The 288,358-nt window shown below is 39.3% G+C and overlaps 5 protein-coding genes and 3 non-coding genes across 8 annotated transcripts; 4 read left to right on the forward strand and 4 right to left on the reverse strand.

Annotated features, from left to right (window-relative positions):
- Nucleotides 1–1,308: 1,308 nt before the first annotated feature.
- Nucleotides 1,309–34,216, reverse strand: LOC5574726. Its single transcript, XM_021842947.1, has 3 exons — nt 34,129–34,216; nt 16,884–17,268; nt 1,309–3,767 (listed from the first exon to the last, which is right to left on the reverse strand). The coding sequence occupies exons 2-3, from the start codon at nt 16,897–16,899 to the stop codon at nt 1,522–1,524; spliced, it is 2,262 nt and encodes a 753-aa protein (XP_021698639.1). The 5' UTR covers nt 16,900–17,268; nt 34,129–34,216; the 3' UTR covers nt 1,309–1,521.
- Nucleotides 34,217–34,335: 119 nt separating this feature from the next.
- Nucleotides 34,336–39,853, forward strand: LOC110674275. The gene is made up of 4 exons (XM_021838549.1): nt 34,336–34,386; nt 38,641–38,859; nt 38,939–39,117; nt 39,175–39,853. The coding sequence occupies exons 1-4, from the start codon at nt 34,336–34,338 to the stop codon at nt 39,710–39,712; spliced, it is 987 nt and encodes a 328-aa protein (XP_021694241.1). The 3' UTR covers nt 39,713–39,853.
- A 34,294-nt stretch (nt 39,854–74,147) lies between these two features.
- On the reverse strand, nt 74,148–173,983 carry LOC5574727. Its single transcript, XM_021842941.1, has 13 exons — nt 173,682–173,983; nt 161,810–162,055; nt 81,445–81,593; nt 80,813–81,384; nt 80,542–80,747; nt 80,270–80,473; nt 80,094–80,209; nt 79,874–80,012; nt 79,322–79,806; nt 75,968–76,788; nt 75,445–75,905; nt 74,850–75,383; nt 74,148–74,785 (listed from the first exon to the last, which is right to left on the reverse strand). Exons 1-13 carry the CDS (start codon nt 173,952–173,954, stop codon nt 74,510–74,512), a joined length of 4,482 nt encoding a protein of 1,493 aa, XP_021698633.1. The 5' UTR covers nt 173,955–173,983; the 3' UTR covers nt 74,148–74,509.
- On the forward strand, nt 101,638–103,383 carry LOC5574728 (GDP-D-glucose phosphorylase 1). The gene is made up of 3 exons (XM_001661566.2): nt 101,638–102,020; nt 102,422–102,805; nt 102,866–103,383. Exons 1-3 carry the CDS (start codon nt 101,853–101,855, stop codon nt 103,295–103,297), a joined length of 984 nt encoding a protein of 327 aa, XP_001661616.2. The 5' UTR covers nt 101,638–101,852; the 3' UTR covers nt 103,298–103,383.
- On the reverse strand, nt 123,342–123,415 carry Trnas-aga. Its single transcript has one exon. It is a non-coding gene; the product is annotated as a tRNA-Ser (tRNA).
- Trnas-aga lies at nt 123,845–123,918 on the reverse strand. Its single transcript has one exon. It is a non-coding gene; the product is annotated as a tRNA-Ser (tRNA).
- Nucleotides 124,218–124,291, forward strand: Trnas-aga. The gene has a single exon. It is a non-coding gene; the product is annotated as a tRNA-Ser (tRNA).
- On the forward strand, nt 138,888–141,993 carry LOC110676161. Its single transcript, XM_021842955.1, has 2 exons — nt 138,888–139,571; nt 140,848–141,993. The coding sequence occupies exons 1-2, from the start codon at nt 138,923–138,925 to the stop codon at nt 141,786–141,788; spliced, it is 1,590 nt and encodes a 529-aa protein (XP_021698647.1). The 5' UTR covers nt 138,888–138,922; the 3' UTR covers nt 141,789–141,993.
- Nucleotides 173,984–288,358: the final 114,375 nt, after the last annotated feature.

Genomic DNA, 288,358 nt, shown 5'->3' on the forward strand with positions numbered 1-288,358 from the left:
TGAAAATCGGATAAGCTATTCATAAGTTATGTTTTTTTAAATAAAAATATATATTGCGCTCAGACCTAAAAATGACTGATTTTTTATTATCAAAATAATATCTCTCAAAAACTTATCGCTGAAAATTTGACAGTAAACGTAAAATTTTCTGAACTTTCATGAAAAAAAGAACAGGTCTCGGGATAAAAGGGGCTATAATTTTGTCCCGAGGCCTTCAAAACACGAAAAAACGGATTTATTTTTTCATGTAAAAAAAACAGTTTTTCTGAAATTTTATATTTTTCTTGAAAAGTCAAAATTTTTAGCTTTCATGTGGTTCAAGGAAATTGAAAATCGGTCAAGCGAATTAAAAGTTGATGATTTTTTTATAAATAAAAAATTTGCGAAGTCACATTTTTTCTGGTCAACCTATTTCGGAAATGGTCACCCTAATAAAAAATCCAAAAACTCGTATATCCCTATTCGGATAAGGAACAAAATGCCAAACTTTCACGGAATTTGAAGACCCACTAGATCGGTTTTTCATAGAATGGCTGTATAAAGATCCGCAAATTAAGTTTAACGAAAACAATTAATAAAGCGAGGATTTAATACACATACACCTATTGATCAATAAATCGATTACCAATTGGAACCGAGGATTGTAAAGACATGATTTGCAGTTCTTCAAGCGTGAATGCATTTTTATGATTTGCAGCTAGGATTTAACAAGGAGAAATTTACGATGAGGACCACAGTGCTGCAAAGTGAAATTAATTCTTTATAATTAGAAGTAAATAAATTACTCTCAGTTTCACAAAAGCTGTAGGAAACTTCTCGAAATAAGGAAGCGAATTTCTCTTAACAACACGAGTCAACATTTCTCCATATCCAGCCAAGTATAATTAGTTTTCGCACACTTAGCAGAAAACTTATGCCCTAACCTAAAGAATATCTACTGAACAAGCGAGCACACCTCCAGAAGAACTTCGTCGCCATCGCACCGGTAAAAGACTGACATATTTCAACAAAACTTCTCTCTTAACCCATATCCCATGCCTTTCTTGTTAGCTGCCAGCAGCCATTCTCTTGAAAAAAACGTAAGAACTAAAAGCAAATCTCATCAGCACCCCAAACACCGACCGGTCGGTGGCTGAAGCTGGAGCTAACTTTAACAGTCCGAAAACTTTCGTTGTTTCGTACTCACCTCAGTTGGAGTTAACTTGCAAGTAGATTAATGGCAAAACAAACTCCTTGATGGGGAGATTGCACAACATAAGGCAAATAGTCTACATTTAGGGTGTTTCTTTCGCTTGATGATACTGCTGCTTTTGCTTCAATAAGTTATATAATTATTAAAACTTGATAGCTCGTCTATATGTTACACCAGTGTTAGCTATACAAACAATTCGTTTCCAACCCTTCATCGAATTCCATGGCCATTCGGTAGCAGCAACCTGTGAACAACTATACTTGGCCTTATAAGAGTTGCTGCCACTTACATATAACATCTGCACTTCTCAGGTTCCCAAGCGGTCGCATTCATATGATGACAACATCTTCCTCAATGTAGCAACTGTCTTGGAAGCTGCTGAGATTGAAGACCCTTGCTGGAACCCTAGCGACCGCTGGTGGATCTCCAAGTTTCTTCTCCCGCTCGATTTTACAATAATCATCGAACTTGTAGTTGACGTATCGCTTGACCGCGGTCGGTTCCTGACTTCGCTTAAAGGTTTCACCCACGATAAAAACATTATGACTATGGTTGTTGGTAGAATCACTAGTATCTGCTTGATTATGACCGACATAACTGGGGTCGTCGATATTGTGGAGATTACACGAGATATGGTCGTTACTAGCTGGTTGGTTATAGGTAGCTGGGTAGATGTTTTGATTCGGTTCGTTAACACTATGAGTTCCTTCGGTTACTGCTGTCGCACTCGTTGGCACTTGCTCAGTAGTAAAACGGTTATCTACAATAGTACGATTGATTATACTTAAAGGAAGCACTATATTATTGTTGACCGCTTCGGTCTGCTCCTCGGTGGACGAATCATCGTCGAAGCATCGCGACGGCGATGGCGACGAGACGTACCGGACGCGCTGCAACTTCTTGTCGTAGTAATCCTGAATCATGACCGTACTCTTCGGCAGGGCCCCGTTCGTTGGTTTGGGAACCACTGGTGGTGGAAGAGGTGGTGGAATCGGTACTACTCTGGCGGCGTCCGAGTCCATTGAAGACGAGGAGAAGCGCAGTTGATCGGCCTTGAATTGGTTGATGTAGGTTATCTGCTCGTTGTCGACGTTCTTCTTGATGCTGTCGAACGACCGCAGCTGTGCTTCGGATTCACCGTCGTTGAACAGTTTGTCAAATTCTTCGAAGTCTGCATTAGTCTTTTGGAAAAGATTAACACTGTCGTTGGATTCATTGGACATAAGCTTCTTTCCTGTTTCCAGTGCCTCTAGCTGCTTATCAAACTTGTTGATCATTGCAAACTTCTTCGAAAGGAATTCGTTTGACTGCTGATTCTTCAAGCTCACTACGGATTGTTTCGGATTCGCAGGTTCTTCGTCACTTTCCGTGAGAAAATCATTAATCCACTTGCGTTTCAAATCGGTACTCTTGATGGATTCCTGAAGCACTGAGGCCAGAGGTTTGAAATTGTCGGCGAAGTCCAGAGAAGTCGCGAATTTTTCAACTGGTTTTGGAGGTGGAGTTTCCGGTAGTTTGGGTATTATCTTAACCTCTGACTTAGCTCCTTCTTGTCGCAAAGCAACCACTCTGTTCGGCAACGGAAGTGGCACCGGTTTCGGTACCCCCTCACTTTCTGTACTCTCATTCCTTTTAAACCTGACCTGGATCTCATCGGAATTGTTGTCAATCGAAAACTCACTGGCTTTCTTGAATTGACTTCGAACGTTCTTCTTCAGCTTCACAGTCTCCTCCGAATCACTCTCCATACTCTCACTGTACTTCAACCCTTTGGACTCCTTCCACACCCGATTTCGCACCACCTTCAACGAACGGACCTGTTCCACATCGCTGTCACTTTCCACCACTTCCTCCTGATACCGTTTCTTCAACGTCAGTATGTTGTCCGCCGATCGAGTCTTCCATCCCCTCTGCAAGCTCCCGGTCGGCGGTGCCAACTTCTCCCCAACTCCTTGATTCACATTCTCGTTCGATCCTCGTTCGACAATCCTGAACAGCTCACTGCGGTTCCTCTGCAGCAACTGATCTCCTAAATAAACCTCTCCACCCCTCGCCTGTAGTGCATTCAACTGCCCTTGTGTCTCCTGTCGTTGCTGTTCCAACTTCTTCCGCATTCTCTTCCTCCTCGGTGGTGGCTCCACCACTTTCTTACATGGCGAGAACTTCTCGTGGACCATCTCCTCCGACTGGTAGCAACTGCCACTGACAGTTTCTCCACCTACCACCGCCACCATCTTCCGCGGTAAGTTCAGCAATATCCCCCGTTTGGCAGCATTTCGGTCGCACTTCAAAGCATAAAGCCCAAGGCTCCCATTCCCAACGGCACTCGGAACCGACGCCGAAATGATCGAGATGTCCGAACGTTTCCTGGCGTGTCCTTTGGTGCCGTTGGAAATCGACGCCACGGCCGAATTAGATCGTGAAGATGACGTCGATGGAGTGGCCACCGAAGGTACGGTTCCGACGTTACGCGTCCGGGACGGAAGTCGCGTCAGCTGGCTCAGGTTCAGAATCGACGAACCGTTCCATTGCTTGAGCTTCTTCAGCTTGGGAAGTCTGAGCGGCGGTAGGAGACCTGTAAGTGAAGGGAAATGAAAAGTCGGAGTTAATTATTTTTAATTGGATTCGCTGATCAGTCGAAGGTTAAATTGTTTCAACCCCCGAGGCAATGCGTGCAAAAGGTGCTGTAGTAGGTGCATCAAATAATGAAGTGAATTCACCCACAGACAAGCCAACTAGCCAGCGGGCAAAGGGACGTAATGTCACAGTACACATTGGAAAAGTTTTAATTGAATCCCCCAATTGACTTTTCTTGTTCTCGTGGATGTGGGTTAAGCGTTGCGTGGGTTTTGATGACATCAAATCGGTTGAAAAGTGCGTTTCCCCTCTCTAACTGCAATTAATTTAGATAGGGTTACAGTGCTTGCTCGAATAATACAATACAACTTTTAATAGTTCCAAAATTTGTCTTGTACACATATCTACAGATATATTGTGATAAGCTTTGAGATTAACCCCTCTACCGGCAACTTCGTTTATTCATCATAAAAATATATTCAAACAACGATTATTATTTTGTTTGTCGATACTATTGCACCATTTTTTCACAAGTTCTCACAAAACTATTCTATTTTTAAAATCTGTGCCGATATTGACCATTGGTCATCTGGTTTCCAAATACTTATTGAATATTCTTCGGAGGACCGACACTTTCCATAAAAAAGATGCTATGATAATACAAGCCAACAGTAGATATTTTTGGCTTGAAATTCCAGGCAACATTTGTACAAAGAGTTTGAAATATGTGATGTGGAATTTTACCAGGAATGATAGTTTAATTGCATGCATTGTTTAAATGAGGAGTTAAGTTTCTATGATGAATAATATCTTCTTAAGGTGAAATTTTCCAGATGCCAAAATGGCTTCTAATATGACACCTTGCACCCCTTTACCTCTCTATCGTTTCTCAAAGTGTGTTTGAAAGCAATCACAAAGCATGATTAATTTATGGAACTAACCCTATCGAAGAAAGATGCTGTTTTGACTGAAAGCATTGCATAATGTGTTTTTCACAATACATTTTTGAATTCAAAAACGTGGTTAAGGTTGTGATTTGTACGCAAAAACAACTCTCACTACCGAATTACTTCTTCGTCACGCACCGTTTTTTTTTTGTTTGTTGGCTTTTTGGTGCCGGTTCTGAAAATGGGACTTCTGCTTACCGTGGCAATTTAAAAATCTGATGCGATACTGGAAGCACTATGGTTTTCCTCACATCGTACTTACGAGATACGGTAAAAAATCAGCACCTTAGTATCATAAGTTCAATAGTTACCAACGGAACTATTGTAGAATCATGAGAAGAGCCGGTTCACTTGCCAATAGAAAAAATTATGTGATCAGTGCGCATCGTACCTTCGTGCTGTGCGTACACGAATTCTCTCTGCTCTTGGAAGTCTTCTTAAAAACTACCTACAGCAAGAAAAAAGTACTTTTTAGTGCTAAAATTAAAAACGGTACTTTTCGTGCTACTAAAACAGTACTTTTCAGTACTATTTTTTCTACTATTGATCCCTTTACGATCCTTGTTTGGACCCGTGCCTCCGATTTTTCGTTGGACCCGTTGGCGAAAGCTAGCGGTGGTAATCCTTCTTGGACACCGTCTTGGGAAAAAAAACCTTTTGAAGGTCATGTCTTCTTTCGTTTATTAACTAAACATGGTATCAACAACTAACAAAAGGAAGGGTGAATCTCTGAATTCACAACTTCCTTCCAAAAAAGTGGGATTTAAAACTGTCACTAAACATGGCAAGAATGGAAGAAAGGACGCTTTCCCGGAATGCGAACTTTCTTCCAAGGGTGAAATGAATAATTGTATCGAAATGAGCAATCAGTTCGATGCTCTAGACAAATTTTCCGAAAACCAAATCGAAGCAGCCTCTTGCCCAGGCTCTTTGATTCAAGTGAGGAAGCAAAGAGTGCCGCCTATCGTGGTCAGTTGTTCCGAATTTGGGGGATTTAGGCAGTAGATCTTGAACTCCATTAGGGGAATCAAGGTTTCCTTCCAAATCGCAAAGAAAGGAGACTGTCGCGTTATGCCGGAAACTCTTAAAGATCGCGAACTTCTTCTCAGATATCTTGAAGAGAAGAAGCACAATTTTTTTACTTATGACGACAAAACTGAACGTTTGTTCAAAGTTGTCTTGAAAGGTCTCTCAAGTGACTATAAGCCACCTGAAGAGATCAAGAATGGAATAAATGATTTACTTGGATTTTCCCCAGTCCAAGTAATCATTATGAAAAAGAGAACCCAATCTGGCATTGTTCGAAAAGGGCTTTCTCAAGAATTTTATTTAGTTCACTTTAACAAAAAAGAACTAAATAATATTAAAGCATTAGAAAAAGCAAAACTTTGTTGGGAACATTTCCAGAAACCTGGAGAAAATTACCAGAGCTCCACTCAGTGCCGTCGGTGCCAAAAGTGGGGTCATGGTACAAAAAATTGTCGCATGGATGCTAAATGCATGATTTGTGGAGGTTCTTCTCACGCCAAGGACGTCTGTCCAGTGAAGGAAGATACCACCAAGTTCATATGCTCTAATTGCGGGGCTAATCATAAGTCAAATTTTTTGAATTGCCCTTCACGCAAAAGAGTCATGGAGGCTCGCGCCAGGCAGATGAAAGATAATATCCGTTACGATAACGGTCGTTTCCGGAATTTGCCTGGTAGAGTATCGAACAATGCTCATTTTTCAGTTAACGATCGCTTGATTAGGAATCATACCCATCAGGAAGATCATAATCATGCTCATTCACAAACTAAATTGAATACGTCGGGTAGCCGTTCGAATCTATCAATTTCGAATGTATCTACCCACGGTAAATCCTTTGCCGATATCGTAGCAGGTAATTTGAACTGCTCCCTTATTCGTTCCATGAGTACCCATTCTACTTGTTTCAAATCAAATGGAAAAAACCCTACCGCCACAGGAAACTCCAACTCTTGTTGTTGTTGTGCTCCTACCGTGCGTTTCGTTGAAGATTTGTGCAGTCTCTTAATCGATAATTTACGTTGTTTTTCTACTTATACGGCGCCATTCCGGTAGATTTCTGATGCACACTGTGTTGTTGATTTTAATGCAATAGAAAACCGAAGCCCAAAGTATTTCCGATAACTGTTTTTCGCGACCGAAAACAACAATCGATCCAGCTTAACCGTCTTCATTTGTTTGGTGTGACATCAATCGTAATCGGACCTACCGTGCCATCTGTTTTTGAGAAGCAACAACAGTCGACAACAGGATAGGATTTACAATACCGCAAGAATGGATCACTGCTACTCTTGCAAAATGGAATTCCGTGTCGAAGATATTGTCGTTTCTTGTGAAGCATTTTGCGAAAATCGGCTCTCTTTCCACGCAAAATGTGTAGGATTAACGTATGACGAAGGTTGTGCATGTCTACATAGCAACATTTTTTGGATGTGTGATTCCTGTAAGCATTCGATAGAGAACGGTCGGTACAGAAGTTCGACAACTAGGAATGAAGAAAGCAACTATGCAACGAAGGAAGACGTCCAGTGTTTGAAATTGGAGGTAGAACGTATCAGCAAGGTGATCTCTGATCTGCCGTCGATTTCTACACATACCACAGCACCGAACGATTTCAAGTTTGACCAAGCTTCTAGTTCTTCGCCTACATCGAGATCTCTGCTTACTTCAACAAAAATCATCGACCACACTCCTGGTACAACGATCAATTCGAATCTACAACTGTTTATCTCCAATATAGCGAATGACGTCACGGTAGATGAAGTCGAGCAAATGGTTTGCGAAACGATTGGAGCCGATCAAGTTTTGAACGTGAAATGCTTGGTTTCATCGTGGAAAGACCTTTCAACGTACGATTATGTGTCGTTCAAAGTCGTCCTTGATGCAAAATATCGAAATTCCGTCTTAACAACATGTAATTGGCCGATTGGTGTAAAATGCCGCGAGTTTCGAGACTACTCCAGTCCCGTGTGGAGACCTTCGTATCGGACAACGAACAATTCAGTTTGATTTGTAATTGTTATCTATGTTACCTATAAATTGATCGTTTTATGATAAGTTCCCTTTTTGCTGTGTGTGTGAAATTTTGTAGTATTCTAGATTATAAGTACTTTTTGGTAGTCTGTACGATCCATTCGGAGACGAAATAAAAAAAAAAAAAAAAAAACTCAGCTTCTTCGTCTACCGAAAATTCTAATGGGTAATCATCAAATGTACCCACTTCAAGTGATATGTCTGCCTCAGATTTCAATTTTATAACTGAACAATTGAATCTAATGATTGATGCAATGTTCAAAGCCACCGCTATGACTGAAGCAGTCTAAGTTGGTGTAAAATTTACAAATCAAATTGTTATTGGTTTACGGTTTTCTAATGGATCCAAATAATAATATAAATATTAAAAATTGGAATGCTCGTTCTCTGAATGGTAAAGAAGACGAGCTGTTTAATTTTCTTACAATTAATAACGTGCATATAGCAGTTATTACCGAAACGTATTTAAAACCTGGATCTAAACTCAAAAGAGATCCTAATTTTTTTGTTTATCGTAATGATCGACTTGATGGGGCATGTGGGGGAGTTGCAATCATCATTCATAGGCGTATAAAACATCAACTGTTTTCGTCTTTTGAAACTAAAGTTTTTGAAACTTTAGGTGTTTCTGTTGAAACACAGTCTGGTAAATATGCTTTCATAGCTGCCTATTTGCCTTTTCAATGCTCTGGACAGCAAGTTAATTTGCTCCAAACTGACTTGCGAAAATTGACTCGCAATAAGTCAAAAAAATTTGTCATTGGTGACTTTAATGCCAAACATCGGTCATGGAATAATTCTCAAAGTAATTCCAACGGCAGAATTTTATTTGATGATTGCTCTTCAGGATATTCCTCAATTCAATACCCTGATAGCCCTACATGTTTTTCCTATTCTAGAAATCCATCTACGATTGACTTGGTCTTAACCGACTCTAGTCATCTTTGTAGCCAATTAGTTACTCATGCTGATTTTGATTCTGATCATGTCCCTGTTACATTTCAAATATCGCATGAAGCGATTCTCAATCCTATCAGCTCCACTTTCAATTATTTACGAGCCGACTGGAATATATATGAAACGTATTTTGACTCTAATCTTGACGTTAACATTTCTTTAGAAACTAAACTTGATATTGACAATGCTCTAAAAACTTTAACAAATTCCATTGTTGAAGCCACGAGCATTGCAATTCCAAAATGTGAAGTAAAATTTGATTCCGTGATTATAGACGATGATCTTAAACTCTTGATCCGTCTTAAAAACGTGAGGAGAAGGCAATTTTAACGCACTTGCGATCCAGCTATGAAAATTATATGACAGGATTTGCAGAAAGAAATCAAGAAACATTTTGCTCAATTAGGAAACAAAAATTTAAAAAAAATTAAACCCTGGCTCTAGCCCTTTTGGAAATTATCTAAAATCTTGAAAAAACCTCTGAAGCCAATACCGGCATTCCAAGAGGAAAACAAATTATTACTAACTAATTGCGAAAAAGCTCAAAAACTTGCTTTGCAGTTTGAAAGCGCGCACAATTTTAATTTAGGACTTACTAGTCCAATTGAAAATCAAGTTACTCAGGACTTCGAAAATATTCTCAGTCAAGAGAACGTTTTCGAAAATGCCTGGGAGACTGATTTGGGAGAAGTGAGAACTATTATTAAAACAATCAAAAATATGAAAGCTCCTGGCGATGATGGAATTTTCTTCATCCTCATCAAGAAACTTCCAGAAAGTAGCTTATCATTTTTAGTTGATATATTTAATAAATGTTTTCGATTAGCATATTTTCCTGACAAATGGAAAAATGCTAAGGTTGTTCCAATTTTAAAACCAGACAAAAATCCTGCAGAAGCTTCTAGCTATCGTCCAATCAGTTTGCTTTCCTCCATCAGTAAACTTTTTGAAAAAGTTATTTTGAACAGAATGATGGCCCACATCAACGAAAATTCAATTTTTGCCAATGAACAGATGAACCAATGAACGGATTCCGCCATGGACATTGGACCACTCATCAACTTTTACGTGTAACAAATTTGATCCGTTCCAACAAATCTGAAGGCTATTCTACTGGTCTTGCTCTTCTAGACATAGAAAAAGCATTCGACAGTGTTTGGCATGAAGGTTTGATTGTAAAATTAAAAAACTTTAATTTTCCAACATACATTGTTAGAATAATTCAAAGTTATCTGTCAAATCGTGAACTTCAGGTTAATTATCAGAACTCCAGATCTGAAAGACTTCCTGTAAGAGCTGGTGTTCCTCAAGGCAGCAATTTGGGACCAATATTATACAATATTTTCACATCTGACTTACCTGAGTTACCTCAGGGATGTCAAAAATCCTTGCTTGCGGATGACACAGGCCTCTCTGCCAAAGGACGAAGCCTGCGTGTCATCTGTAGTCGATTGCAAAAAAGTTTGGATATTTTTTCTTCATACTTGCAGAAATGGAAGATTTCTTCTAATGCTTCCAAAACTCAACTAATAATATTCCCACATAAACCAAAAGCTCTTTATTTGAAACCTTCAAGTAGACATGTTGTCAAATGTAACAAATATGTACAATGTCTCTATCCCCTTATTAATAGAAAATCAAAACTTTGTCTTAAGAACAAACTTTTGATATTCAAACAAATTTTCAGGCCAGCCATGTTGTATGCTGTACCAATATGGACTAGCTGTTGTAATACCAGGAAGAAAGCTCTACAGAGAATTCAAAATAAAATTTTGAATATGATTCTGAAGCGCCCTCCCTGGTATAGTACCAATGAGTTACATAGAATATCCAATGTTGAAACATTGGATCAAATGTCAAATAAAATAATTAATAATTTCAGGCAAAAATCGTTGCAATCTTCTATTGCCACGATTGATGCGTTATATGTTTAGGTTAAGTTAGGTTAAGTATATTAAAAACTTTTTTTTTCTCTTATAAGCAGGTGAAATCAACTCACCTGTAAAAATCTAAACAGCTACGGCAAATGAAATGTAATATGTTGATAACAAAATGTTAATAAAATCTTAGATTTGTGTTACCAAATTAGGATGATAGTATTGTCTAATAACACAGAACACCTAGATATAAGAAATAATGAATGTAATGTTTGGAATGATACTAATAAAGAAATTAAAAAAAAAAAGCAATTATGTGATGGCATTCGTTGGTTGGTGCGAAGCAAGCGAATATACAGCAAACGCCTTCTTCTTGTGAGTAAGGGTAGTAGAAGCATTTACCTAAGAATGCTAATGTTGCTACTGTTCGTGTTACCAACATCTGGGCCTCAAAGTGTCAAATGAATTTTAAATAACATAACAAATCATCCTCTACAACATGGCTTTGGGCAAACATTGAAAAAATATAGTTAAAAGTAATTATAAATTTATTCAGTTTTGTGACAACAGTGTCACTAGTGTTCTACTACTAATATTTCTATTGTAAGGGTAGTAAGCGGAATGAAGAAAAATACTGCTCGTTGACGATTTTGCTGACGAAGTTAGTCGTGCATTCTTTCGTCGTTGACGAGACGACGTCCTGCCATAGTTATTATGACATTTGTCAGTGACGTCATTCCTATCGCAAACTCGAACGAGCGCAAAAGAAAGCAAGGCCTGCTCTCCTTTACTATCCTCAAGGCCTCAGTCTTGACGATAGGAATGACGACACATGTTTTGATGGAAAATCGTTGTTTACACGTGTGAATAGCCTACCTTGTTGTGTCTACCGTGCGGCATGACTGTGTCTTTTTTTTTTATTTCGTCACCGCATTGTGACGAATCTGACGATTGCCTGCCCTGGGTGCAGGTGACCTTGTGTTTCTCGTAGATAATCGACTGCCCTTCTTCAGTCTCAAACCTGAGGCTAAATAAGGGTGGGATTATAAGGATGTTTTAATTTAGTTTAAATTTTTCACCCTTATAGTTTCACATTATGCGTTTTACACAGTGTATTCTGTCGGGGCAGCAGGGACGAAAGTCCAGGGGCTTAACGGACCCCCCCAGGACCTCTGTGAGTTGAGGAGTTGCCCATGATGTGGTAGAGTTCACAGTGGGCTCTGATGAACCTTCATAGAAACCACAAAAATCCGAATGTAACTCTGTCAAAGCGACCGGTGCCGCTCAAAGTACCAAGCACCCTAGCCCAAAATAACAGGAGTGCCAATCGGCACATTGGGATTGATGCCAGTGAGATCCTGATTATGGCATACTGCACGGAAAAAAATCCGTTGACGGAATCATGAACAAAAAGTCATGAATTCATAAAATTTTCTGTTTCATGATATCATGACTTAAAGTCATGAAACAGTGACTATTATGCAAGAATTTGTATGCTCAGGGCGTTATAAAAATCTAACTGTCATTTTCTTTACCTTAGTCAACGTGTCTCGTGGCGATAGGTGATGTTTTCTAGTGAAATTATTAAAAAAGTGTTGTGTTCAAAAAAGTTTAAGTTCTTCGGAACCATGTCATCATATCGATGACATTCTTGATGAAATTTCCGTGAGTTCCCACATTGTTTTAAAATGTACTTACTTCTTCCTGACTATGCAGAACCGGGTAATGTTTGACTTCGAGCAAAGATTTTGCTTGACAAGCTCGTCGGCGATTTTAACTGTTTGGAAGTGATGCATTCCTTACATCTCATAACAGAGCAGCTCACAAAAGTCCTTCGGTGGACGAATGTTCCAGTTCCACTTTCAACATCCGCGTCGTTAAAAACTGTTCCATCACTCATGTAATCCACCAGCCCAGGGACAATTTGCCAATTGAATTGATGCTCTAAACAACATTTTGCGTACAAACCTAATCAACGAATGTAAGCGTTTCTGCTGAAGATGTGGCACTCGTTATGTTGACGTTTTTGGAATGTTTTCACGGATTATTACGAAACTGCCGGCACCAAAACCGTAACTATTTTAATCTTCATTTTATTTGTTTACAAATGGCAACTATAAACTGGGATCTTAATTGACGCATAATGCCTGTTTTCATGAAATGAGTTCATGATTCAGGGATCCTGCGTCATGATTTCATGACTCAATTTGCCACTTTCCAGCACCAAAATCGAAATCATAAATGACAGGCATCTAAATACATGAAAAGTGCCCATGTTTTCATGAACTGTGTTCATGATATTAGATCCTGCTTCATGGTTTCATGACCGAAATTGCCACTTTTCGCATCAAAAATAGGAATCATAAATGACAGATGACTAAATTCATGAATAGTGCTTATGTTTCCATGAATTTTATTCATGGTTCCAGCATACATGCTTCATGATTTGAAGATTTAAATTGACATTTTTCTTCGCTAAAAATTGAAAACGTAACGTACAGCCGGCATTACGGTAAAATGCTTCATGATTTCATGACTTTTGGTCATGGTGTATTTTCATAACATGAAAACACACCTTCCTCCCGAAATCATGACTCTTTCTCCCGTTTTAGGGTGCCGCATTTTTACCCGTGTGGTCGCAATACAAACGGACAAGGCATGGAACTACGAGTAGGAGCGCTTCGAGCACATTGGGATCAACGCCAGTACGGCCCCAATTATGTATACTGGCAGCGCACGACTAAGACCAAGTAAACGGTATATGTACTGGATAATATGCTTTGAGGCTGACAGCAGCGACGACATTCCACTCCCTTAGTAGGGTCGGATGACACTGGCCTGAAACGGCGAGTGGGTTAATGGCGCAGGCTGCCCCGTAAAACCGTGGCAGGCCTTAGAGTACCTTTTAAATCCGTCGCCTAGTTGTTCTAACTGGGCAGGAGTAGGCTCAGATGCCATTACCTGACTTGCGCCGATCAGGCTCTGAACATATTACCCCATAAAGGGCTATGTCAACCCTAGCATGGCCTTCCTGCTTGCATAGATAACCATGGGATCATGAAGGCAACTATTCCAGCGGAGATGGATAGCGGCTCTTAGGGGGACCCATAAGAGATGATCAACCAAAACAAACAACTAGCGGAACGTGAAGGAGAGGCTTCTGGACCTATCAGTAACCGGCTAAGGTTCCCGCCAAGGAAGGAGGCGACCAACATCAGTGAAAACAGTGTGGACAAAAGCCTAGATACTGTGACGATGGCAGACACTGGCCGCTCCAGTGCAACATGTGAGGTGACCGATGGCCTGGGACTAATCGAGGCCATGGATCGCAATAGGGAATACCTCCCAAAAATGCAGGTAGCTGCTGAGCAACTTGATGTCACCATCGAGTTTGTTAAGAGCAAAAGCAATATCAGCAAAGACTTGAATACATATAGTAGACTTATTCATAAAACCATTATCGTTCAGAAAAATTTCCAGATTCGTATTGTATCATCAAAACGTATTAATTTTGACAAAAATCAAAATTTTGAAAATTTGCCAAAAGTTGTTCTTAGAAAAAAAATGTATTAAAAATTTCTCGAGTTACAGTCACCCCACAGTTATGGATAGCACACAAATATGGATCAAAGTTGGCTTAAACGGCGAATATCTCTTCAAATAGAGTTGCAATTACGCAGAACACATTTTATCTACGTGAACCATGAATCTGTACAGCATTGCAATCAATCATAACATCTTTTAGCATATTTTATTCATCCGTATAAAATAAAATGTTATCCGTATTCATAGAATCGTTGATTCATAACTGTGGGGCATTGAAACCCGTACCACAGTTATGATTCAACGATAAAACGATTCCGAAAGAAACGCCTAAACGTATACTTTCACTAATACACCATTCGCTTGCTTCACAGATAAATTGCTTTTATAGTGCTCTGATCCATAATATGAGTCGATTTGATCCATAATAAGGACCCTCCTGTTCCACTGATCCACATCTGTGGGATGGACAACTTTTGAAATTTCTTTCGAAATCGACACTTTTTCGTAAATAATCGCGATTTTTTATGTGTATTCTCGAAAACAATTATATTCGGCATTGCCTGGCGGGTAAATTTGTTTTGTACAAGGTCACCATGATTTGTAATCATATTTTATTCTAAAAAATGACCCTTAGTTGATCCATAACTGTGGGGTGACTGTAGTTTTCATGAAACTTTGTCCTTAACATCTGTTTACTATTAAGATTCTATGGTGAAAATTTAAAAACATATTAAAAATGGGGTTTTTGTGTAGGTAATTAAAAATTTAAGTTTTATTTTTGATTTTTTATGAAAATAAATAAAATACTTTTTCAGTGTATATTTATTTTTTTAAGAACAAACGTTTTACTACAACTTCTTCATAGAACATTTTACTCTAAAATCAACAATTTCGGAGTTAGAATTTTTCAAACAAGTTGTATGCGAAAATGTATAGGAATTATTATTGCATCATTGCCTCGGTATGATCTCAAATAGCCATTTCTTGGTCCAGCTCTGGTAACCAATTTTCAAAAACTGTCCACTCTTCCGGATGTTACGAATTTTCCGGAGGACCGAAAAATTACCATTAATAACCAGACGACAGCGACGGTATTGATACGATTCTGAAAACATGCACGCAATTTTTTCGGAAGAAATCGCAGCTCTGTGGGCAATTGTCAACATATGCTCATTTTTACGGATGTTCTGTGTTTTCCGTGGGACCAATAAATGGTCATTCGAGATCATGCCATATCAACGGTGGTATACTAATTTAAAGTTAATAATATCGAGTCGGTTGAAAAAGATTGCTGCTTTCCAGTTTATTGGATCTTCCAAAGGACTTAGAAAAGTTGCCCTCGTAATTTGCGCAAACCTACTTTTTTGGATCTCCCTTCACTGGACAGACGTCCTTAACGTCAGAAGAACCTCCGCAAATCACGCATTTAGCATCCATGCGGCAATTTTATGTACCATGACCCCACTTTTGGCATCGACGGCACTGAGTGGGGTTCTGGTAATTTCCTCCAGGTTTCTGGAAATGTTCCCATGTTACACGGACATCGAACATAAGTTTTGCTTTTTCTAAAGCTTTAATATTATTTAGCTCTTTTTTGTTAAAGTGAACTAAACAATATTCTTGAGAAATCCCTTTCTGAACAATGCCAGATAGGGTTCTCTTTTTCATAATGATTACTTGGACTGGGGAAAATCCAAGTAAATCATTTATTCCATTTTTGATCTCTTCAGGCGACTTATAGTCATTTGAGAGACCTTTCAAGGCAACTTTGAACAAACGTTCAGTTTTGTCGTCATGAGTAAACAATTGTGCTACTTCTCTTTAAGATGCTTGAGAAGAAGTTCGCGATCTTTAAGAGTTTCCGGCAAAACGTGACAGTCTCCTTTCTTTGCGATTTGGAAGGAGACCTTGATTCCCCTAATGGAGTTCAAGATCTCCTGCCTGAATTCCCCAAATTCGGAACAACTGACCACGATAGGCGGCATTCTTTGCTTCCTTACTTGAATCAAAGAGCCTGGGCTAGAGACTGCTTCGATTTGGTGTTCTGAAAATTTGTCTAAAGTAGAGAACTGATTACTCATTGTGAAGCAATTATCAACATTATCCATTTCACCATTGGAAGAAAATGCGCATTCCGGAGAAACGTCCTTTCTTCCATTTTCGCCACGTTTAGTGACAGTTTTAAATCCCATATTTTTGAAACGAAGTTGTGAATTCAGATCTTCACCCTTCCTTTCGTTATTAGTTGCAACCATGTTTAGTGAATAAACGAAAAAATACGTGACCTTCTAGGAGTTTTTTTTAGGACGGTGTCCAAGAAGGATTACCACCGCAAGCTTTCACTAACGGTTCTAACAAAAATCGAAGGCACGGGATCAATATTAGAAAAATAGTACTGTTTTAGTAGCACAAAGATATCATTGTTAAAACCAGTTTCCATTCCACAATGCACTCACGATCATTAACCTTATTATGGAACAACAGTGCAAATCCTTTTTGCTCGCATCAATATTCAATAAACACAACTTCTATGGCTCCTCTACTTTAAGTTTACATACACCGTTTTGGTCAGCCATATACAGTCAAATATAAATTACCACTTCATCGTTACTAGCTAACAAAAAAGCACCTGGGCGCGAATGTGCAACCAAACACCAACGCTCTCCACCGAAGCAGTTAATCAAATTACTGCACCAAGCACCCGTAGATAATTGTCACAGTTCTTACTTTTTATGAAATCCATAGCGTTCGCCTCACTCCACTTTGCTCTGCACCATTCTTCTCCACATGCATCAGGTTGCACCGAAAAAGTCCTCTCAACTCCCGCAGTTCGTCAGCTGTTACAGTTTCCACAATGCTAATTAATCCACTTCCGGAACACTTTTCACAGTATCTTGGCACCACTGCGATGTCCACAATTCCCCAAGGTCGTAGCCGTATTAATTTCCGACGTCTTATTCACAATTTTCATTTGCGCCCCGTTGGGTTTCCACTAATCACATTAAGACGAACCGAACCCGAACAAAAAGGTGTAACAGAAGAAGCTTATTACAATTTTGATATCATTCAACGAATTGGAGTTACTTTTTTCGTTAATTAAACACCAAACACTCTGTAATTTATAACATATTATTTTATAAAATATTGTGCGCAGTAATATATGTGATCGTTGTTGTTCCTTGCTGATCGGGAAGCACAGAGCAGCAGTTGCATTGAGTGCTACCACTTTGAGTCGGCAGAGTGTACACAGTTTGCATGGGAGGACCCCTCGACGAAGAAACCTTATCATTCTATTGCCACCTACCCACTTCACCATTAGGGAAAACGAGGACACAGTGCGCCTGAAACCGTTATTAATTAAAAAAAAGTTGATGTTGACCATCAATTCTGCACTCTCCACTCAAAAGATATGATATCCTAGAATTCTATCAATGAATTTAAATATCTTTCATCAAAGGAAATGAAAGTTATGGTGATAAGTAGATTTTGAGCCATTTGCAAGGGAAGATAGATATCCGTACGACATGGGAACATTTCCGCCTCGAAGAAATTTCCAGAACCCTTCTCAGTGCCATTGGTGCCAAATGTGGGATCTTAGTACCAAACGTTGTCACACGGATGCTTAATGCATAATTTGCAGAGGTTCTTCTGACACTAATGACATTTGTCCTGCGAAGGGAGATACTAAAAAGATTGTATGCACAAATTGCGGGGCAATCGTAAGTCTAACTTTTGTGATTGCCCTTCATCAAAACAAACTGTTGAAGCTTGTACTAGGTAGATGAAAGGGATCGTTTATCGTACCCGGAATTCCCCAGGATGAATCTCTAACAATTCTCATTGTTCAGTTAACATTCGCTTGCTTAACAATTACACCCATCAGGTAAATTATAATCATGCTCATCTACAAACCAATTTTCTTCCGACAAGTAAGCGTTCTAATCTTTTAAATTCGAGCTTGCTTGAGCTTGAGCTTGATTGGCCACCCGTGGATGCTACTCCAGTATCGCCAGATCGGCTGCACTTACACAAGGAACCAACCGAATAACTGCTCGGGACTAACAGACACCCTCAGTGTATAAGTGCTGGTGATCTTCTATTTTTAGGCTATAATGGCGTCAGAATGCTGACCAATGTGGGGAAGGGGGAGGAAATGATGTTGCACTTATACTAGCCCACTGTAGACCGTGAAGTCCGACTGCATCTACGCCAGTTCATGTGGAGTGTATGGATTGGGTGAAAGGCATGGCAGAGAGGTTTGCTTTTGTGGTTAGCAGACTGCCTATGTATCAGGCGTAAAGAAAGGCATGCGCGTGGAAAAATGAAAGCGTTACGGTTTCTTGTCCGTCTCTGGTTCTAGCGTTTGCTATGAACGAATAGTTTGAGTGTGATAGATTTAGAATGGAAGACAGAAGCAAGTGAGAGATATACAACTATAAAAGTACGAGGGAAGGGACGGGCCTGGGATTGAACCCATGACCTTCTGCTTATGAAGCAGAAGCGGTAGCCATCAGACCACCAACCCCGTCATCGTTCTAATCTTTTAAATTCGAATGGAAATATCCAAGAAAATCTCTACGCCAATTTTGTCGCAGGAATATTCAAATCCTTCCCTTCATTTTTTTCCTACGAGCAACTTTTAAAATTGATTCAATTCAAATGGAAATACCCATGCTTATGTCGACACAGATAATATCTATGCCGCCTCTTTATGAAAAACGCCAACAGAAAATGTACACACTTCCTCTGATTTTGATTTTTTGACAGAACAATTGAATCAAATGATTGATGCAACGTTCAAAACCACCACTATGGCTGAAACGAAGCCAAGTTTGTGTAAAATTTACTAATAAAATTGTTATAAGATTACGTTCTTCTAATGTAAAATATTTTTCGAATATTTTGGATTGGGATGCTCGTTTTTTGAATGGCAAAGATGACGAGCTCCTTATTTTTTCTAACATCTAATAACATACATACAGCAGTTATTACTGAAACTTTTTTGAAATTTGATCCAAGCTCGTCAAAGATCCACACTTTTTTATCATTATTTTTGTTTATGGTTATAGCGGCCATGCGGCTCAAAGGTAAATCCATGGATTTAGTCATCTGTCATTTATGATTCCTATTTTTGATACGAAAAGTGGCAATTTCGGTCATGAAATCATGAAGCAGGATCTGATATCATGAACATAGGTCATGAAAACATAAGCACTTTTCATGTATTCAGATGCCTGTCATTTATGATTCCAATTTTGGTGCTGAAAACTGGCAAATTGAGTCATTAAATCATGAAGCATGATCCCTGAATCATGAACTCATTTCATGAAAACAAACATAATACGTCACTTAAGATCCCAGTTTTTATTTGCCATTGGTAAACTAATAAAATGGGTAGTGCTTTGTGAAGCCCAAGCAGGACAGTTCTGTTTTGCGTCGTCCGATTGATTTTGCTGACGGATTCGCGCGTTTTCGTTGCCGGAGAATTTTTTTCCCCCTATTTTGGAGCGTCTTGCTGGGTAGTGCTTCGTGAAGCCTAAGCAGGACAGTTCGGTTTTGCGTCGTCCGATTGATTTTGCTGACGGATTCGCGTGTGTTTTCGTCGCCGTAGATTTTTTTTTCTCCCTGTTTTGGAGCGTCTTGCTGGGTACGTATTTGGGAAGGCCCAAGCAAGACGGTTTATTTTCGGGACGCCAAGAAGTTTTGCTGTCAGTGTCAGTTTTGTGTTCAGTCGAGAATGGATTACCAACTGGTGAGTTCGTTTCATGCTTATGATAACACATATTTTCTAGAAAGCGTAACTTTTATGTAATATTAAAACAAACTTTGTATGGTTCGTCACTATATGTGTCGGCATTATGCTTTTTTCTTATACAATTTGAATATACATATATTTTTCTCTTTTTGACATTATTAAAAATTATCTTTTGAATTGTTCGACATTGTGAATGTTGACGTATATTCTAAAACTTCTACCATATCGAGACAAAATGCACAGTAATACTCATATGTAATTTTCAAACAAACTATGTGTGGTTCGTCACTACAAGTGTCGGCATTATTCCTGTTTCATATAAGTTAAAATATATACATGTAATTTTCAGTTTTCGTCATAAATAAAAACGTCTTTAGAATTGTTCGACATTTCCAATTTTTTTTCCAAAAACTTCTCGAGACAAAAATACAAAACTAGCTTTAAATACAAGTCGTATATTTCCCCCTTGTCCATGGATCGCATCACCGACCAGAGGTGACTCCCAGATCTTTTCCTCCCTCTCTAATAAACACCCTTCCCGTGGTGATTGTGGAGATGCAGAGGTATTCTCGGTCTCTAGAAGCAACAATCATTACACCCTAACATTCCTTCCCCATCCCAACTGACTGTAAGGACTTGGCCGGCGCCGTTATTGATCAATAATATTAGATCTGCTAAAATTGCACTTCGAGAGTAAGCGGAAACTCCCATCCCTTATGCATTTGGATCGTAGTGCAATTCTTACCAGTTCCGATCAATCACGGAGTAGCAACCATTGACATGTACAGTCAGTCTATGCTATGCTATGCTATTCCATTGGTAAACTAATAAAATGATGCCACAAATGGTATGATTTAAAATGTTACTGCTTTTGTGCCGGTAGTCTCGTAATAAACCGTGAAAACATTCAGAATTTCAGAAAAAAAATCCTTGAAGATTTTTTTTGAATATTGTATAATATATACATAAACATTCCGCTTAAGAACTTCATTGATGCAAATTGAACTATTCTTGAGGAATATTCCATGAAAAAGTTCCTAACACCTTACAGATTTAATTCAAACGGTATTCTAGGGAAAATCTTTGAAAGTATACTCGATCAGCTTTCAGAGAAATACCTGAAGAAAATTTTGTTAATTTGTTTTTTGATATATCTGATCAGAAAGTTCTTTGGAAAGAGTTTTCTGGAAACAGTTCCTGTAATATTATACACACTAACAGAGTATGCGAGTTCGGAAAATAAAATCACCGAAACAAATCGGTAATTCACGATAAAACCGATGTTTCGGTAGTCAAGCAGTTTTTGACAGTGTGCCAAAAACAAAATTACCGCACTACGGTGAACTGTTGGAGATCTGTCAAAAATATTATCGAATGATCTGTGAATCGCTAGTATTACCGAAAACTGTAGGACATTTTACTAACATTTCGGTAAACGTTCTATTAGGTTACCGAATTCTGTAATTTCGCTGGTTGTCAGCATGAATTCATCTTGTATGGACCAATGCACGAGTTCACTAATTTTACATATTCACTCGTAGCCATGGTCACATCAATGATATTTCCGCCGGAAGTTCCGTTGTTACCAGAATCAATCTCCAGCACCGCCAGATTTTCAACGCCTCAACGGTGTATCTTGCCACCTCAGTCTTAATGTTAGTTTGACGAATTCTTCCATCCTGTCCATGAATCACTTTCTGAACTTTTCCTCGTATCCAGTTCTTCCTGTTTTTTTCCATCAACCACGAATACTAGATCTCTGGTACAGAGCGGTTTTCTGCCATCGAACGTTCCCAAAGTTCCCAAATTTTGTTGGCCAAGTACTCCGACCGCTATTACACATCGTTCGGTGTTATCGTTTCTTCATCGGCTGCTTCCTGTAGGATGTAAGTTAGAGGTCGAGTATTGATCATGTCTTCTGATTCGGCTAAACTCGTTGACAAGATTTCATCCGTTAGCTTTTGACCGTTGTAGGGCTTCTTTGACCGATCGCACCATTCACTCCCAATGCCGCCCATGTGCGTTGTACCAGGAGGATTAAAGTGCCATGCTGTTACGGCCGGTATCACCTTTTCTGCGCAGCATTCTTCGTTGATATGTTGAGTCATCTTCTTAAATGCCGCGTTAGTTACTCGAAAACAGGCAGCTTTATCTGAGATTTTTTTTTTAAGACACCGACACTTTAATGCTCCAGTGGGCATTTTGCCCTTTGAAGGAAGCACCACACTAGACAACGCACAGTCGGAAAACATTCCTCAAGAAAAGTTTTTCGAACCCACACTCCCCAGCACGATACGGCTAAATGCCTGGTGACACTAACCAGGCACGGCTACGAAGACCATACAAGCTCTGCGCTTGCAAGCGAATCATTTTACAGCCATTAAGCAGGATTGTGTACTTAAACTGTGGACCACATCGAGATGTACGACTCTAATGGCCATACACGAGAAGATCACAAGCCATCTCTTTTCTTTTCTACGTCCTACTTCAACACCTACTGCACTGAAGGGTCGCATGCGAAGGGTGGTGCGTAGGACTGGCAATGGCCCCATAATGGCAACTAAATGTGTACAGCGATTAACTTTGCACCATATGCACTCTTTCATTACCTGCCAAATAGCAACATGGGCCTTCGGAATCCAAATTGTCTGCCGCAGCTTGTTGAACACGGTACTCTGTTTGCATGGCTGAACTTACTGTGATAATTCAGAGTCAACTTTTTATTTATATCGTGCTTTCCAGAAAGAATGTTCGGATACCACTTGTCAAAGGGTAGCTCTTCGTTTTTCTCCAAACAGCCTTGGATTCTCAGGACTCCTTCTTCATCTGACACAGGTACAAAATATTGGATCTTTAAATTTTCTCCAATGTTTTACCCTTAGTTCGTTACAGATTTTTTGTTCATACACACATTTCGTTTGGGTAACAGTCGAACTGTACCTGTCTCCAAAGAACGATCTCTGCTTTCGGGAGCTCTTCTTGTTGAAGTGGTTTCTTTTTCGAAGAATACTCAGTTCTAATCAGCAGACGTTGGTTGTTTCTGATGTTTTCAGAAGTCATGATAGATAACATAGTGGAATTCGTTAAGCTTCTACCGCGGGCAAGAGATCTGTCCACTATTTCCACGAGGTCCAGTTTCGTTCAAAAATGTCTTCGTCCCATTGACAACCCCTTCGCCATAGTTGCTGAATGATCACTTTACCGTGGACCGTGAACGGTGATAGCAAACCCAAGGATCAAAGAGTCCCATGACACAACTCAATACGATGCGTTTTGTTGGTCGCTTGCCATTGAACAAGTCAAGCGTGTGCTAGAATAAGGGCGTAAGTCGCATGATCGATTTCTCTTCATCGATCCTCTCTTCTGTCAATAAAGGTGACAAGGTGCGGGTTTATTAGCATTTTATCACTTCAGTACGCTAGGCAGCGATGCAATCTTGCGTGCTGAGGTAAAAAAATGGTAACAAACTTGTGTCTTGTCACATTTATTAACGGAAGAGAGGATCGATGAAGAGAAATCGATGATGCGACTTACGCCCTTATTCTATCACACGCTTGAAGTACTGTTGGATCTCTGGACGGTGTGTAACGAAGAAGGCGAACATATCCATTTCTAAGTCCCAGAATACTCCGAGAACGTGCCCCCTAGCTGCTTGTTTATCTTGGTGGAAAATCACCTGCTTAGAAGATCTGTCTTCTTGTAAAGCTGATAGCACCTCTGGTGAATTCGATACCCAATTGCGGATTTCAAATCCGGCTTGTTTATGGAGTGCTACCTGCTTAGCTCGCTCTATCACCTCTTCGACTGTATAATCATCGACGTAATGTTGATCGATTATGATCGCCGCTGCTTCTGGCTCGGTAGCATACCGTTTCTTGAACCAAATGTGGCGACGTTCATCACGCATACTCTCGGCGGTTCATCGCTATTGTTTCTGAAGAAGATGCGTTGAGCTTGCTTGTCCTCGGGAATTATTCTCAATAGGTGGTATATCTCCCGGATATCCTCACCAAAGGCGATTTTTTTTTTCGCGAAAGCGACTGATCACCTATATCACCTATATCACCCATAGTAGATCGGGTCCCTTCAATAATTTATTGAAACGCCTTGTACGGATGCCACCGCGTGGTCAAATGTCAAATGTCAAATTTCAAAAATGTATGCAACCATGAAAATGATTTTAAAACTAAAGCAGAATGGCACTTTTTCCCAACCTCACATGGAAAAGGTCCTTGTGATGGTATCGGTGGCAACATTAAGCGAATGGCTAGAGATGCTAGTATTAGAAAGTCAGCAGAAATTAATAACGCCAAACAATTTTTCGACTGGGCTGTGTCGCAAAAGGTGAAAGACCAATTTAAAAAGGATTGGGAATTTATGCAACTGAAAATGACTATTCAGAGGCTGAAAAATTTCTTCAGGAAAGATTTTCTTACCTTGTTACAATTCCTGTAACAAAAAAATATCATTCATTTATACCAAAAGACGAACGAAGCATTTTTGCTAGTTTATTCTCAGATGCATATGAAAACCAAGAAAATACAGCATGCTTTGTTCTTAATAAAACAAAAAAAAAACGAAAATCTTCTGGTGTTAGCAACCAAAGACAATCTTCCCGGTTGAAAAAATATATAGTAGGGGTATTCACTTAACGGCGTAAAGTTCCGTGTTTATCGCAGTAAACCGATTATTTGAAATCTTTCACAAAAATATGTAAACGACAACAAAAACATTTCAAATTGTGGTAGCTAGACAGTCTAACAATCCAAGAATACGTTTCACGGTGCTCCCCTGACCGTTATTATCAGAAAAAAATCTCCATCAAAACTGTGCTCATCAGTCGATTTCTATAGCTAAGCTGCATGTCTGGCAAAATTTAAAAAAAAATCGTAGGGCCCGTTTTGAAGTTACGCCCTTTTGAATGTGTAAGTCCACTAATTCAAAGGAAATCTGAGATATTTAAACGAGTTTTCATTGGCCGTGATCATCAGAATAGATATAATATTGAAATTTGAATTAAAGTTGGTTTATATAGTTATTTTTAACTTCTGGGTGGAGTTTTGAATAAGAAGATAGACGAAATTTGGAGTTACGTCCTTTTGGGAACGTTACCATTGAAAACACTAATTTCCAATAAATCAATTAGGCATTCTTATACCTTTGAGTATATTCAAATGTTTTCAATGGCACATTGCCCTTACATACCGCCAAAATTTTTCACAATCAACTGATTTTCCATAGGCTCAAGTGTTTTAAGGCATTACGGAGCTAATTTCATAATGTAACCAAATTGATTCTTGCAGAACAATATTTTGGCTAGTTTGGTGAACCCATGTGCTCACGATTCAGAATATTTTACATGCAATTGATTGTTACCTGTTGTATATCAAAGCGAAGTATACGTCAAGGAATACTTAATGAGTTAAGCTTTCGGTCATGGGTAGCAGTGTATGGAATAAAATAAAAATAACAACGTAGAAAGCAGCGATACAAAATGGAAGAAAACAATGCAAAGTTTAGAACATCCGTTGTTATTTTGTTTAATGGAGTTCAAAGTTGTAGCATTTACAGAGCTTAATTTTAAATGTTTGTCTTTGTCAATTCGGAAAACTTTATGAAACTCCTAAAGTATGATTTTTGTTTTCGTTTGAGATGAGTCATAACAGCTGGTGAGTCTTTACTTCACAAGGTTATCATTAGGGCCACAGAACAATTTACGGTTTTCCGGTACGTAAAATCCATGAACAACTCTGTTTTAACCATATTTTATGTATCTTTTTTAAATTATACCCCTTGACTTTGAATTCCATTACCCCGAATACCCGAAGACCCCAGTTTCTAGAATGGCATTACTTTGAATTCCATTATCACGGGACAATGTCATGTAAGGTAATTATATATTCAGGACAATAGCATTCAGTGTAATAGTGCGTTCAGGGTGATGACACTCGGGCTATTGAAACTCGGAGTTAAGGTATACAATCTTCTCAAGAGAGACATGTAACATAATGCTCTGAAAGTGTTTAAATTTAAATTCAAAAAAACCAAATAATGACGAATGGTTAATACTTTTCTTAAGCATATTTCAAGTACTGAAGCTTTCTCTTCACGAGATAGCATGGTAATGGATTGATCGATTTATACAATTCTTTCACTTTAGTATTTAGCTCTTACGTGTATGTGAAAAAACCGAGAAAGCCAAAGGTAAAATTGTATATTTTTGAAAAATACAGATGTAGTAATGTATGCTACTAATGATCACAAAAGTATTGACAGTGGTCTAGAGTTCTATAGTTTGGCCAATTGTGCATAACTCTGCAATTAAAGTTTATGTTCTGAGGCAGAACAAAATTAGCCGCAATAGCCGGTAGCTTCTGCTTCTTCTTATTGGTATAACGTTCCCACTGGGACAGAGCCTGCTTCTCTACTTAATGTTCAATGAGCACTTCCACAGTTATTAACTGAGAGCTTTCTTTGCCAAAGTTGTCATTTTCGCATTCATATATCGTGTGGCAGGTACGATCATACTCTATGCCCAGGGAAGTCAAGGAAATTTCCATTATGAAAAGATCCTGGACCGACTGGGAATTGAACCCAATCACCTCCAGCATGGCTATGCTTTATAGCCGTGGATTCTAACCACTCGGTTAGAGAAGGCCCAAGGTAGCTAGTTGGGCCATAACAATATCTTATAAATAATAATAATGACACGAAAATTGCTCCGAAATGCCTTACAGCGCTTGAGCCTTTGAAAAAATAATCAATTGTGAAAGACTTTGAAAAGACAATTTACACCGTCTTCAGCCAAAGGCTGCACATACTGAACAATTACAAACATTAGGCAACGGACAACACATGGAACACCCAGTAGCCCAGTGATGAATTTTTCGTTTGACGAAAAGTTTCCACCGACTGGAGCGGGAATCGAACCCACACCCCGTGGCACAATACGCCTAAACAACTGACGCCGCTAACCGCACGGCCACGTAAGTGCAATGTGTCATTGAAAGCATTTGAACATGCTTAACGGAATGCCTGCTTAAAAGAATGCCTAATTAATCTATTTAAAAATAGTGTGTTCAATGGTTACGCTTCCAAAAGGACGTAACTCCAAATTTCGTCTATCTTCTCATTCAAAACTCCTCCCAGAAGTTACAAATAACTATGTAAACCAACTTTAATTCAAATTTTAATATTATATATATTCTGATAATCACGGCCAATGAAAACTCGTTTAAATATCTCAGATTTCCTTTGAATTAGTGGACTTACACATTCGAAAGGGCGTAACTTCAAAATGGGCCCTACGATTTTTTTTAAAATTTTGCCCAGACATGCAGCTAAGCTATAGAAATCGACTGGTGAGCACAGTTCTGGTGGAGATTTTTTCTGATAATAACGGTCAGGGGAGCACCGTGCGTTTGTCACTATAACAACTGTCATCAATGTATCAAAAGCAATTGCATTCCGATTTTAAAAACGCGAATAAAGGAAAAGTTTGTTTTTTAATCTCTAGTGAAGAGTCTTACAAAATTGTCTGGCGAGGCATGAAAAACACTAAAGGAATCATGGAAGTTGATAGTCCATATAGTTCATCAGAAGGCGGCCGGAGAGCTAATGGTGTTGACAAATGGCGACCAAGAATTTCCAGTGAAAGCCATTATTCTGAAACAAACAGAGACGCTGCTAATTTGAGGAAACTTTACAAATTACCATCTGATACAAGTTTTGCTGCTGTGTTCATATTTCCATGTGCATGATATTAAAGTCTATGAATAAATTAGTCATCAAACTTTATCGTTTATAGTTTATTCATCCATCCATATTCTTTGCTTCTCTCAATAGTCTATACCGCACCATATTTGAATGCAACTGAACAAATCGTTTGCAAATCTTAATCATACGAAGTTTACGATTTCGTTTCAGTTTCCGATCATAAAATGCATATGAAATTTCAACTAAGTCACTTAAGGTGAAGATGAATCGAAGCCAAACCTCAAATTTTCAAGTGCACAAATCTGGAGAGCCGAACACCCGTTTGAGCTGAAAACCTAATCGATTGGTCACCACCAGCTAGTGACCAATCGATTAAGTTTTCAGCTCAAACGGATGTTTGGTTCTTTAGATTCGTGCTCTTGAAAATTTGAGGTTTGGCTTCGATTCATCTTAACCTTATTGAAAAAGTGCAATTCAAATACACAAGCACAATCTTTGAGTCATTATCTCGATGACTTGCTTAATTAGGAGCTTCTATAACAATTGACATAGTCTTTGAACTTCGCTTAGGAACGAGGAACATGATGGGACCGGGCATCAACTAAACTAAAATTCATAAAATATTATGAGCTCCTAAAATAACACTCTTTGGTATGTAAAATAACAACTCTTTGGTAGAAATAGTTTTCAACCGACTGAATCCAATTCCACCACCCTAACGATGATCTTGCTGAATAGCTGCACTTTATCACTACAGATACGATATCAAAATTTGGTTTTACATGTAATTTGTTTTTCGTATTAATATAACTAAAATTAAAAAAAATGCCAGATTTATATCGAAAAACTATGTGATCAAGTTAAGGCTGTAAAACTGAAAATAACAGACAAGGATAGAAAGATAGAAAGAACTTCAGTTTTGATATTTTGATGCCAAATAACATAAAAGTCACTATACATCTAAAATAATCTAATAACAAATGGTGTATTTGAGAAAATTGGGTGTTCAAGCATTTCAAATATTTGGAGTTTCCTGAATTAAAACAGTTTAGAATCCTATTTAAATATTTTTATCAAAATACTTATTAAGTAGAGAAAGCGATATATAACAGCGCACTTCTTATTTAAGCTTTGACTTTGGCAAAAAACATATGTATAAGGAAGATTAAGAATCAGTTAGGTTTAATGGTTATCAAAATTAGGGACACCATTCACATTGAGGCTGGTCATCTTAAGGTATAGAAATCCCTTGAACTTTGCCTGATTTTGCTTTTCGGAATGTGTTCCTCTAATTCAAAGTCAGGGTGATAAATTTGGAAGAATGAAGCAATCATATGAAGAAGATATTTGATCATTTCGACTAAACACATATTGCCAAAAATACTTCTTGGTCAACATTACAACTGCTCGACAACAATTTTTTGGATGGATCAGGGACGCGTTTATATGGGTTTATACGCGTTTATATAAATAATCCAAGGGTGCTGCAAATCATTTGGAAACGGCCTCTTTCTACACTTTTCTTGCACTCAAGACCCATGATCCATCCAAAAAAATTTTTGTCGAACAGTGTTATACAAACATATATTTCTGGTCAATTCGTCATTTATTTTTTTGTTTAACAATGTCACTTGATCCACTCTGACTCAACACCGACCTTATATGGGAAAACAATTCTATTTCGACAATAGTTTACGCTGCACATTGGTCCAGTTTTTAAAATAGCTGGCAAAAACCCCATTTCCAAACTAGCATTTAATGAAAAAACAAAAGCCAACAAATTCTTCTAATTATATCAGATAATGTAGAGTAAGTAAAATAAAACTGTTTGACTATAGTTAAAAAGTAATTTACAATATTTAGTTTTCATCTTATTTGACTGTAACAATTATAGTAAAAATTTTCAGAAACCATTTTGAATGTCCAAGATGCTTTATTTTGATTTTATTTAGTAGGAAACATTGATTGAATGCAATATTAAACAAGAAAAATAAAAGTTCATTTGATTTTATATGAGAAAATTGCGGTGGCCCTCTTGCCCATAAGACATACTGTTATTATATATGTAAAATTAAATGTCAAAGGACTTTTTCGAAAAAAAATCCTCACAGCTATATTGAACAATTGAAATCATTGTATTTATTGGGAGTCAAACCTTGTTTCCAGTCTTACATTCTATAATATTTCGCATTTTTTGCGTTGGTGAGTTAAATACATTTTCTAATTTTTTGTACTAACATTTTTTTCCCGCAATGATATCTCAGACGCATATACGTTTTGTGGAGCCTAACACAAATTCAATGTCTTTACTTCATAGTACGTCTATGAAACATACAAAATCGTTCGATTTTTCCAGCGAAATATGCATTTAAAAAACTGTTGTCCGAATGCCTATTATGGACCCTCCCGAGGTCCATAATAGGATTGTTTACAAATTTGACGTTGCGTATTATGGACCCTCCATTTGATTCCCATGTAATCCGGCTCGCTGCCGACGAGCCTATTATGGACTCACCTGGAAATGCGTATTATGGACCCTCTTGTGTGTTTTAATTTACAAAACTGTTCAAATATCTGTATTTATGCGTCTCAAACCAAATATTTTGCCTGAAACTGCTGACTAACAATGTAATCGAAGTTCCCCGGTGGATTTTCATAGGAATAAAGTTGCTTTGAGTGTTAATTTTATGTTTTTCTGTAGGGGATCCATAATACGCAAAGGGTCCATAACCGGCATGGACTCCCTATTTCAAATGTTTAAAGAAGAGCTTCTTTATACCGTACAAATCGCTCCCCACCACTTCCCGCGGAGATATCTTGCTCAAACGCACGTTTAAGAGTAAGAAATCGATTGAAGAAAATTCTTCTCGCCTAAGTTTGCCAAAACGATAGTTGTTTCAAAAAGTTGAGATACAAAAAACATATGACAAACAGCATTTTTGTTAAAATTTTGCCCTATGACAACCAAAAACTTGTGACTGTGCCCAAAATAGAGTCTAAAACCCTAAATCATGTTCCAATACACTTTTAATGGCAAAAAATAGTAGGGGTATTCACTTAACAGCGTAAAGCGCTGCGTAAGTCCTAGGACAGGACGTGACAGCTCAATTGTGACTGCCCCGTTGCTTTTCAGTCGATAACCTTGACGATACTAAATCCCGTGTTACCAGTATCATTTTTTAACAAATCTTGTGAACAAATTTAAATAGCAAGGCTCATAATTTGATTGTTTCTTGCACGGTTCATTCATTTAGTACAATAAAGGATGCTATATATATTTTTTTTAAATTAGAATAAATTTCAAAACTGACGATATTCTAGAGAGAATTGACATTATTTCCATTGTTTTGGTTACAATTACTTATTTTTTATTAATTGTTCATTGTAGGAGCACATGCTTTGAACTTAACATCGAATTTAAAAAGATTTGAAACAAAAAGACTTCATGAAACTTTTCCAAACTTTTGATAAAAACTCTAATCTATGAACTAGCAACACGGCCGGGCTAGCAACAAAGTGCCCTGTTGCAATCCAACTCAACGATGTGAAAGTAGGCCTTTGCCAAAACGACCAATGAGAAGTGGTCTTTTTTGACAGGCAATTGGTTTCGTTTTTGCACTATGACCTGTCACGTCTTGTCTTAGAGTAAGTCATACTAAATTTGTTATCTGAAATATTTCATGACATTGCGTAAACTTCCAATGGAATATTTCTGGATGTTCAAAACTAACGGCCCATCAATCCAAGAGCGCTTTGGTGATGTGGCAAATGTCAATGGACCGATGCACGAGTTCACTTTTTGACTTTTGAGCGGTGCCGTGTTATTTACGTGACCGTGGCAACGAGTGAATTCGGCACCGCACAAACGTCAAATAAGTGAACTCGTGCATCGGTCAATAGATTGTTCTTAGTTTACTTGGAAAGTTCATTTTAAATTTTTGATACCAAGAAGGAAGCAAGACGTGCTTGCACTGTTAACCGGAATTTCATGACTGACAAACCATTATTACTGTTTCACATTCCAATGAAAACCTGTATCTTAACATTGAACTAAATATGTGTCCTGAATTGAATACCTTGACCTAGGTCGGGAAATTTATGATTGGTTTAGTGACACCGCAGACGATTTTTTTTTCTGAGAGGCTCCGGGAAAAGTTCTGATGGCATTTTACTTTATACCAAATCAGTGAAAAACAATAAATGTAATACCTATTTCAATGCTTTGGGAACGTTTTCAAATCAAATTTCAAGGTCCTCCCAGTCAAATCATGCAAATCAAAGTGCGAGGGGCGTCTTTGAGCAATATGAATATGGAGCTATCTGTTCACCACAAAAGTACCGTTTTGATTCATATTACGGACACTTAAGGCCTCAGTGAAGTATAACTCAGCTTGGACCATACAAAATAAATCATTATGTATGATTTTTAAGTGTTATCGAGCGTCAGAAGCCCTTAACTTTCGGATGGTGGGTAAAGAATACGCGTCCGCAACTTGAATAATTTTAAATAAATCAAAACGTGTGGCCTTTTCATGATTCTCATTCCGGACGCTCTCTCACTTTTGCCTCATATTCCGGACGCTTTGATTCGAATCACGGACAGCTCATGATAATCATTAATGGAACAGTTAAATCATCAATTTAAATCGTTCAACCACTTAAAAGACGTCTAAGGTAGTTGGGCATTATAAATTTGCAATGATATTTATGGAAAAAACCTAATAAAACGAGCCTCGAAAATGAGAACTTTTGGACGGCGAAAATTGAAACATTTCGTTTGAAATGTTTCCCATACAAACGAGAGTGTCCGGAATTTGTTCGTTGTTTTTCGATAAAACTTTGGAGCGCCAACCATTGCATGAATTATTACCATCTGTAATATCAATTTGTATGTTGTGAAATTTTAAAATCCAACCAAAATAATCCATTTGCGAGCTGAAATATCAGGTTTCAAAACAAAATTATTGACGTTTACAGCTGCTACTTCTAGACCTAAGACAACTAGATTAAATATTACCAGTTTGACACTTCATCGAATCAAATGGGAAATATTTCATTTGAAATATTTCCTTGCTGTAGTTACGCAGATTTGTGTTTTACGCGACTTCAAGTGAATAATCCTAGTAAAATATTGAGTATGCGCAATTTATGCCATGATTTTTCAAAACTGGACCAATGTGCGCTGTAGGCAATTGTTTTAATTAAATTTGTCATTTACATAGTATTCATGAAGTTATGGTCAAAGAAAGATTTAACTAAGACTAGTTTTGATCCTAGATGAATGTTCAACAAACTTTTTATAAATTTATTTTGAAGACAATGATACTTGTAGTTTTAAAATTGATTGGAAAACAAAAAAGTTATGGAGTCTACACTGAAGGTCATGTATCTTAACTTTAAAAAAATCACATTCAAGTCGCTTGCGCCATCTCTAAATCTAATGGACAGTTCCATATCTTTCGAATGGTGAGTGCTTAAAATTGAAGATCATTTTTTCGGTAATAACGATTTAGGACATACCGTGGCGAAAAACCTGCCACGTTACTTCGCCAATATCCGCCAGCGCCAGCTGTAGTCTGAAGAATTAATTTGTTTGCGCTTCCTCCGAACTTGGCACGAGTTGTTAGGAAAAAAATCCCTCCCACTCTTGTCCCTGGGTGGAAACTGTTATTCTTTCATTATCTTCTCCGGACAGTGCAGTCAGACACGATGACACATTCTGTCACTTTAGGTTTTTTTCCACGGGGTCAGCAACGATCTTCTTCTCGTTATCGCACTACAGGGACACTAAGCAACTCCATCCCATGGTGACCAATGGCCTCTAGAGCGATTCAAAACCAGGAAAATGTTCAAAAACTCAAATTCCATATTTTCGTTACTATCCTTTCGATAAAAACAGAACTCTGTTAAATTTTAAACTTTTTCGGTGTAATTTAGAGATGGTCCAAAGGTTTAGATATAAATTATTATGAGAAAATTTCAATAAATGTTCCAACTACGTTAGCACTGTAATGTAAGTACAAATTGAATGTATCATAGTTTAAATCTATTCTTAATTTTCATATAATAAAAGTTTCTGAAAACATCAAACCATTTTCAAGCTAATTTGGTATTTTTTTAGTTCAAACAAATGCATGAATACCCCTTCCTCCATCCGTCGATTTCAATTGATCTCTTCAGTTATTTCCTTTATTAGGGTTAAAAAATTAGTTTTCATTACGAGATGATTAGTTTGTATTTAAATTACAGTTCTTACGTGTTTGGAGCTTATTGCAATACTTCTCTATAGTAATTTCCATATAAACCAACATCGTTTTTGGACCATCTTTAAATCACCATAGAAAAACCTTAAAATTTCACATATCACTGTTTTATCGTAAGGATTGTAAGAAATATATAAAAGATTGAATCTTCACACATTGTGAACTTTAAATCACCCTAATAGCCATGTCGTCGTGTCGTATAAGTCCAGTTTTCTGTCGATGAAAAGTTGTTAAGTACTCATTAATCTCACGGGGCAACGGCAACGCATTTGCGACACTGACCAACAACGCAAAACTTGTCGACGGAGCGATGGACGCGAGTGTTACTAATTGCCATTGCGGACTTGTTTCGTGTTTTACCCCGAAGGAATCCTGACCGACCGACCGGGTGGACAACTACAACTATTTTTTTTTTTTTGTTGCTACATAACTTAGTCTTAGTAGGATGTTTCTATCGTGTCCGAATGGACGACGGTCATACCGGGTGGACAAAGAGGTACATGCATGTTTTAGTGGCTTACGGCGAGCACTGCACTGGTTTCGATGGAAGAGACGTGCTTTGTTTGTGTTTGGAATCTACGACAGGATGTTTGCTAGGACAGGTGTAAAATGCAATGACACCGCCGGGGAACAAAAAGTTAAACAGAATAAACTCGTTTGCTTTGTAGTGAGAAATTGTTCAATGGAGCATTGATGGTGAGATATGAAGAGGTGATCCAACATATTTGTCGGTTCACCCCTGATGGAGACGCATGGTGGTTGACTACATATATTGAATGCAAACGGCCAACAAAATTGTTATTCCAACAAGCATTTGGCTGATTGCTCATTTCGATGCAATTAGTAACATTATCCATTTCACCCTTGGAAGAAAGTTCGCATTCCGGAGAAACGTCCTTCCTTCCATTCTTGCCACGTTTAGTGACAGTTTTCAATCCTCCTTTTTTGGAAGGAAGCTGTGAATTCAGAGACTCACCCTTCCTTTTGTTTGTAGGAACATCTTATGAATAAAAAATAGAAATTATTTAAGTATTTTTATTTTTAGAAATATATTTGGATTCCCCTGAACTCTGCTAGAAAGCCTCTTGGAATTTTGCCCTGGAATTGCAAAAGAATTGAAGAATTCTGCCATTGATAGATAAAACTATTTCTTAAGAAAATCGTTTATTTCCGTACAAAGTGGACCGAAGGGTCTCAGATTTTCATGAAACTTTTTCCACAGGCAGGGCTCATCAATATATGAATAAAAAAGTTGAGAAAAGTTCAGAGTCGCTTATTTTCCCGGAAAACTCAGTTGGATTTTTTTTGTTTTCCTCTGACACTACCGTTTTGATTCATATTACGGACAGCTTCAAATTCCGGACACTCAACTTTGTATGGGAAATATTTCACACGAAATGTTTCAATTTTTGCCGCTCAAATGTTCTTACTTTCGAGGCTCGTTTTAATAAACATTTTCCATAAATATCTATGCAAATTTATAATGCCCGATTTCCTGATACGTCTGTTTAGTGGTTTACCGATTTCAATTGATAATTTGACTTTTCTATTTATGATTTTCACGAGCTGTCCGGAATTCGAATCGAAGTGTCCGGAATATGAGGCAAAAGTAAGGAAGCGTCCGGAATAAGAATCATGAAAAGTCCACTCATTTATATTTATTTAAAATTATTTATGTTGCAGAATCAAAATCTTCACCCACCATTCGAAAGTTAAGCGCTTTGAAGGCTCAATAACGTGGAGGAATCATACAGAATGATTTATTTTATATGCTTTCTGATCAGTTATACTTTACTGAGGCCTTAAGTGTCCGTAATATGAATTAAAACGGTACTTACTTTGAAAAATCATAACTCAAGAACGAAGCATCGTAGAAACAGAGTTTTTTATAAAAATGAAAGCAAATTTTCACAGAAATAAAAAAAATATTAACTGGAAAAAGTTTTCCACAAAATTTTCCACCGTTGAGAAAATTCGTAAAGAAAAGTCGGAAAAACTATGCTCCAACTCGTGGAAAACTTTCAAAAAAATATTTTTGAAAAGATATTTTTTTAAGTTTTAATCGCTGAAATTTTTGAAATTTACTTTTTTTTCGTTTTTGAGTTATGGCCAGTTTTGTGGAAAATGACCATATAAGCCTTTTCTTTGAAAACCCATATTTCAATCGAAGCATCGGAAAAACAAAGAATTTTTATCAAAGCAATTGTAAATTTTCTGAAACATCTGAAAAAAAAGATATGGGATTGGTTTTAATGAAGTATAAGTCGGAACGGATGACATTTTTCATGAAAAATTACACCGCTAAACTGAAGAAAAAAAACTGTTTCTGCCTCAATTTTTCATTACGCTGAAAAGGTATTTTTTCATTTCTATGGAACAAATAAGATTATTATTATTTTTTTCTAATTTTATTTATTCAATTATTCAGTATATAACTTACATTTTCATCTTAATACTATCTATTTTTTCAACCGGGAAGATTGCCTTTGGTTGCTAACACCAGAAGATTTTCGTTTCTTTGTATTATTAAGAACAAAGCATGCTGTATTTTCTTGGTTTTCATGCGCATCTGAGAATTCACTAGCAAAAATGTTTCGTTCGTCTTTTGGTATAAATGAATGATAATTTTTTGTTCCAGGAATTGAAATTTGAAATTTTTCAGCCTCTGAATAGTCATTTTCAGTTGCATAGATAAATTCCCAATCTTTTTTAAATTGGTCTTTCACCTTTTGCGACACAGCCCAGTCGAAAAATTGATTGACGTTATTATGTTCGGTAAAAAATCACCGGAAACCGTTAAATTCCGACGAGGTTACGGTGTTTTATTTCACCGAACTGTTCAGCGTTGAGATTACGGTGAAATTCACCGTAAGAGCTTAGTGTGAAATTACCTTCTCAAAAATATATATTTGTAAGTTTTCCACTAATCGGAACATAGTTCTTTAATCGGAACGAATTTTCTCAACGGTGGAAAATTTTGTGGAAAACTTTTTCCAGTTAATATTTTTTTTTATTCCTGAGAAAATTTGCTTTCATTTTCATAAAAAAAAAACTTTGTTTCTACGATGCTTCTTTCTTGAGTTATGATTTTTCAAAGTAAGTGGTGTCAGAGGAAAACAAAAAAAAATCCAACTGAGTTTTCCGGGAAAATAAGCGAATTTTTTTTATTCATATATTGATGAGCCCTGCCTGTGGAAAAAGTTTCATGAAAATCTGAGACCCTTCGGCCCACTTTGTACGGAAATAAAAAAAAATCCCCAAAACTATTGACGGTATTTTTAGGTACATTGCAAAGATGTTGTATAAAATTTTACTAAATATTGTAGTAGATTGTTGCAATTCTTCAGAAGTTTGTTTATGTTTATGTTTATTGGTACCGTAATCCGGGGTAACATTGATCAGTTTTTAGGATATTTCTTAAATATTTCATCCAAAACTGTAAATGTTGTGAGTTTTATATTTAAAAACAAGTACTGCCACCCAAAGCTCGTGACTATATACTGTATTTTGTTTTTTGAAAGATTTAAGCATGTTTACAAAAATGTTTTATGTATTTTTTTCATTTAGTTGATATGGGGTAACATTGATCATCCATGTAAACAACGTTCGGTAATATTGAAAATGTCGTTACTTACATAAATCATGGCCCCTGAAGCCCCTGAATTTGAGAGTGTTACGCCATCTGCTACAATATTGGGCTATCCGGCATGACCCTTTCAAACTCGACAGTTTATTATGTTTCAAAAAAGTTTTAACTTGTTGATTTATGTATCGAGCCCTGGAGATGGCCCAAAAGCCAGACCGAAACGTCGGCGATGATTCAAAATTAGTCAACGCAATTAATAAGACTGAAAGCCGAAACTCGGGAAAAACCTACCACCTATCCTGTTGGAACATACTACGTCTCAGTAAAAATTTTCACAGAATCGATGTTTTTTTCTTAAGCAGACGAACTTTTTGAAAAATTAAGTTTTTTTTTAGTTGAATATTAGATGAAATCTCACAACAATATTTCATTTGAAGCAAAATCTCTCAAGCCACCCTTTGACATTCCTTGAGGAATTTTAAGTTTTACAGTAAAACTTCTCATATCGAAGGGTGACTTCGAAAATGTTGCTACAAATGTGTTGGGAATTAGAGCGGATCCACAGAAAATAACGACTTTTTTACCATATTTCATTTTTATATTTTTTGATTTGGATGAAATTTTGCACATGCTTTCTTTATGCCCAAAAATGCCTTTTTGCATCATCAGTTCGCCTAAGGTTCAGGGCCAGTTCAGGGCCTAAGAAAAATATCCTTAATAATTTTCAAAAAATTATAAGTAAGAAACTGTTTGTCCGATCAGTTTGGTATCTTCCGCAAAGTTTATTGTTGGGACTATCTGAAAAAAAATATACACTGTAAAAAATGTTGTAATTTTTTATATGTCGAAAATAAAGCTTTAAAATAAATTTTCTCTAAAATCGTGTTTTTTTTTATATATGTGTTACGTTTAGTTTATGTGAGCTAAGGATTATTAGATATTATCATGAGAATAAACACTATGTAATGCAACATCTGAAATATAGAGGTCGCAGTGTGCCTCCCATTAGCACACCCCTGAACGAAAAGCCTTTTTCGCACACGCACATACCATCGCATCAATCGATAACTAGCAAAACACCGACTGAAATGTTCGTGCAAACCAACATTGCACACACACAGAGGTGCATGAGCGATCGCAAAATCTGCACCACACCGCAGCTAGGAGACAGAAACCATTTGGCCGGAAAGTGGAAAAGTCGCCATTGTTCGCTCGTCGCGAAAAAGTGAAAAATCAAAAAGTGGGCAGTCGCCTGTAACAACTTTCCGGGATTCCGCACCTGTAGCGACAGCCAGCAATAAGGGTAGCTGCGATCGGTTGAGCCCTTCGATTCCAGAAACGCTGTGTGTAGATTTTTCTCGCTCGAAGGCGCACGAATTGAAGGTGAGTGCTTTGTGGAAGCCACGTGGATTTAACCAAAAAACCTCACACGGACTGACGTGCCATTTCAATCCTCTAATAGGCCGCATTTTCGGAACAAACAATTGGGGCTGAAGCCGAAAGAAACTTCCGACGCACGATTTGGGAGGAAAAGCCAGCCCAAGCGATCGCTCCCAATCCACGCTCCGTTGGTGAACCGTATCCCGTGAGCGACGACGGACATTCGGTCGTACACGAAGAAGACAACAGACCCCTTAAAGGGTGAGTTTCATTGTAAGAGTTCAAAATCGGCCAAACGCTGATGGCAACGATGCGCAGGGTTTTTATTTGTACTTATAGACTGATTCGTCCGGTCGCTAGACGGATTGCCTCGGAGAAAGGAGAGCCACCGGCGCGCTTCGGTGTGAACCATCATTCCGGCATCGTGTTCGGAAGACAAACGGTGTGGTCGGGCCAGAGGAAGCGGCTGCAAGGAACACCGAGTGACGAGGAGCAGCGTCGATACCATTCAGGCCGATCAGTGGAAGGGGACCGGGGTTGTGTCCCACGTGAACAACAACATCATTCCGGCATCGAGTTCGGAAGACAAACGGTGTGGTCGGGCCAGAGGAAGCGGCCGCAAGGAACACCGAGTGAGGAGGAGCTGCGTCGATACCATTCAGGCCGATCAGTGGAAGGGGACCGGGGTGGTGTCCCACGGGAGCAACACGTCCGAAGGTCGAAGTCGTCACCAGTCACCCACGGTGGTCCGAATCAGCATAGTTCCCGAATCAGGTGTGCGATGTGCTCGTGCGTTGTGCGACCGAGGAATGCATTGAAGATGGTGCGATGCAGTAGGTCAGGTAGTCACTTATAGGACGGGCCCGTAAGTAAAGAAAGATAATTAGCTTGTAAGAACATGATTTAGTCAGGCCTTGATGCAAAAGGGGGTCGATAGGAGCTAGGAAGGTGGGAGAAAGCTCGATGGGTGTAATAAAGTCTTTTTAAAATGTAAGCTTTATGAGTTGGTGCATTTTGCCTTTGAGTGTTGGTTGCCGAAATACTTCCGCATATGATAGTTCTGCTCTACCGCTACCGGGGAACTTGCAACACTGGCGCCCAACTGAAAATCCACAAAATTTAGTACTACCGTTAGCGAATTTTTGGTTTGTGATTTAGCAAATTTGGTTTTGTGCTTTTGATTATCCGGCCTTGATAATCAACAAAATTTTAGCCCTTACGCATAAGTTAAGATATGGATTACACACATTTGACGGACGAAGAGGTCACGTATGAGTTGGCCCTACGTCATGTAGTTAATTTAGGACCTACCACTCATAGAGGCAAGGTCTTACGTCTCAAGGCACTCATGCAAGAGGAGTCCTTGCGAGATAACCAGCCCACGAGCTCATGCCATGTAATGAGTTCACAGTCAAACATTGAGCACTGTGAAACTCAAATACAACAGTTGCACATCAGCACGGAAGCGGCTATTCGCACTAACGATAGTGCATCCTTGAATAAAATCCGGACACGTCTTAACCATTATCGCGACCGTTTGCAATTGATCCGCCCTCCGGTCGAGCTGAAGGAAACACATGCTATGTTGTGCATGCATGTTAACGTGTTGTTAAGCAAAGTGGACGGTACAAGTGTAGTGAATGGTGTACAAATGGGTGAAAATGCGGTGAGAAACACAACATCAACTGGCGCTGTGAGGAGGAACGACAACGACTCGGAAGGAGCTGTTGGAGGAATAGCGGAAGCCACAATCCCAGTTGGAAGCACCTCTATTCAAGACAATTCACCACCCCCAGCACCGCAACCACCTCTGATATCATCGTTTTCGTGTGGACAAGGAAGAGGACTATTGTTTTCTAGTTCTTTCCAAGCAGACCACGAAGACAGACGACAAGCGGAATCAAGACGGCAAAGCAGTTCACCACCCCCTCCCTACCTGGCCAGGGAGTTTGCAGGATGGAATCAACAGGCAAGAGAAACCCCATCACAAGAAGCGCTGGAAGTGAGAATCAGACAGATGCAGGAGAGAGAAGAGCGGATGCGAGAAGAATGCCACAGGATGCGAGAAGAACTGGAGCGGTTGATCCGGCGAGAACGACCAGCACCGGAGCGAGTAGACGAGAGAAGGATGCAGAAAGCGGTGCATAACTGGCCGTTCAAGTTCCGAGGCGAGAAGGACACAACCTCACTGAACGTTTTCCTGGATCGTGTGGAGACGTTTGCAAGGTCGGAAGGCATGAGCGATGCCACACTTCTGAGCTCCATCAAGCACTTGCTGCAAGAGGATGCCATTGATTGGTACGCACGAGCAACCTCTCAGCAACTACTGCGTACCTGGGACGACTTTAAGAGAGAGATTCGAAGAGAGTTCTTGCCTAGCGGCTACTCGCAAATTCTGCGTTTGGAGGCCAGCTTCAGATTTCAAGGAAGAGAGGAATCATTTGCGAAATACTATCGCGACATTTCGGCGCTCTTTCGCTTTGTAGATCCACCGATTCCAGCCGATGAAAAGTTCTTCCTAGTGAAAAAGAACATGAACGAAAACTATGCGGCTATCGTAACTGCAGCAAGGCCACGCTCATTGGAAGAAATGGTCGAGGTTTGCACCGGATACGACGAAACAAGAATGCTCCTGAGCAGGCAGCGCCGGATTCCGATTCCACACAGTGCGCTACTGGAACCAAACTTCGCTACACCCGTGTCGACCAACAGGCCGGTTCTGATGCAGCAGCAACAGCCTCATCGTTTCGGCAGAGTGCAAGCGGTGGAAATACAAGGAAGTGTTCCGGATCAAGAAATGGTAGAGGATCAAGCGGAAGACAACTGGCAGCACACCATCGACGAGCTGGTGGAGCAAGTCAACGCGTTGAAGATGAGCATGGAGCGGAGAACTACGCGGCCTGATTTCACGTCAAGGAATGAAGGGCAGTCTAGATTCCCGAATAGGGTCGGCCGAACTGAGGGGGATACTGCGCAAGCAGGGTGGCAGCAGATAAGAGACGCACGCTCACCCACACAACAACAAAGACCGCTGCAAGTCGCTTCGTATCAGCCACGACAAACAGAGCAGCAGCAAGATCAGTCGCGAATGGTTCAGAATTGGCCAGCGCGACAGCGGATATCCGGCTCGGTAGAAGAGGCGCACAACATCAACCGGTCAGGCAGCTATCTTCAACAAGAGCCGATGAGAGTCGTCGATCGTCGATTTGAAGAGCAGCAAGAAGCAGCAACCCGTCAGCAACTGGCCTTGGTTTGCTGGAATTGCGACGAGGAAGGCCATAGATTCACGGACTGTCCAAAACCGCAAGCGATCCTGTTCTGCTACCGGTGTGGACGCAAAGGCTACTCGTTACGCAGTTGTTTCACTTGCCGCACAGCCGCGGGAAACTACCCAGCGGAGAACCAGCAGTAGAGGGGAGCAGCTCTCCGCACATTCTCGGAGACCCCTCCGACATCCCAGAATTTAAAAACATAAACTCCATCATTATAAACCCCGGAAGCGACAATCGACCGCACGCCGTCATTTCAGTGCTCGGAAAAGAGCTCACTGCTTTGCTGGACAGCGGAGCAAACTGCTCTCTACTAGGAGGCGCAGTAGTAGGATTAGCAGAGGAATATGGCCTGCAGAAAGGTACCGTCTGTGGCGGAATAAAAACGGCAGACGGCACAAAACATAGAATAACAAATTTCGTCTATCTTCCCATCGTATACAACAACCGCAACGAAGTTCTTCCAGTGCTACTGGTGCCCTCCATTCCGGACTGCATCATTCTCGGAATGAACTTTTGGGAAAAGTTTGGAGTTAAAGCGGTGTGTTGCACAGTCGAATCCCAGCAGGAAGAGGAAGAAGGCAGCGAAGAACAAGAGATGAAGCAGCTGAATCCCGAGCAGAAGAGGCGTCTAGAGCAGGCGATCCAAAAGCTCCCGAAAGCGGTTGAAGGCAAGCTAGGACGTACCAGGCTGTACGAGCACCGAATAGACGTAGGAAACGCACCGCCTCGGAAGCAACGGCATTACCCCATGTCGCCGTATGTTCTGCAGGAGGTGAATAGAGAGATCGACCGGATGATAGCGCTGGACGTGATCGAAGAGGCGCAGTTCTCGCCATGGAACAACCCGCTGGTCGCCGTCAAGAAGAAGACTGGGCAGTATCGCGTTTGCTTGGACGCTAGACACCTCAACTCCATCATGGTGAACGAGGGCTACCCGATTCCCCAGATCGCGGCGATTACCAACAACCTCCGAAGCAGCAAGTATATCTCGTCCATCGATCTCAAGGATGCCTTCTGGCAACTACCTCTCCATTCCGGTTCGAGGCCGCTAACAGCATTCACCGTCCCATCCAGAGGCCACTTCCAGTTCAAGGTGGTGCCATTCGGACTATGTACAGCTAGCCAAGCTCTAGCGCGACTTATGACACACCTGTTCGCCGACTTAGAACCGCTGGTATTTCATTACCTCGATGACATCATCATCTGCTCCGAGACCTTCGAAGAACACGTAGCACTTCTTGAAGAAGTTGCCCGCCGGCTATGCCAAGCAAATCTCACGATTTCGGCGGAAAAATCCAAGTTCTGCAGGAAGAGCATGAAGTACCTCGGCTACGTGATTGACGAGCAAGGCTGGCGTGTAGATGATGAGAAGATCCAAGCGATCGTGCAGTTTCCAACTCCAACGACAAGGAAAGAAGTACAGCGTTTTCTCGGTGTCTGCAATTGGTACCGACGCTTTATCGCCGGATTCTCGCAACTGGCGGCTCCGTTAACGAACTTGACGTCAGGCAAGGCCAAGTTCCGCTGGAATCCGATCGCCGAAGAAGCGTTCCTCAAACTAAAAGCAGCCCTAGTTTCGGCGCCGGTGCTAGCGATGCCCGACTACAACAAGCCATTCGCCATAGCGTGCGATGCCAGTGATACTGCAATTGGAGCGGTGCTAACGCAGGAGATTAACGACGAGGAGCACCCAATCAGCTACTTCTCACAGAAGCTGTCAGCGTCGGAAAGAAAATACTCGGTCACAGAGCGGGAGTGTCTCGCTGTGATCCGAGCAATCGAGAAGTTCAGGGCGTATGTGGAAGGAATCCGGTTCATCGTGTACTGCGATCATGCGGCGCTCAGCTACCTAAAGTCCATGAAGAACCCGACGGCGCTGATGAGTCGTTGGCTGTTGCGTCTGAACGCGTTCGACTTTGAGATCCGATACAGGAAGGGATCTATCAACGTTGTTCCAGATGCTCTTTCGAGAACGGTAGCAGAAGCGGTGTTTACCGTAGATCAGGTGCAAGATCCGTGGTACAGAAAGCTGGTGGAGAAGGTGAAAAGCGAAGGAGATCAGTTCCCGGACTTTCGCATAGCAAACGACACGCTGTTCAAAAACTGCCGCTGTAAGAACGAAGTCGGAGCAGCCTGCCACAAGTGGAAGCAAGTCATCCCGAAAGAAGAAAGATTCCAGCTGATCCGAAGATTTCACGACGAACCGGCAGCTGCGCATCTTGGCTTCTACAAGACCTGGCACAAAATACAAGCCCACTATTACTGGCCGCAGATGCAGCAGGAGATTAGTGATTATGTCAGGAACTGTGCGACCTGCAAAGCATGCAAAGCACCGGGGAGCAGAATGACGCCGCAGATGGGAAACCCGAAGCCGGCGAAAACACCATGGGAGATGATATCAGTGGACTTTATTGGTCCACTCACACGTTCCAAACGAGGAAACACAGTGCTATTGGTGGTAGTAGATTGGGTCAGCAAATACGTGATCGCCAAGCCAATGCGCGCAGCGGATTCAAAGAAAATGGTGGAGTTCCTGGAAGAAGAGGTGTGCCTGAAGTTCTCGCGTCCACGGCTGATATTGTCCGACAATGGGAAGCAGTTCGAATCGATGGTCTTCAAGTCCTGGCTGGCGAAGAACAAGATCGGCCACATGAAGACGGCTTTCTACTGCCCACAGGTCAACAACGCGGAGCGCGTTAACCGCGTCGTAGTCACCTGCATCCGAGCGTTGCTGGACGGCGATCATCGAGAGTGGGACGAGAAGCTACCGGCAATCACGGCAGCAATCAACGCGGCCAAGCATGAGGCAACGGGTGTGAGTCCGCACGAAGCGAATTTCGGACGAAACCTACTGCTACACACGGACCTCTACACGCAGCAAGAACTGAACACGCCGGAAGACCCTAAAGTTGCGCAAGATCTACGGCTATCAAAGATTCGCCGAATACAGAAGCTGATCATCGATCGCATCAAAAACAGCCACCAGCGGGCGAAACAGCGATACAACCTCCGAACAAGATTAGTGGCGTTCAAAGTCGGAGATCTGGTGTGGCGTCGAACGTTCATCCTCTCATCGAAAGCGGATCAGATCAACAGCAAGCTGGAGCCGAAATTCGTTCCGGCAATAGTGAAGGAGATCCTCGGGACGAACTTGTACCTGCTGGAGGACGTGATGAGTGGGAAGAAAGGCAGATTCCATGCGAAGGACATTAAAGCGGATTAAGCGTAAAGTGTAAAGCTATGTACGCAGGCAGTGCCTGTCAACCAAGAAGCGAAAGCTGACAAAAACACCAAATGGGAGCAGTGACAACGAGCAGAGGCGAGCACAGTATCCACAATTCCGCTTCGCCTCAGCTAGACCGATTAGGAGATTTCTGTAAGGATTTCCGTTCACCCGAACGAGGTTCCGAAACCATCAAGCTATGTACACAGGCGGTGCCTGTTAACCATAATTAGTAGCAGTCGGAAACACCAATCACCGGGATGTTTGACCACGAATGCTGAGAGAGAGAACTTGCTACAACAATGCTCCACTTCAGCAATATCGAGCAAGACGAAGACAAGGATTTCCGTTCATCCGAGCGAGGTTCCACAATGCTAAAGCTATGTCCACAGGCACAGCCTGTCAACCATTAGTACCATACTTCAAAACGGGAGAAATCGCACCCTACGTCACTGGAAACGGGGAGTAGGGATCTCGGCAATGCACCAGATGCATTCTCTGATAGGAGGAGTGGAGACCCGGAGATCGACGACCAAAAATCGGTTCGACGCGGAGTTGAAGCTTACGGCCACTATCGGGCGCAGTGAGACAGCAGCTGGAGGGCATTGAGAGGAGGAGGACGTAACTGGAGCCTACGAAGGGCACGGGAGATTGGAACCCTGAAAACCATCGTGAGTAGGGAGGCTCCAAAGACCATCACGAAGAAGCAGAAAAGCAAGCAGCCTACGGAAGGCACGGGAGATTGGAACCCTGAAAACAGCCGGGAGTAGGGAGGCTCCAAATACCAGTTCGAAGAAACGCAAACGTAAGCAGCCTACGGAAGGCACGGGAGATTGGAACCCTGAAAACAATCGTGAGTAGGGTGGCTCCAAATACCATCATGATGAAGCGGAAGAACAAGCAGCCTACGGAAGGCACGGGAGATTGGAACCCTGAAAACCATTGTGAGTAAGGAGGCTCCAAATACCATCAGATAGAGCGGAAGAAGCACGTAGCCTACGTCAGGCATGGGAGACTGGGACCCCGAAGTCCACAATAGGGAGGCTCCAGACACCAGAAAGTGAAGCGCACCGTAGACCGCGATCAAACGCAAGCAACATCATCAAGCTATGTCCGCAGCGAGCTGCCAACCAAGTATAGGAAACCCCACATCAAAACACACCAAGTGGTCATGCCGTTCGCCGAACGAGATAAATCGAGCCCACCATCAAGATTCGACCACCCACTACACTACAAGACTGGATAAGTGCACACAAACCCTCAAGTGTTTCCAGTCGATTCAAATGCGTGGCCAAGGGTTAAAGATCTGGGGGTCGTCATGAAATCTTCATCCCAAGGTAACGCGACCAGGGGCGCGGTAAAACCCCATTTTTGGGCTCATGACGATTTAGTCGCGGAAATGCTTCTTTTCTCAGTTTTAAGCACAAACCAAAACAAACCAATTCAGTCCTTGTAAAATTCTGTAAATATAGCTTCTTCGTTTAGTGTGCGATTCAGCCTATTCTAGTCAATACAATAGGCTAGAATCCGATTTGAATGTTTTGCCGTAGTTTGAGCGGGTTGGTGGAAGCTGGACAAGGACTTTGGTCAGAGACGATTTGAGAGGTCGAAGATTCTGCCAGGCGCAGCTGGCGTAGTATCAAGTCTAGAATTAGGATATGATGTTTAGACGATAGTGGAGATTTGATTTGGCAAGCAACCAAGGCTTGCGGATAGGAGTTTATTTATTGAAAGAATCAGAAATAACTTGAGGTCTGCTCAAGGGTTTAGTTGACCGACTTGTCTCTGACCATCATCCTAGAAGGATGATCGAAGATTTGTGAATTTTTCATAAATCGTTTGATCATCGATTTATGAAAAATTCTTCCGCTACGGTAGAGTTGTGTTACGTTTAGTTTATGTGAGCTAAGGATTATTAGATATTATCATGAGAATAAACACTATGTAATGCAACATCTGAAATATAGAGGTCGCAGTGTGCCTCCCATTAGCACACCCCTGAACGAAAAGCCTTTTTCGCACACGCACATACCATCGCATCAATCGATAACTAGCAAAACACCGACTGAAATGTTCGTTGCAAACCAACATTGCACACACACAGAGGTGCATGAGCGATCGCAAAATCTGCACCACACCGCAGCTAGGAGACAGAAACCATTTGGCCGGAAAGTGGAAAAGTCGCCATTGTTCGCTCGTCGCGAAAAAGTGAAAAATCAAAAAGTGGGCAGTCGCCTGTAACAACTTTCCGGGATTCCGCACCTGTAGCGACAGCCAGCAATAAGGGTAGCTGCGATCGGTTGAGCCCTTCGATTCCAGAAACGCTGTGTGTAGATTTTTCTCGCTCGAAGGCGCACGAATTGAAGGTGAGTGCTTTGTGGAAGCCACGTGGATTTAACCAAAAAACCTCACACGGACTGACGTGCCATTTCAATCCTCTAATAGGCCGCATTTTCGGAACAAACAATTGGGGCTGAAGCCGAAAGAAACTTCCGACGCACGATTTGGGAGGAAAAGCCAGCCCCAAGCGATCGCTCCCAATCCACGCTCCGTTGGTGAACCGTTATCCCGTGAGCGACGACGGACATTCGGTCGTACACGAGAAGACAACAGACCCCTTAAAGGGTGAGTTTCATTGTAAGAGTTCAAAATCGGCCAAACGCTGATGGCAACGATGCGCAGGGTTTTTATTTGTACTTATAGACTGTTTCGTCCGGTCGCTAGAGGGATTGCCTCGGAGAAAGGAGAGCCACCGGCGCGCTTCGGTGTGGAACTATCATTCCGGCATCGTGTTCGGAAGACAAACGGTGTGGTCGGGCCAGAGGAAGCGGCTGCAAGGAACACCGAGTGACGAGGAGCAGCGTCGATACCATTCAGGCCGATCAGTGGAAGGGACCGGGGTGGTGTCCCACGGGAGCAACACGTCCGAAGGTCGAAGTCGTCACCAGTCACCCACGGTGGTCAGAATCAGCATAGTTCCCGAATCAGGTGTGCGATGTGCTCGTGCGTTGTGCGACCGAGGAATGCATTGAAGATGGTGCGATGCAGTAGGTCAGGTAGTCACTTATAGGACGGGCCCGTAAGTAAAGAAAGATAATTAGCTTGTAAGAACATGATTTAGTCAGGCCTTGATGCAAAAGGGGGTCGATAGGAGCTAGGAAGGTGGGAGAAAGCTCGATGGGTGTAATAAAGTCTTTGTAAAATGTAAGCTTTATGAGTTGGTGCATTTTGCCTTTGAGTGTTGATTGCCGAAATACTTCCGCATATGATAGTTCTGCTCTACCGCTACCGGGGAACTTGCAACATATGTTAAAGTAGACAAAAAATAAAGTTTTTGCATAGTGGGTCAAAATAGAGAAATCATGGACAAAAAGGTTATGATTTTAAAAAAAAATGGTAAATTTTTGAAAATAATCATAATAAACTTTTTTAATGTTTTTCAACTCGATTTTATGAAAGTACGCAAAATTTACAACAAAATATCGGGAAAATCATGCTAACTTTTACCATTTTAAAGATACAGCGATTTTAATACAAAATTATGATATAATTTTCAATTTTCGATCATTTTCGAATGGTTTTCGAGGTTCATAAGCCTAGAAATTTGTTCATTGTCTGAAAGAGCAGATAGTTTTTGACTAAAATGTTTGAAAAAATATTGATTTGGTAATTTTTCATGATATGAGGCGAAATAAAAAATGTGCCCTGTAAAAATGATTTATTTATTTTTTTAACGAAACACAACCTCAACATTCAACATTGTGATATTTTGATATTTAATTATCAAGAAAATATGGAACAAAAAGTTAAAAAATAACAAAATAACGAATATAAAGTAATCAATACGTGAAATGCATTTATATCGATTTAAGATAATGAAATATTTCCATTCGAAAACAAAAGCTTTATGAGTGGAGGAGTAACGTGCCAGGTTGTCTCACACAAATATACCTGATGTTTTCTTAAAGTACAGCGCGTTGGTATATTTTTGTGGTCGGACAGAAACGTACCTAATAGTTGATTCAAGTACCTATGTTGGAATAAAAAGAGCTGATGCAGCAAGTAAAAGTAAAAGATAGCTTAGAACAATGAAGTATAAAATGAACACCATCAACAAAGGTTGTGTAAATGTGTTTTCAAAAAGTGTTCAAAAGGTTACTGAAAAATCACGGAAAGTAAGATTGCCAATTAGTTGAACTAGGATTTGCAGATGAATATCAGCTTAATAAACAATTTATAATTTGCGATTCGAGTCGTTTACAGTTGGCCAAAAGAACAGCATTATCAAGCAGTGATGACTTATCAAGTAGTGAAGAGGAAGATGTTTGCATTGAAGAGGAAACAATAGCAGCATCAGCAACTTCCATTATAAAATCAACGGGAACACAAAAATACCATTCATTTATTCCAGTTTCTGTAGATAAAATAGAAGTTAGGCAATTTCCAAACTGTAATGATAGTAAAAAAAATGTAAACATTATGAAAAAGTAAGAAATCTGTATCAAAATAGGACGCTCCATCATTGTATAAGAACATGTAATAAAATGCTTTCAGAAAAAAAATCTTTATTTTATCAACTCGCAAAACAAATTTAATTTTATTTTAATTTTAAAAATCGCTGTATCTCGGAAACGGTAGCAATTAGCAAAATTTTCTCATAGACCTTTTTTGTTGCAATTTTTTTGTACTTTCATAAAATTATTCAAAAAGTTTATTTAGACCGTATTGAAAAATCGACCTTTTTTAAAAAGGTTTAAATTTTTTTTGTCCATGATTTCTCCATCTTGAACCACTGTGCAAAAGACTCCATTTTTTGTCTACTTTAAAATATTTTGAGAAAATGGATTTTTAAGCTTTATTTTCGAAATAAAAAAATACAACATTTTTTTACAGTGTAATTTTTTTTCCAGATAGTTCCAACAATAACCTAAAACTTTGAGGAAGACACCAAACCGATCAGACAAATAGTTTCTGAGTTTTATTTTTTTGAAAATTGTTAAAGTTTTTTTCTTAGGCCCTTCTCAAAAGTAACGCTAGGGTAAAAATGGCGAACCGATGATGCATATAGGCATTTTTGGGTATAAAGAAAGCATATGCCAAATGTCAGCCAAATCAAAAAATACAAAAGTAAACCAAAATTCCAATTCAAATGGAACCGCTCATTAGTCAAATATTTTTTTGAATATCTTAAGAGTTTAAAACAGCAGTTATTGTTCTTTTTTTTTAATGTAGTATAGAGCTCAACCAATAAGTTTATTTATGCGAAATTACTTTAACTCTTTTACTAGCAGCTTTTTTTTTCATCATAAAATAATATTTAAATCACAATAACATTTTTTTATTTTCAATATTTTTTTACCAGCTCTCAAAAAACTCTTTAACTTTTAAAACCAGTGTTGGTTTTGATCATTCGTCATCTAGATCCGGAGCTGTTCCGAAGTTCCTTTGGGGACCGACACGTAGCCGTAATCCACGTAAATATCTCAGCCTACAGAATTTTTCTCATGTTGGGCTATTTTAAATTTCTTGGGGACAAGTCAACCGCATGTATTTTTGTATTTGTTATGCGTTTTTTTTCGAGTAGCTCCTTATTACCTGGCATTATATAGCCCACATTTTATTTTTATCTTTAACTATTTTCTGATAAATTGGCTAGAAACAAAATGGCGGCCAAGGAAATTTTACATCGGAAATGTCGGTCTCCGAAGGAATACCGAAATATCTTCAAAACCAGATGACCGATGGACACAGATTCTAAAAAGGAGAGTTTTTGAGAATTTGTGAAAAAAGAGGTAAAAATATTGCGAAACAAAAAGATATATTTTTTTTGTATCGAAATATGAAGCTGCTGGTAAAGAGGTTAAAAAATCATCGAAAGAATTAAAGAATTGCTGGAATAAAAAAGCTATGGCTGATTTTGTTGGACTTTTGCACCACAAGATAAATTTCCGTCATCTATCTAAAGAAAAATTTGCCAGTTTGAAAATCATTGAAAAGATTCGTTATGAATTGATACATATTTTTTGCTCTGAATTCCCGCCAGCTATGGTCTAATAAACTCCTTTAGTATTTGTTGTCCATTTTGTGATTAATTTTATCAACCATTATATTAATTTTAGTTAATGTATGAATTTCTTTAGTTAATTCTTATAAAAAAAACCTCATCACCTGACATTAAGCAAGCCATCCTCCAAAAACTTGGGAAATCATAATGCAGTTAATATGGCACTTTATAATAAACATTCAAAACATCATATTTTTCATTATTCAGAAAAAAAAAGTATTTCGGAAATCGGATTTCCAGGATATTGTGGATTTCCACTGTATTTTTGCAACGAAGATGTCGAAAAATTGCGCGTATCGTCATAACATAAGTCTTGCTTTATCTAAAGCTTTAATATTATTAAGATCACTTTTGCTAATGTGAACTAAATAATATTCTTGAGAAAGCCCTTTCCGAAAAATGTCAGATTGGGACAGGAGAAAATCCAAGTAAATCATTTGTTCCACTTTTGAACCCTTCAGGTAGCTTATAGTCACTTGAGAGATTTTTCAATACGACTTTGAACAAACGTTCAATTTTGTCGTCATAAGTAAAAAAAATGTGCATCTTCTCTTCAAGATGTCAAACATCCTCGCGATCTTTAAGAATTTCCGGCAAAACGCGAAAATCTCCTTCTTTGCGATTTTGAAGGAAAACTTGATTCGTCTAATGGAGTTCCAGATCTCTTGCCTGAATCCTCCGAATTCGGAACAACTGAGCACGATAGGTGGCACTCTTTGTTTCTTCACTTGAATCAAAGATCCTAGGCTAGAGGCCGCTTCGATTTGATGTTCGGAAAGTTTGTCTCAAAGCATCAAACTGATTGATCATTTCGATGCAATTATCAACATTATTCATTTCACCCTTGGAAGAAAGTGCGCATCCCTGTCTTCCATTTTTGCCTTGTTTAGTGGCAGTTTAAAACTCACTTTTTGAAAGGACGTTCTGAATTCAGAGATTATGCTTTCTTTTATTCGTGGTTGCAACCATATTAAGTTAATAAACGAAAGAAAAAATGATCTTCTAGGATTTTTTGTTCCCAAGACGGTGTCCGAGAAGGATTACCACCGCTAGCCTTCGCTAACGGGTCCAACGAAAAATCGAAAGCACGGGGCCAAGCAACGATCGAAAAAAGATTATTAGGTAGAGAAAATGGTACTGAGAAGTACTGTTTTATTTCTTAAAGTCATTTTAAAAACTACCGATAGCATAAACAATGTGTGTACGCACTGCACGAGGGTATGATGCGCATTAGCATCAGTTTGATGATCACTATTGGTCCTCTATTGCCGAGAGAAATGGTTCTACTATAGTTTGAATCGCCATTACCATTTACGACATTATTGTTTCAAACTGTATTTCCCCATCCGCCACTCAAACAAACACACACCAGTAAAATGCGACGTCGCAAGCACTTTCTCATCCCCTGGCTTATCAATGGGGCATCTTTATGCAACTTTGATAGTGTCACATATCCTTTCGCCTCTTTGAAACCTCAGACCCGACCGAGCAGAGCACACACATATTCAATGTCGCATTTTGGGTGAAACTTTTCCCCGCATGTTTCGACCAAAGGAAAGCGAATGAAAGTTTTCCTCGACTACTCAGCGCACCCCGGTTGACATATAAAAGTAAATCGTTTGCCACTACAGGGCTTCCGAAAACGATCAACTAGGTCCCGCTTCCTTTACCAACCACTATTAGGATGCGAGTTTTGCCAGCGTAAGGGTATGGGATATGTAGTACAGAATTTTCAGTTCTCACAGTTTCATTTCGAAGCATCATGGAAGGACCATTCAAAATATCGCACACCCTTATACCAGCGTTCAAGAAAGCGTTTCGATGCAGATCCGGAAACGGAGACGAGATTTGCTGGCTGTCATTTTACGGGCTCTTTCGAGGCGAGAAATAAGTGCCATCACCAGCAACCAGCAACAGAAACGACGAATATGAAGCGAACAAATAAACCAATAAAAATTGACTGCCCAAGCTCTGGCTCTGGGCTATTGGCGCTTGGCGCTTGGCGGCACTAAGGGGTTTAGTTTTATTCGTTTTCATTCGAAAGGATAACTTTTTGTGGATATTGCGAATGCAATTTTGTTGGCGTCAATCATCATTTTTCGTCAATCGACATATTCTTTTTGAATGTGGGAGTTAAATGTAGCATATTGGATTACTTTTTGTGATCAAAATTACCAACTTAAAATTCAGAATTGTCGAGGAAATTAGAGATGCTGTAGAATTTCATTGAATTCTTCGTGCTTATCAATCCACTGCTGTAAACTTTGAATGTTCCTTCTCTTGATTTCTAGTTCCGAGATTCGAGAAATAACAACCATATATTATTACCATATATTCTCGAAATGGTTTTCAGATCGTACTCCCCGGAGCACCTGGAACTCCATAAAGCCTTGACGGGCGCTCACTAGGGCGATTCAAATTTTCAAACTGTATGAAAATCCAATCTCCCATATGCACCTTACCTTCTTTGCCATAAATATAGTTATTTGTGAAATTTTTAGTTTTCCAGGTGCTGATTTAAAGGTGGCCCGAAGACATTTTCATTTAATTTCATTTCATTTCATTTATTTATCAATAAGTAACTTAAGACAATCGTCTTTTCAAGTGTTACAATGTAAATTGTATAGAAGAAGTGCCGCTATTTCGTGTTTCATTGTACTTTAACTTGCCTTTAATTTATCTTCAACTACCTAAAGTGCTCTATACATTTCTTTCTAAAAACTGACCCCGAATTTATTAGCGTTAAGGTGAAGATGAATCGAAGCCAAAGTTCAAATTTTCAAGAGCACGGATCTGGAGAACCAAACGTCCGTTTAAGCTGAAAATCTAATCGGTCACCATCAGCTAGTGACCAATCGATTAAGTTTTCAGCTTAAACGGATGATTGGTTCTCCAGATCCGTGCTCTTGAAAATTTGATTTTTGGCTTCGATTCATCTTCACCTTAAATCGTTTGGTAAAGAATTCCAAATAGAAACACAATGTAGGTTAATATAGAAACTACTGTGGAGAAATTTTGAGTAATGTTCCAAACACGCTAGTACCGTAATGTAAGTCGAAACTTATCATCCCATATTAAAAACTCAGTGCTCAAACCTTAATGAAGGATGTTGCTGAAGAGACAAATCCATTTTGAGCTGATTTTGTTTGGGATTTTTGTACATGTTTGCAGGGCTATAATCCCATATTAAGTTAAATAATAACAAACAAACTCATGAATATCTCTTCTGCTAATCGTCGAATTGAATTTCTCTCTTCAGCAAATTTCTTTATTATGGTTTGAAGAATAAATTTTTACTATGGAACAATAAGTTTGTACTTACATTACAGTACTAGCGTGTTTGAAACATATCTCAACATTTCTCCATAGTGATTTCCTTATTAACCTAAATTGTCATTGGGCCCCCTTCAAATCACCACCTAGAAAGTTGAAAATTTCACAGAACACTATTTTTATGGTAAGGATAGTGTTGGTTGATAGGCAAAAAAAAATCTCGCAGCAGCGTTTCAATTTGCGCAGCTCAAAGCTAAAAATAGATGATTGTTTATTAGAATTCTTTTCAGAAAATTGTGCCATGATCCATACATTTGGTTTCGCCTATCGGTTCAGAACCCTACCGGATAAAGCCAAGATTCCTATGGTAGATATACCTGCGCTAGCAAAATGATGATAATTTAATTACTCATTGTATCACATAATCGACCTAATTCATACCTTGTCACACGTATTTAACAATTTGAGCTTCAGTTTATCGGATTTATAACAGCTATTAATTATCGAATCTGCGATAGGAATAGTACAATAGGAGTTCAATACAATAGATTCTTAGTTTATCAAATTAATTATACACTGATCATTACCGGCGCCCTTTGGCAAACCACCTCAATATTGCAATCCATGATCTACACCAAAAATGTGGTATTTTGGTAATCAGCCAAATTCAAAGAGCTCAACAATGTGGTGCACGTTTTACCCACTTCACTGTGCTTTTCAATTCTTAATGTCTAGGTAGCTCTCGATCTATCATACAGTCAGATTCTGCATACCGCTCCGGTTGTCATCGTCCGTGCTGCCAGAACATCCCCCGCCCCGTGGATCGACGTGAGGGTTCTCCGTAGATCCGCCCAGCTCCATAACAGCCAGTTTAACAACAGGACGCTTCAACTTACCACTCGCTGTTCTTACAATTACTTGACGGATTCTACCGTCCTTTCCGGGAAAGACCTCATCTACAATACCTCTCGTCCAAGATCTTCGTTTACCTTCCGCTACGTACACGAGGTCGCCGACCTTCGGGGATTTCGCCTCGTTTAGCCACTTAGACCTTTTGTTGATTGTAGGAAAATACTTTTTCGACCATCGCTCCCATGCGACGTCCGCTAGCTGTTGTGAACGCGCAAAACTGCTTCGAAGGGCCTGTCCTAGGTCTCCTCCCAGCCCTTCAGTTTCGACCAGCGTGGTCCACAATATTTCGTCGGTGAGTTTTCGGCCATCTTCCAATGCGGCCATGGCTTCCTTAACGCTCCGCACCATTCTTTCCCACACTCCGCCCATATGGGGTGCGGAGGGGGGATTGAACGACCATTTCGTCCGCGCATCAGTAAAAGTACCGGCACACTCCAGGTCGATTCGCTCCACCTGCTTCTGCAGTTCTCGACTGGCACCGACAAAATTGGTGCCAAGATCTCAACCGGTGACCCACGCCGACAGATGAATCTACGAATTGCCATAATGCAGGAATCGCTCGACAGGTCATAGGCAACCTCTAGGTGGACTGCCCGAACAACCATGCACGTAAACACCACGACATATTTCTTTTCCTTGCGCCGACCTACGGAGACCTCCAGCGGACCTATGTAGTCTATACCGACGTAGCTGAAAGGTCGAACATTGGACACCAATCGTTGTTCCGGTAAGGGAGCCATTCGTGGAGGATGAGGCTTGCATTTGTTCACTTTGCAGGACAAGCAGTTCCGGGAAATTTTTTCCACCGCCGACCGTAGATGTGGGATCTCGAATCGCTGGCGAACTTCGTTAACAACGGTCTCTTTGTTCGCATGACCATGTCTATGATGATAGTGTTCCAGTAGCCGTTGAGTGATCGGGATGTCCTTAGGAAGAATGATTGGAAATCTTGCATCGAAACTGGCGTACGCAGCATCAGCGGTTCTTCCTTCCATTCTGACTACTCCATATTCGTCAGCAAAGGGAGAAAGTCTGTATAACGGACTGTCTTTCTCCACGGGTGTCCATTTGTCAATCGGCTGATCACGGTTGTTCATCAGGGTTCGGACTTCGTCTGGATAGTATTCTCCTTGAACCATCCGCCAAAAAAAAAAACGATCAGCTTGTTGAAATTCTACCTGCTTCAGTGGAACGACCTGCGCAGCTACTGTCCGTTTTAGTAGCTTCTCTTGATTTCTAGTTACGGGAATAGCCTCTATTGGGTGTCCCGCGATTCGCAATCGACAGTTGCTGATAAACCGGTACACGCATGCAACGGTTCGTAATAGAACAGTCCACTTGGAGATTCTGGAAGGATCGATCATTCTTATGGGCACCGAAATATGAGCAAGCAAATATCTCGACCGTAGTTCTTCTTGCGTGTTGGCCTTTACGCGTTGCTGTGGCCATAGATCCTCTGAATGGTACAGGAACGCGGGACCTTTGAACTAGCTACCGTTCGAATCAGGCTCTGTGTCGTCCACCCATTTTGTCAGGCAGTCAGCTATATTTTCCTTCGTTGGAACCCATCGCCAGTTCACCGTTTCGGTCAGCGACAGGATCTCCCCGATACGATGAGCAATAAACTGCTTGTACCTCCTGTGATCCGAACGTATCCACGAAAGAACGGTCGAAGAATCCGACCACAGATACACCTTGCGGGGCTTCAGCGAATGGTTTGTCATAACGGTGTTCAGCAGTTTCGCTCCTAGCACGGCTGCTTCCAGCTCCAGTCGGGGTATCGACAAGTGTTGTAGAGGGGCTACTCTGCTTTTGGCCATGATCAACGTGCAGTGCACTCGATCGTAATCGTCCGTTATGCGAAAATACACCGCGCAGCCATAACTGGCCTCGCTGGCGTCGGTAAACACATGACACTGCAACGACTTATAACAGCGTGGATCTACATCACCGAAGTAGCAACGTGGAATGCTGAGGTCTTTAATACCAGGCAGCAATTTTACCCAGCGCTTCCAGTTCTCGTGCTCGTCGTCCTTCATTTGCTCATCCCACTGTATTCCGCTTCTCCAAAGATCCTGGATCAGGGTCCTTCCGTGGATGAGATACGGCGCCAGCAAACCCAGAGGATCGAACAGGCTCATTATAATCTTCAGAGGCATGCGTTTCGTTGGTCGCTTTCCTCCGGACACGTAGGGAAGCAGTTGGTCTCCTAGTTCCGTAGAAAACGTCAGAGTGTCCGATGCTGGATGCCACAACATTCCTAAAACTCTTTCCCATCGCTCTTTAACACTTGATTGCAGGATTCGCGATTCCACGACGGCACTTTCCCCAAGCTTCTCTAACACCTCCGCGCTGTTACTGACCCAGTTCCTCATTTCGAAGCCTCCGTGAGCGTGGATGGTTCGCACTTGTTCGGCTAGCTCCGCAGCTTCTTCGGGAGTGTCGGCACTGTCGTAGTAGTCGTCCATATATGTTTTGTCTTTAATCGCCGCCGCCGCTTGAGGAAACTCTTTCGCCCACTTGTCGGCGTTCACTCGCAGCACATGCTGCGCAACGCATGGCGAACATGTGGCACCAAACATTGCTACGTCAGCGATGTAGACTTCCGGTGACTGTTGGGAATCGGAGCGAAACAGGAAGCACTGGAAATACTTGTCCGATGTTCGCATACGCAGCTGCAAAAACATTTCTCGAATATCGCCTCCGAATCCAACGCGCTTCTCGCGAAATTTGCAGATCACGGACGGAAGCGATACTAGCAGGTCTGGGCCCTTCAGCAATTGGGAATTGAGAGAAATGCCATTGACTTGCGCCCTCGCGTCCCACACCAGCCTCTTCTTCTGCTTCTTCGGGTGAGTCACTAGGCCTAGCGGTAAGTACCAAACCTGTCTTCGACTGATCTCTATCAGTTCTTCCTCGGTGGCCTTGTGTATATAGCCCTTCTGTACGAAGTCGTTGATCTGCTGATTCACTGCATCGCGCAAACTCGGATCTTTCGCTAGTTGAGCCTCGAAACTTTTCAGTCGCTTCATTGCCATCGGGAGACTATTCGGTAGTTTGGCGTCATCGGCTTTCCGAAGTAGAGCAGTTTCATATTTTCCGTCCACGAACTTTGTAGTGCACTCTAAGATTTCGCGAGCTCGCTTCTCGTCGGTGGATTCCAGCGGTGGTGTTGACCGGATCATCGAGTCTTCTAGAATAAACTGCTGCCGTACTAGGTCGTTCAACTCTCGATCAGCGCCACAGTTGCATTCGTGAATGTTGACGAATCCCTCCTTCGCTCTCCCATTTCCAACCGGTCCATAGACAGACCAGCCTAGCAGCGATTTCACGGCGATTGGTTCTCCGGGGCGGCCGACACAACTATCCAATGGAGTGAAAAGACTTAGATTTTCAAGTCCGAGCAGGATCCTAGGAACAGCTTCAGAGTACGACGAAACGGGTAGATTTCGGAGGTGTGGGTACCGCTCCGATAGTTCCTTCATGGCCAGACTCTGGTTCGGAAGCTTTAGCTCTTCAACGGTGTGCGCGTTCTTCAATGCAAAACGACGGGGTAAACATTTTCCCGCTATTTCGCAATCAACACGCTTCGAATCGTTCTCGTTCCTCATTACGCTCGAAGTCCAAAGCAGCTCTAGCGGTTCAGCGACACCGTTCGCTCCAAGCTGCCGTGCCAAGCCAGCTTCTACGAGTGTCAATGAAGACCCTTCGTCCAAGAAGGCGAAAGTCTCACATTTACGATTCTCGTTGAACAATGTACCGTGGTGCATCAATATCCGGACGCTTAAGAGGAAACAAATATTCCAACTCAATTTTCACGACCTTATTTTCTCACTAGATTATTGTGTGATATTCATACAATCAATTTTGGATCACATCTTCACAAAAACGATGAAAACTTCAGTAAACAGAGCAAAAATGGCATGTACATCGTTAAAATAATGATGCAATTCTCGTCCTTAAACCCGGACACGTGAATCAATACGCCGGACACTCATGAATCAAAATCCGGACAGCGCTATTTAAATTGACTACATCTTCAAAAAAATCATTAAAATCAACTAGCAAATGATTACTTTGGTAATGTAATACATACATTTGCTGTATAATATAATATAATATAATGAACAACTTTATGTTTTATTAGAACTTTTTTCACCTGCATTTATTGTTTGTGGTTCGATGCTAAGAAAGTGTTTCAGCGCCACAGAAACAATCGCGATTTTAAGCAGTTTTTTTGCACTTTGATTTCATTGATTCCCCATCATAACTTTTATTTTTTCTCATATATACTTCAAAAACAGTATTTTTCACTGCAAATATATTGCGATATCATTTTGTGTCCGGCTAGAGAAACACTGGCTCACAAACCCGGACAGAGTCTCTTTGCTCTTGATTTAGATGATTTGCACACCAAATCACTGTTTTCTCACAAAATTTTTTATAAATTATCATCACATTCACAACCAAACATGCAGTCAAAATAATATCTATTCACATATTCGCGAATGAATCAATTCTAATGAGTCAATTGAAAACTTCACAATATGAACTTAAACGACGCGGGAAAAAAGCAAAACTGAAGTTGCGAATTTGTTTTCATTTTTAATATTTTATGGCAAAGCATACTAGATGGGAACTTATTGTAAAACGATAAAATAAGTTTGATTCTGAAAATACGATGGATTATAACAAGACTATTGTTAAATTTCATCGGTAAACCAATAAATATTAATTGAGTGTCCAGATATTGGTCCCGTCCGGATTTTGATTCATCACGGTAACTGGAATGATCCTAAACAGGACCGACCGCTGCGGCCGCTGATGCGTATAGAGCACTGCATATGACGAGCCTAACCTCACTTATTTGACAGCTGCTGGTCCTGTTGTTTACGTTTCGGACTTAGTCGTTTTTTCCATCATTTTTTCATCGTCGCATTTCAATCACAAGCATGTTGATGGTGACGATTTTCCACGGTAGGAAGATAGAATAATACGATCCGTGGGTATCTGCAGTGGATTTCACCTCTCCTCGCAGCAAACTTTCACGAAATTAAGAATGATTCGAAAAAAGTACTAAGTCCAAACTGTAAACAACAGGACCAGTACCTGTCAAAATTGATGCGTGACGTCACAATGCAGTGGAGTATGGCACTCCGACGCTTTGGATTGTGATGGACGTTGCTCTTGCTTCGGACGATGAAGAAGCGGGTGGTGACGATCTCGGCAGCTCCCAACGTTACACCGAAATCTCGATCGGCACCTCCATTGGGCGTGGTCGAACAAACAAACCTCACACAGTTTCCATCGTTCAACAGCTTTTAGACGAGCGTCCAGGCTCAGTGTCTGGAATTGTTCACAGTTCCGTACGCGGTAGTCTATCTTGCTGCATATTGGGCAAGGCTGCCTCTCTTTGATGCGGCTTTGCGAATCGGCGACCTCCTCATGGGCGTACACGTGTCCCTTCTCCTTCAGTTTGTCCCTGTCGGCTCTTGAAACTGCCGACTTCTGCTGTATTGGCATCGTGACTTCGCTGGCGTCGTTCACAATCTCCTCCATGAACATCTTTGGATCGGCGGTAGTCGAGAAGCTTGACCTCGGGGCTATATCACATATGTAGGGTAACTGGGGGTAAAACGCGCCCTCTAAGGAAGGAAGCGTTTTAAGCTATGAAGAACATTATTATAAGCCATTTTTTATTCATTATCTCATAGACAAACATGTTTTCTATAAAATAGTAGAAACAGCCATCCATTTTCTTTTTTCTGGAGTTAATAAATCAATTTTTACAAAATGCTTGCTTATGTGCATTTTTATTTTTTGCGGGGTAAAACGCGCCACCTGATCTCGGCGTTAGTCGTTCGCGCGCACGCATGCGCAATCATGCTTGCAAATACGTTGCATATCGTCCCCTTAATGCTACAACTAGATAACTCGAAAATCAAAATTTTGGGATGTGCCACTTTGAAAATATGACCGTTTTACAAGGTGACGGTTAATCGCAGAGGATATGGTTGAAAAATAAACTTTAACTTGTGTATTTTGAATCACACGTCTATGAGCTGTAGGTATTTTCCAGATCTAATTAATAAAAATGTTTTGGCATATTGAAGTCAAAAATTTCAAATTTCGAGTTATCTAGTTGTAGCATCAAGGGGACGATATATTAGGGCGTTTGATCAGATGTTATTGTTCGATTATAGTATACATGCTGATTCGAAAAATGTGCATTTGTAAGGTTCAAATTGGCACGTAACTACAGCGTGCCATTACGTTTGCTGGAATTTGAATTCAAACGGCTGTTTTGGTGTTATGAAATAGGTGTGGCCGTTTTGCCCCACGAGTTGATTAAAGTTTAAGTCCTTTAATACGCTTTTTAAGGTTGAATTCAACACTTTTTTCGCATGCAATACAAACTATGGGAGTGCACAAGTCGATTCTCGGTGATAGTTTCAAAAGTTTTGTTGTTTATCGGCCTGAAAAATGGCCTAGAAAATAACACAAAATTACAACTAAAACAGCGAAAAATGTTTTTTCGAGTTTTTCACGATTTTTTCCAGGAAAACACTTAAAAATGTATATAGAGAAGCATTTTAATACATTTTACATTATCTCGGGTGAAAAACAGCGTCCCAAACCACGTAGTTCGTTCAAAACAAGGGTGGCGCGTTTTACCCCAACGGCGCATTTTACACCCAGTTCCCCTAATTGCTTGGCATCAAATGTGAATGTTGTTTGAAACACGACTGCGTTGGTGACATTTGATAGCTGTTTTCTTCAATCATCATCCATCATTGAAAAAGCAAAGTTACTATGTTCAATGTTGTAACATGTCAGCAATTGCGCCATTTGGCAGCAGCTCTAAATGCAGGGGAATGAGGAATGTCGTATTTCCGACGATTTTTTACAATTTATCTGTAATTCGGATACAAAAATGATGTACTACAATAATGTTCAGAAATGATAAAGGAATGATACTACGATTGAACTTTTATGATTAGGCTTGAGGTTATAAATCTCGTAGAACAAAAACTGTAGAGAAATGTATGTTTTACAGGTACTTTAATAAACAGAAATTAATTTTATGAGGTCAAACCATCTCTAATCGGCAAACAGTGTTCTCAAAAGTTGTAAAGTACTAATAATATGTTTAACTAGTGGTATTTATTTTGATTTGCGTTTTTCCAAATTCTTCTAACGAGAATTTTGAATGTAAAAATAGCCAAAAAACACAAATTAGACTTCAGGCACATCCTAATCTTCTCCAAATTGGATGGAAATTTGTCTGGTAGTTTGTTTTAGTACTGCAACTAGGACTAGGGGGTGACTGGTTGAATCCCAGAAATTTTGATTTTTTGTGAAACTGTCTAATGGATATATTACCATTTTATTTGCTAATGTAATGCTAAACTTAGCCCGTCAGTGATATCCATAGTCTATCCATAGTCTGACAACGAGAAACTCTAATTTCTACAGATGATCATAAATATCTCAGTTTTTGCTTGAATATATACTATTAATTAAGTTATTTAAGTAGTTTTCAAACAAAATATAAGGTAATAATGAAAAACTACTGTTGTGGTGGAATTTTATGTGAAACTGGCAACACTGAGTGGTAGAAATAGGAAAGCCGCATCTTGGGCCGCTTTTAGTGTATACCAGAATGTATGTATAATATAGATAAATGAATTACAGAATTGAAGCTGCTATCACCAAAGCTGCTTTCAATGATTGGTTGATGACGATGACGATCCCCAAAAACTACACATTTTCTAAAATAAAGATACACAATATCGGACTTATCTGGGTTTTGTACTGATTTCTGCCTTATTTCCTCAGCTCTTTACTGCCCATAACTGCACACAGTCGACTCTCTACAACTGGATATTCCACATCTCGATATCGCTCCCTGTGTATGTGATAAACACAAATCTTACGTCACGGTTTTTGTTGGAATTGTAGACTTAATTTGCGAGTGCCAAAAAAAACCATAAGAGATAGGAACTCCACAATTTAATTCAAAATAGTGCTCTGCGAGCAAAAAAGTTTGAAAATCCCTGTTCTATAGTGAATTGCTTTTTACTATAAATTGACACTTATTTTGAGATGTTCGGTAATCCAATCCACATGGTTATTTATTAACTCATTAACTCATTACGTTGATAGCCTTCCCACATCTTTACTCTTCCACAATACAGTTGTTGTAGAAGCGATGTAGGTACGATAGGCAAACAGTTTTTTTTTTTTTTTTTTTTTTTTTTCAAGGCACTCTGTGCTCGTGGCCACTACTGTGCCGGAATCAGGTGGTCTGTAGCTTCTTTATCGATACAGACAGATCTATTTTCAACTTATCTATATTTACATCAAGGCGAGTCCAATTCTCTAAGGTGTCCCATTATGCTCACTTTGTGGAGAAAACCAGACCGGGTAGGTGAGGAAGGGCTGGCCGTTTTGTTTACAAACATCTGAGACAGGTAGTCGAGAGATTGACTCCTGATTGGTTGAAGAAACAGTGTTGTCAAGAATTATTCTAATCTGGTCGCCCCTGCTCCTTGTGTGCTCTACTCCTTTCTTTCATTTTGTCAATTTCATACACACTGATGGCAGCACAGTTAGTTTTAGTTTCAGCATCATCCGGGCCAGTCAGTAATGTTTGCAAACGAAACGGCCATCAAGTTAAAGATGGCCTCCTAGCCATTCTCGCAAAATGATAACACCTTAGAGACTCGCCTTGATTTACATCTACTTTCACTCTCTCCTACTCTTTTACTCTAACACCGAGCAGGTAGGAGAGAGCTCTGCTGTAAGTGAGGCTAGCTGCCTGCGAAGAGGGTCAGTTTGTCTCAGTCACCATCTGATACTGACGGAGGATGGATGTGCTCCCCAAAGCACGATCCTCCGTGAAGCGTCTTCTGGTGCCTGGACGGTTTTTTTTGGGGAGGGGCTGGGAATCGAACCCATGACCTTCCCCTTATGAAGCGAAAGCGTAACCTCGAGGCTACAGACCCCCCTATGCAAACAGTTTCAACACTAAATAAATCGCACTCGCTCTTTCCGTGTGAGTAGTAAAATGAGATGGATGGATATGGATTATAAAGGGGGTCCGCGTGGTCTGTAGGGATTTGATTTCTAAACTTGTAATCAACTCAGTAATTGGGTCACCAAGTGGCTCGGTAGCTTAGTTGGTAAAGCGCTCGTCTAGCATACAAGAGTCCTGGGCTCAAATCCCAGCCGAGCACGTGGATTTTTTTTTTCATAATTTCACTCATAATTTGTCCATCTTTACCACGCATAATGAGTTAAATAATGCTTTTTACTAGTTTAATTTCATTGTATAGACGCATTTCACGTTAACTCGAACAGATGTTGGCAGCACCCTCTCAGATTTCAATGAAATTTTCTGGATGTGTAGTCCTTGACAAAATAAGCCACTTTGCATACTTAGTTTTTTTTCGAAATTTATCTAGACCATCATATGAAAAGGACCAAACTTATTTACCCGATATTTTATTTGAAAATAATGTAAGTTAAAAATGGCAATGCACACAAAAAAGTGTTGTTTGAAGCAGTTCTAAGTCGTTTTAAGCTGTTTTAAGCTGCTTTAAGCTGTTGTTAGCCGTTTTTAGCCGTTTTTAGCTTTTTTTAACTGTTTTAAGCCGTTTGAAGCCGTTTTAAGTCGTTTTAAGCTGTTTGAAGCAGTATTAAGCTGTTTTAAGCAGTTTTAGCAGTTTTTAGCCGTTTTAAGCCGTTTGAAGCCGTTTGAAGCCGTTTTAAGCCGTTTGAAGCCGTTTACACGGAAGTGTATCTCCACTTAAAACCTTCAAGCGAAATATTGAAATTCAAAAGATTAAATTGAAAACACTTAAACACCAAATGTTTATGGTCTATCGCCAGCTTTCTAGGCGAATCCTGACAATATACCTTCCCCAACCTCCAACTCCGTAGCACTTATTAGGGTATCGCTGAGTCGGTGGCCTCTCATTAAGTAAGTGCTACATCAACATTTCCTTCCCCTATCCCAAGTAACGGTAAAGATGGGTGTGGCCGAGAATAGTGATATTCATGCTTTTAGTATTCTTGTTTATGATTTGAACAAGGTATACTCCCCTGTCTTGTTCCTGAAAGTAGTCTGAATGAGATTATTAAAAAGAAACATGAATGTTGCTAGTATCCAATCTACGAAGTATACCGTAACTACGCTAACGCTAACGCTAACTGGCCTTGTTGTTTACAAATTCTGTGGAAGTGTGAAAGAGAAAGAAAGATTTTTGTGCAGAGGCCCATAGAGACCAATGTGATGGATTTTACTCAGGTGGCGCAGATCATTGATGCGTGCCACTAGTTCTCTCTTTCATTCTCCCGCTGTTCTTATGCAGCGCAAATAGTGACGTCACTATTTGCGTTGCATAAGAATAGCGGGAGAACGAAAGAGAGAACTAGTGGAACGCATCAATGATCTGCGCCACCTGAGTAAAATCCATCACATTGCATAGAGATATCTTAGATCAACCACAGGCAAACAGACGTAACAGATAGAGCAATTATAAACTATGTTTAGTGAACATTTCCGTCCAATACTAAAAATACTTTGTTTGGCCAACCGCGAACAAGGTGGCGGTAGTGAGCAAATGTCAAACTCGATCAAAAGTGATGCGAGCGCCACGAGTGCTAACTTCCAAATATTATAATTCGGCACTCTTCTGCTGTGCGATGAAACTATTAAGAGTGTTACGTCTGTTTGTCTGTGGATCAACACTGGCTCATAGTTTTCCAGCAGGACAGAGTTGCATATTACACTTATATAAAATCTCAATAACGGTTTATCAGAAAATACAGGTTAAACAAAAGTATGTTTGGGTTTCCAGCGCTTCAGATACAAATCTCTTCTAACATTTTGCTTGAGCGAATGTTCGAGTTAGGCCTATAAAGAATGTCACTCCTTTGTTGACATTTTCCAAGCTCCAATCACACAGATAACGAACTCGCTGATTTCATGATAAATTTTGATAGTATGCTTCCGATTTCTTTCTCGTGATGGGATTGTGATAGAAAAAAAATATGTCCAAAACGAAAAACATAGCTTTAGATAGATTAAACCTTTTAATAAAATTCATGATTCGCTTAAACTCTCCATATGAAAACTAACTCAGGCATCAACATTAAGGGATGGCGAAGCACTTTTCGTCCCCTCAATAATTTTCCAGAGGGGTGAAGTGTCATTTCGCCGATTTAAAGTCGATTGAAAAAAATTCTCTCGAGATAGGGAATTATTTTCAATACCAACCGTCCATATATCATGAAATGGGTAATTTTAGGGAAAAAATGTATTTCCTACAAAAACCTTCTCTTGTTTTGAATTAAATTTTTCAGCACGTCATTTTAGAATAAAACTAAGCAAGTGGAAGTCCCGATTATTTCGGAATTCAATGAAGCCTAATAAGTGAGTCAATTTTGTCTAATCAGTTTTCTTCAAATTATCGAGAATTGCATTTGAAATTGATTTTGAAAAACTAATGTCGACTAAAAATCAAATCAACTTTGGATTTTATATTTTTTTTTCTGTACTTTCATTCAAAAATTTTCTGCTGGTCATCTGTACATCACTTTTTTGTGTGCATTGCCATTTTTAACTTACATTATTTTCAAATAAAATATCGGGTAAATAAGTTTGGTCCTTTTCATATGATGGTATAGATAAATTTCGAAAAAAAAAGTAAGAGGTTGTTTCCGAGATACGACCGCCAAGTTGACGTTGGATAACGTTAGCTTCTTCTATTTCCTGATTTAGGACCGTCACGAACTTATGAAAGATTTACCTAGAAATCTAAAAATCTAATCAATTTTCAAACTATTTGTTGCATGTCAATTCTGATCTATTATGGATATTGAGTGTTATTATTTGGTTGGTTCGGTTAACACTTCAACACCGATAGAACCGGTCGATGGAAGAAGAAGCATGAGCGGTAACATTTGCTCTCCAAAAAAATATACCGGTTGAACATTAGGTCCATTCATGATCCACTAAGATTGGTTGCTTTAGTGGATTCCGAAGCCAGTTTGAGGTTGAGGTTCTTGTCCATGAAGTCCGCTAACTCTGTGTACTCCTCTTTGCTCAAATCGATGTTGAAGTTACCTGTAACGATGATTGGCATGGTCTCCTTTTGATTCTCGAAGAAGTTCCGCGCCATGAAGAACTTCTTCTGCTTCATTGTGGTATCCGGAGAAATGTAGAGGCAAACCAGTAGTGACCGACAATTCATTATAGTGATATCGGCAGCGCAAATATCACCATAATCATCTGACAAGCCCAGCTCTACATCATAACAGGTGCAGAGTTTGCGAATCTTGTGCACCACAGCAATCGTTGTTGTTGACGGTGAAATCGATCAGGACTTCTTGATTAAGGCCGCACGGGACGGTGTTTTAATCACCCTCTTCATTTGGAAAGTTAATCTCAAGTACCACTCAATATATCGATGCGAAAAATGTATCCCTAGCATTATATATATGTAGTGCACAACCCATTAAATTTTCAGTTTAATCGGTTCACTAAAACTGGAGATTTGCTTCTGCGAAGTTTTGATGATAATTGTTAGAGTGAGACAAAAGATAGGTAAAATAACACGGTCTCCCGTGTCACCTTAAGACCGATCTGCGATTCCAGAGCATGACCGTCATGGCCCTGCAGGAAGCGAGCGTGGCCTAACTAGTCTGTTTGTTTGAGGATACCAACCTGTACGCGATCCACGCCAAGCGTGTCTCCATCATGCCGAAGTACATCCAGCTGGCTCGTCGTAGGGGAACTGGGGGTAGTTTGCCCATGTTAAGGAAAACAGCGATTTTATATGTAAAAACATTATTTTATGCTCTTTTTTAATGATGGTCGGATAAACAAACATTTTTTCTATCAAATAGAAGAAACAGCTATCCATTTTAGCTTTTCTGAGTTTTATAAATCATGTTTTAAAAAATGCTTGCTTAACTGCATATGTATTGTTTTGCGGGGTAAAACGCCCCGCTTGAGTTCGGCGTTAGCCATGCTGTAAACGTACGCACACAATAATGCTTGTTTATAGGTTGCATACATCCGGGCGTTTGTTCAGATGTTATTGTTCAATAATAGTATACATGCTGATGCGAAAAATGTACATTTGTAAGGCTCTAATTTTGGCGTAACTTCAACGTGGCATTACGTTTGGTAGAATTTGAATTCAAACGGCTGTTTTGGTGTTATGAATTAGGGGTGGGCGTTTTGCCCCCAGAGTTGATTAAAGTTTAGGTCCTTCAATAAGCTTTTTAAGGACAAATTCAACATATTTTTTGCATGTTATACAAACTCTGACAGTGCACAAGTTGGCTCCCAGCGATAGTTTCAGAAATTTGGTTTTTTATCCACCTAAAATTTGACCTTGAAGATCGCCCAACGAAAATAGCGAAAAACGTTTTTATACGTTTTTTAAGATTTTCTTGAGAAAAACATGTACAAATATATTAGGAGAAGCATTTTTATCCATTTTCTATAACCTAGGGTGAAAAAAAAGTATTCTAAACCACACCGTTCGCCCAAATCGAGGGTGGCGCGTTTTGCCCCCTATGGGCATATTACCCCCAGTTCCCCTATCCGTGGCAAACGCGCTTAAATTGCATTGAAGCACAGTTTCAAACAACAACCCTTTGCAAGGCCACAATTGATTAATTAATTTATTTGGTTATCAATTGTAATTTCGAATGATAAGTTTTCAACGGAGATAAATGGCAAACAAAGTTTTATATACACACTCAATCTGTTCGGTAAAAATAACTGGGTTTTGGAACTACCGAAAAAGTCAGTAAACTAAAAAAATATGTCAGAAATCGAAAAACAGAGATTTTCCACTGAAATTTTACAGAGAGCTTTCTTTTTATATAATATAACGATAAAAAATAAAACATGGTGAAATTTGCTTTTCAATTACGCGTGGCGACAGTTTTCATTTTACTGACTTTTTCGGTAGTTCCAAAACCCAGTAAAATTTTACCGACCCCAGTAATTTAATCTAAGTGTGTAGGTTCCCAAAAAATCTGAATCAATCACATCCAATCACCAGTAATGTCGCTCTTTACGGTGGAAAATTCTCACAACTCTTTCAAAATGAAATGGTCGTCCTGAAAAGGACGGTTGGGGCTAGTCACCGTCGATCGAACTGGGTTGTCAATCTATTGTTAGACAGAAACACACCAAAAGATTACCGAAGACGATTAAATCGAAATGCGGTCGGTAATTTTGTGCTTCCTTGTTTTCGTTGGTTTTCTCACTGCTTCGACGGCAATTTTCAAGACGCGTGCTCCACGAATTTGATGGTCTAGCTGGATGGCCATGGCCGTGATGAGAGATTTCACGGAACCCGCAGCATTTAGCTTGGGTTGGGAATAAACAAAGGCAGAAGCAGCAGCAGCGACGAATGTGTAAAATTTATTCCGATTGGAGTTCTTCTCCAATTGCTGGTCGACGATTGACTGATGTGCGCGGGGCTCATTGAAGCTTGGTTGGCATCGACTGAACACGATAGAATAAAGAGGAGTAAGAAGAAGACCGAAAGGGGCGTGTCCCTTTGCATGACGAAAGTGACTAAGATATCGAGCAATGATGTCTGTGCTAGGAATACACAAGAAAAATGTGCTTTTCTATGGAAAATAAGACATGCCTTGATATATATCAATTTTTCAAAAGTTTATTCATGAAAATCAATAGTTTTAATTATTGGAGTCGATTCGTAGAAAGATTTCTAATATTCAATGGTTAGCTATTGATAATCAATAGTTATCTTTAGTATAAAGGAAAATTTCTGATGCATGGATGCCAAGATGATGAAAATTGTTCAATGAGAATTTCTTTTCAGAAGCATTCTAAATATGTCGCAATTTTGTTACATATGTTATCATAATATACGGCAAGTCTAAGAAGCTGTTGGAAATGCCACTCTATTTTACAACCGTTGTGAAATGTGAACACTCACCCCAACGGCACTGCAGCTACGTCCGCGAATACAGTATCAAATTGTCGTGCTATCAATTATTCATGACAAATTAAATTTTGTATGAAGCTGTGAGATTGATTGAGAAATATAAGATGTAATAAGGTCGGAAATATTATTCTTTTAACTCTTTTCAACACTTTTGATGGCCCTGAAAAGCGCCGATTTGCTAATACGACGAACCAGCTAAATGTTTCGTGACGTGGATGGCGCACAAGACCAGGTTGTGGATCACCGGGCATAAGTCGGCATCTGGAAACGAAGCTCATGCTTGACATCTTGTGCGATTTCACCAATCCGACTCTCGATTAGCAGCAGCTCCTCGGATCAGCAACTCATAGGGCCTGCGGTATTTCGTTCCTAGCGGACTTGCTTCTTGACCACCGAAACTGAATTTATTACGAGTCGAAATCTGCAAGCGCGGATAAATTTTTGGCGGCGATGACGATGGCTTGGGCGCTTCTCTAAGCGGCAGTAGTTCGCCGCTCGGAGAAGCGCCCAAGCCATCGGCATCGCCGCCGCAAATCAATCTTGCGTCTTCCTCTTCCGACAACACAAATTGAACTGTGGAGCGGGTGCAAACGCAAAGTGAAAATGACTCGCCCGACCGTGTTCACAGTCCGATTGCAAAAAGAAGACTGAAGGAAGAAGCAGGGTGCGGTGCGCTTTTATAGAGGGAAGCGGAATCCAAAAATGTGCTTGGACGTGATTGGTTAGATAAGAAAGTGGTCAACGTTTTACGATTTTTCAATAGTTTGTTGCGAATTATCAATAGTATCCTCAATTTGAATCGACGTGTAGATAAATTTCCAATCGATTCATGGATTAATATTGAAAATCTATCGATAAATGACTGAGTTATGTTGCCGAAAGACGTTATCCAACGTCAAAAACATACGACTTAAACGGCTTAAAACGATTTAAAACGGCTAAAACGGCTTAATACAGCTTAAAACGGCTTAAAACGGATAAGAACGGCTTAAAACAGTTTAAAACGGTTTGAAACTGCTAAAAACAGCTTAAAACAACCTAAAACGGCTAAAAACTGCTTCAAACAGATTAAAACGGCTTAAAACAAAAATTCTCCAATCCACTAGGTTCATGGCTACTTCTCTCTATCCTTTGCTACTAGTCCGACTATTATTACTTCGCGTTCCAGGCGGGTGATCAAATTTGACACCGTGTCACATTTTCTCGACAAAAATACCCATGTCTCCGAAAAGCAAGCAAACTGACCGGATCTCGTGAAAACCTTACCTCGATTATTAAGGCTGCGTACACTCCCGTGCAAAAGTCTGGGTTCACCCCCAAAAAACATAGGGAAGTGTTTTGTCCATATCTCTGTGATTACACGTCCAATTGGAACTCTCTTTGGCACATTCGAAAGGCAATGCGTTTTCTTACCGTAAAACGGGGTAACTTCGATAGTTTTTTCGAAGAAAACTTGAATATTTAGGCATGCTGTTTCAAAGAATTATAATTTATATTTTTAAAACAAGTACTGGTATCCCAACTATCGATTGCAGTTGATAGATTACCAAAAGATTTATTTTGAATGGATACATAATTTTTCATGTAATCGAAAGTCGGTTTTCTGTTTTTGGGTAACTTTGATAATGGAGTATAAATCGAACAAAATTAAATCAATTACGGAACATTTATAGGGCGTTGCATACCGCTAGGCGTTTAACGCTATATGGAAATTTCTGATTTATATTACAAAAATGGTCCCAGTTTGTTAAAATGGTTTTCGCTAGGAGATTTGAGACGGAATTCATGTTCTGCTATAACTAGGCTATCAAGGATAAGCGACGAACTCAATATGACTTATCAAATAGTGATCGTAGAACAGATTGTTTGTGAGCGTTTCAAAAATGCTGAAATCTTGTAAATTTTTAATATTTGCTTAATTATCCTCAAATGTACTTGATTCTCGAAAATAACTTTGATATGAAGTGTCATACTAATACTTTTTACTTTTGCATTCGTTTTGCTTAACTGATTAACATAAACTTTGTTATTTCGTTAAATATGTCGTGGGTCTCGTACTATCAAAGTTACCCGCATTATCAAAGTTACCCCGTTTTACGGTACTTACTATTTATATTTTTTTAAATCATTTTTTGAACTTTGTATACCAGTTTTTTACTTAATGTTGTGACATTTTTCAAAAAACACACTGAAAAACATTTCCAATTTTCCTCGGCATTGAATCGACCAAAATTTTAAATCAGCGTGTCATTGGACTCGTAATCTTATATTCTTTGACGAGCGCTCATGAAATTTTGTCGGAAAAATCTGAAAACTATTCAAAATAAATGAAACAGGCATTCAAGTCATCGTGCAAAAGTTTGGGTTTAATTTCAATGGATGTATAATTTTTCATGTAATCGAAAGTCGGTTTTCTGTTTTGGGGTTATTTTGATGATGGAGTATAAATCGAACAAAATTGAATGAATCACGAACATTTCTATGGCATTGCATACCACTAGGCGTTTAACGTTACATGGACATTTTCTGACTTAGATTACAAAAATAGACCCAGTTTGTAAAAATGGTTTTCGCTAAGAGATTTGAAATCATATTCAAATTCTACGATGACTAGGCTGTCAAAAATAAGTGACCAACTATTAAAAACTACATAAAAAAATTATCGTAGAACAGATTGTTTGTAAGCGTTTCGAAAACAGCTCTTACATGAAGTGTCATACTAATATTCTTCAGTTTTGCATTCATTTTGCTTAACTGCAACTGATTAACAGAAATTTTGATATTTCGTTTAGTATGTGGTGGGTAACGCACTATCAAAGTTACCCGCATTATCAAAGGTACCCTCTTTTACGGTAACTATATTCTAATAATGCAAACTAGAATATGTTTGCGCGGTTCACAAGCCCTTGTTTTATGTAGGCAATCTAGTTCACAAGAGATAATAAACAATACAGTTCATCAAAAAACGAGAATCGCATCTCAAAAACTAGTTTTCCTTCGTTCCCGGAAGAAACTCGCACAACTTCAACTCATCTAGCATGCAGACGTGAAAATGAAACTTTTACTCTCAGATTCATAAGCGGAAAAACAAAATGTGAAAGTAACACAAATGAACTTTTTCTCCCGTCCACCCTTTCAGCGTTGTGTAGTTGTGTTATCTCGAAGAAAACTATTTTCCTGCTAGACTTCTCCGGCAAGTTGGGGTTTCCTCGCGTCCAGAACAAGAACTGTTAGGGTTTTCTCCCATTCTTAATGAACTCCGTCCCATCCACTATAGTGAGATGGGAAAGGTAAAGCATTTCTTCCATGCTTCAGTACCAATATTGACTAGGAGCAAACAGCAAGCAAGAAGTGGCTGGAGCAAACTCAAAACTCGCAAGAAATCTTACACTATCCAAGCGGAGGGAAATACTTGGCCCGATAGTTAGGCAAACACAACGAAAAAAACTGAGATAAGAACACAGCGATGGGTGCAAACCAAAGCACGAGGCAAGGGATGTGATGATGAATAATGAGAACAGCAGCGCCCGGAGGCGAACAAATTATGATTCAATTGACGGGAATAGTTTCCACTTTTAATTAATAATAAACTTGCTTCCGCGGATGTTGCTACGTAACTATGATTGTATGAACAAGAGCGATAGGGAAACCAAACGAAGGTAATGAAACTTGAACTAACTAACTTAACTGAAGCTACTTGCTAAGGGGTTGCGGTTGGACGAAACCAGCGTGCTAAGAGTACATGTACAAGCTCAACGAACGCAAACAGCCATAATCACTCAAAACCTAATTTACTTAGAGTCTACTATTACACAAAACTCTCGTCTTCTAAGCCTAGGAAATACGCACACAAAAGAGTTGAACAGGAGTAGAAACTGGCTCAAGATTTTAGAAAGGTTCTAACCTAGATGAAGACCTGACCGTCCTCGGAGGCGTTGGATAGGGACAGCTGGATCTTTCCCGTCGGATGAGCCGAAATGGTCCGCATGCAGTCTTTGGCCGGAGTTACCGGAAATCGAACGGGGCCGGTGTACTTTCGGGAGAGTCCCATCGTCTTCGGAGGTGGAAGGGACTTCGGTTGCGATCGATTGGAGCCATACGACAGGGTCGAGGAAGATGAGTTCGATCCGCTGGACGAGGTGGGACTGACTGACGTGGGTTTAGTGTAGGCCTGGAGGATCTGGAATGGGAGGAATACGGACGGTTATAAGCTTGCTGGCAAGTGGTGGAGCTATGAGTCATACTTTTGGCAGATCGGGCATACTCTTGGAAGGGGAGAGCATTCCCGGTGGGGCACAGTTTTGATTTTCGTTGACTCGATTCCTGGTGCGTAAAATATCCGCAACGTTCTTGGTGTAACGATGTTGGCTGTTGACCTTACGATCATCCTGTTGAGCTTGATTCTGCTGCTGGTAGTAAGATCGAAGCGCTTCAAAGTGGTTTCCAATGTCGTCGTAGGACTTCCCGCTAACTACAGGACTTCTTCTCGGGTGCTGTTGGCCGTTTTGGGAACCATTTTTTATGTACAGACTGTTTGATTTGGCAACGGAAGCCGTAGCCATTCGAACAGCGTCCAGCTTAGTGGGATACAAGTCTTCCTGGCAGAGTTTGTTGATACTGCTGGAGGATTGGTGGATATTGAGAGCATTGGCGCTCAACGCTGGCCGAACGTAGATTTGCGATAAGACTAATTCCACGGTTCGACCCGTGTTTTGCAGGATCGACAGCGACTCGTTGTACGGAAGGTTCAGAAGTGATCGTCCATCGACAGCTATGATCTAGAATTGAATTGTTCGGGTTATACTCAAAGTTTCATTTCATTCTCCCCAATAGACTTACTTGATCACCAATTCGAACCCCGGCTCTCGCACCCGGCCCATTGGGCACCAAGTCTTTCACGTAGACATTGTTATCCGACCCCTGAACGATGCTGATGCCCAATGTATACCGTGCTCCTTGTCCGTCCTCATTGCTACCCTCGCAGTCTGCTATTCCACCATCCGAACTTAAATCATCTCCACCAAAGGCCATCAGCCGTGCACCACCTTTCTTGAACAGCACCGACTCCTGGCTCCTGGACAGGAACGATCGCTTCCTAGCCAACAAACCCGCCCTAGCTTCTGCCGCCTGACTCCGCTTCTCATTTGGATTGATGAAATCTTTGACCACCACCACCGACGTCAATATCCGATCGTTGATCGCCGCACTGCAGCTCAGATTGTCGAACTTCTCCAGCAACGTATCGGAGATGGTCTCATTTGGTAGCTCAAAGTGTCCGCTCTCACTGCGTATGCTCGATTCTGTAAGTTTGAAACACATTAACTCAAAGCTTGTCCAAAATCCCACTACTCGCACTACTTACGTATCACACACGCCTTCGGCGACAACGTCTCCTCACTCGCACCCATCGACTTCTTGTCCATCTTCTCCATAAAATACACCGATCCCATGCTGCTCTTCATCGACATCGCATCGTCCACGCTGCTCTCGATCATCAACGGGTCCGTCTTTCTCTCATATCCCACGAACATCTCATCGTCCTCGTTGAAACTACTGTTCGCCAGGTTCTGAATGGAATTCGCCCCACTCAGTGCGCCACTCCCGATCCCCGCCTGTTCATACAGATTATCGTACGATTTGTTCAAGAACTGTGCCGAGAACACCCTCGTCCCCATCTTGACTCGATTCCGGTTGACACTGTGCGGCGTCTTCGGTGAACAGTCCGGCGACATGCTGACTCCGCTCGTCCCAACCGGATCCGGATTCTCGTTCTCCTTGTTCTGATTCTGCTGATTGGCTATCTCCACGGACTGGTTCAAAGCCGGCACCGGTCCTTCCACCGAGGACTTGGATCGCTTGATAAGGAACTTCTGCCGCAGCTTCGCCAGCCGGTTGTCGTTGAGCATGGACTTCTTGAGGTTGCGCACCCGAAGTCCGGTCGACTTCACCGGTTTGTCGATCTTGTCCACGTGTTTAGCGTCGAACGCTGCCTTCTCGTCCACATCGGCTACGTTCAGTTGGGGTTTGGAGGGATCGACGGTAACCGGGCTGGGACCGACGCGGGTCGGTTCCGAGATGAGGATGTTCAGTTCGTTCGACAGGGCCTTGATCGAGACGAACGAATTGCGCAGCTTCATGTAGAACTTGTGGTGCTCGGAGGCGAGGTTGAACGCGAAGAAGCTCCTGGAAAATGAAATGAGGGTTGATTATGAAGAATTCAGACAACTTTCAGAGCTTGTCAGACAAGCTTGTCGGACAAGTCCTCAGAGTTTGTCGGACAAGTTCTCCAAGCTTGTCGGACAAGTCCTTAGAGCTTGTCAGACAAGTCCTCAGAGTTTGTCGGACAAGTTCTCCGAGCTTGCCGGACAAGTCCTCAGAACTTGTCGGACAAGTCTCCTCAGAGCTTATCGAACAAGTCTCCTCAGAGCTTATCGGACAAGTCTCCAGAGCTTGTCGGACAAGTCTCTAGAGCTTGTCTAACAAGTCGCCCGAGCTTGTCGGACAAGTCCGCTGAGCTTGTCGGACAAGTCCGCAGAGCTTATCGGACAAGTCCGCAGAGCTTGTCAGACAGGTCCGCACAAGTCTCCCGATCTTGTCTAAGAAGTCTCCCGAGCTTGTCGGATAAGTCCGCAGAGCTTGTCGGACACGTCCCCACAGAGCTTGTCGGACAAGTCCGCAGAGCTTGTCGGACATGTCCGCACAAGTCTTCCGATCTTGTCTAAGAAGTCTCCCGAGCTTGTCGGACAAGTCCGCAGAGCTTGTCGGACAAGTCCGCAGAGCTTGTCGGACAAGTCCGCAGAGCTTGTCGGACAAGTCCGCAGAGCTTGTCAGATAAGTCCGCAGAGCTTTTCGGGTAAGTCCACAGAGCTTGTCGGACAAGTCCGCATAAGTCGCCCGATCTTGTCTAAGAAGTCTCCCCAGCTTGTCGGATAAGTCCGCAGAGCTTGTCGGACACGTCCCCACAGAGCTTGTCGGACAAGTCCGCAGAGCTTGTCGGACATGTCCGCACAAGTCTTCCGATCTTGTCTAAGAAGTCTCCCGAGCTTGTCGGACAAGTCCGCAGAGCTTGTCGGACAAGTCCGCAGAGCTTGTCGGACAAGTCCGCAGAGCTTGTCGGACAAGTCCGCAGAGCTTGTCGAACAAGTCCTCAGAGCTTGTCGGAGAAGTCTCCAGAGCTTGTCGGACAAATCCTCAGAGCTTGTCGGACAAATCCTCAGAGCTTGTCGGACTAGTCTGCAGAGCTTGTTGGACAAGTCTGCAGAGCTTGTCAGACAAGTCCGCACAAGTCTCCCGATCTTGTCTAAGAAGTCTCCCGAGCTTGTCGGATAAGTCCTCCGAGCTTGTCGGACAAGTCCGCAGAGCTTGTCGGATAAGTCCGAAGAGCTTTTCGGGCAAGTCCACAGAGCTTGTCGGACAAGTCCGCAGAGCTAGGTGGACAAGTCCGCAGAGCTTGTCAGACAAGTCCGCATAAGTCTCCCGAGCTTGTCGGACAAGTCCGCAGAGCTTGTCGGACAAATCCGCAGAGCTTGTCGGACAAGTCCACAGAGCTTGTTGGACAAGTCCGCAGAGCTTCCCAAGTAACCAGTAAGCACGATAATGCGGCACGGTAACAGCATTATATGCGCATATAGGGTAATCATTTGATGCATGTCAGCTTTATATACGCATATAATGCTATTATAATGCCAGAAAAGGCGAAATAGCGTGCCATTATAGTGCCAAGATATAATCGTGCTTCTCTGCACCACTAATGCTGATATAAGACCACGTGAGAAACGTCAGTTGTTTTCGCCAGGTTTTTAGGGCGAATATTTTGTGCTTTCGCGTACGCAGCCAGAGAGCTTTCGCGTATGCAGCCAAGCAACTGGTACACGAGGTAAATAAATGAATGAATGAAAACGGAAACCTCTAATAGTATGCAAAAAATGTAATAAAATGATACAGATAGTACTTCTCCGTATCAAATATATTCAAGTTCGCAGAGCTTGTTGGACAAGTTTGCAGAGCTTGTCAGACAAGTCCGCACAAGTCTCCCGATCTTGTCTAAGAAGTCTCCCGAGCTTGTCGGACAAGTCCATAGAGCTTGTCGGACAAATCCGCAGAGCTTGTCGGATAAGTCCGCAGAGCTTTTCGGGCAAGTCCACAGAGCTTGTCGGACAAGTCCGCAGAGCTTAGTGGACAAGTTCGCAGAGCTTGTCGGACAAGTCTCCCGATCTTGTCTAAGAAGTCTCCCGAGCTTGTCGGACAAGTCCGCTGAGCTTGTCGGACAAGTCCGCAGAGCTTGTCGGACAAGTCCGCAGAGCTTGTCGGACAAGTCCGCAGAGCTTGTCGGACAAGTCTCCGCAGAGCTTGTCGGACAAGTCTCCGCAGAGCTTGTCGGACAAGTCCACAGAGCTTGTCGGACAAGTTCGCAGAGCGTGTCGGACAAGTCCGTAGAGCTTGTTGGACAAGTCCGAAGAGCTTGTCGGACAAGTCCGCAGAGCTTGTCAGACAAGTCCGCAAAAGTCTCCCGATCTTGTCTAAGAAGTCTCCCGAGCTTGTCGGACAAGTCTCCGGAGTTTGTCAGACAAGTCCTTAGAGATTGTCGGACAAGTCTCCGGAGTTTGTCGAACAAAACGCAAGGGCTTGTCGGACAAGTCTCCAGAGCTTGTCGGACAAGTCTTTAGAATAGAGATTTCTTTTCTAAAAACGTAGTTTGGTTTTTCGATCTACTCACTTCCTTCCATCCATGCGCAGCTTGTACTTGACCCGGCTCTTGTCCTTCGGGTTCAAGCTCTCGGTCCTCCGCACTACCACGCAGAACACGTGCTTCGAGAAGCAAATGTTCTCAATCTCCAGCCAGTCGAAGAACGCATACAGATGCCTCTGATATGCGCTCTTGCCGCTGTTGAAATCCTGCTGGTGTGCTCCCTTCGGGTTGTACTTCAGATTCCGCTCGAAGATGGCCACTCCGCTCAACGATATCGCTACGTACACTTCCAGCGTGATGTTCTCCTCTGTGGTCCACGTTGCACTGTAGAGATGCAGTCCGTACTCCTTCAATTCCTGCACATAACGGATGAAATTGTGCTCGGCCTCCAGCTGATGCAAGCCGCGTTTGCAAAAGTGCGAACTCCTCAGATATTTCGCCAGCTCCTTCTTCTTACGATACACCTCCTCCGGTAGGTAATGTGCAATGGTAAAGTACTCGGTGTATTTCATCTAGAATCATCAATCAACGGGTTAAACATTGAAGCAGGAAATATTTCACGCAAACATTTCATCTTACATTCTCCTTAAAGCTTCCCACTTCCACCTGTAGAGCGAGTCCACCTAAAGCAATAAGGTCGTCTTCGGAGCAGAGAATCTGCCGCTCCAGGATGCTTTTGCGCAGCTGCAGGTACAGAAGGTGCCGCGATTCCGAACAGCTGTTGTGTTGGAAAGGAGAGGGAAAAAGTTTGTCAGTGGAGAGCTTTCACCCCGAATCGGAAGCTACGGGGGCTACGTACCTAACGCCTCGTAACGTCGGCAGGAAGAACTTTAACCTCAGATAGAGCGTGAAGACTACGTTTTCACCAAGCGTTGCCGTTTTCTTCGATGTGTTGACCCAGATTTGGGGAGCAACCTGTTGATTCGTTTGAAACTGTTAGATACGATTCACTTCGGAGGAAGAAACAAACCTCACCTTGTAGATTTTCAAATCATGTGGAAGGAAGACAAAGTCACCTCCGATTAATGCACACAGCCCAAGGAAGAAGTTTTCCGAAAGTTTCTCCATTCTCAGAATAGCCTCGAAGACTTGTTTGGCAACGGTGGTCGTGGGATTGCAGATGACGTTCACTTTGGTCCCATTCAAGAGAAGGATCGTCACAGTTCGACGGTGCTGAGTCTGTAAAAAGCCAAGGATTTTGTAAATTCATGAAGTAAAGGAATTGTCCAGTGTTGCTTTTGACATACCTTACAATCGGTGAGATCAATGACCTTTGGTGGAGTGAAAGCATTTCGTACGAACTCCGGTCCCTGATTGGTCTCCAGGGGAGTGCTTCTGTGTTCCTCGAAGGACTCGACTCGGCTGTGCGATCGTCCATGAGAAAGATCATCTCTACGGTTTTCAACGAACAGTGGATTCATGTGCTGCACCGACACCAGAGGGGCTCCGAGATCTGCAAAAATAAAGACTTCATGAAAATGTCATTCCTCCTAGACAACTCGCTTCCTCGAATCATACTTGGCATCGACGTAGCGTTGAAGCTCATCTCGTCGATCTTCCGCTGGAAGTCATTCTCCCCGTCGATCAGGTTCAGCTGGGTTGTCGACTTGGACGGGACCAGTCGAGTGTGGCTGCGCTGTAGTCGTCCTATGGGCTGCTGCTTCTGCACCTCAGCCATCTTCACTTCCACCATCGTCACATCGATCGTATTCCTTCGGGCGTCGTTTCGTTTGCGCATCACTTCGGCGTTGTGTCTCCGGCGGACCACGTGCAACTTCTTGGGATCTCCTTCCGTGCCCGCTCCGGCTCGAATGCTCTTCGAGTAGCCGATGGTGGCGTAGTTTCGCACCGGTTCCAGCTTGTTGGAATCCGTTGGCCGGGGTAGGGATCGGAACTTGTTATCGTCCGGTTCGGCCCGCTTGACCCGAAGGTTTGCGGTGGAACCGAAATATCGCGCCTGCTCCAGGTCGTGACCGCTGATGGTGATGCCGTAGTTGTCTGCGTTCTGCGGTACCTGTTGATGGGCGTCTCGTCTGCGATGCACTTCCAGTTCGCCGTGATCCGAGCTGCGACCGGAATCGGTGTCACTTCTGTGGGATGAGATATAGAGTTAGAAAATTGTTAGGGCTGAAGCGTATGGGTAGACATACTTTTGCTCTTCGTAAGACTCTGTCATCTGCTTGGGTTGCTTCACTTCGATTTTAGTGGAGACGGACGCTACGACTTCCTTGAACAGATCGATCACCATGTGCGAGAATGGTTTGTAGAGGTGATGGTTCTTGCAGTAGTCGGAAATGATCTGGAATTTAGAGGAAATAATTACTAAAAAAATAATAATAATAATAATTTTAAAACATGTCTGAAAATTTACCAGTCAACCAATATTTGGATTTTTATTTTCAAAATCGACTTCTGGTCAAAATTTCATTTATCATTTTTTCAAATTTCATTTGAATTTGGAGAAAACTTGAGTGTGCTTCATATCAATTATGTGTTTTTGGGCTAATTCCAAGCTTCAAAAATTCATAAGCACCGAACGGAACACCAAAAATTATCGGAAATACCTCTCATACACAGCCAATCCAGATTACCGACCGCAGTAAAATTTTACTGGGTTTTTTCGGTAGTTTTTACGATTACCGAGAAAACCCAGTAAGCCAAAACATGTTTTGATTGATGGAAATTACTGACTTAGTCAGTAAAATTGTAGAGCGTTTTTACTGGCTTTCCAGTTTCCCATGCTTCATGCTTTGCTTCTCCGGATTCTGTTTTTTTTTTCTCCAAAAATAATGCAAATAAAACCCAAGGGACATGTACATGTCTCTTATTAAGCATTTTTCATGTGAATAAACATCTAAGGTACGCGCGTATTTAAGTGGAAGTAATCGAAAAATGTGTGACAAAATCATTATTATTTGGTTGGTTTGCATACAAGAGGCAAACTAATTGATGCAGATGAATTTACCTCTTGTATGGTAACCAACCAAATTTACCAACGTAAGAGCAGTTAAAATCGTGCTGAGCCTTTTTGGCTGCTTAAAATAGTTGAGTTTGTCACTGAATGTCGACTACTTACCACGAGAAAGCGCAAAATAGGCGCAGGAAAAGTTTGGTTGCCGTAGACGTGTCTCCTGGCGCCGGCCGGATTATTCTACAGCAGGAGATTCTCATTTGACACACTCCCGCATGCGCATCAGTTTGTTTTGATTTGATTTTGACGACGAGTCAGTAAAAAACATCAACTACTGAATTCGTCATCAAACGTCAACATCCCACCGCAAAATCGCTAGTGTTGGAGGGGATTTTAACCTCCAAATTGCCAAATAACCTCCAAGTTAGTTCTAATGCCCTCCGTTATATGAAATATGGTGGTGCGTCGATCGTCGCAAGTTCATCGTTAAACAGTCAATAGTCGGTAATTGTTTTTACTGACTTTTCGGCCTGTTCGGTAATGTTGCAAAATTGGGTCTGACAGCTACCGTAGTTCAGTAAAAAGTAAGAATTATTACTGAACCTCAGAAGTTTTCAATCAAAAAGCTGAAAGTTCGGTAGTTTAAAAGTATAAAAAATTTCGGTATTTCTATATCCAGAACCTGTTGACTTTGCATATCTAAAACTCAAGCCCGTTTAAAGTTATAATTTATAGTACGAAAATTAAAAAATAAAAAACAGTAAATTGAGAAGCATATTTTTAAATCCGCTGTGGGTAAGCCAAGAGCACTGCCTCAAGCTTCGAAGAATGAAAAAAATGAACAAGTTAGCACCAGGCTTGATAGAAACTCCTCTGCGATGCAACGAGGAGTCGATTTTGCCGTTTTTTCTGAGGAGAAAAAACTGAACTCAAAATTTTCAACACAAATCCTCAAGCGATTCGAGTGAGAGTGCAAAAAATGCGAGGATTTTTTCAGTTACTCTCTCTCTCTCTCTCTCTCTTGTTGCGATGCTCACCTTTACTCACACTTCAAAAGAACACTTGAGTTTGCCGCCCGAACAAGCAGTCCTCGGGAAGTTGTGAGAGCACCCATTTTTGATGGATTTTACTCTGTTGTGTTTTGTCCTGCATCTTCCTCGCTCATTTTTCGTTGCCTTTCTGCTTAGCATTTTTTCGCTCCCTCGCAAAGAGGCAAAGGCTGCTCTAGAGTATTTCTCGGAACTCTAATGATGTTGAGGAGAATGGAGCTATGCACGGGTTCCACGGGCCCTCCAAGCGTGTCAACCTCATATATATGAACCGTGGCCAACATGATTTTGACATTTTTGAGAATTTGACGCTTTTGGGGAATCTGACAGTTTTGGGTTGTTCACGTTAACTTATAACTACTCATTAACGTGGGTTTAAGCTGGGTAAGGCGCATAATGACGAAATTGATTTTAGTGTGCTGTTGCTCAAAAGTTACACGATTCCTAGAAATATGCAAGTAAATGAGTAAACAATTGTGTAAGCCACTAAATAAAGGGAGAAACTATCTTCAACGTGTTTTTGTTGTGAGCTACGGTGAAATCGTCTTTTGTTGGCCCCCTGACGGGTTCACTATTTGACGTTTTAGCGGTGCCGTGTTATTTACGTGATCATGGCAACAAGTGAATTCGGCACCGCTCAAATGTCAAATTAATGAACTCGTGCATTGGTCCATTATCAAGCCTGGTTAGCACTGCCTTTCCTGAATCGATGATGGTGATTGTTTTCAAATCGTTCTGAATCGTCAATGAAATGCGATCAAAACAATCATCACTCGGAGAGAAAAAGCAATGCTAACTTGTTCAATTCATTCATTCGTCGGTACATATGTCATGCGCGATTTAATTATCATCAGGTTGCGATGCGGTGTTCGATCTTTGGGTATTTTTAGTAATTTATTGCCTAAAGCAACCTGTAAGCTGTTGTTGGTTAATAAATTCATAGATTTATTATGTTCGATTCCCGTTGACTAGGGCCTGAAAAATTTATATCATTGTGTGTTTTTTATACCATATATTTTCAGAAAACTGTGATTTCTGGGTACTTTAAAGAATAGGTGTTGAAGTTGTCCGATGTTTTGAAGAACAAAGGTTTTGTTACAAATGCGGCACAATAATGTTTATTTATTGTGGTATGGAACGAAATCATGCTTTATCGCATCTAAAGGAAGAATTTCATTGGTCTGGAACTAGCTGGAACCGCGAAAATCTATCGGAGTATGCAAAACTGATGCTAAGATCTACATCGAGAAAATAATTTAAAAACCTGGATTTGAGAAAGGGGAAGTATCAAAGATGCCCATGAGCTAGGTATTCCTCAAGAAGATTCGAAAGAGGAATAGTTGACTGCGACTGTTGTCCACGACAACAGCCTTTCGGAAAAGATCAACAGGAGGGCGAAAGTTGTGGAGCCCAAGCATTGTTTAACCCAAAATTTGTTCGAGTGAGGAGCCGTCAAGTTGAAATACTGCCAAAACGAACGAGACGCCCATTAGTTTGAAGAGGGACTGATGTTTGGATATTCAGTTGAAAATCCATCGTTGAAATAAGGTAGATCTCTGTGTATGTTAGTCAAAGCTTGAACTTGAACATGATTGGCAATTCGTGGTTGCTATTCCAATATTGCCAGATCAGCTGCACTTACAAAAGGAAACAACCAGATGACTGTTTGGGACTAATAGACACCCTCAGAGTATAAGTGCTGGTGATCTTCTATTTTAAGGCAACAATGACGCCTGCAACGTCAGAATGCTGACAAATGAGGGAAAGGCGGAGGAATTGGGGTTGCATTTAAAATTGACCCATAGTAGACCAGATATACCCCTGCATCTACGCCAGTTCGTACGGGAAGGTATAGGGGTAAAGTTGTTTTATGATAGATTAAAAGTGGAAGATAGAAGCAATTAAAAGATTCAAAGTACGATGATAGGGTTGGGCCTGGGATTGAACCTTTAACCTTCTGCTTAAGAAGCAGAAGCGTTACCATCAGATAACCAACCCCATCTTATTCCTGTATTTGTATATCTACAGAGCAAAAAGAAGAATGATTAAAATAAGAAAAATAAGATGAACACTATGTGTGAGACTAAATCGTATCTTTCGATCTTATTAATATCATCAATTTGTCCATCGCGATCATATTCGATCCTGAAGGTTTTACTAAAGTTCAGTTTGAAAGCGATCGAAAAATATTGTATCTCATCAAGTTTGTTGAGAGTTAGTATTGCTGTGTGCGTTTGAAATGCAAATATCAAATGCGGGAACACCAAACGCGGTAAGATTTTTCACAAGTAATGCGATGTCATAGATATAGAACTTTCTTGCTAGGGCGGCGGTGATTTATGAAATCGTTGCTAGGTGTCCTTTGATTATTTTGTGCTACCGCAATTGGAGGACGTTTACTCAACATTTGCATCTTAAATGCTAACAGCAAAAAAAAAGACATATTTTGTGTCAGTCTTCCGATGCTCAAGAAAGGTGTGAAAAGACAGAAATATTTTCAAAAGCTACTGCCACGGTAAAAAGAAGCAAGGTATTATACTCCGAAAAATGACATTTGACAGTGACGTCATTCCTATCGCAAACTCGAACGAGTGCAAAAGAAAGCAAGGCTTGCTCTCTTTTACTATCTTGTAAGCCTCATGCTTGTCGATAGGAATGACGACACATCTTCTTCTTTCTGCCGTTGCGTCCTTTCTGGGAAAGAGCCTGCTTCTCAGCTTAGTGTTCATTATGAGCACTTCCACAGTTACTATTACTCACTATTAACTGTGAGCTTACTATGTTCAAATGACCAATTTTGCCATGCGTATATCGTGTGGCAGAAAAATACAATATATATATATAGTATATATAAATATATATATTATACCAGGGTGTTTTGGTTCCATGTTTTAAAAATAAAATTGGAGGGAATAGATAGGTCTCCAATGAGATATGAAAAAGTGGAACATAGTCGCCGTCAGGTTGCATTGATCTTGGATTTTAGTAATTTATTCCTGCTGTAGCTTTGTGTTATAAACATAGTTTATTATGCGATTCCCGTTGACAGGGCCTGAAAAATTATTCAAACGATATTTTCAGAAACTGTGATTCTGGTACAAGTTGTCCGATGTTTTGAAGAACAAAGGTTTTGTTACAAATGCGGCACAATAATGTTTATTTATTGTGGTATGGAACGAAATCATGCTTTATCGCATCTAAAGGAAGAATTTCATTGGTCTGGAACTAGCTGGAACCGCGAAAATCTATCGGAGTATGCAAAACTGATGCTAAGATCTACATCGAGAAAATAATTTAAAAACCTGGATTTGAGAAAGGGGAAGTATCAAAGATGCCCATGAGCTAGGTATTCCTCAAGAAGATTCGAAAGAGGAATAGTTGACTGCGACTGTTGTCCACGACAACAGCCTTTCGGAAAAGATCAACAGGAGGGCGAAAGTTGTGGAGCCCAAGCATTGTTTAACCCAAAATTTGTTCGAGTGAGGAGCCGTCAAGTTGAAATACTGCCAAAACGAACGAGACGCCCATTAGTTTGAAGAGGGACTGATGTTTGGATATTCAGTTGAAAATCCATCGTTGAAATAAGGTAGATCTCTGTGTATGTTAGTCAAAGCTTGAACTTGAACATGATTGGCAATTCGTGGTTGCTATTCCAATATTGCCAGATCAGCTGCACTTACAAAAGGAAACAACCAGATGACTGTTTGGGACTAATAGACACCCTCAGAGTATAAGTGCTGGTGATCTTCTATTTTAAGGCAACAATGACGCCTGCAACGTCAGAATGCTGACAAATGAGGGAAAGGCGGAGGAATTGGGGTTGCATTTAAAATTGACCCATAGTAGACCAGATATACCCCTGCATCTACGCCAGTTCGTACGGGAAGGTATAGGGGTAAAGTTGTTTTATGATAGATTAAAAGTGGAAGATAGAAGCAATTAAAAGATTCAAAGTACGATGATAGGGTTGGGCCTGGGATTGAACCTTTAACCTTCTGCTTAAGAAGCAGAAGCGTTACCATCAGATAACCAACCCCATCTTATTCCTGTATTTGTATATCTACAGAGCAAAAAGAAGAATGATTAAAATAAGAAAAATAAGATGAACACTATGTGTGAGACTAAATCGTATCTTTCGATCTTATTAATATCATCAATTTGTCCATCGCGATCATATTCGATCCTGAAGGTTTTACTAAAGTTCAGTTTGAAAGCGATCGAAAAATATTGTATCTCATCAAGTTTGTTGAGAGTTAGTATTGCTGTGTGCGTTTGAAATGCAAATATCAAATGCGGGAACACCAAACGCGGTAAGATTTTTCACAAGTAATGCGATGTCATAGATATAGAACTTTCTTGCTAGGGCGGCGGTGATTTATGAAATCGTTGCTAGGTGTCCTTTGATTATTTTGTGCTACCGCAATTGGAGGACGTTTACTCAACATTTGCATCTTAAATGCTAACAGCAAAAAAAAAGACATATTTTGTGTCAGTCTTCCGATGCTCAAGAAAGGTGTGAAAAGACAGAAATATTTTCAAAAGCTACTGCCACGGTAAAAAGAAGCAAGGTATTATACTCCGAAAAATGACATTTGACAGTGACGTCATTCCTATCGCAAACTCGAACGAGTGCAAAAGAAAGCAAGGCTTGCTCTCTTTTACTATCTTGTAAGCCTCATGCTTGTCGATAGGAATGACGACACATCTTCTTCTTTCTGCCGTTGCGTCCTTTCTGGGAAAGAGCCTGCTTCTCAGCTTAGTGTTCTTATGAGCACTTCCACAGTTACTATTAACTCACTATTAACTGAGAGCTTACTATGTCAATGACCATTTTTGCATGCGTATATCGTGTGGCAGAAAATACATATATATATATATATATATATATATATATATATACAGGGTGTTTGGTTCCATGTTTTTAATAATTGGAGGATAGATAGGTCTCCATGAGATATGAAAAAGTGCCCATGGAACATAGGGTCGCAAATCACTGCTAAGTGAGTTATTCACGATTTTAAGATTTTCAACTTGTTCATCTTTGGAACCACATATCTAATCAACTATGCGTCATACATTTAATCTCAGCGCATGAATCGAAAGCTTATGTTCTAATCTATCTTAGTTTCTTGGACGTAATTTTTGTAGAAAATGATTCAAAGGCTCAAATTACGAAAAGTTTGCAAAAAGTGACGGAAAAATCAGCATTTTTCGACGTATTTTTATGAATTTTATTAAAATTATCGTAATTAATGTTAAAAAAATTCTTCTACAAAATATGCATTAACTTGTTAGCTACCAAAGTGTCTTTGAGAGCAAAAGTGTATCTCTTGTAGATTCGTCACAATATCATGTTGAAAGTTGTGCTTCAAAGAGCAAAAAAATCAAAATAAATATCGGCTGATAACTCTATTCGTTCGTCCGTTCGTGTGTTGATGCCTCCGCGTGTGGATGAAGTGCTCGGAAACGACAGATGTCGGTCGTGCCGAAGCGAAGAGGAAATGAAATCGCTTCGCAACATGCGCCATTTTTTTCTTCTCTTCGCGGCGTTTGGTTTGCAAACAGACGCATAAATAGATTTAGTGCGGTCGCCGCACGACCACCGCAGTAGCGAAAGTGTGTTCATAAAGACTGATCCCTTTAAATTCCTCGCACTAGTAGCTGAGCTACGGTGCAGAGCAGATGGGGGGTGCGCTTGCGCGTGTAGCGAGGACTCAATTTATGCATTCCTCGCCTATGACGTGGAACTTTTGATGCATTTTGAAGGGTTTTAGGTCGTCTATTAATTACATAGAGGTGGACAAGTGAGAGTAGAATTTATGACGTGTCATTCACGCCGTTGTAAAAGTACAACACTACCAAGTAAACCTCGCCCGTGAGACACAGCACGAGCGAGGTGAATTCTTAGGTTCAATAAAGTAATTTAGGTATTGCATTAATGCTCAGCGTGAACTGTTGGAGCAGCAGGATGAAATATCTCACAAAATTAGTGACCGTCTATCCTACTACAGCTTGGTTTTCTGTATAAGGTTGCTTACAAATTATTTTTATAAAATCAAATAATAGACCTACATGTAATATTTCATAAAATTTTCAGTGTCGTATCCAGAAAATTGCTCAGGGGAGACGAACGACGCAAAAAAGTGGATATTTTTACAAAAATTGGGATGGCTTAAGACGGTTCAACCACATCATTTTGTTTTTCTTTTATCCAGCAAAATAATAGAATAACTGCATAAAATTAAGAATTTCTTTTGAAATTGATACTTTGGCAGTTTAATAGGTTCTATGTGCAGTCACAACAATTAAAAGTCACAATTTGTAGATCAGTACTTTTCTTAAAAAAAAGCCTGAAGCCTTGCAATGTTTGTAATATGAAATCAAATATTTTGAAAAAAAAAAAATCAAATAATTCATCAAATTCCAACATTTTTACTTCATTATTGAAACAATTTATGATAGATTGATCGAAAACGACACAATTTTATCAAGCAGGTTGATGAGGTTCTTGTACAAAAATAATAAAATATAAATAAACCTTTTGTTATGCTCTAAATCAAATAGTAATCAGATCAGTACCCAAATATTTGTAGTTCAAAATTTCATTTTTTTTCTCTCTCTCTCTCTGTTGAGTTACTGAGTCTTATTTTTTAAAATTTGAATTAAAAACCAAGAGAAGTGTTAATTTTGAACGATAACATTTGAAATATTTGCAGTTTGCTCTAATAGATGGAAAATTAGAAATCAAATTGAATATAATTTAACAATTAAATGTATGTATTAAAATGAACTTAAAACAGTCACAGTCACAATTAGAAATTGAAGCTCTTTCCAAACTTTAGTCAAGTTTTAATCATCAAGTTAACTGTAACTCTAGCGATGGCAAAATCATTTGAAATTTGACTCATGGAACATATTCAAGGCATAAATGTGTATGATTTTACACGAATTAAATTAAAAAAAAAAAAATACCTGCTGGAAACCCACCAAAACCCGGAAATATGAGAATATGTCATTTTTCAAACAAAACTAGTTTCATGTTATTTAAAGCTCCCACAGCAATTTACGGATGCTAATGGGAAATATCCTTCATCATTTTAATAACAGAACCTCCGAAATGTCAAGAAGGCGAAAGTGTAAACACGACACGTAGCAAAACATTTTTTGGGATGAACAATATTTCATTAATAGTATCAAGAACTTTGGTGATCACTAAAGCCTCTCACTAATTTGAATTTCAAATCCAAATGTTTAATTTTAAAAATAAAATTCAATTCACATTTTCAAAACTGAATAAGCCAAACATGCTTTTGAGAGCGTTTTTCGTATTTCAAGTGGTTTCACACCAAAAACTTACTCCAAAATCCACTAAGGTGGAGAGGGAGGGAAGGTTGACTCTCAAACACACCCCCTCCCACTGATCACTTGTTTCTGTTTTGTAGACAATATGATCTTAATTTTCTTTCTGGCGTTATGTCCCAACTGAGACAGAGCCCTGCTCCTCAGCTTAATGTACTTATGAGCACTTACATAGTTGTTAACTGAAAGTTTTTCTTAGCTAAAGTTGCTGTTTTGTATGTGTATGTGGGCAGAGGCATATACGTTTTAAATATTTTATATGGGACAAAGTCTACGAGACCCCTCCCAGCTCTGAAATTCTTTTGAAATGAGCATGTAGCTTAAGGACAGCTAAAAAAGCACTGCAATATTAAATAAATGAAAAAAAAAAACTTTAGTGGAATTAAATGGTATAGTACTAGATTCGGGTTTTCTTTTATTTATAGGTATTCCACTAAACAGCTCGAAGATTTAATACACAATATTCTTAATTTTTCTCATGATCTCAATCAAATGCTTTTCACACAAAACAAAAGCATGATTACTGCATTCACATGAAAATATTAATTTAGAAAATATTCAAGATCTATCCTGCAATTTCCAAGTTGTTCCAATAATTTCTCCACAAATTCCTTCAGGAATTCCTTCAGTTAATGTTCTCAGGAGTTTCCCAGGGATACCTTCAGACTGAGACCACTTGAGGAATCCTTTGTCGGCCAATACCAGGCTGGTTTTTGGGAGGGCCGATCCGACAACGAATCAGATATTACCAGATACATCTTGCAAATGAACTTAGATAAATTCTTGGAGTATAACTAGCAGACTCACCATCTGTTTGGATTGGAGACGAGGTTTCAATGTCGTGTGTGAATTTAGATGGAAGTAAGGAGATGCACTTTGGAATTCATTGTTCAACATTGCACTCCAGGGTGATATTAGGAGACCAGCGAGCAAAGAAATGACACTATCATGACACGGTCACATCTTCTTCTTCTTCTTAACATTACGTCCTCACTGGGACAGAGCCTGATTCTCAGCTTAGTGTTCTTATGAGCACTACCACAGTAGTTAACTGAGAGCTTTCTTTGCCAAAGTTATCATTTTCGCATTCGTATATCGGGTAGCAGGTACGATGGTACTTTATGCGCAGAGAAGTCAAGGAAATTTCCATTACGAAAAGATGCTGGACCAACCGGGAATCGAACCGAGACACCTTCAGCATGGCTTTACTTTGCAGCCGCGGACTCTAACCACTCGGCTAAGGAAGGCCTACGGTCACATATGGTCTTTGGTCTTGTGGACGATATCGGCCTCATTTAAATCGATCGCAGGTCAGTGGAGGAGGTTTTCGAGGCTCTGAAGAATCTGAATATCTCCAAGAATTCGTTGAGGAATATCTGCAAAACATCTTTCAGCAATATTTTTAGGGATCACCCCTGATACTCCTTCAAGAATTATTTTATGAATTTCTCCAGGATTTTCTCCAGAAATTGTTTGGTAAATTCTGGCAAATTTTTTTTTCAGGGATTTCCTATGAGATACATCAAAGGATTCCTCTAGGAACTCCTCTAAAATTTCTTCGGGGATTTCGCGGATTTCACCTAGCACTCCTTCTCTTAGGAATTCCACTAGGGATTTGTTCAGAATTTCCTCCAAAGATTTTAACAGGAATTCTTCCAAAGATTCTATCAGGAATACCTCTTTGAATGCCTCCAGAAATATTTACATTTTTTTTCTTTATTAATGTGAATTTTAACACATATGGCTAGTTCTTCACTCATACAGAAAAATATTTAAAAGGATTTCTCGTAAAATACATCCAGAGCTCCCTCCAGGAATTCCTTAAATTACATTCCTTCAGCATTTTCTCCAGAAATACCACCAAGAATACCTCCAAGAGTTTCTCTAAGGATTCCTCTAAAAATACGTGCAAGGTTTCCTCCACGAACTACACAAGAAATAACTTTAAAATTCTACTAAGAATAGCTCCAGGGATTCTTTAGGATTAACTTCATGGTTTCTTCCAGGAATACCTTCAGGTAGAGGAATATCTTTCAAGATTCGTCCATAAATTACTGCTTAGATTCCGCTAGCAATAGCTTCTAAGATTCCTCCTGAAATTTGACCATGGGTTCCTCCTGATAAACTTTAGGATATTTTTATCAATTTCTCCGTCATTTGTATAGGAGCTGTCTAGTAACATCCTGTAACTCCTCCGGATATTCCTGCAGAAATTCCTCCAGAAATACTTTCATTTTTTCCTCCAGGAATATATCCAATGATTTGTTAGGAAAACCGTCAGGGTTTTCTCTAGCAATCAATAACATATCCATTGATTTTTTTCAAGAGTACCACTAGGGTTTTCTCTAGGAATACCTCCAAGGATTCCGTCAGTTATAAACCCATGAATCTCTACTGGAAAACGTTCAAAGATTTCTTCAGAAATATCCTACCTCCATTAATATCTCAAAAGATTGCTCCAAGTAAACTATGAAGATTTCCTTCAGGGAGTCTTTCTGGAATTCTGTTTAAACTTTTCTTCGGTGACTCCTGCAGGCATTCCTCTAAAGAGTTCCTCCAAGAATTCCTTTAGGGTTTCATCCAACGATTTCCTTAGGAATCTCTCCAAGGATTCCATCCGGAGCTTCTCCATTGGTTTCTTCAGGAATTCTTCCAGAGTTTCTCCCTGTTTTTAAGAATAGCGATTTGGATTTTCTCTTGGAACTTCAAAGAATCCTTCTTAGAATAATTTCAGCATATTTTTCATGTTTTTTTCAAGAATTCCTCTGGAGATTTCTACAGTGACCCCTTCAGGAATCAATCCATTCTTAAAAACAGGGAGAAACTCTGGAAGAATTCCTGGAGAAACCAATGAAGAAGCTCCGGACGGAATCATCTGAGGGATTCCTATGGAAATTGTTGGATGAAATCCTAAAGGAATTCTTGGAGGAACTTCTTAGAGCAGTGTTTCCCAAACTTTATTAACTTTCGCCCCCTTTAGGCTAATATTTTTTAGAATCGCCACTTTAATTTATGAAACACATATGTATGCCAAAAAATGTCTTCGATTTGCATATCCCTTAATATTGTCGGTTATCGGACAATGATTAAAAACAATTAACTGAACAGTATTTTATACAGTCGACTATCCACATCTCGATATCTCACCCTATGTCGATGAATTCTTCGGTCCTTTTATTCTGCATATAATTATCATCTCCATGTGTCGATATCTTCGTCGATCGATGTACTGCTCATAACTGCATATTTGTCAAAATCGACATTTTTGAAAATGTCGAGTTTGTACCGGGGAGAGTTATCAAATGACAAATACTTTCGATCAACTTACCGAAATCTATGAGATTGTTCTAGAAAAAAAAATGCATAGTTGTTTTGTCACATTGGCAATTGTAACCGCATAAAAGTCACATTGAGATTATACATGATCCTCATAATGTAGTAGCAACAAAATTTCTATCAGAATTATTTTTTAACTACTCTTCCTATATGCAACATGAGTTGTACAAAATTTCAGCCTCAAATAAGCAATTATGGATTCATAGTGATTTTTTTGAAATTTTGGTTTCCTTCAATGAAATGCAAACTAGGTATATCATTTACTAAATGCCTACTTTTGTCGAATGTTACAAATATGCAGAAATGGATAGTTTAGTCTTGTAGTTTTTTCATTCCTGATTTTCTTTCCGTACGTCGCTATGCCCATTATCAAAGGATACTAGTTCAAATTTTCGTGATTCAAAATAATATAGGTGCATAAGATGACGTCTGCTTGTTTATTATTTTGCTTATTTTCCTTCGTATTTCCACGAAATCAACGCATGCTTCGTAAACTGTTTAAGGTTAACGTCAACGAATTAACGAAACGACGTAAATCGTTGATTAACGTTAACAACTCTGTTTTGTACGCATATTTATCGATCTACAGCAAATTGTTAACGATTTTCTTCGAATATTTCGATAGGTAATCTCAGAATAACATATTATGAAAACAATATGTGAAAAATAGAATCCATTTCATTACAGCAGTGTTGCCAATTTTGATGATTGTCAATGTACTTTGAATGGTCTTCTAAGAATGAAGCAATTGTGTTTCTATTGTGCTTTTAATGTGACATTGGGGCTTAATAAGTAACTCTGTGAAGGCGTAAGTTATTTTTCATATTAATACTATATTAGCACTTCCGTCAGGGCGTACTTTTATCCAAAAAAATCTAATCATATCAGTTCCTTTCAAATTTAAAATATTTTTCTCTAAAAAATATAGGGGAAAAATGATTTTATGATATCTGTAAAATCGTTGCTCCAAAAATAATTCGTTTTTTACCATCAGGCTTCTGATTGATGATGTTTTCTAAGAACAAGCCTTTTATGAAAATAAAAAATATAAATTGTCGAATTTTTCAGCCAATTTGAGCAATCATTGGTTTTGATAACCTCCAAAAATCGACCGTTCTAATCGTTGTTCTATATTCGTGTGAATTTTAATTATTTTGGAGATTTTTTATTATCACAACATTGTAAAATACTAGTCGAACGATGTACAGAAACCCGATTGAAATTTCATTAATAAATTTAAAAGTTATAGCATGCACAAAGTGTCCATTTTATAAAATGAACAGTCCTTAATTTCAAAGTTCCATACAAAAAAATTCCGAACATTGGGATAATTACTTAAAATTCTCAGATAAATGTTTTGAACTTTCAAAACATGTTATCTGTGTTTTCAATGATATCAGTGATTTATCTTTTCGATTCAGAGAAAATCTCAAATACCGATAATTCACATGATATGGAAAAAATGAATGCATATTACAAACATTTTGTTTTTGACAATCATTCAGTGTTTTCTATCATAATTTTAAACGGAACATGCTTATGGTGGTAAGCTCCATCGAAGTTACGACGCCAATCGCGTATTATCCTCGATTTTACTATAGTAAAATCGAGGATAATACGCGATTGGCGTATTAACTTCGATGGAGCTTACCACTATTAGAGTTCTAAGCAGTCTAAGATAAAGGAAATCATGAAAATGGTTTAGTTTAGAAATGATTCTCCTTCAGATACATTAGTAATAGTTTCTTGTTGTATAGTTGTACTTGAGTGTGTTCTTCAAAGGTTATAAGTAACAATTTTCAACTGCTCCCATGTCAGCTTTTTCTAGATTTTCGCTCCCCAATTTCTGTTTTACAAATTTTCGCCCCCTTGGACCTGAAAATCGCCCCTAGGGGGGCGAATTCGCCCACTTTAGGAATCACTGCTTTAGAAGATTCATCGGGTTATAACTGACGGAATCCTAGAGAAAACCCTAGTGGTACTCTTGAAAAAAAATCAATGGATATATTATTGACTGCTAGAGAAAACCCTGACGGTATTCCTAACAATTCATCAGAGATATTCCAGTTAGCAGTAATTTATGGACGAATCCTGAAAGATATTCCTCTACCTGAAGGTATTCCTGGAAGAAACCATGAAGTTAATCCTAAAGAATCCCTGGAGCTATTCTTAGTAGAATTTTAAAGTTATTTCTTGTGTAGATCGTGGAGGAAACCTTGGACGTATTTTTAGAGGAATCCTCAGAGGAACTCTTGGAGGTATTCTTGGTGGTATTTCTGGAGAAAATGCTGAAGGAATGTAATTTAAGGAATTCCTGGAGGGAGCTCTGGATGTATTTTACGAGAAATCCTTTTAAATATTTCTGGAGGCATTCAAAGAGGTATTCCTGATAGAATCTTTGGAAGAATTCCTGTTAAAATCTTTGGAGGAAATTCTGAACAAATCCCTAGTGGAATTCCTAAGAGAAGGAGTGCTAGGTGAAATCCGCGAAATCCCCGAAGAAATTTTAGAGTTCCTAGAGGAATCCTTTGATGTTTCTCATAGGAAATCCCTGAAAAAAAATTTACCAGAATTTACCAAACAATTTCTGGAGAAAACCCTGGAGAAATTCATAAAATAATGCTTGAAGGAGTATCAGGGGTAATCCCTAAAAATACAGTTTCTTCAGAGCCTCGAAAACCTTCTCCACTGATCGATCGATTTAAATGAGGCCGATATCGTCCACAAGACCAAGGACCATATGTGACCGTAGGCCTTCCTTAGCCGAGTAGTTAGAGTCCGCGGCTGCAAAGTAAAGCCATGCTGAAGGTGTCTCGGTTCGATTCCCGGTTGGTCCAGCATCTTTTCGTAATGGAAATTTCCTTGACTTCTCTGCGCATAAAGTACCATCGTACCTGCTACCCGATATACGAATGCGAAAATGTTAACTTTGGCAAAGAAAGCTCTCAGTTAACTACTGTGGTAGTGCTCATAAGAACACTAAGCTGAGAATCAGGCTCTGTCCCAGTGAGGACGTAATGTTAAGAAGAAGAAGAAGATGTGACCGTGTCATGATAGTGTCATTTCTTTGCTCGCTGGTCTCCTAATATCACCCTGGAGTGCAATGTTGAACAATGAATTCCAAAGTGCGTCTCCTTACTTCCATCTAAATTCACACACGACATTGACACCTCGTCTCCAATCCAAACAGATGGTGAGTCTGCTAGTTATACTCCAAGAATTTATCTAAGTTCATTTGCAAGATGTATCTGGTAATATCTGATTCGTTGTCGGATCGGCCCTCTCAAAAACCAGCCTGGTATTGGCCGACAAAGGATTCCTCAAGTGGTCTCAGTCTGAAGGTATCCCTGGGAAACTCCTGAGAACATTAACTGAAGGAATTCCTGAAGGAATTTGTGGAGAAATTATTGGAACAACTTGGAAATTGCAGGATAGATCTTGAATATTTTCTAAATTAATATTTTCATGTGAATGCAGTAATCATGCTTTTGTTTTGTGTGAAAAGCATTTGATTGAGATCATGAGAAAAATTAAGAATATTGTGTATTAAATCTTCGAGCTGTTTAGTGGAATACCTATAAATAAAAGAAAACCCGAATCTAGTACTATACCATTTAATTCCACTAAAGTTTTTTTTTCATTTATTTAATATTGCAGTGCTTTTTTAGCTGTCCTTAAGCTACATGCTCATTTCAAAAGAATTTCAGAGCTGGGAGGGGTCTCGTAGACTTTGTCCCATATAAAATATTTAAAACGTATATGCCTCTGCCCACATACACATACAAAACAGCAACTTTAGCTAAGAAAAACTTTCAGTTAACAACTATGTAAGTGCTCATAAGTACATTAAGCTGAGGAGCAGGGCTCTGTCTCAGTTGGGACATAACGCCAGAAAGAAAATTAAGATCATATTGTCTACAAAACAGAAACAAGTGATCAGTGGGAGGGGGTGTGTTTGAGAGTCAACCTTCCCTCCCTCTCCACCTTAGTGGATTTTGGAGTAAGTTTTTGGTGTGAAACCACTTGAAATACGAAAAACGCTCTCAAAAGCATGTTTGGCTTATTCAGTTTTGAAAATGTGAATTGAATTTTATTTTTAAAATTAAACATTTGGATTTGAAATTCAAATTAGTGAGAGGCTTTAGTGATCACCAAAGTTCTTGATACTATTAATGAAATATTGTTCATCCCAAAAAATGTTTTGCTACGTGTCGTGTTTACACTTTCGCCTTCTTGACATTTCGGAGGTTCTGTTACTAAAATGATGAAGGATATTTCCCATTAGCATCCGTAAATTGCTGTGGGAGCTTTAAATAACATGAAACTAGTTTTGTTTGAAAAATGATATATTCTCATATTTCCGGGTTTTGGTGGGTTTCCAGCAGGTATTTTTTTTTAAATTTAATTCGTGTAAAATCATACACATTTATGCCTTGAATATGTTCCATGAGTCAAATTTCAAATGATTTTGCCATCGCTAGAGTTACAGTTAACTTGATGATTAAAACTTGACTAAAGTTTGGAAAGAGCTTCAAGTTCTAATTGTGACTGTGACTGTTTTAAGTTCATTTTAATACATACATTTAATTGTTAAATTATATTCAATTTGATTTCTAATTTTCCATCTATTAGAGCAAACTGCAAATATTTCAAATGTTATCGTTCAAAATTAACACTTCTCTTGGTTTTTAATTCAAATTTTAAAAAATAAGACTCAGTAACTCAACAGAGAGAGAGAGAGAGAAAAAAAATGAAATTTTGAACTACAAATATTTGGGTACTGATCTGATTACTATTTGATTTAGAGCATAACAAAAGGTTTATTTATATTTTATTATTTTTGTACAAGAACCTCATCAACCTGCTTGATAAAATTGTGTCGTTTTCGATCAATCTATCATAAATTGTTTCAATAATGAAGTAAAAATGTTGGAATTTGATGAATTATTTGATTTTTTTTTTTCAAAATATTTGATTTCATATTACAAACATTGCAAGGCTTCAGGCTTTTTTTTAAGAAAAGTACTGATCTACAAATTGTGACTTTTAATTGTTGTGACTGCACATAGAACCTATTAAACTGCCAAAGTATCAATTTCAAAAGAAATTCTTAATTTTATGCAGTTATTCTATTATTTTGCTGGATAAAAGAAAAACAAAATGATGTGGTTGAACCGTCTTAAGCCATCCCAATTTTTGTAAAAATATCCACTTTTTTGCGTCGTTCGTCTCCCCTGAGCAATTTTCTGGATACGACACTGAAAATTTTATGAAATATTACATGTAGGTCTATTATTTGATTTTATAAAAATAGTTAACTGAGAGATTATTGATCTATTGAACATAATTTGTAAGCAACCTTATACAGAAAACCAAGCTGTAGTAGGATAGACGGTCACTAATTTTGTGAGATATTTCATCCTGCTGCTCCAACAGTTCACGCTGAGCATTAATGCAATACCTAAATTACTTTATTGAACCTAAGAATTCACCTCGCTCGTGCTGTGTCTCACGGGCGAGGTTTACTTGGCAGTGTTGTACTTTTACAACGGCGTGAATGACACGTCATAAATTCTACTCTCACTTGTCCACCTCTATGTAATTAATAGACGACCTAAAACCCTTCAAAATGCATCAAAAGTTCCACGTCATAGGCGAGGAATGCATAAATTGAGTCCTCGCTACACGCGCAAGCGCACCCCCCATCTGCTCTGCACCGTAGCTCAGCTACTAGTGCGAGGAATTTAAAGGGATCAGTCTTTATGAACACACTTTCGCTACTGCGGTGGTCGTGCGGCGACCGCACTAAATCTATTTATGCGTCTGTTTGCAAACCAAACGCCGCGAAGAGAAGAAAAAAATGGCGCATGTTGCGAAGCGATTTCATTTCCCCTTCGCTTCGGCACGACCGACATCTGTCGTTTCCGAGCACTTCATCCACACGCGGAGGCATCAACACACGAACGGACGAACGAATAGAGTTATCAGCCGATATTTATTTTGATTTTTTTGCTCTTTGAAGCACAACTTTCAACATGATATTGTGACGAATCTACAAGAGATACACTTTTGCTCTCAAAGACACTTTGGTAGCTAACAAGTTAATGCATATTTTGTAGAAGAATTTTTTTAACATTAATTACGATAATTTTAATAAAATTCATAAAAATACGTCGAAAAATGCTGATTTTTCCGTCACTTTTTGCAAACTTTTCGTAATTTGAGCCTTTGAATCATTTTCTACAAAAATTACGTCCAAGAAACTAAGATAGATTAGAACATAAGCTTTCGATTCATGCGCTGAGATTAAATGTATGACGCATAGTTGATTAGATATGTGGTTCCAAAGATGAACAAGTTGAAAATCTTAAAATCGTGAATAACTCACTTAGCAGTGATTTGCGACCCTATGTTCCATGGGCACTTTTTCATATCTCATGGAGACCTATCTATCCTCCAATTATTAAAAACATGGAACCAAACACCCTGTATATATATATATATATATATATATATATATATATATATTTTTTTTTTTTTCTCTTTGAGCATAACAATATGTCCCCTTATAGTTCACTATACAATAATCAAAATATAATGAAAATTGCTCTATTTCTTACGTATTTACATCGACTTATACAAAGACAACCAAATTTGAGTGGATTTTTATAAGATTTCGTTGTTTCTGAATATCATGGTGAAAGGTAAATTATAACCAGATTTTTCTAACATAGTGAAACTATTCAAATGTGTAAGTTATTGTGGCATTTGAACGAAAGAAGTATTTAGTTTCACATACGAAATTCAGTTTGGTTAAAACGTATACTCTTTGGGGCAAGTGTGCCACCTATTTGGTAAACAAAAATTGTTGGAGTGAAATTTATAAAAATGTAATGAAGATGTTTACATTTTTATAAATTTCACTCCAACAAAAACATTATTAAAACCAAAATCAAGCACCAGTAGTAGTTTCTGAAGTATGGTAGGAAAATAACTGACATTTTTGGCCCCCCAAAGTGATTTTTTCTCAAAATATTCAATAATAGCATGTTTTTCGGCTTACTAAGTACCGTTTTATATATCTTAATCAATATTTTACCTATATTATGATATATATATTCGCCGTAATATAAAGGTAATACATATATTGTATTGAATGGAGACAAAAATAACCATTTTAGTTATTCGTATTGAGTAATAGTGTGTTACGCATGTTTTAAACTTTGTTATAGAGTATCCCCTTGCTACGGTAAACTTAAAATTATTTTTTAAATTATCGATTGGCGTCTGTTTTGTAAGTAATATTAATAGGAAATATAGAAAATTTCATTACAAGTAGAATTTCATGCGATGTTCATTCGGAGGCCGTCTTGCCCCATATGGGTGGCACACTTGCCCCATAGTTTCAAAAAATAGGTTATATTGGATGATATTTGAGAAGCTCCAAAACTTATACTTTTCTATTTAAATGGCACAGTGGTTATGAAAAGATGTGAAACTAAAATCATGAGGCTAAATTGATGGATTTTATAAGCTTTAGGCAAAGTTAGAGAACAATTTGCTTAAGGTGGCACACTTGCCCCAAATTCCGCTACACGTGGTAATAGCCTACCTTGTTGTGTCTACTGCGTTAATTATCCTTAGCGTGTGCTGAGATTCAGAGCTTGAGGGGTCCGAGAGAAACAAAGAGAGCGAAACACATATAAAGAGAGAGACCTGTGAAAGCTTTCGTAGTCACCGGTTTCTCCACCCACAGAGCAGTCGCGTGGTTTTCCGCTCCGTCATTACTGTTTTGTTGTTATCTACGAGCTGACAACAAACAAGGTGCTCTCCTGCTGTGATAAATTACTAGTGATTATCCAACGTGTAACGTTCTTCAAACAGTGAAATTTACCGTGAAACAATGTCGATCGAATCGATTCAACCACTGGAAGAAATTGCAGCACTGCAACAAACCATCGAAACACGGTGGCAAAAACTGCACGACGAAAACCCCGACGGAGTGTTTCGCTATCAGCTGGCAATCGAGCGCGAGAGAGTGACGACCAGGAGATGTCGGTTTCTCTTGCAGGTAAGGAGAGTACAGTCATCCCTCGGTTATGGGTCAACTAAGGGTCATTTTTCAGAACAAAATATGAATAAAAACCGCGATAAGAGCAATTTATCTGCGAGGTACATGAATCGTGTGACGGTGAAAGCATACGTTTTGACGTTTCTTTCTGATTTGGATTCATATTTGGAGCATGATTTTCAATGCCCCACTGTTTTGAATCAACGCTTCTAGGAATACGGTTGACATGTTAATAATTGCAAATCTATTTCATAAGAAATTTTGTGTTTAATCTAGCACTGATCCATATCTGTATCTGTATACATGATTGGGATGGGACTGTAACTGTTGGCGCTCACAGAAAGCTCTTCAACTTGCATGCAAGTGAAACATTTCACGCTCTCTCACATGACTGATTTCAGTTGAATCGCAAGCGAACGACGGCGCGCAGGAAACCGGATGGCATCTCAAGCGTGGTTCCAGCGTTCGATCCCACCTTGTTCAACTTCAATAAAGTTGATTCCAGGGAGGTGTTGCTCGAAGTCAAATCAGGCAATTGCTCCGTGGCGATTATGATAAACAACAGCCCCCTGACGAAATTCCACTTCCTGATTGTCCCGGATCGGAGTCAGAATATGGCGCAAATATTAACACAAGATTCGCTTGAAGCTGTTTTCAAGATATTCTTGCTGATGGGAGATCACCGGTATCGCATGGGCTTCAACAGCCCAGGGGCGTTAGCTTCGGTGAACCACTTGCACTATCATTTTATGCTTATGTGTCACAAACTTTATGTTGAGGACGCGGTAAGTATTTGAAGTCTTTTCAATCACCACTTTTTAACATTTGTTTCTTCCTTTTTTTAGCCCCTCACAGCTTTGGGTGAAGATCTCTATCTCCTGGAAAACCAGCCCGCCAGAGCGTACTGTTTCCTGCACAAATCCGGCGAGCCTCCTGCCCAACTCACCAATCGAATCTTCCGCCTGATTAGGATTCTTCTATCGCAAAACATTGCCCACAATCTGTTCATCACCTGGAATGGCTCGAGAGATACGGTGAGGGCGCTGATTTACACCCGTTTGAAGCCATGTGAGAACAAACAGGTGTCCCCATTCAACGTGGCCTTCTCTGAGCTTAGCGGCTTCGTTCCCCTTGGAGACGAATCGGATTACGAAAGGCTAGACGAAATCCGTCTGGAGGAGTACTTCCGAGAGGCTCAGGGTACGCTGGATGAGGACGCCTACCGAAAGCTGGATCAAACCGTGCTGGATGGATTAGCCGATCCAAATGGAAGATGATTGTTTGTTGATAATGTTTAGAACTAAGCGGTTGATAAATCTCACTCCCACCACATTTGTAATCGTCAATAAAAGGATTAAACTTAGTCTGATTATTATTTCCGGAGAACATCAACCATACGCTCCACAGCGCTTCTCTCTGTCATATCATAATTATCTTCTTTTTTTTCTACTTGGTATAACGTCCCAACTAATACGGAAGCTGCTTCTCAGCTGAGGGTTTTAATGAGCACTTCTACAATTGTTAACTGAAAGCTTTCTTTGCCAACTGATAGTTGAGAAAATTTTACGAAAAGATCTTGGACCGGTGTGATTCGAACCCTCAGCCAAACAGCTGCGCGTTTACCGCTGCGGCTATTTGTGTTTCGCTGTCATTATTCCCTAATCCCGTGAGTAAAATCGATATCACAAGGGAGAAACCATTCGTTTCAATGCCACATATTATTGGAAATCCAAAGGAAAAACCGAACTAATTGGAAATTCTTTATATTAATTTGTGTTCCAATTCAATCAAATGGAATTCAGCTTGATTTCCGGGAAAACAGACGAACACGAGCCACGAAATGCCCATCATCAATTAGCGTGATAGCTAGCAGCTGAAACAGTTGAACGAACTTTTGGACTCGGCTCGGTTGCCGGGGGTTGAGACAAGGGATTTGTGAAATCGGGTCAAATCACAACGTATCCTTCCCTTCGTCGGAATCCTTCCCTACCACCATAGAGGGTAGTGGAGTGATAGAGGCAATGGTTGGTCAGATGGAAGCAATCCAGTTTGGCGTTTCATTCTTGGACACATGAGTTGAGTGTTGTGATGTGTTGAAAGGCAAATGGGGATTTAGGATTTTGGACTGGTGCCAAGAAACGAAGAGCAGTATTGAAGAGAGAGGGTTGAATCTCGGCTGGATTTGGCATCATTCTTTGGTGGAATTGGAAATGAGAATCAAGGAGTAGAGTTTTAATCTACTTCGTTGCAAGCGCTATTTTTTTCGTCGTATCAAACTTACTACAATATAGATTAATTTTCCTAGTGTAATTTTGTGAAAGCTGTTATGATCAACAATATGCGAAGCCACCATCTTTTCGAATCCTACATGTTCTAAGCAACCGTTGGATACTCAAATGTATTGTCATGTGGATACTCAATTGATCTTGGCTACTGTCAAATCCAATAGGTAAGATAGGGGTTGCCATATACGTGGTTATGATTCGCTCACTTGTACACCAAAAATACAATAAAACTGCTGTATTCCCATAAATAATTTCAGTTCAATTATCCACTTTGCACTTTTTCATCAAAATCACATGGACGAAGACGTACCGAACGGAGTCTTACTAGCGATCAACTGAGAAACACCCCATTACGATTCAAATTATCAACACTATGGAACACTATGGAAAACCTTTGTACATGTGCTCTGAAGGATTAGTTTCCAATCACACACCCTACAACTTCTATAATATTCACGAAATTTAACGAAATTCCCTCATTGACAGCATATAATTGAGAACGTAAACAAAGTTTTCCATTGGACTGAAAAAAAAACTTGTGCGCATCAATGTGTGCGTAAAAAAAACGGTTCCTTTGATTGTGATTGTTTTCGCTGCACTGTGAGTCGTCATGCATTTGTACGGTCAAAAGTGATTGTGCTCATTTGTTTGGGCTGTATTTTGATGGTGCCAACGAATTTTCAAGGAATTTTACATATTTCATTATGGCAAAGGAATGGAGGCAGATGCCCGTAGATCTAGATGTTCTTGTAAACCATTTTGTTATAACGTTGAGGTGTTGTATTTTGATCTATATCGCAATGAGCCGTTAGTTGTGAGACAAGTCAAAACTGATTGCAACCAAAATGGAAATGGATACGACGAATATTGGCAACGATAAATAATAATTTAATTGTATTATTTCCAATAAACGATCAAGATTTATCAAAACCTTATTGCATGTTGCGAAAGCCGTCTTACAAAAAAATTGTTTGGTATAGTTTAGCATCAGTATCATTCACTGGAATACGGGGAACATTGCAGGTTCTCACTGATCAAAGTTTATTACGATGAAAATTAGCATATTATCCTAACCCAGACATCTCTAGTGTTTAAGGCAGGCGTTATTATGAACTGAACATTTTTGGTTTAGGTAGTTTCAGAATTTCCTCAGCAGAAAAAACCAAACTGTGTAACGCTGCACCGAGATTTCGATGCGCTCTAGAAAAAAAAGCATCAATAAATTTCTTAAACCTTATACGTACCCAAAAGGATAACGACTGTTTATTTCGTTCTTAAACGTTAACGTTGGTGCCAGCGGCAAAACGTACAGACAACAACGTTTCGACCATTTAGTTTCTTTTATTGGCCGCCGAGCGGCGACACTGATGTTTGTATTCCACTCACTGATCGCGCTACGCTTGATTCTCAAATTTCTCAAACTTCCAGCACAAGCGCATAAAAGAATGGTATTCGAGAACTGTCAAAACGTATCACGCTCGTTCAGATCTACTCAAAAGTGAGTAGATTTCGAATCACTTCTGAACAAAGAGGAACTGCTCACAAGTGAGTAACACCATTGTTACTCACTTTAGAGTAACATTTTCAAATGTTAATATGGGAGTAACACTTACTCACTTCGTTTAATCTGAAATTTGCGAAAGTGAGTTGATGTCACTCACTTCAGGAAATACTATTTTTGGAAATAATATTTTTGGAAATAAATGTACTATGTTATTCATAAAATCAGAAGAAATATAAAAAAGGAATAACATTTATTCATTATCTCTTACATAACTATATGAATAATACATGATAACAAGTAAAAAAGTTGAAATTTGTGTTGAAATTTTCGCTGCTCTGGAATGGATCCCGGATGTTATTATGTAGTTTGACCGAGCCAGTAGCCTTCCCAATTAGACTGTAAAGAATTGATTATTAGTCCAATAAAAAGAACGACGGTAAAACTTACTGTTTTATTTGTTTTCTTGCGATTGTTCGATCAAAACCAGGACTTGATCATTTTAACTCTGACCTCGCTTCACTTGATATCAGGATTATTGACTTCACAGCACTAATCTGGAATTCGCCGGTTGGACTTCCAAGGCGAAGTTTCAAGCAAAATGCTGTAGTTTTGTTCCCTTTCAAGCAATCGAGTTGAAATTTTCTCCACAGAACTACAAATATGCCCAATTTTGTAAACACAAAATTTCAAAATTTTCTAAGCCCCTGCCGAAAAGTGAGATACTAGGTGAAATTGTTCGAAAAAATAGCAGTTTTAAAAATTTGAATTTCGGCTTGACATTATAGTTTTAAATTGTATATCACTTACCATTGGAACAATCTCCTCCTATTTATCAAACCTACACCTAAACAGAAAATGTTTAAAATATTTGTAGAAGAAAAATTTTAAAATGAAAAACTGCTATTTTTTCGAAAAACTTCACCTAGTGTCTCACTTTTCGGCAGGGACTCAGAAAAAACTGAAATTTTGTAGTTATAAAATTGATCATATTTGTAGTTCTGTGGAGAAAATTTCAACTCGATTGCTTGAAAGGGAACAAAACTACAGCATGTCAAAGTTGAGCATTTTGTATGAAAATCGACATGCGCTGCTATTATTCAGAACAGCACTGTAACTATCATTGCTCTGCCGGCTCGGCTTTTGTCTCGACGGAAGAAATTTCACCACAACGGAGGATTTCTCGAAGACTTATTCAAACAGACTCAAGTCAGAAAAGTTAACAAACTTACTTTATCAATCCTACGTGTTTCGCGGACGAAATTCTACACGTTCCGCTGTAAACCAACTCGATTTTCCACATTTAGAACGTTTAATTTCCGGATTTACAAAACGACGAAAGTAATGTCGAATTCGTTTTTGAACCTAGGTTGGAACTGGCGCAACCCGTTCTGAGTTACAGTTTCAATCCTAACCCGATTCAGGTTCGACCGAACTACAATTTACTTGACGTTGGTTTATTTATGAGTTGATCACCGACCCAGTTCCTAAAAACGAAAACGACATAAGAATCTCCACTTTTGCAACCTAACCGCTACTTTCACCGCTCCATTGTATGCTTAGCTTAGCTTAGCTTAGACTGACTACACATATCAATGGTTGCTATTCCGTGATTGACCGGAGTCAGTGAAAATGCACAAAGAATCAACTAGAAGATCGGCTGGGATTGGCCATAATCTTCTTCAGTGTGCATAATTCAGTGCCTCTATTTATACATGGTCAATAACGGCGCCGGCCACGTCCTTGCAGTCAGGTGGGATTGGGGGAAGGAATGTTAGTGTGTAACCTTTGCTATTTGGAGACCGTGTTTGCCTCTGCATCTCCACAAAGGTTACTGGGAGGGATGTTTGTTAATGGGGAGGATCGTTGGGTCACAGGATTCACTTTGATAAGCGATTAGACCATGATAAATAATTATTGGTGAGATATAAACATGCTTATATGTAAATATTATTTTTTCATTTGATATGAACAATATCTGTGTAGAGAAAAATTATGCCGACACTTGACGTGACGAACCTTTCACAGTTTGTTAAATAAAGTGAACCCTTCGCAAGTCTACACTCGTAGTGTCGAACCATTCAAAGTTTTTTTTAATTACAAAAATAAAGGTAAAAGGAAAAAGGTGTTTTGAAAAAAAAAAAAAAATTAGACATTCATAATTTATGAATCAGAGTTTATGTCGACACTCACAGTGACGAACCTTTCATAGTTTGTTGAAAAATCATATTTACGTCTCACCGTTGTAACGATTAAAGGTGCAGTCATACTTATTTTATAGATTAGAAATAGTAGCATGAAACGAGCTCACCAATTGATCCGTCATCCTTGACTGAGCAGCAACAATCCACATTCAGCTTAACTCGTTTGCTCGGCTATATAAAAGCACTCAGAGAAAATAGGCGCACGACCCGAGAGGGAAAACAACTGACGACTGCTCGGGCTTTCTTGCTGCACTGCCCAGGAGCAAGTGTCAACTTCGAAAGATCAAAAAGAACTAATCGAACGCGCCACTTTTTCACTTTACCCGACCGATCGCGCGACATGTTTGATCCTGCCCTCATCACCGGCCCCCGTAGGAGCAAGCGTCAAGGTCGAAGGATCAAACATAAATAAACGATCACGCCACTTTTTCACTTTCACTCGACCGACGCGCGACATGTTTGATCCTGCCCTCATCGCCGGCCCCCGTAGGAGCAAGCGTCAAGGTCGAAGGATCAAACATAACTAAACGATCACCACTACTTTCACCGCTCCATTGTATGGGAGACAAAGTGACTTAACCACGAATCAAAACAAAACACCACTTGAGTCGATTTTACACTGGTACAAAAACGTCGTAAGTAATTGATTGAAACGGCTTATCATTTTGTCATACATTTTTTGTGGGAAATGATAGGAACTACCCAGTGTTTTAACGCGAGCTGATTGCATGCAAAATTTAAGCGATACACACGGTAAAAAAATAAAAAAGGGGATTCATTTTAAAACAGTTTTTGAAGAAAGGATGTGATTCTTCTTAATTAATTTTCTCACAACCGTATGAAAATTACTTACGTCGAGCTTAGCTTAGCTTAGCTTAGCTTAGACTGACTACATATATCAATGGTTGCTATTCCGTGATTGACCGAAGTCAGTGAAAATGCACAAAGAATCAACTATAAGTTCAGCTGGATTTGGCCATAATCTTCTTCAGTGTGCATAATTCAGTGCCTCTATTTATACATGGTCAATAACGGCGCCGGCCACGTCCTTGCAGTCAGGTGGGATCGAAGGAAGGAATGTTAGTGTGTAACCTTTGCTATTTGGAGACCGTGTTTGCCTCTGCATCTCCACAAAGGTTACTGGGTGGGATGTTTGTTAATGGGGAGGATCGTTGGGTCAAAGGATTCACTTTGATGAGCGATTAGACCATGATAAACAATGATTTGTGAGATATATACATGCTTATACGTAAATATAATTGTTCATATAATTTCTATGTAGAGGAAAATTATGCCGACACTTGAGGTGACGAACCATTCAAAGTTTGTTGAACAAATACCTAAATGTAACATTACTACAGCTGTCAGTACGAAAGCATGTGTTATTATATTTTACTCATTTGAAAAGAAACAAAAGACTCAATTGGTTGGGACATCATAGAACACTCTTATTCTTATACCGACACTTACAGTGGTGAACCATCCAAAGTTTGTTGAATAAAGTGAACCTTTCGCAAGTCTACACTTGTAGTGTTGAACCATTCAAAGTTTTTTTTTTTAATTACAAAAATAAAGGTATATAAGGAGTGTTCTTCTTCTTCTTTCTGGCGTTACGTCCCCACTGGGACAGAGCCTGCTTCTCAGCTTAGTGTTCTAATGAGCACTTCCACAGTTATTAACTGAGAGTTTACTATGCCAAAGACCATTTTTGCATGCGTATATCGTGTGGCAGGTATGAACATACTTGATGCCCTGGGAAGTCGAGAAAATTTCCAACCCGAAAAGATCCTCGACCGGTGGGATTCGAACCCACGACCCTCAGCTTGGTCTAGCTGAATAGCTGCGCGTTTACCGCTACGGCTATCTAGGCCCCATATAAGGGGTGTTCTGAAAAAAAAAAAAAAATTTAAACATAAATAAATCATGAATCAGAGTTTGTGTCGACACTCACAGTGACGAACCATCCATAGTTTGTTGAAACATCATATTTACATCTCACCATTGTAACGATTAAATGTGCAGTCATACATATTTTATAGATTAGAAATAGTAGCATGAAACGAGCTCACCAATTGACTGAGCAGCCACAATCCACTTTTAGCTTCACTCGTTTGCTCGGCTAGCACTCAGAAAAAAAAAAAAAAAAATAGGCGCGCGACCCGAAAAAAAACACGGACGACAGCTCGGGCTTTCTTGACGCACTGCCCAGGAGCAAGCGTCAAGGTCGTCGAAAGATCAAAAAGAACGAACCGATCGCGGCACTTTTTAACTTACTCCAACCGAACTCCCCGATCACGCCACTTTTTCACTTACGAGATCGACGCGCGACATGTTTGATCCTGCCCTCGTCGCTCGCTCCGGCAAAAGCAAGCGTCAAGGTCGAAAGATCAAACAGAACTCCGTATGAAAATTACTTACGTCCATTTGAAAAAGTAATCGAGATTTGTCAGTTCGAGCACGCGAAATTTGCACAAGTCTTTGACGTTTACAAAGTGAGTCAAATATGTTTGTGTTTACTCAAAAGTGAGTAAGGTCGTTTTCTTTCATGGTTGAGTAAAAAGTTACTCACTATGATAAAATAAAGTTACTCACTTTTGACAGCTAACTCGAAACTTCAAAAGTGAGTCAAAGTTACTCTCTTTTGAGTAGATTTGAACGAACGTGATGGAAAATAATGAAAAACGTAAATTACAAGCAATTAGGAAACTGGATCGAAAAAGTAGTGATTAGAAATCAAGCGTAATGTGAATATGTAACTTTTTGTGCTTAGTTCATCTATACTACCTTTTCAGTTTTGAACATCGCCCTATTACCACTTTTCTCTGTCCCTTCTTAGTGTGAAATGCTACAAGTGTAATCTGGTAAATTATATTATTCAAAACGACGCTTTTTGCTCTAGTTAATTTTCAATTCCGTGGCTACAAGATAATTGCCTTGTCACTGTAAGAATTTTTTCGCTTCATGATCTTCATTTAGTATGCACATTTATTCAAGCATCATTAGTTCTGATGGGGATTTCCAGCTAGCGAGTAGCAGCATCCTTTTTGGCCACTTCTTTCATTCCTTGCAAATCATTTTAAACGCAAAGTGAATTATTTCCAAAATCGCTGAATCGAGACTTTATTCATCGCCCTTGCTTGTAAGTAGCTGCCAAGTTGAAAAATTTCCCTTCCACGGAAGTTGTTTCAGCATCGCGCCTCCACCTACTTTTGATGATAGATGCATGAAAAAAGTACAGTCAAGTATCTTCTACGGTTCGAAGAATATGGTATATGCTGTTTTGAAGCCCCCTTCATTGTGCAGCGTGGTCGTTCAAACAAAATTTAACTCCAAAAAATGTTCGATGAAAAAAATGTGAAACAAGACACAGAACTACAATGTCGAACTTAAGTGGCGAAATTGCAACAAATATGAGAGGGGCCTATTTGTAACATGGGAGCTATGAATTGGGAAAGATAAGGGATGTGACAAGCTAAAACTTCATTCATGTGGCATTATGAGTGTAGAAGGACAGTTCATTGACTTTTTGAATACTTGGCTATTGCAGTGATTTCAAAAGCATGGAAAGCACTTGTTTACTTCTTACAAAGTGTTCAAGAAGTTCGGAACCTGCCAGTTTGATGACATGAATCAAGCATTATTATTTCAGAATAGGTTACTTCTGGAAAAATGTTTTCCTTATACTAGTGACCCTAAGAACCGCTTTCAGGTTCCTGTTTCCCAGAAGTTCAGGGAAGAATTATACTATATTATACAACAAGACAAGTAGAAATCGATAAGCGTGGATTTCAAATGTCTGTCTGTTTTGTGCTATCGCCTCGGATACAATCGAAGATTTGTACAAAACTTTGAACCACGGTTGCCGCCGTGGTACAAATGAACCGGCGTTCGAACCGGTGTTCAAACCGATGTTCACACTATACATGTTTGAACGAGAAGAGCAGCGAAAAGATACGCAGAGAGCAGCTCGTGACGTCGGGTCGTCGAGGCGCTGATGAACCGGAAGCCAACCTCCCACCGGAATTGTTGGACTGACCTCGGCACTCGATAAGTCAGTCTGTTGATGAGAGGAGACCATCGGGCGCGATCGGAGTAGGCTAGATCCGCCATTGGGGACTAGACCGATTAGAACGATCGTAACATATTATCGGTCGAGGCGCCTGTGAACCGGAAGTTCTCTTCCTCCGGAATCGTAAAACCGACCCTGATACTTGGCCGTCCACCATCGAGTCGAAGTAGGCTAGATCCTCCGCCGGGGACTAGCTGAGTAACAGCACCGGCAAATGGTCGTCGGAGCGCCTGTGAACCGGAAGTTTCCTTCCACCGGAATCGCAGGATCGTCCTCGGCGTCTGCCCGGATAGCATTGGTTCGGCAGATCTTCCGCCACCGGGGAAACCTTCGTCGAAGTAGGATAGATCCACCGTCGGGGGCTATTCTAAGCTGTGCGAGCGTATCACCGGCTAGAGTCGTCGGAGCGCCAGTGAACCGGAAGCCATCCTCCAACCGGAATCTCTGGGCCGACTTGGGCACTCTACCGGCCAACAACGGAGTATGAACAACGCGTAACGTTACCGGTTTCGGAAGATATTCCTCCGTCGAGGTACTCTCCATCGGAGTAGGCTAGCTTCACTGTCGGGAACTAAGCCGAGTAGTATCGATCACGACGAACTGCCGGCTTTGGGTCGTCGGGGCGCTTGCGAACCGGAAGTCACCCCTCAACCGGAATCGCAAGACCGACCTCGGCATCCAACCAGTCCGCCCGTGGAGCATGACGAGCAGAAAAATGGACTCAAGTGCACCAACAAAACACAGCAGCATCCATCGAAAATGTTTTACATGGCCCAGGCGTGCGGTCGGCCCCAAAATGTGAGTGACGTTGAAGAGACAAATTGCAGCCAGATCGAATGAAGCAAGAGGTGACGAAAAAGCGTAGATGCATTAACAAGCCCTCTGTTTCCTGAAGTAATACCATGAGGTAGTTCCAAGGGGTCATCGGACTTGTAGCCCAAGCCAAAGAATTCTGGCGTGGTACAGAGTTGTTTTCCCCTTTTGAGTAAAATTCCGTAATAGACCGTTAAGTGAGAACCACAGAGCCTAAACCACGTGTGCTCCCCAGATAGCACTCAACTCGACACTCGATTTCAGTCGAGTCTAGCACACGACACTGAAAACGGCCTTACAGTTGAGGTCGAAATATGCGTATCTGACAAAGGATACAAACTCTAGTGGAATTAAATTTGATTTTTTCATCTACCAATTACTAAGACATTCAATTCCAAAGAAATCTGCAGTAGTTTTTAGGGGTATTTTGAGGTTCCCTGGATATATCTTCCTCGGACTGCCATAGTAACCTTCGGACCACTTCAAACTTCCTGGTTTCCATGGTCTCCACAAGGCTGCCCAAAAGAGCCCTGAGGGTTCCTATGCTGTTTAAATGGTTGATTTTTAAGACGTTCTCAGGAATTCCAATATGGTTATTGGGGTCTATCATAGCATAGTGAGCGGAATAGATTCCCTGGGGTACTCTGATGACTGTATTATGTACCAATTTGAATTATCGGAAGTACCAAAATGATACAAAAACGGGTCTCGAAAGAACTATCACGGATTCTCAAAGCATCCCCAAATTTCTAAAAGGGTTTTTGAAGCAGTTCGCATAAGTTCCAAGAGGACTCCTGGGGGGTCTCAGAAATTGAAAAAAAAATGTTAACCAACGCCATTTCAAGGCCGCGATTTATTGATGCAAGGTACCACACACAGCATTATGGTTTCTCATGTTTTAGGAAGATGCCCAACTCGAGGTGTCCAGTGATGCTGTTTTCTCTTGTAATAATTCATTAAAAAAATCATACATTAACTACAACTCGTATAATGTCCAACAAAAGTAATTGAAAATATTGGAAATTCAAGGAATTTCAAAATGGCTTGGTGTTCTTCAGATGTTTAAAGGTCCAATAAGGATCAAAACGTCGGAGAAATAAACCGTACAGTTGTTTTAAATTGTTAAAATAGACTGAAACGCCAGATTTTTTTTTCCAAAAACTACCTTACAGTCGATCTATCAGTAAAACTTCAGATGTTTAGCAGAAATTTAACCTTGTGTGAAAATGTAAAAAAATCGAGCATAATTTTTATACTCAAAATAAAATTGTTTCTTAAAGTTTGCCTTAATTGTTTAAAGTAATTTCGCTTAAATTTGATTTTTTTCCAAAAAAAATATTATGTTTTAAACTAATAAAAAATTCTAAACAATATTTGCCTAATTTTAAGCAAGCTTGGGTTAAATTCCTCAAGGAATGTAGAAGTTTAGCTTCAAACCTTTTGCTACAAATCTCTCTGAAATTAATGAAATAATAGAGTTAGATTTGCATTATATCAACGTTAATTCTTCCCGGAATACACCCTTTCCTTCTATGTTTACTTATCACCCACACATTGATTGTCTCTTGTCTTCGAATTTGCAATGGATACACCAGGAACACTTTTGCATCCAAAATAAGCATAGCTGTGAAGGAATCTATGGAAAGACATTTGGCAAAGGGGTAAAAGGATTTATTACGATGTTCACAAATAATTGTGTAAGGGCTTTCCTTGAACATTTATATAAAATAGTTTTATCAATTATTGGCAGAATTCATAAACTGGGATTGAATTCTTGTCCAATTCCAGGGTGGAGTTTTCAGAGGATTTCTGGAAGAGTTCTGGAGGGGGCGCTTTTTCTGATTTGCACTATATGAACCATAAGGGATAAGAATGTGATATCTCTAGATCCTGATGTTTTGGAAGGTTGGTGTCTTCGGAAAAGTTGTTCAGCTCAAATAATGTTGGCCCTTGTGATACTGAGCAACTTTGCCGAAGACGTCATCTTTCTAAGTGATCAGGCAACAGAGCTATGCGCAAAACAAAAATTCCATGTCCACTGGCGCCGCCTGGGGGCGTAATTTCGTATAAGAATGACCACCGCATGTCAACCCTTGAGCTACTGAACAACTCTTCCGAAGACACCAACCTTCCAAAATATCAGGATCTAGGGATATCATATGTTACAAAATTTTGCATTCTTATCACTCATGGTTCATATAGTGCAAATCAAAGAAGGACCCCTTCTGGCCAAGTTCTCAACTAAAAGGATGGTCCTCAACTCTTAAAAGTAGATCGTACTTAGCACTAAAACTTCGCCGAAGACAGTACTGTGCTATCTCTTTTGGCATACGAGACATTCAACGACACCCCCAAAGTGATGAAATCCCACAAGCCCTGGGTCTCCAATAACGTTCTGGTGTGTCTTATAGGAGTGAGCGTAATAGGAGTGCACGTTATAGGAATGCGTTTAATAGGAGACCCGACTGTAATTTTAAGTTCAAATATCATTCAATTTACGTCATTTCATTTTTATATCGAGTATTTTGCCATAAAATTTATGTCACATGTAATATTAGTTTTTTCTTAGTGTGTATCCTTTGGAGAAAAGATTGGATAGTTGATCCGTTGAACAGTGGCGCATGGCCGGACAAAATCTCAAAACTTTGTCACGGCGTGTATATGGGAAAGGTTTATCACAAAAAATAGGCATCGCTAAATCTTTCACCATTTGAAAATATAGGTTTTTAGCTTTCATTTGACGTGTTCCCCAAAAAAATCCACCGAGGGATCCCGAACATTTTTTTTTTATTTAAAATTTGTGTTCTTTAGAGTACATTATTTTTAAATGTAATCATTACAAAAGACAGCTTCGTTGGAAAAAAGTTTTATTTCCATATAAAAGTTCATAAAGTAAATATATATATACATATCTATTGAGTTTCATTTTGTAGAAAACAAAACTGTCCTATGTAATTTTGAGGATTTATTGAGCTATAGGACACTTATTCGATTAGATATGTTGTAAGTTCGACTGTTCACTCATTCATACTGTGGAAGTATATTTAACCGAGCACTGTTTCTTTTCATGGTTAGAATACATTAAATTTATTCTTCTTCTGTCTGGCATTACACCTCTGCTGGGACATAGCCTGCTTCCCAGCTTAGAGTTCGTAAAGTACTTAGTTATTGATTGAGAATTTTCTTTGCCAATCAACCGTTAAAGATTAAAAGTAGAATGGATCAACATTAAAACGGCCTACGAAAGTAAATGGAATATGCTAAAACGCCCTGTTACCCAAGCCTTAGCAAAAAGCTTAAAAAATCCTCATTAAGAATATTATCCAGGCACCCGGAGTAAGTGACACTACACAGACATTTTTAATAGTATTGAAGTTATTTTGATGTTTTTAGCTTGGAATTTCAAAATTTAATAAGAATACAGTGGAAGATATTTCCTGTTAAATCAAATCATAAAAATAATTCCACCGTGAAAGTGGTTTTCTGACAAGCAGAACAACAATAATACAATTTTCACAATTACTGCAGTATTTAAAACACGTAAGTAGCTTACAATCAAGAAAGTTTTACCATTTTATACTCCTTTTAGATTGATATCATATTCATATAATATATGTTTTCAACATGAAATATGGTTAATTATGTGATTATTGGCAACGGTAAGTATTATGAGGAAGAATAAAAAGTTAAATTTCATGTGCCCACTTGCCCCGTAGAGTTGAGTAACTTCAATTTACAGTAGATTTTATGACTTTATTCTAAGGGTTTCAATATCTCGAAAAGATACCTTCCCATTCGTGGGACATCAGCGAATACAGGGTGCAACTTTTGCAATTTTTTGAACTATTTCATGAAAGCAACATCAATCAAGTGGCTGCATTTATTGGTCGTATCAAAATTAGCTCCATACAGCATGGATTTTACATTACCTTTTGGAGCTTTTTGGGGGGTTTTGCGATGATAGCGACTCAAGAGTCTGCCTTGAGCTCTGCCTCTGTTTTACAGTAGCTCGATAAACTTAAGTCAGGAGGAGTCAAATTAGGATCTCCAAATTCAAATCATGTGTCCCTTTTTTATGTCAGATGTCCATGGAATTTCCGTTGCAGAGACATAATGAACAGACTTCCAAAGATATCGAATTTATCGACTGTTTCGTACTGTTTGAAAAAAAAATTGACTCAATGATTCTTTTTTTTTTTTTTTAAGGTTTTATTTATTGGTCGTGATCATTAAAACAACATTAATTACAGGGTAACTAATTAAACTTCGCATTCTAGATAGAAATCAAGGGATTGTACATCAATTCTACCGTTTGCATTGCTAATGAAGGTAATGTAAGCGTTAAATAGTTTGAGGATTGCATATTTCTGAGCAGGAATTATGTTGTCTAGGGATGGCCTTAGTAGATCAAAGAATCCGAGTTGTCTTCCAGGAATGATAGTTGATATTTTGCGTTGAAGGAGGGCCCAAGCTTGTGTCGTTTGAGGACATACGCAGAATTTGTGGTGAAGAGTTTCAACTATACCATTACAGTGAAGACAGTCTTCGCTATCTGCACGTCCGATGGTATGGTACAGCTTACGGTGGATGATTTTTTCGTTCACTATCATGAAGAGACTGTTTTTCTGTGTCGGAGACAAGCGTGGTAATGCAGTGTTGCGCCAGATTTTATTCCATCGTGCATTAGGGTGAGCCTTTTGTACTTTGGGTTCGTCGATCTGATCTATGAAATATCCATGGATAATTTCAGCTGTCGGTGTATTGAGTATTTGGGGTGGAATTTGATTTTGCATCTGTCGCATTGTTTTCACGTCGGGTAAATCGGCAGGTGTAGCGGCATCAGAAGCAGGAACTAACAAGGAGCGGTAATACGGCATGCTGCTTATCTCCCTAAGGTGGCGGTTGAATAGTAGGGATTTGCATTTCATTATTGGAAGTTGCAATTTTATGCCACCCTGTCCTCGTGGCCGTGCTAATTGTAGCATTGGGATGCGGGTTGGTATACCCCGCCAGAGGAATGATCCCATTGTTTTCGTGATTTTTGCTGTGTGGATTGCCGACGGTGGGAGAATTGAAGAGAGATACCATATTTTGGAAGTGGCAAAAACATTGAGGAGAGTAACCTTCTGGTGCAAGGTGAGTGAGCGTCCAGAATTGAGCCAAGCAATGTGGGAGAAATTGTTGGTCATTGCGTCCCAGTTCAGTTTAACCATGAGACGAATACTATTAGCAAACACCACTCCCAAAATTTTGACAGTGTTCGCCGTTTGGAGCCAAGGAACGTTGAATGTATTGGGGCCGCTAATGTCGCCGATATCTATCGAGAGTGTCTTTCGCAGGTTAAGCTTCGCGCCAGATGCGAATTCGAATCGAGAGAAGAACGACTTCGACTCGTTGATGCTGTGTGCGTTTGTTGATATTATACTTATATCATCTGCGTATGCAACGACGATGTTGTTGCCACGCACCTGCTCAAGCCTACATATGAGTGGATGTAGGTAGAGGACGAACAAGAGACTGGATATAGGATCGCCTTGGCGAACAGAGCGCTCGATCGGGAAAGCTGCTGATAGGTGGCCGTTCACCAGCAATCGTGATGACGAGAGTCTCGATATGTGAGCAAGCAAACTGACGAAGTCTTGATTGATTCCGAGCGAGCACATGGTTCTATGCAGAAAGGAGTGCCGCACACGATCGAACGCATGGTCGAAATCGAAGCTGATCAATTTCGCTCTCTGTTTACGTTGGATCAAATGAGCCAAACGATCTTTTAAAGAGAGTGTGGCCTCGAAGATGTTGTGAGGCGAGTTCGCACACTTTTGTGCGCTGCTAATGATACGGTGTGTCTGGCTTACCTTTTCGAGTCTGGACTTAAGGATGCGAGAGAAAATTTTGTAGTCACTGTTTAACAGTGATATCGGTCGATATGATCGCGCTGTGTCGTCGCTACCCTTCTTCTTGACGAGGACGATAACTCCGGCCACAAATTCGGATGGGAAACGTTGGGAAAGTGCTTCGTTGAGGATAAGGTTGAGTTCTCGATGTATGATGTCAAACATTTTGACGTAGAATTCGTTCGGAATTCCATCATTCCCAGGAGATTTCCGGCGTGCAGCGCTTCGAATTGCCGAAAGGATTTCGGTTGTGTTGATTTCTTCTATGCAGGCGTCATTTGCTTCGTCGTTTTCAGGTACTACGCGTCCCATCTCAAAGGTGTTGTCGATTTCGTTTTGGTCTGCATTCTCGGAGTAAAGTTGTTGAAAATAATCAAACAGGTGTTGTTCTATGGCTTCAGACGTATCGTATGCTGCATCTCCTTCTCCCCGGAGGTTGGTGATAGTGGTTCTTTTTCTTTGTCGTTCTCCGAGATGGAATACGGATAATGCTTCGCCGGCGATGTACGTTTCATTTGTTCGGATGAAAGCGTGGGTGTACTCACGTTGTAGAGCAAGCATTTTGCCTTTTACGTGGTTGATTATGGGAAGTGCGGTGGGGTCGTGATAATAGTTATCATATGCTTGTCGGAGATCAGCGTAGAGGCGCTGAAATTCCCGTTTGAAATCCTCATGAACAATTTTGGATTTCATACGAAAAAAGGACTTGATCTTTGGTTTGACAAATGAGAGCCACCATGCCATCCAAGAAGGGTAGTGTCGTTTCTGGCGGGTCCAATACTGCCACCGTAATCGGAATTCTTCAATGTGCTCGTTCGTTAGTAAATGCGGACGAAGTGTCCAAAAGCCGCGACCTGGTTCTCTCCCTTGGTTTGGAAGGCATACACGCAGTGTGACGGCCTTGTGGTCTGAAAAACAACAGACATGTGTGTCTGTGGTTCTCAGCTGGTCGCATAGGCTCGCACTGGTGTATATTCGATCGAGTCGAGAAGTTGAATTATGGGTTATGTGTGTAGGGCCTGGAGTGTTACGGCGGAGTTTCTGCCATACATCTACTAGCTGCAGTTGCTGGACTGTTCGTTGGAGAGCTGGACTGTGGTTGCTGCCGGTGGCATCGCATTGTCGTATTACACAATTGAAATCGCCTGCTAATATTGTGTGCGGAGTGTTGTGTCGGAGATAGTACGCGAGGGTTTGATTGAAGAGGTGCTCTCTGTCTGTTCTGTGGTTGGCACCGCTATGTGCGTAGCAGCAACATAACGTAATACTTTGGATTCTCATCGTGATCAAACGACCATCGAGACTTTTCTCGACATGCGAGAATTTGATGTGTTGTTTCACTGCTATTGCCGTACCCCGTCTGGCATAATCAACATTGCAGACAACGTTGAAGCCAGGTATAGTGAGCTGTTCGTTCTCGACTTCTTGAAGGAAAACGATGTCCAGATCGTGAGTGCGTATAAATGTCCTAAGAGCGTTGAGTTTCGATTCGCTTGTGATGGTGTTGATATTAATCGTTGCTAGGTTGTAACTGAACAAGTCCATTTTACTGATTCTCGTCGTTGGAGTGGTCTTTGTCGTTGGGGCGCATTTTTTTACCAGGCGGTCGGCTCCGCAAGCATCTGCTGCTGGTAGATGTCGTTGAGCAATCGGTGTCATGATCATCGGAACGACGATGGATGTAGTCGTTAGTTGTCGGTTGCTGTTGCGAGCGCAGCGCGGGGAACTCAGAATCTGTATTTATGGCTGGAACTGGTAGTTTTGTGAAAACAGGTGGTGGCATTGATTCGTTGGCTTTTGCTTTGGATTTCGGTGGAGCCGGGGAGGTCGATGAACCTGCCTTATGGGGTTGTTGACTCATCGCCGGCTTTGTTTGCGTGCGGCGTGGCTTGTGGCTTGTGTTGTCTTTTGGCGCTGTGGATTGCTTGACAACGCTCACGTATGAGCTTTTGTCGGCTTGCAATTTTTGCAGAAGCAGTTTTCTGTTTTGTATGCATGTGATACCGTTATGGACAAGTTCGTTACAATGCCTACACGATTGCAACTGCCCAATATGCGAAACGCAGGTGGTTTCAGAATCGATGGTGACGGTAGTTGGTATGGTTTTTTTGATTACCATGCGCACCACCCGAACTCCGGTAGAAATTTGTCCAAACTGGTATTTGGAATCCCAGAGCAGCTCTCGGATGGAGATAATCTCTCCGAATTGCTTCATGAACTCAATGATTGCTTCGTCCTGTACGTCTTCCGACAAGTCGTGTAATTTCACGTCGACACCACCATCTTCCATCCACAGACGAAGGGGGTAAATTTTCTTGTCCACTTCCATTTCGTGTTTGCCGTCATGATCTCGTACCACGCGTTCCGCTACGTCGAGGCTGCTTGCCTTAACAAAAGCACAACTGAGATAACGGCTGCATTGCAGACGTACCACTTCGTCGCGCTTCATGCCGAGTACATCACTCACGAAGTGGTGTAGTTCCTCATAGGAGGGTTTTTTTGGAACTTTCGCGTAATCTATGCGAAAAGTATTTTCGCCCCGTTGCATTTCGGTAATAAGCCGACGATGACGACGCGAGAGAAAGGTTGCACAAGCTTGACTTAAGTAGCGACCGAATAAATACCGAGAAAGAAATATATCGAAGTTAACGTAGGCAAGCAAAGCGAGAAAGAAAACTACGTGTGCTTGACTCGATGGTTGATTAGATCTCATCGGTCGAGTATATTTTTCTTACACACAATATAAAAAAAAAACAATCATGATAGGCGAATCAAATTCTCAGTTAATGAGTAACCGAAGAACTCTTATTTGAGAACCTGGTTTTGTCTCAATGAGAGTGTAATTCCAGAAAGAAGGAAAAGAAAATTAATCTTTTTTAAATATGAACAGAAACAGTTATACACTAGAATCAAATACACCCTTAAATCCGAATGCCGATCTCAGCTGTGCAAATCTCGGTAAAAGGTAAACTTGATGTTAGGCTGACATATCAGTTAAAATGAATTTGCTTACCAATCAGCTGTGCGGATCTTGGTAAAAGAATGAAAATTAGTTGAACTCAACTGAGTGTGTCCTTCACTGTACGAGTAAGTGTCGTATCCCCAAGATCACATAGGACAGTTATGTCTATTACAATATGTAATCTTATATATCTATATTATATCAACTTTCATTTGAAATTTGGGCTACCATCGAGCATGAGAGAAAAAAAAAACTGTCTTTTACCATGATTATATTTGAAAATATTGTACTTCAAGGAACAAAAATTTAAAATAAAAAAAATGTTCGGGATCCCACGGTGAATTTTTTTGGGGAACCCGTCAAATGAAAGCTTAAAACCTATATTTTCGAATGCTGAAAGATTTAGCGATGCCTATTTTTTTATGATAATATTGTTCTACCAGACACGCCGTGATTTGTGTTCTCAATATCGCTTGTAATGATTTTTTATGGGCTTCTGTACCATTAAGTAACGATTTCCCAAAATTTGAGATCGATCAATTTTGTTTTCGATTTTAGTTAGCATCGAAAGTGTGGAAAAGTCAGCTAAATAGGACTGCTTTTAATTCATCAACTATAGTTTACTTATCAAATTTTAAACAACTGTATTTTAGCGAAATCATAATTAATTTTTCATTAGAAAACATAGTCTTAAGCCTTCGATTTGATGACAATCATTTAATTTTCCCAACGATAGGTTATTACTTGTGTAACAAAACAATGTGTTTAAAATCTTTCTTCGAAATTTTGGTTTATTTTCAAAACATCGTCCGTTTTAAGTGAAGTGTTCCGTGAAGCTATGTCATCTACAGAAAATGATCCATATTTACAAACGAACAATAGTTTGTATTTCTAGCAACATAAAAATGTTTCAGGGGAATCCACGTGGACGTCCCTGCATAGTAAGAGCCTAATATTTATCAATCACGTAGGCTGTGATACAGTTGGATGATTGCCACTAATTTCGAAGATAAACCAGGTAAAATGGAGCACACTGTTGTTTACTTTATTGTTCACTTAATTTTTTATGTGCCAAACTGCATGAAGATCACGACATTTTAGAGAGTTAACTAATTGCCTGCTCTACGTCTGCTTGATGATCCAATTCCATGCCAGAATCCCTCAACTGAGTCGAATTTGGATCATCCGACGGTTGTAAAATCAGAATCGCTAGTTGATGAAGTCATTGAGAAATCCAGAGTAGTTTTACGAATGGTATATGGACACACTCAGATATTAGCTTGGCAACTACGAAAACAGAACTAAAAAGTGCTACTTTTCAGCACCGTTTTCAGTGCTGAAAAGTAGCACTTTTTATCATTGTTTTATTTGTTAGCGTTAGCGTAGTTACGGTATACTTCGTAGATTGGATACTAGCAACATTCATGTTTCTTTTTAATAATCTCATTCTGACTTGTTTTAATTATGAATCGTGGTTTACGGCCAACCAGCCGAGTGGAAGTTTAACAACTACCGAAAAGCTAAACATTACATATAATTTGCAATTGGATTAGATGGACAAATTGATGTGAAGATTTGCGAAAAAGTTACACGTCTTCTCAGTGAGAATCGAACTCACGACTCCCCGATCTCTAGTTGGGGCGCGTTAACCACTCCGCCATGAGAGGACTCATGAACGCAGAAGTTAACCTGAATTCGATTTCAGCTCAATAATCACGTGGTCCTCTTTCGCAAAGTGCACCTCTTTCGGAAGAATTAGATGCCCATCCAAACACAACGCTTTCTATATATATCCAATGCCTAGCCCGAGAGCGCATTGTTTTTTAGATATAGGAATAGCACACTACACTAGCCAGCAACTGCGCTGGCTGAGGTTTCTATTGTGTGGGCTTCCAATGGGTCGCGACGTTCTCAAACGACCGGTTACGGAACATGAGTCCGTTGCTCGATAAATACTTGTTTTAATTATGAATCGTGGTTTACGGCCAACCAGCCGAGTGGAAGTTTAACAACTACCGAAAAGCTAAACATTACATATAATTTGCAATTGGATTAGATGGACAAATTGATGTGAAGATTTGCGAAAAAGTTACACGTCTTCTCAGTGAGAATCGAACTCACGACTCCCCGATCTCTAGTTGGGGCGCGTTAACCACTCCGCCATGAGAGGACTCATGAACGCAGAAGTTAACCTGAATTCGATTTCAGCTCAATAATCACGTGGTCCTCTTTCGCAAAGTGCACCTCTATACACAATAGAAACCTCAGCCAGCGCAGTTGCTGGCTAGTGTAGTGTGCTATTCCTATATCTAAAAAACAATGCGCTCTCGGGCTAGGCATTGGATATATATAGAAAGCGTTGTGTTTGGATGGGCATCTAATTCTTCCGAAAGAGGTGCACTTTGCGAAAGAGGACCACGTGATTATTGAGCTGAAATCGAATTCAGGTTAACTTCTGCGTTCATGAGTCCTCTCATGGCGGAGTGGTTAACGCGCCCCAACTAGAGATCGGGGAGTCGTGAGTTCGATTCTCACTGAGAAGACGTGTAACTTTTTCGCAAATCTTCACATCAATTTGTCCATCTAATCCAATTGCAAATTATATGTAATGTTTAGCTTTTCGGTAGTTGTCATTCTGACTACTTTCAGGAACAAGGCAGGGGAGTATACCTTGTTCAAATCATAAACAAGAATACTAAAAGCATGAATATCACTATTCCCGGCCACGCCCATCTTTACCGTAACTTGGGATTGGGGAAGGAAATGTTGATGTAGCACTTACTTAATGAGAGGCCACCGACTCAGCGACACCCTCATAAGTGCTACGGAGTTGGAGGTTGGGGAAGGTATATTGTCAGGATTCGCCTAGAAAGCTGACGATAGACCATAAACATTTGTTGTTTAAGTGTTTTCAATTAAATCTTTTGAATGCCGGCAATCAAAAGAGAAAAGTTTATTTATAGTATCAATAGTCTTTCGCGAAATGCTTGTCGATTGTGCAGTAATATTTTTGCTTAATAGCCAGTAAAAAGCAAAACCGATCCCTCCAGAGTCATCGGATTGTATAAAATAATGATACGCGTAAAAAAAAAATCTCCGGCGACAAAAACATGCGCGAAACCGTGAGCAAAATCTTTCGGACGACGCAAAACCGAACTTTCCTGATTGGGCTTCACGAAGCACTACCCAGCAAGACGCTCCAAAACAGGAAAAAAAACTCCAGCGACGCAAACGACGAAGCAAAACCGAACTGTCCTGCTTGGGCTTCACGAAGCACTCCTTTTTATCATTATTTTATTTGGTAGGAAAAGTGGGCCATTATGTGGTCCATTTTGTTAATATGAAGTAGACTAATATAGAACAGAATTGCAAAAATTTCATTTTTGCAATTCGGTTGCATATCGGCCTACTTTTTATTAAGGAAATGACCAACATAACGGCCTACTTTTCCTACCGATACTAATAATATGAGCTGGCGAGGTTGATGTAGAATAAAAAAAACTCACTGGGTTCAATTGTATTACAATAAATATATGCTGAGACCACCAGTTATGCTGCTCTGTCCCATGATTCAATTATTATCAGACGTTTGTCTAGCAGTTAGTTTCTGCTCATTATACAATCCAACAAAACTTCTAATGGTCAAGTTATTGCCATTGGTGCCAAGAAAGACAAGTGTTTGTATGAACTCTAAATTGGCTGACGTAAATCGATGATTAGTTGAAATCTAGAAAAACGTGAATCCCACTTGTATCATCCGATAGACAAGCACCCTGGTAACCTAACGAGCTTTTTTTAGACGTGTAAACTCGTCAATTCTAGTGCCTATTTTTGCCAGCACCAATCATCCTTCACTTACAATACAGCGCAAAAACTGACTTCAGCAGATACTAGCAACACCCACCACTTGAACAGTAAATCCCCGCCTGGATGCGATCATCCATCAAGAATTCATTGGTAAATCCCCTTATTGTTGACTCTTCACCCACCCACCAGAAGAGGATCAGAGTAAGTAAATCGCAAACAGCAAGCTGCTTTTCCATGTCCATTTGGAGCTGACACTCGGCGGAGTGCTGTTTCCTATCGAATCCTGGACATAACACCAACCACCCTCGAGCCTCAAGCCTCAAAAAAGGCAGCAAGCTAATCCCGATAGCAACCGTCGTCGTCCAACGCAAACTCGAACGCGCTAGCAGTGCCCGAGCTGAAACGAATAATTAGCACTAACCTAGGCATGAATTACTTACCTAACGCCAGCTAAAATTTATGTTTTCAATTTTTAGTATAGAAAAGTGTCAATATAAGTCCTTCATGATTCGATGTATGCTGGAACCATGAATAAAATTTATGAAAGCATAAGCACTAATTATGGATTTAGTTGTCTGTCGTTTATGATTCTTGTTTTTGATATACAATGCGGTAATTTCGGTCATGAAATCATGAAGCAGGATCCTGAATCATGAATACACTTCATGAAAACACAAGAACTATTTATAGAGCTTGGTACCTTCTTCTTCTTCTTTTTGACTTTAACGTCCTCACTGGGACAGAGCCTGCTGCTCAGCTTAGTGTTCTTATGAGCACTTCCACAGTTATTAACTGAGAGCTTTCTTTGCCAAAGTTGCCATTTCCGCATTTGTATATCGTGTGGCTGGTACGACGGTACTCTATGCCCTAGGAAAATAAGGAAGTTTTCATTACGAAAAGATTCTGGACCGACCGGGAATCGAACCCAGACACCTTCAGCATGGCTTTGCTTTGTAGCCGCGGACTCTAACCACTCGGCTAAGGAAGGCCCCTGGGTACCTGCCATTTATGATTCATATAATGGTGATGAAAAGTAGCAACTTAAGTCATCCAATCATGAACTCATTTCATGAATACAAACAATATAAGTAAGTCAATTGATATTCCAGTTTACATATGGTCGGGGTTCTGCTAAACCGCACCAAGTGCCATTTTTTCCCGAATTGAGTTTTTCACACCAAAGGACTTACATAATCATAACCTCTCTACCATAAAAATTTCAAGTGATTTGAACAATCCCTTGTAATCTTAGATCATAAATTTTGTTTAGAAGGACACGTAAAACTGTAATTTTGTTCAGCCAGAGTGAACCATAAACCAACGCACGTCATCAGAGGGAATTCATTTTTCAGATATAAAGCTATGTTTTTCTAATTTCCTTCTATATTCTTACAATTTATCCATTCCAAGCAACTCATAGAAACAGAGGCCAGTTGAATTGGGCAGCAATTGATTTATAAAAATTAAATATTTGTTTCGGTGGCGTTGATCTATTTTCTTTGAAATTTTATCCAGCCACACCGCACTAAGTACTGTTTATCTGAAAATCACATTTAGAAATGAATTAAAGGCATTTACATACCATAAATACTTGCATTTGCTTGTTATGAAACATGTTTATCAATCCACACAGAAGCCGTAATGAAAAAACTAAACAATTCAATCTGTTACTGTGTGAACAACTCAGGTGGACTTGGTGCGCTTTAGTTGTTAAGAAAATGGCATTTTCGCCATCAAACGCCGTCAGACAAAGTGCACATTACTTGATTCAAGTTTATCACCGTTCCTTCAAGAAGTGAAGATGACCTAGTGGTAGCACACTAGATTACCACTCAGAAGGCACAAGTTCGACTCCCGGTGAAACTTTTTTTCTGATGTTCTATCCGATGGTGATGGAAATCAAACAACTTTTAGATTCTGTAGTTATTTTTATATTGCAGTAAAACACCAGCAGGTCAATGTACATCTGAAATGACGGTCATTCCTGGTGAACACTTCACGCATTGAGCTGTGAACTTGATCAGCAAAGGTGCACCAAATGGGAGCAACTTGGTGCGCTTTAGCAGAGCGAATTCATGGTTTTCTTCGATCATTAGGATTTATGTATGAACACGTGAGAACCTTGATTGAATACATACGAATCCTTCTCATAAACACTTGTGACATGGATTCCAACATGCACGGTGATGATAAGCATCATTTGTCTCCAATTTTACTTGTGTTGTTGAAAACTGTGAAACACATCCAACCATACCGATCCAAGATCCATATTTTTCAATTTTTGTTCAGCCAGAGTGAACTGAGTGCTTCATATTGTTTAATGAAATCCAATTACATCGTTAATTTTGGATGATTTATTAGTATATTTATTCTCGGTATATTTATTCAACACTGTTAATCGCATGTGAGCGATAAAAAAATTAAAATTATCGTCCGCCGTAAACTAGTACAGGAAAATACTTTAAAGTAAAATATCTCGGAATAAAGATTTTGGCACTTGGTGCGGTTTAGCAGAACCCCGACCATATGTTGGGTGTTTATAAAATGTGCATACCATATTTTCTAATGTTTTTAACGTCCATTTCAGGTCTTTTTAATGCCTTATGAGGTAGAAAACGTTAAAAAGGTTTGGTATTTTGCAACTCTCTTCTGCTCGGGTAGTGCCCTGGTAACGTCCGGCCTGGTAACACATCGCCAATCACTTCATCGACACTGTGATGTGCATTGGGGATACTGCAGCACAGTATTGTAAGCGTATGGGCCGGACAGAAAATTGTAAATCATATTCACTGTTTGTATTCAATTCAGTTTTCCCTCCATGCAGAAAACTGCATCCGAGCAACGCAACAGCAGCTGCTGCATCTGCCGTCAATTCGAAAATCTACTCCCCCATCGTAACCTATTGTTATGCAACCATCATGGCATCAGTGCGGTCCGGTCTGCAACCAGACTTCCTGGTTGGTTGGCAGCCGAGAGCCGCCGGATCGGTTTATTGAATGTGTCAAAAATTCAAATTTATGAGTTTCCATTCTCCGGCAACGAATGCTGTGTTTTTTTCACCCCGAACGGTCTGCGAAATGGTCCGTTCTTTTATCCTCTACACGAGAACACTGATCGACAAGCTGCGGATCAATGTGCGAGAGGTTATCGCGCCGGAAACGCGTACTAGCGCTAAACCAGGAGATTTTCGCTCGTTTTGAGTGAAATGTGCAGTGCCAAGGAGGGAAAATTGCGTTGGAGGAAGACTTAAATTTCCGTTCGGTTGCTGCTGGGTGCGAAACTTTTGCAGTTAGGGGGAAGTTTTTGATGCAGCTGATAAAGTGAGCTCGTGTCTAGTGCCGAGGGCGGGCTCTATGACTGGGATGCCTATCTTGGTGTCGAATTTTCCACGGTTGGGAAAATTGAATGAAGTCTACTGAGGAATTTTCACGTGTTGTAGCTTATTGGTTTTCTACCTACAATAAGGATGCTACTTTCCGCTTGAGACGTTTTTTTTTTCTTTTTCTTTCTTTATTAACGAGATTTTTAGCCCTGGGCTAGTTCATCTCGGGACCAACGGCTTTACTTCCCTTCCGAAGGAAGTCATCACTACAATTTTTTTTGTCAGTGACTATTTCGGGGATGGGATTTGATCCCAGGTCCTCGGCGTGAGAGGCGTGTGTTCTAACCACTACACCAGGTCCGACCCCTGCTTGAGACATTTAAAATTGTATAAAACTGTAAGTATCGTATGCAGAAATTAGGGGTTGTTATACTGAACGTAGTATGATCACAGACAATCACATATATAACTGACGGAGCCTTCATTAGCCGAGTGTTTAGAGTCCGCGGCTACAAAGCAAAGCCATGCTGAAGGTGTCTGGGTTCGATTCCCGTTCGGTCCAGGATCTTTTCGTAATGGAAATTTCCTTGACTTCCCTGGGCATAAAGTATAATCGTATCTGCCACGCAATATACGAATGCGAAAGTGGCAATTTAGGCAAAGAAAGCTAAGTTAATAACTGTGGAAGTGCTCTTAGAACACTACGCTGAGTAGCCAGCTTTGTCCCAGTGGGGACGTTAATGCCAAGAAGAAGAAAGCATTGAAAAATCTTCTCTCATTAAGTTCTGAAGGTTTTAGCCTAATGACCTATTCGGCTTAATATACTTCAGCCTGATAACCCATTCGGCCTATCTTACTTTGCCATTCAGCCTGATGACCGGACACTAATGAAAAGTTCAAGTGTCCGCTAAGTATTAAATTCCTAGCAGCCTTTCTGTAAAAATTTCATTCGAATTAGTTTTTAAATAACTGAGATTTAGCTTACCAAAGTTGGTCACCGTGTATGAAAAATCGAATAAGTTGCAAATGTTTTGTCCAATACTGTATCTGTTGAAAATTCTCATTTATAACATGTGCTGCTCGGGCATCGCTTATACGTACGGAAGTGATTGCTTTAAAAAGTTTCCAGTGATATGGTCTAAGTTGAATTTAAACCAATTTACCGGAAGGGGTTGATAAGAGTAAATAAACTTTCGGATAGGTGTCGACATTAAACATTAAACTTGCATTTTCGAACGTATGATTGATGAATCCATTACCAGTATTCTTCAATTCATATGTTCGAAAATGCACTAAACTTAAAGATAATGCCTTACCGAATCCGTCGTTACCATCTCGTCATGAATGTCATCCGAGCAATACCATTATTTCTTATATTTCACTGGACAAAAACTGTGAACTAATTATCCTCAGAGTATTGCCACATTAGGGTTTCTTATAAAAAACGGTATATTTGATTGTTCACCAGTGTTCCACTAGTAACGAACTGCACTGTATTTTCTATGTAAACAAGTTTTTTAAAGAGGATGCCAACTTGTATGAAAGTTATATCATGCAATTTTGTATGTTTTACTAGCAGACGAAACGTCAAATGTGTGTCGTGCATGTATATTATTGTTTTTGTATCCGTACTTTGTTAGCGTCTGGACGAAACTAAGTGTAGGTGATTTTGTAAAGTTTTTAAAGATAAGTTTTATCTTAAGTGTCGAGCACAATACTGAAGAATTGGTTTCTAATCCAGTGTCCGAAAAAAACATCGCAAAGAACAACCAGCTAGACTTGCTCATTTGCTCTAATTAGGCAATTGTGTATAAGGAGGAAATAGTTTGATCGAACGAAAACATAAATTTCGGTATGGTTGTCCTTTCGCAAAGTGCTAAGAAGGTGACATATACGTGATGTAATATATCAATATGTTTATTTCTAGAAGTGAATTGCTCGAATGTTCATATCAAGGACTATGTATGCTAAAAAACGCATAGTTTTATCATCCCTGTGAATATTTCCTGTTATTTTCTAGTGGAACATTAACATAAATCTCATTGTCTTAATTGGTACCATAAATATAATTGGTTCATCCACACTAATGGAAGCTCCCCTCTTCGGCCGAATAGACGTTTGTGATACGGTATTTTTGCGAAATAATATAAAACTTTCTAAATGGAAAATATTGCAAAAAAAATGATATAGTCTAACACACATTCAACAAAACATACTTTCCGCCATTTTTTTGTAGTGAATCTGTCAAGTAATAAGGAGCTTCTCTGAAAAAATCATACAAATCAGTTAAGTTGTCTCCACCTAACTTTCATTCGACCAAACGTCCATGTGGCGAACGTTCTTTCAAGGCCTAAGCTTACAAGGTATCTTTTTATTTTATAAATGATAGATATTTTGAGTTGAGTTTTTCATTGGTAGTTGAGCTCGACATTTCGCAAGTATAATCATCAGCATTCGGAGAAATTCGTATTTAAGTCGCAATATATTTTGCTAGGACAAGAAAGTCCTATTTCTTTAATTACCGGAGCTTTTGTACATCACTTTCACCAGTAGGGGAATTAAGTGTAAAATGCGCCGTCGGGGTTTAACGTGGCTCCGCAATATCTCCAAGATAAAAGGTATTTTAGACAATTACGATCATTTCATGGCGCGGTAAATGGCTGGGCATGGCGTACCATTGGTACCTCGCGTACCTGCAGGAATAAAATAGACCTCTTTGTGCGGTCCTTAGCCTCTTGCCCAGCAACTCCTATCCCTACTTCCTCGTGGTACTGGTCGGGGTACGAGTAACCTAGGGGAAGATCGGGTAACCAACCCCCGGAGGGAACTTTGGTCGTATGCTGACAGGGAAGGGGGGATTTGCTTTTGCTTTTGCTTTTGCCTTTGCAAACCTGGAGCGTCTGTACTCCATGTTAGGAGCGGCTTACAACAGCGTCTGTTCCCCATGTCAGAGGCGGCTGATCATCGTCCGAGTGCCAGAGAAGGACTCTAAGCTAAACTGCGCACTATGGCCCTCCGATCATTTAGGGGGAATGGTCCTCGGGAAACCTAGGGGGTTGGTGTCAGGCCCTGCAAGCCAACCGTAAAAACACATCAGCACAGGAACGTCAACGAGAGAATACGGACCGGAACAATCGGCAAAGACCACAGCGATGAAAAGGGACTAGCGATTGGAAACTCGGTACGTAGAACTGCAAATCTCTCAACTTCATTGGAAGTACTCGCATACTCTCCGATGTACTGAAGACCCACGGTTTCGACATCGTAGCGCTGCAGGAGGTGTGCTGGACAGGAGCATTGGTGCGAACGTTTAGAGGTAATCATACCATTTACCAGAGCTGTGGCAACACACGCGAGCTGGGAACAGCTTTTATAGTGATAGGTGATATGCAAAGGCGCGTGATCGGGTGGTGGTCGATCAATGAACGTATATGCAAATTAAGAATCAAAGGCCGATTCTTTTACTTCAGCATAATCAACGTGCATAGCCCACACTCCGGAAGCACTGATGATGACAAGGACGCATTTTACGCGCAGCTCGAACGCGAGTACGACCGCTGCCCAAGCCACGACGTCAAGATCATCATAGGAGATTTGAACGCTCAGATTGGCCAGGAGGAGGAGTTCAGACCGACGATTGGAAAGTTCAGTGCCCACCGGCTGACGAACGAGAACGGCCTGCGACTGATAGATTTTGCCGCCTCCAAGAATATGGCCATTCGTAGCACCTATCTCCAGCACAGCCTCCCGTATCGGTACACCTGGAGATCACCTCAGCAGACAGAATCGCAAATCGACCACAATTTGATCGATGGACGGCACTTCTCCGACATAACCGACGTCAGAACCTATCGTGGCACTAACATTGACTCCGACCACTACCTGGTGATAGTGAAACTGCGCCCAAAACTATCCGTCATCAATGATGTACGGTACCGACGCCCGCCCTGGTACAATCTCGAGCGGCTGAAACAACCGGATGTCGCCAATGCGTACGCGCAGCATCTTGAGGCAGCGTTGCCGGATAAGGGCGAGCTCGATAGGGCCCCTCTTGAAGACTGCTGGAGGACAGTCAAAGCAGCCATTAACGACGCTGCCGAAAGCATTGTCGGATATGTCGAACGGAGCTCAAGAAACGATTGGTTCGACGAGGAGTGCCAGGAGGTTTAAGAGGAGAAGAATGCAGCGCGGGCTGCAATGCTGCAGCATGGTACGCGGCAAAACGTGGAACGATACAGACTGAAGCGGAAACAGCAAACCCGCCTATTCCGGGACAAAAAGCGCCGCCTGGAAGAGGTGGAATGCCAAGAGATGGAGTTGCTGTACCGTTCTCAAGAAACGCGGAAGTTCTATCAGAAACTCAACACATCCCGCAAAGGCTTCGAGCCGCGAGCTGAGATATGCCGGGATAAAGATGGGAGCATCTTGACGGACGGACGCGAGGTGATCGAAAGGTGGAAGCAGCACTACGATGAACACCTGAATGGCGCAGAGAACACAGGCACAGAAGGTCAGGACAACGAAGGCGATGGCTACGTCAGCACAGCGGACAGTGGAAACCAACCAGCTCCCACGATGGGGGAAGTTAAGGATGCCATTCAACAGCTCAAGAACAACAAGGCCGCTGGCAAGGATGGTATCGGAGCCAAACTCATCAAGATAGGCCCGGACAGATTGGCCACTTGTCTGCATCGGCTGATAGTCAGAATCTGGGAAACGGAACAACTACCGGAGGAGTGGAAGCAAGGCGTTAGTTAGCACCACCCTAGTAACACACCAGCACATTCACAGACCGGCGCGGCATCGACGATCCCAGAACCGACAGCCAGTCAAAACATCGTTTGGAATTTATCAAAACAAAAACATAAATTAATATCTAATAAAAGAGCATGTGGCTCGATAGCGACAGCTTGTTCAGTTCGTTCAGTTCAATTAGCTAGTTCAGTCTTAAGTTAGTCATCCGAAATCATTTTTTTTTTAAAATTAAGTTTTAGTTCTTAATTTATTAACTGGCGCCCGAATAGGGACCAGCGCGAGTGTAGGTTAATTGTGTCGTGAGTGTTAAAATATCGCGAGCATTATCCGAAAATTTCAACTTTACCGCAGCACAAGTGGCGACCGCTACTACAGCAGCAGACGTGAAGAAAGCGCCCCTAGTCACCACCATATAGGAAAAACGGGATCAGCGCATCTTCGCTGGGACAGTTGAGGCTCGTGTCTGGTCTTAAAACAACAGGAGTTCCGACGTTAGAGGACGGATACCCGAACTAAAGAGTTTCGACGTAACAGGACGGAACCGACGGACAACTGAAGTACTCGCCGTTACAGGAATAGAGTATTCAGAGTATGATAAGAATACTATTGTAAGTATAATTAACAAATTATTATTTTTTTCAGAGTAGAAAGAAAAATTAAGTGCATAAGTGTATTAAGTGTTTGTAAGTGTAGTTTATAATTGTGTAACTAAATAAAAAAGTTCTCAAATAATTCCAATCAATTAAATAAAAAAAAATCTGGATCAAATAATAGAACAATTCGGCTCATTAAATCTAAATATGCCTAACGATATTCAGAATATACTCGATCGCTTAGAATTTTTGGAAAAACAAAATGTGGTGCCAACGGAATTGGATTATAATGATCCAATTCTTTATTATTTAAACCCGGATGGTTCACCAGCTGATCCATCTTCAATAGAAAAGATTCCGGATTTAATAAACACCATACCTAATTTTGAAGGTTCATCAAACGAGTTAAGCAGCTGGATTCGAGATGTGGATGCTCTAGTCAAAGCTTATCAAGTTAATCCCTCAAGTTCTGTGCAGCAAAAAAATAAATTTTACGCAATCTGCACAACTATATGTAGAAAAATTAGGGGAGAAGCAAATACGGCTCTCGTAAATTCAGATGTGAATATAAATTGGAATCTCATAAAAAAAACATTGTTAACATATTATGGTGAGAAACGAGATCTCACGACTTTGGACTACCAACTGATGAATATCACGCAATCAGGAAGACAATTGAAAATTTATTACGACGAAATAAATAAATTACTTTCTCTAATTGCAGGACAAATTAAAACTAATCAAAATTACCAGCATCCAGAAGCTTCAAAAGCTATGATAAGTATGTATAACAAAAAGGCAATTGATGCGTTCATTAGGGGTTTAGATGGTGATATTGGTAAGTTTCTTAAAAATTATGAACCTGAATCTTTAGCTAATGCATATGCGTATTGCATAACTTATCAAAACATCGAGTTTCGAAAAATAATGACAAAAACAAGAAACCATGAAATGCCTTCAACGTCAAAAGGTTTTTCATCTACAAAATTGCCACCTTTAATTCCACCTAAAGTACCATTTAGGATACCGAATAGCAATAATATGCAAAATAATCCATTTCAACACAGACAAATGCCAAATTATCAGTTTCAAAATAGGCAACCTATGATACCACACATGCCAAAACCTACACCACACTTCCAATTCACAAGACCACAATTTCCTCCACATATGAGTTTCCCACCTAGAACACAATCAGTTCCTCAATTCACAACTCAGCTAAAACAACAACCAATAAATCAACCCAATACTTTCCAACCAAAGCCAGTTCCAATGGAAGTGGACCCCTCAATTAGAAGTAATATGGTAAATTATGCTAACCGACCTCGTAATTTCCATATTGAATCTGATGATTCTGAAAGTTATTTTCAAGAACTACCATATTTAGTAAATAATGAAGATCCAGAAATGACTTCTTTTGAAAAATATTGTAAAAATTTTGAATATCAACAACCAATTGATGATCAATCCAATGAAGAGATTGTAGAAGATTGTGAATTGAATTTTTTAGAATAAAATCATCATTACCATATTTTCTACATTATGGTAATGGAAAACTGGAAAACCCATTGCAAATTTTAGTTGACACTGGATCGAATAAAAATTTTATTCATCCTAAATATACTAAAATATCCCATGCGGTTGAAAATCCTTTTTATGTTTCATCAATAGGAGGAGACATAAAAATTGAGAAATTTTCTCAAGGTAAAATTTTTGCACCATACTCAAATGTTAACGTGAAACTTTTTCATATGCCTAAACTAAAATCATTCGATGCAATAATAGGTCATGACACGCTTAAGGAAATAAAAGCTGTTATTGATACATCAAACGAAAAATTAATAATTGATTCAAAATTTGAAATTCCTCTATTACAACGTAAGCTACAAATGATCAATCAAATAAATATTCGGGATGACCATCTTCAAAAATTTGAGAAAGAAAAAATTCATGAATTATTACAACAATATAAAGACCTTTTTTTACCTCCGGATGAGAAATTGACATTTACAACCAAGATAAAAGCCGATATTAGAACCGTTGATGAAAACCCTGTGTATTCAAAATCTTATCCATATCCTCAAGCTTTTAAAAGCGAAGTTTGTAACCAAATTGAAAAAATGTTACATGATGGAATAATAAGACCATCCAGGTCTCCATATAATTCTCCCGTATGGATAGTTCCCAAAAAGTTAGATGCCTCTGGCAAAAAAAAGTTTAGACTTGTTATTGATTATCGCAAATTAAATCAAAAAACGATAAGTGATAGATACCCGATTCCCGATACGTCTACTATTTTGGCTAATTTAGGTAAAATGAAATACTTCACAACCCTTGACTTAGCATCTGGTTTTCACCAGATCCCTCTGAATGATAACGATATTGAAAAAACAGCTTTTTCCGTCAATAATGGAAAGTATGAATTCGTTCGGCTACCTTTTGGATTGAAAAATGCCCCTGCCATTTTTCAGCGTGTAATGGATGATGTTTTACACGAATATATTGGAAAAATATGTTATGTCTATATTGATGACATAATTATATTTGGAGAAACTTTAGAAGAACAACTGAAAAATTTAAAAATAATTCTTGAAACACTTCGTAAAGCAAATTTTAAAATACAATCAGACAAATCTGAATGGTTGAAAACAGAAGTTGAATTCCTTGGATTTATTGTATCCAAAAATGGGTTGAAACCAAATCCTAAAAAAATTGAGAGTATTCAAAATTATCCAGAACCACGAAACTTAAAAGAATTAAGAGCATTTCTTGGATTATCCGGATATTACAGGAGATTTGTAAAAAATTATGCTAAAATTGCTAAGCCACTCACTAGATATCTAAAAGGAGAAAATGGACATAGACAAATTTCAAAAAATGAATCTAAAAATTTTAATATAACATTAGATAGTGAAGGAAAGAAAGCTTTTAAATTACTGAAAGAAATCTTGTCATCAGAAGATGTTTTAGCATTTCCTGATTTTAATAAACCTTTTTTACTTACAACTGATGCATCAAATAAAGCAATAGGTGCTGTGTTGTCTCAAAACTTTCATGATGGAGAAAGACCAATTACTTTCATTTCTAAAACTTTATCAAGCACAGAAGAAAATTATGCAACTAATGAAAAAGAGATGCTTGCAATAGTTTGGGCATTGCATACTCTTAGAAATTTTATTTATGGTCATAAAGTTGTAATTTATACAGACCACCAACCTTTAACTTTCACAATATCTCCAAAGAATAATAATGCAAAGCTTAAGAAATGGAAGGCTTTTATTGAAGAGCACGACCATGAGATTTTCTATAAACCAGGCAAAGCTAATGTAGTAGCTGATACCTTATCACGTATTCAAATAAATTCACTAACTGCGACCCAACACTCAGCAGATGATGACGACAGCTCTTTTATTCCATCTACAGAAGCTCCAATAAATGTTTTCAAAAATCAATTATTTTTCAAAATTGGAACCAAATCAAGATACGGTTTAGTTGTACCATTCGATAATTACAAAAGACATATTTTCATTGAACCTAGATTCTCAAGAGATTTTTTGAAACAACAACTTAAGAAATATTTAAATCCAAATGTTATAAATGGTATTTATACAGATGAACCTATTATGGGTGAAATTCAAGAAATTTTTAAAGAAACGTTTAATCCTAGATTGATGAAAGTCAGATATTCTCAAATCAAAGTTCAAGATTTAAATAACCAGGAAAACCAATTAGAAGAAATAAAAAAGATTCATCAATTCGCTCATAGAAATGCAAAAGAGAATGCAGAACAACTTTTGAAACATTATTACTTTCCTAAAATGACAAAAATGGTTGAACAATTTGTAAACACGTGTGATATATGTAAAACAGAAAAATATCAAAGAAATCCACAGAAATTTATACCATTCAAAACACCAATTCCAACTTATCCATCTCAAATAATTCACATAGATATTTTCACATATGATCAAGATAATTTGTTTTTGACTTCAATAGATAAATTTTCAAAATATTTGAAATATAAAGCAATTGAAAGTAAATCACTTCTTGATATAGAAGATGCCTTATTAGATTTGATACACGAATGGAACATACCAAAAACAATTATTATGGACAATGAAAGTTCTTTCAACTCAAATATTATTGAACAGCGGTTAAGAGATTTGAATATTGAAATTTATAAAACTCCTATAAACAGATCAGAGACGAATGGACAAATTGAACGTTGTCATTCGACTTTAAGGGAAATAGCAAGATGTCTTAAAAAAGAGACACCTCAAATAGATATACCACAATTGATTCGTTCATCAGTTTACAAATATAATAACACTATACACAGTTTTGTAAAAAACACGCCACACAATATTTATATCGGTGAAACGAACCAAAATTTGGATGAACAGGAAATAGCCAGAAGAAAAACTAAAAGTCACGAGAAAATTTTGAATTTATATAACGAAAAAAATGAGAAAATATTAGATAAACAATATCCAAATTTTCAACCAGGATCTTATGTATTTGAAAAAGCGAAAGAAATTTCTAAAAGAAAAAGTAGGTATAAAAAGGTTCAAGTTAAAGAAGATTTCGACACATATATTATTGATTCAAATAACCGTAAAATTCATAAAATGAATATCAGAAAAAAATAACACATTAATTTTTATTCTTTTATTTTTAGAACAATTCTTGTTTACACGATGTACAGCCATGTGGAATCAACTATCAGAATACACGACTTGAATAAAAATCCTTTAGCCATCATACCCATAGGAAAAGCCAAACTTCAATTAGGACATGTAAGAATAATCCAACCAGTTAATTTCACATACTTTGAAGACATAATTGAAAATTTTGATGAGATGTTAAGAACTAATAAACTAAGTGGAAAATTGTATCAAGTATTGAAGAAAAAACATGCACATTTGTATAACACTTATTATAAACTAAAACCTAATGTTCATCGAAGAAAACGTTGGAATAGTCTAGGCACTGCATGGAAATGGATAGCAGGAAATCCAGATGCTGAAGATCTAAGGATTATCAACCAAACGATGAATAATTTGATCGAATATAACAATCAACAAGTTTTTGTCAACAATGCTATGGATACAAGGATTCAACAAATCAGCAAAATTACAAACGACCTTCTTGAACTGGATTTCAAAACAAAATTACAACATGAAGTGGAAATGAATATACTTATTGCGATACTCAATATAGATGCTGTACAAAATCAACTAGAAGTTTTGGAAGATGCGATATTACTAGCGAAACATGGTATTCCAAGCAGCAGAATTTTGTCAATGACAGAATATGCCAAAATAAAACCATTTTTAGAGCAGCAAAATGTTCATGTTACAACAGCTTAGCTTAGCTTAGCTTAGACTGACTACACATATCAATGGTTGCTATTCCGTGATTGACCGAAGTCAGTGAAAATGCACAAAGAATCAACTAGAAGTTCGGCTGGGATTGGCCATAATCTTCTTCAGTGTGCATAATTCAGTGCCTCTATTTATACAGGGTCAATAACGGCGCCGGCCACGTCCTTGCAGTCAGGTGGGATTGGGGGAAGGAATGTTAGTGTGTAACCTTTGCTTTTTGGAGACCGTGTTTGCCTCTGCATCTCCACAAAGGTTACTGGGAGGGATGTTTGTTAATGGGGAGGATCGTTGGGTCATAGGATTCACTTTGATAAGCGATTAGACCATGATAAACAATGATTTGTGAGATATATACATGCTTATACGTAAATATAATATTTTCATTTGATATGAACAATTTCTATGTAGAGGAAAATTATGCCGACACTTGAGGTGACGAACCATTCAAAGTTTGTTGAACAAATACCTAAATGTAACATTCCTACAGCTGTCAGGACGAAAGCATGTGTTATTATATTTTACTCATTTGAAAAGAAACAAAAAACTCAATTGGTTGGGACATCATAGAACACTCTTATTCTTATGCCGACACTTACAGTGGCGAACCATCCAAAGTTTGTTGAATAAAGTGAACCTTTCGCAAGTCTACACTTGTAGTGTCGAACCATTCAAAGTTTTTTTAATTACAAAAATAAAGGTATATAAGAGGTGTTCTGAAAAAAAAAATATTAAACATAAATAAATCATGAATCAGAGTTTGTATCGACACTTACAGTGACGAACCATCCATAGTTTGTTGAAAAATCATATTTACATCCCACCATTGTAACGATTGAATGTGCAGTCATACATATTTTATAGGTTAGAAATAGTAGCATGAAACGAGCTCACCAATTGATCCGTTATCCTTGACTGAGCAGCCACAATCCACTTTCGGCTTCACTCGTTTGCTCGGCTATAAAGCACTCAGGAAAAAAAAATAAGCGCGCGACCCAAAAAGAATAAAATAAAAACTGTTCGGGCTTTCTTGACGCACTGCCCAGGAGCAAGCGTCAAGGTCGAAGGATCAAACAGAACTAACCGATCGCGGCACTTTTTCAGTTACTCCAACCGAACTCACCGATCACGCCACTTTTTCACTTACTAGACCAACGCGCAACATGTTTGATCCTGCCCTCGTCGCTCGCCCCGGCAAAAGCAAGTGTCAAGGTCGAAAGATCAAACAGAACTCCAGCAAAATGTTCATGTTACAACATTTGAAAAACTCTTATCGAAATCATCAGCCCAAGTTACAATGAATAATACACATGTAATTTATATGCTAAAAATACCTCAATTATCATCAGAAACATATGAATATGAATTCATAGACTCTTTGGTACAAAATCAAAAAAGGGTACATCTTTATTCAAATTACATTCTCTACAATTCAACAAAAATATATGAAATCAGCAATGAATGTACACAAGATGAAACTCTCTATATTTGTGATACCAAAATCCTAAAAACTCCAAGTCAATGCATCCGCAATCTCATCAGGATACAACACGCCAACTGTACATATGAAAAAGTGTATACAACTGGAAACATCAAACACATAGATGAAGCAACTCTTTTACTCAATGATGTAAATGTTAGTTTACACTCAAATTGTACTAACAATACTCAGAGGTTAAATGGATCTTATATAATTCAATTCGAACATTGTGAATTATATTTGGACAATAATATATACCGCAACTCTATCATCAACCTCAACAGCAAAACCTTTAGACCAACAACAGGATTATTGGTAGAAGAAGATTCAATAATCGATATTCCATCACCGGAATTTTTGGCAAATTTAACGCTAAACCATAGAGGTATTTTGGAACATGTGTATCTACAAAATGAGTCACTAAAATGGAAACAGCATATTTTTGAAATAATGGGTAGTTCTGGAATACTTATTATAATCATAATACTAGTAATTGGAATAATTATCAAGTATTGGAAACCAAAACAAACAAATATCAATATCAAAATAAGTGAACAACCAACTGCAACAGCTCCCATATCAGAAGAAATTCGAAAACCTGAAAATGAGTCATCAAGTTATACAGACATTTCTACAGAACGTTTCTTGGAAATTCAGAAATTTTTAAACATGCCGACACAAGAACGCTCAATAAGACTTTGAGGACAAAGTCTTTTGAAGGCGGAGGAGTTAGCACCACCCTAGTAACACACCAGCACATTCACAGACCGGCGCGGCATCGACGATCCCAGAACCGACAGCCAGTCAAAACATCGTTTGGAATTTATCAAAACAAAAACATAAATTAATATCTAATAAAAGAGCATGTGGCTCGATAGCGACAGCTTGTTCAGTTCGTTCAGTTCAATTAGCTAGTTCAGTCTTAAGTTAGTCATCCGAAATCATTTTTTTTTTTAAATTAAGTTTTAGTTCTTAATTTATTAACTCGTTATATGCCCTATCTACAAAAAGGGCGACAAACTGGAGTGTGAAAATTATCGTGCAATCACTATCCTAAACGCCGCCTACAAAGTGCTATCCCAGATTCTCTTCCGTCGTCTACCACCTATAGCAAACGAGTTCGTGGGAAGTTATCAAGCAGGTTTCATCGACGGCCGCTCGACAACGGACCAGATCTTTTCCGTGCGGCAAATTCTCCAGAAAACCTTGAGTACCAGGTCCCTACGCACCATTTGTTCATCGATTTCAAGGCGGCATACGATAGTATCGACCGCGTAGAGCTATGGAAAATCATGGACGAGAACAGCTTTCCCGGGAAGCTCACAAGATTGATCAGAGCAACGATGAACGGTGTGCAAAACTGCGTGAAGATCTAGGGCGAACACTCCAGTTTGTTCGAGTCTCGGCGGGAACTACGACAGGGTGATGGACTTTCGTGCCTGTTGTTCAATAATGCGCTTGAAGGTGTTATGCAGAGAGCCGGACTTAACAGTCGAGGCACGATTTTCACGAGATCCGGACAATTTGTTAGTTTCGCGGACGACATAGATATTATTGGGAGAAAATTTGAAACGGTGGCAGATTTGTTCACCCGCCTAAAACGCGAAGCAACAAGAGTCGGGCTAATGGTGAATGCGTCGAAAACAAAGTACATGCTGGTTGGCGGAACTGAGCACGACAGGACCCGCCTAGGAAGCAGTGTTACGATAGACGGAGATACCTATGGGGTGGTGGACGAGTTCGTCTACCTCGAATCCTTGTTGACGGCTGACAACAATGTTAGTCGGGAAATACGAAGGTGCATCATCAGCGGAAGTCGTGCCTACTATGGGCTCCAGAAGAAACTGCGGTCAAGAAAAATTCACCCCCGCACCAAATGTACGATTTTTAAAACGCTCATAAGACCGGTAGTCCTCTACGGGCATGAGACGCGGACTATGCTCGAGGAGGACTTGCAAGCTCTTGGGGTTTTCGAACGTCGAATGCTAAGGACGATCTTCGGCGGCGTACAGGAGAACGGAGTGTTGCGAAGGATGAACCACGAGCTCGCTCAACTCTACGGCGAACCCAGTATCGTGAAGGTAGCTAAAGCTGGAAGGATACGCTGGGCAGGGCATGTTGCAAGAATGCCGGACAACAACCCTGTAAAGATGGTGTTCGCTACGAATCCGGTCGGAACAAGAAGGCGTGGGGCGCAGCGAGCTAGGTGGATTGACCAGGTGCACCAGGACCTGGAGAGCGTGGGTCACATTCGAGGATGGAGAGAAGCGGTCATGAACCGAGTGAATTGGCGAATTATTGTTGGCGAGGCTTTATCAAGATAATTGATGTAAAGCCTAATAAGTAAGTAAGTACGATCATTTCATACGATGTTTCTGTCAATCTTAACGCTTCTCACGGAAAAATGTTTTCCAATTTCCACATAAAAAAAATGAAGCATTCAAAAACGATTAATGGAACCTTGGGAGTATTTGTAGGGCAAAATACGTCGTACTTAAGGGTAAGCGTTAGCGTAGTTACGGTATACTTCGTAGATTGGATACTAAGCAAAATACGTCGTACTTAAGGGTTGCTCGGAAACCCAAGTAACCAAATAGCACTTTAATTCGCCCTCCGTGCTAATATAGGGCTTTACAGAGCTGACATGCCCTATATTAGCCGTATAGCAGCCCTATAAGCCCAAAAAGGCGAATTACCGGGCTAGTGGTTACTTGGGAACCATCGGTGAAATTAAAATTATGACGCAAAAACCCAAAACTGAACGAGCAATTGAATAGCACACTACCTGCATACATGAGAATTTGGGAAATAACTGGATTTTGCCACAAAGAATACCTTTGGTACATGGTGGCGCATTTTACCACACTGCTTTAAAATACGTCAATTAGAGTTTCATTTTTTTTAAATAATGTCTTGAATATGATTTTTTCAATCCAATGAATGTTTCTAGTAGTTACGAGATTATTGATGCAATTTCTCTTTAAATCCAATTAGAATAACGTTTTCGATGAAATTCACAGTTAAAGTAGAGTTTTTCTTTAGGGGTCGCATATTACCCCACCTTCCCCCACGGTAACCAGCTCTATTAGCTACCTTTCTTGCCCAACACCGTTGTTAGGATACCTCTCCCCAACATTGCCATTGTTCCGGAAAGGTGAACTTGCTTGTTTAAACTTTGGTCGCTTCTTTCCTCTGTTGCTTCCCTTCCTAAAAGGGTAACCACAGACAAACAGACGTATCATTTAGCACATTTTTTTTTCAAAATTTATCTCTCACTTCAAATTATAATCATTTGGAGTCCATGTTGCACATAATACGATTATGTGCAACAAGGCCTGCAAAAGCTATTGTGAATCGTCAAACACGAAGGAAATCGAAATAACCTCTGGTTATCAGGTATGGAACATCCGAAATTTGCAATAATCAATTAAAGTGTGGTACATGAAATCTTCGTCTGTCTGTCTGTGGGAAACCTTCCCAAACCGACAGCCCGTTGAACCCAACAATGGAACAGACATGGCGCACCGCCATAACTTGTCCAATTTGAAAAAAGGCCATTTATTTTCATCTAGCAGCTGTCGGCGGGCGCCGGTAGGGAGGGCCAAGACCGGAAACGCAGTATGAAAACGATCCGTCCGTTTACCCTTCTATGTGACATCCCGAGTGTCACCTTTTTCTGTCACTCGCCGAATGGTAGACCGGAGAATAAGAAATAACTGGTCTTTGTTTTGATTTCTTTTTTTTTTCTTTTGAGCCAGCAGATTCTTGAAGCTGGAAGAATGTTTCATTTAGAGCAGGGTTTACCAACCGGTAGTCCGCGGACCCCTAGGGGGTGAACTTTAAGAAAATTGAGAGTATCTCTCACTTATCGCTCTCTGTAAAAATCATGATCCACAACACATCATGAGAGCCTGATTATTATCTTCTGCTACAATTGATTAGATGGAACAATGCTTAAATCAGGGGGATAAAAAACCCATCAAAAGAAGCTCCAAACCTAAGGGACACTTCTGCTACCACATGTTCGGGGAATGTTTATCATGCCAGTAAAGTGAAACACCTACCCTCAATGGTAAATAAGAGAGAAAAAGAGAGAAATGGGTTTTTCATCGCCCTCTCTTTCAGGCTCTCCTTCACTGCTGTCATTAATCAAGCAGCAACTTGCGAAGCATTTCCAATCATGGACCGATACAGATGCGATGTTTTTCTTCGCTTGATTTTTCTACAATGCCTGCAGCTGATTCATTTTGGGATTGATTTTAGGAAAAAAAAATATTTCCACAGCCTAGCAAAGGTTGAGAACCACTGATTGAGAGAGTGCCCACCACCGGTGTAGAAGAAAAGGTATGTGTTGTACCGCCCATTAATGTGTGTTTTCACCCGGATCTTCGTCGTTTGAGGTAATTCGTGGTCATTTATCTGAGAGGTGATGTTCGTGATAGCGAAAGAAGTGGTTAGATCCCACATCAGTCCAGTTGTAGCAGAAATACTATTTATTTAGGTTTCAGACTGCTTTACATTTGTGGTAACGGTGATTAAGGTTGACCCTGTCAACTTAATTGTGATGTAATTTTCATCCAAGAAAATTTCTGAATCTGATTCGAACAATAATGTCGGAAACGATAAATCGACAAACGTTTAACGCTAAGAGCATTTCCACAATCGTTCTCGTTCCATAATGCGAAATTTACTACCGTGGAACAATGAAAGCTTTTCCAGTTTGCAATCGGTTGTGGTCCATAGAAACACAATCGGATGGTTGCGCGTTGGAACGCATTTCCGACCATCCTGTGTACCATTTTGCCGGCACTGACACCACCATTCCGATATAAAACACTAGGCAACACTGGTTCACACACTTTGACCAGCTGTAATTGATACAACACAATCTGTGCATATACCGTTTTGATTCATATTACGGACAGCTTCAAATTCCGGACACTCTACTTTGTATGGGAAACATTTCACGCGAAATGTTTCAATTTTTGCTGTTCAAAAGTTCTCAATTTCAAGGCTCGTTTTAGTAAACTTTTTCCAGGAATATCTTTGAAAATTTATATTGCCCAACTACCTTATATGTCTCTTTGGTGGTTTAACGATTTCGATTGATGATTTGACTGTTCAATTAATGATTATCATGAGCTGTCCGGAATTTGATTCAAAGTGTCCGGAATATGAGGCAACAGTGAGGAAGCGTCCGGAATAAGAATCATGAAAAGGCCACACATTTTGATTTATTTAAAATTATTGAAGTTGCGGAAGCGTATTCTTCACCCACCGTTCGAAAGTAAAGGGCTTCCGACGCTCGATAACGTTAAGGAATCATACAGAATGATTTATTTTGTATGCTCTATGCTGGGTTATATTTCCCTGAGTCCTTAAGTGTCCGTAATATGAATCAAAACGGTACTCGTTTCATTTTTATATATGAAAATTTATGAATAAAAACCATTTTTTTCAAAAACTGTACGTGTTATGAAAATTATGAAACCAGATTCAAAATCAACGAGCCGTAATCCATTCAATGTTTTGTAATTGGTCAAATTGCGTGAAAAAGTTCCAATTTTTTGGCGCCTAGTGAAATCAAAAGCCAAATTCTGGCCAGCGCTCAATTGATCAGGACTTTGCAACGTCCCGGCAACGGCAAACGTTGTTCCCATGAACGAACGACTGGCTGGAACGACTGATGGAGTGGAAAATGGTTTTCCCCTTTCGGTGAAAGATCTTTGCGATATTTTTCCTACACACTACAAAAAAACTAGTGTTAAACATGACGTCAATTTCATGTTAAGCAAAATAATCGAATTAAAAAATTAATTGACGTAAATCTGTAGTATTTACACTTAAAAATATATGTTTTATGTGAAATTGCGTAAATTTACACGATTTTTTTCTTAGTGTGTTGGTGATCGTTTGGTCGTAAATGTCCACTTCGTTTGGCACTGTCTGCGGTCGGAGCCGCCCGGTTGCAATCGAACAACCGATGCGATGGATGTGCTCGCTGCTTTTATTGCTTTCGCTTTCAGCATCGGGTTTTATCTTTTTTCGATGAAAGCATATTGCTCACCATTCGTGTTGCTATGACGTTTATTCCACCGGAACGGAACGGCGATTTATGCACACATAAGTATAAGTATCGGTTGCAGAGAATCGGTTTCATGATTTTTTTCCAGCTCGCTTCAGTGGAGACGCATGGTGCTTTGCGAAGTTCGACGGATTCGATGAGGTGAGAAAACGAGTTTTGCTGTATGAGCTAAAAGCGTTTGATTTGTTTTATTTTATATGAATGGCAGCAGAATGCTTCTGGATAGCTTTTCAATTCTGAAATGATTATGTAACACTTAAGTTTTTGCAGTAAAAGCCTTTTCTTCTTCTTCTTGACATTACGTCCTCACTGGGACAAAGTATGCTTCTCAGCTTAGTGTTCAATGAGCACTTCCACAGTTATTAACTGAGAGCTTTCTTTGACAAAGTTGCCATGTTCGCATTCGTATATTGTGTGGCAAGTACGATGATATTTTATGCCCAGGGAACTCAAGGAAATTTTCATTACGAAAAAATCCTGGACCGACCGGGAATCGAATCCAGACATCTTCAGCAGTTGCTTTGTAGCCGCGGACTCTAAACACTCGGCTAAGGAAAGCTCTATCGTGTATCTTTATTTACATCGTCATTGCTTTATTTCACAGATCGCTCTACTACATAACAATTCAGCCATTCCATGAAAAACCGATCTAGTGGGTTACCGACTTCCGTGAAAGTTTGCTATTTTGTTCCTGATACGAAATAAGGATACACGTGTTCTTGGATTTTTTTTATTAGGGTGATCATTTTCGAAATAGGGGTGACCAGCAAAATCGCAACTTTGCAAAAAAATTATTAAAAAAAAAATAAATTAAAAGCTTTTATTCCGTCCAAGAAAATTGATAATCGGTCAAGCGGTTCAAAATTATAATTTTTAAAATAAAAATTTTGCAAAATCGGATTTTTCTGGTAACTTTATTTCGGCAATGGTCACCCTAATAAAAAAAAAATCCAAAAACACGTGTATCCTTATTTCATATAAGGAACAAAATAGCATATTTTCACGGAAATCGGTGACCCACTAGCTCGGTTTTTCATGGAATGGCTGTATATATGACCATTTCAAGCCTTAAAATGTTGGGACTAACCAGCAATTTTCAAAATGCTTGTTCTCAGCATCCCTGCAAACGATTTTGGAAATGTTTGATTTATAGTGAAGAGGAATAGTTGGGAATGTAAGTGCCACCTCGCTTAAACCCTTACCTTTTTTGAGAGATGGAAATTTGCTTGCGTGTTTTATCATTTTTGACGGGGTTTTAGAGGGGTGTCACAAACACTAACTCGTTTTTCTATCAAAATTGTTTTGATTAGAAACCGTGAGTATTGAAACTATGAAAAAAAAAAACCACAACCAAATCACAAAAAAGGAAATTATTTTAATCTAGTTGTCAACGCGACTAACGCTAAGTTGGACCCACTGTCCATCAACCACTACACGCGCAGCGAGAAGCAGAGAGTACCGTGGTGAATCAAAATCCGGACACTCTTGTAAAATTTGTTAATTAAGAGCTAAATTAAATGTTAAGGCTCATGAATTCATCATTCAATCATCAGCAATTATCAAAAATTAAAAACCAGTTTTTTCGTTCATATTGTTACGAATCCGAATGAAAACCTATCATTGCATTAGAGATAGCAAGTGCAATGCAATGATAGATTTTCTTTAACATTACTTCAATATTGAGCAAATAACTGGTTTTGAAAATTTGTAAAGCGATGTTGGTTATTTTCCTCTAAATATGATAGTTCCAATCCTTGGCTTCTTATAAAAACATAGCTAATCATTTAACATTCATTTATAATCTAGTTACCATTACCAAATAATAAATAACAAAAAAAATGAAAAAGTTGCTTCAGTTAAATGCTTTTTCTCCTCGGTACAAGTGATTTTTGTGATTGCCTCAACGCACGCACCCACAGCATTTAGCAAACTATAAGGCATTCAAAAATGAATGAATCAGTGATTGCTGCAGTTCGAATGACGGATCAGGTAATCAAACCAAAATATTCTTTTATATTCAAATGATAAAATGTTTATATGACACTCACATTGCAAAAGTTCTTGAAAGCGTAGTAAACTTTGTTGATTTCAAAACCTTAACATGGTTTAATTTGATAGTTCCACGTTAAAATAGTCTTCTTCTTCTTTTCTGGCGTTACGTCCCCTCTGGGACAGAGCCTGCTTCTCAGCTTAGTGTTCTTATGAGCACTTCCACAGTTATTAACTGAGATCTTACTATGCCAATGACCATTTTTGCATGCGTATATCGTGTGGCAGGTACGAAGATACTCTATGCCCTGGGAAGTCGAGAAAATTTCCAATCCGAAAAGATCCTCGACCGGTGGGATTCGAACCCACGACCCTCAGCTTGGTCTTGCTGAATAGCTGCGCGTTTACCGCTACGGCTATCTGGGCCCCTTAAAATAGTGTTGTCCGGATTTTGATTCAAAAGTGTCCGGAGGACAAGACAAGCTTTTGTATTTTTACCATTTTCATGACATAACAATATTTTTTATCATAAAATTCATCATTTTCACTAAGATCTATCATCAAACTGTCTGTTACATAACAATTTTTCATAAATTTCATTTACAAATTAATTGAAACTGGGGGTTAAACATTTGTGACAGCTTAAGTGTCCGGGTATTGATGCATCACGGTACCTTCCATACCGTAAAAGTTATCGCACCAAAAGGCGCTTGGGTTCTTAATTTCATTAATTGTGTCTCGAATTGTAACTCAATCTGGAGCAAAGCCACAGTTAGATTTCAGAGTCAACCATTGTTACTTGAGCAGTGAGCCAGCAAGGCAACCAGTTAAATTTTAAGTCAGCTTTCTCAGTGTGACTTACTAAAGAAGTTTGTTTGAATGTCGTGCACAGTTAGTACGGTTGTCTACAGTGGTAAATTATCTAAACTAGTACAAAGTTGGTTCCTTAATTTACTGGGTTTTCGTTTAGCAGTAGGTCTTAAAAGTGCCAGTAGAGACTGCCGGGTTTGATCCCAGAACATTAAGGACATATAGGAAGGAATCCCTGTCATGGCAGTGAAAATGGCTTCCTCACATATACAAACACATTTCTGGAAGTCCACATTATTTCTCAAAATATTTCACTTACCTACACTAAGTTCACTCCTAAATTGCTAACGAGACATTACAACACGATTACCTTACGATTTCCGTAGTTTTAACACTAGTTGCTGGTGGAAATTTCATGAACCGTGCTAATTTTCAACACGGACGTTTAACTTTGCTACAATTGTTTACATTTATCCGCCTTCGAACGAAGAACAGTTTTCGCCGAATTTTACCACTATCACTAAACGTAGAACCTCCAACAAAGTTTACTTTCACTTCTTGGTAATTAAAGAATAATTACTGGTTGATTTCTGATGAAAACAACAGGAAATTTCACCAAACCGTGCTAAAAACAATCACTTGATCACAGCATTTCGCTTTTTTTATTTTTCTAATTTTACGCCGGCTTCTCGCTTGCAGGGCAGTCAGATACTTGGATGGTTACGTACGACATCAAGCAATCTTATTCAGTCGAAGGGGAAAAGACTCAAATTGAAGTAGCGACTACTGGCAACAACGTCTTATCAATTATAATTTCGCTATTACCAACAAATAGGAGTGTATTTTTTATGTACCACTACTTTTATACAGTTATTAGTGGATTCAACGGAGTTTCATCTTAAGCGCGAACTGAATTGTGAGTATCAAACTTTATCATGTCGAATTATCCCCATGAATTATAAAATCCCTGTTATTCTAGCTTTAAAGCCGTTCATAAACCGTTTAGACAGTAACCGTTCAGCAGATTGAAATAAACGTGCTATTAAAACTCAGAACTCGTTTTCGATCGAACCAACACTAGTGATTTTCTTCACTTTTACACTGAGAACCAAAATTTTTGTAACTTCTTGACGGATGCGTTATGATATTCCGGATATCTGAAAAGATTCTTATTCTATGAGATCCTTTGTGGCCATTACTTTCGTATTTCTGGCGTTACATCCCAACTGGGATAAAGTCAGCTCCTTAGCTTAGTGTTTTAATTGGTATTTCTACAGTTCTTAATTGGGAATTTTCTTTATCGAAGCATTTGTTCATGTTGTGGCAACTACGCCCTGGGAAGCCAAGAAAATTTACAACCTGATTTGCACAAACGACTCTCTGTTTGGAACAACTGAAATGATTTTTAGAGAACTTTTCAAGGGAACTTTCTGAAATAACCTTGAAAGTATTTTGATTTCTATTTTTAGCAAAAATCCTAATAGAGGCTCATTTTTGGACACATCCCTCGAGTTAATCCTTGAAAAAACTCCTTCTGGAATGCTTTGAAAGGATATATGGGATCTTGATAGAATTTGTTTGCGGGAAAAATTCCTGTGGAAATTCTGGTTGAATTTATAAATCGTTCCAATGCTGAGGAAATTTGATGGAAAATTTGAAGAGATACGATTTTGAAAAGATTCCTTGAATAATTTTCCAAGGTACTCTTGACACAAGCGACAGACTTTTGCATATACCAAAAGAACAATTTTTAAAGCATTTCCATTAGGGTAAATTGCCAATTATTACACAGGCTGAAAATCGATCCTATTATAGCATACCAATAAGAAAACCACGGGCTGTACGCTAATTGGAAAGCTTCCCTATTACTCGGGGATACGAATTGAATCGGAAATTCTTTGTCTGATATTGAAAAAAGGATCAAACTTGAACATTTTAAAACATGTAACACTCATTGCAAAACCTCATCCCCCGTTTCTATCTGTTTCCTTTAGTCCTTAAATCCTACAAGTGTAATTCAGATAATTGTTATAGTCCCCTTTTCTAATCTTCAATTCAGTGGCAACAAGATAATTGTCTTGTCGCTGGAACCATTTTTTGCACGATGACCTCCATTTCGATTGCGCATTTATTCAAGCATCATTAGTTCCCCACCCTGATGAGCGCCTCCAGATAGAAAGTGGCAGCATCCTTTTTTGCCAACCCTCCTTTTTTCGCGGCAAACCGCTTTAATCGCGAAGCGAATAATTTCTTCAACACGCGACTTTATTCATCGCATTTACTTGAAAGTACATACCTGCCAAGTTGAAAAATTTCCCTTCTTAGGAAGTTGTTCAGGCATCGCGCCGTCACCATCTACTTTTGATCATGTTTGCATGATGTAAAAGTACAGTAAAGTATCTGCTCCGGTTCGAAGAATCTGATTTATGCTGTTTTGGAGCCTTCTTGATTGTGCAGCGTGGTTGTTTAAGAAAATTTAACTCGGGAAAATATATGATGGTGAAGTCTTAAATGTTTAGTAGGAGGGATATGAAACAAGACGTGGATTTTTGGGATTCTTCCATATCGTAAATCCCTATGGTATATTTCCAAAAATCATTGTAGAACACTTCTGGAAATCCTGTTGAAATTCAGATATCTTTCGGGTTCTATTAGGAAATCTTTTTTATAGAAAATCCCTCCGAAATTTTTAGAGAAATTTCTTTGAAAATCTTGTGAAAATTCCTCTGAAATTGTTTGAGAATCCTTGGAAATTCATTGGAAAGTGTTCTTGATTTATTTTTAATGGTTTATCAGTTAATTTCCTTGGAAATTTTCCAAATTAATAAGTGGAGTCTTCCGAAAATCCCTCTTGAATTCAAATGAAATTTTTTTAAGAAAATTACCGGTCAGCCCTCTGGGAGTCTTAAAAAATGCTCCGAGGTTCTCTCGGAAATCTTTCTGGGAATTTTCTGAAAATTACTCTAAAATGGTTTCGGAAATTCCTTGTGAAATTCTTCCATAAATGTAGGAATTATTATGGATTATTTTGTATATCTCCGCTAAATACATTTGGAATTCTTTCAAGCCTGTTCGCGAATCTATCATGTTTTTGTTGGTTTACACTTGTGGGGTGCCTCGTGAAGCAAACACCTCCACCACTACTCAATATTGAGATCCGTGAGGCAAAATTCGAATGATGTTTTTCTTTCCAGAGAGAGCTTTTGCTTTTGCAAACCTGGAGCGTCTGTACTCCATATTAGGAGCGGCTCACAACAGCGTCTGTTCCCCATGTCAGAGGCGGCTGATCATCGTCCGAGTGCCAGAGAAGGACTCTAAGCTAAACTGCGCACTATGGCCCTCCGATCATTTAGGGGGAATGGTCCTCCGGAAATCTAGGGGGTTGGTGTCAGGCCCTACAAGCCAACCGTAAAAACACATCAGCACAGGAACGTCAACGAGAGAATACGGACCGGAACAATCGGCAAAAACCACAGCGATGAAAAAGGACTAGCGATTGGAAACTCGGTACGTAGAACTGCAAATCTCTCAACTTCATTGGAAGTACTCGCATACTCTCCGATGTACTGAAGACCCACGGTTTCGACATCGTAGCGCTGCAGGAGGTGTGCTGGACAGGAGCATTGGTGCGAACGTTTAGAGGTAATCATACCATCTATCAGAGCTGCGGAAACACACGCGAGCTGGGAACAGGTTTCATAGTGATGGATGATATGCAAAGGCGCGTGATCGGGTGGTGGCCGATCAATGAACGAATGTGCAAGTTAAGAATCAAAGGCCGATTTTTTAACTTCAGCATAATCAACGTGCATAGCCCACACTCCGGAAGCATTGATGATGACAAGGACGCATTTTACGCGCAGCTCGAACGCGAGTACGACCGCTGCCCAAGCCACGATGTCAAGATCGTCATAGGAGATTTGAATGCTCAGGTTGGCCAGGAGGAGAAGCTCAGACCGACGATTGGAAAGTTCAGCGCCCACCGGCTGACGAACGAGAACGGCCTACGACTGATAGATTTTGCCGCTTCCAAGAATATGGCCATTGGTAGCACCTATTTCCAGCATAGCTTCCCGTATCGGTACACCTGGAGATCACCTCAGCAGACAGAATCGCAAATCGACCAAGTTTTGATCGATGGACGGCACTTCTCCGACATAACCGACGTCAGAACCTATCGTGGCGCTAACATTGACTCCGACCACTACCTGGTGATAGTGAAACTGCGCCCAAAACTATCCGTCATCAATGATGTACGGTACCGACGCCCACCCCGGTACAATCTCGAGCGGCTGAAACAACCGGAAGTCGCTAATGCGTACGCGCAGCATCTTGAGGCAGCGTTGCCGGATGAGGGCGAGCTCGATAGAGCCCCTCTTGAGGACTGCTGGAGGACAGCCAAAGCAGCCATTAACGACGCTGCCGAAAGCATTGTCGGATATGTCGAACGGAGCTCAAGAAACGATTGGTTCGACGAGGAGTGCCAGGAGGTTTAAGAGGAGAAGAATGCAGCGCGGGCTGCAATGCTGCAGCATGGTACGCGGCAAAACGTGGAACGATACAGACTGAAGCGGAAACAGCAAACCCGCCTATTCCGGGACAAAAAGCGCCGCCTGGAAGAGGTGGAATGCCAAGAGATGGAGTTGCTGTACCGTTCTCAAGAAACGCGGAAGTTCTATCAGAAGCTCAACACATCCCGCAAAGGCTTCGTGCCGCGAGCTGAGATGTGCCGGGATAAGGATGGGAGCATCGTGACGGACGGACGCGAGGTGATCGAAAGGTGGAAGCAGCACTACGATGAACACCTGAATGGCGCAGAGAACACAGGCCCAGAAGGTCAGGACAACGAAGGCGATGGCTACGTCAGCACAGCGGACAGCGGAAACCAAACAGCTCCCACGATGGGGGAAGTTAAGGATGCCATTCAACAGCTCAAGAACAACAAGGCCGCTGGCAAGGATGGTATCGGAGCCGAACTTATCAAGATGGGCCCGGACAGGTTGGCCGCTTGTATGCATCGGCTGATAGTCAGAATCTGGGAAACGGAACAGCTACCGGAGGAGTGGAAGCAAGCCGTTATATGCCCTATCTATAAAAGGGCGACAAACTGGAGTGTGAAAATTATCGTGCAATCACCATCTTAAACGCCGCCTACAAAGTGCTATCCCAGATTCTCTTCCGTCGTCTATCACCTATAGCAAACGAGTTCGTGGGAAGTTATCAAGCAGGTTTCATCGACGGCCGCTCGACAACGGACCAGATCTTTTCCGTGCGGCAAATCCTCCAGAAATGCCGTGAGTACCAGGTCCCTAAGCACCATTTGTTCATCGATTTCAAGGCGGCATACGATAGTATCGACCGCTTAGAGCTATGGAAAATCATGGACGAGAACAGCTTTCCCGGGAAGCTCACAAGATTGATCAGAGCAACGATGGACGGTGTGCAAAACTGCGTGAAGATCTCGGGCGAACACTCTAGTTCGTTCGAGTCTCGGCGGGGACTACGACAGGGCGACGGACTTTCGTGCCTGTTGTTCAATATTGCGCTTGAAGGTGTCATGCGGAGAGCCGGACTTAACAGTCGAGGCACGATTTTCACGAGATCCGGACAATTTGTTTGCTTCGCGGACGACATGGATATTATTGGGAGAAAATTTGAAACGGTGGCAGATTTGTTCACCCGCCTGAAACGCGAAGCAACAAGAGTCGGGCTAATGGTGAATGCGTCGAAAACAAAGTACATGCTGGTTGGCGGAACTGAGCGCGACAGGGCCCGCCTAGGAAGCAGTGCACATTGGTCCACGGAACGAAATTAAGTGGAAAAAATTAATAACTTGAAAAATATAAGAGATATGGTTTTGGTGTCTTCTGAACATTTGTTTGTCTGGTCAAGGCGCGTTATATGCAAAAGTGTCCTTAGCGCCAAATTTCATAGCTTTCGAAATTCGCTCTCAAACTTTTTTATTTCAAAAGATAGCGCAACAAAATGTTCTACAATATTGAAGATTATAGAAAATATGAAAACTTTGTAGAACATCATTTTTTCTATATCTGATAGTTTTAGAGATATAGGTCACTTTAAAACTTTATGGTCAAAAATCGGTTTTTCCTCAATACTAACGAAAATAACAATTTTTCAGGCCTACTATATTCTGAAGAGTTTTAGATATGATCAAAATACACATTTTCTCTGAAGACGTCATACCTCTAAAATTTTCATATGAAAAGATATAAGCGTTTTTGTAGTTTTTTCACCCACTTTTCCAAGCGTAACATTTCAAAATAGCGCAAGTGAAATCAAAAACTTTTCCCATTACTTGAATAAGCATATCTTAAAGTGCATTTAAAGAAAATTTGGTGATAGTGATTTTTGATTTTCTCTAATAAATGTGTTCTGAATTATCCCTTAATTTTACTTAGAAAACAGATTTTTTCTACTTCTTGAGATTCTTATTCATTCTTGTTCGACTGTAGAACATTTTGTGATACATTCAAAAATACTGAATCATTCTTAGCATGAACAAGAAGATTGCAGATGTTTATCATGCCTATTTTTATTCATATCGTTAATAATTACAGAGATTTTCGTTCTTTGCCATAAAATACCGTCAATGGAAGGAAAACTCGACGAATTTAAATGAAGTCCTGCCAATATAAGTTAAAGCTTTCACTAGATTGGACAATGCCAATGCAGTTGCATTCCCTGTTTTTAGGTTTGTATAAGTTTGAACTAGTACACAACACTGAAGACGGCAGTTGAGGTCGAAATACGCGTATCTGTCGAAGGATACAAACTCTGGTGGAATTAAATGGTGTTGTACTCAATTCGGTTTTTTATCTACTTAGTAAAAATGAGTTCAAAGCTACTAACAATAAATATATGTACCCCGCTTAAGGTGATTATAAAACGAAGCCAAACTTAGAATTTTCAAGTGCACAAGACAGGAGAATCTGACAACAATTCGCGTTGAAAATCAATCAAATTACTTCCTCGCTGGTGGTGGCCAGCAATGGAATAAATTTTCAACGTAGAGCGCTGTTTGGCTCTCAAGTCTCGTGCTCTTGAAAATTTGAGGTGTGGCTTCGTTCTATAATCACCTTAAATGAGGGATTAGTAAAGGTTATAAATAAACGAAAATAAGTAGTTTTTTATATTTTTGAGATTTTAATAAATTGTTTATTTTCCAATGTTCTATTCTTACGGAGGCCGAGTGCATATAATTGACATAGTTAAGTATTGTCTAGTTCAAAAAACATTTATACAAACTTAAAAAAAGGAATGCAACTGCATTGGCATTGTCCAATCTAGTGAAAGCTTCAGCTTATATTGGCAGGACTTCATTTAAATTCGTCGAGTTTTCCTTCCATTGACGGTATTGTATGGCAAAGAACGAAAATCTCTGTAATTATTAGCGATATGAATAAAAATAGGCATGATAAACATCTACGAACTTCTTGTTCACGCTAAGAATGATTCGGTATTTTTGAATGTATTACAAAATGTTCGACTGTAATTGAATAAGAATCTCAAGAAGTAAAGAAAATCTGTTTTGTAAGTAAAATTAAGGGATAATTCAGAACACATTTATTAGAGAAATCAAAAATCACTATCACCAAATTTTCTTTAAATGCACTTTAAGATATGCGTATTCAAGTAACGGAAAAAGTTTTTGATTTCACTTGCGCCATTTTGAAATGTTACGCTTGGAAAAGTGGGTGAAAAAACTACAAAAACGCCAAAATGTTTCTACACTTTACCGGGACCGTTGGCGAAAGATTGTTTTTCGGAGCAGCACTAAAAACTCGCGGCGTAAATTACAACAAGAAACGACCGTTTTATTTCAGTTGCCCTTCGTTGGGCCCACACACAAAACTTTATTGCTCGACCGATTTGATGGTACGCAAATTCTGTCCGATGCGGTACGGTACAGAACGCAGATCGAATGAAACTTCTTCATTGCTTCCTCCAGGATTTCCACTCGGGTGTCGATTTGAGCCTCATGCTTGTCGCGCTTGAATTTCGCGATAAACTGCTTCACTCCCTCAAACGTGCTCCGAATTTGTCGCTGTTGCGACTTCAACTCCTTCAGTTCACTCATTTTGAAAATTCACTCTCGAATCACTTATTGAAAATTTCAAAAAAGTTCAACTGTTCCCTATTATTTGCACCGCACTGTAGTCTGTCAAGCAAACCGCACAATGTTCAAGTTCACTTGCACTCACTATCACTCGACAACCGCGATTCGCGACTCGACTCGACGGCCAATTGACAGAGAACAGACCGACCAACTTGACAACAACGAGGGGAGCCAACCAGGAGAAATAACGAGCGTCGGAAAAGCCAGCAGAACCAAAGACCAACCGTCAACTGAACTCAGGGATACAAATTCGCATGCGAATAAAATCTAATTTTCAACCACCATTTTATTCATCTCCGACATAGAATCATTTGGCGTGCCTCATGCATGGCGCCACCACAAATCACAAGCAATTGTACTTCCCTTGACACTGTCGATCCTGGTTCCTGCAGAAGTCTCCTTGATGGCCAATCTCCCAGTACTCCCAATCCGTTGCTCAGCGTCGATTACCGCCCAGTGGGGTGGCTGGCTAGATGATCTTCGGTGGGCTCAGCCGGGTGCAGAAGTAGCGCCAAATTCACTTTTTTCGCTCTATTGAGCCACTTCACATAGGCGATTTGCGCCTTACCGCCAAGAATGGCCACAACTTTCACTCGCCGACGGGCGGATAGTCCACAGTCCATTAACAGTGTACAGTCCACTATCGATCGTCCAACGGTCATCCGGTTCGAAGTACCAAAATGGTCCAAACGCGTCTTCAGAGAAAATGTGTATTTTGCTCATATCTAAAACTCTTCAGAATATAGTAGGCCTGAAAAATTGACATTTTCGTTAGTATTGAGGAAAAACCGATTTTTGACCATAAAGTTCTAAAGTGACCTATATCTCTAAAACTATCAGATATAGAAAAAAATGATGTTCTACAAAGTTTTTATATTTTCTATAATCTTCAATATTGTAGAACATTTTGTTGCGCTATCTTTTGAAATAAAAAAGTTTGAGAGCGAATTTCGAAAGCTATGAAAATTGGCGCTTAGGACACTTTTGCATATAACGCGCCTTGACCAGACAAACAAATGTTCAGAAGACACCAAAACCCTATCTCTTATATTTTTCAAGTTATTAATTTATTCCACTTAATTTCGTTCCGTGGACCAATGTGCAGTGTCACGATAGACGGGGATACCTTCGAGGTAGTGGCCGAGTTCGTCTACCTCGGATCCTTGTTGACGGCTGACAACAATGTTAGTTGGGAAATACGAAGGCGCATCATCAGCGGAAGTCGTGCCTACTATGGGCTCCAGAAGAAACTGCGGTCAAGAAAGATTCACCCCCGCACCAAATGTACGATGTACAAAACGCTCATACGACCGGCAGTCCTCTATGGGCATGAGGCGTGGACTATGCTTGAGGAGGACTTGCAAGCTCTTGGGGTTTTCGAACGCCGAGTGCTAAGGACGATCTTCGGTGGCGTGCAGGAGAACGGCGTGTGGCGGCGAAGGATGGACCACGAACTCGCTCAACTCTACGGCGAACCCAGTATCGTGAAGGTAGCTAAAGCTGGAAGGATACGCTGGGCAGGGCATGTTGCAAGAATGTCGGACAACAACCCTATAAAGATGGTGTTCGCCTCAAAACCGATCGGAACAAGAAGGCGTGGGGCGCAGCGAGCTAGGTGGATTGATCAGGTGCACCAGGACCTGGAGAGCGTGGGTCGCAGTCGAGGAAGGAGAGAAACGGCCATGAACCGAGTGAATTGACGAAATTTGATGGCGAGGTTTTATCAAGATAATTGATGTAAAGCCACATAAATAAATAATACGTAACACCAGAAGGAAGAAGATCGTCTAGTTGACAAACGCCATCATGATTGTAATACTTCACAACTCACAAACTGCTCTGCTACATAACAAGTGTCATATCGATTTCTTCATATATAAAAAAAAATGGAACCATTGCCTAACATTGAAAAGATAAATTTCAGATAAAATTTAATCGCCATAAACTGTTTCTGGAAAGAAACGTTAGCACACGTACCGGACTATTTAAAGCTGAATTGCTACCGCAAAAATAAATGTAACGAAGGGCAGCTCAAAGCTGCTACCAAATGCATTCATTCAGTTCGTGATCCGTATAGAAACTATTCCATGCCATCCTAAATCATGTGCACTAGAGTGAGGCAGTTTTATATGGAAAAGATCTAGTCTTTAAGGTGAAGATGAATCGAAGCCAAAGTTCAAATTTTCAAGATCACGGATCTGGAGAACCAAACATCCGTTTTAGCTGAAAATCTAATCGATTAGTCACCACCAGCTAGTGATCAATCGATTAAGTTTTCAGCTTCAACGGTTGTTTGGTTCTCCAGATCCGTGCTCTTGAAAATTTGAACTTTGACTTCTATTAATCTTCACCTTAATCCAGAATTCCAGAAATCTCCAAAAACAAAATTTGAGGAAAATTCAAAAAGGACCTAAAGTTTGTATGAAAAAAACGGGATAAATTTGCTTCAATTCTTGACAGTTTTGATCTGAGAAGTTTATCTATCTATCTATATAAATAAAAATGGAATGTTGTTTGTATGTCACGAAATGGCTTACGAACGGGTCAACGGATTTGAATGATTCTACCTCCATTTTGTTCGTCAAGGGTTCCGACGTGTTTGTGTGTGTGAAAATCCCACGATATTCACCGGGAAAGTTGGAAAAACGTGTGTGAACGGAACTGTCATTTCGTATGGGACGATCAATATCGTTTTTCAACAGCCTACTTGATGGCTAAACGAAGTTTGCCGGGACCACTAGTGTATAATAAATTTGTTGAAGACGGCCATTAATTCAGGGGGAAATGATTCAGATGTTTTGGGTTTGATTATTTGTTCATACAAGGCCCGACTATAGGGACCACCCTATCATATATTTTGTGTCATTGTCTGTATCGCCACTTGCTAAGGCCGGCTCGGTAAATTCCCGGAAATCCCACTCTCGTTATGCCATCACTTATTTCGACACAGTGTTTTTGCGGTCACCGGGCCAAAACCCAACGGAATTGAGTTTTAGCAAAATATAATTCAATCTAGTAAACTAGGTAAGTGCAGTGAGGCAGTTTCAAAGGAAATCTCCTTTCGTGAAAAACACTCCACTGCAAAAAAAAACGAGTTTCAACTATCAAAAACCTCCTCCTCTTCGTCAGTAGCTGCCCGACTATAGGAACACAACACATTTTATATCAGTTTCGTCATGTCTTTCTCTGATTTTGATATTCTAAATGAACAATTGAATCTAATGATTGATGTAATATTCAAAGCCACCACTATGGCTGAAACAGTCTAAGTTGGGGTAAAATTTACTGATAAAATCGGTATTGGATGAAGTTTTTATAATTGATCCAAATACTTTTTTTCAATATTTTGTTTTTTTTTTTTGATAACTAATAATATTCCCACGTAAACCAATAGCTCATTATTTGAAACCTTCAAGTAGACTTTATTATTATTATAGCTTTATAGCTTTATTAAGGAGATTTTCAGCCCTAGCCATCAAGTAGACATGTTGTTACGATGAGAGGGGTTCCAATAAATTGGTCAGATGAAGTTAAGTATCTAGGCTCGCGCTAGATAAAAATTTTACATTAAAAAATCATGTTTTGTCACGTTCATCTGGTCGGGTGATGGTTGCAATAAGGTTGCATAACCGAGAAAAAAAAAACCCGGTAACAAGTTCGCAATAATACGTGCAATGCTATGATAGTATGGCATTTACTTACATCCAGCAGAAACATGAGACTGGCCCGCTTGTAGAGGTTCGCTTCGCACATGGCCAGGATAACGTGGTCCAGCGCGGTTAAGCCGTCTTCGTCGGTTGGCGTTGATCCGGCACTACGCCCTCTGTCGGCATCGTTTCCACCTACTACAGTTCTCGGTTGCTGCTGCTTTTGCTGATGCTGATGATAGTTGACCGAAAATGATGAAATAGTTTTCTGCAGCGTTACACCGAGCGAGTAGATCCACATCTGTTGTTGTCGGTGTCATCGTCGATGTTGGTGTTATCGTCATCGCAGTCCATGTCCGGCAGATGGCGCACCGATGAGATGTCAGAAGGAAAATTTGCATGAAAAGACACAAAGAGAGGAATTGCAAAACCGGTTTAAGTCACTGTGAATAATTTAATTAATTTCGCTTTTTTGACGGGACGTATGGATGCAGGAGCCATGGGCGTAGCCAGGGTTTACATTATAGGGAAGTAAGATGGACCGTTACCATTTCTTTTTTTTACAAAATTGGAATTTCCAAGCAACACTTCTTGTTTCCCAGTAAGTGACAGCAGCCTTGTTGTGGTATATTTAGAATCAGAATAACGGAAAATATAATGTATATGGTTTGTGATTTCTGTGGCACCCAAGAAAAAAAAAATTGCAATGTTTGCTCTCCTTGTTTTTTTTTTATTACTTTTTGTCTTCTTCCCTTGGCTACCACCCATATGTATTAACTTTCGCCTACAGACAAGCATTGCAAAATTCGTTCTCATTTGATTTTGAAGCACGATCAAAGCAAGTGAAGATAACATTCCATATGTAGCGCTTCACAAGCGGCAATGTATCGCAAGTTGTAACAAGTTTGATAAATAAAATTAGAGAACGAGAGTCCCAAAGTAAGAGAGCGAAGATAAAATCTATTTTCTCGCTTGTTTACCATTGGGGGTACGTGTTTTATTTTACTGGCACGATAAACTATCCCCAAACATCCGATAGTAAGAGTAACCCCAGGTTTGAAGCTTGTTCAGAAGGGTTTTATCATGCATCGATCCCGATCCAATGCTGTAGCAGTATACGATAAGCAGGCTCTAACAATGTGCTGCATATCATGATTGTTACAGAGAGCGATAAGTGAGAGATAATCTAAATTTTCTCAGGATTCAATCCCTGCCTACAGATATAACACCTATCTTCAACTTGCTTGCAAGCTTGCTTGCTACTTTGCTTGTGAAGCATTACAGACAGAGTGACAGATAGATAAAAAGGCATGACGACCGACCACGGCTTTTACTTATGGGTCATTTCATACAAAGCATCCATTGCACGTGTAATCAACTATCACCGATTTCAAACAAATTTTGGTAAAATTTGCAAAAAGCCATATTTTTATGCCAATCAAACTACCTCTCAACCCATAAGACCATCCTCCGTGATTGAAAATTTGACAAAGATACATGATTTTGCTTAAATTCTTAAATTTATATTTTTGAAAAATGAAAAACAACAATCGGCACTCGTTTAAGAAATCATCAAACGGAATAAATTGCAACACATCAACAGAAGGTTTAGGCATAGATTCAGATATTATTTCTCTTATGGTTGGTTAGCGGGAGGTGAATATCATAATATGGTATGATATTATCACACGTTTAATCGTATGAACATAAGACCTAAAATCGTTCCTAGTATCACACAAACAGTAGAACAGTAGATCTTGAAAATCAAGTGTGAGCTGCTTACTTCCCCTTCATTATCACAAGAAAGCGATTTGGAATTTTACTACAGTTGTTCTATCTAACCGTTTCATAATCGCATATTGTTTCAAGTACACTACTACACTGAAGACGGCCAACTCAACTCAATCTCAACTGTAAAGATTGGTATATGCGTATTTAAGAGATACAAACTTTAGTGGCATTAAATGATAAAGTCATAAATGCGGTTTTCATTTACTAACATTTAGTAAATTCGCAAAATAAGGCTGATACAAATATTAATTTTATATTATGTCACCATCCCCCTTTATAAAGGCGAAAATATTCGAGGCAGGAAACAAAAGATCCATCTTGATCCGTCGAGGTATTTGAAGTTTTTAAATAAGAAAATTACGGTAGAACGACGATCCAGAAGACACTTGAGAATGAAGCAAAAATTAACGTTAAAAATAAAATATAAAAAAAAAATTATCAATTTTTTATTTCTTATTTATTGTCATCCTTCCCTTCGTACCATCCGAATGGTCTAAGACAGAAAAATGATATTTATATCAACCTTATTGTTTATTTCGATTATAATTTATATTAACCTAATTGTAATATTTATATCAACCTAATTGTTGAAAACAGAAAAATAATATGTATATCAACCTCAATGTTGAACACAAATATCAAAAAAAGTCGCGTAAAAGCAGAATGAACTATAAGTATAGTTGAACTTGAATTTGTGAAGCTCACATGTTTGAAAAGTATATTTTAAAATTTCAACCAATATCAACCAACCAATGTGATCTTTCTACGGAAAACTGTGCAAATCCTTTTCATACAAATTCAATTTCATACACATCGACAACGTGGAGTGTAGTTTTAAAGCCTTAACACATGATCAAGCCTGTATGCCTGTATTATCATCAAATGCATTGAAATTTTACTCTTCTATTACATTTTGACTGCTCTACGCTAATTTTGAACCTATTTTGTAAAATCCACGCATTTTTTCAAGGCCGATAAATGAACCTAGTAGAAATAATTTATTCAAGTAGGGTAAGTGTTTTCTTAGTTGTGGGTGATCCTATAGTTGCGGTAGTGCCGTTTTCACTGATTTTATAACATTAGCCACAAAACCGACACTTCCAATCGACGTATTGGCTTGCTGATAAACGGAGTTGTTGAAAAGAGCGTTCAAATTGCTTTAAAACTGATGAAATATCACTGAAATTGCTAAAACTTTTTTTACTTGTACCAATAGTTGCGGTAAAGTTTTCCTATAGTGGAGGATCCCATAAGAAAACAACGGATACCGCAACTATAGGAACACAAATTAAAAATATACCGCACTAAAGGAACAGTGTACCAATAGTGGAGGTACCGTTTTGATTTATATTATGGACACTTAAGGCTTCAGTGAAATACAACTAATCGAAACACATATAAATTGAGTCATTCTGTACAAAACTTCATCGTAATCAGGCCTTGCAAACACTTAAATTTCAAATGGTGAGTGAAGATTTAGATTCCACATCTTTAATTCACTTTAATCAATGAAAATGATCGGCCTCTTCATGATGTTTATTCCGGACACAACCACACTATTGCTTCATATTCCGGACACTTAGATTCGAATCCCGGACAGCTCGTAAAAAACTCAAATAGAATAGTCGAATCATTAATTAAACGCACTTAGCCGTTAGAAAGACGTCAAAACTAGTTGAACATTGTAAAATTTCATGGATTGCTATGTAAAATGTTTATAAAAATCATCTTTCAAATTGGGAACTTTTTGATGGCACATTTTGAAACATTTCGAGTGAAATTTTTCCCATACAAAGTAGAGTGTCCGGAATTTTAAGCTGTCCGGGATTCGAATCAAAACGGTATTATGTTTCACTGACATGCCGTGGATTACTGCGATGAAATATTTTTTCTCATTAAGTTTGTGATTCTTACTTGATTTTGTGTTGAAGAATTCATACGGGAATTTATTTATGAATTATTTTTATACTTTTTAGTGCTTTCTTCAAAAACTCCTTGACCAGTTTTCACGGAGTAGATCCTGGGATTTCCACAGAAAACCATTCCCAGACTTTTTAATCTCACTAGAAAATTTCTCGAAGAATCTCTATCGAATTGCTTAAAAACCAGTTATTTCTAGAATCTGAAATAATACTTATTTGAATTTCTGGAGATTTATTTTTAAGAAGTTTTTTAGGGGATATTCTTTTGGGATTTTTTTTTTTTGGAAAACACTTAAATGAATCTTTGGTATTTTTTTCTGGAGAATCTTAGGGCAACAATAATATAATTCTCTAAGAAACACCTGAACAAATTACTCGGAAAATCTGTTGAAGAGTTTTTATCAAAGACGCCGACACGTTAGTGCTTCCAGTGGACGATTATGACCTATGAAGGGAGCACCACACTAGACAACGGACTAGCACGCAACGCTCAGTGGCACAACCCAAATACGTTCCTGGCGAAAAGTTTGCCGGACTGAATCGGGAATCAAACACACACTCCTTGACTCGATGCGGCTAAATGCACGGCCACGAAGCCCCATTTTGAAAGAACCTTGGCACGTATTCCGCTAGGACCTTTATAAGAATGTTTTATAGTTAGACATTTATGAAAAAATAGAGGGTTTGGGGTTTTGAAGGAATTCCACTCTCCAGTTTTGGTTCAAATACTACTCCATGAATATCCTAAAATTTAATCCCCATAAATCCCCTACAAATTCCTCTACGAATCACTCCATATCAGATTTCTAGAGAAACACACACAAAAATGTTTGAAAAAACTTTGTTGGCAATTTTGCAATTTTCCAAAACTTTAAACCTTTTGTTAGGAATTAATCAGAAGCTTCCTTAGAAATTATCCATGAAATCTATCCGTCCTTGACTTCTGGTTTTCTGTACAAAAATACATAGAAGAATTCTTGACGCAATTGGTGATGTATTTTGGAAACATTTCTTGTAATGAACTTCGCGGAAGAATTTGTAATAATTTTTTTGGAAAAAATATTTAAAGAAATTCACAGAAGAAATCTCAGTGTAAGATTTGACAGAATCAATGATTTTTTGGAGGAATGTCGAGGGAGAACTGAACTTTAAGTAGCATTCTTAGGTAAATCCGAAAGCATATTCCTGAACCATCTTGCTAATAAAAAGTAGCCATAGAAGGAATGGATGTCCACTAGGAGAAATTCGCTTTGAAAGTATGAACAAGTCCTACACTACTATTTGACTATTTTTCATGAGATTTGCAAAAGTTCTTATGCCACGCTTTAATATTCCTTGAGGAATTTGATAATTCTAAAATTCTATGAAGCATATTGTAAAGCTTTTTGAAAATGTTTGCTGCAAATCTGTTGGAAATTATTCAAACAATCAATGAAATGATAAATTTTCTTGAAGAAATATAATTTACGCAATAAATTTATTCATGCAAAAATATTTAAACATTGAATCCAAATCAAAGAGAGAATTTATTGCTGGAATAGAACACTATGGTCGATTTTGATGAATTGTTTCGCCATTCACCTGAAGAAAACTTGGCCAAACCTTATTTTTCGACAAAAATTCCCGCTATGTATTGTCTTAAAAATTCCTTTAGTAATTTTGTATATTTTTTTTCAATTATATTTTTTCGGATGTTATACTATTTATTTGTTAGTGAATTGTCAAAAGGGAAATCATAATCGCTGGACACTTTGAGCAGGGTATCGTCAAAAAACATGAAAAATCAGAATGCATTGAATATGCTGATTAATGCTGAAACAGCATTATTTAGAATTATGGGAATCAAATTTCCTGGTTTTTTTTTACCACGGTATTTTTTTTGCAACGGGGATGTCGAAAAATTGTGTTTATTGAGTAGAACATGAAACTATTTCTAATAGTAATCAATCGCTCGACAGCCGGACGGTAAAGCTTTCAGTTGTCGCGTGATTCACTGAAGTCAGAACAACCACGCTGATGCTGTGTAAGACAAGCGAGGTTTTCTCACAATATTTTTACAACGTAAAATAATGTAACTACTGAAGCATTGATTTTTGTTAATAACAAGAGTCGTGAGCATTAATTCAGAAGTTTTTGCTTCATGTTATTTTTTTGTTATTTATATTATTGTCATAAACAAATCTGGGGGGCCTAGATGATTCTGGAGGGGGCCAGGCCCCCTGGCCCTCCCTCTTCCTACGCCAATGTCGAAGATAAAAATTGAAAAATGTAAGCAAAATCATTTGTTCAAATTTGCAATCATTGATATTGACAACTGTTACAACACGTTTTACGCAGAAATTGAATAAAAAAAATTTCAAGTGTAAACTAAGTTGCGTCTTGCCGATCGGTCGCTTGTTTGTCTACCGCCAAGTAAATTCTATTAAAAACGATTTCGATAACGACTAAAATCATTGAGACCGCTGTCCATTGGATCACAACTTCGAGATCTGAAGAATCCGTGCGGAAATTTCGTCATCTAGATCGTCGTACGTTAAATTTAGCCGATAATATTTTGCAACCAAATTCGATGGATCGTGACAAAGAAGTTTATTGTAAAAGTTGCGCTGTTTGTATATACACGGAATTCGGATTGTATGCTGTTTGTGCTGGTCCGTGTAGGAACTCATTCCATATCTCTTGCATAGGTATGAGTAGAGAACAACGTAAAGCTTTTTCACAGGGTGTTGTGTGGATTTGCAAAGATTGTTTTCCTGCTTTTAACGATTGGCGAAGTGATAAACCCAACACGTCACCCTCAACGGATTCAAACGCAATTAACTCCGACGATATAGCCGAACTGAAATCTCAAGTATCGTTAATAATGGACACATTACGGCTCATCTCATCGCACAGTATGTCTCCTTCAAGAACAAACATCGTTCATTCAACTCCAAAAGCATCTGATGAATGCCACATGCAACAACTCATGCGATACGGAACGGGATCCAGCTGAGCAGAGTACAACAGAGCAAACGACTACAGACGAACAGGCGTTCTCGTTGTTACTTACAAATATCGATAGAAATACTTCGGAGAATGATGTTCGGATAATGGTGCATAGATGTCTTGGAGTCTCCGAAGAAGATCCCGTAAAAGTTGTGAAATTGGTTTCAAAGCATACGGATTGTAGTCTTTTAGATTATATCTCATTCAAAGTTTTAGTAAAGGTTATATATAAACACATAGCCATGCTTGCAACGACTTGGCCGACAGGAATAAAATTTCGAAAATTCAATTGTCGATCAACAGGAACCTGGAGACCTAATGTGATTTGAATGCAAGTTTTTAGGAACAATCTATATTATTGATAATGCGATCGAATACTATGATTTAAATTTATATGATGATGTTTTGTTATGTTTTCTATGTTTCCTTTAGTGCTGTGATGCTTAAGTTTGATGTGATGTAATGTGTTTAGCGATATGTATTATGATGTAAGTTTTGCAAATCTTTCGATGTCTCGATGCGTGGATTAGATTTAATTTTATGTATTAAGTTATCAGTCTGTACAACATTGTATGTTGAAGACGTAGTAAAATAAATAAATAAATAAAATAAATAAAACTATTTTCAATTTTTTAGACCATAAAGTGAAAATTCTTTCCGTTTCCATTGTTATAAGACATTAACTGATAAGACTTTGCGCGAGCGTATTAAACTAACAGCTTTTTGGGCATAGTTTCCTATGAAATGAAAATGCCGGGGTCCAAAATAGTAGAAAACTGTGGTTCTTCATTGAACTACTTTCGACTTATTTTGGACTATTTATGATTGTGTGGGCAGTTTTAATTCACATTGAATGCTTTTCTCTACATTTTGGCATATTCATTGACGTAGTTACACTGTGTAAATAATTAAATCGTACATAAAGCCTTCCTAAGAGGTACAAAAAACGACCGTTACCATAATTTTCGAGATAAAAATAAGCGTTGGGAAAGTTTTCTTAGAAGAAATCAGGACAAAAAAACATGGATAGGTACCTATAAAAACACTATTGAACTTTTTTCCGGAGAAATGAATTTCTGAAATTCTGTAATGATTTCATGAGGAACTTCTCAAGGATTCCTGTGGACAGCTTAAAGGATGGATCTCTATAAAATCATAGATAAACTCTAGACGAATCGTCGAGAATTTTCTGGAATTGGCCCTGCAGTAATCAATGTATGTCTATGATGTTGGGCTTATTATTAGTGCTCATGGTTACTTTGGGTTGGCTTTGCTCCTGAACACATTTCAGGAAAATTTTGAGAACTTTCCTTGTCTATTTTTATTTTAGCTTTCGAATCAAAATTATTTCTAAATAATTCTAGAGGCAAAATAAGTTAATTTTTTCAGGAATCTATAAAACACTTCGTCCAAGATTTTGATGCATCATAGTTGTGATTCATACCACTTTTCTGCGATATTAATGGGTTATTTAGGGTAGAACCCTAGAAGAATTGAAAGAAGCCCATAAAACATGAATTACTGTAGACATCGCAAGAACAAATAATGTGTTTTTCTATGAATGATGCAGATTTGTTCTGAATTCATAAAAGAAACATAATTCATTGCTTGAGAAATGACGATTGTAGTTTCTGAACGAGTTCGGATGGAAATGCCTTTAGATGTTTTGTGAATAGCTAGATAAGTACTTGAAGACATCTTAAAAAATGTTATGTTTTGAAGAATCTATGACATTTGGTCGACTGACGTTTCGTCGAAAGTACATTTAGTCGAAAAGAATTTAGTTGCTTTGAGAAGCATATGACATTTGGCCGAAAGGACTTTTGAATAGGGATTTTGAAGACAATTTTACAGAATGACATTTTGTCGTTGATACACAGTGAATGCGTTACTTGCGCTTTTTTACGTTTCTTGATATCATTTTTCTCATTCCAGGATGAATCGCGATAAGCTGATCTCAAACAGAGTTAACTCAACTTTTGTCATCTCAGTGGATTCTTGTCACTTCACCCGATACAGAAAATAAACAAGATTCTGTAGTTTGATTTTTTCGTTTGGATTATTCATCAACTTATTTTCATTCAAAGTCGTCGACACCGTAATCGCCTTTGCTCTAGCAATATACTTTAGCTAAAAGCCACAACATCCTGATTCACGATGAGTAGGAAAACCTTTCATATTGTCGGTACTTTTGATGCACTTCATCATAAGCGTTTCGTTATGCAATGGTTATCAAATTTTGCCCCTAGATTCAACTGTAAAAGTGCACTACATACAAGCTTTTTGATCTGTCCAGTTCAGTTCCATGCCCATTCCAAGTCTGGTCCCCGCATTCCTTATGCTTAACCAAGTTCATATGCCTTACGATCAAATAATCAGAAAAGTTTCCGAGCACTGAATATCATTACATAAATCTCAGCAGTTACATGTAAAAAACGATGAAGTTTTGAAAGAATAATAAATTCAACAATGTTTGATATTCTATAACCTGAATAATAACGAAACAATAATAACGAAAATAATTGGAAGGCATTTTTCCAAAGAATGAAGATATTGTGAAAGAATAACAAATTCAACAAAAAAATCAATCACGATGAAGTTGGAATAAATATGTTTTACTATTTATCGGGTGAACTTAAACGATCTCATCGGTTGAAGAATACAATAATTGACAAGAATAATATACTCTACATAGACAGTAGTACATATACTTACCGCGTTGAACATTTTGTAATATATAAATATCATTTGAATCGAAAAGGTTCTTTAGACATCCTCGGTGTATGAATTCTGGTGGTCTTCTATGTATAGGCAACAATCGTCAGAAGACAGACCAATGAGGGGAAGGGAAAGGAATCGATGTTGTAATATAAACTGGCCCACGGTAGACCGGATATACCCAAGGGTGGAACTGGCGGCTCTTTACTGCTACCCCAACGTGTCGCTGGTTCTAAAAAGTAAACAACCATACACAATTCCGACCAAACAATGGTGAAGGCGTAATCAATTTTCTAGGAAATATCCATTTTGGGATTTAAGCCGAATTTGCTAATTAAATTGCTAACAGCGCACTGCAGTAGCACGTAGCAAATAACTGCTTGCAAACAATATCTTTCCAGCGCATTGATTACCTGGAATTTTTAGAATAGTACCGTAATCCGGGGGCAAATTGATCACTTTTTTACAACTTTTTGTTGTGTTACCCTTGGGAATTCAAATATTGTCAAATAAATTTCGACAAAATCAGTACTCCATTGATCTTTATCAATTTATCTAATCGACTTTTCATGAAATAATAATTTAAAATATCATAAAAATAGTTAAAATATCAAAAAACTAAAATGACAAATTGGGGCGAAATTGATCACCATATAACAGAGCAGGTTTATGAATGAAAAATGTCCGTATCTACTAAATTCAGGTCTCCCTAATCTGAAAATAATGTCAAAATGTTTACAATTCGAGTATTTGATTATTTTATTGCAAAATTAAACATTGAAACTCTGCCTAATACGCCTAAATGTAGGCAATTCCCCTTGAAATAAGCACATTTTTTTTAGAATAAACGGTTTTATGAGCAAAAAACTATACTTGCTATGCTGTATGATGTCAAAAATGAGTTCAGTAGTTCATACTTAAGCTTACACAACATTTTAAATACTCAAAGTTGACATGTAGGCATAGCACCAGTAGATTGTTTAGCAGCGACATTTCCAACGGTATTGCTTACACCTTCAAAAAGTGTGAATATTTCTATGTGTAACTGAGTCTAATAAAAATGAAATAGTGCAATACCATTATTAGACATCCATAAACTAGAACACATGGAATGTCTGTGGTGCCAACGAAGCTTTCAGCATCCTTCGGAGGAAATGTTTTTTGGTACCGACCTGATCAAACTCGCCCCACTGATCAATTTGCCCCCAGATTCCGGTATATTTTACTTTTCCACGTTACGCCTTAAAAATGGTTCTGGACTTAGGACTTAGGACACCTTAAGAGAGGAATTTAGAAGCAAGTAAAAGATACAACTACAAAGTACGAGGTAATGGACGGGCTTGGGAATGAATTCATGACCTTCTATTTATGAAGCAGAAACAGTAGTCATTAGACTACCTACCCCGATTGGTGAAGTCAGATTAAAGCATAATTCAACACTGAATGAAAACTGTTTATATCAAGATCAATCTGTCCCATTCAGACGATCAATGCATGAAACTGTTGCAAACAAGTTGATTATTGTGAAAGTATTGACAAAATTTTGAGGTGAATTGGCTGGATAATAATTTAAAGCAGACTCCTTGTAAGTCTCCTTACTTATTCGTGACAAAAACTTCTAAGAACGTTTGGTATAAGCTTTATTCTAAATTGGACTTTACAGATTCATCAGAGGGGGTCTTGCTACGCCCATGAGCGAACCGGTCTCTCCGTCCTACGAGTAGGAATTTGCTAATTGGAATCCCAAAATAGATCCAATTGTGGGAAATAATCCGCCGGAAATTGTCCGTGACTAGACAATGTGGGTTCTCTCTGAAGGTTTGCAACAAAAAACAGTAGGATTCTGGAAAAATGATTCCTGCTAAAAAGCTCCAAATATTTCCATCCGATACGAAGCCGAACAAATTCGATTTCCGACAATTTCCCCTCGAATGCAACAATTCCCGCAAATCGGACCAAATCGGAAATGGACACCGGCTTGAAATGTGTGCAAGTAGGATAACGACATTAATGCTAATTCACTCTCAATTTAGCACCGGACGTTTGATGGAAACCAACCGGTCCAGTCCAGTAGTAAGATGAATGGAAGGAGGTACAATATGGAATCTCTGTCTTATGGTCCGATTTGCTAACAGGAGGAGTGTTTGATTTCATGATACGGATACGGAAAGAGGCCACTTGTCGGATGGTTGTCAGGTTCTGAGATTCAAAGCGATTGAGTTAAGAGGGGGTCGATGACTCTGTGGTTTTGTCGTCCTGATGGTGACACTGGCTTGCGTGTGATGGACGCTTCTTAAATCAATTAAAATGAACGATTGGACAGTTTTTCCTGATCGTTTATGGTTTGAATGAACACGTTTTGAAATTCAGAACAACTTGAAACCTGGAAATTGTACGACTAAACCGTATTTTCATTATTACCCTATTTTTTCTAATTAAAGGCTTTGATATTCATTTCCACAACGAAACAAGTATTAAACCAATCCACATAGCAGAGTACCAACTCACCTTCTCCACATCCGACTCGGAAAAGTTGGGCTTCTTGCCCAGACAGTTGACGTACTCCGGCGAAAGGTAGCTCTTGAGATTGATGTAGGACGGTGGCATCAGCTCTCCGGCAGCGGCGTTGGTTCCGGACGCAACAGCTGCCGCCACCACCTCGGTCAGGGGCTGACTGACCGGAACGATGTTGAACACGACCCGCCCGCGGGTGGTAATTTGCAATCCGGTCGGCGAAATTAACGGCCGGACCTTCGTTATCGATGGTGTGTCTGCGGGCATAAAAGACGGGGATTAGTGAGTGTGAATCAATACACGGATAATTGAGATAAAATCAAAGTGCAAGAATATGTGAGTGACAGATTAGAGAGTGATTTGCAGAAGAATATTTTTATTACAGGCAAACACACGTAGCAAGGACGAAATTTCTATATACAGTCGAAGCTTGTTATGACGACATCGCAAGGGCCCGTCGTAATAGAGAAATGTCTTTATAGAGAATAATGATAACATTGAAATCTTTTTCAAGGGACCGAAAAATTTCGCTATAGAAAGCTTTGTCGCTATAAAAGTGATCGCTATAACGAGCTTCGACTGTATCTACATATGATGATTTCAAGCAATTTATTTAATGAAATACCTAGATTTTAGCCTCTCAAATGTTTTAAGATACTGAAAGGTTCCACAAGAATAATTTTAAGAGGAAATTCTAAGAAATTTCTGACCGATTCAGGGAAGAATCTAAAAAAAACTATTTGAAAGAGGCATAGACAAATTGTGGAGTTGTTTCTGAAAATTTCGTTGAATCCAAAATAAATGCTTATTGAAACTTTTGAAAAAATGTCAACATGAAAGAAATAAATGATAATTAATTTAATCTCCACATGCCAACATCTTGCTGCCTCATTTCAATTCATAAGCATAAGCACCGTGAATTTAAAAAGCAACTCTATTCCCACATGATTATCGCGACTGCTCCTTTCACATGCATTATTTCAGCAACCGAGACCTACATTTTCCCATCCAACTATGATGAGTTACATACAAGCGAATGGAATATGACATTGAGCTGCCGCGAAAATCATTCAAACAAAACCGACATTTTTCCGGAACAATGAATCGTGATGAACCCGTCATTTCCCGCGCTGCTGGCAGCCAGTTCAACGAAAAAGGAACAAGCATCCCCATCTCCACGTTTGACAACACTCTTGCAAGCGAAGAAGAACCCTTACTGGAAGCCTAAATCAGGGCAGAGTAAATAGGACACACTTCTTCGTGTCACTCGACAGCAGTCAGTCAGGGCCGGAGCTTTTAGCTGGCAGGAATTGACTGTTTTCCGAATAATGGAATACAAAAGAGCTTGAACAGATTTTTTTCTAAACAAAATATAGTATAGTTTTTGTTGATGATAAAAAAAATCCTCCAGCGCAAACAAAAATAATACTAATTCCATTATAACTTTTACATAAATATATTCTGACCGATGAATAATAGCAAAAATGTATCACAATGATAGCAAAATTTGTTACGAATAACAAATATTGTTTCAATTTTGTTTGAAACACTTTGAGTTGGTAGAGAAAAATATAACACAATTTTAACAATTATACAATTTTGTTACAATTCAGTACTCGGGTTTGTGGAAGATGGTGGATAGTGGCTGGCTGGTGACAATGAAAGACACAATTTCCTGATGAAAGTCCTAGGGTAAGAAGGATTGGTGGCAGCACATGACGCTGTATAGGAGTGGGAAGAGTTCTGCTGACGTGCGAACTACAAACCAACAAACCCAGAAGTGATGTGATCCAGTTCTCTTGTTCGTTGTCATGTGATTTCGTGAGCTCGTGCCCTGGAAATCTTGCCCGGAAACAGATGGTGTGTGGGTTGTGGAAAGAACATCTACCACTTACGACAAATGTAACACTGGAGAAGTGAAGTGAAATGCTGTAATACGCATCAATTAACGCAAAAATAGAAATGTTCAAAATGATCCAATTTTGATAATTTTTGGCTGAAATCGAAACGAGGAAAATGTAATTTTTAGAAATATTTTATTCAATTTCAGGAGAAATTCCAGGGAAAAATCAGGAGAAATTCCAGGGGAATTTCAGGAGAAATTCCAGGGGAATTTCAGGAGAAATTCCAGGGGAATTTCAGGAGAAATTCCAGGGGAATTTCAGGAGAAATTCCAGGGGAATTTCAAGAGAAATTCTAGGAAAATTTCAGGAGAAATTCCAGGGTAATTTCAGGAGAAATTCCAGGGGAATTTCAGGAGAAATTCCAGGGGAATTTCAGGAGAAATTCCAGGGGAATTTCAGGAGAAATTCCAGGGGAATTTCAGGAGAAATTCCAGGGGAATTTCAGGAGAAATTCCAGGGGAATTTCAGGAGAAATTCCAGGGGAATTTCAGGAGAAATTCCAGGGGAATTTCAGGAGAAATTCCAGGGGAATTTCAGGAGAAATTCCAGGGGAATTTCAGGAGAAATTCCAGGGGAATTTCAGGAGAAATTCCAGGGGAATTTCAGGAGAAATTCCAGGGGAATTTCAGGAGAAATTCCAGGGGAATTTCAGGAGAAATTCCAGGGGAATTTCAGGAGAAATTCCAGAGGAATTTCAGGAGAAATTCCAGAGGAATTTCAGGAGAAATTCCAGAGGAATTTCAGGAGAAATTCCAGAGGAATTTCAGGAGAAATTCCAGAGGAATTTCAGGAGAAATTCCAGGGGAATTTCAGGAGAAATTCCAGAGGAATTTCAGGAGAAATTCCAGAGGAATTTCAGGAGAAGTTCCAGGGGAATTTCAGGAGAAATTCTAGGAAAATTTCAGGAGAAATTCCAGGAGAATTTCAGGAGAAATTCCAGGGTAATTTCAGGAGAAATTCCAGGGGAATTTCAGGAGAAATTCCAGGGGAATTTCAGGAGAAATTCCAGGGGAATTTCAGGAGAAATTCCAGGAGAATTTCAGGAGAAATTCCAGGGGAATTTCAGGAGAAATTCCAGGGGAATTTCAGGAGAAATTCCAGGGGAATTTCAGGAGAAATTCCAGAGGAATTTCAGGAGAAATTCCAGAGGAATTTCAGGAGAAATTCCAGAGGAATTTCAGGAGAAATTCCAGAGGAATTTCAGGAGAAATTCCAGAGGAATTTCAGGAGAAATTCCAGAGGAATTTCAGGAGAAATTCCAGAGGAATTTCAGGAGAAATTCCAGAGGAATTTCAGGAGAAATTCCAGAGGAATTTCAGGAGAAATTCCAGAGGAATTTCAGGAGAAATTCCAGAGGAATTTCAGGAGAAATTCCAGGGGAATTTCAGGAGAAATTCCAGGGGAATTTCAGGAGAAATTCCAGGGGAATTTCAGGAGAAATTCCAGGGGAATTTCAGGAGAAATTCCAGGGGAATTTCAGGAGAAATTCCAGGGGAATTTCAGGAGAAATTCCAGGGGAATTTCAGGAGAAATTCCAGGGGAATTTCAGGAGAAATTCCAGGGGAATTTCAGGAGAAATTCCAGGGGAATTTCAGGAGAAATTCCAGGGGAATTTCAGGAGAAATTCCAGGGGAATTTCAGGAGAAATTCCAGGGGAATTTCAGGAGAAATTCCAGGGGAATTTCAGGAGAAATTCCAGGGGAATTTCAGGAGAAATTCCAGGGGAATTTCAGGAGAAATTCCAGGGGAATTTCAGGAGAAATTCCAGGGGAATTTCAGGAGAAATTCCAGGGGAATTTCAGGAGAAATTCCAGGGGAATTTCAGGAGAAATTCCAGGGGAATTTCAGGAGAAATTCCAGGGGAATTTCAGGAGAAATTCCAGGGGAATTTCAGGAGAAATTCCAGGGGAATTTCAGGAGAAATTCCAGGGGAATTTCAGGAGAAATTCCAGGGGAATTTCAGGAGAAATTCCAGGGGAATTTCAGGAGAAATTCCAGGGGAATTCCAGGAGAAATTCCAGGGGAATTTCAGGAGAAATTCCAGGGGAATTTCAGGAGAAATTCCAGGGGAATTTCAGGAGAAATTCCAGGGGAATTTCAGGAGAAATTCCAGGGGTTTTCAGGAGAAATTCCAGGGGTTTTTCAGGAGATATTCCAGGGGAATTTCAGGAGAAATTCCAGGGGAATTTCAGGAAAAATTCCTGGGGAATTTCAGGAGAAATTCCAGGGGAATTTCGGAAGAAATTCCAGGGGAATTTCAGGAGAAATTCCAGGGGAATTTCAAGAGATATTCCAGGGGAATTTCAGGAGAAATTCCAGGGGAATTTCAGGAGAAATTCCAGGGGAATTTCAGGAGAAATTCCAGAGCAAAATCAGAAGAAATTCCAGGAGAATTTCAGGAAAAATTCCAAGGGAATTTCAGGAGAAATTCCAGGGGAATTCCAGGAGAAATTCCAGGGGAATTTCAGGAGCCATTCCAGGGGAAAATCAGGAGAAATTCCAGGGGAATTTCAGGAGAAATTCTAGGGGAAAATCAGAAGAAATTCCAGGGGAAAATCAGGAGAAATTCCAGGGGAAATTCAGGAGAAATTCTAGGGGAAAATCAGGAGAAATTCCAGGGGAATTTCAGGATAAATTCCAGGGGAATTTCAGGAGAAATTCCAGAGGAATTTCAGGAGAAATTCCAGAGGAATTTCAGGAGAAATTCCAGAGGAATTTCAGGAGAAATTCCAGAGGAATTTCAGGAGAAATTCCAGAGGAATTTCAGGAGAAATTCCAGAGGAATTTCAGGAGAAATTCCAGAGGAATTTCAGGAGAAATTCCAGAGGAATTTCAGGAGAAATTCCAGAGGAATTTCAGGAGAAATTCCAGAGGAATTTCAGGAGAAATTCCAGAGGAATTTCAGGAGAAATTCCAGAGGAATTTCAGGAGAAATTCCAGAGGAATTTCAGGAGAAATTCCAGAGGAATTTCAGGAGAAATTCCAGGGGAATTTCAGGAGAAATTCCAGAGGAATTTCAGGAGAAATTCCAGGGGAATTTCAGGAGAAATTCCAGGGGAATTTCAGGAGAAATTCCAGGGGAATTTCAGGAGAAATTCCAGGGGAATTTCAGGAGAAATTCCAGGGGAATTTCAGGAGAAATTCCAGGGGAATTTCAGGAGAAATTCCAGGGGAATTTCAGGAGAAATTCCAGGGGAATTTCAGGAGAAATTCCAGGGGAATTTCAGGAGAAATTCCAGGGGAATTTCAGGAGAAATTCCAGGGGAATTTCAGGAGAAATTCCAGGGGAATTTCAGGAGAAATTCCAGGGGAATTTCAGGAGAAATTCCAGGGGAATTTCAGGAGAAATTCCAGGGGAATTTCAGGAGAAATTCCAGGGGAATTTCAGGAGAAATTCCAGGGGAATTTCAGGAGAAATTCCAGGGGAATTTCAGGAGAAATTCCAGGGGAATTTCAGGAGAAATTCCAGGGGAATTTCAGGAGAAATTCCAGGGGAATTTCAGGAGAAATTCCAGGGGAATTTCAGGAGAAATTCCAGGGGAATTTCAGGAGAAATTCCAGGGGAATTTCAGGAGAAATTCCAGGGGAATTTCAGGAGAAATTCCAGGGGAATTTCAGGAGAAATTCCAGGGGAATTTCAGGAGAAATTCCAGGGGAATTTCAGGAGAAATTCCAGGGGAATTTCAGGAGAAATTCCAGGGGAATTTCAGGAGAAATTCCAGGGGAATTTCAGGAGAAATTCCAGGGGAATTTCAGGAGAAATTCCAGGGGAATTTCAGGAGAAATTCCAGGGGAATTTCAGGAGAAATTCCAGGGGAATTTCAGGAGAAATTCCAGGGGAATTTCAGGAGAAATTCCAGGGGAATTTCAGGAGAAATTCCAGGGGAATTTCAGGAGAAATTCCAGGGGAATTTCAGGAGAAATTCCAGGGGAATTTCAGGAGAAATTCCAGGGGAATTTCAGGAGAAATTCCAGGGGAATTTCAGGAGAAATTCCAGGGGAATTTCAGGAGAAATTCCAGGGGAATTTCAGGAGAAATTCCAGGGGAATTTCAGGAGAAATTCCAGGGGAATTTCAGGAGAAATTCCAGGGGAATTTCAGGAGAAATTCCAGGGGAATTTCAGGAGAAATTCCAGGGAATTTCAGGAGAAATTCCAGGGGAATTTCAGGAGAAATTCCAGGGGAATTTCAGGAGAAATTCCAGGGGAATTTCAGGAGAAATTCCAGGGGAATTTCAGGAGAAATCAGGGAATTCAGGAGAAATTCCAGGGGAATTTCAGGAGAAATTCCAGGGTAATTTCAGGAGAAATTCCAGGGGTTTTTCAGGAGATATTCCAGGGGAATTTCAGGAGAAATTCCAGGGGAATTTCAGGAAAAATTCCTGGGGAATTTCAGGAGAAATTCCAGGGGAATTTCGTAAGAAATTCCAGGGGAATTTCAGGAGAAATTCCAGGAGAATTTCAGGAGATATTCCAGGGGAATTTCAGGAGAAATTCCAGGGTAATTTCAGGAGATATTCCAGGGGAATTTCAGGAGTAATTCCAGAGGAATTTCAGGAGAAGTTCCAGGGGAATTTCAGGAGAAATTCCAGGGGAATTTCAGGAGAAATTCCAGAGCAAAATCAGAAGAAATTCCAGGAGAATTTCAGGAAAAATTCCAGGGGAATTTCAGGAGAAATTCCAGGGGAATTCCAGGAGAAATTCCAGGCGAATTTCAGGAGCCATTCCAGGGGAAAATCAGGAGAAATTCCAGGGGAATTTCAGGAGAAATTCTAGGGGAAAATCAGAAGAAATTCCAGGGGAAAATCAGGACAAATTCCAGGGGAAATTCAGGAGAAATTCTAGGGGAAAATCAGGAGAAATTTCAGGGGAAAATCAGAAGAAATTCCAGGATAATTTCAGGAGAAATTCCAGAGGAATTTCAGGAGAAATTCCAGGGGAATTCCAGGAGAAATTCCAGGGGAATTTCAGGAGAAATTCCAGGGGAATTTCAGGAGAAATTCCAGGGGAATTTCAGGAGAAATTCCAGGGAAATTTCAGGAAAAATTCCTGGGGAGTTTCAGGAGAAATTCCAGGGGAATTTCAGGAGAAATTACAGGGGAATTTCAGGAGAAATTACAAGGGAATTTCAGGAGAAATTCCAGGGGAATTTCAGGAGAAATTCCAGCGGAATTTAAGGAGAAATTCGAGGGGAACTTCAGGAGAAATTCCAGGGGAATTTCACGAGAAAGTCCAGGGGAATTTAAGGAGATATTCCAGGGAAATTTAAGGAGATATTCCAGGGAAATTTCGGTAGAATTTCCAAGAGAAGGGGAATTTCGGTAGAAGGGGAATTTCGGTAGAATTTCAGGAGAAATTCCAGGGGAATTTCAGGAGAAGTTCCAGGGGAATTTCAGGAGAAATTCCAGGGGAATTTCAGGAGAAATTCCAGGGAAATTTCGGTAGAAATTCCAAGAGAAGGGGAATTTTGGTAGAAGGGGAATTTCGGTAGAAATTCCAAGGGGAACTTCGGTAGAAATTCCAAGGGGAATTTCGGTAGAAATTCCACGGGGAATTTCAGGAGAAATTTCAGGGGAATTTCAGGAGCCATTCCAGGGGAATTTCAGGAGAAATTCCAGGGAAATTTCAGGAAAAATTCCTGGGGAGTTTCAGGAGAAATTCCAGGGGAATTTCAGGAGAAATTCCAGGGGAATTACAGGAGAAATTCCAGGGGAATTTCAGGAGAAATTCCAGAGGAATTTCTGGAGAAATTCCAGGGGAATTTCAGGAGAAATTCCAGGGGAATTTCAGGAGAAATTCCAGGGGAATTTCAGGAGAAATTCCAGGGGAATTTCAGGAGAAATTCCAGGGGAATTTCAGGAGAAATTCCAGGGGAATTCAGGAGAAATTCCAGGGGAATTTCAGGAGAATTCCAGGGGAATTTCAGGAGAAAATTCCAGGGGAATTTCAGGAGAAATTCCAGGGATTTCAGGAGAAATTCCAGGGGAATTCAGGAGAAATTCCAGGGGAATTTCAGGAGAAATTCCAGGGGAATTTCAGGAGAAATTCCAGGGGAATTTCAGGAGAAATTCCAAGGGGAATTTCAGGAGAAATTCCAGGGGAATTTCAGGAAGGAAAAATTCCAGGGAATTTCAGGAGAAATTCCAGGGGAATTTCAGGAGAAATTCCAGGGAATTTCAGGAGAAATTCCAGGGGAATTTCAGGGGAATTCCAGGAGAATTCAGGGAAGAAATTCCAGGGGAATTTCAGGAGAAATTCCAGGGAATTTCAGGAGAAATTCCAGGGGAATTTCAGGGAGAAATTCCAGGGGAATTTCAGGAGAATTCCAGGGGAATTTCAGGAGAAATTCCAGGGGAATTCAGGAGAAATTCCAGGGGAATTTCAGGAGAAATTCCAGGGGAATTTCAGGAGAAATTCCAGGGGAATTTTCAGGGAGAAATTCCAGGGGAATTTCAGGAGAAATTCCAGGGGAATTTCAGGAGAAATTTCCAGGGGAATTTCAGGAGAAATTCCAGGGGAATTTCAGGAAGAAATTCCAGGGGAATTTCAGGAGAAATTCCAGGGGAATTTCAGGAGAAATTCCAGGGGAATTTCAGGAGGAAATTCCAGGGAATTTCAGGAGAAAATTCCAGGGAATTTCAGGAGAAATTCCAGGGGAATTTCAGGAGAAATTCCAGGGGAATTTCAGGAGAAATTCCAGGGGAATTTCAGGAAGAAATTCCAGGGGATTTCAGGAGAAATTCCAGGGGAATTTCAGGAGAAATTCCAGGGGAATTTCAGGAGAAATTCCAGGGGAATTTCAGGAGAAATTCCAGGGAATTTCAGGAGAAATTCCAGGGGAATTTCAGGAGAAATTCCAGGGGAATTTCAGGAGAAATTCCAGGGGAATTTCAGAGAAATTCCAGGGGAATTTCAGGAAAATTCCAGGGGAATTTCAGGAGAATTCCAGGGGAATTTCAGGAGAAATTCCAGGGGAATTTCAGGAGATTCCAGGGGAATTTCAGGAGAAATTCCAGGGGAATTTCAGGAGAAATTCCAGGGGAATTTCAGAGAAATTCCAGGGAATTTCAGGAGAAATTCAGGGGAATTTCAGGAGAAATTCCAGGGGAATCAGGAAGAAATTCCAGGAATTTCAGGGAAATTCCAGGGAATTTCAGGAGAAATTCCAGGGGAATTTCAGGAGAAATTCCAGGGGAATTTCAGGAGAAATTCCAGGGAATTTCAGGAGAAATTCCAGGGGAATTTCAGGAGAAATTCCAGGGAAATTTCAGGAAAATTCCGGGGATTTCAGGAGAAATTCCAGGGGAATTTCAGGAGAAATTCCAGGGGAATTTCAGGAGAAATTCCAAGGGAATTTCAGGAGAAATTCCAGGGAATTTCAGGAGAAATTCCAGGGAATTTCAGGAGAAATTCCAGGGGAATTTCAGGAGAAATTCCAGGGGAATTTCAGAGAAATTCCAGGGGAATTTCAGGAGAATTCCAGGGAATTTCAGGAGATTCCAGGGAAATTTCAGGGAAATTCCAGAATTTCAGGAGAAATTCCAGGGGAATTTCAGGAGAAATTCCAGGGGAATTTCAGGAGAAATTCCAGGGGAATTTCAGGAGAAATTCCAGGGAATTTCAGGAGAAATTCCAGGGAATTTCAGGAGAAATTCCAGGGGAATTTCAGGAGAAATTCCAGGGGAATTTCAGGAGAAATTCCAGGGGAATTTCAGGAGAAATTCCAGGGGAATTTCAGGAGAAATTCCAGGGAATTTCAGGAGAAATTCCAGGGAATTTCAGGAGAAATTCCAGGGGAATTTCAGGAGAAATTCCAGGGGAATTTCAGGAGAAATTCCAGGGGAATTTCAGGAGAAATTCCAGGAATTTCAGGAGAAATTCCAGGGAATTTCAGGAGAAATTCCAGGGAATTTCAGGAGAAATTCCAGGGAATTTCAGGAGAAATTCCAGGGAATTTCAGGAGAAATTCCAGGGAATTTCAGGAGAAATTCCAGGGAATTTCAGGAGAAATTCCAGGGGAATTTCAGGAGAAATTCCAGGGGAATTTCAGGAGAAATTCCAGGGGAATTTCAGGAGAAATTCCAGGGGAATTTCAGGAGAAATTCCAGGGGAATTTCAGGAGAAATTCCAGGGGAATTTCAGGAGAAATTCCAGGGGAATTTCAGGAGAAATTCCAGGGAATTTCAGGAGAAATTCCAGGGGAATTTCAGGAGAAATTCCAGGGGAATTTCAGGAGAAATTCCAGGGGAATTTCAGGAGAAATTCCAGGGGAATTTCAGGAGAAATTCCAGGGGAATTTCAGGAGAAATTCCAGGGGATTCAGGAGAAATTCAGGGGAATTCAGGAGAATTCCAGGGAATTCAGGAGAAAATTCCAGGGGAATTTCAGGAGAAATTCCAGGGGAATTTCAGGAGAAATTCCAGGGGAATTTCAGGAGAAATTCCAGGGGAATTTCAGGAGAAAATTCCAGGGGAATTTCAGGAGAAATTCAGGGGAATTTCAGGAGAAATTCACAAGGGAATTCAGGGAGAAATTCCAGGGGAATTTCAGGGAGAAATTCCAGGGAAATTTCAGGAGAAAATTCCAGGGGAATTCAGGAGGAAATTCCAGGGGAATTTCAGGAGAAATTCAGGGGAATTTCAGGAGAAATTCCAGGGAAATTTCAGGAGAAAATTCCAGGGAATTCAGGAGAAATCCAGGGGAATTAGGAAATTCGAGGGGAATTTCAGGAGAATCAGGGGAGAATTTCAATCAGGAAAATTCCAAGGGGAATTTCAGGAGAATTCCAGGGGAATTTCAGGAGAATTCCAGGGAATTTCAGGAGGGAATTCCAGGAGGAATTTCAGGAGAAATTCCAGGGGAATTTCAGGAGAAATTCCAGGGGAATTTCAGGAGAAATTCCAGGGGGAATTTCAGGAGAAATTCAGGGGAATTTCAGGAAAATTCCAGGGGAATTTCAGGAAGAAATTCCAGGGGAATTTCAGGAGAAATTCCAGGGGAATTTTCAGGAGAAAATTCCAGGAGGAATTTCAGGGAGAAATTCCAGGGAATTTCAGGAGAAATTCCAGGGGAATTTCAGGAGAAATTCCAGAGGAATTTCAGGAGAAATTCCAGAGGAATTTCAGGAGAAATTCCCAGAGGAATTTCAGGAGAAATTCCAGGGGATTTCAGGAGAAATTCCGGGGAATTTCAGGAGAAATTCCAGAGGAATTTCAGGAGAAATTCCAGGGAATTTCAGGAGAAATTCCAGGGGAATTTCAGGAGAAATTCCAGGGAATTTCAGGAGAAATTCCAGGGGAATTTCAGGAGAAATTCCAGGGGAATTTCAGGAGAAATTCCAGGGGAATTTCAGGAGAAATTCCAGGGGAATTTCAGGAGAAATTCCAGGGGAATTTCAGGAGAAATTCCAGGGGAATTTCAGGAGAAATTCCAGGGGAATTTCAGGAGAAATTCCAGGGAATTTCAGGAGAAATTCCAGGGGAATTTCAGGAGAAATTCAGGGGAATTTCAGGAGAAATTCCAGGGGAATTTCAGGAGAAATTCCAGGGGAATTTCAGGAGAAATTCCAGGGGAATTTCAGGAGAAATTCCAGGGGAATTTCAGGAGAAAATTCCAGGGGAATTTCAGGAGAAATTCCAGGGGAATTTCAGGAGAAATTCCAGGGGAATTTCAGGAGAAATTCCAGGGGAATTTCAGGAGAAATTCCAGGGGAATTTCAGGAGAAATTCCAGGGGAATTCAGGAGAAATTCCAGGGGAATTTCAGGAGAAATTCCCAGGGGAATTTCAGGAGAAATTCCAGGGGAATTTCAGGAGAAATTCCAGGGGAATTTCAGGAAGAAATTCAGGGAATTTCAGGAGAAATTCCAGGGAATTTCAGGAGAATTCAGGGATTAGGAGAATTCCAGGGGAATTTCAGGAGAAATTCCAGGGGAATTCAGGAGAATTCCAGGGGAATTTCAGGAGAAATTCCAGGGGAATTTCAGGAGAAATTCCAGGGGAATTTCAGGAGAAATTCCAGGGGAATTTCAGGAGAAATTCCAGGGGAATTTCAGGAGAAATTCCAGGGGAATTTCAGGAGAAATTCCAGGGGAATTTCAGGAAGAATTCCAGGGGATTTCAGGAGAAATTCCAGGGGAATTTCAGGAGAAATTCCAGGGGAATTTCAGGAGAAATTCCAGGGGAATTCAGGAGAAATTCCAGGGGAATTTCAGGAGAAATTCCAGGGGAATTTCAGGAGAAATTCCAGGGGAATTTCAGGAGAAATTCCAGGGGAATTTCAGGAGAAATTCCAGGGAATTTCAGGAGAAATTCCAGGGAATTTCAGGAGAAATTCCAGGGAATTTCAGGAGAAATTCCAGGGAATTTCAGGAGAAATTCCAGGGAATTTCAGGAGAAATTCCAGGGAATTTCAGGAGAAATTCCAGGGAATTTCAGGAGAAATTCCAGGGAATTTCAGGAGAAATTCCAGGGAATTTCAGGAGAAATTCCAGGGAATTTCAGGAGAAATTCCAGGGGAATTTCAGGAGAAATTCCAGGGAATTTCAGGAGAAATTCCAGGGGAATTTCAGGAGAAATTCCAGGGAATTTCAGGAGAAATTCCAGGGGAATTTCAGGAGAAATTCCAGGGGAATTTCAGGAGAAATTCCAGGGGAATTTCAGGAGAAATTCCAGGGGAATTTCAGGAGAAATTCCAGGGAATTTCAGGAGAAATTCCAGGGAATTTCAGGAGAAATTCCAGGGAATTCAGGAGAAAGGTCCAGGGAATTTCAGGAGAATTCCAGGGGAATTTCAAGGAAGAACATTCCAGGGAAATTCGGTAGGAAGGGAATTTCCAGGGGAATTTCAGGAGAAATTCCAGGGGAATTTCCAGGAGAAATTTCCATGGGGATTTTCAGGGGAAATTCCAGGGGAATTTCAGGTAGAAATTCCAGGGGAATTTCAGGAAGAATTCCAGGGGGAATTTCAAGGATGAAATTCCAGGGGAATTTCAGGAGAAATTCCAAGGGGAAATTTCAGGAGAAAATTCCAGGGAATTTCAGGAGAAATTCCAGGGGAATTTCTAGGAGAATTTCCAGGGGAATTTCAGGAGAAATTCCAGGGGAATTTCCAGGAGAATTCCAGGGGGAATTTCTAGGAAGAAATCCAGGGGATTTCAGGCGAAATCCAGGGGAATTTCAGGAGAAATTCCAGGGGAATTTTCAGGAGAAATTCCAGGGGAATTTCAGGAAGAAATCCAGGGGAATTTCCAGGTGAAGAAATCCAGGGGATTTCAGGAGAAATCCAGGGGAATTGTCAGGAGAAATTCCAGGGGAATTTTTCAGGAGAAATTCCAGGGGGAATTTCAGGAGAAATTCCAGGGGAATTTCAGGAGAAATCCAGGGGAATTTCAGGAGAAATTCCAGGGGAATTTCAGGAGAAATTCCAGGGGAATTCCGGGGATTTCAGGAGAAATTCCAGGGGAATTTCAGGAGAAATTCCAGGGGAATTTCAGGAGAAATTCCAGGGGAATTTCAGGAGAAATTCCAGGGGAATTTCAGGAGAAATTCCAGGGGAATTTCAGGAGAAATTCCAGGGGAATTTCAGGAGAAATTCCAGGGGAATTTCAGGAGAAATTCCAGGGGAATTTCAGGAGAAATTCCAGGGGAATTCAGGAAATTCCAGGGAATTTCAGGAGAAATTCCAGGGGAATTTCAGGGAATTCAGAAGAAATTCCAGGGGAATTTCAGGAGAATTCCAGGGGAATTTCAGGAGAAATTCCAGGGGAATTTCAGGAGAAATTCCAGGGGAATTTCAGGAGAAATTTCCAGGGGGAATTTCAGGAGAAATTCCAGGGGAATTTCAGGAGAAATTCCAGGGGAATTTCAGGAGAAATTCCAGGGGAATTTCAGGAGAAATTCCAGGGGAATGCAGGAGAATTTCCAGGGGAATTTCAGGAGAAATTCAGGGGAATTTCAGGAGAAATTCCAGGGGGAATTTCAGGATGAAATTCCAGGGGAATTTCAGGAGAAATTCCAGGGGAATTTTCAGGAGAAATTCCAGGGGAATTTCAGGAGAAATTCCAGGGAATTTCAGGAGAAATTCCAGGGGAATTTCAGGAGAAATTCCAGGGGAATTTCAGGAGAAATTCCAGGGGGAATTTCAGGAGGAAATTCCAGGGGAATTTCAGGAGAAATTCCAGGGGAATTTCAGGAGAATTCCAGGGGGAATTTCAGGAGAAATTTCCAGGGGAAATTTCAGGAGAAATTCCAGGGGAATTTCAGGAGAAATTCCAGGGGAATTTCAGGAGAAATTCCAGGGGAATTTCAGGAGAAATTCCAGGGGAATTTCAGGAGAAATTCCAGGGGAATTTCAGGAGAAATTCCAGGGGGAATTTCAGGAGAAATTCCAGGGGGAATTTCAGGAGATATTCCAGGGGAATTTCAGGAGAAATTCCGGGGAATTTCGGAGATTCAGGGGAATTTCAGGAGAAATTCCAGGGGAATTTCAGGAGAAATTCCAGGGGAATTTCAGGAGAAATTCCAGGGAATTTCAGGAGAAATTCCAGGGGAATTTCAGGAGAAATTCCAGGGGAATTTCAGGAGAAATTCCAGGGGAATTTCAGGAGAAATTCCAGGGGAATTTCAGGAGAAATTCAGGGGAATTTCAGGAGAAATTCCAGGGGAATTTCAGGAGAAATTCCAGGGGAATTTCAGGAGAAATTCCAGGGGAATTTCAGGAGAAATTCCAGGGGAATTTCAGGAGAAATTCCCAGGGAAATTTCAGGAAATTCCGGGGAGTTTCAGGAGAAATTCCGGGGAATTTCAGGAGAAATTACAGGGGAATTTCAGGAGAAATCAAGGAATTTCAGGAGAAATTCCAGGGAATTCAGGAGAAACTCAGGGGAATTTAAGGAGAAATTCGAGGGGAACTTCAGAAAATTCCGGGAATTCACGAGAAGTCCAGGGAATTTAAGGAGATATTCCAGGGAAATTTAAGGAGATATTTCCAGGGAAATTTCGGTTTAGAAGGGGAATTCGGTAGAATTTCAGGAGAAATTCCAGGGGAATTTCAGGAGAAATTCCCAGGGGAATTTCAGGAGAAATTCCAGGGGAATTTCAGGAGAAATTCCAGGGGGAATTTCAGGAGAAATTCCCAGGGATTTCAGGAGAAATTCCAGGGGAATTTCAGGAGAAATTCCAGGGGAATTTCAGGAGAAATTTCCAGGGGAATTTCAGGAGAAATTCAGGAGAATTTCAGGAGAAATTCCGGGGAATTTCAGGAGAAATCCAGGGCGGAATTTCAGGAGAAATTCCAGGGGGAATTTCAGGAGAAATTCCAGGGGAATTTCAGGCGAAATTCCAGAGGAATTTCAGGAGAAATTCCAGAGGAATTTCAGGAGAAATTCCAGAGGAATTTCAGGGAGAAATTCCAGAGGAATTTCAGGAGAAATTCCAGAGGAATTTCAGGAGAAATTCCAGGGGAATTTCAGGAGAAATTCCAGAGGAATTTCAGGAGAAATTCCAGAGGAATTTCAGGAGAAATTCCAGGGGAATTTCAGGAGAGAATTCCAGGGGAATTTCAGGAGAAATTCCAGGGGAATTTCAGGAGAAATTCCAGGGGAATTTCAGGAGAATTCCAGGGGAATTTCAGGAGAAATTCCAGGGGAATTTCAGGAGAAATTCCAGGGGAATTTCAGGAGAAATTCCAGGGGAATTTCAGGAGAAATTCCAGGGGAATTTCAGGAGAAATTCCAGGGGAATTTCAGGAGAAATTCCAGGGGAATTTCAGGAGAAATTCCAGGGGAATTTCAGGAGAAATTCCAGGGGAATTTCAGGAGAAATTCCAGGGGAATTTCAGGAGAAATTCCAGGGGAATTTCAGGAGAAATTCCAGGGGAATTTCAGGAGAAATTCCAGGGGAATTTCAGGAGAAATTCCAGGGGAATTTCAGGAGAAATTCCAGGGGAATTTCAGGAGAAATTCCAGGGGAATTTCAGGAGAAATTCCAGGGGAATTTCAGGAGAAATTCCAGGGGAATTTTCAGGAGAAATTCCAGGGGGAATTTCAGGAGAAATTCCAGGGGAATTTCAGGAGAAATTCCAGGGGAATTTCAGGAGAAATTCCAGGGGAATTTCAGGAGAAATTCCAGGGGAATTTCAGGAGAAATTCAAGGGGAATTTCAGGAGAAATTCCAGGGAATTTCAGGAGAAATTCCAGGGGAATTTCAGGAGAAATTCCAGGGGAATTTCAGGAGAAATTCCAGGGGGAATTTCAGGAGAAATTCCAGGGGAATTTCAGGAGAAATTCCAGGGGAATTTCAGGAGAAATTCCAGGGGAATTTCAGGAGAAATTCCAGGGGAATTTCAGGAGAAATTCCAGGGGAATTTCAGGAGAAATTCCAGGGGAATTTCAGGAGAAATTCCAGGGGAATTTCAGGAGAAATTCCAGGGGAATTTCAGGAGGAATTCCAGGGGAATTTCAGGAGAAATTCCAGGGGAATTTCAGGAGAAATTCCAGGGGAATTTCAGGAGAAATTCCAGGGAAATTTCAGGAGAAATTCCAGGGGAATTTCAGGAGAAATTCCAGGGGAATTTCAGGAGAAATTCCAGGGTAATTTCAGGAGAAATTCCAGGGGTTTTTCAGGAGATATTCCAGGGGAATTTCAGGAGAAATTCCAGGGGAATTTCAGGAAAAATTCCTGGGGAATTTCAGGAGAAATTCCAGGGAATTTCGTAAGAAATTCCAGGGGAATTTCAGGAGAAATTCCAGGGGAATTTCAGGAGATATTCCAGGGGAATTTCAGGAGAAATTCCAGGGGAATTTCAGGAGATACTCCAGGGGAATTTCAGGAGTAATTCCAGAGGAATTTCAGGAGAAGTTCCAGGGGAATTTCAGGAGAAATTCCAGGGGAATTTCAGGAGAAATTCCAGAGCAAAATCAGAAGAAATTCCAGGAGAATTTCAGGAAAAATTCCAGGGGAATTTCAGGAGAAATTCCAGGGGAATTCCAGGAGAAATTCCAGGCGAATTTCAGGAGCCATTCCAGGGGAAAATCAGGAGAAATTCCAGGGGAATTTCAGGAGAAATTCTAGGGGAAAATCAGAAGAAATTCCAGGGGAATTTCAGGAGAAATTCCAGAGGAATTTCAGGAGAAATTCCAGAGGAATTTCAGGAGAAATTCCAGAGGAATTTCAGGAGAAATTCCAGAGGAATTTCAGGAGAAATTCCAGAGGAATTTCAGGAGAAATTCCAGAGGAATTTCAGGAGAAATTCCAGAGGAATTTCAGGAGAAATTCCAGAGGAATTTCAGGAGAAATTCCAGAGGAATTTCAGGAGAAATTCCAGGAAAATTTCAGGAAAAATTCCTGGGGAGTTTCAGGAGAAATTCCAGGGGAATTTCAGGAGAAATTACAGGGGAATTTCAGGAGAAATTACAAGGGAATTTCAGGAGAAATTCCAGGGGAATTTAAGGAGAAATTCGAGGGGAATTTAAGGAGAAATTCGAGGGGAACTTCAGGAGAAATTCCAGGGGAATTTCACGAGAAAGTCCAGGGGAATTTAAGGAGATATTCCAGGGAAATTTAAGGAGATATTCCAGGGAAATTTCGGTAGAATTTCCAAGAGAAGGGGAATTTCGGTAGAAGGGGAATTTCGGTAGAATTTCAGGAGAAATTCCAGGGGAATTTCAGGAGAAGTTCCAGGGGAATTTCAGGAGAAATTCCAGGGGAATTTCAGGAGAAATTCCAGGGAAATTTCGGTAGAAATTCCAAGAGAAGGGGAATTTTGGTAGAAGGGGAATTTCGGTAGAAATTCCAAGGGGAACTTCGGTAGAAATTCCAAGGGGAATTTCGGTAGAAATTCCACGGGGAATTTCAGGAGAAATTTCAGGGGAATTTCAGGAGCCATTCCAGGGGAATTTCAGGAGAAATTCCAGGGAAATTTCAGGAAAAATTCCTGGGGAGTTTCAGGAGAAATTCCAGGGGAATTTCAGGAGAAATTCCAGGGGAATTACAGGAGAAATTCCAGGGGAATTTCTGGAGAAATTCCAGGGGAATTTCAGGAGAAATTCCAGGGGAATTTCAGGAGAAATTCCAGGGGAATTTCAGGAGAAATTCCAGGGGAATTTCAGGAGAAATTCCAGGGGAATTTCAGGAGAAATTCCAGGGGAATTTCAGGAGAAATTCCAGGGGAATTTCAGGAGAAATTCCAGGGGAATTTCAGGAGAAATTCCAGGGGAATTTCAGGAGAAATTCCAGGGGAATTTCAGGAGAAATTCCAGGGGAATTTCAGGAGAAATTCCAGGGGAATTTCAGGAGAAATTCCAGGGGAATTTCAGGAGAAATTCCAGGGGAATTTCAGGAGAAATTCCAGGGGAATTTCAGGAGAAATTCCAGGGGAATTTCAGGAGAAATTCCAGGGGAATTTCAGGAGAAATTCCAGGGGAATTTCAGGAGAAATTCCAGGGGAATTTCAGGAGAAATTCCAGGGGAATTTCAGGAGAAATTCCAGGGGAATTTCAGGAGAAATTCCAGGGGAATTTCAGGAGAAATTCCAGGGGAATTTCAGGAGAAATTCCAGGGGAATTTCAGGAGAAATTCCAGGGGAATTTCAGGAGAAATTCCAGGGGAATTTCAGGAGAAATTCCAGGGGAATTTCAGGAGAAATTCCAGGGGAATTTCAGGAGAAATTCCAGGGGAATTTCAGGAGAAATTCCAGGGGAATTTCAGGAGAAATTCCAGGGGAATTTCAGGAGAAATTCCAGGGGAATTTCAGGAGAAATTCCAGGGGAATTTCAGGAGAAATTCCAGGGGAATTTCAGGAGAAATTCCAGGGGAATTTCAGGAGAAATTCCAGGGGAATTTCAGGAGAAATTCCAGGGGAATTTCAGGAGAAATTCCAGGGGAATTTCAGGAGAAATTCCAGGGGAATTTCAGGAGAAATTCCAGGGGAATTTCAGGAGAAATTCCAGGGGAATTTCAGGAGAAATTTCAGGGGAATTTCAGGAGAAATTCCAGGGGAATTCAGGAGAAATTCCAGCGGAATTCAGGAGAAATTCCAGCGGAATTCAGGAGAAATTCCAGGGGAATTTCAGGAGAAAATCCAGGGAAATTTCGGGAGAATTTCCAGGGGAATTTCAGGAGAAATTTCAGGGGAATTTCAGGAGAAATTCCAGGGGAATTTCAGGAGAAATTCCAGGGGAATTGCAGGAGAAATTCCAGGTAAATTTCAGGAGAAATTCCATGGAAATTTCAGGAGAAATTCCAGGAGAATTTCAGGTGAAATTCCAGGGGAATTTCAGGAGAAATTACAGGGAAATTTCAGGAGAAATTCCAGGAGAATTTCAGGAGAAATTCCAGGGGAATTTCGGTAGAAATTCCAAGAGAATTTCAGGAGGAATTCAGGAGAACAATTCCAGGGGAATTTCAGACATAACTCTTGTGAAATTAATGTATAAATTCCAAGGGAATTTCAGGGGAAATTCCAGGAGAATTTCAGAAAACAAAATTCAGGGAAATTTATGTAAAAATTTCAGAGAATTTCAGTAGAATTTCAGGAGAAATTCCAGATATGAAACATAGGAAACATTTCTAGAGAATAACTATGAACGACTTTTAAGGAGTTATTCTAAATACACTTAAAAGGAAATTTGAAATGGATTTTCTTGAAAAAAAATCTGTCATTTATCTCTTTGAGTCCTCCATTTTCATATATAATAAAATATCACGAATCTAATGAAGGAAATGCCCTACGATGATGAAATAGGTGATAAAATACTATTGTTTTTAATATCCCATTCAAATTATGATTTTTTGACAGAAAGGCCCACCCTAATGGAAAATAAGTGAACCACCCTAATAAAATACCACATATTAAATGTAGAAAATGGCTTACGATAATGTGAGAGATGGGGATTTTTTTTATTACCGTACGGGTTTGGGCCGAAGGGTCTCAGATTTTCATGAAACTTTTTCCACAGGCAGGGCTCATGGATATATGAATAAAAAAAAAATGAGAAAAATTCAGGGTCGCCTATTTTTCCGGAAAACTCAGGTGGAAATTTTTTGTTTTCCCTTGACACAACTTACTTTAAAAAATCATAACTCAAGAACGAAGCATCGTAGAAACAAAGTTTTTATATGAAAATTTAAGCAAATTTTCTCAAAAATCCAAAAAAAAATATGAACTGGAAAAAGTTTTCCACAAAATTTTCCACCGTTGGGGAAATTCATAAAGAAAAGCTGGAAAATCTATGCCCGAACTCGCGGAAATTTTTTAATAAAATATTTTTAAGAAAGAAACTTTATAAACTTCAATTCTGGTAACTTTTAGGATGTACTTTTCTTTAGTTCCTGATCTATGGTCAATTTTGTGAAAAATGCAAAGATTTGTTTTCAAAGAAAAGGCTAATATGGTCATTTTTCACAAAATTGACCATAACTCAGGAACAAAAAAAAAGTACATCCTAAAAGTTACTAGAATTGAAGTTTATAAAGTTTCCTTCTCAAAAATATTTTATTAAAAAATTTCCGCGAGTTCGGGCATAGATTTTCCAGCTTTTCTTTATGAATTTCCCTAACGGTGGAAAATTTTGTGGAAAACTTTATCCAGTTCATATTTTTTTTGGATTTTTGAGAAAATTTGCTTAAATTTTCATATAAAAACTTTGTTTTTACAATGTTTCGTTCTTGAGTTATGATTTTTCAAAGAAAAGTCTTATATGGCACATCTGGACATTTTTCACAAAATTGGCCATAACTCAAAAACGAAAAAAAAGTGCATTCCAAAAATTTCAGTGATTAAAGCTTATAAAATTACCTTCTCGAAAATATTTTTTTGAAAATTTTCCACGAGTTCGGGCATAGTTTTTCCGGCTTTTCTTTACGAATTTTCCCAACGGTGGAAAATTTTGTGGAAAACTTTTTCCAGTTCATATTTTTTTTTGATTTTGCTTAAATTTTCATATAAAAACTTTGTTTCTACGATGCTTCGTTCTTGAGTTATGATTTTTTAAAGTAAGTAGTGTCAAGGGAAAACAAAAAATTTCCACCTGAGTTTTCCGGAAAAATAGGCGACCCTGAATTTTTCTCAATTTTTTTTTATTCATATATCCATGAGCCCTGCCTGTGGAAAAAGTTTCATGAAAATCTGAGACCCTTCGGCCCAATTTGTACGATAATAAAAAAAAATCCCCAGATGTTCCAATACTATTGTCTTCAATATTCAATTAAAATTCAATTTTTTTTATTTTGTTTAAAAATTTTCAACAAAACGAACCACCCTAATGGAAAGTAAATGAACCACCCTAATGAAATATCACATATAATATGCTTTCAGTGGCCAACAATGATATAGGATATGTTTCAATACTATTGCCTTGAATTTCTCAGCAATTGAATTCAAATCGTTCATTTCAAATTCAATTCTCTCCCCCAACTCAAAAATTTACTAAGTCCCAAAAGGTCGATTTTTTCAAAAAAAAATGTTTCCAAATAACACCAGATCTCGACGTTTCATGCATTTCTAAGACATCTGGCATCAAAAAAAAAAATTTCGATTTCGGAAATTTCATGTACGGTGTTTTTTTTGGGAGATTGGGAGATTTTTCATGGGTCAAAAGAGCAAAACTTTGACCGCTTTGGGGGTCCACTTTATGAAGTCCGATTGAGCTCAAATTTTGCATGGGGACTTTTTTCGAGGAGACAAAACTTATGAGCACTACCATTTTTTGAAATTCGAAAAATCGATTTTCATTTGCACTCTAGTGTGCAGCTACTGACACAAAGTGAACTACCAGTAAAACAGATGCATGAATAAGAGCGTGCATAAGCAGATCGAGGAGTACCAGTGCAAAAGGTATGCACATCTGGCGACACCAGAGGAACTTGCCAACGCCAATCCCAACAAAGTGTGGTACATACCGCTGGACGTCGCGGTGAATCCATTGAAAGGGATGGTTCGCTTAGTGTGGGTTGGCCGTGCTTCTGTGAATGGAGTGTCGCTGAATTCGCAGCTTGTGAAGGGGCCCGACATGCTGGCATCGCTGCCCGCGGTGATAAACCGGTTCCGAGAACGGCGAATCGGATTTGGATGGGGTCAATATCAAGGAAATGTACCATCAAATTAGGATAAGAGAGGAGATCAAGCAAGCTCAGCGTTTCCTGTTTCGAGCGGTGGAGAGGGAGCCACCAAAAGTCTACGTGATGGACATAGCCACGTTTGGCTCAACGCCGAGCCAGTGAGGTGAAGCTGGTTCATTCGAAAGGAGGGTTCGAAATCAGGAACTGGGTTTCGAATTCGGCACAAGTGCTCCGAAGCCTCGGAGAGCAGAAAGTACAGGGTGATTACTAATTCCTGTCAGTAAAGTAAATGTTCGTAGATAAAAGGTGTATGTATGAATTTTAATTTCTGGTATACATCCTGTTTTGTACATCTATTAAGTTTGTTTTGACAAAGTAAAGATTAAATCTTTTTTTCATTTAACTTAGTTTTTAGTCATATGTGTTGTTTTAAAGGCATTGCACCTGGCACGCACGTTTTCCACAGATATGTATTTTTGATTAAACTTGGCTTAAAAAATTGCCTGATTGAAACAGCATAATACCACAATCTTTTAGACTTACTAGGGAATAGAATGAGACTGATTATGGAAAATTTTAGCAAAAACAAAATTTAACCATTTTGTTCTATGATTACTTATTTTACTGACAGGATATAGTGATCACCCTGTAGACCAAACGGTTCAATTTAACTCGGAATTATTCAGAACTCGACGCATGATACGTTTTCGTTTTCTACTGAGCACCGTGATGGTGTGAAGTAGTATTTGTGAGGTGACAAGATCCCCACAAAGCGAGTCGTACTAAGCTGCGTGATGGGATTCTTCGATCCGCTTGGGTTATTAGCCCCATTCACCGCTCACGGGTATTAGTGCAGGAGTTGTGGCGGACCGGTTGTGACTGGGACAACCAAATAGAAGGCGAATGCTTAGAAAGCTAGATGCCGTGGATGAGCCTGCTGTGGAAGCGCTGTGTATACCCAGATGGTACTTCTTCTCTCTGTTTGATAGAGCTGCAAAATGTTTACTGACGCAAGCGAGTTCGAATACAGAGCTGCGGCACATTTTCGAGTGGCTGTGGGTGATCACGTCCGGTGTTCTCTGGTGATGGCCAGATCCAAAATGGCGCCTCTGCAGCAACAATCCATTCCAAGATTGGAGCTGATGGCGGCGGTACTAGGTGCGAAGCTGTTGTCAACAGTAAAAACGAATCATTCGCTTACTGTTCATCGTCAGTAGCTGTGGACGAACTCGCAAACCGTTCTCAGCTGGATAAGATTGGATCAGCAAAGGTATAAACAGGCAGTAGCATTCAAGGTAGGTGAAATTCTGGATTGGCGTAGTGGGTCCCGACCCAATGTAATATTGCGGACGTGTTGACGAAGTGGGGTGAAGGTCCTCTTCTGTTGTCGGACAGCCAGTGGTTCAGTGGACCAGAATTTCTGTACGGAGCGGAGAAAGTATGGCCTGTTCATAACATACCAACGACAAACACTGTCGAGGAGATGAAGGCGCGTTTCCTTTTTCACGACGCAATTCGCGGTGGTACGGTGATTAATGTGGGTGTTACCAGAGCCGTAGCGTGGCCTCACGGCGCCCTTGGCAAACCTCCCTTTGGGCGCCCCCAAGCCAATTTTGTTTTCATGATGCGAGTTTGTATGTGATTACCGTTTACGTAAAACATTCCAAGTAACCATGCTACTCAAGCTGTAATTTATGCATACAAACATATAAAGCACATAAAGCTAGCACTATACTATATAACTACAGTTATAAGGAATTTAGAGTTTAGACGAAATTTTGAAAGTGGGATTTTCATCCGAAATTTTTCTCAAGAAGCCACAAAACCTCTTCATCTTTTTATATAACGTAACAAAACAAAAGAAAACTCAAAACTAAAGGCTCATATGGCAAAGATATTTGAGTTAATATTATAAATTATAACTTCAATATGACTCTAGAAGGGCCCTTTCCCCCTTTAAATCAACTTTGATTGTATCTATAAAGTAATCCAGTTTTATGTTTACCGTTTATATACCTGAGTTACAGCTTCAGCAGCATGTTTCTCGGGAAACTAGTCAATTGTCATTAAAAATTATTTTTAGAATATTAGAAGGACTACGATATGGAAGTATTATCGAAACCATAAAAAATATTATGCTGAGACTTAAGTATTTACTAAATATTTGATAAATATCAATAGACGATGTACAAGACAGATTTTCTTGAGAACTGTTCAAAATCTGATGTTTTGAAGTAAGTAATTCATAAGAACATTATTGTTCTTGAGACGCATCTGCAGAAAATGCTGAGCTTGGCATTAATGAAATTCTTCTTAAAATAGCGGACACAATGTGCTAACTATATTTTTGTTTGCTTAGAAAAATGCAGAGGTTTCTAGATATTTCATAATAATTTTGCTTAACAACTCCTCCAGAAAACATTGTTTTACTTGTTTCGCCAAGATGTTTCCGAAAAATAGAAACAAATTGTTCAAATCCTTTGAAAATATTCAATTAAAAAACTTTTTCAATTTTATTTGATGAAATTTATAATTTTAATTCCCAAATAGTAACACGAAAAATAGAAAATTGTTTAATTATTGATAAAAGGTACTATGGAACAAGCGCAGAATTCATTACGATTTTTTTTTTGCATTTCAGAAATTATATTGTAATGTGATCTAAAATTGGTTAGTGCTTAATCTTCTCCAGTAAAAAAAACTTGATTCATACTAGGGAAAACAAATTTCATTCTTTTCAACTCATGTGTGTTTTTCACTGACACAAAATTCTCTGAAAATGTTGTTCAGGATTATGGGGTTTCCAGGTTGTGATTTTTTTTAATATTTTGCCCAACTGTAAAGAAGTTTACAAAAGAAATCCGTCAGAAACTCACCTTGCGTCATGTGAAATGTTCAGGATTTACTGTTACAATTATGTACCGTACTCTGATAATCCTGTGAAAGATTCCATGAGTTTTCCTCAGGTTTTTAAGAGAATTTAATTTGTGATACAGTGAGATTGTCTTCAAAAAAATCACGCTCGATAGAATGTTTGTTTTTTTTTATGTGTTTAATTTGAATCAAGTGTATTTGGATACTTCATTATTTCTTCTCAAGATCACTTAGAGATTTATCAAATAATTATAATGTTAACTTTAGAAATAAATGTATAGAAATCATTCAAAATATAAAAAAGTCTATGGAAGCAATTCAGGCACTGTTTAACTTTTCCGTTATTACGTTAAGGAGTTTCTTTTCAAATTGTGGCGTAAGAGGCGCCCTTATTTAATAAATCTCTTTCAAAATATGCTTGACGCATTTTGGCGCCCCCCACAGGCTGGCGCCCTTGGCGGGTGCCAACCTGGCCAACCGCACGCTACGGCACTGGGTGTTACCAATCGGTGGAAACAGTTGGTGGGAATCACAGCTGCAGTGCTACGGTTCGTTAGAAACTATCGGCGAAAAGCAATAGGAGAGCCAATTTGGACGATCAAAGCATCGGAAGCGCTAGAGAAGAAGATAAAAGCGGGGATGAAGGTAATTCAGCAACCGTTTCAGCAGAGTGAGTTCCAGAAGGTGGAAGCAAGCGCAGAGCGAAGGATTCCCGGACTGACTCATGCGTTGCAGAGTCAGTGTGAAAAGGAAGCTGAAGAGCGTGCTGTATCAGATGAAGCCGGTGTTTGATGAAAATGGGGTATTGCGAGTAGATGGAAGGCTGCAGCGATCATTCTGCCGAGCAATCATAGGATAACGGGGTTGGTCATACAAAGTTACCATATAGCGTTCGGACATGCGAATAACGAGACCGTTTTCAACGAGTTGAGGCTGAAGTTCCACATCCCAAAATTGCAAGCAGTGATACGAAAGGTGGTAATCGAGTGTGTGTGATGCAAAGTCCATCGTTGTTTACCGCAAGTCCCGCAGATGGCCTCGCTACCATTGCAGCGGATAACACCGACTCTGCGCCCTGTCAGTGTGGTTGGGGTAGATTACCTCGGACCAGTGACTGTTGCAGTCAGCCGCCGAAGCGAGAAACGGTAGGTGGCGTTGTTTACCTGTCTAGCAGTTCGAGCAGTCCACCTTGAAGTAGTACACAACCTGTCGACGCAGTCGAGCCTGATAGCGATTCGTCGGTTTGTGTGCAAACTTGGAATGCCGCAGGAGTTCTTCTCGGACAACGGGACGAACTTCATAGGGGCCAGCAAAGAAATTGGTAGGAGCGTGAAGAAGATAGACGAGGAGTGTTCCGAAGCCGTCTTGTCTTCCACGACGAAGTGGACTTTTAACCCACCCGGGACCCCCCATATGAACGGTATTTGGGAACGGATGGTGAGATCAGTGAAGGAGGCGTTGAAGGCGTTCGACGATGGGAGGAAGTTGACGGACGAAGTTCTACAAACGACCCTCGCCGAGGTGGAGGACATGATAAACACCCGTCCTCTCACCTACATGTCGCAGGAGTCAGATGAGCAGGAAGCGATTACCCCATATCACTTTTTGCGTGGGGCGGTCGTTGCAGAAGACTTGAAGGTAGATGGACTATTCCATCTGGGAGAAACGTTGCGGTATGTTTACCGACGTTCGCAGTATTTGGCGGACAAACTAAGGTAGCGGTGGTATAAGGAGTATATGCCGGCGAACGAAATGATGCGAAGAGCGGAGGCTGTTAAATGGCGTCGACCTCGTGTTTGCGGTGGATGGACAGAATCGGAAGAGCTGGATCCGAGGAATTGTTGAGAAGGCCATGGCAGCGGCAGATGGATAAATCAGGCAGGCGGAAGTGAGAACCAGCAACTGATAGTAATTCCGGAGTAATTAATGAACAGTTAGCGGATTTACGGGCTGCCCGAGCAACACACATGCTATAATTGTGTATTATCAACTAATATATGACTAATTTTGGTCATATATCAGTTGATAATACACTATACATCACTGTACTCAACCGTGTGTTCACAGTTAAGTGAGAAGTGGGTAATTGATTAGGCAGTATTCACGTGTTTTTCGCGACATCCGAGCGATGGAAATAAAAACAAAAACAAAAATCTGCATTCTGTAGTTGTTGGCTGTTCAGTGAATCAGGAAATTTTAATTACAAACGTTAAAATCGTGGAATCTGCAGCATAAATTCGCTAGTGTAAGTTTAAATTAGCGGCGGAGAGCTTGCACACGTAAACTAGCTGCACTACACGATTGTACCATTGGTAGAAGAAGAAAGCAAAAGTGATCATTTGAAAGCTAATTGGGAAATCCCAGATAAAATAAATCGATTATCGCAGGTTGTATAGAGAACATCGCAAGAGGAGAAGGAAACTATTTCTTGAAAGTTTTGTTATAATTGATTAAGAAACTAAAAAAACTCAATATACTTTTCCAGTTTGAGCTGACCATCAAAAAGGACTACTACAAAAAAAGTAGTTTTTCTTGACGGATCCCGAACAGAAATTTTGTTCGAGGTGGATAGGAATGACGTCGCCAAGTAGATGTCAGGTTTCGGAATATATCACCTTCTTAACGTGTTAGAGCTTAAATCCAGCGTAGTTAAATGACAAACTTAGCACCCTCCGTAGGTAGAGCCTATTTGAGAGCCAGAAGATGCGTTCAAACGGGAGATGTCGACGAACATATCTAACCGATACAAGAAATTGTGCCTAATGCTTATCCCTAGGTTAACGCTTATCGGTTTGCGATTGCGAAAATCAAAGATCCAGTAATATCAACTGAAACGTGCCTTGACCACCATTCACCACCATCAGCTCGGTGGTCTTTTTCGGTAACATAGTCCTATAGCGTGACCACCTACATAGTACGTTAATAAATATTGAGACAAATTTCACAACGTATAAGTCATCAACGACAAGCGGGTATCAGTTACGAGAGCTTCTTGGATAGTATCCCTAACGTAGCAGTAAGGACAGTGATCTTAGCATTTCCGAACAACGTTGCAGAAGTATTTAATTGAAAGCTACTTTCCCGAATGGGTTGTGAAGAAGTTGTTGGTGCTATTGAAATCGCCATGAGATTTAGCTTCGTATAACTCTATGCGGTTGATAAATATCCTTGGCAAACTTGGAGTTTATTGTTAGCAATTAGGCGATTTAAAAAAACAGTGCTAATACGAAAGTTTCGTGATCGCCAAAATCAATGGAATCCTCGTATGTACTTATTATGAGGAGGGAGAAGAAAGCTTCCAATCAGAAGAGAAGAGGCAATCGATACTATGCAGACTAACGTTAAGAACACGTTCATGATGCATGATGAAGTTTAGATGCACGATGGAGTTTAGTCAGTAGGTACTGAAACTGCCGAATGAAATCAAGAGCATTGGCTACACACTCAACCTGTTCGGTAAAAATAACTGGGTTTTTGAACTATCGAAAAAGTCAGTAAACTAAAAATAAATGTCAGAAATCGAAAAACAGAATTTTTTTACTAAAATTTTGCAGAGAGCTTTCTTTTTATATCATATATCGATAGAAAATAAAACATGGTGAAATTTGCTTTTCAATTACGCGTGGCGACAGTTTTCATTTTACAGGCTTTTTCGGTAGTTCCAAAACCCAGTAAAATTTTACCGACCCCAGTAATTTAATCTAAGTGTGTACTCAGATTACGTCGTCCTGCGGAAGATTTATGTAGGAATAGCAGTAGTTCATCCGGCGCCACGGTATTAAGCATCCCTTGAATTCGTGCAGAATGAGAGCAAAATGAGACGCGAATAGAGAGGAAAGCAACAGGTACGCTGATGGATTGGATGTATGGGTTGAGGGTAGTATAGAAATTGATTCAGTCGAAGAAGTACATACGTGCTGTTATCAGTGAAATAAATGAGTATAAAAGAAAAAAAAAATAATAAAATTGCGTTAGAAGATTTTTGTTGCAAAATATTGTGATTCCGATGAATATTTCGATCCAAGAATATATGGATAATCTCCGGAGCTTCGTTCCATTCGGAAATAAGATGGAGCAACTCCGTTGCCGGTTCACTTTATACAACAGGCTCTCGAGTAGTGGTTCTGGGCGGCCGACATAACGACGCAGCTTCTTGATAACTCTCGGTATTCAACAAGAGAGCAGTAACTGCTCGGAAACTAGCTCTAAGGTATCGCCTTCCAGCGCTTCATGCAGTCGCATAAGGTTTTCGTGGTTTATGTATCCACAAGCTTCGTTAGAAGCTTTGTGAGCGGCGTAGAACAGAGGCCTCTGCGCTGGTTTGCTCTAGAATTTGGGAAGTTTGTAGGTTAGTTCCTTCGTCGCCGCTAGTTTTGCTTTGGTCGTTTCAGTCCGCTGTTGCTCAAACCCAATTTGGCTCACTTCATGGTGGATGTCTTTCCGATTGCAGTGCCTGGATGGCGGGATGGAACATTCCTCGTCGGACGATTCGGAAGATTGGCTCGACACTTCGGATTCATCGTCGTTCCTGGCTTATTGACGTTATCTTTGTTCAGGTTCAACACCTTTTCGTTGGTTTTACTGGCAGGATCGTCACCTCCGGGTTTTGACGCCGATTTAGGCCCCTTTCATCTTGCCTTCTTTCGGAGTATTTCCGCTTGACATGCCTTTGGCTCCTCTTCTTCTTCGGCACGCATCTGCAGCTCCAAGTCCATCTTCTTTCCCTCTAATGCTTTCTCCCGCAGCTGCAGCTTTGCTATTGGCATTCTTCTAGCGCTTGAATCTTGGCTTCATCGCTAGATGCGCCTAAGCTGAAATTGACGTTGAACTTGTATCTGAACTTCTGCTATTCCATACAAATCAATTGACATTATAGAAACGAGAGCAGCTGAAGTCAAGCTGCAGTTGTATCACCATAACATGGAAATAGTGCTGGTCAGAAACTGTAAACCTGTTTGAAGCTTCCCTTGCAGCACCTTAGCGATTGGTTGAACTGCAACAGTCACGTAGACTATGCCTGCGAGAAGGCAACGAAGGCAGCTTACACAGTAGCTATACTACGTACATTCCGGCTCATGATTATACGGATAGCTAGCACCTTCCGAACCATATTTTCGGAGGCACTATGTGTTATTGTCGGGACTATCCCTATCTGCAGCACTATGGCTGGTAGGTCGCTAGAAATGCGAAAAACACGATTGGGTTGCAAATGATTGGCATAAAATTTCAAAGCTGAATTTCTAAGAACTTATTCAGCTTATTCTGAAAGAAGGATACATCATTATTGATATTAAACAATTAACTTTTTAACGTTAGTTCAAGGAACAGTCAGTGCTGAAAGAAGAACGTCCTAAATATAAGCAATTATTCACTTCTCTGTTGGCGGTAATAGCTACCAGAATCAGTAGAATTTTTCGCATTTCGTTTGTAGTCAGCTATTGACAGTAACAGGAACGGTTTACGACTTCTCTTGAAAGAATTTCCTATGATCAAAAGAAGGAACAATTACTTATGAAAATTAAGGCAAGTAATGCAAATAATCATTATATCTGTTTAACTACAAGAATTGCTGATGGTTAAAAGAAGGAAAAAATCCCAATAAAAAGGTAAGATAAATTATTGCCTAAAGTTATGACTCGAAAAAAAGCATAGTGGAACAGCTCGGAGAAAGGAAGTCCCAAGTTTAGACAATCACGGAGAAACCTGACGCAGTTCTTATCGGGCTACGGACGGCTCCGAAAATATATTTTTTATATCTTTTTTTTTCTTTATTAACGTGAATTTTAACACATATGGCTTGTTCTTCACTTCTTCAAGAGGACCAGATGGGCTCCTCATAACGAGTTTATAAGCTAAGCCAGAAGGGCCTACCTTCGAGCCCAACCAAGGGGTCTCGCCATAAAGATCCGTGCCAGCTTGCCATGCAAATTTTGATACAATTTCCCTACTGACCGCGGCAGCATCGATCGATGAAAAAACGTATTTATTGTAGAAAGTGGGGGCACCATCATTCATAACAATTAGATCAGTTTCTTCGACAGTCTCAAGAACCGCTACTCCTTTGGGATCAACTTTGTTTCCGCCAAGAGCCAGATGATGGGCATTGAAATCGCCAAGGACAATTCTGGGTTCCGGAACACTTCCAATAATTTCCATCAATTTTGATTTAATAGCCGGAAGAGGGCCGCAGGGCAGGTACAGACACAGAATGGAGACCGGTAGGCTACCTTTAAGCCTGACTCCGACTACCGGAAGATCGCTATCAATTTCAATGGGATCGAAAGGAATGTTTTGGAGCACACCTATAGCTACTGAATGTTTGAAGTTGGAACCTCTTTTTAAGATCCAACTGTACCGTCCTCCTAGAGTCCGATTCATGGTTGATAGCTCAACCCGATTGACTTCCTGTAGTGCAATAACCCAAAGTTGACTATCATGGGTGAGTAACTCTAGATTCGGAAGATTGTTGAGAAACCCGTTTAAGTTCCATTGAAGAACTTGATGGGCGCCGATAAAGTTGGCACCGCAAAGGGAGGGGTGCATGATCCATTGGAAGCATTACCAGGAGACAAACTACGAATAGGGTAACCAATATATTTTGGACCCCCTGGGCCATTTTCCTGCAAATTCCCCAGTTTAAATCGAAAGACCAACTCAATTTGCATGCCATTTGGAAAAATAGGACTATTCCACACTTGCATCAACAATTTGTACATAGAAAATGTGTTTATTTTATCTGAAATTGATTTAATTTAATCGGTTCATCCATGCAACCGTGACAACACGTTACACACAGAAATTGAAGCCGTCAGAAATTTTACAAATGTAAACAAATACTTGTTTCAAATTTCTGAACTAAAAGCGTAGAATTTCTTCGGTTTTCCATTGTCATTCGATTGATTAGAATATGGACAAGCATATTATACAACCGGTGTCGTGGACTTTGTCGCCAAACGATAAAAAATGCCGGGGGTCCAAAATATATACCATGAGGGTCCAAAATGTATTGGCGTGTCCAAAATAATGCAAAACAGTGCTTCAAAATTCAATTATTTTCGACGTTTTTTGGATCCTACACGACCGTATGAGCATTTTTATTTCCTAGAGGAAGTTTTTCTCTACATTTTGGAATGTTATTTGACTTGGTTACGCTGTGCAATCAATTGATTGAGACAAAAAAGAAAAATAACTTCCTTAGGGGGTCCAAAATACGACCGTTACCCTAGGGCTTGGTGGCAATGAGGCAGTGACGTTTTGAATGTTGCTGTTGTCGGCTCGAGAATTGGCTGTCAATCGGAGAGTTTGGTCTAGTTGTTGGGACCTCCTTCTAAGTTTATGACGACTGCTGACTCCGTTAATCGTCCCTTCCGGGTAGAGGTCAGTTTCAGCTGCCATGCTGCGAATATTATTAGGGTAGTGAGGCGGAGACTGGGACTTACCACCTAAGTTGGGGTGCATAGGGTGCCCAGAACGCCTGTCGGCCAGGACGTTTGATGAGGTTGATGTTTTTCTAGGCGAAGTGATTCGCCATTCGCTCAATAAGTTTGGGAAAAGCCTCGTGGAGCAACATGGTACGGTGAGAGCGTCGATGTCCAAAAACTGGGCATAGAACCGGTCATATTCTACGCTGTTAATCAGGCATTTGGTCGGGAGCGTCTCTCTTTCAGGAGTTCTATTGGCGCGGCCGTGGGTTAGAAGATTGTTCGAATTGGAAGGCTCAAACTGCCCAGATGACACCGGATGGTGACTTTTTGAAGATAGTTGCAAGGATTCGGCGAGAATAGCCGACGATACAAAGATATAGACCGCAGATAGTTGTTGGAGTGCTGGATACGGAGTTACGTAGGGTGCCAGGTTACCCGTAATATTCGGTTATATAAACAATGACGAAGACTTAGAAGTGTTGTTGGACTTACCACTTGCACCAGGGGAATGAAGAAGATATAGTTTACGATCTTCTTGACGAGATGGTACATTGGCACCTGCGTTTAGATGGTTGAAACGGGGCTTACCACCCGAGTTGGAGTGCTCGGAGTGCCCAGGCAGCACTGGTTGATGCCTTTCAGAGATTCGTAACGAGCTTGACTCCCCCGAAGTCCTTCGGGGGACGAGGATTTCTCCCCTTGTGCGTCCCGAAAACCAATTGTGCTTGTTTCCCACGGAGTCCGTAGGGGGATAGGCAATGCTGCCCTTTTCCGTCCCTCTTCCAGTCCTCCCCCAGCGCCAAGGGTTGTCCCACAGTTCTGGTGTGGCATAGACGTCCGCACTGGAGGTGCCAAGGCTACTAGGGGCTATCGCTGGGCAAAATAGATCCAGGTTGTATTCTTCGTCCAACAAGCTCCGAGGTCGGTCCGACTGTTCCGGTTCGATCCAGGGTTCCGGTCTGTCAGCGCCCCGAATACTTGTGGCACTATTGTTTTCTTCATTTCGATGTAGACGAAAAGTCGGCTGGTGCCCGGGTCGATCCCGCCGTTCCGGTCCTCCACCGACTTCCGGCCGACAGGTGCCCGAGCTGCCAGGGACCTCACCTCTACTAATATTTTCTTCGCCAGCAGAGTGTAAAAGTCGATTCCATCGTTCCAGTCCCCATCCGGCTTCTGGTCGATGTGCGCCCCCACTACTCTTGGCAACGAGACCAACGTCCTCGAATCCTCGATAATTTGGCGCGTCAGTTCGATTTTCTAAGTCACCAGTTGAGCGTGAGAGTCGAACCGGCCGTTCCAGTCCCCTTCCGGCTTCTGGTCGACGGGCGTTTCCACTACTCATGGCAACGATGGTGTCATCCAGTTTTGAAATCATGGTGGTGTTCAACCGGCTGGTGTTTCTTGATCTCGTGTTGACATGTTCAGAGAAAGATGTCCCTAACCGATCGGTGTTGCATACTTTTTCGCTCAATTTGCTCATTATTTACGCAGGGATGGTCCACCGACGTCCTTCTGCTTCTTTGTGTTCTGACGAAGGGGTAAACTGTCTGAGGCTGACCTCTTTGGAGTAGCAGAACTATTTTTAGCATTTTTCAAAAGAACAACTAGTCTAGAAGTCCCAGTTGTGTTGCTGGGATTGGGACTCGTATCCGGCGAAGACTGGTTAGAGTCACTTGAGTCCATTTCAATAAGGAATTCGTATGCGGATCGATCGGTCACCTGCCTTTTTAGAACAGGTGCAGATTTTGAAGGAACTAAGGTGTTTTTTGGTGTGGATTCATTAGCCGGCGCCGAGTTGGAGGGGACTGATGCTTTTGGTGTTAGTTTTTCATTAGCCCAAAGTTCGGATTCCTTGAGATTACTTGGCGGTGTGGTTGTAGTAATCGTTGGTTTCGAAGTTGCAGAATTCTCCGAACGTTCGACGGCGTCTTTTAGGAATTGAACTTCTTTCTGGGTTTGAATCTGTGTTGCCATAATAGACTTTGCAAAGTTACTGAAAACTTGTTCCTGGCGATCGAGAATAATCTGGATAGCAGCCGGGATGGCCAGATCTTGCGGCGTGGTGATGCATTTTGTTGGAAAGTTGTGGATGTGGACTCACCGATTGATTGGGATGGGCGCGCCAGTAGAGCATTTTCCAGTTGTTGTATCTGACGATCCTTGCCTTCAATCAAATCGATCAATTCGTCTATCTTTCTTTTTAGGTCTGAGATTTCGTTCTGGTTGCCGGATTCAACAACGTTAGCGTAGGAGTTCCCACCGGTTTGCCTTTCGAGGAGCTTCCTAGCGGCTGGGTAGGAGATTCCTTCATTGACCTTGATTCGTTGGATTTCGTTTTCTTTCTGGTATGCTGGGCAACGTCGGTCGGAAACGGCATGATCGTTAACTTGGCAGTTGCAGCAAAAAGTTTCCTCCTGACACTTGGTGTTTTCAACAATAGGATGCTGGCCTGAGCAGGTGCTGCAGACCTGTTTTTCCGCCTTGCATCGAGTTTTTGTGTGCCCAAAAGCCCAACAGTTGAAACATTGCATCGGAGCTGGATAGTAAGGTCGAGTACGACATCTTATATATCCGAAATCGACAAACTCCGGATAGCGGGTACCACTGAAGGAAAGGATTAGCGCTGGGGTGTTAACCCTTTCGTTGCCTACTTTTCTAGTAATTCTTCTTACCTCCCTAATGCCTTGATCTGCTAGTTCATCATTCAACTCATTTTCAGACATGTTTACTGCGTCTCTACAGCTGACGACACAGCGGACAGTGTTGAGGACAGGATACTCTATCACTTCAACAGGAGTACCGTCGACGAGCGCCTTCATCTCCAAAAGTCGTTGAAATTGCCTCGAACTTCTCACCTTCAACGCGTAAGAGCTACCATTCGCCTCAGGGAACGCTCCTTCAATTTTTACGCCTAAGAAGGATTGAATCGATTTTCGAATAAGGAAAGGAGCAATCGGCAGCGGTCGATTTTCAACGCCGCGAAGACGAAGGATCATCAATTCATCATGGGTACCTTCTTTATCCATGTAAGGCGGCAGAGTTGGGCCTACGTGGGATCCGTCAACGCGTTGACCACAAGTGAGGTTGTCGAAAGAAGAATCATTTCCAGGGGGAGGGTCGCCCCAAGACGATGGAGGTCCCTGTTGCCCCGCCATTTAGACGGATCCCTCTACCGGCACTCGTATGGGAAAACCCCAATTGATGTAGATATGCACTCACTGAACGAGAGAAAAAATCCAACCAGACGGAAAGGTTCTCAACCCTGAAGTAGTCCGCTCACCCCAAAAAATCTTGTTTGATTACTCACTCGCGAACAAATCTCAGTCGGTTCACACTCTGTTCGCCTTTTTTTTTTCTACTCAGCCGGCTTTTGGCTACTTCGCTCTCCTTTTCCGAAAGAGATTATCGCTCCTTACTAATTCGGTTTTTCTCACTTCTTTCTGCACTTGGACGTTGACCCCGACCTTGGGTTCAACAAGGTTCAATTTTGTCACACGCCACACTTTTTGCACAAATTTGCCGCCAAGCTTTTTCACTTCTCCTCACCACTGATTTATTTCGCCCCCCTTTCTCGGTAAGCAAGGGCTAAAGGGGCAAAACGACGAAAACCACACTCGATTGAACACCGGATGGCCTCTTTAATGTTCAGGCAAAACCTACCACCGCTTAACTTGAGCGTGGACCACCTCAGAACCCCTTCCCCAATGCAGGGTAGAAGGGGCCCTCGAAAACTATTTTCGCGCGCGAAGAAATGCCGATGTGAACAGGTAAGTATGACCTGGGTACACTCACAAAAGTTTAACCCGATGACACACGATGTAGTACACAAACTACTTATTAAAGTACCACCCACTTGTACTCTAGTGGATTTCAAAATTTAACGCACAAAATGACACGGACGAACGATTAAAAACGCACAGAAAGACAGTAAAAATCGACCAGCGATTAAAAGAACGTCTGCACACAAGCGCAGCTTGATGCTATGGCCGAAAATATCTGCATAGATCACATCGCGCAAATTTTTTATTTCGATCGGCTTGCCCAAAAATCGAAAAGACACCGGAACGTATATTTATTACGTTACGTTACATTATGTTACGTTAATGTATGTATTTTTTTTTAACTCTTTTTTTTTATTTATTTAAGGCACTCTGTGCTCGTGGCCACTACTGTGCCGGACTCAGTTGATCTGTAGCTGCTTTACCGATACAGATCTACTTTTAACTTATCTATTTTTACATCTACTTTCACTCTCTCCTACTCTTTTACTCTCACACCGAGCAGGTAGGAGAGAGCTCTGCTGTTGGTGAGGCTAGCTGCCTGCGAAGAGGGTCAGTTTGTCTCAGTCACCATCTGATACTGACGGAGGATGGATGTGCTCCACAAAGCACGGTCCTCCGTGAGGCGTCTTCGGGTGGCTGGACGGGTTTTTTTTTGTGGAGGGGCTGGGAATCGAACCCATGATCTTCCGCTTATGAAGCGAAAGCGTAACCTCAAGGCTACAGACCCCCCTAAAAAAATCAATGGTTGAGGGATCTAGTATTCATGTGATAGACCATGCGTCTCCAGTGTTCAATAAGCTGTATGAGGTGCCGTTTTCGCTCAGAGGGAAGGTCTTAGATAAGTTAGATAGGTTGGTTAGGGAGAATATTCTCAAACCGGTGCATTGACCAAAGACAAACATTCTGTTTTCTTTGCGTGTGGATAGAAGGCCGCAAGAATGGAGTGAAGAAATTGGCTTGTACTAATAATTTCAAACGTTTTTTTTTGTATTGTTTTACTATGTTCGAAAAGCTTTTATCTAAAATTTCATGCAGATTTGATGAAAATAGAAATATTTGCAGTACTTCATGTCGAAAGAACAAAACGTCGAAAGTGGCCAATTTTGAACATTGTTTTCCAGACGTCTTTTTTTGACATAGTGTTATATGTACAAGGTTTGATAGAGGCCATGTTTCAATGGCTTTCAGTCTATACAGATCATAAGCGTGTAGTATGAAATTCCTTTTATGAAATGTATTGATTGAAAGCCGAAAACCCATAGCAACAGAAAAAGATATAACATTAAAACATAACATAACATTAAAGTAACAAACATTTACTAATCATGTCAAAAGATTTCATTACCAAGTAGCTTAATGATTTCATGTTTAAATCGATTTTACATAGGCGGCGCCATATAATTAATATACAAAGAAGTTGCCTCAAGAAGGGCCACAAGCTGGTCAATATGAGTAATGGATCTTCATCAGAGCATTGAAAATCCATTCCAAGACTGTTTTATGGAGAGGAATCAACTCACAGTGTGAAGATCCATAAAATTGTCCATGGTTCATGAACATCCCCTTATTAAAGAATAATAATAATAAGAAACACTATGAAGAAATAATGGAGCAGTCTTTGTTCATTTGACTTCAGTGTTATGGTATTAGCGTTATGTATGATTTGCTGGAGAAATGTTTCTTCCGATAGCATAGCATGCATAGCATAGACTGACTGTACATGTCAATGGTTGCTACTCCGTGATTGGTTGGAACTGGTAAGAATTGCACTACGATCCAAATGAATAAGGGATGGGAGTTTCCGCTTACTCTCGAAGTGCAATTTTAGCAGATCTAATATTATTGATCAATAACGGCGCCGGCCAAGTCCTTACAGTCAGTTGGGATGGAGAAGGAATGTTAGGGTGTAATGATTGTTGCTGCTAGAGACCGAGAATACCTCTGAATCTCCACAATCACCACGGGAATGGTGTTTATTAGTGAGGGAGGAAAAGATCTGGGAGTCACCTCTGGTCGGTGATGCGATCCATGGACAAGGGGGAAATATACGACTTGTATTTCAAGCTAGTTTTGTATTTTTGTCTCGAGAAGTTTTTGGAAAAAATACGTCAACATCTATAATGTCGAACAATTCAAGAGACGTTTTTATTAATGACGAAAACTGAAAATTACATGTATATATTTTAACTTATATGAAACAGGAATAATGCCGACACTTGTAGTGACGAACCATACATAGTTTGTTTGAGAATTACATATGAGTTTTTCTGTGCATTTTGTCTCGATATGGTAGAAGTTTTAGAAAGTACGTCAACATTCACAATGTCGAACAATTCAAAAGATAATTTTTAATAATGTCAAAAATAGAAAAAAATATGTATATTCAAATTGTATAAGAAAAAAGCATAATGCCGACACCTATAGTGACAAACCATACAAAGTTTGTTTTAATATTACATAAAAGCTACGCTTTCAAGAAAATATGTGTTATCATAAGCATGAAACGAACTCACCAGTTGGTAATCCATTCTCGACTGAACACAAAACTGACACTGACAGCAAAACTTCTTGGCGTCCCGAAAATAAACCGTCTTGCTTGGGCCTTCCCAAATACGTACCCAGCAAGACGCTCCAAAACAGGGGAAAAAAAATCTCCGGCGACGAAAACGCGCGAATCCGTCAGCAAAATCAATCGGACGACGCAAAACCGAACTGTCTTGCTTGGGCTTCACGAAGCACTACCTGCTGGAGAAATGTTTCTTCCGATGACCGTTAATTGGAAGGTATTTTTTACATCGTCCCTTAGTATTTCTCCCGCATTCCAATTTTAAAACTGTTTTTCTTTCCAGTTTCGGATGTCCATTTCGGTCGATCAGATGACGACGTAAAAAAACAATAATCCCCTTGAGTTTTGTAACTAAACCGTAAAAGCCGCTGTGATGAGATTTCCCTCCATCATCAATGACCTACTGAGGATGTTGAGAAAGGACGTCAAAATATTTTCCCCCGCAACTTTTAAACGGCAGGCCAGTTTCAGAGAAAAAACTGCAACTCAGCACAGTATAATTTACGGTTTATCCTCGGCTTTCTTCCTCGACGAGGGAAGCCGTCAACAGGTGTTACGTGGCTACCGTTTGCTTGGGATTAGTTCCGGTGGAAATCCGTTTTGTTCGGCATCGATTCCGCGTACAAACAACCAAGGAAAAGCTTCGGCAGAAGCAAACCGCTAGGGCCCTAGCGGGAACTTCATTAATAATTGCCAACTTTTCGCCCCCTTTCCACCGGCCGGCCTGCCGCTGGTTCTTGGGAGATCGAATTAAACCGAATCATCGGAAAATCGTAGCTCCCGACCGGAATCAGATAATAAGATTGTTACACATTTGTAACAAAACCAATTAAAAATATTTTTTTATTAGTGACTCTTTACACGTGAAAGGTGCATTCGTGTCAGGGAAAATATTCAAACTTTTTGCTAATTCATCACAATTTACAATACACATTCACAATTTAACATACAGTCTTGTATCATGTAAATACTTCATCAGTTTTTCAATTCTGTCATTACTGTTATCCAGTGCTTCTCTCAAGGTAGAGTATCGATGGTGTGTCGTGTTCTTTCATTCTCATATTTTCTGCAATGTAAGATGAGATGTCGTACATCCAGCGTGATTCCGCAACAATCGCAGGTGGGCGGGAGTTCCTTTTCTTAGGAGGAAAGTGTGTGTGAGCCGCGTGTGGCCGATTCGCAGCCTGGTTAACACGCTGGTTAAATAATAGAAGTTGATATAACTTTGTAATCAAGACAAAAGACCTTGACAAGAATTCTGTTATAATTTCGTTAAAATAGGAAGTGTTATATTCTTGTTTAATTTGATGCAAATTTTTAGATTTTTTATGTTTTAACTACTAACAGCACATGTTGTTTTATAACAGCTGGCGATATAAGAAGAAACACATTCTGATACAATCTTGTTTCATCTGCCTATTCGGGATGGTAGTTCATATTTTTCCTGTCCTGGTTTATTTTTCGACCAAGTCTTCCTTCATGGAAAAGCATCATCAGCATTATTAAATATCGATTCGGGCTGGGACGAGACGAATCATTTTCCGGGGTAAAAACGGAACCATTTGGAATAAGAATTTTCTTAAAGTTTGTGCTTCCTGTTACACGCCACGCGTGAAAAGAGACTAATGATAACTAACAGCAATATTGACTCGAGAGAACCGTTTGCTAATTAATGGTTTCCTCAATTTCCAACGAAATTTCTTAACTTCAAAGTCGATGATGTTTCCACCCAATCCTTTGAGAACATTTCAGCAGTCTGGGTTTCCACTTCAATGGGCTTTCATTATTGTAGCGACCGACAAGATCAGCATCAGTCTATTATGCTGATTGCTGGAGCTTACGCTCGATTGGAACCCTTGCTTCAAATCACCAAAGACAGAATGTTTACTCTATAGAGTATGCCTGACAGCTGCCCTGTAAGGCAAAATAGGTTTGATTAAAATCCAAGCATGTTTCCACAAACAGACCATGCGTCCTGCCCAGAAGTCGGAAAAGCCGTTGAACCTTGACTTACTACTGATACACATCTCGATGAAATGGCTCAGTTCATTCAAATGCCGTCTTTCCACCTAAATGGGATGGGAAGCTTATAAAATTCATTGAAAGTGATATGCTTGAAGATTCCCGCCCTACGCGTCTTGCTTCAACCACAGCAGTATCAATTTCAAATCTTTGCACCAACCGCCCGATAAATGGTCGTTGATGGTTGTTCTCACGCAGTCTGTGAATCAGTTACCTACTCTTCGGTTTTCCTACCAACAACCCACACATTTCAGTGTTTGGAAGACAGGTTGTTTGCGTTTCGTTTCGCAGAAGACACGAGAACGTGTGTGCGGAGGAGTAGAAAGGAAAACAAGGTAAAAGCCAAACAAATCTCATCCACTTTGGCGAACCGATTCGTGAGTTTTTGTGGGTCGGAAAGATAGCGAAAAGCATTTCAATTTAGGTTATTCTATCTTATCTGGTTATGAGTATTTTCATAGATTTCCAATACAATGTGGAGTCATGTTTCCATAAACTTCCATTACACTTCCATTCACTTCCACTTACCTTCCATTCCACGCGCATTCCACATCCATATTACTTCCATTCCACTCCCATTCTATTTCTATTCCATTTCCATTCCAATTCCATTCCATTTTCGTTTCACTTCCATTCCACTTTCCTGCTTTCTAAATTTTAATTCTTTATCCTCTAAATTCCATATCAATTGTACTTTCATTCCACTTCCATTTCAACTCAATTCCACGTTCATTCCACTTCCATTCTACTTCCATTCCACTTTTATTCTATTTGTACTCCATTTCCATTCCAGTTCCATTCTACTTCTATACCACTTCTACTTCACTCCCATTCCACCTCTTGCTCACTGCCATTCAATTTCCATTCCAGATCCATTCCACTTCCATTCCACTTTTTTTCCAAATCCAATTTTACTTCCATTCCACTTCCATTCCACTTCCATTCTACTTCCATTCAACTTCCATTCTAATTCCATCAGTGTTTGGATTTCGATCAGAATAAGCACTTCCATTCGACTTTCATTCCACTTCCATTCTATTTCCAGTCCTCCTTCATTCCACCTTCATTCCACTTCCATTTCACTTCAATTCCACTTCCATTCCACTTCCATTCCAAATCCATTCCTCTTCCATTCAACTTTCATTCCACTTCAATTCCACTTCTATTCCACTTCCATTCCAATACAATTCCCATACAATTCCACTTCCATTTGACTTCCATTCCACTTCCATTCTATTTCCAGTCCTCCTTCATTCCACCTCCATTCCACTTCCATTTCACTTCAATTCCACTTCCATTCCACTTCCATTCCAAATCCATTCCTCTTCCATTCAACTTTCATTCCACTTCAATTCCACTTCTATTCCACTTCCATTCCAATACAATTCCCATACAATTCCACTTCGATTTCATTTCTATTTCAATTCCATTCCCCTTCCATTTCACTTCCATTTTAATTCCATTCTATTTAAATTTCACTACCATTCCACTTCCAGTTCACCTCCATTCCACTTCCATTTCACTTCCATTCCACATCTATTTCACTTATATTCCACTCCCATTCCATTTCCATACCCCTTCGATTCCACTTCCATTCCTCTTCTATTTCAATTTCATTCCACTTCCATTTCCCTTCCATTCCACTTCTATTCGATTTCCTTTCCTCCCATTCTATTTCCATTCTACTTCGATTTCGCTTCCATACCACTTATATTTCACTTCCATTCCATATCCATTCCACCTGCATTCCTCTTCCATTCTATTTTTATTCCAATACAATTCCAATTCAATCCCACTTCAATTCTACTTCAATTCCACTTCCATTTCACCACCATTCCACTTCCATTCCACTTCTGATTACTTGGACCGAGTAAAATGTGAACATTTTTGCTCATGAAGCTTAATCGTGTGAACTTGAAAAATGAAATCTACAACGAACTCTCACCATTGCTTTGTCCTCCCAGCGAATCCACCGGAAGAAGCTCAACCCCATCAAGCGTATTCATCGCGTCGAAGATCAGCACCAGATACTGAGTGCGAAAAAGTTCGAAAGTTGCTAGCTATTCTTTCAACGGAAATATAACGAATGACATCGGCTGCAACAGAGCAGCCAACTAACCGAAAGAATCCTACAACAAGCAACAGTTTTACAATCTCGACACTTTTTTGCAGAGCCTGGGCCCATTTCCTTCGGCTTTTGCTTGTTGGTTGGTAGGAGGAAGAAAACTTTACCAAAGAATGCACTTTTTCACTGGGGGGACTTCTTCCAAGATGCATTACCGTACAATACAGTACCTACAGGACTTACTGTGAAGGATGTGACACAATTGTGCCATGTTCCATGAAATCGTTCACCGGAATCAACTTGCCAGAACAGATGATGCACAGTGGGTACATATCATGCGAAAGTTGGTAAGTACAAATCTCACGATTTGCGGATCAAAAATCTTATTTTATTGAATAAAATTGATTTTTGAAGGCAACTTTTTAATGTGCCAACAACGGAGCGAGAAGTGATTGGCACTGGTCAACGACGAAGACAAAACGACTGGTTCGATGAAGAGTGCCAGAGAGTGACAGACGTGAAGAATGTCGCCAGAAGCTGCATACTGAACAGAGAGCGGTACAGGACAGCGAGATTCGAAGAAAAGAGAATCGACCTCAAAAAGACAGCACAAAGAAATTGTGGTAGCTGAAGCTTAAGATAGCATGAACCGGAACGATATGCGGAGGTTTCATGCAACGGTCAATGGTGCACGGCACAATATCGTACCAGTGCCCGCCATGTGCAATGATTGAGGAAGGCATTTGCTGACCAATACAGCAGTGGTGGCTGCCAGGTGAAATGAGCACTTTCAGCAGTTTTTGAACGGTAAAAATGGAAATTAGGCGCTCGAAATCAAGTGTACAGATTGCGGATGAGGTGTCAACCTTGTTCGTGATGTTAGACGGATTGAAGCAGGGAGATGCACTTTCGAATTTACTGTTCAACATTGCATTCGAGGATGTTATTAGGAAATCTGGCGTGCAGAGAAACGGCACTATCTTTACACGGTCGCACACGCTCCTTGACTTTGCGGACGATATCGACCTTATTGGAGAAGTTATTCGTATATCTGAAGAGGGAGACAGCGAGGATAGGCCTGACCATTAATTCTACCAAAACGAAGTACATGGTATTCCTTTGTTACTTTTGGCCATTTTTGGACCGCTGTCCTTCGCACTACTCTACACAAAACTGCGACGGCGAACGGTTATTGGATTCACTTCTTCCGCTGTTTTTCCCAGGATGGATGGATGGCTCGGGGAGGTAGTTCTCGTTACTATACTTCCAAAGTCTTCGCCGGGTGAAAGAAAAGAAAAACTAGGCAGCGATGAAAAGCTCAACAAACAGACTTACGATTCGTCGCAGCCAGAACGGAAAACTGGGCGCAAGAAGGGGCTCTCTTGAGTGAGTGGGGAGTAGGGTGCTACCTATTTTTTTTTTAAGATTTCAAAATCGAAAGTTCTTGTGCATTTCTGAATTGAAATCATATAAAAAGAGAAACCTCAAAGTTTGAATAAAAAATATAAAAATTTTGAGAAATCGAAATGATTTCATGTAGGGTGAACGCACTGGTTTTACCTGTGCCTAGCCAAAGAGAAAATATTTATAAAAATATTATGTAAAACCCTGCATGTACTGCTTATTCGCTAAATTGAGCTTCAATTCATATTATGTGTGAAAAAATATATAAGAACTGAGAGTAAACCACATTTCGGCATTGAAAATCATTTTGTTTGACCCTGAAAAGGTGTGGACGACTCTTTAGCACTCCTTTGCTCATATCTTTTGACTGAATTGATCAATTCTTAAAATTTTGACAGTTATGTGTAGGGGATTAGTTGCACCTTCAAACGCATTCACAAAGATTTGGAGACCGGTGGCCAATCAGGATACACGGCCGGAAAAGTAGTGTACACCTGCAATTCCATCAGCGATTCTTGATTGAATTCCAATATTTTTGAATGAATTTATGTGAAAGTATATGAATGTAGTAATACCGCTAGCGCATGACGGCTCACCATAGTAACATGTCCGAAAGAACTTGAGACTATTGAGAACCAGAGCTACAGATCCAAAGCCCTGATAAAGGTGGATGGTTGTGATGGCTATGACCGTGGTCATCATGTAAAGAACAAACGGACATTGCTGTATCGTGTCAGCACCGAGGAGGCAGCCCCTCTAGCACGATGTAGGTAGCGCAACCCTGGTTAGGCCACCTCGAAGACTCTTCACCAACCAAGAAAGGCAAAAGTAGAGCAAACGGATTGATTTTACGGCAACAGACCCGGCAACGAATAAAGGACAACGATTGGAAAGTTGGATCTTGGAATTTCGGCGTGAACGTGGCAGCTATCCAGGAAAAACGCTGGCCGAGAACCGGAGAACGCGAATTCCGAGCGGTGGACCCCATTGCCAACACTTCATTCAAGTACCACATCTACTACAGCGGCGGCGACAGAGCAGAACGTGGAGTTGGCTTCATAGTGATTGGGAAGCAGATGAAGCGAATTATTTGGTGGAAACCGGTAAGCGAACGAATCTGTGTGTTGAGAATGAGGGGCAAGTTCTTCAACTACAGCCTGATCAGCATATATGCGCCAATGAACGATAAGCCCGATGACATGAAGGATGAGTTCTATGAGAGCCTGGATAAGGCCTACGGAGAGTGCCCAAAACAAGATGTCAAGATAGTCATCGGCAACGCAAATACGCAGATCGGGAAAGAAGGTTTCTTCCGACCCGTCATTGGAACGGAAAGCCTTCATTCCGTTACCAATGATAATGGCCTGCGGCTAGTGTCCTTCGCTGCTGCTAGAGGGATGGCAATCAGCAGTACTTACTTCGCACGAAAGAATATCCGCAAACACACCTGGCGACACCCGAGTGGCGATGCCAAATAGACCACGTGCTGGTTGATGGGCGACATTTCTCAGATGTCATTGATGTCAGGACCTTCCGAGGCCCTTATATCGACTCAGATCATTAGTTTGTTTTAGCTAAAATTCGGGCGCGGTTATCCAGCGTCACGAGTTCCACATCAAACAGAACGCTGCGCTTCAATATACAACGCTTGTCAACTGATGGGGTAGCTGCGCAATACCGTCAGCAACTAGACGAGCAGTTGGGAAGAATCAACGTTGCTGGAGACGTCGACAGCCTGTGGGACCCTATCCTGTGACAACAACGGCGCGGGAAGTGTTCGGCACTGGTCAACAACGAAGACGAAACGGCTGGTTCGATGAAGAGTGCCAGAGGGTGACAGACATGAAGAATGTCGCCAGAAGTCGTATGCTTGTGGCCGGTACCCGACAAAACAGAGAGCGGTACAGGGGAGCGAGAGCCGAAGAAAAGCGAATCCACCGCATAAAGAAAAGGCAGCACGAAGAAAGTGTGGTAGCTGACGCTCAAGAAAGCTTGAACCGGAATGAAATGCGGAGATTCTATGCAAAGGTCAATGGTGCGCGGCACAATACCGTACCAGTGCCCGCCATGTGCAAGGATCGAGAAGGGAATTTGCTGACCGATAAAATGGCGGTGGCTGCCAGGTGGAAGGAGCACTTTCAGCAATTGTTGAACGGTGAGAATGGAAATGTAGCGAGGAACAGGATGAACATAGATGGTGACGATCAAGCTGTGGACCCACCAACCATAAGAGAGGTTAAAAAGGCTAACAGCGAGCTGAAGAACTGTAAGGCTACTGGGAAGGACGAGATCCCGATCGAAATTCTCAAGCACGGAAGCGAGTAGCTTTACCAGTCGATCCATCGAGTACTGCTGAAAGTATGGGAGAACGAAGAATTGCCCAACGGCTGGTTGGATGGCCTCATCCGCCCTATCTACAAGAAAGGGCACAGACTGGAGTGTGCCAATAATAGAGGAATTACCTTGCTGAATTCGGCGTACAAAATTCTGTCGCGCATCCGGTTTAACAGACTGAGACTATTATCCCAAGGTTAAACATGCTCCTTGGCTTTGCGGACGATATAGATCTAATTGGAATCGATCGCAGGTCAGTGGAAGAGGCCTTCGTGCCTCTGAAGAGGAAGACAGCGAGGATAGGCCTGACCATTAATTCTACCAAACCAAAGTACATGATTGCAGATAGAGATAGAGTCAGGCATGGTGGTGTAGGTGCTGAGGTAGTGTTTGATGGGGATGTGTTTGGAGTTGTTGAAGAATTTGTTTACCTTGGAACACTTGTGACATGTGACAACGACTTTTCCCGTGAAGTGAATAGGGCCTTTTACGGACTACGTAGCCAGCTTAGGTCCCTCAGCTTGCAAACGGAAACAAAATTTGCCCTGTATAAAATATTGATTCTTCCGGTGGCTCTCTACGGGCACGAAGCGTGGACGTTGAGAGAGTCAGATCTGAAAGCTCTCGGTGTTTTCGAGCGTGCTGTGCGGACAATACTCGGTGGGAAACTCAAAAATGGTGTGTGGCGCAGACGCATGAATCACGAGTTGTATCAAGTGTACAAAGATGCGAATATTATCAAGCGTGTAAAATACGGCAGACTTCAGTGGGCTGGTCACTTAGTGCAAATGTCGGAAGAAAGAATTGCGAAAATAATATTCAGCAGGGAAAGGTAGAGGTCGGCGGCTTCGGGGAAGACCGCGAATACGCTGGCTGTACGCAGTGGAAGAGGACCTGGGGACCCTAAACGTTCGGGGCAACTGGAGAAGTTTCGCCCAAGACCGACGAAGATGGAGCACTACAATACGCCCGGCAATGGCGTGACGCCACGCTGTAGCCATCAAGGTAGGTATATGAATGTAGTACGTTTGAAGTCTTTTGAGGTCATGTGTAACATTATTGAACCACTATAATCACTTGGCCATTTTACATGATCAGATACATGAGGCTGGTCAAATCAAATCATATTTACTCGACAAAATATGGCGGAAGCCTATTTTGTAATTTATAGAGGTCACTGGACTAAAAATTCAGTTTTAGAACCCCGTTTTTGGTCGATTTGTATCATTAGAAAACATTCATTAAACGAAAAATTGAAAAAAAAACATTGTTTCAGCAAATTTGAAGTTGGGATAATCTGAATGAATGGGGCCCAATTTGAATTTTGTTCAGTAACTCCAGTATTTAATTCCAGAATACAAATATTGTTGATATTTTTAAGAAAGAATCAATCTTGTGGCTCAAAAATCCAATTTTGAAGTATATTCTCATCATGAGAAACATAAAATAAAACTGTTTTGCAGAGGTAAATCCATCGGAAGCTGAATTCCGCTTATTGATTTTGAAGGATCTATGCTTTATTTCCTAAATTCGATTCTCATTTATATATGAGTATTCCACTAAATAGTTCGAAGATTTATTACCATAGGAATTTCTGTTATACTAAACAGGTCTTGTGGGAATCCTTGAACAATTTTAATAATAATCCTGACAAATAAGTGCTTTGAAAGACTTCTGATGAAATCCATGAAAGGTTTCTGAAAAAACTGATTATATGTATTATATTTAGCATATTGGATGAAATATGATGAAAGTCTTGATTTCAGACGGTTTGGACAACAATTGTGAAAAGATTAAATGTGAATCCTGAAAGGAGTATGATGGAAATCTAAGAAGGCTTCTTTTGAAAATCCAGGAAAAAATCTGATGAAATCCATGGAGATATCTTATCAGAATACTGGAAAGATTTCGGTAAGAATGCTGGAAGGATTTCAATTAGAATCCTCGGTGGATTCTGATACGAATCCTGGAAAGATGTGGATAAAAATCCTAGAAGGATTCTGTTGCGAAGGATTCTTATCAGTACCCTGGATGGATGAGTATACTGGAAGGATTATAATGAGAATCATGTAACGATTCTGATAAGAGAATATGGCACCAATATTGATGAAATCCTTCTTTAAGGATTTTGATTTTGATGAGAATCGTGAATGGATTCTTACGAGAACTTTGAAGGATTCTGATGAGAATTCTGGGAGAATTTTTGATGCCAATCGTACTAGTATTCTGACAAGCATCTTGAGAGAATTCTGAGGAAAATCCTGAGAAGAAATTGATGAGAATCTTGAAAGGATTCTGATGAGAATCTTGAGAGGACTCTAATCAGAATCTTGAGAGAACTCCAATGAGAATCTTCAAATATCTCAAAGGATTGGTTTAAAAAAAACGAGTCTGATGTGAGCCCTGAAAAGTTACTGAAGCGAATCCCAAAAGGGTTCTGATGTGGAGCTCAAGAGGATTGTGATGAGAACTCTGAGAGGATTTGGAGAGGATTCTGATGAGAATCCTGAGAGGATTTTGATGAGACTTCTTTAAGGAATCCGATTCAAACTGTGAATACAATGCTTTCGAAGTAAATTTAGTTTTCAAACTGTGAATACAATACAACATCGGTTAAACTCTTGTATCGGTTGATGCTTGCAGTGAAACTCCAACCAACTTGACCATGGAATGCAACTTGGCCGTTTACCTTATGGAACCTTCAGCTTCATCCACTGCATTCGAGTATATCCAGTCAGAAGATAGCACCGTCGATGGTTCAACGGAACGCACTTTTGCCGCCAGAATTGATCCTCCCAATCCAGTCGAGCCATTCCGACCAGCAATCAATAGGGTTTCCGAACTCCTCTTCTCGGCAAGTATGATCAGCTTTCAAGCAATACACTACCTGATACTTTTACGATCTCCCGCACAATATTTCCTAAACAACTGAAATGGAATGTCTCTCTATATAATCAAAACGTCGGTTGAATGAATTCCTTGGTAGAAGATTATCGCTTGACAGCCATCGGATTTATTGGGGATTTATTAGGATTTCCTATATAATTGTCCTTCAGAATTTCGATTTTGACTACGAATTTTTCTAAGGATACCTTCAGGAATTACTCCAAAGATTGTTCCTAAGATTTCTTTGGAAATTCCTCCAGTAGCACTAAGAAATTTCTCAGGAAGCCTTCAAAGATTTGTCCAAGCATACTTCAAGGAGTTTTTCTTGACAATTTCTAAAGAAAATCTTAGAGTAACCTGTGATTAAACTTGTGTTAGTTTTCAAATCATTCTTGATGAATAAGGATTTCTAGAGGAACTCTTGATAAAACTTAACATGATGTTTTTTAATTATTTGCTACAATAATTGAAAAAAAGTAAAACAAATAAATATTGAATCCCTATGAAGGAACTCATCGAAAAATGAAACCTGTTTGAAATTGTGTAGGAATGTTCGGAGGATTTCTTGGAAAAAAAGCTGTAGTAATAATTGGTTCGCAACCTTGAATTAACTTTTGGAAATTCCATGTATTTTTTGCATATTCATTGAGAAATGATTGGAAGAACTTCAGTAATCCTTGAATGAAATGCCATCGTCGTATTTGAAATGTTCCTAATAGATTTACTCGAGGAATTGTTGTTACAATGTGAACTTTGGAGTGAATATGGGAAAAATGACGTAGAAATTCTTGTCGGGTTTCTTAAAAAAAGGTCTGGACTTAAAAACACATGCGGGTCGTCTTACAAGAAATTCTGTTGCGAATCTTTGGAAGATCTATTAGAGTAACAGCTGAAGAATTCGGTTGAAGAGTTAGTGAAAAAATATCTCGAGGAAGTCCTAGAATAGTCTTTGGTTTTGTTTCCAAAGTAATCCCTGAGAAAATTACTGGAGATAGTAAAGTTGAAATGCTCAAGCATTTTCTGAACCACATTCTGGAAACATTCCTTTAAGCAACCTTTGAAAACTTGCTGGAAGAATTTGTAGTTGAATCTATTGAAGAATTTCTGGAGAGAAACCTGTATTATTCCCTGAAAGTATTTTTTTTAAAAAGACACGGACATCGTCTTCAGCCATTTAACTGCACAGACTGTAACTTAACACTAGACAACGGACAAGCATGCTCTAGTGGCACATAGCCGAGAAACATTCCTGACGAAAAGTTTCGATGGCTGCAGTGGGAATCGAACCCACACCTCATGACACGATTCGCTTAACTGCCTGACGACACTAACCGCTCGGCCACGAGGCCCACATTCTAGATGAAATATCTGGAGAAACGACTGGGATAATTCATGAAACTTTTTCTCTAGAATATGTGATGAAATTCTTGAAGAATTAGTTGAATAGAATCGTAACAGTATCTGAATGCTTCTCGAGACCCTGTAGAACAGGGCTGCCTAACGTACGGCCCGCGGGCCGCATCCGGCCCGCGACCTAATTTTGTGCAGCTCGCGGAGGGTTCGATTCTTCTCATATGTGGCCCGTTGACTATTCTACCAACCCAAAGATACAACATACCAGGACTATTTAATTTTCAATTGAGTTTCAATCAAATGTATTGGCTAGGTAATTATTTTTTTTTGTTTTTTTAATCTTCTAATATATTTAATTTTATGCCTGATTCAAATTCTAAATCTGTGTTTCTAATTTCTAAATTCTACATATGTAGCCTGAACAAAACTTATGGCAAAAGGCTAAATTTGAATATATAACTTCACTGAATCATAGGCTAATATTCTCACAGAATTCTGTAAATTAATTTAACTAATATCTGGGCGTAACTCAAGCAGAATCCTTGACAATATTATAAACAATACGGGCTTTTTACTAAACCTTGAATAGGATTTTAATAAGAATTATGGACACGTTTTCGATTGAAAATATTGGCAAGATTCTCACAGAATTTTTACCAGGCTTCCAAAGACTTCTAGCCAGGATTTTCAACGAATCCAATATATTATTTTCTAAAATTCTGGGCTAGATTGCAGTATAATGCTATGTAACTTTTTGTCAAAAAATTAAGCGAATTTATAATGCAATTCTGAGAACGTTTCTTTTGAATTAATTTTTACCACTCTCAAAGGATTCAAGCTTTCGAAATGATTATTGAGTAAGATTCTGAAGCAATCGAAGGTTTTCGTTAAAGCTTGATCAAGATTTTAGCATATTGTGGGTCATGTTTACAACACTAGGTTGTATTCTGAGATAATTCGAAGTATGATTATTATAAAATCCTGAGCATTTTCCCACAAGATCCAAAATTCTAGATTTTTCTAAATATTCTGAACTGTGTTATTATTCATTTTTGAAACGAACGCTCACAATATCCTGCAGAATGCTTAGCATGAGTTATCTGTTTTTCGATTACTTAACATTAAATTTACTTTATTCACAGATTTTTGTCAGATTTAATGAATTTCAGTTGCTGACTTTTGTCAGACTTCATTCGAATATTTGTACGTTTAAAAAGGTGGCCCGCGACACAAAATTGTTTCTGTGATTTGGCCCGCGGTTCAAAAAGGTTGGGCAGGCCTGCTGTAGAATTTTGCATCAAGATTCACTGCAAGCAAAATAGCAAGATAGCAAGAAAAGAGATCTTTTCGAGATCATTTTGGTTAAAATTGAGACCTTAGAGACCTTTCATCAAATATAGAGACTTTTATGAAAATTGCATCAAAATAGAGACCAAGTCTCTAAAGAGAAACCTGCTTTCACCCAAGTAACACAAAAAACATCTTTCTATTCAACAGATAGTAAATGATGTTGTATAAGTGTATTATATGCGAATACCGTGACAGCTTGTGTGATGTTTAAGTCTTAAATTAGTATTCTCAAAACATAATATGTCCAAACATTGAATCAAAGATTGACAAGCTATCTACGTAAAATTATAGCTCCTTGAACGTTTATATAGCTTCATTTGTTTTGTATTCTTTCTTCTAAATATTAATCACAAATAAGCTCTAGAGATGTATTTTAAAATGATCGTCAAGAAAAATCAAACATCATCTTGAAGCTACATTGTCATGACCGATTTTTTTCTTTTCGACCTTCGCAATTGTTGTTTACTCCCGTCTACCAATGTTCACTTCATAAACGATCTTGCGGTCACAATTTAAGCTTACTATCAGCTGGTAAAAACTCCACAGTTTATAGAACATAGCATCTATTTGAAGCATTCTAATGAATAATGACCTGCTGGAGTTTTAACGTTTGGCCAGAACTGCTGGATGCGTACATATTGAACCAGGCTGAGTGTGAATGGAAGTTCTAGTGACTGTTGCTTGACGGCTAGCGTGAACATTTTTCCAGAAACCCCGAAATTTAATTGATATACAGGTGTTTTGCTTTAGTCGCACTTTCTCAGTTTGTCTCACATTCAAAGATAGAACTTAGCTTCAATCATGTTTTTCTGCAGCCGCATCACTATGGTCCATTTATTTCCCAGCAGTCCGCCAGCAGCCTTAAGTGTTTGGTTTCATTTATTTTTCTGAAAGCCGCAAATTCATCTATGGCTTGCTTGATTATTCTCGCTCTCAATGCATAAAAAACATACGAGTTACTGCAATGATTGCGTCCTTCAACTGCAATATTTACAAACAAATATTATTTTGATGTTATGATTGATTTCGGTTCGTTGTAAAGTATGCTCTAATTTAGTTATTTTCGTGTTATAACAGCAATCGCAATACATAATAATAGCCTATTTGAGAGAAAATTTCAAACATGCTCATAAGGTGTATTATTGATGTATATTATAAGCTCTTTTATAAACGTCGAATTAGATTGTTGTCAGGACATAAATAGAGCGTTATGATAACAAATATTCAAATTAAAGCAGGACTAGTAGAGTTAGAAAATACATACTACACTACTGGTTAAATATATTAACCTATGGCAGCAATGACTTGAGGTAATGGATGTGAACTCGGTGATCTTGATAAAAGACATTATTATAAATATAATGTAACAGGGCAATTTTCAGTTATTCGTTTTTTTTTATTACTTCGGATTTATATCGTACGATGAACCAGTATCTATTTATTGAAACATAAATTTGTGCTGGTAATATAAGCTGTCTAAACATTTTTCAACGGCACTGTAAGCTCGTGCCATATTGTTTTCTTCGTAAACCAAAACAAATATAACGAAAAAAACTACAATTCTGACGATTTAGTATTTTCTTTTTTAATTACTTCACTGGCGCATGAATTATGTGAGGGTGAAACGAAAAATTGCACCATGTATCTTAAGCCGCATTGAAAATAAGACTCTCAATGCTGATTATAACGCATTTGCCCAATGTTTCTGTGATTTGACATATTTATGGAGATCATCGATTTCATCACTTGGAATTTTCGTTTGGGTTTCAGTAGCAATATAAATTCCAAACATTTTGTTTGTCATTTTTTTAGAGTTCACTACGCTAGGCATGTTGTTGGGTTCGTTCTAATTTGAGAACATACAAAGTTTGAAATACAAATGTTTTCTGTTAGTTCAATTACTTGCAAATAACTATATTTCAACTAATATAGCTTGCTGTTATACAATTGTATTTTACAAGTCATATCACTTGAAATGACCTCGATACCAACAAAAATAAGTGGTTAAAATATGCTTGTCTTTTGTGAGTATTCATTACTAACAAAAAACTATATTATAACTAATAAATTTTCTCATTTCAACCGTTGCTTCAATTATGTTGGGAGTACGTTAATATATTGTGCATTGCACATTTATTTAAGTTCTATGAGTTTGTGTATCTGTATGCAAGATGTTGTATAAGCCGCCATGTTTTGCGCTTTTTTAGCTATACAAGTGCTTGATATTAAGTCAATAATACAAGAAAAATACAACCGAATATGTTTAGAACGTGAATTTTAAACTTTTATATAGCAAGCTGTGTTACTTGGGCAGCCTTAGATACGTGAATCATTTACTGATCAAATATACCTACGGATATTTGATGTTTTGATAAGCCGATGGATCTTATCCGAAAAGATCCTCATTGCTCATAGCTCAAGTAGCGTTTTGATAGCGGTGCAGCCGATTTTTTCTTTTTTTATAGAATAGAATTTTATGGTAAATAATGGAATTTAATGCAAAAATCTTTTGCAGTGAACATATTCTACCATGAACTACTGCTTTAAAATATTTTCCCTGATTGTAATCAAAATTCCCTGAGAATTCCAGGTCTTTTCCAGGTTGAATAAAATTCACTGATAATTCCAGGTTTTCCTGGTTTTTCCAGGTAGTAGACACCCTTTCAGCACAGCCTTCCATACATATACACCTGGAGATCACCACAGCAGACATGATCACAAATCGACCACTTTCTGATTGATGGACGGCACTTCTCCGACATTATCGACGTCAGGACCTATCGTGGCGCTAACATCGACTCTGACCACTATCTGGTGATGGTCAAACTGCGTCCAAAATTCTCCGTCGATAACAACGTACGGTACCGACGGCCGCCCCGGTACGACCTAGAGCGGCTAAAGCAACCGGATGTCGCAGCGGCATACGCGCAGCACCTCGAGGTTGCATTACCGGAAGAGGCAGCTGAGAGCAACGTCGGGTACGTGGGAAGGAGTTGACTGAATGATTGGTTCGACGAGGAATGTAGGCAGATTCTGGAGGAGAAGAACGCGCCGCGGGTGGTTATGCTGCAGCAAGGGACCCGGCAGTACGTGGAGCGTTATAGACGGAAACGGCAACAGCAGAGCCGCATCTTTCGGGAGAAAAAACGCCGCCTGGAGGAGACGGAGTGTGATGAGATGGAACAGCTGTGCCGGTCTCAAGAAACACGCAACTTCTATCAGAAGCTCAACGCATCCCGCAAAGGCTTCATGCCGCGAGCCGAGATGTGCAGGGATAATGATGGGAGCATTTTGACGGACGAGTGTGAGGTGATCGAAAGGTGGAAGCAGTACTTCGACGAACATCTGAATGGCGCTGAGAGCACAGGCTATGAAGGTCGGGACAACGGAGGAAATGCCTTCGTCGGTACTGCGGAGGATGTAAACCAACCAGCCCCCACTTTGAGGGCGGTTAAGGATGCCATTCACCAGCTCAAGAACAACAAAGCTGATGGTAAGGATGGTATCGGAGCTGAACTCATAAAAATGGACCCGGAGAGGCTGGTCATTTGTCTGCATCGGCTGATAAGCACAAGCTGGGAAACAACAGCTACCGGAGGAGTGGAAGGAAGGAATAATATGACTCATCTACAAGAAAGGTGACAAGTTGGATGGTGAGAACTTCCGTGCGATCACCATTCTAACTGCGGCCTACAAAGTACTATCCGTTTGTCACCTCGAGTAAGCGAGTTCGTGGGAAGTTATCAAGCCGGCTGATGCTTGCTCCTGCGGGGGCGGGCGATGAGGACAGGATCAAACATGTCGGGCGTAGGTTGTTAGAAGTGAAAAAGTGTGCGGTCCGTTAGTAGTGTTTGATCCTTCAACCTTGACACTTGCTCCTGGGCAGTGCGTCAAGAAAGCCCGAGAAGTCGTCAGTCGTTTTCCCTCTCGGGTCGCGCGCCTATTTTCTCTGAGTGCTTTTATATAGCCGAGCAAACGAGTGAAGCTGAAAGTGGATTGTTGCTGCTCAGTCAAGGATGACGGATCAATTGGTGAGCTCGTTTCATGCTACTATTTCTAATCTATATACTATATATGACTGCACATATAATCGTAAATAGGGACTCAGATAGCCGTAGCGGTAAACGCGCAGCTATGCAGCAAGTCCAAGCTGAGGTTCGTGGGTTCGAATCCCACCGGTCGAGGATCTTTTCGGGTTGGAAATTTTCTCGACTTCCCAGGGCATAGAGTATCTTCGTACCTGCCACACGAGATACGCATGCAAAAATGGTCATGGCATAGTAAGCTCTCAGTTAATAACTGTGGAATTGCTCATAAGAACACTAAGCTGAGAAGCAGGCTCTGTCCCAGTGGGGACGTAACGCCAGAAAGAAGAAGAAGATATAATCGTAAATATGATTTTCCAATAAACTATGAATGGTTCGTCACTGTGAGTGTCGACATAAACTCTGATTCATGAATTATTTACGTTTAACATTTTTTTTAAACACCTCTTTTTTACCTTTATTTTTGTAATTAAAAATAACTTTGAATGGTTCGATACAGACTTGCGAAAGGCTCACTTTATTCAACAAACTTTGGATGGTTCGTCACTGTAAGTGTCGACATAAGAATAAAAGTGTTAGGAATGTTACATTTAGATATTTGTTCAACAAGCTTTGAATGGTTCGTCACCTCAAGTGTCGGCATAATTTTCCTCTACATAGAAATTGTTCAATCAAATGAAAATATTATATTTACATATAAGCGTGTTTATATCTCACAAATAAGTATTTATCATGGTCTAATCGCTTATCAAAGTGAATCCCGGGACCCAACGATCCTCCCCATTAACAAACATCCCTCCCAGTAACCTTTGTGGAGATGCAGAGGCAAACACGGTCTCCAAATAGCAAAGGTTACACACTAACATTCCTTCCCCAAATCCCACCTGACTGCATGGACGTGGCCGGCGCCGTTATTGACCCTGTATAATAGAAGCACTGAATTATGCACACTGAAGAAGATTATGGCCAATCCCAGCCGAACTTCTAGTTTATTCCTTGTGCATTTTCACTGACTTCGGTCAATCACGGAATAGCAACCATTGATATGTGTAGTCAGTCTAAGCTAAGCTAAGTTAAAATTATCAAGCCGGCTTCGTTGACGGCCAATCGACAACGGACCAGATCTTTACTGTACGGCAAATCCTTCAAAAATGTCGTGATTACCAGGTCCCAACGCATCACTTTTTCATCGATTTTAAGGCGGCATACGATAGTATCGATCGCGTAGAGCTATGGAAAATCATGGACGAGAACAGCTTTCCCGGGAAGCTCACGAGACTGATAAGAGCGACGATGGAAGGTGTGGCAAAATGTTGGAAGGTTTCAGGTGAACATTCCAGTTCGTTTGGATCCCGCCGGGGACTACGACAAGGTGATGGACTTTCGTGCCTGTTGTTTAATATTGCGCTTGAAGGTGTTATGCGGAGAGCCGGGCTCAACAGCCGAGGTACGATTGTTACGAGATCCAGTCAATTTGTTTGCTTCGCGGATGATATGTGGTGAATGTGTCCAAGACAAAGTACATGCTAGCTGGTGAGGCCGAGCACGTCAGCTCGCCTAAATAGCAGTGTTACGATAGACGGGGATACGTTCGAGGTGGTCGACGAGTTCGTCTACCTTGGATCCTTGCTGACGGCTGACAATAACGTTAGCTGCGAAATACGAAGGCACATCATCAGCGGAATTCGGACCTACTATGGCCTCCACAATAAGCGGCGGTCAAAAAAAACTCACACCCGCACCAAATGTATCATGCACAAAACGCTCATAAGGCCAGTAGTCCTCTGCGAGCATGAAACGTGGACGATGCTCGAGGAGGACTTGCAAGCACTTGGAGTCTTCGAACGTCGGGTGCTTAGGACGATCTTTGGCGGTGTGCAGGAAAACGGTGTATGGCGGCGAAGGATGAACCACGAGCTCGTCCAACTCTACGGCGAACCCAGTATCTAAAAGGTGGCCAAAGCTGGAAGGATACGATGGGCAAGAATACCGGACAGCAACCCTGCAAAGATGGTGTTTGCTTTGGAACCGAGTATTGTGGCGTGAAATTGTAAAATATCTGACCATTTCTCTCGATTATTTATGGTATGTGTTTTATTTCACTCGAATGATATACAATTCTCAAACATCTGATAGCAATAGTGTAACCCAGTTTTGGAGCTTGTAAAGATGAGTTTTGTCATGCAATACAACCCGACCGAGTCAGAAGAATTAACACAGGTCCTATGTGTTGCGGATCGTGATTTTACAATAAGTGAGAGATTCTTCAATTTTCCCAAAATTCAATCTCTGATTCAGACGAGTACACGAACTTTTGGTTTTCAAAACTTTCTAAGAACAAGCCACACCCTACTGAAAAGTATATTAATCGGCAACTCTCAGGGGAAAACTATCGGGCGGGGAAGCTGCAGTGATTGAGAAACTTTGTAGCTCTCTTGAATGGGGGATAAAAATCGAAGCGCAGACGAAAGTGCGTAATGAGTTTTTCAAATTGTTTCCCATTCCAGTCCTCAACAAGCATAAGTAGAGTGGCATATCGGAAGATGCCGGCATCTTACGAGGAGCAGCAGAAGGATTCCGGGAAATTCCAATCCCGATAATGGCAGTGAGTGGCTCTCATCGAGAGGTCCACCCGACCCGTTCAGGATGAGAAGCAGTCGAGCATATTTGTGCACTGACTGATACCGGGACTCGAAGAACATCGATTGATTATGGCAACGGTTTTGATTTGGGAAGGTGTTCGAGGAATTTCACCGCTATCGTCGTCGCATCTTTGGTTCAACGCCATCCATTTCTGGATGGATGAGGGGGTAAGGATGGAGACGGAGCTAATTTTACCTTCTGGCGAAAATTGGCCAAATAGTTTGGGGGAAGTTATTTCCTGACGTACATGCTCGGATCGAACACCTTTTGGCAGCTTTCCGAGAAATGATGACAGAATTCGATTACGGTTATGAATTTGACGCAGATTCATTTGCTGGAGTGATGTGTGAAGAAGGTTGTGGTATATGACGAATTCTTTTGAAACTTCAAACGGCATCACAACTTCATTGCGTTTTTTTTAGTTTTATTCGAAGAAATAAATAGATTTCGATGCGATTTTGATTCGATTTCAATTCGATTTAGATTCGATTTCGATTCTTTTGCTTAGATAAAACATTTAACAATAAATTGTAGATAAAAATGAAAGCAGTGTTTAATCAATATAGTTACGCCTTTTCCTACCCTAGCAAAAGTGCACAAACCTGTAAGCCGAAAATTTCTAGTGTAGAGAAGCACCACCGAAAGTTATAACCAACCAATTTGAACTTCCTGTGCAATCCGTCGTATGCTGACGGTAATTTATGCTGCTTACAGGGTAAATTTCCGCTTCCTCCCTGGAATGCACACATTTGAGCTCCTCACAGAGTTTGCACCCGGAATGCAACTAAATTCTAGTTCACCCAATATCCGTGCTTGGTTACACGTCTGCCTACAGGCAGAACATGGTTCTTTAGCAAATTCCTCATCCTCAGCCTGCAACATCAACCGAGATGTTTCCGAAATTACTTTTCCCTCGGTCTCGCAAGGACACAGATTACGCTTTTGGTTTGGTGACATCCTTCCAAGCTCCCATTGCAGCGGATGTGGTGGAAACAACGTTCAATAATTTCCTCCACCGAAACAGTTGGAATTTTCAATTTCTTCATATCGTGTCCACTAAAGAGCGAGCAAGACGAGATGAGACACTCTGGGGACTGCAGTCATGAAGAGAAGTTTCCCGGAATTTCACTCCCCACCCTCCTTTACACGTTGGACAAATCACTGTCCGAGTGAAATTTATTGCATCTCAAGATTAGGGTTCTTATTATGTCCATCCATCTCTGGGGGTGGTTGTTCTCTCTGGCATCGTCCTGGTCTCAGCTGCCCGGTGGATGGTTGAAGAGTTTTTCAACGACGAAGCATCGTCGTCTTCAGTTGGATTTGAAGTAATTAAAAACACACTGCTTCTTCCTGCTTTTACCGACTTGCCGTAGGGACTTGAAGCGTAATCCAGACTATTACAGCACAACAGTCATCTTCCAGACGAAGGATGTCTTGATTTGTGCCTGACTGCAGTTGATAGTGAGTAAATATCTCAGACTGGATGAAAAATATTTACTTAACTGACAAAACCTACCTTCAGCGCAATTTAACTTCATCTGAGAGAATAAACACTTGGGTTGAACAATTTCCACAAGAAAATTTGGAAGGAAGTAAAACTGATGTTTGCTCAAACTTTATGAATTTCTTAATTTTATTCAATTGTGGATGTTAATTCCATTAGAAACGATTTAAGATTTGGATTGGATTTGGATTGGATTTGGATTGGATTGGATTGGATTGGATTTGGATTGGATTTGGATTGGATTTGGATTGGATTTGGATTGGATTGGATTTGGATTGGATTTGGATTGGATTTGGATTGGATTTGGATTGGATTTGGATTGGATTTGGATTGGATTTGGATTGGATTTGGATTTGGATTGGATTTGGATTGGATTTGGATTGGATTTGGATTGGATTTGGATTGGATTGGATTGGATTGGATTGGATTTGGATTGGATTGGGATTGGATTTGGATTGGATTTGGATTGGATTTGGATTGGATTTGGATTGGATTTGGATTGGATTTGGATTGGATTTGGATTGGATTTGGATTGGATTTGGATTGGATTTGGATTGGATTTGGATTGGATTTGGATTGGATTTGGATTGGATTTGGATTGGATTGGATTGGATTTGGATTGGATTTGGATTGGATTTGGATTGGATTTGGATTGGATTTGGATTGGATTTGGATTGATTTGGATTGGATTTGGATTGGATTTGGATTGGATTTGGATTGGATTTGGATTGGATTTGGATTGGATTTGGATTGGATTTGGATTGGATTTGGATTGGATTTGGATTGGATTTGGATTGGATTTGGATTGGATTTGGATTGGATTTGGATTGGATTTGGATTGGATTTGGATTGGATTTGGATTGGATTTGGATTGGATTTGGATTGGATTTGGATTGGATTTGGATTGGATTTGGATTGGATTGGATTGGATTTGGATTGGATTTGGATTGGATTTGGATTGGATTTGGATTGGATTTGGATTGGATTGGATTTGGATTGGATTTGGATTGGATTTGGATTGGATTTGGATTGGATTTGGATTGGATTTGGATTGGATTTGGATTGGATTTGGATTGGATTTGGATTGGATTTGGATTGGATTTGGATTGGATTTGGATTGGATTTGGATTGGATTTGGATTGGATTGGATTGGTTGGATTGGATTTGGATTGGATTTGGATTGGATTTGGATTGATTTGGATTGGATTTGGATTGGATTTGGATTGGATTTGGATTGGATTTGGATTGGATTTGGATTGGATTTGGATTGGATTTGGATTGGATTTGGATTGGATTTGGATTGGATTTGGATTGGATTTGGATTGGGATTTGGATTGGATTTGGATTGGATTTGGATTGGATTGATTGGATTGGTTGGATTTGGATTGGATTTGGATTGGATTGGATTGGATTTGGATTGGATTTGGATTGGATTTGGATTGGATTTGGATTGGATTTGGATTGGATTTGGATTGGATTGGATTGGATTTGGATTGGATTTGGATGGATTTGGATTGGATTGGATTTGGATTGGATTTGGATTGGATTTGGATTGGATTTGGATTGGATTTGGATTGGATTTGGATTGGATTTGGATTGGATTTGGATTGGATTTGGATTGGATTTGGATTGGATTTGGATTGGATTTGGATTGGATTTGGATTGGATTTGGATTGGATTTGGATTGGATTGATTGGATTTGGATTGGATTTGGATTGGATTTGGATTGGATTTGGATTGGATTTGGATTGGATTTGGATTGGATTTGGATTGGATTTGGATTGGATTTGATTGGATTTGGATTGGATTTGGATTGGATTTGGATTGGATTTGGATTGGATTTGGATTGGATTTGGATTGGATTTGGATTGGATTTGGATTGGATTTGGATTGGATTTGGATTGGATTTGGATTGGATTTGGATTGGATTTGGATTGGATTTGGATTGGATTTGGATTGGATTTGGATTGGATTTGATTGGATTTGGATTGGATTTGGATTGGATTTGGATTGGATTGGATTGGATTTGGATTGGATTTGGATTGGATTTGGATTGGATTTGGATTGGATTTGGATTGGATTGGATTGGATTGGATTGGATTTGGATTGGGATTTGGATTGGATTTGGATTGGATTTGGGATTGGATTTGGATTGGATTTGGATTGGATTTGGATTGGGATTTGGATTGGATTTGGATTGGATTTGGATTGGATTTGGATTGGATTTGGATTGGATTTGGATTGGATTTGGATTGGATTTGGATTGGATTTGGATTGGATTGGATTGGATTTGGATTGGATTGGATTGGATTTGGATTGGATTTGGATTGGATTTGGATTGGATTTGGATTGGATTTGGAATTGGATTGGATTGGATTGGATTTGGATTGGATTTGGATTGGATTTGGATTGGATTTGGATTGGATTTGGATTGGATTTGGATTGGATTTGGATTGGATTTGGATTGGATTTGGATGGATTTGGATGGTTTGGATTGGATTTGGATTGGATTTGGATTGGATTTGGATTGGATTTGGATTGGATTTGGATTGGATTTGGATGGATTTGGATTGGATTTGGATTGGATTTGATTGGATTTGGAATTGGATTTGGATTGGATTTGGATTGGATTTGGATTGGATTTGGATTGGATTTGGATTGGATTGGATTGGATTTGGATTGGATTTGGATTGGATTTGGATTGGATTTGGATTGGATTTGGATTGGATTTGGATTGGATTTGGATTGGATTTGGATTGGATTTGGATTGGATTTGATTGATTTGGATTGGATTTGGATTGGATTTGGATTGGATTTGGATTGGATTTGATTGGATTTGGATTGGATTTGGATGGATTTGGATTGGATTTGGGATTGGATTTGGATTGGATTTGGATTGGATTTGGATTGGATTTGGATTGGATTTGGATTGGATTTGGATTGGATTTGGATTGGATTTGGATTGGATTTGGATTGGATTTGGATTGGATTTGGATTGGATTTGGATTGGATTTGGATTGGATTTGGATTGGATTTGGATTGGATTTGGATTGGATTTGGATTTGGATTGGATTTGGATTGGATTTGGATTGGATTTGGATTGGATTTGGATTGGATTTGGATTGGATTTGGATTGGATTTGGATTGGATTTGGATTGGATTTGGATTGGATTTGGATTGGATTTGGATTGGATTTGGATTGGATTTGGATTGGATTTGGATTGGATTTGGATTGGATTTGGATTGGATTTGGATTGGATTTGGATTGGATTTGGATTGGATTTGGATTGGATTTGGATTGGATTTGGATTGGATTTGGATGGATTTGGATTGGATTTGGATTGGATTTGGATTGGATTTGGATTGGATTTGGATTGGATTTGGATTGGATTTGGATTGGATTTGGATTGGATTTGGATTGGATTTGGATTGGATTTGGATTGGATTTGGATTGGATTTGGATTGGATTTGGATTGGATTTGGATTGGATTGGATTGGATTTGGATTGGATTTGGATTGGATTTGGATTGGATTTGGATTGGATTTGGATTGGATTTGGATTGGATTTGGATTGGATTTGGATTGGATTGGATTTGGATTGGATTTGGATTGGATTTGGATTGGATTTGGATTGGATTTGGATTGGATTTGGATTGGATTTGGATTGGATTTGGATGGATTTGGGATTGGATTTGGATTGGATTGGATTGGATTTGGATTGGATTTGGATTGGATTTGGATTGGATTTGGATTGGATTTGGATTGGATTTGGATTGGATTTGGATTGGATTTGGATTGGATTTGGATTGGATTTGGATTGGATTTGGATTGGATTTGGATTGGATTTGGATTGGATTTGGATTGGATTTGGATTGGATTTGGATTGGATTTGGATTGGATTTGGATTGGATTTGGATTGGATTTGGATTGGATTTGGATTGGATTTGGATTGGATTTGGATTGGATTTGGATTGGATTTGGATTGGATTTGGATTGGATTTGGATTGGATTTGGATTGGATTTGGATTGGATTTGGATTGGTTGGATTTGGATTGGATTTTGGATTGGATTTGGATTGGATTTGGATTGGATTTGGATTGGATTGATTGGATTTGGATTGGATTTGGATTGGATTTGGATGGATTTGGATTGGATTTGGATTGGATTTGGATTGGATTGGATTGGATTTGGATTGGATTGGATGGATTTGGATTGGATTTGGATTGGATTTGGATTGGATTTGGATTGGATTTGGATTGGATTTGGATTGGATTTGGATTGGATTTGGATTGGATTTGGTTGGATTGGATTGGATTTGGATTGGATTTGGATTGGATTTGGATTGGATTTGGATTGGATTTGGATTTGGATTGGATTGGATTTGGATTGGATTTGGATTGGATTTGGATTGGATTTGGATTGGATTTGGATTGGATTTGGATTGGATTTGGATTGGATTTTGGATTGGGATTTGGATTGGATTTGGATTGGATTTGGATTGGATTGGATGGATTTGGATTGGATTTGGATTGGATTTGGATTGGATTTTGGATTTGGATTGGATTTGGATTGGATTTTGGAGGATGGATTGGATTTGGATGGATTTGGATTGGATTTGGATTGGATTTGGATTGGATTGGATTGGATTTGGATTGGATTGGATTGGATTTGGATTGGATTTGGATTGGATTTGGATTGGATTTGGATTGGATTTGATTGGATTTGGATTGGATTTGGATTGATTTGGATTGTTTGATGGATTTGGATTGGATTGGATTGGATTGGATTGGATTTGGATTGGATTTGATTGGATTTGGTTGGATTGATTGGATTTGGATTGGATTGGATTGGATTTGATTGGATTTGGATTGGATTTGGATTGGATTTGGATTGGATTTGGATTGGATTGGATTGGATTTGGATTGGATTTGGATTGGATTTGGATTGGATTTGGATTGGATTTGGATTGGATTTGGATTGGATTTGATGGATTTTTGGATTGGATTTGGATTGGATTTGGATTGGATTTGGATTGGATTTGGATTGGATTTGGATTGGATTTGGATTGGATTTGGATTGGATTTGGATTGGATTTGGATTGGATTTGGATTGGATTTGGATTGGATTTGGATTGGATTTGGATTGGATTTGGATTGGATTTGGATTGGATTTGGATTGGATTTGGATTGGATTTGGATTGGATTTGGATTGGATTTGGATTGGATTTGGATTGGATTTGGATTGGATTTGGATTTGGATTTGGATTGGATTTGGATTGGATTTGGATTGGATTTGGATTGGATTTGGATTGGATTTGGATTGGGATTTGGATTGGATTTGGATTGGATTTGGGATTGGATTTGGATTGGATTTGGATTGGATTTGGATTGGATTGGATTGGATTGGATTTGGATTGGATTGGATTGGATTTGGATTGGATTTGGATTGGATTTGGATTGGGATTTGGATTTGGATTTGGATTGGATTTGGATTGGATTTGGATTGGATTTGGATTGGATTTGGATTGGATTTGGATTGGATTGGATTTGGATTGGATTTGGATTGGATTTGGATTGGATTTGGATTGGATTTGGATTGGATTGGATTTGGATTTGGATTGGATTGGATTTGGATTGGATTTGGATTGGATTTGGATGGATTTGGATTGGATTTGGATTGGATTTGGATTGGATTTGGATTGGATTTGGATTGGATTTGGATTGGATTTGGATTGGATTTGGATTGGATTTGGATTGGATTTGGATTGGATTTGGATTGGATTTGGATTGGATTTGGATTGGATTTGGATTGGATTTGGATTGGATTTGGATTGGATTTGGATTGGATTTGGATTGGATTTGGATTGGATTTGGATTGGATTTGGATTGGATTTGGATTGGATTTGGATTGGATTTGGATTGGATTTGGATTGGATTTGGATTGGATTTGGATTGGATTTGGATTGGATTTGGATTGGATTTGGATTGGATTTGGATTGGATTTGGATTGGATTTGGATTGGATTTGGATTGGAATTTGGATTGGATTTGGATTGGATTTGGATTGGATTTGGATTGGGATTTTGGATTGGATTTGGATTGGATTTGGATTTGGATTTGGATTGGATTGATTGATTGGATTGGGATTTGGATTGGATTTGGATTGGATTTGGATTGGATTTGGATTGGATTTGGATTGGATTTGGATTGATTTGGATGGATTTGGATTTGGATTGGATTGGATTGGATTTGGATTGGATTTGGATTTGGATTGGATTGGTTTGGATTGGATTTGGATTGGATTTGATTTGATTGGATTTGGATTGGATTTGGATTGATTTGGATTGGATTTGGATTGGATTGGATTTGGATTGATTTGGATTGGATTTGGATTGGATTTGGATTGGATTTGGATGGATTGGATTGGATTTGGGATTGGGATTTGGATTGGATTTTGGAATGGATTGTGGATTGGATTGGAATTGGATTTGGTTTGGATTTGGATTGGATTTGGATTGGGACTTGGAGTTGGATTGGATTGGATTGGGATTTGGATTGGATTTGGATTGGATTGGATTGGATTTTGGGAATTGGATTTGGATCTGGATTTGGATGGATTTTGGAGTTGGATTTGGATTGGATTTGGATATGGATTGGATTGGGGATTGGATTGGATTTTGGATTGGATTTGGATTGGATTTGGATTGGATTTGGATTGGATTTGGGATTGGATTTGGATTTGGATTTGGAGGATTTGGATTGGATTTGGATTTGGATTTGGATTGGTTGGATATTTGGATTGGATTTGGATTGGATTTGGATTGGATTTGGATTGGATTTGGATTGGATTTTGGATTGATTTGGATTGGATTGGATTTGGATTTGGATTGGATTGGATTTGATTGGATTTGGATGGTGGATTGGATTTGGATTTGGATTGGATTTGGATTGGATTTTTGGATTTGGATTTTGGATTGGATTTGGATTTGGATTTGGATTGGATTTGGATTGGATTTGGATTGGATTTGATGGATTGGATTGGATTGGATTTGGATGGATTTGGATTGGATTGGATTGGATTTTTTGGATTGGATTGGATTGGGATTTGGATTGGATTTGGATTGGATTTTTGGATTGGGATTGGATTTGGATTGGATTTGGATTGATTTTGGGGATTTGGATTGGATTTTGAATTGGATTGGATTGGATTTGGATTGGATTGGATTAGCCGGATTCCCAAAGCAAAGGCTAGGAGGAAACCACTCTTAGCAGTTTGTTTGGAAAAACATTTCAATTGTTAAAAACCCACAATGGTAGGGCTCAAAGGCTGGTCCCTCTGGCCAGCCTTCCTTACCCCTTTTTTATAGGATGCCCATCTGGAATTCCCTTGGGGTACCCTTCCGGTACTCCTAGTCAGGTGAAGAACTAACCATATATCAATGTGCTAAAATACACCTTAATAAAGGAGAAAAAAAAACCTACTACAACATTGTCATACTCGAACTGAAAAATGAAAATTGTTGGAGATACTGCCTGGGAAATCCTGGCTACAAAAACGTTGTCGTTCAACTGCCTGGTACGAGTCTCAATAATTTGTTAGCGCAAAGGGCAATCCCAAAAGTTAGACTGATGGTTGCCCCCGCAATTTGTGCATTCAAACTTTTTGGTACCCTAATCTGGGTTATCATCAGCGGGGTAACATTGATCGGAATTACTCATCTCGTAATAAGTTGGTACCGTCAAACGGGGCTTCTTTTGACATTATTTCCACATTCTTCAACTTTGAGGATTTGTAGCTCTGTGAATAATGGATAGATTTCGATAATTCTTGCGCATATTTAAGTTGTATTTGTAAGTAACCAATGTGCAAAATATGAGGCAAATCCATCAATAAATAAAAAAGTTGCTAGAATAGCGAAAAAAATGTGTCCTTCAAGACAAAAAAGGGGCTACTTTGGACACTTTTAGAAATTAATACGTTTTGATAGTAAAATGATTTTTCATCATAAATTTCAAACTGATTCTATTAATTATCGTTCATTGTGATGTTTTCGAATGTTTTTCAATGATATACATAATTTAGAAGATTGTAAAGCTTGAAAAAAACTACACATACCCATACAATACTTTTCACAAAAACATGCTATTCATAATTTTTAGTTTGCATGATGATATGTCAACTTTACTTCCTTTTAAATGTCTGCTAATAAATAGCGACTCATGCTTGATTGGTCAAGTTGATGCAAATGAATTGTGTAACTACCAAGTACTGCGATGAATAATTAGCTTTGTACAGAAATATTCGTTCTGATTCTTAATGTTATATGAACGATATGTAGAAGAATCTAATGAATTCCTGTAACTAAAAGTAATTTTTATTCCAAAAACAATCCATGAAGTATAAGAATAAAGATTCACAAGATCATAAACAATAAAAGTATGCTTTTGTTAGATGCATTTTGTCTCTTAATAGTTTTGAGATGGCGTAAGAGTAGTTTATTTTAGCAGTTGAAGGATGCCATTACTTTGTATAGCAAATTCATGTAAAATATGACTGAACAATATTTTTTAAGGATTATGTTGTAAGTTTACTGTTTATACGAGTTGAAATATATATGTTTTACAATTATTTACTTTTCTTATTCCTTTGTTTATTTTTTATTGTGTTGTAAAATATAGAAACCAATAATTTATAATTAAATATGAGTCGTAAAATTATGACATTTGATCATTTATTTTTCTGAAAAAACAACTTTCAACATAATTTTATCACAAATTTCTTTGAATCATGACGATTCGATAGTTTTGTGATGTTCCCATTAACTTTCCACGATATGTGGAAAATTCATACAATGTTTACATAGCAAATGTTTTGTAGCTTGTGCATATTTGTTTGGACTTTTTTGATATATTTTCTTGTTTATCCTGTTATTGTTGATGTTGTTCCAAAAAATATTCATGTCTGATTGTTGAACATAAATTGGTTAATAAAAGTGCTGAAGACACAAAATGGCTCAGATTAATATTTATGCTGGAAATAAATCCAAACCGTGAGTGTCCAAAGTAGCCCCCGGAATCAAAAGTAGCCCCGTCTGACGGTATCATCATTTATTTTTGAAACATTTCCAAAGCTTGAATGGTGCTTCTCTTTCTTATATTTATGAGCTATTAAAAATAAGCATTTTTGCAAAAATTGGGTTAACTTTATGCGTAAATTTGTCAAGTTTACGAAACAATAATTTCAATGATTAAGGATGACACTACCAAAGATTCATGTCTCACATAAGTTCTGCAAGCGATATGAGCAAGGAAAATGCAGTTCTCACTGAAAATGGCATTGCCAAAAACGATTCCGCTGTCAAAACTTTTATAAGTATGTTCAAAGAGGCAACATTAACGAATTACTGTTAAGAATGTAGAATTCACTTAGGAAATTGCCTACCTTTAGGCGTATTCCGCTGTTCGAGGTGTTTTTAATTTTGAAATAAATCAGAAAGTAAATGAGTTGTAAGCTTCAGGGGCCTTGATTTAAGTAAGTAACGACATTTTCAATATTACCGAACGTTTTTTACATGGATGATCAATGTTACCCCATATCAGCTAAATGAAAAAATCATATTAAACATTTGTAACATGCTTAAATCTTTCAAAAAACAAAATCAGTTTAAAGTCAAGAGCAATGGGTGGCAGTACTTGTTTTAAAAATATAAAACTCACAACATTTGCATTTTTGACTGAAATATTTAAGAAACATCCTAAAACTGATCAATGTTACCCCGGATTACGGTACCTTCCTTCACATGACAGACGTTCTCAGCGTGAGAAGAAACATCGTTAATCATACATTTAGCATTCGTGAGGCAAAATTTAGTACGGTAATCCGGGGACATGGTCCTTGGCTTTGCGGACGATATAGATCTAATTGGAATCGAAAGCAGGTCAGTGGAAGAGGCCTTCGTGCCTCTGAAGAGGGAGACAGCGAGGATAGGCCTGACCATTAATTCTACCAAAACGAAGTACATGGTTGCAGGTAGAGATAGAGTCAGGCATGGTAATGTAGGTGCTGAGGTAGTGTTTGATGGGGATGTGTTTGAAGTTGTTGAAGAATTTGTTTACCTTGGAAACTTGTGACATGTGACAACGACGTTTCCCGCGAAGTGAAAAGACGTGTTGGGGCGTGGACGTTAAAAAAGTCAGACCGGAAAGCTCTCGGTGTTTTCGAGCGTTAAGTGCTGCGGACAATACTCGGTGGGAACCTCGAGAATTATGTGTGGCGCAGACGCATGAATCACGAGTTGTATCAAGTGTACAAAGATGCAAATATTATCAAGCGTGTAAAATACGGCAGACTTCAGTGGGCTGGTCACTTAGTGCGAATGTCGGAAGAAAGAATTGCGAAAATAATATTCAGCAGGGAACCAGGTAGAGGTCGGCGGCTTCAGGGAAGACCACGAATACGCTGGCTGTACGCAGTGGAAGAGGACCTGGCGACCCTAAACGTTCGGGGCAACTGGAGAAGTTTCGCCCAAGACCGACGAAGATGGAGCTCTACAATACGCCCGGCAATGGCGTGATGCTACGCTGTAGCCATCAAGGTATCAAGGTATCAAGGTAGGTAATCCGGGGCCAAAATGATCATGGAATTCAAAAATTATCAAATTTATTTCGGTAAAACCATTACTTCATTGATTTCTATCAGTTTATGTAATCGATTTGCTAAAATTTAACATTTCATAAAATGGGTTTAAATATCAAAAATAGAAATTGACATATTGGGGCGAAATTGATCACTATATAATAAAGCATATTTTAGAATGTAAAATTTCCCTGTCTACTAAATTTGGGTCTCCTGAATCTGAAAATGATGTTAAAGTTCTCGTATATCATAATTTTATTGTAAAATTAAACTTTGTAAATACTGTAAAACGGAGTAACTTTGATAATGCGGGTATCTTTGATAGTGCGACATCCACAACATGCTAAACGAAGTAACGAAATTTCTGTCAATCCGCTAAGAAAAAAGAATGCAAAAGTAAAGTGTATTAGTATGACACTTCATGTCAAAGCTATTTTCGTTGGAATCAAGTGCATTTGAGGATTAATATGCAAATATTAAAAATTTACAAGATATTAGCATTTTTGCAACGCTTACAAACAATCTGTTCTACGATCACTATTTGATAACGTCACAATGAGTTCGTCACTTATCCATGACAACCTAGTTATAGTAGAATATGAATTCGGTCTCAAATCTCAGAGCGAAAACCTTTTTTTCTAACTGTGACCATTTTTGTAATCTAAGTCAAAAATTTCCATATAGCTTTAAACGCCTAGAGGTATGCAACGCCCTATAAATGTTCCGTAATTCATTCAATTATGTTCGATTTATACTCCACTATCAAAGTTACCCCAAAACAGAAAACCGACTTACCATTATATGAAAAATAATCTATCCATTCAGAATAAATCTTTTGGCAATCTGTCAACAGCAATCGATAGCTAAGATGTCAGTACTTGTTTTAAAAATATAAATTGTAGTTCTTTGAAACAGCATGCATAAATATTGAAGTTTTCTTCTAAAAAACTATCAAAGTTACCCCGTTTTACTGTATACATAATACACCTAAATGTATGCCATTTCCCTTGAAATAAGCACTTAATTCAATAATAAACGGTTTTATGTGCGAAAATCTATTCTTGGAATGCTGAACGAATCCAAAAATGTGTTCAGCAGTTCACACTGAAGCATACACAACATTTTTAACACTCAAACTTTACATACAGGCTTAGCACCAGCGGATTGTTTAGTACGGACATTCCCAACATTATTAGTAACACCATCAAAAACTGTGAATATTTCTAAGCAAAACTGACCTTAATAAAAATGAAATAGTTTAAAATCATCACTAGACATCTATAAACTAGAAAACATGGAATGTCTGTGATGCCAACGAAGTATTGGTATCAATCTGATCAAATTCACCCCAGTGATCAATTTGCCCCCGGATTACGGTACTATTATCCCACTTTTGGTACCTACGGTACTGATTGAAGTTTTGGAAATGTTCCCATGTCACACGGACAGCGAATATAATTCTTGCTTATTCTTAGTTACAATTCTGTTGCAATCCACTGATCGGGAAACCCTCCGAGTTCTTCCCGGTGCTGTGCGACTAATTGGGGAGCAGGGGAATCAAGTGGGAGTGGGTGACTCTATGAACGGCTTCGCAGTTATGGGGAGAAATGCGGTACTATTACACTACTGGCAATTTGGGAGGACTTAATCAAACCCACCACCGCCGTCATAACCATCCAGTCAATCCAGTTGGTGGTTGTGCTGACCAGGGTTGGCCCCTTGTTGCGGGGCAAAATGGCTAATTTTCCGGCTGAACATTTTCCATTTGGTTTTATTGGCTGTGAGGAAATTGGAATCGGTGTTGGCGTCGATTTGCGTAATTTGTTTAATTAGTGAGAAATCAGTTATTGTGCTGTTTGAGATCCTGATGAGAACATTTATTGCACCGTCAGGCAATAAACGGACTGGACAAATGTTGTCTGATACAACAATCGAACAAACCAAATCTCTAATTGCGCGTGAACAGGCATATTGCTTCAAATATGTGTCATGAAAACAGATTTTATTGAAACTAAATTTGAATGATTTGAATGGCAAATAGGTTTGGGGGATTATCAAACTTCAGAAGAACTGGTGCACCAGTGATCATAGGCGTGGCGGCCATATATCGTTAATTGTATTCACAATATGTAGATTTTGAGAAATTTGCAAGTTTTTCAGCGAAATAATATATATAAATACAACAAGCTAAATTTTTTTGTGGAAATGTCATGCCAAGAAGAATTCTTCTTCGCAATTTTATAATAATTATAATGCTACAGACAATCTTTCAAAAATTCAAACAATATATATAAATTTCGCAACAAACCAGAATATTTCGATTTTTTTGTTTGTCAGCCAAAGGGAACCAACGTCACCTTCTCTGGCTAAGCCTATGCCAGTTCCACTCCTATCCGGGAGTATCTCCGTTATTACATGGAACCAACCGGAACTAGTTCGAAAACATAGCAATCACACGAGCGTGAACATCCGCCAATCTGCCGATGAAAACGATATTGGTTGCCCATTTCCCGTACGAAATGGCTTCATTAAAAGGCAATTCTCGGCTGGAGCAATATTCCATCGCTCAAAATGTGATTGCAGCTTCCATTACACTCTAGTCTCTGGAATGTCCTGATGGGTGTCCCGGGAATGGTTTATTGATATGGGACTGATGTGATACAGAAGCAGCAGTGGTGGCAGGATGCATTCCCGGATTGATGGATGAAATCGAAAAGGACACATTGCCGGAATTGGCTGGTGATTGATTTCCGTGAATGGGAAGTGCTCGGGAAAGGGAGATCTGTTTTTGAAAGTAGGCAGGCCACTATGAGCACAAGTGACCAAAAAGATAAAAAAAAGTTTTTTTTTTCAATTAAGAAACAACTATTTTGGAAATGAAATTTCTCAATTGGACATTGGTACTAAGCCCTTTTGGAAATTTTCTGAAAATTGTATATAATCTTAGAAGCAAACTATTATTTAAAAAAAAATCAAAAGTATGGAAGCCCCTGGCGAAGACACATCTGACTCTGAGTAATAGAAGAGATGTAAAAAATCATTGTTTATGTCAAATTTCAAAAATTTTTGTTTCACCAAAGGGCAAATCTGTAGTTGATTGCAATAAAGTTGTTTCATCATACTTGAATAAATGGAAGATTTCGCCTAATGCTTCCAAAACTAAACTTTTAATATTCCCAGATAAGCCAAGAGCTCTATTTGAAACCTTCAAGTAGAAATGTTGTTCCAATTAATTGATCTGATAAAGTTAACTATCTAGGGCTCACGCTGGATAAAAAATTAACTTTAAAAAAATATAACAAATATATTAAATGTCTGTGTCCGCTTATTAACAGAAAATCGAAACTTTGCCTTAAGAAACGTATAATCTTCAAACAAATTTGCAGGCCAGCCATGTTGTATGCTGTAGCAATATGACTAGCTGTTGTAATACCAGGAAGAAAGCTCTGAAGACAATTCAAAATAAAATATTGATGTTGCCTCTTTAGTACTAATTTGTTATATAAAATATCCAATGATGAAAAAATTTTTTGGTCACTATACCATATGAAATCTGCCCATAGTTCCAGGCTGGCGTGCGTGATGGGATCATAAATTGCACAGTCCTAGTTGTAGCTAAAAACGGTGCTGCCGGCATTGAATCCTAGAATGCAAGAGATTAAAAAAACGAAGCGCCCCTACTATAAAAACGGCGCATGGATTAAAAGTTTGCGTTCGGTGGGTGGCGACCAGTTTCGAGTAAAAATCTATTTCGAAATGTGTTTCCACTGATCTATTTATGGACGGGATTTGTGCAGAGCCGATACGAGCCGAAGGAAATTGGAATTCATGAGGGGTGTGGGATCAAATGTTAATCTGTGCGAACGTGACATTTTTGCGGCAACGGGATGGTTCTGGTTTCTGTCGATATGGGCCATCACTGGCTAGGCTCGGGGATTGAAATTGTTCGAGAGAAAAGCTTTAAAAATAATTGCATAGAAATGGAACCATGTTTAACATTGGATTTTTGTGATTGCTAGGGTTTTTTCAAATCCCTCTAACAACAGCTTTAACCACATACAGTATTGGACAATTGCAGCTTTGAGGATTTTCCGTACTGGTCAACTTCAGAGGTTTAAATTTGAGTTATTTAAAGCACAATTTAAACGAAATTATGATTTAACTTTTTCAGACATACTTTGAATCTCAATGTCTATCTTTAAGTTGTTTTTCCAATTCAAATTTCAAAAGCAATAACAGTCTGATGAAAGTAATTTCATGGTATATTTTATATTTTATCACTTTAAAAATAAAGGAATAGTTACGAAAAGATAAACATAATAGTTTTTTTTTATGATTTTTGAATTTAAAGATAAATCGTGTAAAATCTCCCGTCAAAAATTTGACTTATGTCAAATCGCTATTTCTTTTGACGGATTCCATGTCAAATCGGTTAGTCACAGAACTCGACCATCTTCGATTTGGATTAAATTTTGCACATGTCTTTGGTATGGTAAAATAAGTGTTTTCCATAGAAAATTTAATCATTTTGACTCAAGTATAGCTTTTGAAAATTGCCTAAAAATGTTTGCATGCAACTTTTTTGAAAAACTGTAACTCCCAAACTGTTGATTTTATAGAAAAATGTTCTATGAAAAAGTTGTATTGAACCGTTTGGACTATAAGAAAAAAATATACACTGAAAAAATATTTTATTTATTTTCATAGAAAAATAAAAAATAGGACTTGAATTTTAAATTACACAAAAACCCCATTTTTAACATTTTTTAAATTTTCACCATAGAATCTTGATAGTAAACAGATGTTTGGGACAAAGTTTCATGATGGAGAAATTTTTAATAAAAAAGTTTTTCTAAGAACAACTTTAGGTCGATTTTCAAAATTTTGATTTTTTGTCAAAATAAATACGTTCTGATGATACAGTAAGTATCTTGAAATGATTCTAAGCCATAATGATTACATAAATAATTTCTCTAGAAGTAGCCATTTTCAAATTATATCAAGTTTAATGCAAAAAATATTGTTTAAATATTAAAATAGGCCATTTTCATAAGTTATTCGCTTTTCATATAATCATCATGGCTTAGAATCATTCCAAGATACCTACCGTATCATCAGAACGTATTTATTTTGACAAAAAAAATCAAAATTCAGAAAATCGACCAAAAGTTGTTCTCAGAAAAACTTATTTACTAAAAATTTCTCCATCATGAAACTTTGTCCCAAATATCTGTTTACTATCAAGATTCTATGGTGAAAATTTAAAAAATATTAAAAATGGGGTTTTTGTGTAATTTAAAATTAAAGTTTTATTTTTGATTTTTTAATAAAAATAAGTGAAATATTTTTTCAGTGTATATTTTTTTCTTATAGTCCAAATGGTTCACTACAACTTCTTCATAGAACATTTTTCTCAACAGTTTAGGAGTTAGAATTTTTCAAATAAATTGCATGCAAAAATTCATAGTCCATTTTCAAAAGTTACGCTTGAGTCAAATGATATTTTTTTTCTATGGAAAACACTTATTCTACCATACCAAAAACATGTGCAAAGTTTAATCCAAATCAAAGACTATCGAGCACGATTTTTATTTTTTTCGACTCCTTCTGGATGGAATTCGTCTTCAAACTCGTGATAAGAAAGTTACTCAAATTTCTTCTTCTTCTTATTGTCATCTCGTCCTCATTGGGACGGAGCCTGCTTCTCTGCTAAGTGTTCAATGAGCACTTCCGCAGTTATTAAAAAGCCAGAGCTTTCTTGTCAAAGTTGCCATTTTCGCATTCGTATATCGTGTGGCAGGTACGATGATACTCGATGCCCAGGGAAGTCAAGGAAATTTTCATGACGAACAGATCTTGAACCTACCGGTAATCGAACCCAGACACCTTCAGCATGGCCTTGCTTTGTATTCGCGGACTCTAGTCACTCGGCTAAGGAAGGCCCTTGAGTGAAGGTGATATCTGAGACTTGAAAAATGGCAACGCGCATAATTAAAATCTTTAAAAATGAATCCCAAAACATGTTCAACATAAATCCTGGAATCCTTTCAAATACTTTTTTTTGGTCCAGGCAATGCAGAAATATCCTTACGATTGTCGGACACTCACCTGTATTAAAGTTCATTACAGAGCCCGAGTTGACTTTTCATTCGAACAAACGCAACAACAGCGCCTCGGTAATCTACAGAAGTAATTATCTCAATTGTGCACATTTAACAATGGTTCCAACTCGTAATCAACTCTCGCAGAGGTCTCATGGGTGAGCACAGGGCCATGTTTCACCGACCATATCCTTCTTTCCTCGTTCCGAGCTTTGTGGAACCAAGTGCCACGAACCACCAGCAGCATCGAAGCTAATGTAATGAAATATAATTTAATTAATATTTCCATTCTTCCCTTTTATTCTTTCCCGGAATGGTTGGCAGTTTTCCTTCGTATTTTCTCTGTGTATGTGTGTGTGCAAACAGTGCATCCTGTCCTTGCTGCCGCTACTGCAGCTGCTACTGCTACTGCTGGGAAAAAAGTCGTTCCATAGCGGATTTCCGAACGCTCCTCGTTTAGAGTTCGAATCCTCATCCGTACACAGGAGTAATTTGGGTCAATCTTGGCCAAAATAATGCCTTTATAATGAGCAAAAACCAGACTTTGCGAAATTTAACGATCATTGACACACGAGCCATAATGTTATCCTTTTTATACGCCCGTATTCACACTACACGTATGACTTTTATGGTTCGTGCAGGATAAGGGGCAATCCTTTAATTACGTAAGACAGATATCGGGGGGTTTCAACCCTCTATCCCCCTATGGTAAGATTTTTTGTATGAAAATTAAAAATTAATTGTATGGCGCGTAAGAAATCTCCAACCACCCCTCCCCCATAAACACTTACATAATTAATGGACCGTCCCTAACGTCCCTAAGCGAAAGAGAAATGATGGTGTCGATAGCTGTGTGTTACCTCTTGTTACATTACATTGCACATTGGTCCACGGAACGAAATTAAGTGGAATAAATTAAAAACTTGAAAAATATAAGAGATAGAGTTTTGGTGTCTTCTGAACATTTGTTTGTCTGGCCAAGGCGCGTTATATCCAAAAGTGTCCTAAGCGCCAAATTTCATAGCTTTCGAAATTCGCTCTCAAACTTTTTTATTTCAAAAGATAGCGCAACAAAATGTTCTACAATATTGAAGATTATAGAAAATATGAAAACTTCGTAGAACACTATTTTTTTCTATATCTGATAGTTTTAGAGATATAGGTCACTTTAGAACTTTTTGGTCAAAAATCGGTTTTTCCTCAATACTAACGAAAATATCAATTTTTCAAGCCTACTATGTTCTGAAGAGTTTTAGATATGAGCAAAATACACATTTTCTCTGAAGACGCCATACCTCTAAAATTTTCATATGAAAAGATATAAGCGTTTTTGCAGTTTTTTTACCCACTTTTCCAAGCGTAACATTTCAAAATGGCGCAAATGGAATCAAAAACTTTTCCCGTTACTTGAATAAGCATATCTTAAAGTGTATTTTAAGAAACTTCGGTGGTAGTACATTTTGATTTTCTCTAATAAATGCGTTTTGAATTATTCCTCAATTTTACTTAGAAAGCAGATTTTTTCTAACGTCTGGTGATACTTATGCAATTACAGTAGAATATTTTATAATATATTCATAAAAAATGAATTATTTTAGGCGCAAACAAGAATATTGTAGATGTTTATCATGCCAATTTTTTATAAATATCAATAATAATTTAACTTTACAGAAAAGTTCGGCCTTTTAATTACCTTGACTTTTCATTATAGAATTCTGTTTACACTAAGTTTCATGGTAAAGCCACAAATGCGGTCCAAATTATGCATATTGCATATGCACGCTCCTTCACAGTGTGATAGCAAAAGGGTCATCCAAAAATTACGTCCATCAATTGGGGAGATGGAGGGGATCTATGAAAGTGTAACAGTGCAGGCATAAGGTATTGAAAAAACGTGACAGCGGACGGAGGGGGGTCCGGAAATCCCGAAAAACGATGGACGTCATATTTGAATCGTCCCATACCGTGTGTGTCATCTAATCCTTATGATGTATTCGGTGCACTTATTCCTTGTAATGTAATGTAACAAGTGCAGCGAATGAATCGGAATGATCTGATGCGGACGTGTAATTATGTCACACTTTTCTACACCCTGCAAATTGTGTGACCGTCCACCGTACGACGGGGAAGTACGCAATAATTTGTACAATCACGATCATTTATCAATAAATTACTGATTTGTAAGTATCGTGCCGCTGCCTATAAATTTGAAGTTAAAAAATATTCTACTTGAATCATCGTGATTTCAATCAACATCGTCAGTCTTAAACTTTTTTGGCTGAATGGTGTAAAATTGTATATTCTAGAATATAAATTGCTATTTTGATCCTCTCCCACTTCTCTTATACATATGAGTGGAACCATAAATAAAACTGCTTCTTTTTATGTTGGATAAATACAGTTTATACACTAAACGTCATTATCCCGCACTTAATTTCGCAAACATGCACTTAAACAACACTTATGATGTCACGTTTTATAAATTATTTATTGGTAAAGAAAATAAAATGTGAGTTTTGAAATTTTTATTTCACTTTTCAATCATATGGTCGGAGTTCTGCCAAACCGCACCAAGAGCCAATTTTTCCAAAAATGAGTTATTCACACAAGAGGATTCAGATTGTCATAACCTTTCCACATTACAAATATCGTATAATTTAAATCATCCCTCGTTGCGTAAATTCATAATTTTTCTCTGGCGGGATATGTAAAACTGAAATTGTATCCAACCAGAGCGAACCATAAACCTTAGTATCTCATTGGAGGTAATTGAGTATTCCGAATCAAAACGGATTTTTTTTTCAAATTCTTCCTAAAACATTGCAAAGTGGTCATTCCGGACAACATACAGGATTAACACCAACGGATTTGAGCATGTAATGTAAGCGAACGGCCATATAAAATAAATTTTTTTTTTGTGGTGCTGATGTGTTTTCATTGAAATTCTGTTCAGCCATACCGCACCAAGTACCATTAATATAAAAATCGTGTTTTTGTATGAACAAAAGATATCAACCCGCGTTAAACATTCGCCTTTGATTTTATACAATATGTTGATAGATCCATGCCGGAGCCGTAATGAAATAACAAGACATATATATCTGATATTGTTCGAATAATTTGGTAGCACTTGGTGCGCTTTAGCTGTTCAGAAAATGACGTTTTCGCCATCAAACCTATTTGATCAGAGTGCGCATAACTTGTTTCGAGTTTTTCGCTCTCAATTCAACAGTTCGAAATGACCTAGAGGTAGCAAGCCAAATCGCCAATCGAAGGACACGAGTTCGAATCCCGATTAATATTTTTTTACGTTGTCCCTAACAGACAGTCATAAAAATTAATCAACTTTCAGCTTATGTGTCTATTTTTAAACAATAGAGCACAAGCAGTTACATGCACAGCGGGAATGATGAATTTCGTGTCATTCCTAGTATCCACTTCACACAAAGAATCATGATATTGTTCAGCCAAAGTGTGCTAAATGCGAGTAACTTGGTGCGCTCTGGCAGAACAAATTCATGGTTTTCTTCAATTATTACATTTTTTAACTACATCATTATTGTCTTTTTCGAATCTTTGAGCGCGTGAGGACCTTATTTTAACATAATTTCTATTAAAATAGATAATCCACCTAGAGACAGATACAATACGTTTTGGATGCCTTGTACCAATTTATTGTGCACATAGGTTCCCCACATTAAATTGTGGGCCAGTTCTATGGGAAATTACAAATCCTTCCCAATCATAGCAACATAAATATATGTAACATGCAATGGCGATTTGTAACAGGCAATGGCGATGATACGAACCATTCTTCTTCTTTTTTTTTTCTTGTATTGCTGGAAATCATGAAACACATTCAGCCAAACCGAACTGAAAACCATTTTCTTCAAGTTTTGTTCAGCCAGAGTGAACTAAGTGCCTTTTAATTTGAAATCAAATCTAATTACATGGAAAATATATGATGATTTTCTTAAATATTCTTCCTTGACTTATTTATTGTACCCTGTGAGTCATTCAGGAGCGATAAAATTTTGAAAAGAGTCATTCGCGATCTAATTGCATGTGAGTGGACTTAAATGTTAAAAATCTCAAAATGATGGTTTTGGTACTTAGTGCGGTTTAGCAGAACCTCGACCATATAAGCTCAAAAATATTCAAAATCTATTATTATTTGCTTGTATCAGTCATATTCGAAAGTTAATATTAAAATGATAATAAATCTTCGAGCTGTTTAGTTAAATAGATAAAAAAAAACCGAATTTAGTAGTATTCTATTTAATCAGACTAGTCGAGTCTAGTACACGACACTGAAGACGGCAGTTGAGGTCGAAATACGCGTATCTGTCAAAGGATACAAACTCTAGTGGAATTAAATGCTACTTATTAAAAGCCAAACTTCGAATTTTCAAGTGCACAAGACAGGAGAATCTGACAACAGTTCGCGTTGAAAATCAATCAAATTACTTCCTTGCTGGAGTGGAGTGCTGTTTGGCTCTCAAGTCTTGTGCTCTTGAAAATTTGAGGTGTGACTTTGTTCTATAATCACCTTAAATGAGGGATTAGTAAAGGTTATATATAAACTTGAAATGGTATCGAAAATAAGTAGTTTTTAATATGTTTGAGATTTTGATCAAAGTTTTATTTTCCAATGTTATATTCATACGGAGGCCAAGTGCATATAATTGACATAGTTAAGTATTGTCTAGTTCAATAAATACTTATACAAACTTAAAAAAAGGGAATGCATTGTCCAATCTAGTGAAAGCTTCAGCTTATATTGGCAGGACTTCTTTTAAATTTGTTTAAATTCGTCGAGTTTTCCTTCCATTGACGGTATTTTATAGCAAAGAACGAATATTTCTGTAATTATTAACGATATGAATAAAAATACTAATACTAAACTACTTGTTCATCCCAAGAATGATTCAGTAATTATTTATGTATTAAAAAATGTTCGACTGTAATTGAATAAGAATCTAAAGAAGTTGAAAAATCTGTTTTCTAAGTAAAATTAAGGGATAATTCAAAACTCATTTATTAGAGAAAATCAAAATATACTATCACCAAATTTTCTTAAAATGCACTTTAAGATATGCTTATTCAAGTAACGAGAAAAGTTTTTGATTTCACTTGCGCCATTTTGAAATGTTACGCTTGGAAAAGTGGGTGAAAAAACTACAAAAACGCTTATATCTTTTCATATGAAAATTTTCGAGTTATGACGTCTTCAGAGAAAATGTGTATTTTGCTCATATCTAAAACTCTTCAAAACATAGTAGGCCTGAAAAATTGATGTTTTCGTTAGTATTGAAGTAAAACCCGATTTTCGACCATAAAGTTCTAAAGTGACCTATATCTCTAAAACTATCAGATATAGAAAAAATAGTGTTCTACGAAGTTTTCATATTTTCTATAATCTTCAATATTGTAGAACATTTTGTCGCGCTATCTTTTGAAATAAAAAAGTTTGAGAGCGAATTTCGAATGCTATGAAATTTGGCGCTTAGGACACTTTTGCGTATAACGCGCCTTGACCAGACAAACAAATGTTCAGAAGACACCAAAACCCTATCTCTTATATTTTTCAAGTTATTAATTTATTCCACTTAAGTTCGTTCCGTGGACCAATGTGCATTGTCGTCAGTGAGTGTACTACAAAATAATCCATTGTTTATTATGGAATTCCTAAAGAGATTCTTACAGAAATTCATCAGGTAATGTATCCAAGAATTTTTCTACGTATTTCTCTAGGGACTTCATTTATCCTGCCTACACGGTTTATCCTGCCTACACGGTTATCCCCTTGAACTTTTTCAGAGTTTCCTGTACGAATTCCTTCAGATATTGCTTCCGAATGCCTAATAACTGGTGTAAGATGCAATACTACTGATACAAGATTACACAGATTCCTTTAGCAACCACTTTACGGATCTCAAAAGATTCCTCGATAAATTAAAAATTCTTCTCAATTCTACAACCACCATGGAATCTACATAGGAGTTCCATCATATATTCCTCAAATAATTGTGGCAACTGTATGCCCAGTAGGGTGCGGTTTATTTTTCAAAAGGTCTCAAAATTAGAGCACACGAATTCTAATGAATTCAAATCACATCAAAAGAGAAACCTCAAAGTTCGAGCAAAAAATATAAAGATTTAGAGGTGGCGCAAACGTCTCGAAGGTGAATTTTCAAGTTAAAAAAATGGCCTTCAGTGAAGTCACCATAAATATGTGATTTTCTAAACAATTTTGAAATTTTAGGCTCACAGTCTCCTAAGAGCTTCGATCGTGAACGGGTGCATTTTGTTTTATCGCGTCATATTTTTCTGTTAATTAAATGGTGGAAAGAGTATCGTGTGTAGTCTTATAAAATGACAGGGGAGTGATTTAGTATATATATATTTTTTTATAATAGAAATATTGATTATTGTGAAAATGTGGGCGAAAATTAAGTGTTAGCAACAATTATATGCAATGCCAGCAACGTCCAAAGGCTTAGATGAAGAGTTGAGATAAAGCCAAGTGAAAGAGAATTGGCACGCTGGAATACATGAAAAAGTGCATGTGATGTGAATTCAAGGGAAATACATTTTGAATGTGACAGAGGTGCTTAAAATTTACATTATGGGATCAAATTCAATTGAATGAAATATCGGAATGGTTGGAAGATGGCCGACTTCAGCTGGTGAAAAAAGTAACACGCTGTGTGAGTGTGCGTAGGAACCAACGATAGTCCAGAGGAATGATGTGAATGTTGCTGCCCTATCGTACAACGAGAAGCTTTTTGCAGGGCAGCCAGAACGGATTTCAACGCAGCTAAGTATTTTTTTCGATTTTTTTTCGATTTTTTTTTTCGATTTTTTTTTTTCGATTTTGAATCTATTCATTAATAGTCATGTTTACATTCATGATTCTCTGGAAGCTCAGAGTGCCAAAAAGATTCGTTATTTTCCGGCTCGATTCATAATTCAATTATGTTATTATATTATATTATATATTTATACTTGGTATCTTACGAAGTTTTAATTATTGATTCCGCTTTAGCATCATTCGGTAACACTGACAATTGTGACACAACCGGTGTGACATAACGAATTTTATCGCGTATCATCATTCGAAACATCATTGCCCTTTCAGCAGAAGAATTCACACATGGAAGCAGTGGATGGAGCTGTTTTTTTTTTTTCTTACGCATATGCTTCTATTGCTTTGAATAGCAAAGGAAGAACTGTGTGTTCATAGATGTTTTATGTATGTAGGTTCATCGGTGTTCACGCATGATACATAGATGTTTCCACCAATGCATGTGTTCACATGTTGACGCTTTAGAGGTGCCGTACGAGGACTACGAGTGAAATGGACATCACCAATCTCCGCCGCTCTGTCTGCACCTTGTTTTGTTTTTCTCTTCATCATCGTCACCATCATCATCATAAGCATCGTCGGCGTCATCAGCAGTTACGGTCGGCTATACACGGACATGTGGTGGTGTGGTGTTTATATCGCACGCTATTCTACTGAGCAGCGCGATCTTTTGGTGTGATAGTGAGAAATACCTTCTTGAATGTTCGTTCTTCCTAGGCGGCATCCACAAATTACGTAACGCTCTAGGGGGAGGGGGGAGTAGGCCCAAGCCTTACGGCTCATACAAAAATTTGAATTTTTTCATACCAAAAGCGTTACGGAGGGGGGGGGGTCAAAAAATTCTAATTTAAGCGTTACGTAATAAATGGATGCTGCCCTATACGTTTACAGGATTACAGGGGAGGCGTCGAATAAAGCAGTTATGTACGGGACATTTGAATGGATCGATGCTCGAGTTCAGTAATTTATTGTTTAAGCGGTGTCATATTCACACGAGTTCACTAATTTCACGTTTGAGCAGTGCTAAATTCATTCGTTATCATGGCAACCTAAATAACACGGCACCGCTCAAACGTCAAATAGTGAACTCGTGCATTGGTCCTAGCATATTTTGATCACTTCCTTGCAGGAATTTCACATGCATCAAAATACGCCAAGACATTTCATTTCTTTTCAGCGGCGAATCAGGCTATACTGGGAAATTTGTTGTAGTGCAGCAAAAACGAAAACGACATTTGTCAAACGACTAGACAATTTATATGATCCATAACTTTTTTCAATCGTCAAGCATTGGCATCAAAATTATCTTATTGATAATTTTGTATTCATATTTTCAGCTGACTGTCCCGGAAAACATTGTCCGATGTTATTCATTATGAATATAAATTGACTGATACAAAATCATTCTTATACTTGAGATTTTCCATATTGTGCAAATTGATATGACACGTGAGACCAATATATATTTAAAATAAAATAAACAAAACCGGGCTGTTAAAATCGAGTTCGCACTTTACCAAATTTTATAGTTCGATTCCATATCATAAATATATGTGAGAATAACAGTCATTGGCTAAGTTGGTAATTTTATTCATTAACTCAAAAACTGATTACAGATTTTCTGCACCATTTTCTCTGACCATCGAAAAGGGTCAGCAAACGATATATTTTTTTTTTTCAGGATATATTAGTAATATATAATTGCAAGAAGGCGCCGTAAAAATTCAGTATAAAACACTGTCATTGTATTTTTTAGTAATGCTTGTTGGAACAATCTCTTATGTATTTAATATTAATCATCTTTTATTAAATGGTTCTAGGTATTGCATGATATCCTATATATTTTGATATTTTAAATTATTGTATTTAATTTTATTACATAACAATCATTTTATTGAATCATATAACATGGGTGATATTGGGAGGGTGCATCAGGGCATCATTGAAGTTACAGCTGGACAATGGAGTGGAGTGCCAGCCGGAGTCAAGGGTTGAAGTAACCGTAACATCCTTGTAGATGGGTTCTTCTATCCCAACAGTTGTAATGGATTTGACGCGCCCTTCTTGTAACAAACCATCCCGTGGATAACTTGACAGGTATTGCAAATTTCATTATACTTTCCGTTGGATCATATTATTGGAAGGAGATTCTCTATTTCCCGCGGGTTTCGCGTATGTGTCTCTGCTTACGGGTCCGCCACACCCCATTTTGGCCCTTCATACAATGGTATGTTGAATACAGATTGATAATGAAAATTGACTGTACTGTTAAGTGGAACCGCATGCAGAGCAAGACTCAAGCTAGGATGGTGGCTACCTACATACATACATACATACAATTTTGAAATTTTAGGCAACATTATCTTTAAAATTAAAATCATGAAACCTTTGTAGAACATCAAATTTGTCTAAAATCAATACTAGTCTTAGTTGGAAATAGTTTTCTCCAAATTTTTCCTCATTTTATTAAAAAATCTATATTTGTTGGATTATAACTTCATAAATACTAAATCAATTCCAAATCTTTTTACATGTTTTTGAAGCAAGTTTAGTTGTTTTCAAACTGTTCATAAAAAAATAGTTTGACCTAATTAACAAAAACTACCCAAAACCATATTTTTTAAAGGAAAAATTAAAAATTCTTTGTTTTATTTAAGTTTATTTGCTGGACATTGCATTTATTCTACGAAACTTAAGTTTATAAAGCAACTAGTTTTAATTACGAGTTGAATTTTTGAGTGAAATGAGTTGTATGAACATTTTGAAAATAACTACACACTTAGATTTTTTTCACAAGCTCGGCTGTGCGAATCTCGGTTTCCCGATTTTAACCGAGACTCAGTTAACAAACTGTCCGGTTGCTTAGCAACGAAGCACGATTTACTGATACTCGGCTTTTATTTGCTGAGATCTCAGGAAATTTGTTTGCCGACTACTGGGCTGTGCGGATCTCGGTTAAAATTAGCCGAGATTCGGAATTCTGAATTAAGTGTGTAAGTTTGTTTCAAAAACATTTAAAAAAGATTTGGAATCGAATGAGTATTTATGAAGTTATGATCAAACAGAGGTAGATTTTTGAATACAATGAGCAAACATTTGGAGTAAACTGCTTTTAACTAAAACAGGTTTTGATTTTAGACAAATTTGGTGTTCTACAAAGTTTTCATAAACTTCAATTTGAAGAGAATGATGCAAAAAGTTTCAAAATTGATTGAGAAATAACAAAGCTATATTTACTTCACCGAAGGTCATTTTTTATAACTTGAAAATTCACCTCTAAATGTTGCCAACATGTTGGCTCAAATTTTTAAGTTCCTCTTATTACGTGATTTGGGTTCACTTTTTACACTTTTTTATATTAAGTTTAGGGGAGGGATTATTAGAGTACGTTTAAAACTACAAATTGAACTTAAACACTTCACTTTTTGCAAAAAATAAAGTACTAAAATCACTAGTATGGCGACCAAATACCTTTAAACTCTAATATGAGTTGCTTATCTTGACAGATAGGCCTATTTCGTCTGCGACTTACAGACTTCTTCAGTGTCGAGTGCTCGACTTTGTAGTTTTTTACACGAATTTTTGGTTTTCAGAACTTTTGAAAAATAAGCCGTACTCCAATGCCCACGAATTATTGCCAAAGAAGTTTTTTTTTTTCAAAGTTTTCTCTCCTATGTTTGTTATGGGAAATCCTTCTGTGATTTCTTCTTGAATAATTTCACAGATGTTTCAAAGATTCCTCTTATTATTTTTTATTCCCCGAATATTTTTAAATTGCTTTCCAGGCATCTGTAAGAATTCAAAATATTCTCTTATTAATTACTCTAGAGTTAATCTCTGCAGTCTATATTGGAAACAATCGTGTTATTAAAGGAAATCCAGACATTACTTCGAAAAAATCCCACAGCAATTCTTCTATAAATCTATAAAAAAAAACCGCTTGCTCATATGTTTCTGCATGAATTTCTTCAATCATTTATCAAACATATAGGTTCTTCAAAAAATCCTTTAGCTTTAACTCCGAACATTATTTAGGGATTCATCGAGAAATTATTGCAAGGATTAGAATAAGACATCCTCAATCGAATCTCTTAGAGTTTCCGTAGAAACTTGAACATGGGTCTCCTCCATCGACTTCTCTCGGAATACCACCAAGGATACTTGTTCAACTTTCATCAATTGTTCATCCAAAATTTGAACTAAGATAAATCTTTCAAGAGTTACTTTCGAACATTCCTTTGGTTCGTTCGAGTTTCGGTTATTTTTCATAATATGTATACTGTAATTAATATTTATTTGCGTTTTTATTAGTATTAGTAGTGATGCTTGTTGGAAATAAATGGTGTAATAATAGTGTTTCCACTCACTGGAGATATTCCTCTTAGTGCTCCTTCAGAATTGTTTCCAGGATTCCTGAGCTAATTAACAGATCTTATCATGCATAAGAAAAATATCGCCTATGATATCATATGCAAATTTGTTCAAAAATGATCATGATGCATGATGCACCTCATGAATTTCTCAACATTAATTCTTCCAAAAAAGCAGAACTCCTTCTTCAATTTTCTTTTAAAATTTTTCCAAGTATCCTTAATTTTTTTCGACAGGTTAATTTAAAGGAAATCGTGTTTGTGTTTTTTTTTTGAAACAAAATCAAAGATTCGTTTAAGAGCCACTCTAAGACCTCCAAATAACATTTTTTTGGGATTACTTCTTTAGGTAATACTCTAAGAGTTCTTGCGGAAAATACTCAATGCGTTTCTTCGGGCATTCATTACAAAACTTCTCTTGGGATTTCACAACGATTTCCTCTAAGATATGCTCTTAAGATTCATCACAGATTTTTTAAACTAATACTTACAATAATGCTCACAAGATTTTTTCTTGGTTTTCTAAAGGGGTTTACTCAAAGTTTTCTCCAGAACTCTATCGGAATTTTGAAAAGTTTTTTGATTTTTTTAGGATTGATTTGAGTATTTTTTCAAATATTCGTGCAAGAAATTTAAGAAGAGTTCTCCCAGAATTTTCAAATATTCTTCTTACACAATTTTTCCGATAAGCCATACATATTTTTCTGGGGTAATTTCTCCAAATATTCCTGCGAGTTAATGAATATTTTTTTCGGGGTTTGTTGTAGATATTCCTTTACAGATTTTTCATCACATGATTTTCGTACCGGCCACACGAGTCACGAACGTGAGAATGGCAACTTTGGAAAAGAAAGCTCTCAGTTTGTAACTGAATGATCACTTGGGCAAATTAGGGGTATGCGATATTATACGCGAAAAAATCCAATAAGTAACGTCAATTTCGTATCAATCTCCGAAAATATGCCAACGATCGATAGAACTGTTACATACGCCGAACAATAAAGTTAACAGGTCGAGGCGACAAATTTTGGCCTGTCTAGTGTTAGTAGTGACCAACACTACAACATCTAGCCGTTCAAGACCAGGACGTTAGGCAACGATTTGTCGTTTCGATTGTGTTGTTCACACATATGGCCCTCTGTTAAAAACAAATTTTCAACTTCTATTCATTTCTCTCGTCGCTCGCTTGCGATTCTATCCATCTTGGCATTTCATTACTTTCGTTACTCCCTTTCACTCTGAGTATAGGTATTGTTATTCACCGAAAAAAAGCCAATAAATTTTCATAATAATACAGTTTGTAACTAGGTTGCAATATTAAAAAATATATATATATAAATAGATTTTTAAGGAAAAAGCATACAAATAAACTAAGTCGTTAGTCGCGTACCTAGTCTCTGGTCAAACTCATGCTGAGATGCGCCAAAGAGGTTCAATACGTGAATGTCGAAGTCGTTTAAGGGGACTGTCCATGGATGGCTCTTTAGAATCTGACAAGCCGAAAATCACCGAATGAGTCGTCTTCGGGATCGAATAAGACTTGCATATATCAAAACTGCCTTAACCCATCCTCTCGTAATTTGACCAGCCAAGTGTAAGGACCTGTTTCGCACATCGTGAAGAGTGCCAGGTGACACCTCAGAGTGATAGCCATTGTTGAGTGGAGAAAAGGCATTCTCATCAAACGCCAGAAAGAAGAAGAAGATCAAACATTTTTGTTGGATAAGAGTTGAACAAATGACTTTCAAGTGTACTTCAGCTTAATAAACTATTATTCAGCTACTAGTGTTTCTTGGGTTGTTCTTTAGTCAAGTCGACTATTGTTCGGAAGAAAGTAGATAGTTGTGCCTAGTAATGTGAATTGAAAAGGACTACGGCAAGCTTAGGAAAATTAACCACGACCTTCGTGACATTATCGGTTGACGGGCCAGACCAACGTGCGAGGAATCCTTCGAACGAAGGCGTCACCTCACCTTAGCTCGTAAGCCTAAGTGACTAGGCACAGTGAGACGAACGTGGAGGATTATCGTACAACAACATCACTCGTCACCGGCGAACCGGTACAATCGGTAAGAGCACGTGCAGAGAAGGCGCCACCATACGGTGAATGGCGTAAGCTTGGTCAAACCCACTTGGTTACGCCGTCAACGCTACCCACTGCAGTAGATCTCGATCTCACCAACAGAGGGCTACCGCAAGACGACGTTATGTTAAGGACAACGATCGTCAGACCCTGAGTGACCGTCAAGTTATGTTTATAAAATATTGGGGCATCCTAAATCTGAATTTTTCAAATTTGATATTTTAGCCACGAATTTGTTCAAGTTACTCCTCTATAATCCGTGGAGACCAGAAAGACGTGGTCTGGGGATCAGGATCGAACCGGAAAAGTTTTCTCGTAAATTCACGCCCACATTTATCCAACTTGATTTCATTATTCAATAGCGTCGACTACGACGAAGACGAAGACTACGGTGGCAGCACGATTTCTGAATAGAATGCACTTCGGCATTCAGCCATCGTGAGGTGAGATTGCATTAATAGCTGCTTCTGCAGCAGTTGTAAGTGCCAGGTCGTCGTCGTCGTCGTCGTAGACAGGAAGCCGTTAGTAAATTATATTACATCTTGCGCTGCAGCTTCCGAAGTCCCGGACCAGGACTAAAATGATGATGACGACGACGACTAAAGCAACCACAAGCGAGAAATCGTTTGAATTGTTCCTTCCTGTGTTTGTGGGCGGAAATTATTGCCTTCAGGGCAGAGCACGGTAAAGCGTCGCTCGATTCGGAATTAGATTAGTTTTGTCGGAAGCAGCCCATTGTTTCGGAGATTTATGAGATCTTCCGCCTAAAAGGGTGATGATGGTGTGCATCCGAGGTGCAAATCCTACCCGAAAGGCAATCAAGGCTCTCTTTGTCCATCAGAGCAGCGAGGGTGGTCGTAAATGCTTGCTAAATTAAAAAAACTGCAATCGCATAATCTCCCAAAGGTCCAACCATTTTAACGTTTACTTTGTCCAGATGATAGCTGCTATTTTATCCATCGTCGCGATGATAACGAACGAAAGGAACCATTCTCGTCTAGGAGCAACTTACTACTACATTGTCTGTCAGCGGATGAAGAGAGCTGTCTAACCGTTTTATGACCATCATTATTATATCGTTCACTTCTTCGTTGGGATATAGCGAGCTTCTCAAGAGGCACTTATCAAGACTGTTATCGACTTTGCTGCTGCCAGTTTTTGAAGAGATTCCCATTGAACTGTGTTGCATTTGCGCTCAACTTAATATAAAACAGTTAATCTCTTACGAATTTATTTAAGTAAAGTCACATTTTTGGATGTGAATCTTCACTTTAACATGCTTGGAGCCCTCTTGATGGCAGCGGATTTTGAGTTTTTTATGTTGGTATACTTAATGTTTTGTGTTCATGTAATTACACAAACTTCGTGTTGAATTTCACTGAAGCTTTCGATTTAGGAACGGTAGATTATATAGTTTTGCTTCCAATTTTTTCCCCAACTCCAAAATTGATTTTTGTTCCTTTAATTACACTTACATGGATCTTCCATTTAAGAACCAAGACGGGGTTTAGTTTGTAGATATGATCAATTTGAAAAACGAGGTCACTTATCGTGGCACTAATATGGACTCCGACTATCCAAGTAATCACTAGCCCACTGTTTCGTCTTTTTGAACTTAGAGGGTTATTATGTGGTTGATATAGGGCTTTCAAGCACTAGATTGGCACAATATTAGCACTTAGGGTTGAATCAAGGTGCTATTCGGTTGATTTGGTACCACCTAGTAATGATAGAACTTCTCTGTGATAAAACTGTGCTTAAAACTTTCCGTCGTTAACAATATACGGTCCCGACGTCCGCTTCGGTATGACTTCTTTATTTTATTGCTATTATGACATGCCTCTCAGCGTAGGGTTCTATGAGCACTTCCACAGTTATTAGCTAAGAGCTTTCTCTGCCAAAGTTGCCATTTCCGTATACGTATGTGGAATTGCTTAGTAGCCTCGGTCGGAAGGCCCCGCATCGGTACGAACTTAACGATTTAAGTAGCCGGGTATAGCGACAGCATCCACCTAGCACCCCGAACAAACGATGCCGGAAGATTATTTGCTTACCAAAGCCCCGCTCGAGAACTTACCGAAACCTGAGCTTGAGCTTGATTGGTCGCCCATGGTTGCTACTCCAGTATCGCCAGATCAGCTTCACTTACACAATGAACAAACCAGACGGCTGCTTGGGAATAACAGACAGCTTCAGTGTTGCGTACAATACTTGTGTGGTTCAGAATAGATGTGGGCAAACGGGAGCGCCACCGAAGGTTGACGCTTTGCTTTGAAGTTTTCGCTGAGAAAAGCAGCCCGTAACGTCACAGAGAGTTGGGTACGTTGAACGGAATCAATGGAATGATTGGTTCGACGAGAGGAGTACAATGATACTGTGGAGAAGAAGAACGCACCGCGGGCGGTAATGCCGCAGCAAGGTACTCGGCAGGAAGTGGAACGTTATAGACAGAAGTGGAAGCAGCAGATCCGTATGTTTCAGGAAAAAAGCTTAATGGGAAAGAAGGGAGCGAATGACGTCTTTTCGAGAAGCTAGGACTGCACTTAAACGAGAGATCAACCTTAGTAATTTTAAAAGTTACAAAGAGCTATGCAGAGATGCAGACACCAATCCGTGGGGTAATGCGTATCAAGTCGTTATTATAAAGATCAAGGGCCCTTCGACACCAGCTAAGATGTGCCCAGACAAGCTGTATCTACACGGAAGGTGAGAACGTAATGTCAAAAAACATGGAGAAGTTAACTTCATCCTGACTCAGTTTTTATCAGGCCATGGATGCTTCTGGAAATATCTGCATAGAATCGGACACGCAGAGTCTCCACATTGTCCGGCCAATATCGAGGAGACCCCGGAGCATCCCGACTAAGGGTACATAACAAAATTATATCAGCATATGTTATTATGTTATAAGTTTTTTTCGAACATAGGTTGTTACAAACTTGATGCAGGATGTTGTTAAAATAACTAAAATTATAACAAAAAGTGTATGAATAGTAACATAAACATAACAAAATGTGTTTAAATTCTATCAAAAACATATCAAACCAAGTTCAAAAATATAATACTGTTCGAGTATCAAAATTATAATACTGTTCGATATACGATAATATGGTACATTATTGAAATGCATTACTATCTTTGGTACATTATTGAAATGCATTACTATTAACAAAAAAAAATATCTTTTAGGGAAATAAAACACATTATGTTATATTTCTGTTTTATTATGTTCTATGGAGCCGGGATGTCATATTCGACTGCCCTCGGTTCAGGCATGTACGATGCGAGATGATGCCAGAAACCGCCAGTGTCCTAAATCCGGACAACAATGTGCAGAACATGTGCCAGCATTAAAGCACTTGGAATGCGATGAACAGGGGAATAACGAAGATTATGTCGTTGCTGCAAAGGAGATCGCACGGCCACGTAGCCCAGATCCTCGGTCGGGGACTAGACCGAGTAGAGCGGGCGTAGCATAGTATCGGTTAAAAGTCGTCGGGGCGCCTGCGAACCGGAAGTCATCCTCCAACCGGAATTACAGAACCGGCCCTGGCACTTGGCCGATCAACGTTGAGCAGTGTTGTCAAAAACACAATTTCTCATAACTCACGCTTGAGATTTTTCATGCGTGAGTTGTCAATCACGCAACTCAGCAGTCAATAAATTACGGATGAATTGGCTCACCTTTTTGACTCATTGTCTCCCACATTTTATTATCCTAATACAGTCACCCCACAGTTATGCATCAACTAAGGGTCATTTTTCAGAATAAAATACTATTATAAAACATGGTGAAGCTGTACAGAACAAAACTACCTCACTGTACAGTTGTATGGTTCAATTAGGTAATATGTGTTTTGCGTAATTGAAACTCTGTTTGATTAGATATTCCCGTTTTAATCCAAATCTGATCCATATCTGTATGCTATCCATAACTGTGGGGTGACTGTTTCTTTTTGTGCGTCTGCACTGGTCGACGGTCGGTCAGGAATGAGACCGAATGGAAGTCAGCATGTGCTGAGCAACCTAACTGCTATAATTAATTCTATAGCAACTGACAATACTATTGTTGTACAATAAACTATTGTTTAAGGCAACACTATTTGACATAACTCATCTAGATATCGTCCCCTTGATGCTACAACTAGATAACTCGAAATTTGAAATTTTTGACTTCAATATGTCAAAACATTTTTCTTAATTAGATCTGCAAAATATCCACAGGTCTTAAGCGTGTGATTCAAAATACACAAGTTAAAGATTGTTTTTAAATCATAATCGCTGCGATTAACCATCACCTTGTTAAACGGTCATACTTTCAAAGTTGCACATCTCAAAATTTTGATTTTCGAGTTATCTAGTTGTAGCATTAAGGGGACGATACACTACAATGATCATGTAGGCAATTCCCGCCTAAGGAAATTTGCTGTTATAAGGTTTCAACATTCACGATGAAACACGTGTCAAATGTACAAAATAAAATTGAAACTGCGAAAAGAAACCACGTGCTCCGGTTCGGATCGAACCCACGACTCCCTATTCGCTAGATGGGCGCTCCGGTTTAGCAACAAAATGTCGAAACCCAAAACGTCGAAAGCAGTAATTTTTCAAGCGAAGGTTTTGGAATTGAAACAACAGTGTTGCCAAAAAATGGTTGCGATGCGAACGGGGTTGGAAACAGCAAAATTTACAATTCTCATCAAAGTAAGCATGGAACAAATTTCCAGAAATCTGTCAATCCAACATCCATTTCTGACCAGAGAAGTAGCAGTGAAGCAGAATATGGGAACTCTTGCATAATTTATATTTATTTATATAACATGCTGATATTCATCTCAATGAGCTCGAATGTTTTGTTTTTGATTATTTTTATGAATAATTTACGGTAAAATATATTCTTAAAAATCAATGCAGCAATTTTCAAAAGGTGGATTGGATTTGCTACTGATTGAGCTATCTGTTGATAAATAGTGTATTATTCATTCTTTTAAAATATACTCATTCCTCACTAGTGACAAACTATATATCACATTTGCAACTAAATTTTTGACAATTAGTGAATACTATATTCTTGAAAAATATACTCATTTTTCAATCGAATAGGAACAAAAGGGTCCTAAAATGTTTAATGAAATATTGTTTTTATTTAATAACACGAAAGAGCATGTTACTGCAACTTTAGCAATTTTTCCGGCTCAAATAACGGCTATATCATATTTAAACTTCAATTTAAAAATTGAATCCATAAATGAACCTTGACACTATTGATCATGTTTGACGTTCGCTTAGTCGACAAATATACCACAGGGGTTTTAGTTTTAACACTGGGGTTGTTCTTATCTGACATTTTGGAAGGGACACGGAAAACAAAATACACCCAAAATTTGAGTTAAAGCCAAGGGGTGTGACAAAATCTAAGAGAAACAAAAACAAATGATTTTTGGACTTAAACAAACGTAAAACAGTAAACGTGTGTCTTTGGCCTAAATTTAAGCGTTTGACACTAAAACTGGGACAGGGCTTTTGGACTCTATTGAATCGATTTTTATTTTGCTTATCGGAAACAGAAATCCTGTACTTTTAAATAGACTGATTTTTTCTTGTCAGCATTGATATTTTCTTGCGCAAAGAATGTCAAATTGTATATACACCAAATAGTAGGAGCAATGCAATCATAATTGATAGTTTTTATTCAAAACATTTCCTTTCAATGTTTGACTTGAGTAGCATTTTGATGGGAGACTCATTTGGCGCAGTGATCAACGATTTTCAATAGTGTTATTTCTTGTCACATGCGATATTTGTCGCTTTCGTGCAGGGTTTAATGGGGTCAAATCCTAAACTTGTTTACTCAGCACTAGCGCCACGCAGATAGTGGCTGACTTCAAGAACTAGCGCTTACTTCAGGGGGTTGGTACATGTAAACTTCAAAACCTTAAAACCTTATAACAGCATGTTCTGAGTAGTTCGCAGCGCGTCACCGCTTGAGTCTCAGGAGTACCAGTGAACCGTCAGCCATTCTCCAACTAGAATCGCTGGACCGACTTCGACACTCTACCGGCCAACAACAGAATAAGAACAACGCGTAACGTTACCGTTTTCGGGAAATATTCCTCTGTCCGGGAACTCTCAATCAGAGTAGGCTAGCTTCATCGTCGGGAACTACGCCGGGTAGTATCGATCACGACGAATCGCCGGCTTTGAGGCGTCAGGGCGCTTGCGTACCAGAAGTTCTGGGGAACATCGGACTTGTACACCAAGCCAAATAAAGGTGGAGTGGTACAAAGGTGTTTTCCCCTTTTTCCTATGTTACCACACTCGAGACGTGCATCAGTAATAGATCGTTGAGTGAGTACCACACAGCTTAAGCCCCATGAGCACCCCCAGATAACCGGGCTAGGTAAAAGTTTCTAGTTTTGTTAGAAGTGCGAAAATTCTACAAAAAAAAAGCAAGAGCACCATAGAATAGAAATCTCCTCGGAGATTTGTCTACCGAACTGTACAGCAGTCTCCATAGAGATCTTTTTTTTTTTAATCTCCATACAGATAAGGAAATTTTAAGTTGAAGTTTTACAAAGCTTGCTCTCAAGATATTCTGAAGACTGAATTTCTTTCGATCTTCTTGAGCTAATCAACTCATTCTTTTGTTTGAACATTTGAATACATATTGATCAAATTTGTTTAAGCCACACGATTTAATAACAACTTGCATTGTAATTTGATATTCTCTTCTAATGATAAATCAAGTAAAAATTTACTCATTTTCCCATCAGATTTATTTACACATCAAGTTTGACCCAAAACGTTCAGTCATCACATATTAAAGTAAACGTTCAAACCTTTATCCCCTCTCTTCCCGACCCAGCTCAAGTCAGTCGCAGAATGTCTGCCCTGGGTACAGTAATGTAATCAGCAAACTACCGAGTCACTTCCACAAACATCCCCCAGACCCTCCTACCCACAAGAATGACGGAAGAAATATCGGAACGAACGGCGGCGGAAAAAGAACCCTCTCCTGGAGCTATAAAAAGCAATCCCATTGTGTCGTCGGTCGTCCTTCAGTGAAGGTATCTACTTGAGAGTGAAAGCTCGCTATCGGCAATGACGTGTCCTGGCCATCATCCTCCTCCAGCCGAGAAGATGAAGATTCCTGGTCTGAGCCTGGCATTGATAATTTTACAACTGGAGTCATTAGGGTGAGGCCTATTTCCCAAAATGTTTCGTGATCAAAGTTTAAAAATTGGAAACTGAGCAGCGGTTCAAAAATAACATCACGTGAAAAAACGATTTTTTTTGTGAAGGTTGAGTGGTGGAGCAAACGGTGTTTTTTGCAAACTGAGTTACCTCTTCATAATTTTTGTATGTTTGGTTGTTTCATGATTTTAGAACTATTAAGGACAAAAACTCGTTTTTTGGCATTAAGGATATCACTGATAAAAAATTGACTTATTGCGAATCAATTTCCGCAAGTCATTTTGAAGCAAATTAATTTGTTACCAAGCGCATTATAAAGGCAATGAGCTGCTATGAAAGTATATTTACCAAGCTGTGTTTCAACAGAAACACCCTGTTTTATACGTCTATAAATGATTGTTGCTAGTTCACCACTTGTTCCATACAGGCGATCATTGCGATAAACCAAAAAAATTGGATCACATTTGAGTTTGGATCCAGGTTTCAAAAATGTTTCAGTAATAATGTATTTTATTGGCTGTTACAAAATTTAATTTAATAGAACATTCCAACTAAAAATATTCCACCACACAATTTATTTTTTTGGGAATTGGAACTTATCTAAAGCTTCAAGAAAAAATCTATCGTTTTTTCCGTAGGTTGTTATTTTGGGACCAATTATCGTTTTCCAAGTAGTAAATTTTGACTTCCAAAGATATTGAGAAATATGCCGCACCCTAATTGCCTCATTCAGCTCATCGTCGTCGCTTCCGCTGCGCTGTCTGGAGTACGTTTACGAAAGCAACGTCCAGGTGGGGGCTGTTCTGTACGTGCTGAGGGACCCCCTGCTAGACGATCGATTTTACCAGCTAGCCATGTCGCGGGGTAACATTCTGCTCGGGAGCTTGGATGGCGTGCAGCATTCGCTGAATTGGGGATTTTTGCACGAATTCGAACCTCCCAAGCATTACGTTTTGGTGTCACGAGGACTCGGTGAACTCGATAGGCAGTTGCAGTTTTTGGGCAATAGTAGCGAGTATAGCTCCCGGGTTGGGTTTATGGTGATGTTCCTGGATGAGATAGATGGGGAGAGGTGTGCCCATCAGAGCAGAAGAGTGGCGTCTATATTCGAGCATTTTTGGAGATACTACTTGCACAATACGCTGGTGATTTATTGTCCACGGGGCGAGCGGTCAGTGATGTGTTTGGTCTACACGTGGTTTCCGTATGGGAAGTATTCATCGTGTGCGAAGAATTTCTTCAACTATGAGCAAATCGATCGGTGCTTTGACAGGACACCGAATGACACGAACGATGAAAGCGAGGTAAGTGATATTGGTATTGTTTTAAAGATTGAAACAGTACGTAACACTTTCTATATTAGAGGTTGTTGAAACTTATTAGTTAATTATCAGCTTCATCGTAAACCCAATTGCAAAACCATGACATTGTATTAGTCTTCATTGGAATGTATTAATTGAAAGAGAAAGGTAATGACTGTTTATTTTGTTCTTAAATGCTAAAAGTTCGCGCCAGCGGCAAAAAGTAGAGACAACAACATTTTGAACATTCAGTTTCTCTCAATGGTAGCCGCTGATGTGTGTATTCCTCTCACTGATCGCGCAACGCTGAATTCTCGAATTTCTCAAACTTCAAACACAAGCGCATGGAAAAATAGTAGTCGAGAACTGTCAAAACGTATGGAACATAACGAAAAACGTAAATTACTAGCAGTTAGGAAACTGGATCGAAAAAGTAGTGATTAGAAATAAAGCGTAATGTGAATACATAACTTTTTGTGCTTAGTTCATCTTCCATGGTGTTTTTTTTTTGCTTCAAGATTTCGTTTTTACTACCACTAAAAAGAGCCTTCTATTGCCTTTTCAGTTTTGAATATCGTCCTATTAGACGAATTAGGAATTCTTTCTTTGAGCGCAATAGGTGGCACTCACGCACATGTTTACGCTAAGGAAATCCTTGGATTATTATAACTAGATCGAGATTGACCAGTTAGAGTTTGATCATCGCGAGAAATACACGCCTTAAATAAAGTGATCATCGTTTTCGTTTCTTTCACGACCGAGAAGTTCGCCATTGTAATCGCGAGTGCGTTAAAAGTGGACTGGAATTTCGAAGGAAATCTATTCCCAACGCTACCACGTCTTTCGTTCGGCCGCAATGAGTTTCCCAACAGGGATAATAAATAAAAAAGTAGTAAAGTTACACGGTGTCTAAATCTTTATTTTTATCGAACTTTCATACGGAGTACAGTATATTTTTTCAAAAATAGGTTCATTATTTGGGTTGTAATTGTCTATATATATTTTATACTGCCGTGAATCGCAAGTCAGTCCCATCTGTAAAAAGTAGGCATTGAGAAAATGGGGTGTGAAGTTTCCAAACTCGTTTTCCATACAAATATTCAAAAAATGCTAGAGTATTGGAAAAAGTTCAAATCTAAATTAAACTTTCACAATGCGCTTTTCACTTCGATATCTTTCTGAGAAAAATATTAAGATGATCAAAACACGGATAATTTTTGTGTTGCACAGTGCGGAACCCTGTAGTGGGACTGATATGCGATTACTTTTCATTATGGGACAAATTGACTTGCTGTTTTTTCCTACTTATTCCGACCAATTCTTATAATTGTATTAGGGGAGCTGAAAGAGCATTGGAAGTTATGTTGAAAACTGAACTGAACGCAATTTTGACGAAAATGCAGATGGGACTGACTTGCGGTTCACGGCAGTATATGGGGCAGAATTAGCGTCATTATATGCTTTTCATGAATTACGTATAAAAAAGCCTAAGAGTTGAATAAATCCAAATTTCTTCGTCATAATACTTTAGAATATTCAAGTTATGAAAATTTTACCAGGGTATTATTCTCGTCGAAGGTGCATTCTACTTCGATAACAACTGAAATATTCAGATCGTTTGTCATTCAAAGTATTTATATTTTGGGACAGCAACAATAGTTTTATGTTTCAAAATTATCCCTGTAGATACAGCTGGCCAAAGCTTATAAGGGAGATTACAATCGAAGGAAACGTGTACCAAAATTTACGCCTAGTGCAATTCAAAAAGAAGCGCCCCTATGAAATACGGTTTTAGGCAATTTGGTTGAAGGGTCATTTGGTCGAAAATCTATAAAGCTTTACGTCGAATAGTATTTAGTCGACCAAACGAAAATTTGGTCGAAAGTTTATTATGAAATAATTCATTGAAAGATCAATTGATAAAATACACAAATAGAAGAATTATAAGTTTAGCGCAATGGAATGCATCATATGAACTATACACGTTGCGAACTAGACTATCGAAATTCATACATTTTGCCTTACGAAAGGTAGAACGATTATTGCAATATGAACGCTTTATGTATCGTTTTAGCATCACCCCACATCAAGGCATCGATAGGCGCGTGGTGCGATTCTAGGTTGCCACGAATTACGAATTACGGTTGCGCCATACACAACCAATTCAATAACATTATATTGGTAATTGCATATTTTTTGTTTATAGGATGGCTTGTACTTCTTTCTGTTATTAAATCACTAATTGTATTAGTGACAAAATGCTACTCTCAACGATAATCCGACTAAACTGGGTCCATCCTATTTATATTGAATCAAATGTACATTCGACGAAACGTCGATTCGACCAAACATTCTATGCTTTCTATTATAATTAAAAACTTTTCGAACAAATGTCCATCCGATCGACCAAACGTCTTTCGGCCAAATGTCGTTCCACGAAATGTCTTTCGACCAAATGTCGTAAATTCATACATAGATATATTCATAACTAGGAAAAACAGGGAAAACCCACTTTTGCAGTGATTCAATAAGAAGGCCCACTGAGTAATTGGCAGCATTTCTCTACATATTAGCAATTAATTTCTGGATATACTGAAAACTTGGATGAATCGATTTCAGGTTAACTTCTGCATCCATGAGTCGTTTCGTAGTGTAGGGGTACCGCACCATATCTAGTGAACAGGGAGTCGGGAGTTCGATTCTCACCGAGAAGACGTGTATTTTTTTTCGCAAATTTCACATTAATTTGTCCATTGAATCCAATTGCGAAGTATATGTAATGTTTCCTTATAGAGGGGCTTCTTCATATCTAAAGAAATAAAACTCATTTTTGTTCCATCCATATCCAGGTCAAAAAAGCTTCAACGCTTTTCGTACAGTATCTCTCTAAAAACATCACCGAGTACGTCTTTAAATTCCCACCACAAGCAAATGACACCACCGAGCCCACTACCGACAGCAGCGAGACTGATGACGCCATGAAAAACGCATTTTCCTCCGAAGGAAATGATACCACCATCATCTTGCTGAATGGGGACGAAAATTACGACGAAAATGGAACCGTCTTCGTGAACAATGGTCAACTTCCGGCGGGTTCCGGTTTTCCCTGGCCGGACGTTGATGATCCATGCGCCAACCACACTCCTAATGAGGCATTCTTCACCTGGACCAGGATAGCGGAGGGGAGCTTTGAGGCACCGCTCAGGAAGCCGAAGGCTTCTGGAAGCGGGACGTTTGAGTTACGGTCCCAGCGGGAGTCAGAATCGAAGCTCGAATACGAAACAGACGTGAACCAATTTGTGGAGGAGGCTCTGATGAAACGACCCACGGATTTCTCTCCGGCCGAATCCGACTTGATATCCGGCGAGAGTCCCCACTTTTTCCACAAGGTTCCGGCGGATTTGAAAGGATGCCGGGTGAGGGCACTGATGGCGATTTGGCCACCGCACGTAACGAACCCCACCACAACCGACTGGATCGGAATGGAACACAAACTGGTGCTGGACGTGGCAAGATTTATGAACTTCCGACTGGTGGAGGAGTATTTGGACGTGAATGCTAGCTCCAAGATGGGACGGGTGGAGGTGATGAGGGAGCTGAGAGTGAGTTTCTACTTCTTTTAATTATATCAATTTAATTTCAAACAATACATTCATTTCATATATCTAGGTGTTCTACACAGAAGAATGATAGAGTTGCTTAACACATCACAGCTAAATATGAGAAATAGATGTAATATTTAATATGATACTTAAAAGTAAAGAAACAAATACTTCAATTCTGATATTGATTAAACTTGTAATATTTGTATTTCTTTAATTCATCAGTCCCACAACGCCGAACTCTTCTTCGGAAACCTCTACCCCCACTTCGAACGGCACGAAGAGTTCGATCACAGTGTTGGCTATCTGTACGACATCATCGACTGGGTGGTCCCCCTGGCCGAGAAGCAACCACTCTGGATGAACCTTGCCAGTGCTTTCAGGTGAGCAATTGCACAATCTTAATCCAAAGGCATTCCACTGAATACCGGTAGAGAGCTCCCCAGGAGCATAAGAACGCCGTATCAGCATATATGAGACGAATACCGGTGTATGTATCTAGACGCAAGCATATGCGCACCCATCACCGGGAACGTGAAACTTTCTAGTTTGAATTTTGATTTTAATGATGGTCTCACATTCCACCTCGACTCGTCTAATGAAATACCGGAGCCAGGAATGTTTGCTTTTGCCGGGCTGATGGCTGAAGTCAATATCCTCTTGACACCGTTTTATTAAAATTTATATAAATGTGATTTAAAAATTGACATTGGCTACGGATTCGATGAATGCTGGAGAGAGCACAAAGCAAATAACTAAAGGCGATTCACGCAAATTGCGTGTGAAATGTTTGCAGGTTGTCGTCCTTGCGTGGAGGGAGAGGGAAATTCGAATGAAGGACGAACGGAAGGAGGGAGAAATCCAACATGAATATTGAATCAAAGCCATCAGACAGGTGGAAAATTGTTTTCCTTTTCCTCTCACACTGTGTGTTGTGCCAATATTGCTGATGCTCGTTTTGCGGTCGTTCCCTCCGATGATGATCTGTTCTTCTGTTGAGCGAGGATGTGTGAAGGAATACTATTAAGGGAGGCTAGCTAGAAGATTCAAGATGCGTTTTTTTTTTGATAGCTCAAAAAAGAGCTCTCGGCTGAATAACTAAAACAACTTACTATAATTTTTGGATCACACAATATCGATTTTTGGGATTCTTGAAACTATTTTGAGCGTCCATAAAAAAAATGATAATATCAAATAATCAATGATTTTTTTTAACGTTAAACTATATTATCAAAACCTGGAAAATCGTCTTAAATTGTATAGTTTTGTTACGTTTTTAAATGATATGGTGAACTCCCTTAAATCATTGAATGAGAGCTAAAACAATAGAGCTAAAGAAATAATGGAACTAACGTTAAAGATTTGCCCATATTTTCATAGCTATTTGGATGAAGTTTTTTTGAGAACTTTTTAAAGCTTCAACATATTAAAAAATATTTGACATTCTCAACTCGATGTTTTCAAACTTAACAATAAAGTACACTTGAATGGTCGTACCTAAAAACCTTGCCGTAGATAATCATAAGTGTCAAAAATAGGATCCGTCTCCCTTCAGCATATTTTCATATGGTAATTGACAACTACTTCAAATTTGTTTTGTCACTTATTATTATAACATAATAAGTGACAAATTAAATTTGAAATATTAGTCAATTGTCATATGAAAATATTCTGATTGCTCGACTGTACAGAATAAAACCCGAGCAGAAGGGGATTTCAAAATCATATCTCGAATCAAACAAATTTTAATCTCATAACTCAACCTTATATTGAAAAGATGTAACAAAATTGTAGAATTCAACAATGATTCCTCGACATCTGAAAATGTGTACACAAGATCAAAATTAGTTCTTCGACATAAAACAAAACACATGACAACCTCTAAGAGCAATATGTAGTCTCAGGCAGCGAAGAACATGATGCTCTTATTTCCTTCGTCTTACTGCTTCGCGGCGTAGCCGAATGGTTAACATCTCTATGTACAGATCTTAAGGTCGAGGGTTCGATGCTAGCTTTCCACTTTTTTTTCTTTGTCATCTGGCACATCATATTTTGATATCAATTTGTTGGTGACTCTAAAAATTTGCCAGATATAATTTTAATTTTATAATAACTTAACAAGATACTGTTCAATACTTCTCCTTTCTATTTTGTTATGTTGTTTTTGATCTTTTATCTTTTATCGCATACAAAACAAAATCTGTAAATGATTGTTAGTATTTTTTTGGAAGAATTTTGGAGGAATTTTTGGAGGAAACCCCAAACAAAATTCATGAATTTTTGAAAGTTTTTGTGAAAAATAATCTTGTTAAGGGCTTTTCATAAACCACTTGGCGATCTAAAATTTCATTTTTTTTTGTTTTGCATTAACAAGAAGCCAGAAGAGGGAGGGGAGTGGGCGGTAAGAATCTCAAATTCCAAAAAAACATGACTACGTGTTTGATGGATTGTGCTACTTTCCACCAAATTTCGTTACCTCGAATATTATTTTCCCGAATGACCCGTTTTTTTCAAAAAGTAATGCAGTTCAAAAAGGTGTAAGTTTAGCTTCGATTTTCCGACATTTCCACGAATGATTTTTACCCCAAGGGTTTTTCCTCGAAAATCGTTTCTACAACTGTACTGTTTCACCGAAAGTTTTTTTTTCGCGGAGAATTTTTAGATATTCCAGATATTATGGTAAGAGTAAAATTGGTAACAGTTTTTATTGGCAGGTCTGCTTTAAAAATTTATGTAAAAAAAAACAGTATTTGAATGTCACAATGCTAAGAATCGACATAAATTGATAAAAATGAAACCGATTGAATTGTAAAGAATATTCAAGAACTGAAAACAATCTGTTGCCCAATGTCGATTGTTAGATCGTTATTTTTTCTTAATGAAATCTGGCTGAACGGGAATTAAAAATAAAGTTTGACTTGTCAAAAACCTTTTGCAGGATTCAAAGGCGTGAACCAAAAAGGGCATTACGATCTTCACTGCATAAGAACTTCAAGAGAATAATTGAATCGATTAGTTTGATTGGAAATCATCTGAGAGTTAAGCACATAGTGTCGAGGTTATTATTCGATCAGTACCACCACGTTAGAAGTTGGAAGTGTTTCATTAAACATTAGCAGATGTTTTAGATTTTTTGTGCCTCAAACGATCATTGATAACTAAATATTTTCTTGTTTTCAAATTTCTGATATAATCCCTTTTTAAGAACAAAGGTTGGATGTCTTCATTTTACTGGTCTTATAATCATTGGCATTAAAATAGTTGAAAATTTGATTTTTGTTTGTCTCACCCACTTTGCAAGTTATTGAAGCTTGTCTGTCTTAATATATTTTGCTTGCACTGCCCTTCTTTCAATAGAAGTCTGTCCTTTATAAGTAGATATATCAATAAAAAATGATAGAGCTACTGGAATTTTTACCTTCTAGTAATCACATTCATTCAAGTTTCATTGTTAGTGTTGATCCAATATTTGAAAAGTTTTCGATTCACTCTAAACATGAGCATAGCCAGGGTTTCCGTCAGGGAGAGGCAAGTAACCTTGAAAGTCCATTCACGAATTTTACGCAAAAACACAAACTCTGCACCCTTTTTGCATGAAAAGTTAAACTATTACAATGTTCCCTTTGTTAATTCACAGTTAGAAAATTGATTTTTTCAGGATTTGATTTCAGTTTTTCTCTGGTTATTTTGTCAACCAGTTAAAAAAACCGAGGCATAGAATTCATGATAATTATGTTAACATATATTGCAAACATTCCTTTGTAAACTACTCTACAGATGACTCAAGATTTTATTCTTGATTCCTCTGAGTATTTTTCCAAGAGTTCAACCAGTGGTACATTTTAATTTCTCTTTTTCTCTCTCGAATATTTCCTCTTGAATTTTTTCAAGAATAACACTCGGAATTTTTCTAAGGATTCTTGTAGGGAAACTGTCAATGTTTATTTCAGGAATTAATTAAAATTTTTTCATTGGGATACTGTTGAGATATTTCATTTGACATTCTCCGAGAATTTTTACTGGGACCCTGCCATACATGTTCAACAATTCTGGAAGGAATTTTGCTATCCAACTCTGTGGAGGAGTTTCTCAATAGATTTTTGATGAAACACATCTTAGGATTTCTCTAAAAGTTCTATCAGGGATATGAATAAAAAAGCCGTAAATTTTTTTTTATAAATTTCAGATTTTTTCTGGAATTCTTTCAAAAAATACACAAAACAACTATTTCCAGAATCAAGAATCATCAGATTGTCCAAAGGGAGAAGCTTCTCTGTGGATTTCTTCATACTCCTAACAGTCATTTAACCATGAAAGACGGGGTTGGTTGTCTAATGGCTACCGCTTCTGCTTCATAAGCAGAAGGTCATGGGTTCTATCCTTGGCCCGTCCCTTTCCTCGTACTTTGTAGTTGTATCTTTCACTTGCTTCTATCTACCACTCTAAATATATCACAGTTGATGTATCTATCACAGTTCATAGCATTTGCTAGAACCCGAGACGGACAGAAATAAACCGTTTCCCACGCTTCCATTCGTTCATCATTATAGCATGCATTCCTTTACGCCTGATACATAGGCCTACTAACCAAACCAGCAAGCCTCTTTGCCATAAAAATTACCCTACGCTTTTACCCTTCCCGCATGAACTGGCGTTGACGCAGTGGTATATACGGTCAACCGTGGGAGCCAGTTGAATGCATCAATTCCTTCCCCTTCCCCTCATTGGTCAGCATTCTGACGTGGCAGGCACCATTGTTGCCTAAACATGGAAGATCACCAGCACTTATACACTGAGGGTGCCTGTTAATCCAAAGCAGTCATCTGGTTGGTTCCTTGTGTAAATGCAGCTGATCTGGCGGTACTGGAGTAGCAACCACGGGCGGCCAATCAAGCTTAAAGCTAACAGTCATTTTACCATAAGTTCTTCTTAACATTTCTTTGAGCATAATTTATAAGATTTCTCCACAATATTATCCATGGATTTCTACTTTTTTGTCACAAGGATTCCTGGAAAATCTATCCAAAAATTTATTCAGGATTCTCTTATAAAAATATTTTAGAAATTCATCCAGGATTTTTTCTAAGCATATCTCTTGCAGAAATTTGGGGAATCCAGGAAGTAATTTCTTGTGAAATATTCTTTGGGTTTTGCAGAGTAATTTTTGGTAGGAATCTTTGAGATACTTATAGATAAATTATAATTACAAATAAGGAATACAAAGTAAGACTTTATTTTATTCTATCATCTATTCTCTAATGGACTTCCTGCAAGTAAGGAATTCTTAGAAAAAAAAATATTGTAGAGAAATCACATGATTAATGGCTGGAAGACCAATGTAATCTCTATATAATGATGAACTTTTTAAGTCATCCCTAAAATAGCTCCAAGTAGAAATTATACATAAAATTCTTGGCAAAATCTCTGATGGAATCCCAGAGATATTTTTGAAGAGAGAAATGCTTGGAAAATATACAGGAGAAATTCCTAAACAATTTTCAATTATCTGAAGAATTTTACAAACTGTGTGGGAAATCAGCCTTTCTGTAGAAATTTTTCAAATAATATCTTGGAACTACGTAAGACACATTTCGGAAGGATCCCTTTTTTTTAGGGTCCTTGCCTATGAAAATGTTGGAGATTTCATTTTTTCTCGCAGGTCACTCAGAACATACTTTTTGAAAAGCTACAGGTTGTATTTAATCAAGAATTTCCAGAGAATGCATTTCTGAAGAACTGTATAGAGTTATTCAATCCCGAGGAGTTATAAGGATCTATTTCTAAAATAATATCTTGAGGGATTACTGAAGACATCCGAAGCAAAAAAAAAGGACAAGCCAACGGAAGAAGAAAAACACGGACGAGCTAAAAAAAGAAAAAAAAAGTCTTGAAGTGATTCTTCAAATCACATAATACCTTAAGCGCAATTATGGGTGTGAGTTTCAAAAAGGCTTGAGAAGGAATGCAGAAAGATATTGTGAAGAATTCCTAGAGGTGTGATCTGAAATTGATATTTGGAGGAATCTATACAAACTTTCCCGTACGTTCTGATAACTTAAAGGTAACATCTTAGCAGAGATCTGATTTCAGTTGAATTCCTAGAGTGAATCAAAAAGTTTATCATAACGCAATTTTACGTAAACATGAACTATAAACACCATTTCTTAGAAATTCTAAAATATATCCACCGATGTAGCAAGTCAGTTGATTTATTTTTTCCATCAGCCAGAAGTGGCAACAGAGTATCACAGGGACTATTTTTAAGTTGTTTAGAGATTAATGCGCGTCATTAACTTCTACACACAGATAATGTTACGAAATTACCAAATTTACGTCTAAACTTACGACAGTTGAACACTTTTTGGTAGTATAAATTATACTGTACTTATACTGTATAATCATGAATAGCTTTCAATGTTTCGAGTACATTGCGAATTTTTCGGGGTAATGGTAAATTCCAGAAAAAAGTTTTCGGGGAGTTAGTTCATTCGTCTAAATGAAACAAATTAAAAAAAAAAGACACGGACACCGTCTTCAGCCATTTAGCTGCACAGACTGTAACTTAACACTAGACAACGGACAAACATGCTCCAGTGGCACAACCGTGAAACATTCCTGGCGAAAAGTTTCAAAGGCTGAAGCGGGAATCGAACCCGCACCCCATGACACGATGCGATTAAATGCCTGACGACACTAACCGCACGGCCACGAGGCCCACAAATTGCGTTGCATTATGTGCTAGAAAACTTTTCGGTGAACTGGAACTGGACTTCGAGGAAACGGGATATTCGGGAACTTGCGTTCGGGGAAACGACATTTCTGGAAAAGTTGCACCACCTGTTGGATGAACACTGAACATCTTTTCAGCTATCTCAAGGGGCTCCGTAGCTTGCAGGTTGAAGCGCCTACATAGCGAATAGGGAGTCTTGGGTTCGATCCCCACCGGAGCACGAGGATTATTTTCACAGTTTCACTTTCAATTTGTACATTTTACACGTGTTTCGTTGTGAACATGTAAGTTTCAAAACGCCAATACCTTAAAACAGCTTTCCAGCTCCATGCCAAGTGTGGTTAGAAATTGTTGGAAGTGTTTCAAAACCATCTGCTAGAATAACATTTTAAAAAAATCTCAAAGATATTCTGAAGAATACAATTCAAGAATAGTAAACAATCGTACGGAAAATTATTTAATGTAATTTAAATTTAATTATCTACGCAATCCTGATTACGATAGGTTTAGAGCTGTAACTTGTAGTTCTAGTAGAAAACAGACTTCCCACAAGAGTTTCATCCAGAAACTCATCCAGGCATTTCTCTGAAAAATTCCCCCAGGTATTCGTCCAAGAATTACTCTAGGGATTCCTTCAGGAATTCCACAATATTCTAGAGGGAATCTCAGCAGGGATACTAACAGAAATTTAACTATAGAATCTTCCAGAAATTTCTCTAGGAATCCCGTCAAGAATGCCGCTAGGGATTTTTTTTAATATTCCACCAGAGATTCCAATCGGATTCCAACATAAATTCCACTTGAATTCTAGAAGGAATTTCACCAGGAATTCCTAAGAAAATTCTTCCAGAGATTACTCCAGAGATTAATTCAATCAATTACTTCAACCATTTCATAAGGGATTACTCTGAGGATTTCATAAGATATTCCTTTAGGAATTGCACCAGAGATTTTCCTAATTATTTTTCCTAGGTTTACTCTTCTGAAATATTTATCCTAGGATCCTCCATGATTTTCTCTAAGCATTTCTTTGATGATTCTCTATGTGATTTCCGCAAAAACTCCTCCGAAAAATCTCGCAGAGATTTCAAAAATTCTTTTGAATTCCTCCAGTAATACTTCTATAAATTTCTTATATATCTCTTCCAAAAATTACACCAGAGATGTGAGCAGTCTTGATGAGAGTCTCCTTCGCATTCCTTCAGAATTTTGTCTTGGAATTACTCCACACTTTCAACCAGAAATCTCTCCAGTAATTGTGCAAGAACTCTACCATGAATTCCCTCTGAGATCCCTCCAAGAGTTCTACCAGGGATGCCTCCAGGAGTTCTCACATGAATTTCTCCGAGTTTCTTTCAGGAATTTCTCTACGGATTCCTTCAGTTATTGTTTTTGGAAGTCTTCCAACAATGTTTTTAGGGTTTCAACTGTTTCTTCTGAGGTCTCTTCAAGGTTTTTTTTCGATAATGCATTAGCGAATTCTCTTCAGATTTCGTCGTGAATTACTTCAGCGATTTACTGGGGATCCCTGCAGAAAATTCTTTCTGGGATTTCTTCAGATATTACTTTACTGCTTACTATTGCTTACTATACGTCTTCCAGAGCTTCTCGCAGGAATTCTTTTAGTTGTTCGACTAGTGTTCTCCAGAATACCCTTCCAATTCTTTTCGGAGAGATTCCCAATTATTCCTTCAGGATTCTTCCAGGAATTTCTGAGAAATTTATCGAATCGTATATACAGGGATTCTTCCTGTAGGCATTCTTCCAGAGATAACTCCAGACATTGCTCCATGGATTCATTCATAGGAAAAATGGAGGAATTCATGAAAAAAATCTAGTGACCGCTTAGTGAAATTCCTGGGTTTTCGATAAGATATAAATGAGATAATATTTTTGAGTAGGAAGAAATTTTGATAGAATTACTGAAATTCCTGTGGGGTTCCATTGGATTCTGGTGAAAATGTTACATTCTGTTCTACGAAATTCAGATTAAATTTCTGGATTTCTTTGGGATTAAGAAACTCATGGGAAGAGATTTCGGAAGGAGACCAATGAGCTCATTAAAATTCATCTATTTACTCAGAAAAAACCATGGAAGAATTTCAAAAATGCCCGAAGAACTCTTAAAATTCTTTCAAATTATTTTTGAGCTCCTGAAAATATCTCTTTAGTTGATGTTTAAGATTGGGTCAGTAAGCATCACTGAATATTTGACAAAAGACACTTTCTGGAGAGAACTATGCAAATTCCTGGCGTTATCTCCGATAGAAATTCTAGAAGAATTTTGTGAACAATTTCTTCAAAGTTCCTTTCAATAATGGAGAAAATATAGATAAGACTTTAAGTATCAAAGGTGAAATACTAATAAAATTCTGGAAGACACCTTTGAAGAATTACTTCTACGAGGAAATGATATACTAATCAGGGTAATTCTTAAGAGAGCAATCTATAGAAGAATTCTTCGAACGGCATTAACATGCATTAGTGGATAATATTGACGACAAGCACTTCGAATATGATTTGAGTAGTCGATGCAAATATGCCTGTAGAAATTGCTCAAGGAAAAGCGAGGCATTACTGGAGCAAGCTGTGGTAGAATTCCAACAGATCTGTGGCTCAATGGAGTTTCTGAAGAGATCTCTGGAGGAGCTGCTGGAAAAATTCTTGTTAGATTTTCTTGAAGAATCACTGGGGAAACTCCTGAAAGATATCCTGGAAATTTTTGTCGAGGGCTCCCGGAAAAAAATAAGAATAATTACTGTAGGAAGTTTAGATGTAATCCGAGGAAGAGTTTTGTGAAACTATACTGAAAAATGAACCCAGTAGGAAGTTTAAAAGAAACAAAATATTTTAAAAAACGATGTTGATGCAGAGGAGAAACTTGTAAAATTTGTTAAGGCATTAGATATAATCAAATTGTTGTAAAAATATGTCAATATAACCAGACGCGAATGACCGATAGTGGTTAAAGCGTCTTTAATAAAAAAAAAACCCAGTAGGATTTTTAACAGGAATCACTCCTTGACAACTCCTTAACAGGATTCGTCCTTGATAAGATTATGGAATAAAAAAAATGCTAAAAAGCATTATAATTCCATTCAACATATTCAAAAATAATGGCAACCTTTACCGTTACAACAATGTAAATTAATTGCAATATTTGACATCGGCTTGCTTTAAAGGGCTGATTCACCAACTGGTTACAAATAAAGCGATTTTTCCCGAAATCACTACTGAAATTCTTTTAGAAAAGCCTGTAGGTACTTTTCAAGAGATAACTTCAAACGTTCCTTGAAAGATTTGTTCAAAGAAAAAATGAAATTGACTCCAGCAACCAGTGTCGTCAAAAATCAGCAAAATGATTCCCGATCAGTGCGAAAACGAACAAAACCGAACTCCGCTAGCACGAAGCCAATCTGACTATGAAAGCGAATGCGACGATAAAGAGAGTGGGTGCAACACACGCACACATTTAGTTTCACCCACTGTTGGTGTGGTTTCAATATTCAATTTCACCTAGAGACACTGAAATTGAAAATTGAATATAAAAATTACAAATTAATTTTATATTACTGGTGTAAGGAAATGGCAATGTGATGCCTCCAGTTGATGAATTATGATAGTCTTTTAAGAAAAAAAGCAATTTGCGGATGTTTTTGTTGGGTATTCTGATGGAAATGATTTTGTCCACAAGCAAAATTAAATTTGCTGCCACCGAATGTCAGCAGGTGGATGAGTATCAGTGTAGAAAAAGTAATTGAAAAGCTGAATGCACGTTCTCCAGATTCGTAATACATGTACATGTACATGCCAAAAGCACATTCACACAAAGAAAAAAAATCAACGATGACGGCGTTGTTGACTGTATATTGAAATATGCAGACACTGCCAGTATCATCCTGGTGGGATTTTTGGCTTTTATGCAGGGTGTATATGGGGTTTTAGATAAGTAATAACTGAAGTTCAAGTGTTTTTTTTTTGTTTCAGATGAAATTTTAATGGCTTTACTAGGATCCTTGGTGAAAATGTTGGCATTCTGTTGAGATTTTTCGAGATTCTTTTTGATTTTAAGTGCTTAGTAGAATGTCTATTTTTTCTGGTTTCATAGACTCCTGAAGAGGAATTTCGGAAGGACACTGGTCTGATATTGAAATTTTATCTATTTATTTAAAAGCCGAAGAAATTTCTTAAAAGCCTGAAGATTATGAGAAATCCTTTGAAAAAATCCTGGAAAAATGTTTTCAGAAATCTTTGGAGAAAAAGGGGAGTTCCTGATCTCGACTGCTTCAGAAGGAATCATGGGAATAATGTCTAAAAAAAACTTCTGGAGGGAGCAATGCAATAGTTCCTATATTCTAGGATGAGTTCCATGAAGCTATAACGAAAAGAAATAATGTATGGCGGCGTAATCTCCGATAGAATCCTTGCAAATATTCATAAAAGTTTCTTCAAGATAGGGACAGTACCCTTGGTATAAATTTTGGTGAATTACTGAAGGTATTCTGGAAGTAATCTTGGAAAAAATCCTTATAGAAGTGTTGTAGAAGTCTTGATAATTAATAAAAAAAAACAATCTCTCGAGGAATTCGGCGAACAATATTTTGCTAACAAGCGCATCGAGAATACCTTGCAGTAGTTTTTTTTTGTAAATATGCCTGTTGAAAATCCTAAAAAAGCAACCGGAGTTTGTTAAGAAATTTGTAAAGCAATCTATGGTGGAGTTCCGTACAAATGTGTAAAAAATCTCAGGACTTATCTCTCTATGGTAGCTCAGAGAAATTTCTGGAAGAATTTCCTGGAGAAGCTTTTAGAATAATTCTTATAAGATTTCCTTGAAGATTCACAGTAGAAAACCTGAAACGCTACGAGGGAGATTTTTGTAGTGAGCCCCGGGAGAAATATTTGAACAATTACTGTAGTAAGTCCAGAAGTAATGCACGGAGGATTTTTGTAAAATAGCAGAAATAATTTGACACAATGATTTACAAGTCATGAAATTCATAAATTGGTAAGGTCGTGATATCAGGACGACAAATCATGATTTCTAAGGGGGGTCTGTAGCCTTGAGGTTACGCTTTCGCTTCAAAAGCGGAAGGTCATGGGTTCGATTCCCAGCCCCTCCACAAAAAACCAGTCCAGCCACCAGAAGACGCCTCACGGAGGACCGTGCTTTGGGGAGCACATCCATCCTCCGTCAGTATCAGATGGTGACTGAGACAAACTGACCATCTTCCCAGGCAGCTAGCCTTACTAATAGCAGAGCTCTCTCCTACCTGCTCGGTGTGAGAGTAAAAGAGTAGGAGAGAGTGAAACTAGTTGTAAATATAGATAAGTTAAAAATAGATCTGTATCGATAAAGAAGCTACAGATCAACTGAATCCGGCACAGTAGTGGCCACAAGCACGGAGTGCCTATAAAAAAAAATCATGGTTTCTGGAGTCATAATCATGATTCTTCATAAACGTAACATCCAGAGTGTTGGCGCGGTGGGAGACGTAGAAAAAACGGGTCACAGTCCTTTTAGCGAATTCCTTTTTATTCGGCAATAGCGCTTTAAAGCTAAAATATAAATTGTTG

Source organism: Aedes aegypti, chromosome 1 (assembly GCF_002204515.2).
Source record: "Aedes aegypti strain LVP_AGWG chromosome 1, AaegL5.0 Primary Assembly, whole genome shotgun sequence".
In the NCBI taxonomy this organism is placed as follows: Eukaryota; Metazoa; Arthropoda; class Insecta; order Diptera; family Culicidae; genus Aedes; species Aedes aegypti.

Coding starts and splice junctions, on each gene's coding strand:
- LOC110674275 (XM_021838549.1), top strand. CDS start 34,336: ATGTTTCTATCGTGTCCGAATGGACGACGGTCATACCGGGTGGACAAA. Junction 38,860..38,938: donor CGAAGGCGCACGAATTGAAG/GTGAGTGCTTTG, acceptor ATCCTCTAATAG/GCCGCATTTTCGGAACAAAC. Junction 39,118..39,174: donor GACAACAGACCCCTTAAAGG/GTGAGTTTCATT, acceptor AACGATGCGCAG/GGTTTTTATTTGTACTTATA.
- LOC5574728 (XM_001661566.2), top strand. CDS start 101,853: ATGTCGATCGAATCGATTCAACCACTGGAAGAAATTGCAGCACTGCAA. Junction 102,021..102,421: donor GATGTCGGTTTCTCTTGCAG/GTAAGGAGAGTA, acceptor GACTGATTTCAG/TTGAATCGCAAGCGAACGAC. Junction 102,806..102,865: donor AACTTTATGTTGAGGACGCG/GTAAGTATTTGA, acceptor TCCTTTTTTTAG/CCCCTCACAGCTTTGGGTGA.
- LOC110676161 (XM_021842955.1), top strand. CDS start 138,923: ATGTACAGCCATGTGGAATCAACTATCAGAATACACGACTTGAATAAA. Junction 139,572..140,847: donor ACCATTTTTAGAGCAGCAAA/ATGTTCATGTTA, acceptor AACTCCAGCAAA/ATGTTCATGTTACAACATTT.
- LOC5574727 (XM_021842941.1), bottom strand. CDS start 173,954: ATGCCCGCAGACACACCATCGATAACGAAGGTCCGGCCGTTAATTTCG. Junction 81,385..81,444: donor GAGTCTTACGAAGAGCAAAA/GTATGTCTACCC, acceptor CTCATCCCACAG/AAGTGACACCGATTCCGGTC. Junction 80,013..80,093: donor CCGACGTTACGAGGCGTTAG/GTACGTAGCCCC, acceptor CCAACACAACAG/CTGTTCGGAATCGCGGCACC.